General features: G+C 42.3%; 15 protein-coding genes and 3 non-coding genes across 32 annotated transcripts in view; 5 read left to right on the top strand and 13 right to left on the bottom strand.

The window, feature by feature from the left end:
• The window catches only part of aldh8a1 (aldehyde dehydrogenase 8 family, member A1), a 4,576-nt gene extending 724 nt beyond the window's left edge, over positions 1-3,852 (top strand). Inside the window, exons 2-7 of the mRNA XM_030404387.1 lie at positions 386-533; positions 1,333-1,488; positions 1,575-1,724; positions 1,812-2,068; positions 2,357-2,518; positions 2,602-3,852. Coding sequence (XP_030260247.1) covers positions 386-533; positions 1,333-1,488; positions 1,575-1,724; positions 1,812-2,068; positions 2,357-2,518; positions 2,602-3,054 — 1,326 coding nt within the window. The 3' untranslated portion in view covers positions 3,055-3,852. The remainder of the gene's footprint in view (positions 1-385; positions 534-1,332; positions 1,489-1,574; positions 1,725-1,811; positions 2,069-2,356; positions 2,519-2,601) is intronic.
• Positions 3,853-48,831: 44,979 nt separating this feature from the next.
• On the top strand, positions 48,832-87,557 carry sgk1 (serum/glucocorticoid regulated kinase 1). 6 transcript variants are annotated; one of them, XM_030404860.1, is made up of 14 exons: positions 48,832-49,358; positions 49,875-50,070; positions 54,634-54,873; positions 69,888-70,103; positions 74,246-74,309; positions 83,213-83,288; positions 83,488-83,563; positions 83,711-83,899; positions 83,992-84,123; positions 84,916-85,152; positions 85,248-85,343; positions 85,508-85,663; positions 85,751-85,840; positions 86,041-87,557. In XM_030404860.1, the coding sequence occupies exons 2-14, from the start codon at positions 49,927-49,929 to the stop codon at positions 86,206-86,208; spliced, it is 1,884 nt and encodes a 627-aa protein (XP_030260720.1). In that variant the 5' UTR covers positions 48,832-49,358; positions 49,875-49,926; the 3' UTR covers positions 86,209-87,557. The 6 variants fall into 6 exon arrangements, with proteins under 6 accessions (XP_030260720.1, XP_030260722.1, XP_030260724.1 ...); XM_030404862.1 differs by lacking the exons at positions 48,832-49,358; positions 49,875-50,070; positions 54,634-54,873; positions 69,888-70,103; positions 74,246-74,309 and adding an exon at positions 78,192-78,357; XM_030404864.1 differs by lacking the exons at positions 48,832-49,358; positions 49,875-50,070; positions 54,634-54,873; positions 69,888-70,103; positions 74,246-74,309 and adding an exon at positions 78,696-78,894.
• Positions 87,558-93,809: 6,252 nt separating this feature from the next.
• On the top strand, positions 93,810-101,758 carry slc2a12 (solute carrier family 2 member 12). The gene is made up of 6 exons (XM_030405865.1): positions 93,810-93,946; positions 95,722-95,839; positions 98,264-99,559; positions 99,927-100,049; positions 100,462-100,594; positions 100,685-101,758. Coding segments are annotated over exons 2-6 (1,647 nt in total). The 5' UTR covers positions 93,810-93,946; positions 95,722-95,745; the 3' UTR covers positions 100,686-101,758.
• Positions 101,759-102,057: 299 nt separating this feature from the next.
• On the bottom strand, positions 102,058-107,629 carry tbpl1 (TBP-like 1). The gene is made up of 8 exons (XM_030405866.1): positions 107,498-107,629; positions 106,728-106,824; positions 106,189-106,432; positions 106,005-106,087; positions 105,489-105,552; positions 104,624-104,727; positions 103,998-104,092; positions 102,058-103,560 (listed from the first exon to the last, which is right to left on the bottom strand). Exons 3-8 carry the CDS (start codon positions 106,321-106,323, stop codon positions 103,481-103,483), a joined length of 561 nt encoding a protein of 186 aa, XP_030261726.1. The 5' UTR covers positions 106,324-106,432; positions 106,728-106,824; positions 107,498-107,629; the 3' UTR covers positions 102,058-103,480.
• A 22,871-nt stretch (positions 107,630-130,500) lies between these two features.
• On the top strand, positions 130,501-132,300 carry tcf21 (transcription factor 21). The gene is made up of 2 exons (XM_030404592.1): positions 130,501-131,040; positions 131,752-132,300. Exons 1-2 carry the CDS (start codon positions 130,624-130,626, stop codon positions 131,839-131,841), a joined length of 507 nt encoding a protein of 168 aa, XP_030260452.1. The 5' UTR covers positions 130,501-130,623; the 3' UTR covers positions 131,842-132,300.
• Positions 132,301-136,284: 3,984 nt separating this feature from the next.
• LOC115574405 (complement C1q-like protein 2) lies at positions 136,285-137,547 on the bottom strand. The gene has a single exon (XM_030405905.1). It carries the CDS (start codon positions 137,377-137,379, stop codon positions 136,558-136,560), a length of 822 nt encoding a protein of 273 aa, XP_030261765.1. The 5' UTR covers positions 137,380-137,547; the 3' UTR covers positions 136,285-136,557.
• A 16,283-nt stretch (positions 137,548-153,830) lies between these two features.
• Positions 153,831-158,090, bottom strand: LOC115573727 (zinc-binding protein A33-like). Its single transcript, XM_030404638.1, has 6 exons — positions 157,458-158,090; positions 157,218-157,313; positions 156,901-157,131; positions 155,797-155,819; positions 155,199-155,317; positions 153,831-155,018 (listed from the first exon to the last, which is right to left on the bottom strand). Exons 1-6 carry the CDS (start codon positions 157,854-157,856, stop codon positions 154,504-154,506), a joined length of 1,383 nt encoding a protein of 460 aa, XP_030260498.1. The 5' UTR covers positions 157,857-158,090; the 3' UTR covers positions 153,831-154,503.
• Positions 158,091-160,332: 2,242 nt separating this feature from the next.
• On the bottom strand, positions 160,333-164,863 carry LOC115573646 (zinc-binding protein A33-like). Its single transcript, XM_030404526.1, has 6 exons — positions 164,187-164,863; positions 163,951-164,046; positions 163,634-163,864; positions 163,520-163,542; positions 162,206-162,324; positions 160,333-162,001 (listed from the first exon to the last, which is right to left on the bottom strand). The coding sequence occupies exons 1-6, from the start codon at positions 164,583-164,585 to the stop codon at positions 161,502-161,504; spliced, it is 1,368 nt and encodes a 455-aa protein (XP_030260386.1). The 5' UTR covers positions 164,586-164,863; the 3' UTR covers positions 160,333-161,501.
• On the bottom strand, positions 164,384-169,825 carry LOC115573648 (tripartite motif-containing protein 35-like). 2 transcript variants are annotated; one of them, XM_030404528.1, is made up of 7 exons: positions 169,198-169,825; positions 168,962-169,057; positions 168,645-168,875; positions 168,531-168,553; positions 167,364-167,482; positions 167,046-167,159; positions 164,384-164,519 (listed from the first exon to the last, which is right to left on the bottom strand). In XM_030404528.1, the coding sequence occupies exons 1-7, from the start codon at positions 169,594-169,596 to the stop codon at positions 164,482-164,484; spliced, it is 1,020 nt and encodes a 339-aa protein (XP_030260388.1). In that variant the 5' UTR covers positions 169,597-169,825; the 3' UTR covers positions 164,384-164,481. The 2 variants fall into 2 exon arrangements, with proteins under 2 accessions (XP_030260388.1, XP_030260387.1); XM_030404527.1 differs by lacking the exon at positions 164,384-164,519 and having other exon boundaries at positions 165,357-167,159.
• A 572-nt stretch (positions 169,826-170,397) lies between these two features.
• LOC115574349 (tripartite motif-containing protein 35-like) lies at positions 170,398-174,470 on the bottom strand. 2 transcript variants are annotated; one of them, XM_030405835.1, is made up of 6 exons: positions 173,847-174,470; positions 173,139-173,234; positions 172,822-173,052; positions 172,711-172,733; positions 171,875-171,993; positions 170,398-171,726 (listed from the first exon to the last, which is right to left on the bottom strand). In XM_030405835.1, the coding sequence occupies exons 1-6, from the start codon at positions 174,249-174,251 to the stop codon at positions 171,209-171,211; spliced, it is 1,392 nt and encodes a 463-aa protein (XP_030261695.1). In that variant the 5' UTR covers positions 174,252-174,470; the 3' UTR covers positions 170,398-171,208. The 2 variants fall into 2 exon arrangements, with proteins under 2 accessions (XP_030261695.1, XP_030261696.1); XM_030405836.1 differs by having other exon boundaries at positions 171,664-171,726; positions 171,903-171,993.
• A 9,336-nt stretch (positions 174,471-183,806) lies between these two features.
• Positions 183,807-233,151, top strand: eya4 (EYA transcriptional coactivator and phosphatase 4). Of its 5 annotated transcripts, none has more exons than XM_030406204.1 (20): positions 183,807-183,988; positions 187,884-187,944; positions 208,857-208,906; positions 212,123-212,244; positions 216,088-216,171; positions 216,714-216,791; positions 217,448-217,514; positions 217,619-217,761; positions 218,707-218,850; positions 218,980-219,062; positions 220,085-220,259; positions 221,826-221,962; positions 222,179-222,262; positions 225,986-226,075; positions 227,091-227,149; positions 227,623-227,783; positions 228,784-228,898; positions 229,051-229,172; positions 230,856-230,956; positions 232,291-233,151. In XM_030406204.1, exons 2-20 carry the CDS (start codon positions 187,912-187,914, stop codon positions 232,369-232,371), a joined length of 1,929 nt encoding a protein of 642 aa, XP_030262064.1. In that variant the 5' UTR covers positions 183,807-183,988; positions 187,884-187,911; the 3' UTR covers positions 232,372-233,151. The 5 variants fall into 5 exon arrangements, with proteins under 5 accessions (XP_030262064.1, XP_030262065.1, XP_030262066.1 ...); XM_030406205.1 differs by lacking the exon at positions 230,856-230,956 and adding an exon at positions 230,679-230,779; XM_030406206.1 differs by lacking the exon at positions 216,088-216,171.
• Positions 233,152-233,523: 372 nt separating this feature from the next.
• On the bottom strand, positions 233,524-271,066 carry rps12 (ribosomal protein S12). 3 transcript variants are annotated; one of them, XM_030404366.1, is made up of 28 exons: positions 271,003-271,066; positions 270,657-270,683; positions 270,206-270,517; positions 266,493-266,786; positions 266,078-266,392; positions 265,370-265,660; positions 263,954-264,268; positions 263,164-263,463; positions 261,350-261,658; positions 260,853-261,167; positions 259,574-259,882; positions 258,780-259,076; positions 257,637-257,945; positions 257,141-257,455; positions 254,441-254,749; positions 253,661-253,957; positions 248,180-248,488; positions 247,688-248,002; positions 244,704-245,012; positions 243,911-244,207; positions 242,735-243,043; positions 242,336-242,629; positions 241,952-242,215; positions 236,867-236,914; positions 235,342-235,458; positions 235,036-235,138; positions 234,157-234,258; positions 233,524-233,611 (listed from the first exon to the last, which is right to left on the bottom strand). In XM_030404366.1, exons 1-25 carry the CDS (start codon positions 271,049-271,051, stop codon positions 235,379-235,381), a joined length of 6,588 nt encoding a protein of 2,195 aa, XP_030260226.1. In that variant the 5' UTR covers positions 271,052-271,066; the 3' UTR covers positions 233,524-233,611; positions 234,157-234,258; positions 235,036-235,138; positions 235,342-235,378. The 3 variants fall into 3 exon arrangements, with proteins under 3 accessions (XP_030260226.1, XP_030260227.1, XP_030260228.1); XM_030404367.1 differs by lacking the exons at positions 270,206-270,517; positions 270,657-270,683; XM_030404368.1 differs by lacking the exons at positions 241,952-242,215; positions 242,336-242,629; positions 242,735-243,043; ... (18 more) ...; positions 270,657-270,683; positions 271,003-271,066 and adding an exon at positions 237,039-237,147.
• On the bottom strand, positions 234,378-234,460 carry LOC115574706 (small nucleolar RNA SNORD100). Its single transcript, XR_003982561.1, has one exon. It is a non-coding gene; the product is annotated as a small nucleolar RNA SNORD100 (small nucleolar RNA).
• LOC115574707 (small nucleolar RNA SNORD100) lies at positions 235,206-235,290 on the bottom strand. The gene has a single exon (XR_003982562.1). It is a non-coding gene; the product is annotated as a small nucleolar RNA SNORD100 (small nucleolar RNA).
• On the bottom strand, positions 235,545-235,621 carry LOC115574702 (small nucleolar RNA SNORD101). Its single transcript, XR_003982558.1, has one exon. It is a non-coding gene; the product is annotated as a small nucleolar RNA SNORD101 (small nucleolar RNA).
• Positions 238,122-239,946, bottom strand: LOC115573559 (SH3 domain-binding glutamic acid-rich-like protein 3). The gene is made up of 3 exons (XM_030404375.1): positions 239,746-239,946; positions 238,859-239,026; positions 238,122-238,373 (listed from the first exon to the last, which is right to left on the bottom strand). Exons 1-3 carry the CDS (start codon positions 239,788-239,790, stop codon positions 238,311-238,313), a joined length of 276 nt encoding a protein of 91 aa, XP_030260235.1. The 5' UTR covers positions 239,791-239,946; the 3' UTR covers positions 238,122-238,310.
• A 4,664-nt stretch (positions 271,067-275,730) lies between the features above and the next one.
• Positions 275,731-280,366, bottom strand: LOC115573556 (uncharacterized). 2 transcript variants are annotated; one of them, XM_030404373.1, is made up of 8 exons: positions 280,258-280,366; positions 279,245-279,553; positions 278,785-279,070; positions 277,802-278,110; positions 277,403-277,696; positions 276,966-277,292; positions 276,755-276,863; positions 275,731-276,362 (listed from the first exon to the last, which is right to left on the bottom strand). In XM_030404373.1, the coding sequence occupies exons 4-8, from the start codon at positions 278,010-278,012 to the stop codon at positions 276,341-276,343; spliced, it is 963 nt and encodes a 320-aa protein (XP_030260233.1). In that variant the 5' UTR covers positions 278,013-278,110; positions 278,785-279,070; positions 279,245-279,553; positions 280,258-280,366; the 3' UTR covers positions 275,731-276,340. The 2 variants fall into 2 exon arrangements, with proteins under 2 accessions (XP_030260233.1, XP_030260232.1); XM_030404372.1 differs by having other exon boundaries at positions 277,802-278,105.
• A 2,030-nt stretch (positions 280,367-282,396) lies between these two features.
• LOC115573558 (scavenger receptor cysteine-rich type 1 protein M130-like) lies at positions 282,397-284,693 on the bottom strand. The gene is made up of 4 exons (XM_030404374.1): positions 284,443-284,693; positions 284,055-284,366; positions 283,385-283,675; positions 282,397-282,795 (listed from the first exon to the last, which is right to left on the bottom strand). The coding sequence occupies exons 2-4, from the start codon at positions 284,347-284,349 to the stop codon at positions 282,758-282,760; spliced, it is 624 nt and encodes a 207-aa protein (XP_030260234.1). The 5' UTR covers positions 284,350-284,366; positions 284,443-284,693; the 3' UTR covers positions 282,397-282,757.
• Positions 284,694-287,112: the final 2,419 nt, after the last annotated feature.

Raw genomic sequence — 287,112 nt, 5'->3', positions numbered from 1 at the left:
AGTCAAGTAATCATTAAACACGGGCAATCACGTGTCAATAAACCTTCATATTTTGTGCTCAACAGTGGTGGGATTTATTATTTAGGGCCTAAACGCAGTCATTACTCATGTTGTGTTTTGTAAGTTATGAGCCATTATCAAAATGGCATTGTGCTTTTGCACTTTTTTCCCTTCTCTGAAGTTTTAAATTGAAGGATTTTTAGTGGCTGAAGAGATGAAGGGATCCAATATTTCACAAAAAAATTAGACTCAACCGGAGAAAATGAGCAAAAGAAACCTTTACCTCCCCCTCAGATTGATTTTAGAACCGCTTGGTGGGCCCTGACCCCGATGTAGTGTCACACAGAGGAGTGTGTTAATATGTTAATATGTATGTAATATGCAGGTGGAGGCAGCGGTGGCAGCAGCTAAAGAGGCCTTCCCCGGCTGGTCTGAGCGCAGCCCGGAGCAGCGAGCTCAGGTCCTCAACAAGCTGGCCGACCTGATGGAAGCCAACCTGGAGGAGTTTGTCCAGGCTGAGTCCAGAGACCAAGGTGTCTTATAATGTTCTAGCACATGCTGTGTCAGCACAAGAGTCGGTCGTCTTATCAGTCTGATAGCTTGTAGGACTGGACCAGTGGGTCAGAATTATGATGTAAGACAATGAAAAGCAGCACATTTTTACGTTTAAAAAGCTGGAATCTCTCTAATTGCTGCGTTGTAAGCATGTTACTACACTGAACACAGTTCAGTGACTTGAACTGACTGAACTGTGGTGTACAGATTTACTTCTGAATGCTCCTGGGTTTTTTTTTCTTATAGTTTTTGTCGATTCCCAATTTATGCCACAATATTGACTTCTAAAGTACTGTACATAATTTTTTGGGTTTGTAGCGATAGTGGGAATGAAAAACCGTGCCAGAGGAAATAGGGTAACAAAAAGGAGGTCATTGAACTCATGCATGTTGTGCACTAAGCCCACATTCAGCCCGAGGGTGGTGCTAGAGAGCAGCTCATTAACTGACCAAAATAAACAGATTCTGCTGTGAGAGGCACAAATGCTCGAGTCAATTTTGATATTTCTTAAACACAGTACAATTTTAAGAGATGAAAGGTCCTGAGGTCAACAAAAATGTAATGACTTACACTGAATTGTAATTCTTGGGAGCGCAAACATTCACTATTACATTCAGGGAAACCCTGCCTTTTGATTTTTGGGCTGTTTTGTCACAGATGCAGAGTATGAGTGAAAGAGACACTTTTGACCTGAAGATGGTGCTAAAGTAAAGTTCTTCTGCTTTGTATCTTTCTCTGCTCGTCATTCACATCTGTATCTTTGTTGTAACATTACAGGTAAAACAATCACATTTGCACGGAATGTGGACATCCCCCGATCCGCGCACAACTTCCGCTTCTTCGCGTCCTCCGTGCTCCACCACACCACCGACTGCAGCCAGATGAACCACATGGACTGCCTGAACTACACCATCCGCTGCCCTGTGGGCGTGGGTGAGCGCTTAATGTGTTTGCATTAGAAACTGTAAATGTTATTTGTGCTTTGTGAGTTTTTAAACATGGTGTTGTTGTGTTTGCAGCTGGTCTGATCAGCCCGTGGAATCTCCCCTTGTACCTGCTGACCTGGAAGATCGCGCCTGCGATTGCTACGGGCAACACAGTGGTGGCAAAACCCAGCGAGATGACCTCTGTGACCGCCTGGATGATGTGCAAGTTGATGCAGCAGGCTGGTAGGACTACAGCACCCACAATGCAACAGCAGTTCATTAAGCACACAGAAGTTAAAAGCATTTTCATAAACCTGTCTGTTTCTGCAGGTGTTCCACCTGGAGTAGTCAACATTGTGTTTGGCACCGGCCCGAGAGCAGGCAACGCCCTCGTTGGCCATCCTGACGTCCCGCTGATCTCCTTCACTGGCTCCACTGCGACCGCCCAGCGCATCACAGAGCGGAGCGCCCCCTACTGTAAGAAGCTCTCACTGGAGCTGGGAGGGAAAAACCCTGCTCTGGTTTTTGCTGATGCGGACCTGGACCAGTGCATCGAGACCACGGTTCGCTCCAGCTTCTCAAATCAGGTAAGAAAGAGTGTCGGTCAGTATTTATGTTTAATTATTAAGAGTCATAAGTGATCATTGAGAGGGATGACTTTAGTATCAGTCATTATTTCTTAAAGGTTCTGCATAATGTACCTTTAATGTCAAAGAAATTAGGTTATTTTTGAATGTCTGTGTCATGAGGATGCAGAGACATGATTTGTCCACATGAGGGAGCTCATGTTTCGTGTTGTGTAAGAGGTATATGCATGAAAACAATGTCCCAAACAATAAATCCTCTGTCTTCCCCCTTCTCTTGACATCCCTCAGGGTGAGATCTGTTTGTGCACCAGTCGGATCTATGTAGAGAGGAGCATCTACTCTGAGTTCCTGGAGAGGTTTGTAGCTGCAGCTAAGAAGTGGAAGACAGGTGTGCCCTCTGATCCCGCCAACAACAACGGAGCGCTCATCAGCAAAGAGCACCTGGAAAAGGTGATCATATCAACGCTGTGAAAGAGGAATTTTCATTTGAAAAGAATGAAAAAGTTGAATTCCCTCTTTTTCTTGATCCCCAGGTCAGAAGCTTCGTTGCTCTCGCCAAGTCCGAAGGCGGCACCATCCACTGCGGTGAGGGAGTCGACCAGCTGGACCTCCCTAAGCGCAACGCCAACGGCTACTTCATGCCAGCCACCGTTATTTCGGGCATATCTGACAGCTCCCGCGTCATACAGGAGGAGATCTTCGGGCCCGTCACCTGCGTCAGCCCCTTTGACACCGAGGATGAGGCCGTTTCCAAGGGCAACAACGTGCGCTATGGTCTCTCTGCCACCGTGTGGACCCGGGACGTGGCGAGAGTTCACCGGGTGGCCAAGCGGATACAGGCTGGTCTGGTGTGGACCAACTGCTGGCTGGTGAGAGATTTGAACCTGCCATTTGGAGGGATGAAGAACTCTGGCGTGGGGAGGGAGGGAGGGAAGGATTCCTACCACTTCTTCACTGAGGTGAAGACTGTCACGATCAAACACTGAGGCAAGATGGCAGCAGTGGCTGAAGTCTCCATTGGTTACAACCATTTTCGCTTTGGAGCAGGTTCAGAAACGTTGAGTTAATCTTGACATTTATCAACCTCTGTCTGCAGTTTATACGAATTTCAACGGCATATTTCTGCCGTTCCTGGATCACTGCAGCCTGTAATGAAGTCACATTTGTAGATTATAAAAGTCAGAGAAGCTCAAAATGGAACAAAACAAATTAATAAATTCAATATCATAAAGCAAAACACTGTAATCACTGACTGTATAGAATATGGACAGGAAGGCGATGCCATTGCAAAATGCCTCAAACTTACATTCTTTCTGATGGCCAGCAGGGGGAGCGAAGCCACTGGTTTCAAAATTTAGTCCAATTGTATGTAAGCTTATGAGAAAATGACCCCGCTTCTCACATGATTTAATGGAACAGTTCACCCAAAACCATCATACCAATGGAAAATCATGAAGTCTACCAAAGATTTTTGGAGCCTCACATCTAAACAGTGTTGCAGCGTTCTCCTAAACAACAGAAGTGGATAGCTGTTTTAAAAACAACTAGCTAACTAGCTAATCAACTTGGGTTCCCTGGCCTTCCAGAGACTTAGATTACGCCAGACGTGCTGCATTGAACCATTTAATGTCTTTTTCTTTTCATCTACTTTAGTTTTTGGGGAGGGCTGCAACGCAAAGCTCTAGTAATGTATTTTCACCTGACTTTCTATCGTAATTTTTGGGGTGAACTTCTACTCCAATACGCGAATAAACAGTTTCCCAACGAGTTTATCACTACTTCAATACAGCATGTTGTTTACTTTGTGAATTACATCTCCATTTAGAGAAAGAAGAGACCATAAAGGCAGGTATGCTCTAGGGCTTGGCTGACTTGTGATTGACAAGTCACTACCACGGATATCCTCCACCATCTCATCTGATTATGATCACTTCTGGCTCTAAAAACCCCAAATAATATAATGCCATACGCAAGGCTTCAACTCTTCAACACATTTTTCATTCCCTTTTGGCTGAATGTTTTGTACCACCGTCCTCCTGGCTGAGCAATTAATATGCGGTGACTAGTGCTGTTAGGGCTTCAAATGTGAAAGACCAGACGAGGTTGACCCAGATAAGGCAAATCTTACTTACTGCCCATTTCAAGGAAAGATGTAAGGAGAACGATTTGTGGAGTTAGGATCAGAAACTAAATCCGACATCCTTTAAAAAGTTTACAGTGCAGGTGCGCATCCTGCACGACAGTTCAGGAAGTAACAGCGTGTGCCTCAGGCCAACCAAAACCAAAAGCCCAGTCCGAGAACTTTATGAACGTGCTGGTAATTCTTCAGCTGTTTTGTAACGCACACATAAGTTATCTCAAATTCAAACACCTTGACACATGTGGTTCAATGTGTTTACCTCAAAGTCTGCATTATGTCACTGCTGTCTGTGGAATGCTGTCACTCTCGATAGCATCTCTGACACGAGGATTGACGGAGCAGACATCGGTTTCTGGGTCTGTTACAAGAATACAGGTCTATCAGCACACTTTGTACTTTTTATGTGTTGCGGCGTTCTTCCTTCACGGCTGCTCACTTGGTCAAAGTCTGTCCTGTCTTTACATCATTAGTGAACGTATGTAGAAGTAACTGAACTCGACTCACATTGAGTTGTGTTTACTTCCAACCTGCTGATGTAAGAAAAAGGTGAATAAATGTCAGACTGTCCCGTGTGATGGTCGGACAACATGTTTGAAGAGAGAATAATAGGAATGTCAGCGGGCTGAGTGAACTTGGTGACTGTCTGACTGGAGGCACATTTTGTCTTCAACAACTGTCAGGGAAAGTCCTTGGTGCTTCCCAGGAAGGGCATTCAAATGATAGAATGAAGTTTCTCAAACTTTTTTTTACGTCACAGACCCATCATCTGACACAAATTAGACCAAGTTTGTGTCCCAGGTTCCCTCATTTGATAGGAAAATTGAAAAGGAAGAAGAATGTTTGGAATTAAAAGGTGATCTCGCAGTCTGACGTATCAATTTGATTAGTTTTGTTTTACATAATGAATCAAACAGTGTAATAGGAGTGCAGCGCTAGACCAGTGGGCTACTTTTCAAAACATGGCGTCTACATTACCCACAATGCAACTGGTTGCAATTTATCAGATTACACGCAGCTTCCTCTGGAGCCACAAAAGGCTTTATGCTACTTTATTTTTTTTCTACATATACAGTAGCATAGAGACCTGTAAACACACTTTAATGTGTAAAATCAGCGGAGTTACCCTTTAATTGATTTGGCAAGCAATACATGTCAAACTTAGAATCTTAGCAGTAATGCTGAAAATCTGTCCATTACAACCATCCTCAGCAGTTTGTTTCATCTTCCCACCACCCCCCCTCCGCTCCCTGCCCCTTATTAAACATGCCTCCTCTCCTCGCTTAACATCCGATCGGGCCTTAATGCGCTGCGAGACGAGACTGACGTCCTGCAACGCATCCTGCATGCAGATGAGTGCCGTGCACTCTGCTCCGCCTGAGCTCCTGTGCCAGTTCAGGAAAAGAAGGCACACCGGGGGGGACGGGGACGCACCCTATCCTGAATGCGAGTGTGTAAAATCACGTCCCCTGGTGAGTTGTATGTGACATTTACCACAGAGCCGGAGTGTGTCCCGCCCTCTGTGTTTTGACTGGGGAGTGGGCTTTGTGCTGTGTCACGCTTGCATGCCTTCCGAGAACATCGCGTGTGTTTAAATGGTTACCACCCAAAAAGCCAGGTTAGGAGGTCTGAAGCGACGTGTTTTATTGCACCCAGCACACACACACACACACACCCTCCAAGTCATAACGTAACATACAACGCTGGAACAAAGCAAGTCAGCGATTATTTCGCTTTCCTCCGTTTCCGCCCTTTTTCTTGATTTATCTTACATCTTCCCCTTCTTGTGGCGGTTTCATTGAGAAGGAAAAGGCTCATTGAGGCCGGTCTCGCCCCGCTCTACGTGACTTTGAGGACACTGCCGGTGCCTCGGGCCAAACCAAGCATTTAACTTTCACCTCACTTATCGGGTGGGGGGGGGGGAGAAAATGAAAATGGAGCATCCTTCCATTTTATATCCACGAGGAAACTGGAAAAAGTCTAGCCAGTTGGAATACATAAAGGGTCTGTTTTCATGCCTGCTGCAGGGATGTGATGGGCCTCCTGCAGAGAGCCTTTCTCATTGATATGTATGTGAGGAGAGAACAGTTGCAGCCAACAGATGTTTTCTCTCCGCTTTTGGCCGGAACCCAGTCTTTTTATTTTTATTTTTAATGCGTCTTTAATTATAAATGGACATACGGGAACATTTGGTTCTCTGTTTGGAAACTGGTAAGTGAATGTGTGCTGTCGTGTAAGAGAGATAAAGGTTAAGGGAAATCCAATCCTGACCTGGAATTACCCTGTTATCCTTTGTTTACACATGTTGCTTTAAACCAACACAACCTTGTCCAATATGACCCCCGACATCAGAAAAGACAGATCTTATAAGAGACGAAGTAAAATATGGAAGAGCAAAGACAAAACCAGTGATCTGAGTTTTTCTCGTCTTCCTTTATCCTGGCTGAGGCATTTGCTTTTTTTGGCTTTGATTTTTCCTTTTTTTCTTTTTTTTTCTTGCTCACTCTCTTTGAATGTCATGTGTCACGCGCAGTAGGCTTGCTCTTTCTCACAGCCAGCCTCACCTTTTCTCACCAGGCCTCCCGTCTCTCAAGGCTCTCCTGTCACATTTGGGTTTGGGGAATTTTCCACAGCGGGCGAGCCTGGGTTTTGTGGTAGATAAGCCTCCGAGATGAAGCTGAGTCCTGAGAAAATGCTGCGGTTCAAGCAGGTTAAGCAAACCCAGCCAAGTTTACCCCCCCGTGTTTGTGTGTCGAGGGAGGGAAGAGGGAGAGTTACTTGGCTACAGAGAGGCAAATGTGTGCAGCTGCATGTCAATCCCTGTTAGGTGCAGTGTATTTACTTATCTAAAAAAAGGTGAAATGACAGTCAAAGCCACATGTAATCCTCAAAAAGACCATGACAGGGACACAACAATCCGTTTCTGTATTTCACAAATACTCCCACTTCTTAAAAAAATGCTTTTGATAAGGAAAAAAAATGTGTTTTTCCTTTGATTTATTCAAGCAAGTGCATTGGTCCCTTTGCTTTTAAAGGTCCTGTGTGCGGAATTTCACTGCCGCCATGACTAAGCTAGAATTGGAAACCTGCACTAGTGAATCATTCTTTGCAAATCTTTTTATTGCCTTGCATTCTTGTTTTGGCTGCGCGCCATCCCTAACTGAAACCCAACTACCCGTGTCCTCATTTTTTTTAACCTGTTACACAGCAATGGGTTGCGTCTTCAGGGGTGGAAATGTTCCTAGACATATGTGGGCTCAAGAAGATACTTTAGAAGATGCAACCTGCCGCAGGATAACAGGTAAAAGGTAGTCTCTTGCCCTAAGGTTTGCATATGAGAAGGCATGTGATTATATTTAGAAGTGGATGTCAAATTGCTGAAGTCAGTAAAAGTAAAAATGTATTGTTTTGTTTTTTCATTTTATTGTTGTATTTTTGAAGATACAATAAAAGCTTTTGCACCAGATTAGCAGGCAGCTAATAAGCATATGTTGTCCCTGGGCAGGTAGACAAAAAAACCAACAACAACCAAACCACTGAATAAAACAGCACAATTACGCTGCAAACATAACACGGGGCATACTACCATTTACCAGACAGATGCTTTAGCAACATTAACATCACGACACCACCTGGTGGAATCCAGGTCGAGTGATGACTCTCCCTTTAGCTCCGTTCCTGGTCTCTACCAACTCCTGGGGGAAATGTCTGACTCTACATAAATGCTCCAGCTGGTAGCTAATCTAGCAAATGTTTTTGGGTCTGGGGCACAAAGTGTGACGGTGTTTCTTGCACTTGTGCACTGAAAACAGCTGCTGCGACTCGAAAAACAATGCACGTTAAGACTGAGTGAGATAAACCAAAACAATGAGCTGAAAGACGGTAACACGGTCTGTGGTAGCTGTGGGAAACGGGGTGCTTTCATCACTACATATGACCTACATATGGTACACCTCCTCAAATTACACATTCATCCTTTTATCCTGTAAGCCGTCACTAACTGAACCTCACCTGCACCTGCTGACACACTATGGTGTGGATTACAAGCCACTTTTGCTTTCCGTCTTCAACTTACCAAACAAATGACTGTAAACCCTCAAATTGTCTATTTTGCTTTTCTTTGGAGTTGTGACTTCATTTCCTTTTGTGATGCTAATGTGACATTCTGACTCAGGCTAATATGATACTAAACATCACTGTATTAGCCAACATTTGGTGACCTAGATCTACGAATCTTGACAAATTGAGTGAGTGATTTGTTTGTCCTGATTATACATCAGTTACAGCATTATGCCAAAGTCTCATTTTACCTCTGAGTAGACATCCACTATGTGTTGTGTGACACATATTGTGTGAATCCATTATGGGACACAAAAGATTATCTCCATTGAAACACCAAAAACAATAATATTGGGTTATATCTACTGTGTACCTAACAATGATGAAACTAGGTCACTTTTTTCTCAAGTTTGTTGTTCAGCATTCAGCATGTTTGATCGTCATGAATACCAAAGATTCATGGGAAGCTTGTAAAAAGTGGAGCAGGACTTTGGCTCTTCTTTACTTCCACGCCACAAACATTTAAAGTGAGCCTCTGTCTGTTGTGGCTGATGCTCCACGGTCCTTCATGCTCCGAGCCAAATCCTACCTCTGTGGACAAACAGAGTGAAGCGCAAAGGGATGAGGATAAGGTTTGGAGGAAAGTGGAGCTCAGACGTGTGAGGCGGTCGCGGGTAATGACATTATGACAGCATTGTGCAAGGGTCTGGTATTGCATTTTGAAATATGTCAAATCCATCCTCGCGCTCATCAAAATGGGGCAACGTCATATTACAGAAAAGACGAGGAAGAAGGAGGAAATAGAAGCTTTGTGACAGTACCTGAAACACCAAAGGACAATTTAACACTGTCGCATTTTTTGGCACGTAGGCGGACGATGAAAAGAATCGATGCAAGGTGTGGTGAAGATTAGAAAGTGTTCCCAATTGTCTTAATATGGCCGAGCACACGAATGCAAGCACACTTTAGGCAGAACAGCTCAACTCCTCGGGCAGTCATGATTCATGCCTGAATAAATAGTTCCTCGATCTTGAAGTGCTTCCCCGCTCATTATCTTTCTAGTATTTGGCCGTTGGGAATTCTCCACACCCATTTAGGAAGAGCTAGTTAGCATCTCATTCTCTCAACGGCATAATACAGGAACAGGTACAGGAAGCTCTGAAGAGATTAAACAGGAGCTGTGGTGTGGCTGCGGTTGGGTCGTCCTGGTCAATATGTCTGGGCTCTTGACCTTTTCACTGTGTCCCCCCCACCCCTCGAGCAGAGGCTGTCCATTTGCAGCACTGTTTGCTAATTTTCTAGGGCAGAGGACATCACCATACTGAAGCTGTTTTCCACAAGACCAGTTTGCATAGAATCGTCTAACTAATGCAGACGCAAGAGAGGACACAAAAGACTGGGTCAACCGCAGCAGAGCAAACAACATAGAGAAACCAGGTCAGCATGGAAATCTTAGGAGTTTACATGAGGGCGTTCATTGGCATACAGCTCAGTCTGAAACACTAGGAGAGACACAAAAGAGTTACGAAACTGGGACATTTTGAAAATCTGTCACTGACAAATGATAAAAAAGGCTGTTATATCATAACAGGCAGGTTACTGAAGACAGAATACCTGTTCTGTCATCCTGTTGGACTGGGTTTTGCAAGAGGAGAGCAATGTTTTCTTGCAAGTGAAATGTAAAATAGCACAAACATGAAACACAGTAAGCAGATATGAATGTAGAGTTATATATTCTATTAGGTGTCGTGTTTGCTTGCACGTGTGGCCGTGGAAATGTGTGGGTAAATGCGATAAGTGAGAAAGGTTTGTTGAATGTTTGCATGTTGAGGCTGGCTCCTAAAGTGAGTAAATCCGACAAGACTCCAAGATAAAATACCCAACTTCGCAGCACAAGGAGTAAAGATGGTTTGGGGTTTTATGGCTAATTACTTAACTTAACAACTAATAACTATGCAAAATTAAAGGTATGACCTTTGACCTTTTGGCTGTGTTGGTGCCTTTTGGAGGATTTCAATTTGGGCAGAGCCTGGACCTTCTGGAGGAATAAACACCCAAAGTCGAGGTGAGCACAGATTTTTTTTTCTCAACTTTTGAGATTAAAAAGCTTTTTTTCACTCATGTTTCTTAAACTCTGCAGCAGTGAGTGTGGAGTTGCCAACATCTATTTTAACGTACAGTAATTCAAAGTTATTCAAATCTATTATCTGAATGATGGGGAAATGCAGACTAGAGTCTCTTGGGTGTTGACTTTAGTCAGAGGCTCAGTTGAACACAAACACTTGGCGCCTTGGTTGCTAGCTTTCTGCAAACGTCATCTTGTGGTATCCTCGGTAACACGGTTAGTATATGGACACAACAATTATGTAAACAGCTACATCTACCATGCAGCCGGTTGTCTACTCGAATGTGTGGTTCGGCGAGTCAGACAATGCCAAGATGGGGCCTGCGGAAGCTACCCACTGTTCAGGCTGCTACATCAACATCAACATGTTTGCTCAATATTTGTTCGTGTAACATGCTCTCCAGCTGGAGGGCAGTGGCGCACGGTAGGCCAGCAAGTCGGAGGTCACTAGCGTTGTAGGCCAACAGGTCTCTCGGTTACCTAACAGTTCTCGTCACACACCGGTGGAAAAAAAACAGTGGACATACTGTCACTTATGTGTAGGCTTTCATGCAGGTAATCACTCATCTGTAATGGAACCATGTGATTCTGTGTGTGCTCAGTGTGGGATGATCCGCTCCACGGCTACTCATGTTCAACATTTGACATGATGATAAATGTATTTTACGTAATCCCTCATCTAGAGCATTTTGTACAATTATACGTTGACACATAGTTTTAAGTAACCTGTTTTACGTGGTAGGATATTTTCAGAGGGTGTTTGTATAACTGTGCATGAATGGCTCACCTGAATGGTGGAGGAGGACAGAACACCTCCATAATGCCTCCATGCACCTTTCATGGTTACTGTCTTTGTTAGTTTAAATGACTGTCGGCCAAATATAAAAGAATATTATTTAGACCGTCTTTCATTCTCTTTCTATTGAGTATCTCTTACGTTTAATTCTTGTTGAAACAGGTCCACAGCCCCTCGGTAGCTGCTTGACCTAGATTTATTGAGCCTTAATTAAAAGGTTTGAATGGAAGCAGACGATTGACCTTTCAGGGGAGTATATTTGGTTCAGGGGTCTATTCACTGGAAGTCATTTAATCTTCAAAGGTGAACAGATGCAACATAGGAGAGTTGCAAGTTAATACAGATAACAAGATGTTTTTAATGGATGTTTTGAAATTCTGATTTTCTTTTTATTTTTTTTTTTAGATCTGTTGAAAAAGTACTCTGTAGCCCTGTAATGACAACTTTAAGCAGTATCTTCTGTTCTATTGTAGTACACCCAGTGGCCAATAAAAATTTAGGCTGCATGATTAAATCATATCTCATTTAATAGATTGAAAAAATAGGTTTGTGTACACAGATCTGGTCAAACCTTCCCTTTATAAAGTAATTTACTTACCCATATATTACTTCAACTGTTGCATAGGCCGACTAACTGCTACAGTATGTGAACCGACTCAGAGCTAATGTTAGCTTGCTCATATATCACCTGAAAAAATATGTTCAGCAATTTTTGACCCCAAAAACCCTTTTTGATCTTATAAACAAAGGAGACTGAGTAACATTTAAAACACATAATACAACAGGACATGTACCTCAAATTCTGAAATGTTTTTGCGTTGGCTATGTTAGCATGTTTCCCACTCCTTCTCACCTGTGCTAAACTCTACTTACTCTGAAACACACACATCTCTTTATAAATACGTACTTTTACATTTAACCTTTAAAATAATGGCTACCAAGACTGTAATTTGGGAAGGTCATGCTATAGCTTAGCGTGTGGAGCTACAGTAACTTATTGTTCAAATAGGCTTTGACAGAAAAGATAATCCAAAGACCGTTACCAGAACTGTTCATGCTGTTGTGTAAACATCAACATGATTGCACAGTGTTTGTTCATGTAAGATGCTCTCCAGCTGGGCGCAAGGGAGGCAGCCAAGTGAAAGGTCGCCGCGGTTGCAGCCTGGCACCGTCTCTCTTTCGATCTCATCTGACACCGGAATGAACTTACTGTCAATCACGTAGGCTAGCCACTCCAAGCGCCAGAGCGTGCACTCTGGCACAAACTTGACTGCTTGTAAATGCAGAGCTCCGTCGGAACATACTGTCCAGTTATTATGAGCATCACTCTCGGAGCGCCAGAGCACATTCTGGTCAGTCTGTCGGTGAAGCGCCAAGAGCAGTCAGTGTGCCTCGAACAGCTGAAATGGCAGTCCTAGTTAAATGTAGCGACTGTGTACTGTGACTTAACAGTAAGAATTCAACACACGCGAGCAGAGATGAGTGTTTGTGTGTGTAACGTTTGCTAACTGCTAGCTAGTGGCATACCAAAAGCGCATGCTGAACAACTTGAAACAGCCACGCTAATTTTAGTGTAGAATGTCAAAATGGATTCATGAAGAAACCCGAAAGGGATCGTGGACAGATGCTCAATTGATTTATATATATCACAAAAGACTTTACTAGCTAAGACATCCTGAATGCCCTACCTATAGGATAAGGATTGACATACTGACTTCTTTATGGATTAATCGGTTCAGTTGAATCTTGCCATTCTGATCCAGACCAACATTTATCATGTCACACATGACAGCAGGCACCACACATAGAAATGTACTGCTCAAGACATTTAGTCCTACGCGGCCTCGAGCTGGGATTCTCTGCCGCATACTGATGAATACGAAATTCAAAGTCTCGACAATAGAATCCCACAATAGAAAAAGGCTCACAAAGCTTGATTTAATTTTCCACGCAGAAGGGGGAAAGGATGACACCAAATCCTCCCCTGAATGGAGAAATAACGAAGCCAACATGTCACGGTGGAACAGTGTGTCAGGCCTGTCGCCTCCAGCATGGCTGCCTCACAAAGGCCGTCAGAGCTCCGCTGAGACCGCGCCGAGCCGAGGCCTGTCTGTCAGCGTGTGGATGGATATGCGTGTGCATGAGAGGGAGAGAGAGGAAAGAAACAGAACCACACAGAGACTGGGAGAGAGACAGTTGCCTACTTAATGCTGACTGGTCAGTTAAACACCGTAGGACCAGATGGCCCAGTTTGGCCTCTGATTCCTCAGGCCAATGTCCAGGTAAGCATTCATCTGTGCGCTCATGCCCACACACACACACACACACACACACACTCACACATACGCCGAAATATGCATAAATACAGGAATAAACAAAATCTTCCCTCCCGGCTATGTTTAAGTTTTCAATTCCTGTTTGAAAAACTTTTCTCTCACTCACGTTTTTAGTTTTCTGAGCTTCTTCACAGACGTCCTCCCACCTAAACAGGGTCTGGAGAATGGAAAAATAACAGAAAAAGACACGGTGAAGGAAAAAGGTATGAGGTATGTGTGAACAGGGGACAGAGCCAAAAAAACACATAGGAAGATATATTTAGATGCGCCTATATGAGGGTTGTAGGTGATAGAACGCGGAAAAGATGTAGAGATCTACATTAAGCCCATTATTTAACATTTAAAAGCAGCATTATAAACAAAACATTGCTTATTACAAACTATAATATAGTTTAAGGCATATTTATTGAAGTTTCTTATGGATCATATAAACATTTCTCCAATTTGTGTCATATCACTTTCAGATTACATGTACGTGAGGTAACTTTCATGTGAGGAGGAGGGGATGGCGGCTGTCAAGCGAGAATCCTTCACCATTTGTAAGTGTGAAACCACTTGATAATTCTAATGACAAGTCAGTACATTTCCAATCAACAGCCAAGAGCCATGCTAATCTTGGTCCAGGTTGCGGGGAAATGTGATGGATGGAACGCGACTCAGGCTTGTCAAGCAACGGGAAATCTGGAGACTGTTCAGCATGTTGGGGTGGAGACAGGTCTCTGTAAAGATGTGGACCCCAGTCTTTACAGAGACCCATCGCCACCTCAACATGCTGGATCAAGCTGCTGCTGCGGACTCTGTGTTTACGTCCTTGATGCTTGGTGCTCACACGCAGTCCGAGTGGATATACCAGTTTACCTGAGTTTACCTCAAAACTTTACTGTGAGTATGAAAACCACATTATCACCATCTTGTTGCTGCTGTCTAAATTCACCCAGGCAAAACAATGTAAAGAGTTTATGTATATATGTATATATACATGTATATGTTCTCTGTTTGTGAAGCATAAAGGAACTACAAACTAATTTCTTTATGCAACCCTGTGTTTTATCTTGACAAATGAATTACCTTTGCCTTCAGTAGTGGATGGAGTGTGCACAGTTGTCATGGAGCATGAAGAAGTATGTGTAAATAAATAAATAAATAAACAAATAAGAATGTAATTCATACATACAATGAACACTATAATAGTTCTCCCTCAAACAGTAGGTGTTAAATATTATCCTACCTTTGGTCGTGCATCCGTCTTGTGACCCTGCTCGTCTTTTGTTTTCTAAGGCCCGTACCCTTTCCTGCCATTTCATTGGTTAGCTGGTGACACACCACCTCTGGGAGCACAGCCACAAAAGATCAAACACACCTAACTACACAAAGAGTGGCTGACCCTTCCTGGCACATGACAAAAAAGGCGCCATGTGACCTCCACCGTCTGTTTACATTTGCTTCCTGTCCATGACCGACAGTGCAACCCGGGTGCCGTCTGACAACATCGATCCCCTGTCATATAGGTAACAAACACACAGGAACTCCCCACATACTACAACACAAGTTGTTGGTTATACAAGCTTTTTATATCATTGACCATTTATCAATTTTTATCCATTCATTCAGCCCTCTATACATCGAATTGTTTATATATTCCATTACGTAAAATCTAAGCCTTAACATTTCACAACACAACTAATGTTTATTGTTTACCCATCAAATTAGTGCAAGGCCAATTCAACGTCGAGGCCCCCAGATTCAGTTCAATACTTACACTATTATTCAAAGGTGGCCCTAAACACACACAAACACAAACACACACTGGCACACACACTCCACGCCACCTCGTTATAGCTTTTCGGGACAATAGGACCTTTTGTTTCGGTGCATTTCCCGACTCAGTGCTGAGAGAAAGGGACACTTTCCGGGGATTCTTCTGCTCAGCTGGCCTTGCCCCTGAAACACGTTATTACAAATACACACTAAGTCGTGCACAATCTGCAACTAAACACTCCCAGGGGAGGAAATGCAATGATTTGATTTAATTTCACTAATTAGCTGCATGCCGTCATAAATGGGACTGCTTAGTAGGTGGACAATGGGCTGGAGTTCTGATATGATCAAAGCTGGTTTTTCCTATTACGTAGAGCTTCCCACCAGTTTCCCTACTCATTTGGTAAACCCCGGGAAACAGTTGCTTATTATGTTGTGAATACAAACCTCTGTAAATACTCTTTAATTAAGGGAAAATTCTTCTTTTTTGTTCTTTCTTTTCCAGACTCAGACGTACGTATTCATGCATTTTGTTCGCTTCTGTGTGGTTCAGTCTCAAACTGACTTTATGCTGTCTCTAGGATCAAGGACCAGTTCCTCACAAGTGGTCGAACTTATCTACAAATTAGAATTTGCTTATTTACAGTAGCTACTAATTTTAAGGAACCACTTCGGGTGTGCATGAACACAAAGTGAGCTAAAGCAGATGAACAGGAACGTCAGCACAGGGTTGAACAATAAGATGCAGGTGTAAGTCCCTTTATGCTACACAAGAAAAAAATATATATTTTTAATGGTGAGCTTGCAACACTCTGTGTGTTTTAAGTTTAGCAGCCTGAGGAAATAAGCTGCTCAATAGTCAGGTGGTACGGCAGCGGATACTTCTCTATCTTTTGTCAGATGGCAGCAGGGTGAACAGGCTGAGTCGCAGTAAATGGATGAATGAATTAAGAAGAAGGAGGGTGTCATCCCACTATCCCGTACTAGTCCATCTCACACACTTACTGACTTACCCACCCTAGCCACAGCTCCACCGCCAGCACCAAGCCAATTGTTCCTACCAAAAAGGTTCATACATGTGTAGTTTTACCTTTTTAAAGATGCTAAATAATTTCCTAAAACAACTGGGCACCTTTAGTTAACAGCAAACACTAGTCAAATAGTAGTACATAAAGAAATTCTTGGGAACTATTCTCAGCTGCGGATTAATATATACCTTTTATGCTATGGTGAGGAATTATGGCAGCAGGATGGCGTTTGTGGGAATGAGCAGAAAACAAACAAACACACAAAAAAAAATCCATCATAATAAGAAGCTTGTCTCCTGAGTGCATAATTGTGGGTCACTGATGAGTTTTTAATAGTTTCTGGATGGAAAACTAGACATCTATAGCAGCGATCCCTGAAAAAATGATTTTAAGGAGTTTAGAGGTGATTAGTGGGGCTGTTGAATAAGGAAATTCATCTCTGCTACGCAACATCAAGTATCTCTTTTGGACGTTTCTTGAGAAGCAGTACGTAGTTCATTTTTCATGTTAAAAAAAAAAAAGGGAAAATGGCTCTTTGATTGAACAGGCTTTTTAAATTCATAAACATGCACAAGAATTCACAACGCGACGTCACTTAATGAGGTGTCTCGTCTTGGTCTTTGTCACAGAGTCTTAAATTTGGCTCCAGGCTTTATTTTTTTGTATTTTTATCATTCATATGTTTCATAATACAGACTTTATTTCCTCTCTTCTCTTCTCATCTCTCACTTCTCAGCTAATTGGATCATTTGGCATCAAGTATTAAAGTGTGTGTCTGTACTGCTTGTCTGTGTCTCATGTGTGTGTATGTGTGTGCGTGCATTGCATAACTCCTCTGTTTGAGGAGTGCTCGAAAAGAAAAAGGAAGCAGAGCACTTGTCCTAGGGTGCTGTCAGTCGTGCCACTGAAACCAACTGTGGGATTAAATAAAGAGAAGGCGGAGAGAGAGAGATGATCTAGCAGAGAGACAAAAAAGAAAGAGGGCTGTGTAGATGCACAGTAAGGCGCATCAGAACACCCGTAGGCCCAGCCATCTATCGGCCCACTGGGAAGCTGCACTCAGGATACGACGAGGCCAGCTGGGGTAGATGACGAGATGAAGAGAGAAAGGCAGGCAGGGAGGGAGGAAGTGGCGGAGACAGAGAAAAGGGTGAGCTGAAGACTTGTGAGAAAAGAGTTGGGATAAGAAGATGAGTAAGGGATGTGAGTCAACAACAGCTTTTTTCAAGTAGTCCTCCATTGAAATCAGTCTGGTCAACAGTGACATTCAAAATGGTTGCTACAAGACTTACAGGCCAGCTACAAGCCAGCAAATATTTAATTACGTTGCTAATAGGAATTTGATTGGGTTAGCATCTTTATGTTAGCTATTCTGCAGTTTGGAGGAGCTTTGATATGATATTTGGCAGTATTAGTGAAATCCTTCTTCATAGTGAGGCTTCGCACACGATGGGTTCAAAGCTGGAGAAAATGAAACCCGTACGTCATTCTGCTCTCAGTGGTGGGGTAAGGGATGATGACCAAAATAATGGTCCACACCAAGATCTCCACACTTACAGTGTAATGGCCAGATTGTGATGAGATTGTGCTGTGAACATTCATGGTCTGATTCACGGTATAATTACATTTATACACACAGTTTGTCATTTCTTCCCCAAGTGGTCCCTCAATCTTTTGGTACATAGAAAGCAAGTAGTAACACTGGATGACATGAATGCATTGATCCCTGTCACTCTGGCACGAGAATGGCAGACTCTGCCACTAACAATAAAAAAAATATATACAAAATGGTACCTACAGATTGTAAATACATTTAATAGCTAATTCTGCATAAATAAATTAATTGTTACAATTTTAGGGATGAAAATTTTATTAGTTTGTAATTCATCTTGAAACATTAGCAAATTATTTATTAACCATTAAACACACAATATGTGATTTCCTCCAGCAGGATTCTCTCCACCAAAAAAAAGAGAAAGTTTAGTGAGGGATCATGGGAGTTATTGTCTTCATTGTTAAACAAACCATCATTGCTGATGAAATGTTGACGTAAAGGTAGTGCTTGAAAGTTGTATTCATGTCACATTTTGTATGTGACCTATTGAAATGTGCCGTTACCTTTAATGAAGTATGAAATAACAGATTTCCCTGGTTTGAACGTTATTTTTTGGGATTATGTTAATACATAATTTAACAATGAATGAACACACACATACATGTCAACAGTGCCAACAGAGCACCTCATTTCTCCACAATCTAAGCGGGGACCACTGTTTCCAGTCATTTTGAAGATACAAAAAATATAATAGAAATGCTTCTTTTAAGGTCTTTTACCATTCTATTACTTCAAATGTGTTCTTTTAAACTTTTTAAAGAAATTGTAAAAATCAGACTTTGATCCTTCAGCCATGTCTACCTATCAATGAGGGGTCTTCCATGTGCTGTATTGGAGCGGTCTGTTCCCATTCCCTCATTTAATGTTTATTTACTAAAGAGATTTTCTTTGTTGCCTTCTGAAGTTGGTAATTAACTTTGAGGTCATCAATATTCAAGCATTTCTCTGTAATACTGGTATTGCGAAAACATATATCAAAACAATAAAACCTGATCGAACCTCAGCCACACAATCCAGATGAAGCACTTGCATTTATATTTGAGTGTTAAACTCTTAATGAATAAAAATTAAAGACTATTTTTGGATTTGTTGCTTATTCTGTAATGCATATTTATTGTTGAGAAGAAGTACAGCTTTCTTGTTGCATTGGTTTATGTGCTGAATACATTGCTCATATACAGTGTGTTGGGTATCAGGGGCTCGCAAGACACACAGAACCTGTCAGTACAGCCAGTTAAGTCACATTAGCTACAGAAAATCAGCGGTGGCGATGTACTGTGCATGTCCCCCTTCCTTCCCACATTTCCATATTGCACAGTGTAATCAGTTTAAACATGGTCTCCTGCCTCTGAGGTTTGGTGCAGTGTAGTCATTTTGTACACATCCTTCCTGTGGGAGGTCAAGATGAACAAAGCTGTGTGTGTCTGATTGTTTTTGTTCTCATTTTCGCTGTTGGCGTTGGTATGCATAATGGTGAGATGTGTGCGCATGAGTGAGTGCAGGAAAGGAAAAAAGTCAGAAAGGGAAAGAAAAGGTCAAATTACTCACTTGATTCTGTTTACAAGATTTGGGAATGACTCGAAAAGTTGGTGATCTTTAGAGAATAGATGTATTATTTCACATCAGATTGCAGGACATGTTGTGTTAAACTCCAGACAGATTTTTGCAGTAACTACCACCAATAGAAAGTAAACAATGCACTTTCAAGCAAGAGTGGTAGCTCAGATCACATGTCACATGATATTTTCTTCCAAATATCACATAGCCTGTTTGTTTAGTGCAGCATTTTCTATTGATCACCACTGACACAGCATTAAACATGTTTTTCAAGCAAGGATTTTCAATAATTACCTTAATCCCTCTGACCAACCTGAGACTCCCCCTTATTTCTCAATCCTGATTGGCTGGGTTGCACAATAACACAAAAAACCCCCACATGCATTGACCCCTTTGCTTGTGCAATTAATGTAACATGTTTTAAAGTATGTTATCCTATTTTTTCAGGGAAGGTCTTTATTGATGACTTCGATCTATGTGTTGGACTGTGAGTTTGTTTATATTTTTTTGTGCAGTTTAGATGGATGTGAGGGTACACATGCATCCACATCAATGCCTACCATCCTGGACATCCCATGGATTATTAACTTGGCTTTACCGCTACCTGTTATAACCAACCTCAACTGCTCAAATAACAGCACTGACGTCATCGTTGACGGCGATCGACGGCTGTTTATGTACAAGTACTGCATCAAGGTGGAAGGGGAGGATCCAGTGACAAAGAGGGAGGGAGGTGAGGAGGAGAACAAGGTAAATGTTTTGATTTGGAAGGAGTGTGTGTAAGGTTCAGGAGTATAAACACACTGGAGGAAACTATGCGTGTACGCCCAATGAGGTGGATGAATGAAAGCCGGACCGAGGTTACTACAGTACAGATGCTCACACGACCACATACACACACTGAACATGGAGTTGTTTGTGTGGATGCATAGACGCCTTGGTATCCTGTGTACGGGTGCATAGATGTAATACATTAGCAGAGAGCCTTAACCTCACAGAGGGGCATGTTGTGTTTACATTCAGTGAATGAAGATGTGAAACAGGTTTATAGATTTTTGAAAACCAAAACACACTAACTGAACAATAATGTTTGTTATTCATGCATTAATTTATACAAATTTACTGTATCATCCATACTTAGGTTTTATATAATCGTCTGAAATCTAGAAGTACAGAAAGTCTACAGTAGTACACTATGATAGGTGTATTATGCAAGATTAAATGTAATTGTGTACTATGGTATATTATGGTATGGTGTAGCGACTATACTATAATATGATATGGTGTATTTTTGTATTCTATGGTATGGTTACAAAAGTACATGACAGATGTACTTCAGTATTATATGCAATTGTATAGTATTGTATGTGTTGGTATGGTAAGGTATACTGTTGTATTGTATGATCTACAAAAGTATATGATATGGTTTATTTTAGTATGATATGTGATTGTGTCGATAGTACATTATGGTGTATCATGTTGTATGTTACAGTGCACTATAGTGTACTATAAGTTGCACTATTGTTTTGTGTTTTATAGCACACTACAGGTTGGTGATACACCAGAGTATCTATTATGGTGTACACTTGTATTGTATGTTATAACTATAGAAGTTTATGATATGGTGTATTATAGTATTATATGTGGTTTTGTTCTTTAGTTTTTTATGGTAAGGTGTACTATCGTCATTCATGTGACTGTGTCTTGGTATGGTGTACTATAATATGGTGTTGTATGATTGTGAAGTTAAGTATGGTATAGTTGGTTATGATTATAGTTCATATGATGCACTACAATGAAGTATGTCATGGTTTTCTGGTGGTTGACCTTGATTACTGACAAATAAAATCACACCCCTCATTAATGATAACATTATTTTGAAAGGGCACACTTCCGTTTTTGAATTCAGCACATTCACGGATTTACGGTCTAGCTGCCACCTTTAATGATACAGATGCAGATGGATATACGGTGTCTTTTAAACGTCCTGTTTGGCACGCTGCTGTGGCCCGGAGTCTGTCTGTAATGAAAATAAATGTAGATTAACAGGAAAGATCGAAAGACAATAAGACAGGAGAGGACAGAGATTGGTTCATATCCTCCTCTCATGGACTTGCAGAGCCTTTGTTCTTTGTATCTATTTAAAGGGCTGTGTTGACTGCATGGTCTAGTGAAAGTGTGTGTGTGTGCGTGTGTGCTCTCCAGTGGTTAAAGGTTATGGTCTGTATAAACAGGGAAGTGCTTTGTGCATCAGTTCTCTTCTGATTCTTTCTCGCCCCACAGATTTCTAAGTCGCTGCCGTTTCCATAGATGGCATCAGATTGCGTGTGTATGTGTGCGCCTGTGTTTGACCTGCAGGACATCAGCTCAGACTGCTGTCTCCATGGCGAGGGCTGCTTCCTGTCATCGGAAGGCTGGGGCTTCCTGTGCTGAGGGCGCTGTTACTGTACAGTTGGCGTGCGTTGGATACTTTTCAGCACCGAGCAGAAGGGTGCATCCATACGTTCATGTACAGTAAAAAAATAAATATTATCATATATCCACATGCTGGGTTTGGCAGTACATACCACTTCGGGTCTAATTCATTATCTACACACAAATATGAATTTACTCCTGACCCAACGAAACCTCACTGGCCATTCTTCATCCTATTGTTCAGCTGGCAGCAGGTCGGGGAGACAGAACGAGCATCCGGGAAGCGGTTTCAATCCACAAGAAGTCCTGCACACAGTGTGACTCACCCCTCTCGTCTAGATTAGGCTCCAGTTAGTACGAGACCGAGAAGATAGAGCGTAACTGAGTCGGGACGGGTGGGTGAAGTTTTGGGGCGAGACCAGAGATGGAGGAAGCCTCTCAAAATAGCAAAGGCAGGCCAAAGCCATTGTCTGAACCGTTCCAGTGTCTGTTCTGTTCCTCCTGTAGGCTACTCTATGCCTGTTCGCCACACCCCTGTACTACGCCGACTGGACAGGAGACACACAGGCACCAGGGGGGAAACTATCCTGCTGCACGCTATCCTTTGAGGATAGCTATTGTAAAACACTGGTAAAGGACAATAGGAGGGTGTAAGTGAGTGTGCCAAATGTGAACCTCAAAGTATGTTCTTGAATATCAGCATTTACATCCCATAAGACATTTTAAACAAGAGCAATTTCAAATAATTTTTTTGTTAAACAATGTTTTTTATCAACTTGCAGTCTGTGTGTCAGTGTTGTTAGATGCATCTACAGTATGGCAGTACAGTAAAGATACAAATTAACTTTTTTTTTGTTAAAAAAAGTGTGACTTCTTTTTCCCGCTGACGATGATGCCTGTGCAGTGCTTGGAGCACTTCAGTGTCCCAAGCACTGCACTGGCATCATCGTCAGATGCATGATGGGAATTCTAAAGACCTTTTTCCTACTTAAGTTGTAACCTTCTACTCCAGAGGAGCAGCTCTTACATAACCATGCTCGTGCCCACAAACACAAAGGCGTTTTGCAGTCTTAAGGCAGTTTCGTAACTTTTTAAAAATTTAGGTAATTTCAGGTTGGAGGTTTCTGCTCAAGGTTGGATTTCACTCTCAAATGTGAACGTTTCAAATTCTTCCAAAAAATCAGTTCTGCAAATGTTTCTATGAGGAGGGACATGCGTCCTTACATACTTTTGAGACCTGAGGGATGCAGGGAATGTGTTTATAGTGAGAAACTATTAACTATTCATTTACATGAAAACTCCACCGGGTACCTTTAATATTAACCCAATTAAAGGCACTCTGCAGCCCAGATCTTGTTCCTGTGACGAGCATAAGTTCAAATACAAAATGATACCTCCAAGGACATCAGGCTATTGGTTTGTCTATAATCAACTCCTCAAGGCATGACACTTTGCTTCCATTTCATATAAAGGTAACGCACACCAAAGGATTTTAATGATGTGCTGATTAGTGACAGTAGATTAGAAAGGGAACAAAGTCTCTCACACTCTGGCTCCGTATGCAGTTTTCTTTAATTAAATAACGTTTTAGCCCCAAGGCCTTCTTGTAGATCAAGACCTATAATGACTTCTTTCAGACTCTTATTTGCATTATTAAGCTTAAAATATCTGGAAACGTGTTATACAGATCCCCACTAACTGGGGAAATTTCAATGGGGAGCTTATTATTGACCCTTTTTGTCTATAAATATATAAATATTTCAGCAGTTTAAACTCAATTTTCGTACACTGTGCCATAAATCTCCACCTCAGCAGTACTTACATAAACCAAACTTTCCCACTTTTTTTCCTATCTTTATTCTGAAGGCTGTTGGGAAAGAGCTCATTTATGGCAACATGGCACATTTTATGGCTTTTGACAGTGTTTTCTGATTTATGGAAGATACATCCTGAGTTAGAAAGCATTAAATCTAATATGTAAATAAACTGAAACAAGAATTTTAACCACTGAACATCTGCCACATACAGCATTTTATCAGCTAATGTTTTTGTGGCATAAAACTGAAGTAAACAATTGTCTGAAAGGTCTGAAAGGAAAAGTTGATTTTTGAGTCTCATTCCCGCCTCGTCAAATACTGACGCTTACAATCACTAAGCATCGGTTTAATGACGAGTTGGAGATGAGACTCAAAAGTAAACTTTTCTTACAAATAGGACTTTTAAAGTAAATAATGAACTGGGGAAGTTTCATGGTGATAGCTTTTTTTTCTTTTACCTGTACTCACTGCCTTGCAGAGGCATTATGTTAAGTGTCTTGGATATTTTGGCTGTTTGACATTTGTGACTGACAGCGCGACGGACTAAACGTGCCTCTGTCTTTGGTTCTTTATAAGCTGTTGGCCTTTAACCCTTAACTCTGTTGTCTTGCATAGCTTTGCACCTGTCAAATAGTTTTCAAAGGTGACTGTCAGCAGCAGAAGTTAATTCAACTCAAAGGCCAACTGAGCGGAATTTCCTACAACTTACACTGTTCTGTCCGAATGCCACCGTCTACCGTAGTGCTCCATGCAGGATGAAGCGAGTACTGACACTTGTTTGACCCGTTTCTGATACGTATCAAAAGCCATCTGGGCGAGTAAGACTGTGACTGCAGCTCTGCGGTATCTGATGAAACTGTTCTTGTGACAGCACTTGACATTTCAGTCAGCCAGTCAGCATGGCGCTGCTCCCCGCACGGTGAGGCAGTCAGCATCTTTATGTAATAGGTGATATGTATCAAGCAGAACTAAAGAGAGAGAGAGAGAAAGAGTGAGTGGCAATATTGCAAAAGAACACCCACACTATCAGAAAGGCAGTGTGTGTGTGCGTGTGTGTGCATGTGTGTGCACGCTACCGAATCTAATCTTTTCCATAAGAAGCAGGAGATAAAACAGCAAAAAATATATATACGGGATGCCGGGGTTACAAAAGTGAGCTTGCAACCAGAAAAGTTGCTGCCTACTCAGAGATTAGATAAAAGAGAATAGACTGTGAGCGCAGAGGTGTCGTCCCGAATTGGATACCAACCACTCAAACCTGGACTGAACTGTACTTAAAATACTTTTTTTTTTTTTAATCTCTTCCGAGCGCCAGAACAAAGAACGGGGTAATAAATTGACTCTCAAATACTTTCCTGTGATTGTGATAGCCTCAACTTTATGACTCACTGTATTGTCCTGCGAGGCGAACCTTGCCCATCTGGCACATGAGGAGGATAAATGAAACCCCGTGGAAGAATTTGCAAATAGCATCTGTCCCGTTTTGGCGCTTGGCTTACGAGCTGGCTTCCCCTCTGGCAGCCAGAGACACACGGGTGGTTGTGTGGTTTTTAAAATAGATATTACAATGAAAAACGCAAATAAAGAAAAAACAAGGGGTTGCATGTCATACTGTAAAACAGGGTTTACAAGATTGCACTAATAGCTTTTTTAAAGGTGCACTCTGTAGTTGTGGGATCAGAGGGAAGATACTTTTTTACAGAATGACAAGATGTCCTACATAAGAATAATTATGAGAAATTGAAATATGTTTTGTTGACTACATAAAGGATCCGGAAATGTAAACAATCCTCTCAATGAATAACTACATAGTGCACCTTTAAATACAAAGTCAGTCATTTAACTTCTCTAAAAGGGCTGCAGAGGATCTGGACCAATATCCACTCCACTAAGAAACTTACTTAGCATTTTTATTCATAGTCAGCTAACAATTATGAGTGCTTTATTATAAAGCAGGAAGGATGAACATCAGCCAAAGGTATTTTTCACGATGTGGCCACCTGGAATTTGCTCCCATATGGTCATCATCCTTAAGATTTAGCATCACCCTTGTTCACTGGTGGTAACAACAAGTACCGACTGTAACACTCAGCTATGCATGCAACTGAAGAGCAACTGGCGAATCTGCACACAGCGCAGGCAAAAAAGCTTGTTTTGTTTCGATATCGACGTCAATCAAAAGATGACAGCAGTCAGATTTCATGCTACATGTGACGAGAGTTGTTCTCCACGCCACATCTGCCGAGGAGGAGTTGGTGTGCAGCCTCTTGTCACTCCTCGCGCTGCTTCTTACAACTCACTCTTGTTGCTCCTTCTTGTCCCCTGACTTTTTTTCAAAAGTCCCAAATTATCTGCTTACCAAAAATGCTGAAAGTCACAGATGTCTTTTTTTTTCATATGCATTATCGACGGAGGATGTCAGTGAGCGGACACAAGTAGATAACTGTGACTTTTTCATAATAAAAGCCACCATGTGTTTCCCAAGATAACAGCTCTGATACAGCTGCGGAGGTTTAAACATTTACACAAAGGGTAATGATTAGTCACAATTTTAGGTATTTAAATGCAGAAATGTTTCATATCATATCCTAAATACGACCATTAGTTACAACTTAGAAACATCTCTTAAAAGTGGCTGCAAAGAATAAAGAGAGAATAAAATACATTTGCCAAATCATTGTGATCTAACGCGTGGATATCCCCCACACCCATACACGTGCACATACCGCAGCCCTCTCCGACATGAGTGACCTGCAATCCCGTCGCTCCGAAGACTGATCTAACCCTCTTCCCCCTGATGCAACCACGAAGGGAGTGATGTAACGGCAGCGTAACTGCGGTGCTAGCCTTTGGCACGGGTGTCTCCTTTACCGAGTGTCAAACTGTGATGTTAATATTCACCAGCGGGGGAAAGGCAGAGCATTCGCTGCCCCCCCCCCCCCCCCTTAACCGTTCCTATCACTCACATCTTCTGTACTGCATGTGGTGTCTTGGATGTCAGTTTTCTGAAAACGCAAAGACAGGTGAGGAATTAAAAAAGCATGGCGAGGACAATAAAAGATTCACGCAACTCTGCCTTTCGGCTTCTTTTTCCCCTTTATCATTCTCTTTCATCAAGCTATATTTTGCCCCGTCTCTTTTTCTAAACCTCAATCTTTTTCATCATTTTCTCTGTCCATCTTTTCTACGTCTGCTCATGTTCCTCAGCGAGCACGTGGCTGATTTATAGATGTGCATATATCCTTGCTGGGAATACAGCCCGATCGCCAGCCCAGAGAAACTAATTACTTATAAAAGGAGCTAATGACTGTGACGAACCGAGGGAGGGGAATGATGTAGTGAAGATTTGGGGCTCGATAATAAACAATTTTGGAGGAAAAACTGAGAACAGGGGAGGGATATGTAGAGACCAAAGCAGCTGAAGCAGGGAAATGCTTGCTGGCATAGAGGAGTCAATTAGTAAAGGGTGACAAGAGCAGGTGGAGGCGACGGAGCACATACACACACACACACACACACACACAGAGTCAAACAATCAGTGGTAATAATAGTGATGTCACATTTTCTTCACCCCTTTTTTCTCCAAATCTCTTTTTCTCTTTGGGACAGAACTGCTTGTTCTGTGTGCAAGACATGTTCTGCTTGCCCTCATCTGCCCCCTGTGTGTGAGTGAGTGTGTGTGTAAGTGAGGGTGTGTGTGTGCGTGTGTGTGTGTGTGCTGTGTACATGCACGTCAACTGGCATACCAAGATGATTCAGTCACCGAGTAGTCCGGCAGTCCACAGACCTGTCCCGTGGCCCCATTGGTTCCGGGGAAGTGCTGCCTGGACCAATGAAATTGCAGCAAGATTTTGTGGCCATGCTTCTGTGTGTGTGTGTGTGTGTGCGTGTGAGGAAATACAGAGCGAGAGAGAGAGAGACAGCAGGATAGATGGTCAGAAAGGAGCATTAATAAGCAAGCCTGTGTGAATATATAATGCAATGTTTGTGTCACTGATGTCCTCAGGCTGTGAAAAGAGGATGCAATGCTGGATGATGACACATTAGTAGCAACCTAATCCTTCTCATGAGGCACCAGGAGCGATCAGCACACAGCGCTTAGTTATTATTCTGCCTGACTCTCCACCTCCTTGTCTTTCCCCTTACTCATGCTACTTAATGGTTAAAGAAGCAGAAAGAAAACACCCCCCCCACCTCCAGGAGTCCGGTTGCAGAGGGTCAGAGAACCAGTCTGCAGTCAGTGCAGTCGATGGGGCTTTGTACAGCCTGTGGGTTTAAAGTTGGAGCAAATCCTTGGCCAGCGCAGATCTTAAATCTGATGTAATTAAGTCGGGGTCAGCAGGTTTTAGAGAAGTGAACCAGTGAATGCCTCAGGTGTACGTTCCCTGTTGGCTTAGGGTTTAAAGTAGTCATAGATATTGTGTTGAAGCTATAATACATATTTTGTTAAGTATCCTAAATTTTCCCAACAATGTTCACAAACCCAGAGAGATCATCTGGTTTACTCTAGGTAACGGTGTGTCTCATCTGGTCATCAGTGGCTTCTTCCGGGATAGGAAAGTTTTCAAATAAGACTAAAGTAAAGGGGTATTATGTTAAAGAAAAAAGTAGTTGACTTAACAAAAAAACCCCTGAAATAATCAATGAGAATTATTAGCACTCTTGACATATATCCATGTATTGTGTTGTGGAGATATCTACTTAAGTGAGTATACTAACCAGCTGGCCCAGTCCCATCCCGGTCCAAAGCTCTTGTGCTAGAACACCCTCATAGCGGGCCAGGTCTGAATTGCTAGTGGCTATTGCGGCTTACTGAGCTAGCTGGCTAAAGTGATATGCCGCCAAAGTATGAAGTTGACAGGTGAATTATTGTTACATGTTGCACCTTTGGCATGAATAAACCTCTAAAACACTACCATGTCTGTGAACATCTGTGCCAGAGAGATTCTTAACAGCAATGGTGGTTACTTAAAGGTCCCATATTATGCAGTTTTTCGTCAATTTCACACAGCTGTCAGTGGTCCAACAACACTGTATTCGAAATGTATTGTCCCAAACCCATCCGCTTCAGTGAGCTCTACTGAGAGCAGGCTGTTTCTGTGCCTTCACCTTTAAATGCTAATGAGCTTCGTCTGTCAACGCCTGCCTTGCCTGCTACACGCCCCTCTCAGGAAGAGGATGCTGCTTACGCTAGTGGTAGCATGCGCTAATGTTTACGGTGGATGTATCGCTATGGCTCACCGAGATGCTGCTGTTCAACCATACCTGTTTGACCCAGAATCGGACCCAGATGGAGAGACTCCTGAAGAAATACAGACTCTGTGGCTGCAGCAGGACGTTTTAGAATGGTTAGTGTGTCTCAATGTTAGTTTGTTCGTATGTGTTGTTACAGTTGTATGTAGCTAATGCTAGCTCCTGCTAACGATAAAGGTAACTTATAGTTCTTCGGCAACTGTAAATACTATCAAACCGCAGCGACACTTACCCGTGGCTCCGGTGCAGTTGCTGGGTCCAGTATGGTTGGGACTGACCTTTTTACGAGGGTCAGTGTCGAGGCAAAGCCAGCTTTGTACTGACCTTCGTTACTGAAGCAGTCCGATGTGAAGTGGTTAGCACTCACAAACAAACTTACACAAACCGTAGCCCTCACGTTGTCATTAAAAATTAAACGCAACCACTGTCTCCTCTGTTGATCTGTAGCTGGGACAGAATATAGGCACTGATGTTGATTTATACAACCAACAACAGAGCAATTTGCGTGTCTAGCTCTGAGCGACGACATTGCGAAACACTGCTAGCTTACCGCTGGACACACCGAACTTCACCTCGGGGATGGACAACCCCCTCTCTGATATCTCCTATCATTGCGCAGAGGAGGCCGGCCTATGAAAATCTCTCCTTTCGTTACGTATCGACAGGAGCTGAATCTGAACAGCCTGTAGGAGCGCCTTGTTACCAGTGGGTGGGCTGCAGAGACCATGCAGGACTCATTTCCTTTCCTCATTTTGGGAGTTGGTAGGCTCAGGGAGGACCAGTTTATATATGTAGACACCAGAGAAAATGTGTTTTTCATAATATGGGACCTTTAAAGGTGCGTTTTACGATCACGATAATTTCTTTGTTCAGTCGTGTTACTTGCTCAAGTGTTTAATTCCCCCCAAGCAACTGGATTACTTTACTCTACATAAACTGTGTGTGTCTGTACGTTTAACTCCAGGTCATCCCTCACCTTGTTTTCCCCCTTCTCTCTGTGATGTTGCACTAAAGTACATTCCCCTACAGCTTTAGGCGGCAGTTAACATTACATTATATGAACACGTGACAGTGGACCTCCGCGGATCCCTGCTGCACCTGACTAGCATCCAGAGCTAGCCGGCTCTGAGCAGCTGGAGTGGCAAAACCTGATATCAACCTTGTGCAACCTTATCATTACAGTGAAATGGATTTACCAATAGCAACCACAGGTGTCCCAAAGCCAACCATGACTTCTAAATTTAAGTTCAGCGATATTGTTTTGTGCCAGTGCTATACGGATATAATGATCCAGATTGTCATTATATCAGACATATATAATGTCTATATGAGGTAATGACGTGCCTTCAACAAATGGTTGGATTTGGAGACATTAATGTCGCAGGATTTTGCCAAAAAAAGGCCGTTTCACTTTAGATTAACTTGAGGGAGACGGAGGAGAACATCTCAACCTTTCTGCAAAAGGTTGTCAGAGAGGACAGCTGCATTACACAACCGCGCTGTCAGACTCTATTTTGCCTCCCGTGTCCTCGCTGGGTGGAATCTAAAAAAACTAAACGAACGCCACTAGAGGAGAAGTGCACTGCCCACTCGTTTAAGGCTGGTAAAGCTGCAGGTAGAGAAAATGTCAGGTCTGCTGCCTCTGGAGTTTGTATTAACACCTCCTCCGGGGGCTGCGGTCGCCTACTTTGGGATGTTTTTTCTTTGCGGTCACGATAAACAGATGTCGCAAAAAACACCTGAATGATTAATCGCAAATCTTGACAAATCTGACAAAGTCACATTGTGTCTTTTTGGAGGCTGATTTGTTTGCAGGTGCCAGACTTCACTTTGTTATTTTCCATCTTTTTTTGTTATTTTTGATTTCAGAATCTGTCAGGAGAGCTATTTTTCCTCCTCTTGCTCAGTGTTCCCTGGAACATGGCCGAAACATTTCCATTTCAAAGCGACGAGCTGTGTGTGTGTGTGTGCATGTATACGCGAACGTGCACGTGTGCAAATATATTCGTGTGTGTGTGTGTGCGTCGGCGCTTGAGTTTGAACGTGTGACAGGCTGCTGAACTCCGTGATGAGGACAGCTCTCTGAAATCTTCTGCAAATATCCGGTGACATCTCTGTTTGCCTCTTACCCAAAAGCAAAACTCTTATCTGTTATCCACCCTTCAAAGGCACACAAATGAAACGGGGAGGAGGAAATGCACTTTTTGGTTTTGTCCTAGGGAGAAAGTCAGCGAGGTGAATCAGGCACAGAGAGAGAAACAAAAACAGAAGAGTCCTCAGTCGATGTCAGTCCCTTATAAACCATGCTTCCTGCCTGCAAGGTGCGCACAGCAGATGTTTTTAAGTGCGATGATAAAACCAAGCGCATCCATCAGGCCGCTCAAACTAATTGAGCACAAGTCTTTAAAGTCATTAGAACGAACCACTATGTTTGTGAATTTGTCCCCCTGCATGTGTGTGCCGCACAAAAGTAAGTAGTTAAAATGCATATTACGAGGCATGGGCACGACTAATGTGAAGATTATGTTCTTAACCATGAAGGGATTATGGGCCAATAACACAAATTGGACACGCCATTTTCATCACTCAGCTGAGGGAATGAAGTGCGACCTGGGAAAAATAACTTCAGCAGTGAGAAAATACATAAAATACCTTTGCCTCTCCACAACTAATCATTTTTATTTTTTTCTTGCATCATTGTGAACCAGTGGGACATTTTAAAATACTCTTGCTACCTTGTACTGAATAATAGCTTTTCTTGATACAGTTTTTTCCATCACAGAGTTCAGGACACTGGATTTAACTCTTCCCCATTTTACATTGACCGTGCGTAAGTAAGCGTGAAGTAGTCCTGTACCTGTTTTTATTTGAGGCACTTCCTTTTTAAAAGTAGGTCAGTATTGCATGTAAAGCAGATGGACAGAATAAACCGTCAATGCATATTCATACAATCTTTTGGAGTTCGAGACTTGTTGTCTGTGCCTTCTTGTTTGCCGATGACTTTATTTGAGACGTGTACAGTTGGTTAACTTTCTGTAAACCAGACTGACCAGTGATGTGAGGATGTGACAGTGGAGTTGGAGGTGGGTGTGGCCGCCAGCACATTACAGCTAATGAACTGTAAACGTTATACTATTTATTATCTGACAGGTGAACCGTTCTTACATATTGCACCTTTTACGTCTCTGATGAAGAGACATTGCATTAAAGCAAGAGTCATTTATCAGAGTTTGTCACCTTGATCCATGCGCTCCAGTTTACCTCGGACTGTATTCCTCAAACTTTTCCTGATTCCTACTGTTGACAGTGGAAAGCTGGTATAATAGTGTCCATCAGTGGATAACACCACTTAACATATATTTTTCACACTGATCTGCATCACATGTTAATAACTACTTTAAGGAAAAACTTGCTTCTCTTTCCAGTTTGGTGCATTCAAAACTGAACATTTGCACAAAAAAATAAATAAATAAAAGTGTCAATTGCAAAAGATTCAATACACAGAAACGTCTTTGCTGTGAATATTCTGAGGCTGCGTTTCTTTGAGCTCGGGTTCTCCTTCCCTGTCATCTCTCTCCCCGCTGAAATCTAAAAAAATACACATGAATGAATGATGAAGGTGTTTACAAAATAAACGCCTGCATGTGCATGTGTGTGTGTGTGTGTGTGATCTGAAGTGCAATAAGCAATGTGTAGTGGAGGAGGGGAGTGGGTGTAGAAAAAAACCCGGCGCATAGATAACAAATAAATGTAAAAGAGAGAGAGTAAAACAGCGAGGTCTAAAAGATGAAAGAGAATAAGGAAGCGGTAGAAGATGAAGTGTTTCTCACTGGGGACCACAGCTCAGCTCGCTCTGTCTTTTTCTGTACTTTCCCAGTACAATAAGATATGTTTATCTATTTTAGCTTATTTTACATATTTTTCCTCAACACTAGTAAGTTTGTGCAGCATCGGATGTTGTTCCCCATCTGCGCCGTAGGCCTATATTTATTCTATTTATACCTTTTGTTTTTACGCCAAACTATTACAATGAAGAAAGGAAAAGAAACAACAGAAAGTCTTACCAGGATGTTCCTCACTGGCAATCGTGAATCAGTCTGGTCGACCCCCCCACGGCACCACCGGCAATGAATGTCGTCCTTCTCAGCAATAACTTTCAGCCTGAAAGGAATTTAAAGGACAGGAAATACCAAGAGAACCCTACCCAGACCTTTTAGAGTCATCTATTCAGACAACAGAGAGCTCAACTGATAAGGTATCTCAGTCAGCATCCGGGGAAAGTGGGCCACGAAATTCAGCACAATGCAATCTGGCATGTTAATGCTGAATTCTTGATAAGCCTCTGGTGGTGCGCCAGAGGAAATTCTACCCGTGTAACTGCCAACGCTACTATATATCATCCTTCTGTCATGTTTAGTGCACTGAAGGTATTTCCTTGCAATCTACCTTTTCTGTAGCCGTATCCACCCGAGTCTGTTAAAGGGATATTCCGGCGTAAGTTTAATCCATGGTCCAACACAGAGTAAGACCCCCCCTCAAGAGATCAAGTTTTCCGACCGCTAGCTTATGTAGTTTTAGCACCCGCAGAAAAGACCGCACGATAACAATACACTGCAGTATATGCCTCCAACAAGAAACCGCCATCAAAAAGCCTCTCATAGCCACAAATAATGTTCAGAACAGCACTAAACTTCAGCAACAGTACAAATAGGGTCGCAGCACATAGGTCGAGGCATCAAACATCTGCTGGCTTTGCTGGATTTCTATTGAAAACACGACACAACTCACCACTCTCCTGCAGCAGCTTGCTCGTTGCGGGGAAGCCCTGACGATTCGATTACCAATGCCTATGTTTAGTTCTGAGGTAATCCAGAAGTAATGCAAAGTAATCAAATGACATTACTTTACCAATTCTGGTAATATCATTTATACAATCATCTGTTGTGAATCAATCCTACTGTCACCTATTGCCAATGAACCTGTTTACCTGTCGAATGTTCTAAACAGGTGAGTTCTTTTTTACGTTTCACAACTTTCGCAGGAGTTTTGTTGTTCCTGTCCCAACCTGTCTGAAATATGTGCTTTCATCAAATTCAGAATAAGCTCCTTTTTTTATAAAATCAGTAAAACTGGTTTTCAGTTGAGTATTTTTTTTTTTTTAAATGAAAGGCAAATTATCAAATTCAGATTTATTCGTGTTCAACAGAGCATCCCAACTTGGAGTTATTTAGTAGCCTGGCGTAAATCATGAGGATGAGACTAGCTTGTTACTTTTAAACACAAGTTCAGGAATGGGTTTGTGCCGAGCTGGTGCAAACCCAAACCTGGACCTCGTCTGCTTAATGCAACACGTCACTGTGTTACTTTGAAGTCCATGCGAGTGGTGCAGCTTCTTGTTGCTGAGGAACCGGCACACAGCACATTTTACTGTTGATGCCGTGAGTGTTTTTCTCTCTTTGCATCATGTTGATCCATACATAAAGAAAAACTGCGAAGAGAAAATTAATTTGGCTCCGGGCATTCATGTTTAAATTAACCTTTTACCTGCTCCGACTTTCATGTCTAATAGCAGATAGTTTGTTTGTGCGCTCTTCGTTAACATAGCGTTGGCTTCTGCTGACGGCTCACTGTATATGTGAGTAAGTATGTATGTGAGTGTGTGCTGGGAGAAGAGAAACCAGGTCACATCCCCCGGGGAGACAGACTGAGGCTCATATCCAATGCTCTTTATGAAAGAGAGCTGTCCCCCCCTGTCAGATCTCTCTATCTCCCTCCTCTCTTCATCTCTCTCTCCTCCTTTATATTCATCTTTTTCTTTTCTCTCACATCGAGTCACCCCTCCAGCACACTCCCCTGTATTTCATTCATCTGGCTCTGCGTATCTTTTCTCAGAATCTATCAGGATTTCACTTTGAACTGGTCCTCCTCCCACCACCACCACCACCCCACTCTCTCTCCTCCTCTCTCTCTCTCTCTCTCCCTCTCTCTCTCTGTACATGTCCACGGCATTCAAGATGAAATTGAAATTCTTGCCTTACGGCTAAAACAGGCGTCTCGTCTCATGATTTATCTTTCGCACCGAAAAAAGATCACTCCCAGAAAAGTCCTGGGATTGGTTCTTGCAGATTTTTGGATGATTAGAGGATGAGTTGATAAGATGAGTTGGTGACGTGTGTGCTCTCAAAAAAGAAATGCTATGCTGTGAACAAAGGAAAGTTCTTGCAACAATCAGTCAGATTTTCCGAAATCCAGCATCGCCCGTCAGTCTCTGACATGATCTCACACCTATTAAGGGCTGAAACGTCGGCTCACCCTGCAATTTCCGCAACGTACTCAACTTTGAACACGGGAATGTCCCTTTTTTCTCCCTATCAACGTTTCTCATCTTTACTCCCTCTGCTCTTGACCTCCTCATAGTGTTACCGTGGCGATGGGGGGGCTCATTGGTGTGGCGCCAGATAGGAAGCAGCTGACCGCTGTGCAGGAAGTGGACAATAAAGGACACACTGAACCTCAGGCCAGAAAGAAGAGAGTGAGTTAGTGTTTGTTTGTATATATATATAACTCATGTGTGTCAGTAAGTGTGTATGTTATATTGTGTAAATAGCTCGACCATTGTTTTCAGTGGTACCATGTGGAAGGGAGTGAAGGGTAAAACCCAAGTGAACACAATACCTCTCTTTAGTTAACTGACTTAATTTTAGCAAAACATAACTGCACATGTATTAATGAAACTTAATAAATAAATGGTTTGGTAACACACTGTAGAGTTGTAAACATACAAAAAGAAATTTGAAGTATTCGTCAACGTATTTGACACCATAAAGTTGCTTACGATGCATCAATAAATGGTGTATCAACAGCTAATAAATGCCTTAACACCATATAACATCACATATCCTGGAGCCGTGTGAATAATGAACATATTTTACGTATTTTATTTATTGCTTTGTATACATTAAGCCGATTAAGACGTTCGTCATGTTCAATCCTACATCTGAACTGAATATTCAAGCATTTGCTACAACCACCAGGATAAGTTCACCCAAACAGGAACATACTGTCATCATCTGCTCACCCCCGAAGTCAGGTGAAGTGTTCGTAAGACACAAAACCCTTCTTGAGCTTCACATAAAAAAAACTGTTTGCAAAACAAAAATGGTTCCATACAGCTGATCTATCAAATTCCAAGTTTCGGGAAGTCAAGAGATCCCAGATTGATTTGACAAGTGGTATTCACACTCTCTACTTGTGGTCATGCACGTGTACCCACTTGATCCAGTGACTACAGCGACTATAATGGCTTAAAAAAGGGTATGAATGACATATTTTTTTTCTTTGGGCTTCCAGTGACTTGGATTATATCAAAAACAAGTCCCCATCTGCTTCGAGTTGTTCAGAAGACTTCTGCAACACTGTTTTGCTGTGAAGCTCCAGAAATGTTTTGTGGACTGTGAAACTTCACCCGACTTTACATCAGCGTGGGGCTGAGCAGATAATGACTACGCTCGCATTTTTGGGTGAATTTATCCTTTAAGTGTTAAAATAAATGTTTTTTAAAAAATCAACGTTATGTCAAAAAAACACAAATTACATTTGATACAGATGAATTAGCTGAATCAGCCCAACTGACTGAAGTTGCTGGTGGTTATTCTGATGCTCATCTGACAGTTGAGATCAGACTTTCTTTTTTTATAGATGCCTGTAATCACACAATACTACCTTACGGGGCACAGATTAAATATAAGCTGTGATTTCACAGCACAGATGAGGCAAAAGGAAATGATTGGCATGCCATGAGCCGCCTGAGAGACAAAAGACAGAAACAAAGCGTGTCTGTAAATAGTGCTGCTGTACGTCTGTGTGCTCTCCGTGGCTCCTGCAGACTTCCTTATCTGAGAGGCATCGCTCGGATCGCTTCTCTGAAGTCAAAGCTTCCCATTGTTCCTGGAGAGAGAGGAATTTCACAGCTGGTCAACGGGCCTGACGGAGAGGGGTACACAGGGCAGAGCAATGCTTTGGTATTGTCCATACATGGAAGGAGAACAGACAATGGAGAAAGTATTGAGCATTTAGTAATGTTGTTTTTATCGCTAGGTTGAGTCACCTTTGAGCCAGCTGTGTGTCCAAACGTTAACACAATATGATGAATTCAAAGTACAGCATCTGATTTATGTAAGAATGATATAATTAGTGCATGTCTTTTTGGCAACACTTGAAGGATTTGAGGGGAAGAACTTGCTTCAACATATGAATTTAAAACGCTCGTGATGACGTTGACAATTGAAGACATCAAGATGATTACAGAAACATGGCTGGGACCAGCAGCCTGCAGCGGGAGGAGTAGATTTATGATTCAGTGTATTTTCAAAGCAGTCACACCACAGGCTGAACATCTACTCCCCTGCCAATCCGCTGACTTTCCCTGAATTTAGCAGCCTTTAGGAGAATCAAAACCTAAAAAAAAAAATAAAAAAAAAATCAGCTCTGGAAAAAAAAAACATCCCACATGAATAAAAGACACTTTTCATGTCTGGTGCGAAACTTTACAGCGCATTCGACTTTTCCAGCTCTCATAACTTTTTCAGTGGTTTAGTTCTAGTTGACATGTTAGAAGTCAGGCTTCGACACAGAAATTGGGCATTATGCTTTTATGAAAAGTGAAATGGTTTTTCACTATTTTGAGCCAGCTAACAGGCGCCAATATCATCGTCGTGACTCGGGGCCGCGGCTCCAAACCAACTAAGTGGTGGATAGTTGCAGCTCACATTGCGGTTATGGTGATTCTGGTACCTATTGTACAGAATTAAGCTTTAAAAATGAAGTGCATTTTGGACAGAAAGCACTGTGTTAATGTTTACACCCTCTACTTACAACCAAATTACACATTAATGCATTTAGAGGGATCTGCGTTTGGAAAGATGATTAGTCTGCCAGTTGCCATGATAAAATGTAGGTGACTAAAATGTCTTCAAACCACTGATATGTTCACTTTTATACACTAGTTGGTGAGATAAGATGACCACCAAGCCAGTGACTGCACATCAAGGCTGAATTTCAACATCTGTAAGCATGACACCACTGGATACTGCACTCTGGGGACCAAAACAGGCATTTTAAGACAAACCATGATCTTTTTCAAAGCATCAGCAGCATTGTTACAACATGAAATTGTAAAGTTGCAACATAAAGAAATGCAAAGTGTCAACATTTTGCAGAAAAGCATGTTGGCTGACTCAGGCTGTCGGAGGGTCAGGGGTAAAATAAATGAAAATGGCACCCTGCAGGGTGCTTCATCACCGCCAAACCTTCCCATCTGGCTTACATGAAATTAGTGGGAAGAGGCCCAGCGCTTCTAGAAAAGTGATCCTTGATGGACAACCACTTGACAACGAGCCAAAAAGTCCGTAATTCATAATTCATCCGTGTTCCACAGAATCAGATTACACTTTATCTCAATCCACTGACAGCGTCGCACCGGCCTGAGAATCACTGAGCTTGTCTATTAGATGTAAGAGGTGTCACTTGGGTTTACTTTCATTTGCAGCTGTTTTACTGAGTCTCAAACTGAGAATGTTTGCTTCCTGGAACCCAGAAGTAGACAGAGGCCAACAAGCCCCTTTTGTACTCAGTCATAGTACCTTATTTCAATCAAGATCCTTCCCTGATATATCAATGAAAATGTCAAAAACGCCCTGTCCCACTATGTTAAAGGAAGTGAGAAAAAAGTCCTGGATGTTAAGGGGGTCTACTGTGGGCTGAAACCCATCCTCCATCCAAGTTTTATGGAAATCTGTTCAGTAATTCTTTTCTGTAATCTGGTTGACAAACACCAAAACAACATCAAACAGCCACAGGTGAAGACATAACCTCCGCGGCAGAGGTAACAATCTGCTGCTCTTGAGGGGGGGAAGACCGGAGCGGATGTGTTTAACTATTAAAGAAGACGACGATCTGTTGACAGCAGTTCATTTTCCTGCTCTTGCCCTCTTTCTAAACTGGCTTTTGTTCACTAAAACTTCAAAAAATGTATTGGCAACCTGCAATTGCACCCGCAGCTTTCAGGCCTCGTCTTCAAGCTTGAAGTTAATTCATACAAATCACCAGAAATAGAAATGCAAGTGTGTGTGTGTGTGTGTGTGTGTGTGGGTGTGTGTGTGTGTGTTTAACCCCTTTCTTCCTGCTTCTGTGTGTTCTGGCCTGAATAAGATGGGTATCAAGTCAAAGATGAAAACATATGATAAAATGCCCTTCACTCTGTGTCCTTAGAGACACTTGACTCAGGTCTTGGTGTGTGTGTGTGTGTGTGTGTGTGTGTGTGTGTGTGTGTGTGTAAGCAGGTAATACGTCCCCTGGCTCATTCCTGTCAATCATCTTTTGAAGACTGTATTACTGAAAAGGTCACAAGGCTTCTGCCAAACAGTCAGACAGACAGACGGAGAGAGAAAGAGATGAATATTTGAATAATTATCGGATCAAAAAAGACAGATAAAGAAGGGAGTGAGAGGTTTTTTCACAAAATTCCAAAACAAGAAGTTAAAAAAAATTCAAATCATCCGAATGTTTCTGACTAATAAAAAAAGAGTTTGCTTGATCGGGGAAGACGCTTGACAAGATTCTGATCTACATTCTTGGCTTGTCCAAGTTTGAAGAGAACAGAATGTTTTCTTCTGGTCTCTTACCTAACCTGCCCTGCTCACACTGCAGAGCAGGTGAATCACATTAAACAGGTGGGGCAGCCAGAGTGATATAACACCGGGTCAAATATGTTGCGCTGGAACTGCCCTGTGTTGAAACCAAGCTATAATCTTTCTTCATGGCTGCTGTATCTGTTTTCATCATGCTGTTATTGTTTAGGCTTGTGCTTTTTTCTTAGCGTAAACGTCCACAGTCTGCAGAATTCAGTCGGCTAGACGTGCTGTAAGATACAAGGTGACGGGCTCACATCAGCATGCACTGCACACACACACAGTACATACCTCACTCATATATATGTCAGGTCATGCGAACAACTTCCAGCCGAACATTTTCTCCAAATGTTCCTTATCGATGCAAATAAATGTTCTTCTCAGACATCCTCGTTTAAATATATTTGTTTCCCACTTTTCAGGACAAAAAAAGTGAAATATTCAACATAATCTTGAAAACCTTGTCCCCCTTAAAACTGAACGACCTCACATGGTTGACCCTTCCCTTCTGACCACCTGATTTTTTGACTTAATTTTTTTATAGGTAGCAAATCTTGCTTAATTTGCCTTGTTGCATATGTGCACCAAAATGAACACTGTACACTCTGGCCTGGCCTAATCAGAAAAGAAAAAGGTTGAAAACACCTGCCTTAGCTGATCGAACCACGAAACTGGGAGCAACTGCTACATATCAAGTATATAATTCTGTTGCATATCAAACTGGGCCAACAATAACTTGTAGGATAGCCTATACTGCCATGTATAAACAAGAATTGTAGCAAGGCTAATTTCTGCAGTGGTCTCTGAGGTCCTTGTCATACGTTAGAAAACAATCCAATCATCACCCACAAGAATGTTATTTGTGGATAATAACACACATATAACAGGCTGATATGTTTTTAATGACACAGTTAGCTGACCAGTTAGCTACACAGTGATTTAGCGAACGGTTTGGTTAGCTGGTCAACAAGAATGCACAAGGAATCATGGGTAGACAACCATCAGCGCTGTGCAAATCATTTCAGTATTGTATTTTCAGTCATTCAGATGTTTAAAAATTAACTTGTTACTAATTTAAAAGCTGCAGTTTTATTCTATTCTATTCTATTCTATTAGCCCTATTCTATATTAGCTGGTAGTTCGACTTCGCAGCTAGATACTCCACATTCCTCGGCCGCCTTTGCCTTGTGATCAAAACCACATGATGCTCATACCTTAATATTTCTCGCTACTCCAGTCACAGGTATGTTCCACAGGACATTTTTCTGGAATGAACCCCGGCTGCACTCTAACAAACAAACAATCACACCACCGCTCACACCACATATCACATTCTGTCATCAGATGGTGAGTGTCAGGTGAGTGAGTATCAGGTGACTCAGCCTTGGCTCTTCCTCCAAAGAGAAATTTCCCCACGCCTCACCGCCACTGTTTTTTGGTAAGACTGATATGGAGCAACGCCCTTATGTAGAAATGCAAATCAGTCAAGCAGGAGACTGTCACATGTGCACCTAAACTCTACATTGTCAACAGCATGACTGAAATGCATCTTTATCCTGTTACAAACTGTACCACGGTGTATGATGGCAGTTCACTGGACTGTACATTAGATCGACTGTTCGAGCCTCCTCACTGTCATCGTTAACTCTTTCATGAACAAACTGCTCGCCTCATATCAAGTGTTTCAAAAGAAATGCATGAATTCCACCTGTAGCTATGTAACAAACATTAAAATATAAGCTTTTCAAAACTCCCACTGGATGAACTTAAGAAAGTTAGAACTTAAGACACAAAACATCCTTACTTGCTGATCTGTGCTCAGTGATATAATATCACACAGTCAGCGTTCAGCCAAACACAAAAACCTCCTGAGGTGTAAGAAAGTGGCTGACATTTTCTCTCACCTTGCTATCAAAGTGAAATGAGTGTCTGAGTGTTTGTGTCTCAGTCGCACTTGCTGTCTGTTGTAGATGCCTTGAACCCGGTGACATTCTGCAGAGTGTTTTCACAGTAAGCCGTCTGAGCCCCGGTGTACTGAAATTGCATATATGAAATGCCTTCATATGCAATTATCTGCGCCGTGCACGAAAAAGGAGAATCTTTGTGTCCCACTCTGAGGTGACGAGGGGAGGTCGGACTTGGGGACAATTTCCAGTCTTGTTTGTGGCCACCAAAACAGGCTTCTTTTAATCCAGAAGTTGCTCTTTTCCTAACCCTGTGTCTAGACCTAAAGAAACATAAACCCAGGTTGCAACATAATGAAATGTTAAAATTCAACAAATCTGTGGATTGCAGAAAAACGTACAATGGCAACATTTATTCTGCTCATCCGGTTGCTGAAAAACAATGGCGCCACAATATGCAACCAAAAAAAACCTGCAGCTAGCTAAACATTTTCAGCATGTCAAAGGATAATTTTAGATGCCTAGAAAAGATATATTGACAAACTCAATATTTTCAGTCAAACTAAGTTTCTCTTTCTAACTTTGCATAGTTAGCTTGTTAGCTAGTAAGTTGACAAAATGAGAAAGTGGAACTTTCATGCAGTAAAAAGTCAATGGAGAGCGATGAATCGTTTTCCCCCTTTGGTGTGCACGGGACATCATTACATTCTGTCTCCATATGAACCACATGTTAAGACGAGGGCAGTGTTCCTTTATGTAACATATTACGTAAAACAGTTCGGATTGCTCTCGCGTTTGAAATGTGCTGTACTAACAAAACTCGCCCTGTCTGAGTACACAGGGTGGACAGAAAAAACAGAATCTCTTGACATCAAGCCAACCCATGTTGTGAGCTATTGAGTTTTTATGGCATCTGTAAGGTGCACGCTGGATTGACTCGCGAAAAACTGCAGTGCAAGTTCATCTAGATAATGGAGAAAATCACCCAGTGCACAAGTGTGACTCCTCGATGTGTTTCTGAACAATAGAGCTCTGTCACAGGAATAAGTTAATACTTTTTAGTAGGATCAACACATTGTTGGTGTCAGTCTTTTTATTGGATTTTGGACAATAAGAACAATACAGATGTATCCTTTAAAGTCAAGTCTGAAGCTATAAAGTTTCGAGTCTTGAGTCTGGAGGCACGTGACTTTACTCCGCACTCCGACAGAAGTCCAGAAAGGAAGACATTTACTTTGAAGCGTCACGGGGAATGAAACATTAGCTGAAATAAATCCTGAGTGAAGGAGTCTCACTCGCTGCGTGTTGCAGTTGCTGCTCCTGTTTTAGCTGACTGAGCACAGTGATGAGAGTCAGCCAGTGAGCCATTGTAATTGGTTCTCTCCTCTCCCGTCCTCTCCCTCTGTCTCCTTAGCTCAGCACTGCAGTCTTGTCAGTCCCACCGGGAGTTGTTTCATGGCTGCACTCCCTCCCTCCCACGCACACCAACACACACCAACACACACACACACACACACACACACACACACACAGTACTGTAACCGGGCAAACAGGAATCCACACAACCTCACAAAAAACACGCCACGATGGCTGGCATGTGAGTGTGTATGCGTCCGCCCAGCACCATCTCTACAAACTCCCACGCAAAGCGTACACACACACACACACGCACACACACACACACACACAGAGCCTGGCACCAACAGTTGGCACGTGACTGTATGTATGCTGCTAATTAGGTGATGATAGATTCAGTAAGCTTGACTTTAGGCCCTCAGAGAGCCTTGAGGTAAAGCACACCTAATAAGAAGGAAAGGCTGAAATGCACACACAAACACACACATGCACGCGCGCACACACACACACACGCACACTCTCTCTCGAAATGGTGTTCATGACTCTATTCATTAGTCAAATGTAGGTGTCAAGGGGAATTAATATTGTTTACCGCATCTGCCAAAAGTCTGACTTGCAGGTGGCAGTCCTTCACTCATTCTCACTCACCCTGATACCATCACACACACACACACACACACACACGCTGTTGTCACCAACTTACCTTGATCCTCAGTCACAGTCAAACGCATGCGGTCCCTGAGATTATTCACACCAAACAAATCCTGTCAGTCTGCATAAACGCTAACAATCTCACATGCAGACACGTGCCGACACGATGCACACACACACACACAGACACAGATATGTAAACTTTATATGCACCCAGTGAATCACATTCGAAGGAATCGGGAGCTTTGCGGCAACACGTGTGCGAAGAGGGGTTACTATTTTTGAGCATGGGGGAGAACTTGTGGTGCATGAGAGGAGCACTTTTCCCTATAGATGCTCTCTGCTGCAGCCTGTGGAGGCAGAGCAGGAATATGGTTAATTTATGAAAGTGACTCGGAAGTCAAGTGCGGCTCCTCTTAAGTGGAAGACGGTGTCAGAAGACAGACACTGTGTCACAGAATAACACTTTTTGCTTGCAGTCAGGTGGTGGAGGGAATTCAGGGTATCCGTCCCGGTGATGAGTTCACCTCCGGGTGTCAGTGGCCAGAATAAAAAACGTCACCCTTGGTGAGAGGGGGGAAACCATGACCTAGGCTTTCAGAGCTAAGGAGGACAGCGGAAATCAATGTTTGATGCAGCGGAGACAGGTCAGAGGGTAAAGGCAAAAATAGAGACTGAGAGGAAGACAGGCTGGCAAAGACACATCTCTTTTGCTATCAACCTCCATCGACATCTACAATGTTAATTCGCCCTTTTCTTGCAAATAGAGCTTGCTGCAAATGTAAATACTGCTAAACTGACTGGAGGTTGGAGACCTCTGCACTGAAGCGCGAGGATAAACAGAAGCCTCATCGATTCTCCATTGATGATCTCTGCTGCCCTGTGACTGATCCTATGGCTGCGTTGGAAATCCATGTTTTTATATTCACCCAGTGTTGTATTTTGAGGAGCTTTAAAGATTTAAAGCCAAATATAATGTCAAGTATTTTCTCGCCGGGTTTTGTTTTGCTCGCTCTGTCTGTGCATTTCACAGACGCTCTGGTTTCATCAGGGAGTCAAGTCCAGTTGAGCTGAAGCGGAGTGTTTTTTTTCTCTATAAAAGGATTAGCAGAGGGTTTTTCTTTTTTTTTTTTTTTTTTCAGGTCTTCTTCGGTATACGATCAAAACATGCCCAGCGGACCTAATTAGCAGTCTGAGATAGCAAGCGTATATCACCGCTGACCATCACGTGGGCTTCAAAAAGCCTCACTTGGCTTTCCATTAAAAGTTCTCAGTCTCAAACGTGCTGTCTGATTATTTGGAAATGCATGTAAACACACCAACCAACCCCCCCGTGTATCATGCTGTGGTCACAGTTGGAGGCTCTTTTTTGAGGTGGGGGGTGGTTATATATGATACTTTACAGCATCAGCTCGCTCTGAGGGGAAATCCATAATTTATTGACTTTGCGATCATTTTGGCAATTCTCTGAAACCATTTAAGAAACCTTGTTATTAATTATTTATCGGCTGCATTTCAAGAGCTGCGGAGAATCTTTGGGTCTTTGGGGAGATCACAGAATAATTTATGCGCCATGGAGCTATATATTTGAGCGAGGAACTGTTGCATGTTATGTAAGGGTGTTGCTGCTGTCAGACCATAATAGCACCCTGGAGCCCTCGTGGCTCTGAAGAGATATTTTGGAAAAACTAAGTTTTTGTCTTTTCTCTAGTCTCATGACTGGATTCAACGAAGCAAACCACTGGAGCTTAAATGCTAAAAGCCAAAATAGGCTTTCGCTCCCTTTATTCTGTTGACTAGATGCAGTGAGGCAAGTATTAAAAATGCACTTAATAGCTCAGACAATCTTTTATAACCTTTGTGCTATTTGTGTACAGCCCAAGTGCAATTAAAAAAACATTTCAGGGCTCAAATTAAAAAACAGCTTTGAGGGACTGAGGATGTTGTCTGGTCAACATCCTTGATAAAGTGCAGTATATAAAGTTTGAAGGAATGTTTTATAAGCGTATAAAAATTTAAGAGATGCTGTTAAAACCCCAAACAAGGAGAGGTTGCGTTGTTCGCCTTCCCTTGGTAAATTGCAGGCTGCCCTCAGTTTTTTTTTGCAGCTGGATGCAAAGCTGATTTCCTCAATCATTGTTCCTTGTCATTACCGCTGAGTCGCTGTTGATTGGGCCTCTGACTGATCCTGATTACAGTGAATACTGCACAGTCATTGTTTCCTCTCCAAGGAGAACTACATCCCTCTCAATGCAAAGCCGAGGCAAACCGGCTCGCTTGCTGCGTAAGGGATTAATTTCCGCCGGATGCTTCCCACATGTGCCGCCGAGTGTTACACCCTTTCATTTACACTGCGAGTGACGGTGGCGTTTGTTCCCATTGAATTATCAGGTTCCTAACCTTCCTTTATAATTGGTTTTGTCCTGATCAATACTGTAACAGCCGGTGTAATTGTGTCATAAAGAAAACCGTCTCGCGAACTGATTTGTTTCAGTATGTTTTATGCGTTTCAGACGAATGTAGCCCACAGCATCTTCCACAAAGTCACGCGTACAAATTACATGTTCAGTAAGTTAAATGGCTTGAGAGTACATCGTCACACACAAACACACATCTCCTTCTACAGATTTATTCTACACAGAGTTTGGTAAAACGTGACTGTACAAGGGGTCGATCATTCTGTGATGTCACCATATTCATAAGTTCTTGGATGGATTCTTAGAGGATTAGTTCAACACTTTGGGAAATTAGCTTGTGTGCATGTTAGATTGTCTGCTAAATATGAAGTTCAAGCCAGTATAAAGCAAGCTTAAAGGGACAAACCATTTTACCTGGTGCTGTAGCCACCCAGATTGTTTTGATGTGAGCTCTCAAGTCTTGGAGATGTCGGCTGTAGGGATGTCTGCCTCCTCTGTGGTATAATGGAAATAGGCGGCACTCAACTTGTGCTGCTCAGATGCATTTTGAAAAACTATGTTTCCAGATATCATGACCCAGATAGTCAGAATAATCCACAGACCTTGTTGTGAGCAGTTTCATGGAAGAACAATTTTTCTTTCTACTGAACTACACCTGCCAACCATACCATCGTGCAGTGGATAAAAACAATAAAGGTAAGGAGAAAAATAATCTTCATCTTGACTAATAGCATGGGGAACGGCTATAAAGTTACTCCACCCTGTCAAGTAACTCCCCACGAAGTTGTTTTCACACTTAAAGCTAAAGAAGGACTAGCTTACTTTTGCTAAACTGGGGCAACAAGTGAAAATTGTGAGATAATACTCAACACTACACTACATTTTAGTATTTATCTAGAGTACTGAGCTGTTGTAACAGTAGGACAAGAGGGAAAAAGTCATTAATGGGATATTCCGGTGTAAGTTTAATCCATGTTCTGACACACCGTGACACCGAGTAGGACCCCCCTCTCAAGAGATAAAGTTTGCAGACCGCTAGCTTGCGTAGTTTTAGCAACCTCAGAAATCACCGCACGACAACAATACATTGCAGTAGAGTTCCGCAGCTCAATGATGATCATTACTGCGGGACTCTACTGCACTGGGTAATCGACTCACAGGGCTTCCCCACAACAAGGAAGGCTTCTCAGGTGGTGAGTTTTGTTTATCTTTTCTGACAAATACGGCAACGATATCAAATGTTTGATGCCTCGAAATATGTGCTGGGACCCTGTTTCTAATGTTGCTGAAGTTTGGTGCTGTTCTGAGCATTATTTTTGGCTTTTTGATGGCGGTTTATACTTGGACCCATTTACTGCAATGTATTGTTGTCGTGCGGTCGTTTCTGAGGTTGCTAAAACTACGCAAGCTAGCGGTCTGCAAACTTTATCTCTTGAGGAGGGGTCCTACTCGGTGTCAAGGTCTGTTGGAACATGGATTAAACTTACACCGGAATATCCCTTTAAGTCAGTGAAATGACTCTTGTCTTCTCTGAAACATTTACCAAAAGCTAGCTAACATTAGCCATTAAAGTCAAACCAGAACAAACATTTCATTTCTAAAGGAAGCCGCCTACTTTATTGTTCTCTAAAATGGAACATAATCTTGTTTTAAACAAACCAAATGTAGGTAAGTGTTTTATAGGCAGATTTTTTTTTTATGTTTGGTTGGAGTCAAGCTAGCTTTTTCTCCCTTCCTCCGATGTTTATGCTAATTTAGCTGGTCACCAGCTGGCCTGCTTCATATTTAGCATTCAGACGTGGTATTTCTATGGATTTTCTTATCAAATTTTTGTCAAGAAACAAATAAACACATCCAAATATTCCATTAAGAATTGTGATGCTTTTGAATGCTTACTTTCAAAGTGGTAACTTCAGCGAAAGCAACGTTAAACAACATACAACTTCAAAGACTCCAATCATGGTAAAAAAACAAAAACAAACTGCTTTTACTGTCAAACATCTAGTCTATTGTGGTGAAATAAAAGAAAGTCACACTAACATTGTTTTTGGATCTGGCCTTGATTATAATTCAAGTCACTCATTGACATTAGCAGCTTATGTGCCTCAGGCCATTTGAGTTTGTTAGCGACAGCAGCCAAAGGTCAGGTTTAAAAGAATTTCCTCATCCTGGACAAAATCAAGTCAGTAAACAGCAGTTTTTATTGATGCATGAAGGAGACAGATGATAAAAACCTGCCACGCATGCAGCACAAGTAGGCCTAATAAAAAATATCAAAGTGAATATGAAGACGATGTAAAACATTAAGCTGTTCTTTCTCTCTGCTTAATATTTCATTCGTTATCATTCATTGTTCAAGGTAATATAGCCAAGTTCACAACCAGAAACATTTGTATTTTTGTTGCCACACATAAAGTGCAAGAATTCATAACGGGAGCACAATTCAGCTTTATCGTCCATGGTCACGTCAGGAAATTAAACTAACCCCGTGTTATAGGTACAGAGGCAAGGGCATACACAGAGTTATGATGAGGTGTGTGGATGTGTGTTTGTGCGAGTGTGTATCAAATCCAGCCGGACCAAAGCTGTCAGGCAAGATTGTACACTATACATCAAACCCTCATAGGTTTACTGTGATGAGGACATATTGTGGGTGTCCTCTCTTGTCCTCACTGGGACAATTTTTAGAGACCTGAAAAGGAGAAGATATAACAGGAGGGATGAAGAGTGAGGTGAGATAGATCAGAGGAGAGAGAGAGAGAGAGAGAGAGAGAGAGAGAAAGGAGGCACCACCATCGACTGCAGCAGGAGAATGAGCGAGCGAAGAAAAAGGGGGAGGGCAGAGTGGTGATGAGGGACAGTGGAGAGAGAGACGGGAGGAGAGAGAAGGGGACGGGAGGGGAGGCGGCATCTGCTCACTGCAGAGCCTTTCATTGATAAAGTAGCGCGGGGGTGAGCCAGAAGACCGCAGCTGGACACATCAACAACACCTCATCATCATCATCATGCTCGCATACACACATTTCCTGGCTGCTTGTTTACAGGCGGTATCAGTGCATTCACTCACTGTGCACTCCACATAACTGCACCACTGAGGACATACACACACACACACACATACACACACACAAATCACACAGTGACATGCTCTTATTGAAACGGACAGCAACATCATCGCAGACTCCCCCTCCTCGTGTTCTCGACCACTCTCCTTTGGGGATTTGGGCATAGGTTTTTGGAGACGACAGCGAAGGGACACCTGTAACTGAGGAGTGGGAGTTGGTGCATCTGATCTGGGACCAGTTTTGCGGAGGAGTCCTCGGGTAAAGACATAAGCTGTTAGAGCTGCAGCGGAAACAGCCAGCGCCAGCACAAAAGGTATGTTAGGATGGAGGCGTGTGTGTGCATACAGTGCGTGCTTTTAATATGTAAACACTCAGCATGCGTGTGCCGCTCACACATGCATGGATAAACTTCACACATCAGACAGTTCAGTGAGATTGTAAACAGAGCTGTTTCCTCCTCACAGCAACAGGAGCTGTTCCTCCTCCTCTTCCTCCCCTCTCCATCTGTTTGTGTGCATCTCCCTCTCCTACTTCCGCAATGTCTTTGTCTCCATCCTGACACCTAGTTGTTCCTGTAATCTCACGCTCATCGCAGCGTCCTGCCTCTCTCCCTCTCTCCCTCTCTCCCTCGCATTTTGGTCCATCTGCCTCCTCCACCTCCACCTCCACCTCCTCTCCAGCTCTCCTCCTCGCATCCTCTCTGCCTCAGCGCAGAGGCATCTCCCTCATTCGCCGTCCCGCACTTGTCTCTGCACAAAAAAAAGAAAAAGCCTCTCTCCTCATGCCTTAGATAAACTCTTCCTCACTTCTCTTTGTCACTCCCTGTCAGTCTGTCCGTCATCCTGGGATCTACGGAGGCAAGCGGAGTGCCGGTGTCGGCCATGAAGCTGGTGAACGGGGGCGGAGGAGGAGGAGGTGGTGGAGGTGGCGGGGGAGGCGGAGGAGGTGCAGGAGTGGGAGGAGGGGGAGAGAAGACCGCCTTTTCCTTTAAGAAGTGCTCAGCTTTCCAGTTTGTCAAGAGGAAGGTGAGTTTGGACACACACATGCACACACACACACACACCAACACACACACGCGGCCAGAGTGAGAGGTGTATTGGCTGAGAGAGGAGGTGTCACAGCCGGAGTGTTCCCTCTCTCTCTTTCTGTGTGTGTGTGTGTGTGTGTGTGCGCGTGCCAGAGATGATGTCATTGTGAGAGCTAAGCCGCACTAATCGGGCACAAGATTCGGCTCCCTGTGTTTACTGTGTGTGTCTGTTGCGGTACTTGTGCTCCAAAACAGTGTTGCATCTCAGAACCCACAAGTGTCTGCTGTGTAGAGAACATGACATCATTGAGCCGGCGGGGTCCTATAGTTTAGGATCTACTCAGCAAATCCTGCATTACACAGCAGCGCTGTCACAAGGCTCATTTCCTGTGTAACGTTAATGGTTTGAGTTAAATGGCTTGTTCGGTCGGTGTGTTTGTGTAATGAGTGTGTGTGCTGACTTTTCCAAAAACAAAAGTACAATCCAGTGATTTTGATGGACTACAAAATGGCACTTGGACGACTGTTGCAGCAGTTTTCTAATTAGGCATATAAAAATTTGTTAGTTGTAACTAATGGCTTCAGAAATGGTCGACAAATATTTTGCTGTGTTTTTAACAAGTAGGGCTTGACGCCAAAGAAAATTTGGGTCGACTGATATTTGACCTTCTCGTCAACCAACTGTTAGCCACGTTAGCTGGACAATGCCTAATTCAACAGACTAACCTACAAACAAACAACAACACAACATAAAACAATGCAAAACTCACATCTTTAGAAGTTTGAAGTTGATTCACAGACAGTTGGAATCGATTTTTGATTGAGCATGAACTGTTTCAACTCCAAAATAAGAAACTAAGCTTAATAGACTGTCTCCACTCATCTCTTCTCTCCTCTCAAGCTGTGGGCGGATGTAGTGATTTGTCCTGCTTTGACATGGTGTCCATTAGTTTGAAGCCGGGTAAATGTTCAGTGAATTAGCCCTTGTGTTCAAAGTTATGAAAATTTGAGGGTTTCTTTTTTCTGTCTTCTAAGTCTTACAGTCTGTTAAAGATTACGTTTAATAAAACAGAAATGCATTTGCAAATCAGTCAAAAATAAAACCCTAGGAATAATTAGATGCACTTTTCTCCCGATGAAAATAACACCAGCAACTTTCTGACCAATTGAATTTGGTTGGAAAAGAGCACGAGAAAAGATTAGCTGTTTTTTCTTATTAATTCATGATTCAATATCTTTGGGTTTTATTCACAGGGCAGTTTATGATGTCAACTTGATTTTAGGACAGAAATTCTTTACTTTTTTGTGACATTGTATCAACCAAATGATAAAAAATAAAATCATTAGTGCCAGCTATAAACAGTAAAGTAAAGAATGTGTTTAAATCTATTTGAATATTTATGTATGTGCTGGAAATCCTTGTGCTCAATATTTCATTACAAAAATAAAAAATATTAAAGCTTTTGAGTTAGAGTAGATGGGAAAATAAGAAGTGATGCACAAGTATGCCCATTTGCACTCAGCAAATCATTAAGTAAAGCCATAGTGTTGATTAAAGAGAATGTGAATTACTGTACACTCATTTCTTGAACTTGTGGGCATCAGTATATCCTGTAATCTGTCTAAACCTCCATTAGCGTATTATAACACTCACTCAAAATATGGCAGGTTTTGACAAACAGTTCAACTTCTGCTTCCCCCGAGTTTGAATAATTTGCAGCCGATTTACATGAGATCAAAAGAAAAACATTGAGCAATATGACTGCGGGGCACATCAGGAAGGAAATGACTAACATTACTTGCATCCTGTGAAGGAGAGGAGGGTTGGTGCATTTACTCAATAATAACTGTATCGCTTTGGGAATATGGCACAACACTATGCCTTCCATTACAGAAGTGGTGTAATACAATAAATCAGATGATAAAGTAAGTGTTTGTTGCACAGGTTAGTTCAAGTTATCACATTTTGAGCCTTAGGGATTGGATTTGTTCCAGGATAACAGCAAACTGGCTACAATCAATCATCATTTTTGCAGGTTGCCGGGTAGATTTGGATACTTTTCTAGCCTGGTTGTGTCATCGACGTGTGTTCTTGCTCCTTGTAGGGTTTTCCAAAGTGTTTGTTATTGTGTGTGTTGGTTTCAGATGGCGTACAGTATGGTGTGGATCACTGATGACTCGGCTGGTTAGTTTGGGCAGATTGTGTCGTGTTAACACCCACGCACAAACACACACACACACACGCACTCCCACAGGCACATTCTGTTGCGACAAGTCTCTCATGGGGTTTTTTAGAAAGAAATATTATTAATCAGCAATTAAGAGCCTGAGGATCGATCTATCTATAAGTTCAATCTTTAGGCTTTTTCTTTTGCATGTTTCTGGGTAAAACTGGCTTTCCTTCCTGCACGGCAAAGAAAAACAGAGGCTTTCAGATATGCATCAGCACACAGCCTTAAATCAGTATTAATGCCTGCCGCTGCTGTTTCAGGGTTTATTTGTCTCTCTATTTGTGTCTAAATAAGCCTAATCACATAATGGGGGAGAGTCCAGACAGGCCGCTGTGGAGCATAAATGAGTAAGGGAAATGATGGAAGGAAATAAAAAATCAATGGCTGTGTGTGCTTGTGTTTGTATGTGTGTGTGTGTTTGTGTTTGTGAGTTCAGACTGCACAAGTTGCTCCAAACATGCTACATCATTGGCGCATAAATTCTGAAAATACACTTCTGAGGTACGTCGTGTTACACGATGGGCAAACAAACCCATCCAAAAACATGATGCAATGTGAGGCTCTTCACTGACTTTTTCAAGTGTGCTACCGAAAAAGAAAGAAAAAAAAAAACACCCCTGCAGCTGAGAGCACCTTGTTTTCGTGCCTGAGGTGAGTAAGTGTTGAGCTTTCAGATGGCACCTCTCATCAGTCTCATCGTCAGCGTGACGCGTTAAACAGGAGGTATGACAGCACGCTGTTTGATCCGCTAGGTAATGCCAAAACATCTCTCACTCTGCTTTGAATGCAATGGCAAATAACAAAGGAGAATAAAGTCTAATTGGATGTTACGTCAATCAGATGTACACTCAGTTCATGTTCTATGTGAGGAAACTTGCACAGCCTTTTTTAGGTGTGTGTCATCAGACTTCTGCGCTCACTCTGCAGTGGCTGGTTTGTTTTTGCTCAGACCTGCTGGAGTGTTTTTCCTTTAGACGCGACATGCCTTGACACGCTGTCTGGCTACCCTTCGACTTTCAATCTCACTGTGTGAGTGTGTGTGTGTGTGTGTGGCAGCTGTCTGGACTCTGTGCTGCTCAGTCACACAGGCTAAACTACCCTGTGGCGTGTGTTTGCTAAATGTTCGACCCACGCAGCAGGACAGGATTTCATAAGGCTTCACATGAAAACGTTGCCTTTCTCTCTCCCTGATTTTCCTATGTGTCTTCTTGTCTGTTTTCTGTTTCTCTCCCCTTTCACTACCTCTCCTCCGCACACCAACACATCAGGACCTAAAAAATCATGTGTTGCATTAGAAGCGCTCATTGGTCCCCATAAGAACAATTGGTCCTGACATAATCAGTGTTCATGCCAGGAACAGTCCCCAATTGGTGTCAAAAACATGTATACTTACACACTCCCTGGGTATTATGATTAGTGCTGGTGCTTTCCATGGTAGTCTTAGTCACTGCAGCAGTGTATTGTGAATGTAATGTGCTTGCGTGCACCAACTTGCGCATGTGTCAGTTACGATATATCTCACCATCGAACTCAATGCCTCATGCATTGTCGGTACAGTTTGGTTGCATAATGTGAGCATATTTCATTGACAAGGAAGTAGAAATGTTTTAATTTGTGATGATAAATCATCAATAACAGTCAGAGCTAGCTGAAGTTTACTTGCGTGGAGAGAACTTCCTCCTGCTTTTTTTCTGAGGTTTTGTGGAAATTAAAGGCACGGTGTGTAATTTCCTCTGCCACTAGGTGTCTCTCAATCAGAACCATGAAAATAAAAGGCGTAGTTTGATGATGTTGGGAAGAGTGTTACAAACATTTAGGATAATGTAAGTACACAACTAGTTAATTATATAACCAAGACGTAGTCGTTTTTAGACATTTTGTGCAAATATGTTACGTATGTCATCTTTAAAGCAAGTCAAGCAAGTTGAGATTTCAAGGAAACTTGGACAGGAGACGGACTTCAATCTTCATCATATTTGAGAGAGCCGTCAGCTTTGTGTCATTAACATGTGACAGGTGTGTGTGCATGTACAAGATGTGTTCGCTCTCTGATTCGTGTGTGTTGCAGAGCAGAGAGGCAATCTGGGCCTCTTTGAAGTGTGTGTGTCTGTCGCACTTGATCTGACATGTAATCAGGGATAACATGAGAAACTCCTCTCTCTCTGATCAAAGGAGCAGCTGGCCCGGGCTGACAGTGTGTGTGTGTGTGTGTGTGTGTGTGTTTGTGGAGCACGTGTGTGAGTGCTTAAAAAAACATGTGAATAATAAGAAGAGAAGGTAAAAGTGAGATCAAACCAACTTTTGTCTTCAAACCTTTCTGCTCTGCGCAGGTACGAAGATGGATGAGGAACCCCAAGGTGAGCGTGGAGAAGTCCCAAGGAAAGGGCCTCCTTTACCCATGTCCGAAGTGTCCGCTAGCTGAAGACCTGTGGTACACACACTTCCCATCGCCTTATGGCTGCTGTCATTACGGCGGCCTGCAGGGCGGCCAGTACTACCATCAGGAGCCCTGCTCTCCGTGCCCAGCCCACGGGCAAACTAGCGCCCATGAGAAGAGCAAGGGCTGCAAGGTAAAATCTCAAGAGAGGGCGTGTGTGTCCATGAATACATTTGTGTCACTACTAGTTCATTAAGCCATACTCGACCCTGCAACCTCTGCCCAATCGACTGCCTGCATCCCTTAGTATCATTTATCACCTCCATCCTACACACAGCTGTAGGCAGTGAGTAATACGCTCAGTCGTTCTGTCAGCTATAACAACACTGTGTTCACCAAAGACCTCACTATGAACAAACAATTAGACCCGTGGTTCCAAACATTTTTTTTGGCTTGTGTCCCTGAACCAAAGCAGTGCATAATTAAAAATGCATAAGTATTCAGTAGTCCACTATGCACAAAAAGTATATCTCAGAGGGATGTCTGGAGAAGTAAATATAACCCCCAGGCTTGGACCCACTTAGTCAGATATTCAACAGGTTTAACAAACTGTGCTTTATCTAAACCGGGGATGCAATCCAAAAGATTATGGTGGGCCATGAGCCAAAGTGTCTCTCTGCCTGAACATGCCACATTGCCATGTTCAAGCGATTAACTTTATGAGTATACCACACTACATTATACCTGCAGGGAATGGCCAAAGCTATGAAAATAAAACTACGTTTTTGATAATTTGGAAAATGCTGCCCCACCAAACTTTTACAGTGGATTTCTCAAACTAATAAAACAATAATAACAATTATAAAAAAACACCTGTAGAATAATGCACAAGATCACATATTCTCCTAATACAATCAAACCAATTAAATGTGCAGCACTCAGAGTTATTAAAAGTTATTAAAGTGGTTTTGAATAGGGTTTTTCTTCCCCCTGGCACTTCTCAAGTTCTGCTTGCCCTTCAACTTGGAGCAAGCAGATGTCCAAAATACTGCTGATGTGATATCGTTCTACTGTGTGAAATTCATTTTGTGTAATGAAAAGTAGTGGAAAACCTCAGCGGTATATAAAGTTAGAAAAGGACACTGTGATCTGTTCAGGATGTGTTCTGTGCATCAACGCACACACTCCACAACAACACTCGACTCGTATAACAGACCTCCTTCAGTTTGCCCATTAGTGCTCAAAGCCGCAAATTAGGTACTAACAGGACTCCAGACATTGTTCTGTCGGTCTTTAATCTTCGTTTAAGCTTGACCACGAGTGTTGTTATGTAACACAAACACCAAAGCGACTGAGGACTGGGCCATTTGTTTCAAAGACCACCTTGTTGTCCTTTGCTCACCACACGCTGCCATTTCTGGAATTAAAGGTACGAGGCATGCACTCAGGAACGAGCGTGAACATTGTATGAGCTAATAAACCAAGAAATTACAGAAAAAAAACTAACACCAGTTGAAACAAACAACAGCTTGTTGTCAACAAGAGCCTTGCCCGAACACACCAGTCCAATCACGCTAACGCTGCACCGGGTTGTCCTTGGTTATGCAACTGCAATCATAATAGCTATCCCACTCCCATCAATCATTACACCCATCAATTGGTTCCCCGCTCTTGTGTGTGTGTGTGTGTGTGTGTGTGTGTATGTGTGTGTCTCCAGTCCCATGGGCGACAGGAGAGAGTGAGTCATCACTGTCCCAGTGAGACAAAGCCACACTGTACACAGTGTGTGTGTGTGTTTGCATGGGAGTGTATGCACAGAGACATAACATTAGAAGTGTGTGAGCATATAAAACTGGACCGTGTTGTTATCCATCACTTCATTCTCTTTCCTGCAACCCTTCAAGGTTTCTTTTTTTTTTGTTTCAGTTGCCGTTCTGTTTCACTCTATCTCTCCATCAATTCCACCTCTTGCCCTCACAACCAATAGATCTGTCACTAATGTCTCACTGGAGATAACCGGTGTGTGCGTGTGTAGAATTAATGGGTGTTGTAGCGAGGTGGGAGCCACACAGCCCCATGCAGAAGAGAGGGCTTGGCGGTGAGTCATAGCTACTGCGTGTGTGAAGCCAATGTGGAGTTAAACGGGGCTGACCTACAGTGGCTGCTCGTATCTCTTTTGTGGGTTTGTGATCCAAGACTCAATAAATGATTGACTGCCTTTAAACTGGAAATTTACAGTGTACAGTAGCAGTCAGGTGTGGGCTCTAAATATGGACAGAAACCTTCCTGTATTTTACTTTATGGGGCATTGCGAAATTCTCCATGACCAAAATTTCAGTCAGACGTCATGTTCTGTCAAAGTTCCCTACATGCTGTACCATATCCCAGCACGCTCTGTCCAAACACTCAACAACCACTTGAAATTGCTTTGCCAAACGCTGGCAGAGCGTGACACTTGTTGAACAGATCAGAAACATTTCCCTCACATGCCAGACGCGCTGCTCTGTTTTTTGAAGGGGGCCACATGCAGCCAGGCTCAAATGCAAATGAGCACAGAGTCGCTTTGAAATTTGTCAGCTCATCAAAGTGAAACGAAGTGTCTCGGACTGTGACTGAAGATGTGATGACGCTGAGAGGCTGCTGTCACCTTTCAGAGGAGGAGGAGACGAACGAGACACCAGATGTTGACAGGCGGTGTCAGACTACTATTAAGTGTACAGAAGGAGAAGCTCTGGGGACATTTGTCATGGTCTGATACCACCCTTTTATATACTTTAGACTGTTGAAATCTGTATCTGTAGATACAGTATATAGTTTTTTCTCTCAAGGGTCCAATATTGTTTAAAACTAACTGTTCAGTGTGAGCAGACTATTTTTAAATTGTTAAAGTCACAATATGTAGGATACGGCCAAATTTATATTAACACCAGAGTGTAAAGCAACAACAGTGTTGACGTAACGTTTCAGAGATTTCTATGTACTTGAGCCAGCATGCTAACCAGCTAGCTGTCCCATCTCATAATACCACTTTGTACCTCAAGGAATGAAGTCCGATAGTCCCTGTAGTGTCATTATTTTTGTCTAAGTAAACCTGAGTGCAATCCTCCTCCAAGGCCCAACAGTCCCCTTTAATTCAGTAGAGCCTAATATCCAATAAAACATATTCAAATCGCATCACTTCAAATTGTACTCACTCGTAGATGTGAGCCATCTAAATATGGTAGATTTCTTTCATCAAGATCTATGCAAAAATTTCCAAATTTAAAAGAAAGAAAATCTGTTCAGTAGTTTTTGCGTAATCCGACTGACAGTCCACCCAACAACCAAACGGACACGGGCAAAAATATAACCACCTTGTAGGAGATAACAAAATAAACTGACAAAATGTCAAGAAAGGAAATATTTGTCCACCTACTTTTCTTTACTAAACAGAAAATACAAGGTCTGAATTCAAGTTTCTTTCTTCTACACATCCAAGACAAGCTTAAACTAATTCACCTTGGATCACCTCTGGTTGCTGCCCGGTTTGTTTAGAGTGACCTTAGATAAGTTGCCAGGTCTTACACATTGCACCTTTAATCTGTACTTGGCCACAAAATGCAGTTGCTTGTTTTTTCAGAGGAGCTGCATCCATCACCGCAATCTGAATTAAGAAATAAGTTACAGCCTCTTACAGGCAATAAATAAATACACTAAAGTTTGAATTAATATAAGGACATTTACTCGGGGCTCTCTGACAGATTGCCCACCTCCTCCTCCTCATTAAAAATCCATCACTGCACCTTTTTTTCTGAATCGATAACATCAGTACCATTTAAAATGCAGGTGGCCTTGACCCAGTGCTTTGCATGGACCTCAACCCGAATCTATCAGAGCCACCGCTAAATATAGAACAACTTTATGGCGCTGATCTTATTATACTATAAAATCAGGATAATAAAGTCATGACATTGGGTGTCATAATTTTTTTTTCTTTGGATGATAATTGAAAAATAAGGGAGGAGTAAGGTGTGTGTGTGTGGGGGGGGGGGTGGTTTCTGTAAGCAGGAGGAAAGACGGGAGATATTTGAATAAAAATTGGACAAAGGGTAAACAATGATGGCTGAGGAGAGAAAATAGAGCAGCTGAGGGATTGAAGGAGCCGAAGAGACACAAACAGGGTAAACAGCTGTGTGTGTGTGTGTGTGTGTGTGAGAGAGAGAGAGAGAAGAGCTGAGAGGACAGTTTTATTAGAAGATAGAGGATGAGGTCAGAGCATCTGCCCCACTGCCTGAGCATGACCAGAAATCAAAAGCATATAAATCCTCCTGATGAGGACGTCCTGTACTGTCCTGTCCGAACACTAACAGTTACCACACACACACACACACACACACACTAAATGCTGACTCAAACACAGCCTTTCCACTAATCTCTCACATCGAGCCTGCGCTGTTCTTGATGAAGCCTTAATCAGAGATGAAAAGAACATGAACTTCTGCTGACTGCTCATTGTTCTGCCCCGTTATCACTCACACAGTTTTAACTCTTTCTTGAATCTTACAGGAAATTGAGTCAGGCTTTAGATTACAGCCCATAAATTACAGTGTAAACATATTTTGTACATACAGGGTACCAGTTAATTAGCGACTGGAAACTAAAACATTGTAAAAGTGATAGCTGAATTTTATTTTTAATGCCGTCAGAGTTTCTCCTTCATTGTCAGCGTTTTGTCCTGATGGTAGTGTCTTATTTCCAAAAAGTGACATGCATCACCTTAGCATTCACTTAAAATTATCTAACACAGAAATACCTCCAGTCATGTCACTCTGGCTAAATTGCATTGTGGGTAATGTAGGCGCCAGGTTTTGTAAAGGAGTCCACTGGCTAAGAATTATACTCCTATGGCACTGTGACTCATTATGGACACTTTCAAACAAATGATCAGAATCGATACAGCAGTTCAAAATCTGGTGCCTACATTACCCACAATGCAATTCAGCCAACTGAGTGACATCACCGGAGGGAACTTCGACAAAAAAAAGTTCAAATCAGTGAATTCTGTAACTATGTTTATTGTTTGCTTAATTAAGCTCTGATTTTTTGAATACATTTCCCATAAATGTAGGGGGTTGTGAACAGGAAGTGTAACGTTGCCATGGTGTCACTTAGTTAGCTAGCTGTGGGCTACAATTTTAATCCCAGTTTTGAGCCTATATTTATTTACATGTGTGCAGATCATCTTTAAAAAGTATGCCGAAGTATCTGTTAGGTGTTCCTGTCTTCAGTGTACCCGTTGGTGTGTGGACAACTATCACCATATTAGTTTGATACTGATGAAATCTTAAAAATGTGATAATTCTCAGTGGGGTTTTGTAAATTTAAGGAGCGTCTTTTTAAAAAAATGTTTTTTGAATGGATTTATTTTTTATGGCTTTGTATTTGCAATGCAAACAAAGATAATGATAGTGTGAGTCAGTTGTTAGGTCACAGTGTAATTTGCATGCTGTAATCTAATGCATTACTGGAACTTCTTATCAAGTCAGATACAAGATAACAACAACTGGAAAATCTATAAACGTGCTCTATTATATTCTATTTTTTTTTAGAATATCTCAGATCATAGCCATTACATAAGTTGCTTACTAGTGATTAATCCCAGTGTCAGAATGGCCTGCTCCTATGTGGATCAGCTGATAGTGTTGTTAATCAGTCAGTGTATTCAGCATGGTTTAAACTCTAACCAGCCCCAGAATGGCTTGACCCGGTCTGGTCCCGCTTGAGTTTATCGTCCAAAACTCATTCATGCAGCAGAAAAAAGAGAGAGAGAGGGCAGGAAGGAAGGAAGACAGGAAGTGAAGCAGAGAGGACTGGAGGGTGAAGAAAATTCAAGGAGATGAGAGAAACCAAGCGTGTCCAAGAAGAACAGTGATTTTTATCTACTCCCATGCAGCCTGTGTGACGTCGTCGACTATTGATTAGATCTCAGCTGAAAGTGGCGGCACAAAGTAGAGAGTGAAAAACTGCTTGTGAATTTCACAAAATTTGCTTGGATGATGAAAAAAGGTGTTACCTCATTTGTCACTATACTGAATATTTTCTTACAGTCAGCTATAAACACATGGTACCTTCATACAGCTCCCACGATCAGTCGGTCAAACACATGTCGCTTGTGTGTAAGGTGCGTGTTTGACCGTAACGAAACAGAGTGAGACGACCTTTGAAATCCACCTCTCTTGTTCACCCTCGGCAGCAACAAGGCCCTGCGAGGCTGAGCTCCATTCCATGAATGCTAATGCAATCGCGTCTGAGTCACTGAATAAGGCAATGATGACGGGCTGATTTCATTCAGTCAAGTGAGACTGTGAGTTGATGACAAGCGCAAACAAAATTCAGGTGTTTCATCAAACAAGTCTGGGGGGATTATTGAAGAAGAGCTCACACCTTTGGCCTGCGCTTCTTGGAAAAAAAAGTTCCCACTTTTATGGACTCCTGACTTTGGATCCTTACATAATCTTATCCACTTCACTTCTTAATGGAGCTAATGGTTAAAGACTTGTGTGTCATAGTCAAAGGTCGCATATCTTAGCTGGTGACCTTTTCACTGGCGCTGACGTCTTCGAGGGGAGGACATGAACTCTGGACTCCAGCAATCCTCCCAGGCAGCTGTTTAAATTTAAACTGTGACTCCTGGATGGAACATTTTGATGTATCAGTGATTCGTCCAGATTCAAGAGTCGACACATTTTACACAAGTAAATAAATAAAAGTATTTAGGTCAGTGTTAGAAACATATACACACATTCTTTGCTCAAGTGGAAGTGCAGATACTGTGGCGTGAAAGTACTGATTAACTCAAGTAAGAAAGTACAGGCTCTGAAATGTAATCAAAGTATAAAAGTAAAACTTCTTGGAGCCAACAACTTCACACAGTTCACTTAAATGTGTCACTACACGCCATTCACCCCATTTGAGACGTCAGTTTCCATCTTATTGCGACTTTTACGTTGTTTCTGCTTGTGTCTATTCGATTCTGTTTGTCAGTTGTGAGGTGGCCCCTTTAATGTATCAAAACTAAGTTTACAAGTCTGTTTTTGAAAAGTTACGACAGATATTTGTGTTCAAATGTGGGGAGTAAAAGTAAAAAGCTGTCAGAAAATACCTGAAAATCTACTTCAGTCCAGAAACAAAGTATTGGTACTTCGTCATTTCCCACCTCTGCGGGTGACAAACCAGCTCCAGACTCTCTGACACTGTCTCAGTTGAATTAGATATGATTTATTGCGGGGTCATTGCATTGCGTAACCCGGTTGCACCTAATGAACTGTTGAACTCTGTCACCCGTGTCTCTCCTGACCAACATTCACTTGCCAAACAGGTTACAAAGCCTTTCAAAAACACGCTTGAAATTCCAGCTTTAGTTGCGTTTTCCATGCATTGCATTACAGTTAAAGCATTTTTATCGGGAATAACAAGGAATTAAAGAAGAGCAGCCCACAAGGTCCAATTATATTAAATACAAAGAGAGCAGTGGGAGCCAAAAATCCCTTCGCAACTTGTTGGCTTGTCATGCATACTGTACCAAAACCAGGGGAGAAATGCCTCTCGTGCCAAACGTCTGTTCTGAATACTTCGGCTAATTGCCTCAAAACTTTCTCTTCCGCTCGTTAAAGGCCTCAGCGCATATTCATTCGCTCCGTATGAACACCACAAGTCAGAAACCCCCGAGTCTTTCAGATTCCACGCTTAGTGATGCAACTGGTGAGCTGCCAGCTTAGCGTTGGTATAAAGCCAATTTGTATCAGTTTGGCAAACTTCCAGCTCCTGCTTATCCTCCTGACTGATTAAGAGTCAGCTGGCTGCTTGTTGAAAACCCTTGACTTTCACTTCACTCTTACATCTATGTTCCGCTGCTGCGATCACACCCTGAATGTCCTGAACCACCTTGATACATCCCATCATCCCACTGTCCTCTCACGTGTTCCCTCCTCCTCTGGTTTAAACATATTTGAGCAGCATTTAACACGGGGAACTCTCCCAGGGTCTGGAAAGCAGCAGCTTTTAGCTACCAGTGTTTAGCATACACTTAGCATTGGAAAACTGCTAATCCCCTGTTATTCTTTTGTTCCAAAGCCAAAGTCCTCTGGCAGCAGAAGAATGCGGTTGGAGTAATAAACTCGGAACTGCTTCCCTTGCATGATCTCTCCGCTTTGCTCACAGTAGATGTATATATGCATCCTAAAATGGCACACTGTATCCGCTCCCATTTCTGCTGCAGCATTATGGAGGCTTTCTCTGCCAGAGCACAAAGGAGAAGATAAATACGCCCAGAGAAGGCACTTTCATACCTTGGCTGCGGTTGCCTAGATTTGTCGTGATGCAGCAGGATGTGTGAATTAGCTTTGTAGTGTTTTCACCCAACCAAGGCTTTAACAAGCCAGACGGGAGCTGAAGGAGGAAAAGTAAGACAGGCTGTTTCTCATCTGACTAAACTGTGTCTGGGTTTGATCCAGATAACAAAGGTATTTGACACACATAGGGAGAGAGATACACATCCGCGTGACAGCAATGTCATGTGGCGAAGTATTACAAAAGCGGTTGAGGGGAAGTGACACAGCTTCATTTTTGATCATACTTGTCGGTTTCACTGCAAGAGTGGCTGGGGAAACTTGTGTTTTTGTCTTCCCAGTTAAAATGCAACCACAATGTCAGATGTATTCAGTGCGTAATAAGTGATATAAAGGCTCACAAGACTTAAAAGGATGGGAAAAAGAATTGGGTATCACTTTCGGATTGACTCCCTATGTGTCAGAGAGATCCACCAGCATCTGCACCCTCGTCATGCTCCCCCTATCCTCCCTCCCTCCTCCACCACTGACCTTGGCCTGCTAGAAAAAAGGGAGCTCCCTCCCTTCCGAGTGGCATTGTGAGGGAATTTGGGAATAATTGTTGTTCTAATCTACCCTGAGAACCCGGCTAATCCCTTCTTCCATCTTGATGTTCCAGAGCCAAAACTGCTGCGCCACAGAGACTCAGCAGCACCTCGACTATGCAGAGTAACTTTTTTTCCCCCCCTTCCATTCACTACTCAGCGCTGTTGAAACAGCTTTGAGCTCTTGGGGTTTTTGGGTTTACGGCTCACACTTGACAGCTAAGCTTAGAGTTGACCTGAGCTGCTTCCACACGGACAATACGCTTAGTCATGGCATTACTAGGCCACAATGAGCTGTTGTAGATGTGCTTTAATGCTACATACTGCATTTTATTGCACTGTAAAGGGTTTAGCACACAATTAGTACAATAGTTTGCGAGTCTCATCCCCAACTCGTCGACTGCTGCTGCTTTGGGATGATGGCCAACCTGACTGAAAATCCCAAAGCATTAATACTTGACGAGTTGGGAAATCCAAAGTGTCAGTATTACAATCTAACAGGAGTTTTGACCAATTTATATTTTAATCTATAAAAAGTTTGAAATCTAGCCTCCAGCTATCTGCAAGATTAGCTCTCTGCCAACTAGGTTTATGCAATTTTCCAAATGTTATGGGACTGAATGGATTAAAATTCTGATTGTAAAATGGCTCATTTTGTGACCCTTAAAATAATGTGTCCGCAATTTTACAGCTACTTGTTTCAAAATGTTAGCTTGTAGGAAAAAGTATTTGCAGTTGATGTTGTTATTACGCTGTTTGGCCACTATTTCAATTGTCTTCAAAGCCGGTTGCTACTCATGACTGCTGAGATATATCTGCTACAAGCATGTTAGCATTGTCATTATATGCATATTAGCTTGCATTAGCCTTTAGCAAGAATATAGCCTCAGAGAGCTGCTAGCATGCCTGTAGTTGTTAATGTGAATGGTCAAATTAATATATTTTATAATTCAAGAGAAACTTGGCATCCAGTAACTCTCCTCACATCAGGTAGTCAAATCATTTTTAACCTCAAACATCTAAAATAAGATGAGCTGTGCCTGTGAGAATGTCCCGCAGTGTTTTTCAAAGTCACACAATGTTTTCACCTTTGGGAAATGTAGAAATGTATCGCAGTGGTTAAAACTGGCCCAGTGCCACATAGATATATTCCTCTTTTTCTGTTTATAGAAATGAGAAAAAGAGAGATGCATATATGGGAGAAGATGCTAAGAAAGTCCAGGGGAGAGGGCAGCTATTTAATTTCCGAGAGAAGTGACAAGGGTTGAGACACAGTAGTGGATGACCATGAATATTAATGTTTATCCGGGAAGTCAGGGTTCAGAGACTTGAGCGCTCCTCAGGATTTGAAGATGAAACAAGTCACAGTAATGATCCCAGAGGAGGAAAATTGCTGCAACCCTGAAAGCAGCTTAGGGTCAATATCCCAATCTTAAAATCCCCAGACATACCCCTTTGTCTGCTTCCTTGTTCAATAATAACACAACAGTTTCTTTCCGTCCTGCTGTCGTGTTTTCTCCGATACTGTTCTTCATGTTGACACTCTCTCCCTCTGTGGCTCTGAGCAGTATTTCTGAGGTTTAATCTCCTATGAGACACACACTGTAGTTGGCGTTTGAATTCCATTTGGACCGCCTGAATCATAATGCTTTGTCTCTCTACCGACTGGATCCGACTAAACCCCCCCCCCCCCCCCCCCCGAAAAAAAACCCTCATTCATTTTAAGACCCTGTGTTTGCGATCTAGGAACAGAGGCGAGTGGGAAAAGAATGGGAGAAGAAAGAGCAGTGACCTTGGTGTTAATGAACAAGCCTTATCTCTGGCAGAGAATGGGTCGGCTTGTGTAAGCCTATCTCACACTCTCATTCTCTCTGTTTATCTTTTGGTCTTTCAAACATAGTCCCCTTTTGTCTCCAGATCTCCGCTTTAGCCTCCGTTCCCTTCTTCTACTTTACGGTTCCTCCCCTCGATGCGCTGAGACATATGTGGGCATCACACAGCTGGCGTGATGGTGGAGGACAAGACAAGGCCAACGTGGGGATACCAGGACATAGTGCTGCAGGCTGGCTAATAACACCACTGTAAACACTCTGTTTATCTGCTGTGTGTTGTACAAACGCCTCAGGTGGAGTTGTTGCTTCTACCGCATGGACAGAATAACAGAAACACTGTACAATGCATCATAAGAGCTGTAAATACCATGGCACGCCTCAATCTCCACAACCATCTATCAAAACCACCTTCCCAAGTTGTCGTTCTATGTGAATTGCAAGAAATTCCCAACTGTCCCTCTGCCTGTCAACACCACAGCTGCAAATCCGCCCAGCAAAGCTCCGGCTGAACTTATAAGCCATTAAATGCACCAAAATTAATCGGTATAGATAAATACATATTTTTGTATTTATTTCTGTATGTGCACTCTGATAATGACCACCAATAGGTAAAAAGTTGACCCCAACACACAACCCCCTTATTTGCTTAAGGAAGCAAATACAGAAATAAGAAAGCACATTTAAAAATCAATCCATTACATTTAATGGGAAATAACGCAGAGATATACATTTCTGTCAAGTTGTTTAAGTCAATTAATGGCTACATCTATTTTAAGTATAATTTTTGGTGCATTTAATGGCGTGTTAATGTATCTATTGAGCCATTTATATATTTATTTATTCATTTCTGATTTTGGCAGCTTCGGTCTTCCATAGAGTTCTTATTTACACTGATGAACAATTATGGTTTTTGAAAATAAACCACTTTTCAACATATTTCATTCCGTCTCTTTAAATACCTCAGTCAACAGGTCTGTTTCTGCTTGATGCCCAATGATTGTCACTGCACAGCACATGCTAGCCACTTAACAACCGTCATGACAGTATTACCACCCATAACTGGCATTAGCTAGCGCCTGTAAACGGTAAATCATCAGACAGGCAATCAGGCTTAAAACTCCCTGAACTCAGCATAACGGCTGTAAAACTCAACCCATAAAAATGGACAGGTTAATACAATAATTTGTGAAGGGGCCACTCCACTGATTTGTGGATGACAAAAGGATAATCAAAGTCAGCTGAGGCCTGTCCGGACTTCTTATCCCTATCAGAGCTTAAGCTTGGACAAACATTATCCTACAACTCAAATACAACCTGCTTTTGAGTTGTGTTTTTTCATTAGACCCGTTATCATAGAGATAAATCAACGCCCATGACTGGCTCGACAAAAGCTGAATATTATCAGCTTTGTCAAATCAGCACTTACTGCGAGGCTACTGTGTTTCTATTATTTTGTCCAGCCCTGCAGAAACCTTCCTGCTGTATTATGCATTGTGTTTATCGTTAGATGTTTGCAGTGAACTGTGCGAGAGTTGTGCGAGTTCTGTCTTGTTTTCCCACGAACAAGAAGTTCATGATTAGTGTTTTCATGTTATCTCACTGTAACGTGTTTATGAATACGTTTACTGTATGATAGTAAAGGGCAAATCTTTAGATAAAGGCTTTTTACATAACTTTGTTCGCGACTGAACCAGGGTTGTTTTTCAGAGATAACGTATAAAACCCAGGCGAAGGGCGGCTAAAGAGGTGAGCGTGGAGGAGGAAGAGGAAAGGGGTCTGATTAAGTCTGGATATTGTGTGTGTGTGTGTGATGTTTTTATTTCTTGATTTATGACACCGTGTAGCTGATGTGTACATCCTGGCCATAGCATGAGACTTTCCCCTGGACTATATTACATCCTGAGTTTATGAGGTGAAAGGACAGATCTTATTGGACAGGCCTTACGTAACTTAAGTAATACCAGGCCCGCTGTTGTCTTAAGGGGTCGTGGCACAGAAACCAGGTCAAGGGGCAAGGGAAAGGGGTTAAGAGGAAGAAGGGGTCTGGAAATACCATGCATATGTGTGTTTGTGTTACACTTCTTGTGCACATATTTTCTAACCCACTGAAGGAATGTCACTGGAACGAGGTTCAGTAAGAGGCCAGACAATAACGGCTTATTTGTAAAAATATGACCCACTCACAGATACCCCCATTCTGTCCTCAGCTTCCTCTTTAGTTATAATTTGTAACTAACAATAAATATGACATATGCTTATATCGTGCTTTTTACTTTCATTACCATCTTGATCACTGGTTCTGACTGTAAACGTATTGGTTTTACTTCTTGAATAAGGTTACAAAAATAGATTATGTCCACCCATGTCACTGGCTTGCGATGTTCCACATGTGGACATTTGAATCTGCATGTGAAAAAAGCCAACCACATATGAAAATGTAGAAACACAAAATTGAACTAACAGTCCTCTATAGCTTGCTAATAACATGTTATATGTTGTGTGTTTAATTTGGCTGACTGCTGCTAACTGACTGTTAGCTGTAGCCTCACAGAGTAACTCTTCAAAAGGAGATTTTCTCAACTTCTCAACAGCTAAATGATACCATAACAATAGGTGATAATTTAATTTTCACAGTAGACACAGGTAGTGGTAGTCCTCTCTCTCTCTCTCTCTCACACACACACACGCACACACACACACTGTGTTATGACAGAATGGTATCACATTGTGTTTGACACCCTCAGTAATTGTTTGGATCCGTCCTGTCCTTCCAGTACCGAGCTATAATTATTGTCAAGGGAGCAGCCGTTCACACATGGGGAAAGTTTTTTTGCCGAGTTGCAAGTGTGGACTCTTATATACACACACACACACATACACACACACACACACACACACACACACACAGAATCACTCAGGCTCATTTCCTCCTGCCAAGCTGTGGCAGTGTAGAGGCCAGCAGAGCAGCAGCCACTGATAGAGGCCTTGATAAGACTCATTTGAAAAGGGCTGCAGTCACTGAACCTGTCCGCTCCGTGTGCCAAGGACACCATTTACCTTACATAACAGCCATTCTGGGTCACTGACACATCCATCCATGCAATTTGGCTTTCTCAAGAACTATGTGCACCTTGACCTCGGCTTCCTTTGTCACATGTATCTCATATTTCTCTTGTACACCTTCTCCCTTCGTATATGTGCGTGTGTGTGTGTGTGTTCTTGAAGGGTATCCGTGTTTTTATGCCCGTGATATGTATTCAGCCGGCGTCTCCAGCAGCATACTAAATGATGATCGAGTAGAGGTGCGTGTGTGTGTGTGTGTGTGTGTGTGTGTATGTGTGTGTGTGGCAAAACGTCCTCAGGAGAGTGTGTGTCACTGAGCAGCTGTCACATAAGAGGAGATTAGTGCCAAAGCGGAGACGAAGTCACTCAGTGCCTCCTGTGAAGTGCAAATGTGACCCTCAAATATTTTACTTATGACATGAAGATGTTGACTCTAGCTGTGGTGGGTTATTCATACATCTCAATTGCTTTGACATTTTTTTTTCTCATATGTGACTTTTCCATTCATGACAAACAATACAGACATCAGTGGCACTAAACTCCAGGTAGATCAGATAGTATCTGAAGATATCTGTGGTTCCTGTTTATTAGCCATTGAAGGAATAACTTGATATGGTTCACATTAGGAAACAAACCAGGCACGGTGGGGGCGGGGTTAAGGTTTGGACTTGTTGTAGCTTTCTTGTTAAAATCTCCAAAAACATCAACCTTTCATTAGCTAATAAAACACAGACCTGTTATCAGCCATGTTGTGACACAGGAGAAAGTTCATCTGAAAAATTCAACATCACCAAATTTGGAGATACATTTTTTTTTTCAAGTGAACTACATGCCACCACTCTCTGCTGTAGCTTGGTGGTTGCTCAACACCATTTTGCAAAGTGACTCACTTTTTTTCCATGTTCTTTGTGTCAAGAAATGATTTTGTGTTCTTATTTCACCATTTACCCTGTGAAGGCATGCCCAGGTCTGTACTCATCAATGAATATAATAGGTGTCAATTAGTCATTAGTATGCAAATTCATTGCACCTTCCAATGAAAGGATGAATGAGACCTGGGATACATAGTGTATTTATGACATTGGTGTTGCACTCAGAAACATCTGTGGGATGCCAAATCACACACAATGACAATTTCTACATCATGTTGCTTTAACTTACAAATAAGATTGAATTAATTTTGATGACCATAACCCTAATTATCTATCTTAACTATCTACCTCATACAATCCTCACATCACATTGCCTAAAATTGCATGTTGACCATCTAAACTGGTATCAGTCTCGTATGGTTGTGGACATCAACGACAGTGAGGCTTTTTTATTCCATGTCAGGTATCTGGTTTTAACCTTTACTGGCCGAATAATAAAGCAAAACGCTATCGCTATCCTCTCTCACAGGTCAGGAAGTGGAAGATGCTGGCTCGCCATCACGGCGAAGGCACGGGCAAGCAGAAGGAAGCGGACTCGGACATCCACCTGGGCGGTTGTCAGTCCTGGGGGATCCACGCCTCGCCCCTGATGGCCAGCCCCGTCATGCTGGAGTGCTCCATCTGCAGTGGGCCCTACATCAGCTACACCCTGGAGGACACCTGGCAGCCGCGTCAGCGCACACAGGCAAGTTCATCCTGCCTACAGCTAAATAGATTACAGCTAGCAAACATGGACTTATTACAGTATGCAGCAGGGGACTTCCAGGGCTTTTACTACATGATAACACCTACTGGTGTTTGACAAAATAATGGAAATATCAAGATAACAAGAAAAACTTGTCAGAGGACTTGAAATATCTGAAATGATCAGAATTATTGGAAACACTCGACAGCCCTGTTTGTTTCCGTTCTTTACAATTAATTCCAGCTCTTTTTCTCGGGTGTTATGTGTGTGTGGCATTAGTTGTCATGATTTAGGGGAAGCTGCTCTATTCTTAGCTTTTATACAGTTTGGCCACGGATCATTTGGCTCAGTTCACTGCAGTACAAAGTGCTGACTGCCACACCACTTTTGTTGCTGACCAATACTGCTAATTGGTATTCGCTATAACATGACCCACCTTTGCAGCAATGCTTGTAATTGTCATGCAGCTACTTCAGAGTTCAGGACCCCCTTTTTTGTTTACAGTATTCTTTAAAATATCGTAAATCCAGAGCGTTATTGCAGCATCCACATTTTTGAGTACCACTGAGGCAAATGTGTAACAAGCTAATGGTTCCACGGGATAATATTTAACGTCTGTGTTCTCTTTGTTCAACCAAGGATATGTTCTGTCCCTTGTCTGCATTCCTACCACACAAAACTGCCAAAAACCAGTCTGAGGACGTACCATCTTACTTGAGAATATAGGAAATCATTGACAATTCGTTAGTGCAACACAAATGGACATCTAAGTAAGTGACATAAGAAAGCACAAGGATTCTTTGTCTGTTGTCAAAATTCAGTAAAGCAAGGGTTTTAACAGGAGACCTGTTACGCTTTCCCGTTTCCCCCCCTTTCCATCAGTGTTTTATATATGTTTTTGTGCATGTTAAAGATCTTGAAAGAGAGAAAGCTGTTAGTGGTGCTGGCTCAGGCATGTGAGAGCCGACCAATTAGAGCAGACTGGACTTAAAACTCAAAACAGAGGGAGAATACGGAGCATAAAAGCATGTAGAGCTATTCTAGTAGTTAGATTAATAAAATATGGTGCCCAGTTTCTCTTTCCAATCGCATCTTGTTTATTTTACGTTATACTTTGGTGCATAGAAACCAAGGAAAAACACCCAGAGCAAACTTTCTTTTAATGGTGATAAAGCCAACTATTTCAAGCCCTTTCACTGTCAAATCTGCTTCATCTTATGACTCACAGTCAAGTCATAAAGCCTCTATCTCTACTTGACCCTTACACAGACTAAAAGTATGCCTCCCTCGCTCTGTCTGACTCCCTCTCCCCTCGCCTCTGCTCGAGCAACTCAAACTTTCTGACTCCTTTTGGAAACATAAATCTGTGATGAAATATTGATATGAATAAAAAAAAGAAAGCCTAGATTCACCGTCACTATGGATACAGCTCCAACAGATCTCTATACTGAATCAATAAACAACCTGAAGGAAGAGAGAGATACAGCACAGGGGAAAAAGACAAGGACCGAGGGATGTTGACAGTATGAGAGGATATGAAACGCCATCTGTATGTACTGTATGTGTGTGAGAGAGCAAACAACAGAGGGAAAAGATGGATAGGCTGCTGTCAGCTATATTAAGACTTATATGCAGATGAAATGACCGGCATGATAGGCAAATTGTTGCGAGCGCTGCCTCTGAATGGATAAACAAACCGATGAGATTGAAACGACTGGCGAACACACACGAACACACACACACACACACACACACACACACACACACAAACATGCCTCAGCTTGTCTCGTTCTCAGAAAACACCCATGGGAGCACACTGAGAAGCGCGATAAGTTTTTCAGAGCTGCGGCGTGGAATACAAACTAGACTGAGACTGTATTTAACAGAGACGCTTTGAAAAGCTGATGACTGACAGCGACAATTGCGGAGAAAAAAAAACAAAAAACGTCACGACGGCAAAGTTTCAGGGGGACAACCGGAGACGCAAACGCTGCTGGTCCTATGTATTATTGAGACATTTGTGCACATGTACATTTATTGTGTCGCGCATGAGGCAATGCATCGACTTTTATAACCGAATGTGGCAGGTCGAAGGTCAACACTCGCACGCTAACACATAAATCCCATTTCACATGTAGTCGTAGAAAGGTAACCACATACATCTACTCAAGAGCTCCACTTTGATCAAACTTTATATTATTTTTCCAGATCTATGTAACTTTCTACCCATCAACGTGTATTTGACAGCTTCAGTTTTATTTTCAGATTCAGTTTTGACATAAAAAGAAACATGAAAGGCTTGTAGAATTAAAGGCCTTGTTAAAGTTTAAGCCAGTGGTTCCCAACCTTTAAGGTTCATCTTACGAAAATGCAGAGTCTAGTCGGGGCCCCTTGTGTTATTTGACTTCATGTTGTTCTCAGCTCGACCAAAGAGACTAAATTATCTAATATTTCGTTTCGAAAAACAGGAAACTTTTGTAATATTTTCCCAAATACTGAGATTCTGTTGAACACTGAAGTTACAGCCAAGCTATGCTGCACATCAAGAAGCTAGACAGGAAGAGTTAATGAGCACATTGCAATGTCAACAGAGCCAAGCTGAGTAAGATCTGTTTCACACTGGCATTCGGTCTCACCAGAACACAACACTGCTCCGTCGCCAGGATGTTGTTGAGAGGAGATTTCTCACCACTTACAGTGAAGGACTTGAGTGATTCAGTGCAGTCTCACCCTGGAAACTGAGCCTCATTAAAGTACGTAATGTGAGGAACCTACTGCAACCGGGACGTGGACAAATCTGGGTCACAACCAGGGGTTTTAAGAGGAGCTGATTTAGAGTGCCGCTGTTGGAAAATGTCACGTCTCCTATAGTGAATGTACTCTTTTCAAGGGCTAAGAAAGGCAGCTTGGATCAGTTGTTCACAATTATTTGTCCTGTCGCCCTTCAAAACAAATTAATGTTTGTTTTTTTTAACCCCTTGTCTGTCGTGACCAGTTCAACTAAAGAGTATTTAGCAAAAAAGTTACTTTTTCTTTAAAAAAAGAGGAATATTTAAAGAAAAGTTTTACATAGTTTGGTGTTGCAGAAATATGGGTAACGTTTTGTATTAAGGCTCCTTAAGGCCCCAATAAGCTTATTAACATTATGTGTTAATAGGAGAATATAAGTGTGAATAATAGCATCATAAAACATGTTTATTGTTAGATTAATGGTGCACTATGTAACTTTTGTCCCTGACCCTAACTCAAAATACAAGCCTTCTAGGCAAATAGCTAATATGTTAACCATTGTTAGCATTTGCTGAATGCTGAATCCTTAAATCAGGAGTTCTGTATCTGTCTGTGGCATGTAGGAAAGTTGCATAGTGCACCTTTAAGTGTCAAAAATGTATCCATCCTAACAATAAAGACCGCTATTTGAAAACAAAATCAAATTAACAGCTAATAAATGCATGATAACGTACGTATAAGTCTTAATGAAGTGAAAAAAAACGACTTAATGACAGTTAATAATGACATGAAAGGTAAGTTGGTTAAACTCAATTTATGTGTATGTAAATCTGTTGTTAGCAGTTGTAAGAAAATAATGTTCTTAAGCAGTCTACAAATTGGTAACAAATGCCTCATACATGTCTAACAATACCACTTAAATAGTCTTAGTAATAATGTTAATAAACTTCTTATAAGGGCCTTATCACCTTTAACTAACACTTTCCGCAAGGCTCTTAATATAAAATGTTACAGAAGTGTGTTTTTCTTTGATTTATGAGGGACCTGGTCCCCAGGCTGGGAACCACTGACCTAGATTGTAGCCTGTATTATCTAATGGAGATGTCAAACAACAGTGTGAGGCCTGAGGGCTGCAAAGTTTCTACCAGATGTCAATCAACTTTTATGGTTCAACTGAATTTTAACAAGAACAAAAGAGAAAGAACTAAAACTGGATTTGCAGGATTGTTCTCATCAGTGTTGCCTAATATGTCGGCTCTGGATGTCAATCCGGTTCACTTCACTGGATTTAAATTATACACGGAAATGCAAAACACTTTTTATATACAGTATATGCTTGTTATTTGCCTGTTTTTGTTATACAAGCATTACCACTGTTTTGCCTCAGTGATGCCATGTTTTTCCCCGTGCAGGCGATGGACCTGTACTACCACAATGAGTCAGACCCAGACAACTACTGCTGCCCCGGCGACAACAGTAAGTCACCAGCTACTAAGCGTGTTGTTTTGTATTCCTCCACTTCCTTTCGTCTCCCTTTCTCTCCCATCCATCTTCTCACGACCACGACTCCAGAGCACAAACTATCATCCCTCGTTTTATCTTTCTCCATCATCCCTTGCCGTCAGTCGCGGGTCATTTCTCTTTACTATCGGCACTTCTGTTTATTTTCTGTTACTCTCCCACCATTCATCCTCTGTCTATTTTTCTCAAGCTTGTTGTTTCCTTATCCGTCCAAACCTGTTGGCCGTGTTGCAAGTGATTCAGCCTGCACACATTCACATACACCTTACTTTACCACTTGGCTGTCTAATCTGACCTCTAAGCTCCGAGGATAATAACTGTTGTCCGTAAACCAAGATTACTGTTTGTTGTTTTGTGGAAACGGGCTTGGGGAGGAAAACAGTAGTTACCGACACAACACCGAGCGCGGATCATCGTACACATGACACGGTGACCTTTTCCGACGTCCATTTGCAACTTTTGCCGCTCGCTGCAGCAGGAGACTGTCTTTCTGTGCTCGTTAGCTGGATCCACATGTGTGCTACTGGGTAAGAGTTACAATCACTTTATAGCTGATAAGCGACCGTACTTTAATTTTCCATCATGCGCCTTTTTTGTGCCACATGTCACGGTCCAATCCAAAGTACACAGTGTGTTGGTGCTTGTCACGTTTTGGCATACAGCCTATCAATTCCCCTATTTGTTTTATTGATACCTTTGTGGGAAATCATCTTGCGTTTGCCAACACATGAACTCCTCATGAGACACAAGTGTTTGATTGCTCAGCTTACCATCCGAGGCATTCGTTGACATTTTTTAGAGAAACTGAGACGCTAATATTTAGAAAAGGAATTGAAAACTTGAGGCAGAGCAGACCAGGCCTCAGATGATTACAGCAGGTTTATTAGATCAGGATGTTAGCTTTTTTTTTTCTTCCTTCTGGGACATCACTATAATAAGCAGCCTCCTACTGTAATGTGTTTCACCATGGTAATTCATAGTTCAAGCAATATACTGAGTCCCATCTACTCTACAATACAACACTTTAAGAAGCAGTAGAGGGATTATAATAACAAATACATATATTTTTTTAAACACTGTGGGTTGGTTGGGCCAGCCACCAACACAAAGACTCAATAATAAACAATCTTACAAATTGGACCACTAAACTTTCTTTAATTTAAAGAAGACCTATTATGCTTTTTCATTTTATTCCTTTCCTTCAGTGTTTTATAAAGGTTCTTGTGCATGTAAAAGATCTTGAAATTAAAAGAGGTCAAGTCTGCAACAACAGAAGCTCCTCTCTCCCATGGAAAACACTGCTCTTTAAACGCCTCGTCAGCAGTCCCCACTTTAATGCCGTGACTTTGTGACATCACACTAAGTCATCATGTCAAACATTTGCATTATGAATGCATTGCTAGTTTGGCACACAAGAATTATTTAGCGCAGCTGCCCTGTTAGCGTTGTTGGGTCAGGCGTGTGTGAGCTGACCAATCAGAGCAGACTGAGTATTCAGGAAGAGGTTTTTGAGCACCAAAGCATATTAATTAGCAACAACACTCCTGTATAGTTATTGAAGTTATTCTTGTTGCCCTTCACCGGGTCAGATTCCAGTCCATCAGATTTGGATAAGTCATAAAGTAAAAAAAAAACTATTTTTTAGTGTGCTGTAGGTGAATTGAGGAGCCTCAGGGAAGAATCTGCTCTGTAGTCGGGTGGTACAACACTACAGTTAGGTTTACATAGTTTTAACATCATCACCTTTTGGCCACCAGAATCAACAAAAGCTCTCTGTTGTAGCTTTAAGTCAAAGTTCCCAAGCATTATTAGCAAAATTTACTTAGAGTACCATAAATTACACTTAACCCTGAAAAACAGCATGTCATTATAAGAATAATGTGATATTCAAACATATTTTTTTGTATTTATCTGTAAAACATAAATAAAAAACAAATTAGTCTCAAATTAGTACTTAGTCACCATCCACACTGCTTCTCATGCTATGCTACTGATTAACACTTTATGGCAGATCTACAGAACACCTCCAACAAAAAAAAAGTGACGCGAGCGATATTCTGATGAAAATGTTTTTTTACCGGGAGTTGTCTGCCTGTTAATTATGAGAGTTTTTCGGCGTATGGAGGGGAAAAAAAAATCCGAGCAATTAGCTGAGCTGGTGACACGCTGTTCCTGTGGTGTCGGCCGTGGTGCCGCTCCACCCTGTTGTTCCAAGTTCAGCAATTAGCGGCTTCAGGAGCAGTTAAAAAGTTGAGATTTGTCATATATGAGTAACTTACAGCGATGCCGCGCTTGTGTGTATGTGTGTGTGTGTGTGTGTGTGGGAGAGAGCAAGTAATGATAATTAACGGGAGTTCTTTTGCAGAGGAGCAGACAGCCAAACTGATTTCTGTGTTATTTCACTCCTCTGAGAAAAAGAAGTGGTCTTATGTAACAAAGAGCATCTGCCGAGGACACCCTTATTAACACACATTAACACACTTGCAGCAGCACAGTTAATCAGCATTTACACACTCGCTTACGGTGCTCCTCTTCCTGAGATGCCAACCGGTTTATTTAACGTGTGATTAAAAAGCCTGAGTGTGTGTATGTGTGTGTGTGTGTGTGTGTGTGTTCTCAAATGTACGTCTTTTGTTCTCGGTGACGCACACTGTTATCCACATCCAAGCTCCCTTTTCCGAAGCTGTTATTTACTCTTTTCTCCCACCATTCACAGCACATTGTTCACCTGTGTCAACCTGTCCTTCAAAAAGCCTAAACGGGCAAACACACACACACACCTACTCACAGACACGCAACCCGCTCACTTATACAAAACAAATGCACGCATATACTTTCTAATCCATATGGACACTCCCAAATCAGAGATGTTGACAGCTCTAAGAAAAGTGTGTCCGAACATGTTTGTTGCAATTATATTGCGAAGTACTTTAACTTATAAACTGGGTGTGTGTGCTGCATCCAGAGCCAGGGCTGTCCCTTAGACCTGCATTTGATTATCTCTCCTCGACCTCTTTCTAGTGTTAAAGGGTCAATCCAGCCCCAAAAACGAAACTCCATAGTTGCCGTGGCCATCCAAAATATCAGATAGAAGCATATTATAATGCTATTTATCCATCTTTGGTGCATAAATAGCACTTCGAGCATCTTGTTCGCATCTACAAGACACTAGCTAACTAAGCTAGCGAACATTACAGCTCGTCCAAGGAGGACACCATTAATGTTTATGTCCTGTGCTGTTCTGGGTTTGCGTAGATGTACGCTTTTCTACCGTACTACACTGTGAACTACATGAAACTGCTCACCAACGAGCTCCGTGGATGATCTCGGAGAACCAAGTCAAGATTTTCTTTATACATGGATATTCTGCATAGGCCAACATCAGCCCAATCACTGTTTCATTACACCCACAGGTTGTTGTTTTTTTTTTAGGAAACTTCATTCTCCATATAATACTGTGCATTTTTAGCTAACTCCCTGTCCTCTGGCTACAGCTCGTCCTAGCAGTTAATTGAAACTTGATCCATTCTATGAGCTTTCGAATGCTCTAACGGCTGTGTGTCAGTTCATTTGTAGGAAGTTATTGTGAAACTCTGGGACTGATCGAGTGTTACCAAACACGCTCATGAACACACACAGACCATTGGGACAGGACACTAATGTCACATGACCGTCCAGTTGAGGGGTATAAGTGGGCCATTTTCGGTCGCCTGGCTAGCCAAGCACTCCACACACACACACACACACACACACACACACGCTGACAGTCCACCGCGGCATAATAAAAGCCCGGCTGTCCTCTCTGAATAGCCGCAGCCTTTATGTAACAGTGTCATTTGGTTCCTCACCACCGAGGCTCATTCACATTCATCGGCGGATCAACTGTCGCCACAAACACCCTCATCATCCCCGGCGCAGCGCGCGGACTTAAGATGGAGGAGAATTAATGGATGGATGTCATCTGCCGGAGACAGCGTGAACATGGGCATATGCAGGTCTTTGTGTATGTGTGGGTACACTCGTGGGTGGGTGGGTGGCCTGAGGGCGTGTGCGCGTGTGTGTGTGTGTGTTTGTATGTGTTTATACTACAACACTAATATCCTGCACCTCGAAACCCCTCCGGCACTGCAGTGAACCCCTTCTTGTCCTATCACGAAATGGCCCTCGGGGGTGTGTTTGTGTGTGTGCGTGTGTGCATATGAGTCAATGCTGGCTTTGGCACCAACGACAGTGCCACTAGTGGGTTACATAACGTACTAGTGCCTCTCACGCGCGCACACACACACGCATATAGAAAAGGCAATAAACACTCTGCTTGATTATTGCGGAGCCTCCTCTTGTTCGGGGCCCAAACGCAGCCAGCCTGTTAATCCAGAGAGGAGAGCGGGCCAGAGAGGAAAATCACTGGCTGGGCCTATTGTTAGTGTCGCTCCCTCGCTTTCGTTCGTCCCCCTCTCCTGATCTTCCCTCAACACCTCTCCCTCATCTCATTTCCACTCTGGGCTATGACCGCGGATGCAGTGCCTACACCCCAGCGGAGGTAACGTCTACTTCTTCTTCTTCTTCTTCATCACTTTTAAGAGTTTAAAAATCAGTCTGTGCAAAGTTTTTCAAGGGCAACCCCTTTTTTTTGTACTTTTCTGTGCTCGCACGTGCCCTCCCTCTCTCGTTCTTAATAGTTAAGAAAGCAATATATGAGGTTTCACTTGTCTGCCGCATGATGCTTTCAAGTGCCGATAAGATGTGCGGGTTCTCGTCCCACGTGGACAGCGGCGACATGTCGGAGATTAAAGCGCCTCTTGAAGGATGGCGGCGTTACACCTCGCTCCGTCTCAAGGAGAAATATCTTTTTTTTTTCTTTCCACCACACTAAGTTCTTGTGGTGCAGGGAGGGAGAGGAGTGTTGGACACCTTGAGGGAGTTTAGGAAGTGCCCTCTCTCTCTCTCGCTCTCTCTCTCTGTTTTAGAAAGTGTGTGTGTGTGGATGTGTGTGTGTGCATCTCCTGTCATCTTCTCTGCAGGTTGCTTTTGCCCTCCAGCTTATGTGTATGTGTGTGTGTGTGTGCTGTCAGACTCCCTGCAGGTTTGTTTTGCCCTCCAGCTCTGCATGTGTGTGAATTTGAATGTGTGTGTGTGTGTGTGTGCGCATCAGGTGGCCATGGGGGACGGATTAATAATAGATTTGACCTGAGTTAAGGGAGAGAAAGAGACGGCCATAGAAAAAAAAAGAAAAAGTTGAGGCTATATTTAAAAACTGCAGAGTCACACATGCACGAGCGCAGTGACTTTCTCTGAAGGAGGCCGGAGGGGGGTCGGGAGCAACAGATTATACACAATTTCTCTCCCTGAAACACACACACAAACACACACACACACACACACACACACTCACTCACGCACTGTATACAGCCACTATATACCAACACTCTATGCCTTGTTAACAAATACCTCTGTGTTTGTATGTGAGTCAACAGGAAGTCTGTTAGCTAGCTGGCAGTTAGCATAAAAACAAATGAGCTGTCTGGACTAAAGAATGTAATTCAGTGCTATTTATACACATTTTTCCAGGTGAAAAGTTAGATGGGAGATTCGGATAACGTCGTTAGCATGCTAGCTGAGTAACATATCCACAAGTTACCAATCGTGGGCGACTCTGCGTCGACCCATAGAACAAAAGCTTAATTCCTTTCCATTGAATTCTATTTTTTTTTTTTTTCAAGATTTTTACGGAGGCGTTTCTATCCATCCGTAAAAGAACAAACACCGGGAAGTAAGAGAGTTTTGCTCTGAGGGAAACTTTCCCGAATAGATGAAGGTTAAAAATGTGCTTTCGCACGTGGAATGCAATCATCAGTCGTCCCGTCGCCTTCTCATCTCTGTTTCACTGTTTCACTCTATTTCCATGTTTATTCCCTCGCTGCGTTAATCACGGGGGCGCATTTCATCCGCCTGTGTCGGGTTGGCGCTTTATCTCCTCTCTCAAAGACAGAAACTAGTCAGGGGAGCGGACGGTTAATTAACGCAGCCCCGACTCCTTGGCAGCCGCTTTGAATTAATGTGCACGTGGATTTTCTCGAATCTGGGTTACTTTTAAAATGCCAAGCTCAGCGGGTGAGTGACCTCGGCTGCAGAAAGCGCTGGACTGCCTACCGGGTGAAGATGATTCAACCGTTGAGACAGGTTTGTCAAGAAAGACAAAAATCCAACCCAACACCAAAGAACAATGGATGGCATGGATTGGGTGCCAATTGTTGCCAATGTCTTGCCACACGCAGGGCAAAACGACTGCAGGAACAGACACATAAATGAAATCTACTTCCTTCATTTTGCAATTGCACAAAAAAAGTTATGCCAGGTGTTTTTTTTTTCAATGAGCTCAAAGGTAGCATGAGGCTTATGAGGAGGCTGTGAAGACAGCAGAAACCCCGCCCAGAGGAAAGACTCCATGCAACCAGGCGTGAAACAAGAAAAAACAAAAAAAGAAAAAACGGTGGTGTGGAAGGGGAAATAGAGGCGGGACGTCTCCGCCCTGAAGAGGAAGGAGAAAAAAAAAAAAAAAGAAAAAAAAAATCTTGTGGATGAAAGTCTCCGAGGAGAGGAATGCGGTCTAGTTCGATTACCTGCCTGCCGAGGAACCTTTCCTTACGCACTCCTCTCCGGTTGTGATTTTGGGGGGAACATTTAAAGCATCCTTATGAAAGACAAAACGACCGCCTTGACATGTAAGTACTGCTCGTGGATTAAGCGTTCGTGTCGCTTTTTTTCTCCAAATCGAGAGAAATATTTTCTAATTCCTCTGGCGCTCCTGTAGATCGATTACGGTGGGGATCGATCTTAAATCTGACGGTGATGTGATGTTTGCAGTGGAAGTGTTTTGTGTTTGTCAGGGCGAAGCTAAGGCAACCACCCCCATCTACCCTCAGACCACTTTGTGTCTGAGTCTGGGTTGGGGAAAAAAAGAGAGCGGCAGACATACTTTGGTGGAGGAGAGGAGGAGGAGGAGGAGGAGGGTGGGCACTCCATTCACCCCATAATCCAGTGACCTGGATTTTTATGATGCTGTTATCTGCGTAAAGTCCTCCCTGTCGCTGATAGCAGGTCTATTAAAAGTGTTAGGGGAACAGTTGGCCAGTCTCTTTGGTTTTTTGCAAACTTGTTGAGCTGTGGAGACGCCGGCAGCGACATGAGGACTCATTCGGATCTGAAAGGTTTGTTTGTTTTTCTCTCTGGCTGAATTAAAACACCGAGCGTTCGTGGGAAATAGACCGCTTCTGTGCGCTTTTACGAAATGGTTTTTAATTCAGGGGCTGTGGTTGTGTGTTTTGTGCACCAAAGTTGCAGGTGATCTCTCTAAGTGACTTTGGAAAAAATTGCTCAGAATTGTGGGGTTTTTCTTTTTCTTCTTTTTCTCTTTTACGCACGCCGGTAATCAAAATCCCTTTGGCCTTCAGAGGTGATTTTTTTTTTTTTTTTTTTTTTTTTATCCTCGCAGACTCTTCATTCAGCTCGGGGGGTTTAGATAAGAGTCGAACCAGGTGCCTTACATAACCTCGCCTGGTTGAGCCCGGCCGCTCCACTTGTGTGCCAGCGCGCATAAACGCGGCGCAAAGTGTTATTCTTCCACATAATTTCGCCCTAATCGTCACTCCGAAGTGTTTTGGCTGCTTTCGAAAGGCTTCAAACACACTGCGGGGTTTGATCTCGCTCATTTTTATTCTTTTTTTTTCAGTCCGAGCTGGATGTATCCACGAGTTTCTCAGTCTGTACTTTTCCACTACCAGCGGCTTTTTTTCTTGGCACCGGGCCTCCCTCGGCTCAGGCTCTCCCCTCTCTCCCAGTCTTTTGTATACCGACGGAGCCTGCGTCACTCTCGGTCGTTTTAATTGAGAGGCGGCCAAACAGTGAAGCTGGTAGGGTCAGCGAGGAGGCTATCAGATTATTTGTACAGGGGCAAGTTGCAAACCCAGGAAGAGAGAGGGGGTGGGGGGGGGGGGGGGAGGTTGGATGAGGAGCATGGATTACAGTGTTACAGAAATAATCAGCAACTTGGAGAATAATCCCGAACTCTTTTGAAAAGTTTCTCTTAAGAATCTGCAGTTTTATTCTCTCCTGGAACCCATGTGCTCCTTCAGTGGACACATCTGGATGTCATTTGCTTATGGGATGGATCTCTGCACTCTTATGTAGGCTGAAATGTGGCTGTGTGTGTGTGTGTGTGTGTGTGTGTTGCCGTGTGACGCATGGGACGTTAAACAAAGTTGCACAAACATATGGGCAGAAAAGTACAAAGTGGCCTCACACCACATTGACTGGTGCTAGACAACTTTTTTTCCTCCTTTTTCCTATGTGTGTTTTTTTTTTCTTCACTTTTTTGACGTAACCGCAACTCGAGGTGCGGCGATGACGCGCTGCGGGCGCAACGGCCTCCGATTGGCCGAGCACGGGATCGATCATCTTGCCGGGGAACTGTTTGCAGGGGATCACGCCCACCAGGGGGTGTGGGTGTTTGCATGGGGTGGGCGGCTCCACCCTCCTCCCTCTCTCCCTCCCTCCCTCCCTCAGCCTGTTATAAAGCCAGAGTCAAAACCAAGGTGGTTTATATTTTTGCTTTTGGGCTGCTGAGCTGCAGTTCGACTCATCACATCATGACGATCAAAACAGAAGCAGAGAAGCCCGTCATGACTTACTCCAAGTCTAGAGGGCTAGTGGCGTTAGTCACCGGTATGGAATCCTAGCTGCATGTTTGACTGTGACTCTTCCTGCCTTGGATGGACTTCTGTTTCTGCTTTTTTTTTTTTTTTATTTCATGAATCTAAACATTTATTTTTCTCCCTTTTTGTGTCCTTCTCTTGCTGCAGCTTTCATGAAACAGAGGAGGATGGGGCTGAACGACTTCATTCAGAGGCTCGCCACAAACTCCTACGCCTGCAAGCAGTGAGTACCATCTGACTCATGTTATTGTTCCACTGTCGCGCAGGGAAACGCGACCAGAAATGCCAGTTAGCTGTCGCCTGAGGAAACTCTGCGGCTTCCACACCAGCTGATTCACATTAAAGAACAATTCATGCTTTTGATGCAAAGTTTGAACTCTTTTTCACTTCTTCTTCTTCTTTTTTTAAAAATCTTTTTCCAGTCCTGAAGTTCAGTCCATTTTGAACTTGAGTCCACCTCAGGATGCTGAGCTCATGAACGCCAACCCGTCTCCCCCTGTGAGTATATTTGCATTCAACTTCCTGTGTTTACGTTGCTGCCATATGCAGAGATACACACACACATATCCTCTGTTTACCACTCGTTCATATTATGGCTCCAACATCCTCATCCTCTTCTCTCTCTCCCCCCCCCCCCCCCCGCAGCCCAGTCCATCCCAACAGATCAACCTCGGTCCTTCCTCCAACCCCTCCGCCAAACCCAGCGACTTCCACTTCCTCAAGGTGATCGGCAAGGGCAGCTTCGGCAAGGTGCTGCTCGCGCGCCACCGCACCGACGACCAGTTCTACGCCGTCAAAGTCTTACAGAAGAAGGCCATCCTCAAGAAGAAGGAGGTAAACGCACGAAAGACGAGCACAAGTGCACACGCCACAAGAGGCGTCTCCGTGTTGACATCGCTAACCCCCTTGCTCTTTGTCCTCCTCAGGAGAAGCACATCATGTCGGAGAGGAATGTGCTGCTAAAGAATGTCAAGCACCCGTTCTTGGTGGGCCTGCACTACTCCTTCCAGACGGCCGACAAACTCTACTTCATCTTGGACTACATCAACGGAGGAGAGGTGAGTTAGCTGCCCGAACTGCATGCCGGCAAAATAGAAGGATATGAAGAGCAGAGGTGATAAAAGAGGAGGGGGGAAGCTATTTAAAGGAAGGAGCCGAAGATGAATGAATAGGGAAGGGACCGAAGTTTTAATATAGTCCCAGAATCCGAGATAGATAGGCAGAAGCGCAGACAGACAGACAGACAGAGGGGATTTCCTGTGTGAGAAGCAGAATAGAAGCTGCCGCTCTCACTCCGTCTTTCATTCTCTAAAGGAAAACGCCTCTCAGGAAACCGTGGGGTGGGCTGGGACAGCGGGAGAGACTCAAGGGCCAAAATTAGCAAGCGCCATTCGGCCTCAGTGTGCGCCCCAATCGAGCTAATTTCCTGCGATTGTTGGACGAGTAAAGACAGTGCTGATTAAATATGGGCCTCGTCAGGAAACAGGATGCATTTACTCTCCTTCCTTCTCCCCTTTCTCTTTTCTTCCCCTCTTTTTTCCCCCTCCCTCCTCTGCTCCCTCACTCCACCTTTGGCCGCTCGTTTCATCTGTCTTGTCGAGCTTTTTTTTTTTTTTTAAAGCTCTCGCCTTCCTGCCTCTTTTATTTCCTCCCATCCGGTTTCCTTTTCTGTCTCGCTATCTGTCTTTTTTCCACCGCTTCTTTCCTGCCTCTTCTCGTGGGGGGAGTTTTTGCAATAAAAACTGGAAACAGACTTTTCAGACATTTCAGGTTTTTTTTTTTATTTCGACAAAAATCATGTTGCTATAACCTTTGTCCTCTTCCCCCCTTGTTTTTCTTTTGTCTTCCAGTTGTTCTACCACCTACAGAGAGAGCGCTGCTTCCTCGAGCCAAGAGCCCGGTTCTACTCAGCAGAGATCGCCAGCGCACTCGGCTACCTCCACTCCCTCAACATCGTCTACAGAGACCTGAAGCCAGAGAACATCCTGCTGGACTCGCAGGGACACATCATCCTTACGGATTTCGGCCTCTGCAAGGAGAACATTGAACCCAACGGGACCACGTCGACCTTCTGTGGTACGCCAGAGGTAAGGACGAGAGATCTGGTGATTCAGATTCAGAACTTGTTCTCTTTTAATATCCAGTAGCTCACCACGTCTTCCCATCCTCTCTCCCCCTGCAGTATTTAGCTCCCGAGGTTCTACACAAGCAGCCATATGACAGGACGGTGGACTGGTGGTGTTTAGGAGCAGTTCTCTACGAGATGCTCTACGGCCTGGTGAGTAGAGCTCACCTTGCATAACTCAACAGCAAAGATCCAGTTTATATCTCATTCATCTTCCACGTGCAAACTGTGACTGATTTTAAACTGATCCTATCGGTGTTCGTCATGTGGACTGTCGCTGCCGAGATGCTAATCAGCTCCCTTTTGTCCCCTCGCAGCCTCCGTTCTACAGCCGCAACACGGCGGAGATGTACGACAACATCCTGAACAAGCCGCTGCAGCTGAAACCCAACATTTCCAACGCAGCCAGACACCTGCTGGAGGGCCTGCTGCAGAAGGACCGAACCAAGAGGCTGGGCTGCACGGAGGACTTTGTAAGTACCGGGTCATGTGAGCGTGTTCAGATACGACCCGGGTTAAAAGACATCATTTAACAGTCTGTCGTTTGTGTCCCTTCACAGATTGAAATTAAGAACCACATATTCTTCTCCCCCATCAACTGGGACGACCTCAATGCCAAGAAAATCACCCCTCCTTTCAACCCCAACGTGGTACGTACCTTTTTCACGACTTTCTGCTGAGCAGCAGCCAAAGCCCACAGGCTCAGTCGGAGTATTTATGTAACTAGATCACAAGAGCACAGAACGTTCTTGCCGCGAATTAAAAACATTTCCTTTCATGGCGAGGTATTTTGACGATGACAGCCTGACTAATCCCCGCTCGTCTCCCCTCTCCTCCTTCTCCCTCCCAGACGGGACCCAACGACCTGCGGCACTTTGATCCAGAGTTCACAGATGAGCCGGTGCCCAGCTCCATCGGCTGCTCCCCAGACAGCGCGCTCGTCACGGCCAGCATCAAGGAGGCAGCCGAGGCCTTCGTGGGCTTCTCCTACGCCCCATCTATGGACTCCTACCTATAGGATTTAAACACAGGCACTTGATACGGACGCCTGTTTAGACTTACAGGACGTGAACTGCGGCACGTCCATGGACTTGCATCTTGACCCCACCTTACATTTCCCATCAGGATGATGATGATGATGGATGTTTTCCGAAAAAACCAACCCCCTTGCACCTGCGAAGAATTTATACACATGTACTTGCCATGATCTCTCCAACTCTTGAATGCGTTGCGAAGAGTTGCTACAAGCGGACGTCTGCCATGATTCAGTGACTCACCGGGGTTCGAAATCCTCCAGTCTTACCCTGATTTACCAACGCACAACTTCTTCGTCAGACACAAACGCTCTGCAGCCTTCGATCGCCCGTCTCTTACCCGATAGTGGAGGTCCTTTGCACACAGCTGAGGCAGCTTTGAAGCCCACCTCGACCCTTGAAGCCACAACCGACAAGCACACACACACACACACACCAACTTCCACCTTTTCTCAACAGAGGGAGGCTGGACCGCACTGTACCAGCCCTGACAAGGATTTCCATCTTCCATCTATGTAGCGATACACCTTCCCTCCTTTGAGATTCTGTCCAACCGCCCGCAGGGACCTACTGTACCGGTTGTGGTCGAGTAGCTCGGGGGTGACGTTCGTTTTGGTGCTTTAGTTTCTTCTCATTTTATTTCCGTGTGTTTGAAAAAAAAAGGGAGTCATTTGAAGCGGAATGTTACAGAGGGGGATGTTTTTATTTTGTTTTTGTTTGTTTTTTTTTCTCTCAAACGTGCCTTTGTTTGTTCTCTCCATCAGAACTCGCATCTTTTTGGGTTTTTTTTTTCGTCCGCAACGTCTTTTTCGAAAGTCACCGGAGAGGAACGATGTAGCTCTGAATTAATGCACCTGTTCTGTCTTTTAACGCGCGAGACGTAGAGACTCGAGCGGTGTTTCATATCTTCGTTTGCACATGAAACAACGAAGACGTTAATGCTGATCGAGAGAGAGAAAGAGAGAGCACTGCTGCTAGGTGAGAAAGAGAGGCGTTTGTGTAGTTCTGCTTGCCAACAGTGTCCCCCTCATTTAGTCTTCCATTCGCCTCACAGTAAACGTTAACGGCGGCCCATCGGCCGAGCTGACGACATCGAGAACTGAACATTCCATTTTAATATTGCTGTAATGCAGTTTGACGGTATTTAAGTTTGTTTGTATATTTGGAGTCATGTGTACTAGTTTTAATGTATATTGAACAAAAAATGACTAAAGGTATGCTTAAATATGTATATGTAACAATTCATGTTAAATGTACTGTAAATTGTAAAATTGTTTAAGATTTATGTGACCATGTTCGGTTTGCAATAAAAGTTTAACTTTATTACACCTTATAAGCTTGTTTTGCAGTTTTTAAGCTTGTCTGAAAAATGAGAAAGGCTTCATTTCATGTGTCGGAAATAAGCTGGCCATTCTTACATCATCTGGTCTTGACTTTGCCGGTAAATTTCCACCAGTGTGCGCACAGAATAAGCACGTCGGGTTAAAGAATCATAATAGATCAAATGTTAAAAATGTACTAGCCCTCTTTGGAAAGTGCTTGAGCTGCTGACCCGAGCGTCCCACATAAGTCGGGAGCGGACTTGAACCCCCTACATGCGTCAGCAACCCTTATACAATGATGATGCTGATGTCCAAGTGTGTGTGTGTGTGTGCGTGTGTGGGTGGACCGATCTGTTTGCGAGCAAATTATTGACTGATAAGGCTACTCCAGGTCAAGCGATATTAATGAGCCCATTTCATCAGGGCAGAGTTACATTGCACCAGGGGAGGAGCATTGATTTTTGATGCGTAAGCTACAGTTGCATAAATGATAATTAAAGCACTCAACCATTTACTGTGTCTTCAATAAGATGACAGCAGGGTGGCTGATGATGTGAGAAGACGTCCTTTGACTGGAGTTCAAGGTTGTGTATATAGTTTAGGGAGTCTGCCGGCGTGTCTTTCAGCGGGACACTGGATGTTAAGCAGCTCCGGGGGGTTATTGTGTGGGTGACCTCTGACCTCCAACTTCCAGGGAAGAGGGTAAAGTGGAAAAAGGAATTTCCCTGCAAAGATTTACATTACAAAGAGACAGTGGGGAAGATTGTCCTGGAGAAGACCCATAAACTCTTACCTCTCTGGAGCTGACAGTTTGGCTTTGTTCGTCTGTAAAGCTGCTTGAAAATGCAATTATTCCAGTAAAAAAAAAAAAAAAAAAAAACGCCCTCAAAAGGTTTATTTACAGAATAACAACTGAGGGAAGTCGCTACAGAGCATCAGTGTTTTTCAGAATTAGAAATCCCTGATAACGCCTTTTGGAGCTGCTATTTATCTATAATAATGATCTGCACACTGCCTGCACATGTTACGTCTGAGATTACAGACTCCACAAATCACTACGTTCCACTGCACCCTTTGTATCTGCACTGCCATTACTTAAACACCACTGTCGGGGTAGATTTTACCATCATCTTCTTCTTTGTTTTTGTCCGCTCGTTGGAGCTTTAGGAGAAGGCAAACAAACCCTTGAACGGCCCCGTATCAAAGGCGCCAAAATCAACATTCAGTGATGAAATGAAAGCTGCTACACGAAGAGAGGATGCGAAGATGTGTTGGATATTGTACTGTATGATGATTGTTATCATCTCATCTGTACTTCACGGTCTCTCTGTCGTTCTAAAACTGTAGAGGGCTGAGGGAAGATGTGTTTCCAGATCTGCTCAGCAGCCACGGTCGCACACTGCCACCTGCTGGTCAAGCCTTGAACTGATAAAGTAAAACTGAAAAAAAACAAGAAATTGAATGTTGACACTGTGTTACAGTTTGTTAATGGCCTCAATCGTCAGTTCATTAAGAGACATCAAGGCTACCGTTTTGACTGATAGTTAAAGTATTTCATAAGGATGTTTTTTATGGAGGTGGTAAGAGAAGCAGTTACTCACACTAGTTTATTAAAGGAGCACTATGTAGTTTTTGGAAAATAAATTCAAACTCAGAACTGTAATATTTACAATATTCATGAGATAACAATTCAAAGTCTTTTTAATCATATCTGAATAAATAAGCTGCTCTCAGGGTAAAATAATGTCCCCAGAACACTGTTTGAAGCTAGACAGGTGGCAGGGTCCGCCACATATAAACATATGTTGTCCTTTAAGGTCAGTTTGTTGATTCAGTTTAATCAGTCGTAAAGATAAAGTTTGTCAGTGAAGATCTTTCTCTTCCGATCAAAATTTCTTCCTCAAAACTACATACTGCTCCTTTAACGCTGAGCTTCAGGGGCCTGTGCATGTGTTCGCCGCTGTCTATAAATATTGATTTAATTTAGATGCAACTTTTGACATTAAGTTAAGTATGGAAAAATCAGGACAAACTTTAAAGTTTTAGTAAACTTTAGTGTCTTCTTATTTGGACATACTGTATTTGAATCTCTCTACATCTTGGACTACAGATCATTGTGTTCTTTCAGAGGCAAGTTTAGGATAAAGAGAAGTCCCCTGGTGACGTTAATGATGACGACAATGACGACATTGTGATTGTCCAACATGACAATTTGGTAAACATGATCATTACAATGAAAACGACAATGATTAAAAAGATGATCGGGTTGAGGATGCTGATGCAAGGTGCCGACGTTGACCTGGAGGTGACTATAAAATACCTAGCTGAGGATCAATCTGCCTGGAGGATCCAGGAGAAAGCTCCAGAGAGGAGGACAAAGTCACGGCGGCAATCGTGTCCAGAAGTGGGATGAGTTTTCCTGCTGCGACCCTGAAGATTACTCCCTGCCTGGGAGCTCCAGCGAGAGGGGAAACACTGAGGGTAGGTGGATTTGAACAGTCGAGTTGATGATTGCTGACACTTATGGACTCTTTTAAAAGGACTTCCACACTTCCTCTGCAACGATGAAATATTCAGATGCACCATCCTGAAATGTTTTGTGCGTGATCACAGCTGAGAGATGCAGTTAAACCTCCAAGACACAAGAAATTAAAGCTTAGAAACACCAGCTTTTAAATGAATTTGGAAGTTAATAGGGCATTGTCACTAATTCTAGGGTCGTACTTGTGTTTATTGATGCATTATGTGATTCTAACACTGCTTTAGGCAATTATGCCATTTCCCCCCAATGCATTTAGAGTCATTGCTCCCTTTTAAAACATGTTTTGCGTTTAGTATCAGCTACTTTTTTAGATTTGCCTGTCATCCATTTAAGGACCGGCCCTTTTTCATAACTCAGTCCTCTGCAGAATTGAGTCCAGCCAGCAGTTTGAGTATATATATGGAGCTTCTGTCGCCTCCAGCAGCCCAGCCCTAATGATGGCAGTGCTGGTTGCTATCATTATACCGTGACATTTGCCTTTATGGCGGCTGGAGTCTGGCACTCTAACACTCTGACATTTTCTGGAACAACCATTAGGCCGGCTGTAGAGCAGGCAGCGAAATATCTCTGCTCCAGGTTCAGTGCTGCAGTGCTGCTTTTAGAGAAGGCAATCATCCTCAGTCCATCCTCAGTGGTAAAAATACTGAAGTTACTCAAAATAATCTGCAGTTTGTCCCCATTTTCCACGTTTTCCAATCCATATTTTAACACGTTTGCTTTTGTTGGAGGGAATAAAAGCTTTATTCAGTCTGGGACACTGGGAGTTACACAACGTAAGGATCCATATAAAAGACAAAAAATACATTTGGATGAAATATTTAATGAATGAAGCGTCTCTAGTGTGACCACAGTTGTGACCACTGCAACACACCAGGTGCTAATAAGTGAATGCTGATTTAATAAAAACAATTTTGGTGGACAATTATGTTTCTGGGTTGATACAGAACTCGTTGTAAGGTAACAAATGTTCCACATGGTGGCACTGTTTTATTTCCCTTCGTCATAAAGACCTGTGTGGAAATGAAAGCATGGCTTGATCATCATTTATACACAGCAATACGATTTAAAACCTTCAACTATTAGATCTCGTTTCTGCTCAAGACAGTTTTGTTCAGATGTTGAACAAAAAAAAGAAGGGCTTTTTCAATGTATTTAAGACTGAAGGTGAAATAGTGTAGCTGGAAGTAGGGGGAAAAAAGCCACTTCAAAAAGTAAATTGAGTTTATTTTGTATTTGCTTTTTAGTTTTTTTCGCTGGTAATGTTTAAAAACCTGTGAATGGAAGCGAGCAGATGTCATGGGGTTTACCAACAAGTTTTACTCGATATTCTGCGTCAGTCATCTATATAAAGGGTGTGTGTGCTTATATTTGCCAATGTTCCGACCAAGTGGCACGTGTATATGAGTGTGTCTGTTTGCGTTTGCATCAGCCGAAGATGGATGTCCAGTAATACAGATAGGTTACTGTTGGGTGTTTTGTTGTGATATCCAATCCAGGTACAACTATATTCACACTCCATAAGTCATTTAGAGTAATGAACCCTTTCCACTTATAACTCCTAACTCTAAAAACTCCTGTTCCCAGCAGCAGAGTTTAGCCACATACATTCACTCAATAACTTTACACACTTGTATTTCACTTCAGTATTTACATTTTCTGCTCCACTTTATTTCAGATGGAAACATTCAGTGTTGTAAGAAGTACCCAAAAGTCACACTTATCTAAAATATTACTTTGGTAATAGTAATAGTTACTTAGTCAGTTGGCGTCTTAACTTGTCATTTTATTTGATATATATTTCAATTGTATAGCAACAGCAGCTATTATGTGTTTTCCAACAACATTATGCGTGAGATGAAAGAGGGTGTGTGTGTGTGTGGCGTGTGTGGGTGTGTGTATGTCTATCAATTGGTATAAGCACGTGTGTATACATGCGCAGTTTTTCCAAGACTTTTACTTCAGTCAAAGTTAAGATCATCATGTTAAAATACAACTTTGGTATGGGTGAAAGCCACCAATACAAATAGTACTGTATTAAAAGTCTTAAAGTTTTCTTTATATCAAATGTACTGAAGTATCAAAAGTAAATCATACGTAGTTACAGATGTTTATCTTCGACTTTGGGTCGGCTGCATTTCAGTTTGGTCGATTATCAGATCCGACATTTGGCTTTTGGATCCTTGTTACTATTGTCTGAAACGGAAAAAAAAAAATCAAAAATGTGTAACTTTGGCTCTGATGAGACATTAAATCTGTAAAGATTTAAAACTAACTAGTAACTAAAGTTATCAAATAAATGCAGTGGAGTAAAGGTAAAATATTTGCCTCCAAAATGTGGAGGAGTGCAGGTGTAGAGTAGCAGAGAATGGAAATCCTCAAGTAGTACAAGTAGCTCAAAATTACACAGATCAAAAAAAGTACACCATTTAAGTGCATGTACTTAGTTACATTCCATCAGTGGTAATATTGTGCTTTTTCCTCCGCTGTATTTATCTCGAAGCCAAAGTTACTCATAAGTTCAGGTAAACAAACATTGGATTACTCTCTGAACTCTGATTTATCTCCTAAATCATTCGATTACTACTGGCAGATTAATCAGTAGTCCAGTTATGCAATATGTTGTTGGTTAATAATTCTGTCAGTGTCCCTCTGTTGCATAATGGCTGCTAAACATTTGATACTTTGAATATGACTTAGTCGAGTAAGCTTTTGAATGCAGGACTACAACTTGCAGTACTTTTCCACCATCCCTACCGCCAACAACAACAAACCTTTTCTTTTATTATCTGTAGCTTGTTTTGATGGGTGTGTCCGCTGAATTGCGTTGCTGACATTAACCTGCTGGTTGCAGCAGACGACTGTCTTGAATCAAATAAAAAGAAGCTCTGAAAAGCAAACTGTGAAGCTGCATTGAAATATGGTGTGTAGGCCACAGGACAAATCCTAGATAAGAAATCTTGGACTTTCAAAGAGCAGCCTATCTCTCCAAATGATAATGTAGTACAATAATCAAGTGATTATTTGCTGACATTAGTAAAAGTGAGCCTCCAACAACTGGTCCACCCATAGTTATCTTGGTTACCGAGTCATTACATAACACACACACATGCACACCCACACACACACACACTGAGGATCAAATGTCAGTAGTTAAAAACAGGTCAATCTTTGCATTCTCAGGGCTGCGTGTAGACGTCTAAATACATCTCAGGAGAAAGTGGGACAGGCTCAAACAGAGGGTTTCAGGCACACAGGGCTACATTCTGTCATCTGTGAGGCAGCAGGGCAGGTGTGTGACAGCCCAGTCATGCTGCATTCCTTGAAAAGAGACATCTGACCCCCGCAAAAACAGCATGCGGCCTCCATATTTGTTGTCACATGCAGTGTGAGAGAAAGACAATTATTGATACAGGTGCGTTTTTATTGCTGATTACTTTATAGCGTTGACACGACCTCATAATAACCTATTTGCAGCAAAACTGTAGAAAGAAAAGACAAGATCGTTGATAAAGCTTTCTGCTGCACCAAAATAGAGACGATCGGCCCACAGGAGCGCTTTGTTTCACTATTAATTCATTGCTTTACAGACGCTACCTGACACAAACACGTCTGGACCAATGGGGTGTCACGCTGGGCGTTCTTAAAAACAGAGCTGGCGTTTCCCATTGGCGGCCTGGGGGCGGACGTGGGCGGGGCTTACGCGGCGCTCCACCAAAACAAGTTGAGTGCGTGCGCCGACACGAGCTGCAAGCGGTTCAGGAGAAAGTGGAGAAGAAAAAGAAGAAGAAAAAGAAGAAGGTGAATGGGCCGACAGACAGCAAACTAAAGCTGACGACAGAGACGTGGCAGGGGCGTCAGGTAGGGACAGGTCACCGGCTGTTCGTACAAATTAAATACTTTTGACAGGAGACGTTGTAACTTTTTTTTCCCTTTTACTTTTGCCAGTTTTCCCCGTGGTGGTCTCTGCTTTTCTAGCCTCAACATTATAGCTCAAGTCGCTGAATGTCAGGGGATAGAAAAACTGAAAACACACCATAAAAAGAAAAGGAAGTTGTCTTGGGTTGTTACATTCAACCGATATTAATTATGTCAACCATAGGCGGAGGAAAAAGTGCACATCCCAAACCATTCCATTCCGTATGCCACAGACGGATTTGAAAAGTAAGCTTCCTAGCTGCAGATGTCCACTGTGAGCTTCACACAGCTGGCATTTATGACACAGCTCTCAATTGCAAGCCTGTTTGTATCCAAGGACAACAAAAGGCATCAGTTGGTGCGAGTTTCACCCAGGACTGCTGACAGAAGGAAAAAAAAGGTCTGATTTCACCTTTTTATTCTGCACCAGGATGTGTTTTGACTGTTTTGAAGAAAGTAAAAGCATCCCTTGCCTTTTGGATCTGGTGATGTGTCTTGAGTTTTGTGTATAAGGTTTGAAAGGCAAAGTTTATAAAGCCATTATATGGAATATTTAGGCCTGATTTTCAGAATTTTAAGGTGAGCAGCACGCTGTCTCCTCCTGATGTTCCTCTATTCTCAGTCTAAAGACAGAGATGAAACACAACCTCTTCCACGGGTAGGGCCGAGAGTCAAACCTTTGTGAGTTTTTTGCATAGATAAATAAAAGTGTTCACAGTGCCAAGTTTCGAAGGGTTGGCATGTACTGAGAGGGCTGGCACCAAATGTTTTGTTGGACTTGTTATCTTGTTGACTTGCTGCGATCGTATCATGATCTAAAAAAGCAGCATAGCATAGCAGTGGAAGTAGAATTCGGGCATCGAGACCAAAACTTCCAAAAACTCATGCAGAACTTCAAATAACACTCAGACCTGTCAATCAGTTAAGATGGAAGACATTCTTAGTAATACAAAAAACTTGTAAACCCAGCCTTTCTGGTGTTTGTTATTGTAATGGGGCATTTGTTCCTGGTGTCAAACATGCTGCTTGGCTAAGAAGCTGTGGCACTTGTTCAGGGTATGTCAAGTTACGTGGCACTCCTTTTAAAAAACCAAGCAATGCTGTCATCTTTCTTTGAAATTAAGCCACGCTTTGCATCATTTCTTCATCTCTGCCACGACTCCTCGTTGCAAGACTACAGCAGCGTGGAAGCACGAGTTTGACGTCTTTGTTTTAGAATGCGCAACTGTCCAAAAAAACACGCCGGCATTGATAAAAGGACTTGATAACCTTGGAGGCATATGATTACAATGGTTAGGACAACTTGAAACTGGTTCTCAGTGGTTCCAATTCTCAATTTCCTTCTACTGAGGTATTCCCTGCATCGTTGTTATGTCTCAGTGAAGAATTTCAGTATCAGATTTGTCTTTAGATGTGATCTTGCAAATCCATCATATGACCAACTGGCTCCATTGGGGGCAGACCTCCTCTGCTCAATATCTGATTGGTTGAAGTGAGCGCATGATACACGATGATAGACAGATGGTTCGTCCAATCACCTGGCAATTATTTTGTGAGTGTGCCTGCTCGGTTTCAAACAATTTTCTCGCAGCGTATCTCCAGATAGTTCTGTGTAACAAACCATCAGGTTTATGCAAAACGAGAAGGATTGATTTTGCAGAATGAAGGGCGTTTCTTTGATTGAACGTGTTGGTTTATCTCTGTTTTAAATTCAATAGGTCTACTGTTAGAGGTGGTTGAAGATGGACCCCGACAGTGAGACCAGGACGATGACCTCTTACCTCACAGGCAACTCCTCCTCTGAGACCCAGAGACTGTCCCCTCCCAGAGGCCCAGGTACACAGAAACCAGCAGTATTGTTTAATGTGAATACAAGTCTAATCCATAGATTGTGTACATGTTTTGTTTAAAGCCTACTTATGACTTAATTTAGATGTTTGGTGAGGGTGTATTTGATTAATTTCTGTTCAAACAGGCTTTTGCTGCTTAAAGTCCCTGGCCTCCACCACTGAGCCTCCATAAACACTCAAATCCTACACAAAACTTGATTATACTTGAAATCAATATTTCTTAAATGCTAAACTGTTTCAAGAAGCAGTCTAATTGAGTTATCTGGATAACTGTCTGAGTAAATCGTCTGGAACCTGGACTGAAGTTAAAAGTCCTACTCTGCAGAAAAGTTTCTCAGATTACTCAGTAAACCTGCTTCTTCCAACACGTGTACTTAATTCTCAGAATGTGTGATGATTCAGCGAAAATATAAAATGCAGTTTGTTGCATGTTCAACTTTTCCCACATCGAGAGCTTCTTCGACATTGATTAACACTGATGATGAAGCCAAAAGTTGTTTATGACTCTTTGTCCCAGGTCACTTCGACCATGATGGCGTGACACACAAAAAAACATTCAGTTCATCACCAGTTACCTTTCCAGCATAATTGTGGTTTGACCTTAGACTTTATTCCTAATGTAAACTTGTAAAGTTATAACCTGATGATGATGTCATGGAAAACCAAACAGTATTTCCCAGTAGCAAAATCCGCACCCATTGCGGTGTTGTGTATTTAAGGTAAGCCATCACACAAACTGACATGGTGCAGAGATCAGCTGTAAAATGTGTTAGGAATGTTGGTAGTGATCCACACAGCTTAACACTGGTGTCAGACTTATTCTCTCTGTCAGGTGTCAGTGTACCAATTGCAAGCGTTATCACTTTAGGTATCAGCAGTGAAAAAGGAGGATTGGTTCAGGTGTAACATAAGTTAAAAATGTTGTATTATAACAGTCATTTAAAATGTTTCAGGAGGAAACCTGCAGGAGATACCCTGTAGCTATAAAACATACCCAAAAGAGATTACAGTCTAACATATTAGATGTTGGATAATGTCAACAATGGTAAAGGACTGTGAGGGGGTGTGATCATATAGGACCCTGCAGTTTGCAGCTGCGTCTCTGTTTTTCTTGCGTGTTGAGCCATGATAATTAAATTAGAACAAAAAGAAAAAGCATGCATGATTATATGGACAATTGTATGTGGGCGTCTGACTTTACAACCCATAAAAAAAAGGCCCCAGTAGATATAAATAATAAAAATAATTCACTTATTCAAAGCTGCACAAGTCAACTGCAGTACTTACAGTATAACCAAAAGATATCAAGAATCATCAATGATCAGGTTCATGACTCCTCATACAAATATATATTTTTAAAAATTTGTATGTTTGAAAAATAATTTCAGTAGGCAAATAGTGTCGATGTCTACATGCTCAACTCATCAGTTTTCTATTTGTTCCTTTCCTATCTGAGTGCTTGTAATGATTGCATGTACGTTTAAGCTCCTCTTACATGCAGAGACACACAGACAGACAGACACACACACAGACACACACACACACAACAGCTTACAAGATTGCCTCAGCATTCTTCTTTTGAACCTCCGACCTCTAATTCCACACAGTCAGCAGTGTAAAGGCAACTTCATGATTGGGGGAAATGTACAGGGAGAAAGGCTGTGGTCCTGCAAGAAGTATTACTACACAGTTCTATAAGATATAATTTATTTGTGTATTATTGTGATTTATTGATGCTATCTGGCCGTTTAGCAGGTTCTCACCTTGTCAGTGACAACCTTTTCGCTCCCAATAATGAATGTGTAACGGTATGTCCGCATGTGTGACTTGACTAGCTGTGTAAACAAGGCCACAGTCTTGCTTGATGAGCAGAGGGAACAAGCGGTCGTCTTGTTGGCCCCCCTCCAGGGAGATCACAGTGTAGGGTCAGCTACCTAACATGATAACCCAACTTGATATAAAAGAGGTTTGGTGTCTTGCGCTTTAACACCTTTTAGTCGCCTGCCAACATCGCTGCTTCAACCTGATCATCTTCTTCACGACTTTCTTGCTGTTCCAGTAAAAGCCACAAAACAATTTGTACCTTTTAATCAGATCACCTGAGGCCAATATGAGACTTAAGGTGTGTCAGGCAAGGAGACATTCATAATATTTAACTGACATCGCCTATGTGAGTGTTGGCAGGTGCAAGTGTTCCAAACGCTGTGTGAGGGAAGCTACAGCACTTTATGAAATCACGTGTGGGGCCAACTTAGAGTAATTTTTAACTCTTTGGTTTAATATGTAGCCTAAGTTTAGCATATTCTGAATATAATAATATTAAACTCTCATGTCTTCCACAGAGTTACCTTGAACCTGTTCTTAGCTGATCTTTTGGTATATTTAATGTCTTTCTTTTTACTCTTTCCAGTTTGCAGCTGGCTGGTGGTAGTGGCAGCTGTAGCAGCCTCTGTGAGTGGCCTGATGCTGGGCTATGAAATGGGCCTAACCTCTGGCGTCCTGCTGCAGCTGCGGGGCCTCCTCTCCCTCTCCTGCCAGGAACAGGAACTGCTGGTCAGCTCCCAACTATTCGGCGCTCTGCTCATCTGCCTGGCCGGAGGTCACATTCTGGATCGCTACGGCCGCCGCTGCTCTTTGCTCCTGAGCGCCGCCCTGGTGGTCGGAGGGACCATCTTGCACATCGCCATCACCTCATTTATTGCACTCACACTGGGCCGGGTGATAGTTGGCATGGGGACGGCGTTGTCGGGGACAGCAGCATGTCTGTACATTGCAGAGATCTCCCCGAGGGAGAGGAGGGGTCTGCTGGTGACGCTGTATGAGCTGATGTTGGTTGTGGGTGTAATGTTGGGATTCAGCTGTAGTTACGCCTTTGCTACTCTGCCTCATGGCTGGGCGTATACTTTTGGACTTGTAATCCCTCCGGCGTTGCTGCAGTTCAGTGTAGTCGTGTTCCTCCCACCCAGTCCACGCTTCCTGGTTGCACGGGGCGAAGTGGAGCAGGCCAGAACAGTCCTGGCCAGAATGAGAGGTGGCGTTCAGGAACATGTGGAGGTGGAACTCAGAGATATCCAAGGGGGACTGAAAGAGGAATCGGAGCATAGTTTCTTGGAGTTATTCAGCACCAAGGCCAACTTACGTTCTAGGTTGCTAACAGGTGTGGCCTTAGTGTTCCTCCAGCAGGCGACTGGTCAGCCCAACATCCTCTCCTACGCCTCACCTCTTCTCCGCAGTGTCGGCTTCAACAGCGACGCCGCAGCAACCTTGGCCTCAACGGGGTTCGGAGTAGTCAAAGTAGTCGCCACCATCCCAGCCGTGTTGCTGGTCGACCGCGTGGGACCCAAGAGCTTTTTGTGCGCAGGTGCTGTTGCCATGGGAATGTCGCTAGTTGTGCTCGGTGCACTGACGCTGCAAAGCCACACACACCTCAGCAGCCTGTGTAAAAGTCAGACTACACCAAACCACACAATTACACTGTGGGGTTTAAACAGAACTACTATGGAAGTTGACGAGAGTGAAATTCTTTCAACTCGCCTCCCTAGCGAGTGGAACAGTGAGGAGGCACTAGGGACCAACAGAGAGGATGATGGGACGGGGGAATCGGGAGGAGGAACGACTAACTTAGAAGTGTCTTCCACATTGAAGCTTGCATCATTGATCAGCTTGCTGGTGTTTGTGGCCGCCTTCTCCATTAGCCTTGGGCCAAGTAAGCACACATCCATCCATCCACTCCCTTTGCAAACACATGCCAACACGCTAAATATGTGAATGACTATTTGTTGCAGCCTCACACAAAGCAGCAGATAAAATCCATAGCCACTCAGACACTTGTATGTTAGTGAAATTTGTTGGTTTATTTTTGGTGCCAATGGTTGCAGTTTTCTACACATTGTTCTGTGACGTGCAAAGTACAACCCTGGTTATCATACAATTACTTGGCTCAGGAAAAGTATAGATTGAGATGCTCCTGTTTCTGCAGATAAGGCAGTGTAAACCCTGACTATAAAGCTTCAGACCTGAAGCATGGCCACTGATGTCATTGTATGTATTTCTTTGTTTTCTTCCCTTTCCAGTGGTGTATGTGGTCCTCAGCGAGATCTTTCCAATGGGGATCAGAGGCAGGGCCGTGTCTGTGGTGTCGGCAGTAAACTGGGCCACTAATCTGCTCATCTCCATGACCTTCCTCACAATTACAGGTGTGTCATTGGTTGTAACTTAGTAGTTGTAGGCTTAAGCAAATTGCGGTTGAGCTACAATATTGCAAGCAATAATTATAGGAAAAGAGAAAATTTTTAACTACAACAACGCTCTTTGCTTTACCAGTTTACTTTTTGCCCAAAGACAGATGAATGTACGTAATGTTTGTGACAACAACTAGCAAACTCTGACTCGGTCAACAGGTTTCATACTAAACACGTTTAACTTGTTGACTTCCTGAAAAAAGAGGTCATCATCTTTTTCTTTCTACTGGTCACTCGTTGTATTACAAGAATGTAGTACATTGAGTACATCTAAACTTCATCACAACAACTACAGCAGAGCAAGAAGACATGGGTGTGCAGACTGAAGTTGTGCTTAAGACGCATGTCTTTGCTGTTGTTTCTCTAGAAAAGATTGGTGTTCCCAATGTGATGTTCCTCTATGCTGCCATGAGCTTTGTTCTACTGGTGTTTGTCATCCTACGTATCCCTGAGACCAAAGGTCGCACACTGGAGGAGATATCAAAAGAACTGGCCAAGTAGTGAGTGGCAGCTTACACTTAACTAAATGTCATCAATTGATTGTGAAATGGTTTACTTAATCTTCTGTCTCTTCTTTCCCTGCTTTACAGGGTAACAGTTTGAGGTGAGGCTCTGTGGACAGGTTCGGCCTCAGGAGAGTCTGATCAGCAGCAGCACGTCTACAGGGATTCCAGGAAACTTTCTTATCAGACTCTTTTAACAGACCTGTTTAACAACAGTTCACCTCACCTGACGGAGAAGCATCCAGAAGGACAATATGTTTGAACTGTTGAAAGTTTGGGGCACACCTGGTACAGCCCACCCACATCGGTACATCCCTGCAGTTCCAGCTGGTCGCTATGATTATGTCTCAGTCATATAGTTCCTTTAGACTAAACAATACAGGAAAGGTGGAACTTACACATGCAGTAAGGAGTTATATCACGGATTCATGATTTTGCTCGAATGAGGACGGCACAGGGTTCACTCATGCTTGCGAAAGTGCACTAAAAAAATGGTCAACTCTTGGAATTAAATAAGCTGTTATACAAAATAATATTAATGATATTTATTTAATTCCTTACTTTCTTTACCTCTTCTTTGTTTAAGAATACAGCTCTAATAACTTACCCTTAAAGGTCCCATAATGTAGAAAGCAAGATTTCCATGTCTTTTTGATTCTAAAGCAGGTCAATGTGCCTTTATAAATACTGTGAAAGTGTCAAATAGCAAGATCCACGGGAAGAGGCATAAGGACTTTCATAAAATTGTGATGTCACAACTATTAAATGGGCGGTGCCTGCTCAGGCCAGTGTGAGCTGACCAATCAGAGAAGATTGGGCTTTTCAGCGGGGAAGCCTTAAAGAGACAGACACTAAAATGGAGCGTCCAAACAGAGAGAGAATAGAAGTGGCGCAGCGATGGACAGTATGAAAAATAATAGGTTTTATTTGAACATGAAAACATATTAACGTGTTGTATGTATGAATGTGAAGATGAGAACCTTTGACTCCCAGAAATAATGGGACTAAAAGTTTCACCAACCATAGACTTGATAAAGAGTGCTGAAACTGTACAACAGATTTTTATTCTGACCTGATGTTATGAACACTTACAAGAGATTGTCTCTATTATATCAAAGTGGGGAAATCGAAAGAGGTATTAAAACAATCCGACACTCATCACCTCATGTGTCTGTACATGCAATTTTGGGGGGATTTGCTGGACATTATTTCTATGCTGCTCACTGTCATATGTCACGTAATAACACTAAGATGGCTCAAACCAGTTTTCCCAGTGATGCCAAAATTGTACCTAGTTCGTTAACATGTTGAATTTTTGACTGCAAGACAGAATGACATGTGTGGACCTGTCCACTGTTCAAATTCACACATATGCAAGTCTCTTTAATGGAGAAATGTATTCGCAAGCTCACACAGAAAATCTGAACGATGAAAAAGTGTGAAACACAGAAGTCCTGTAGTGGCCTTTTTTATCATTAACCTTTATTTTTATACAAAATACAAAAAGTTTCACAAATTTTCATTGACACCGAGTCCATCCCACATACTTGAGACAAAGTTTAACATCTTTTCCATCAGATGCCTTGATTATATACATACATATACATTACCTCTCAGTGGGGTTTTCCGTTCCTGTTTAAAAACACTTAACATCTCACTGCTCACTTTGCTCAGTTAAGAGAATGTTATTCTACAAAGATTTTTTTTTTCTAGACAATTCAGGTACTGGCTGATGCTGTAAGGTAAGCCTCTTTGAACACTGTTGCCTCAAAAACTCCCACAAATGTGATGTGTGGCAAGGCCAAGCTTACTACAATACAACTGTGAGTGGTTCTTGAACATTACGGCCAATTCTTTCAATTTCTATTTCTTTGTCCTTTGCAGAAATCTCCAAGTCCAGTCGTGGACGGTTTCGTTAAGTTTTTATTCCCTTACCTGCTTAAAATCTTATTTTGTCATGCCCTTTCTCAGTACTACTATAGCCTGTGACCAAAAAATTGTTGCGTTGTGGGTTGAAAGCAAATGAGGGGTGTATGACCCAACCACATGTTAAAAATATAATATAACTCAACCCTTGAAGTTTTCACAACATCACAATTATTAGCAAATTAAAATAAAATCACAATTTTGTGTGTGTTCTGATCCAGGGACACAGTGGGGAAACAACAACAAGTTCTTATTGAAATGAAAACCAAAGTAAGAAAATGTGAGATAACTACAGTTAAATCAGATTAATGCATATTGTGAGCGGATATGTGTTTCTGCTTATGGACCTGCTCTTTGTGCACATGTGTAGCATGTAACATACTGACAGTCCAGACTCAGCCTGTTGTTTGACTGCTGTTTTTCTCTTGAGGCAAAACTACTGATAAAACAATGGATGCCTTGTGTTAACACGTGAACAGAAGAGCTGTGGACGGAGATTCTTTGAGAGAAAGCAGCAAACGGACGTCTTGTGAATAGGGTTAAAAGGTGAGGATTCTCAGTGGTACCTCCTGACTCTTCGCGATGGTCGCCATTGTTAGGTGTCAAAGTAGTTAGGATTGCTGACAACTGGTCTTCGTGTGTCCATGCAATAATACCCAAAGCAAATAAAAAGCAAATAGCTTCCACCCCTTTGGCGGCCAGGTTATAAAGGGCAGTTTCTCCTGAAGTTTGGAAGACATACTTGCAAGTTTAGGTTGTTAAAATCACAAGAGCCGCACGATCCACAACAATGACATTTTGTGAGGGGGAAGTTTGACGACTGGAGTTGTTTAGAATGTTTTAAAAATCCAGGTGACATCCGGTCCGTTGTTCTTTCTAGAAGTCTGTGGCTGACATAATAATAAAACCAAGCATAAAATCCAAGGATAAGGTGCTTCCACGCTTGTAACAAATACATCAGTTGCGGGGTTTCTGACACTCGAACAGTAGTGGGTAGACTTGCTCAACAGCTGTGGCCACGTTCTGCACATTTGGTCCTAAATGAAGGGTAAGGGGCGAGTGGGGGTTGGGGTGAGGACACAAGACCACATTTTGAGTACAATAAATAAATAACGGAAGAAGCAAATAAACCCTATATACAGACTATAAGAGAACAGAAGGCTCTACCATGTGGTAAAACAAAAAATGAGGGCAGCAAAGTTATTTATTCTGTGTTTAACTTCAGCCTGACGCATGGCTCAACATACTCAGAGGAAATAAACTATTTCACTCAGAGTAAAATTCCTTGCGGAATTGGGTTATTTTACAAACAGCTTTTCTGGTTATTACGGACTGTAAAAGTGCATTGCAATGTGACCTCAATCCCTTAAGCTGGTGTGCCCTCCAGCTGTATGTAAAGGAGGGTGGAGAGAGGTGAGTCTCTTATGCGTGTGTGTGCGTGTGTGTGTTTGTGTGTGTGTAGATGTGCACGTACCTGTGACTGTGATGCTGCCAGTAGAGAACACCTGTATAGTAGCTTTGAGATGTTTGATCCTGTACGTTACCGCAGGATGAAGCTCTGGTTCATAACTGACAAACACACAAACACACGGTTAAGTACCACACACAAGAGACTTTCGACTTTACAGGACACCGTATGCCGGCACACCATATGTTGTCATATAAACATGTGAATTAGAGGCTGACTACACCAACGCACACCAACACATGTGCTTGCTTATGACCATAGAGCTCAATGGACTCTAAAGCGCTGGCCAGTGATCCTACCACTAGAGGTCCTCCTGTCATTGCAAATATTGAACAGCTACAAATGAAGTAAGTGTAACACTGAAACAGCCATTTACATCACAGCACATGTAGTGAGGAATCAGGAAAAACTAAATCAAAATGAATGATAATATCAGGTAGTGATGACAGTCATTTGTGTTTTCTCCCCCACAAAATAAAACTAATAAACCAAAATGAGTGTAGTAAGATAACTGAATCTAGACTGACAATTGGGGGGATCGGGTCTGCTACAAAAGGAAGTATTGGTCAGACAGGTGTGGATGCTCATGACAGTGGTGTTTATTAGTGTGTTGATGCACAGTGCTGTATTACCTGGCAATGGGTCGGTTCTTCTTAGTAAAGTCTATAAGGCGGATTGCAAACGGCATGGAGCACACTGCCAGCACATTCACAACTTTGAAGGCTGAAAACCTCACCTAAACAGACAAGACACACATGAATGTATTTATACTTTCATATCATTGCATTAAACAAGAACCCTTTTCTTTCAACATTGGTCTTACGACCTCAGTGTTGACGAGTTTATCTATAGGTTATCCCTAATTTTACTCCCCAGTTATTGCAGATTTAGTGGACACAAGTGCTTTGCCATGTTAAATTCTTACCCGACCTAATACAAACACAAGACAGCAGCTTCTTGAATTGCAGATCTATTAAATATCAGGTTCAATCTGCAGGTTTGTCCTGTTTGCACTCCTCTGTTTTGTTTATGAGTCATGACACTTCATCTTCTACAAAGTGTAATAAAAAAAAAAGTTTGTTTTTTGTTCATGAAAGAACTAAGTCCTGTACCAAGTCCTGTGCCTCCTTTGCACAAACATACTCTTATTATGCAAACCTTCAGGCATTTTAATTGACTGGCACGCCACAAGCTTGCTTAGATTTCCATTAATTGAGTCAGTATGCGAAGATTAGTACGATTACGTTTTTTTAAGATAAGTTTTGAGACGTAGTGAAATGTGATTTTGTAGTATGAAACACAAAATTGTTTGTGAAAAACTTGCTGTAAATGACGGTCCAACTCTGACCGTGCATTTACAGGCACCGCCTTAAGCACTAGCATGACAATCTGTAATGCGATACCTCAACAGATATTATGAAAAACTCTATATTTGCATTACAAAAACCTGGTACTTGCTACAGTATTGTTAACCAAGAGCTGTGCGATTATTCTCACCTTGAAGCCGAGTTTCTGCAGCACGCGCGCTAACCTGCGAGCACCCAGCTTTGCCTCATCCTCACTGAACAAAAGAAGAGAGCAGGAGTGAGCAGCAGCATGGCAGCAGTTTATATACTGTGTGGTTTGGCACGCAGGGGATAAAACACACAAACAGCAACTGGCAGGTTCAGGGCATCAACAGTCAAAGCCATCACTGTGCTGACTGATTTGCTAGAAATGATAATGACTTGCTCTAATGTCAGTTGCGTATCCATGACAGGTGAGACAAATGACAGCACCTCTGAATTATTGGCAGTTAATGGGGGGGTTCGGTTAAACATTCAGCTTGGGCCAACATCACTGCACCAACAACACAGAGGCAGGACAGCCAAGGCCATCAGCAGCCAATATTTCTCTCACCAGAGAAAATGAATGGCACTTTGGCAACCAGCAGCTCCATTTGTCATGTGTAGTTGCAGTTGTGTTTTATGTCTGCCTGTCAGCCAGTGGTCGGTGTGAGTTTCATGTGTCTACCTTGTTGCTCCAGTGCAGATGATTTTCCCTGAGGACCAGATTGAGGCTGTTATCTTGGGCTTACGAAGCTTCATCAGAACTTTCTAAAGAAAAGTCACAAAAAAAAAAAAATGTAGCTGAAATTTGAAGTAATGCAGTAAAGCTGTACAAATGAATCCTCAGTAACAGTCTGCGACTTCCTTACCCCTACTTCTGGCTTATAGATGACATTGGTTCCCTCCAAGGCGATAGTGCGCAGGTTGAGGTGGCACCGGGTCCTGAAGGTCGCCACCACATTGGTGATGATGATATCGAGTGCATCGTCATTGCTGGAATCCATGAGGAAGTGTGCGGTGCAGCAAGAGGACCACAGGGGCTTTCTCCTCACACATTTATCACCGACACCATTATCGACTCCATTTCACGGACGGACAAAGATACGACAGGAGCTGGAAGGGGAACAAAGGTCTATTTATGGCTATTTTAGGTGTGATAAATGATAGATCTCAGTTTATGACATATAATTTTATTATATGCTGAACAATGTAATGTAATGCTTTGCCTACACCTTTTTTGCACGTTATTATTTGCCAAAAGTATTTGTTTTGATTGTTTTAAAGAGTCACATCGCCTAATAGCTTGCACATACAGTACAGTCAGCTAGCACTCAGTCAGGCTATCTCTATGTGTAAATGCAGCTCTCACACGTGAATAAAAAGGTAGGAAGGGGGTTTAAATTGTCACCTTAGCTGCAGCGCAGGTTCATCTGGATCTCCAGTTACGTGGATCCCTTCTACTTGAGATATGAACTGTGATCTCAAAACACGAATCAGACAGACATCTGAAAGACATTACAGGAATCATTTAAACAGTTGATCTATAGTAAGAATCAATTATTGACGTTAGCTTACGCGCTAATAACACAGTCTGGTATGTTAGCTAATCTCTGTTGATATTAGCTATACTGCCTATTAGGATTAAGTGAAATATTGCAGGCTAACGGGACATATAATGCATTCATGTAGGGTGTAAGTCGCTGCAGTTTTATCTCAAATGTACGGTTCATTGGCGCTACAGCTCATGCATCACTCGCCCCACTGTTGTGTTGCATAGTAACGCAACTGATATGCTTGTTTCAGGAAATGATGCTAGCTAATCTTGCCAGCCTAGCAAGCCGGCTGTCAACTATTCACCGAAAACTAATTCGGCATTAAATGCACGAGCTAACGTGCTGTGGTTTGAAAAATCCCACTAAAATTAGAGGCTAAAAACCCTGTTAAACGACACCTCGCCCACTACTGCACAGCTAATGTTTTGAATAAAGCTAGCCGTTAGCTAGCAACAAAGAAAAGTGCAGCGGCAGTAATGAATGAAAAGTTGTTAGCTAAGCTAGCTAGCAGGCTAGCTGTCCAAACGTTACACTGAGGACGATGTAGTCCCGCTGTTTCCGGTCGGGTATACGTGTTGATTGAAAATGTATGTGTCTGAAATATTTGCTTCAATTCTTCAGCTACCTCTTCAGCAAGCTCGGCGCTATAACCCCAGTACACAACAATCCAGTCAACGGTAGAAATCTGTGGACAGACCCCTTCCTCCGCAGAAAACTGACCAGCAAGTAACCCAATATCCGCTTTCAGCCTTCACAATAAAACAACGTGACCTAGTGAACTTCAAAATAACTAGGACTTCCGGTTGCAACTTTCAAAATACAACAAAAAGAAAATCGAGATTTTATTTTTTTGTTCATTTTAATTGCAGACAGTTTCCACACTACAAGAAGAAACTGTGGCTGCATTAACTTTTTTTTTTAATTTCAAAAACAGGTGCAGAAAAAATGTTAAAACATATTTGACACTGAGCCATTTGAAATTGCCTATCAAGTTAGATGGACACACATCTATGTTAAATTACATTAATTAATAAAAAAAGCACTTCCTTCTTTGATAAGCAGTCGAAATTACATTTAAATGTGTATGTGCTTTAATAACTGAGTTACACCCATTTGGCAATTAAAGCAAAAAAAAAAAAGCTAAAAAAAGAATAGCAAAAAAAAGATTGTATTATTAATACTAATGAAACACAACCTTTATTGCCAAATGCCTGCTTCCACAGACTGAATTGAACAGCAGCCAGTAACTTTGTCTAAAGTTTGCATCTTGCGCCGCCTTGTGGACAATAAGGGTTGTTTCTTTGTTAAGTAAAACATAATTTAGACATGATTTAAAGTAAAAAAAAAAAATCTGAAGTATTGTGCAGAGTGTCCTGCAGAATGAGCTAATAATTAATCACATGCAAAAACATGTTATTAATTAATTTTTAGTCATTCAGAGCTACAATTTGCAAATCCAAGGAAGGGTTAAAATGCTCAATTGACTTTAGCCAAATTCCGTGTCCAGATTTGTCTTTGTAATCATCCACGTCTGCCAATATTACACTTAACAGGCTTATGTTAACACCAAATCCAGATAACAATGTGTAACCTTTTTTACTGTTTATGGTGTATTGACATTAAAGCTACGTGGATTAGAACATCTCAGAGGAAAATGAGCACATCTGGTCGGTAAATGCTCCTCGGGGAAAATCTGGAGAGGCTACAGAAGATGAGAGGGAGTAAAGTTTGGAGGCGGCCGGGGAATGTTTGTGTTATCAATGAGAGAATTTGCAGCCGCTCCCGTGGCTCATGAATGAATTCGGTGAATGGATGCTGTCGTGAGGGTTCTGTGCACATCCTGCACTGATTGTGACCTTTAAGCAGATTGATCTTAACTCTATGAGGCTTCGTGTTGGCTTGTACTTTTACTTGAACTCATCTGACTCCCTCAGCTGTGTGTAACTTTGCACAAGGCTGCATGAACGCTGAACTGATAAGAATGACATACAATCCTTATGAGATAAAGTTGCTTTTAAACTAAACACAGATTCGAATTTTTGTGAGTCTGTGCACACATTCATGTGTACTTGTTTATGCGTCTTCATGTCCATGACTTATTGCTTGCTTATGCACATTTGTGCATTGTGTCCTGTAACCCAGCTAGTCTGCTCAAACTAATGCAAACACTTCTCCCGCCTGGCCCGCGCCCAAACAAAACAGAAAAATATCTTCTTTATGATTCAGCCTTGTTGTTATTGTCCTTCCTCCCTGGTTACCAAATTGTCTCTTCCCCCCCATCTCGTTTGATTCTCTCTGTGAAATATAGCCCTGTGATTCACATCCATTCTGCACAAGAGCCTTTTTCAGATGTCCCAAGATGTTTACTATAAAGGTTTAGATTTAGAGCAGGTTAGGAAAGTCAGACCGCTAGCATCCATGGCCGGCGTGCGTGTGTTTGTGTGTGCTGTGAGACGGCTGACGCAGGGCGCAGGAGTATGTTTACAGTTTGTTGGGGCTGCACATCACCGGGGCAGTCTCTTCCCAGGGGAACAATGCTCTTATTCTCATTAGGTCATAAGATGCAGCGTGTAAACACACAGATGTGAGCACTTACGGCTTAATAGATGCAGAAATGTCTAAGAATAAATAGACGGTCCATCACTGTAACTACTCTGTGTGTGTGTGTGTATGTGTGTCGAAGAAAGAGTGACCGAGGGAAAGTGAGAGATTTATCTTTTTTTTCATGTGTCTGGAAACATTTGTGTTGGTGTGCATGAGTTCATGTGTTCAAAGTTGTTCAAAAGTACCCAAAAGTCATACTTGAGTAAAAGTCTTAAAGGTGCAATATGTGAGAATTGTCAAGCCGTTAGCTTGTAGGCTCGATTAGCCGTGCATCCCCTGGTTAGTGTTTACGACTGCTAGCACGGGCTGTTGCTAGCCGGTTAGCACATGGACTTCATTAGATATGTTATTTCCTCAAATTCTACTCATTTTCATGAACTTTTGAATGTTTTGGACTAAAATTCGTACAACCAAAATAAAAAAATGAACAGAATGTGAAGAAAGTTACTGTAGTTAGCATGCTAACCACGTTGCCCCAGCCTGTCCTTTATTGTGAAATCACTCCTAGCCTTCCAGTCTGGACCGCTAGCTGCACAGTTAGCATCAGTTATCGGTCACTCTGGTGATATGCTTCCCCCTATTTGTTTGCAGCATGCATTTTGAAAGGTGACAATTCTTACATATAGAGCCTTTAATTTAAAAATGCTCCACTTTGGCTCGCATGCAGCAGCGCAATCTTCAAAGTAACTAGTAGCTTAAGTTATCATATAAATGCAGAGAGTAAAGGTACAACATTGGCCTCCAAAATGCAGTGTGGTGGAAGTATAAAGTAGCAGTAGTAAAGTAGTAATATAGAGTATAATATTAAGAGTACTCATCAAACATGACACAGAACATGTTTGCTATTGAACCATATAATAAACCCAACAAGGGTGAGTGGAGGCTGCACATCCATACAGTCACGGTCCTCAAGAGGCGGTTGTCCTCTGACTGTCTGGACGATCCGGACGGTTTGGTGTTCTTACGATAAACAGCTGAAAAGGTCACACAGATTTTTTTCTCCAAGCTCCCAAAGAAAGTAAGAAGAACCTTTGGAAACATGCTTCATCAAAGTCGCTTGAGAATGTGAAGACGACACAGCTTTATAAAAAACTTGAGTTTGTCCGTGTCCACAGGGGTGACCTCACTGTTGCCTGTAAAGTGGACGTGTTTGTCAGGACCCCAGTGTTTTGTTTATGTTGGGCGTACATCACAGGCCCATTTCAAAAGGACGGAGAGAGCCGGAGTTAAAGCTTCTGAGAGTCTTTGCGGTGGTGTTGTAAAACCGAGTTCAGCACCGGTTTGATGGATTTGTGGGAACTCTGTGTCCGATTGCTAGAGATTTACCAGTTTGAGTTTTCTCTGCAGAGGTCGATGAGGATGGTGCGTCTCAAAATAAAAGCAGAAAGGAAAAGGATCTAAAGGATAAAAGTAAAGGGAAAACGCCAAAGAAAAGCCAAAACCTCTTCAGTCTGTGTGCCGGTCCCATTTTGTATCCCTACGTGCCTTAAACGTGCACGGCTGCGTTCCTGCACAGATGCACGTGCACTGCATCCGCATGCCCACGTACCTCATGCGTGTACTTATGAGTAAGTGTCCCTGTACGAGACGGAGATGGATAGTGTGTTAGTTTGCCGTGCAGAGGGAATCCAGCGCTCTGGTAGTGCTGCTCCGGGGTCTCCCAGTGTAAACAGAGACGTGGGAACGACCAAGCCTGTTTACATCAGCTCCGTTCTTACTGGGACCAGTCGGCCAGGCATCAGGGGGCACGGCCAACACACCGGGCTCATGTGCGTACACAGGAATATGTGTAAGCAGGTTTGTTTAGACACGCATCAACCCTCGATTCAGGAAGCGATGTGGGTGCGGATTGCAATGAAGGAGTTCGTCTTCAGTAACCGAAACAGGGATGTAATGAATTGGCCCAAATTCAGTTGACCCATTTTTTAGGCTGATACACTGTTTAATCTATTCTAAACAATATTAATAGTATTGTGACTGGAATTGGTAACTCGGCAAAGTGACTCTTATGTCTGGTTTCTAGTCAAAATATCAAATTTCTTCCCAGTATCCTCCGAACTACACTAGAAAAACTTCAAAAATAGGTAAATAAGTAATAAATGAATAAACTATGACTACCGTGTAGAAACAAATCTGCCATTGGGATGTATGAAAATCAAATCTGTCTCGCTGACATGCTACATTCTAGATAATTGTGTCTTATTTCAAGTATAATGAGGTTGTTTTGAAGAGAAACCAGACAAATGCACTGAGTAAGGTTTGCAAGTTTTTCTGGTGAATAAGCTGTTTAACATAAACTCAGCACCTTTCTGTAAATATGACAGAATTGTGTTTATACATGTGGTTTCAGTCTTGGGAGAAAAAATACCAATCACACGACTTATCTAAACCCATCCTCAGCCACAAATATAATTTTTTATGCTGCTGGAGTCGGATCGTAAAGGATGCCGCAGCGTGCCAGGAGACCAAACCCCCCCCCATCCCCAAAGAACAGTTTTGACATTCAACCCACAGAAAAAGAGGAGTTCCCACAAAGAGGTGAAATCATCTCGCCCTCCCATCGCAGCCGAGCTCAGACGGAGACAATCACTCCCAACACTCATCGCGCCAGATTTACTGGCCTAACATTAACACACCTGCACAAATGTTATGGAGTTCCCTGCTCGGCCGTGTTTAGACTGGTTCGGGAAATGATGACACCGCCATGAGCGTTATCTGCTGCAAATCCAGTCCACGGAGAAAAGCACCTGCCCGATGAAATAATGCTGAGGAGGCCGGGTCATGATGAACTCATGGTCTTATATAGATATATTTATTTCCAAACTCAGCTGTTGTTGTTGTTGTTGGCGCAAACACGGCCTTTATTTGAGACACCTTTTTAATACTTTTCAAATCTCGCTTGATCTGAGGCTACAAAATGATCATTTACAGGTAAAGTAACAATAACCATCAGCTGATCCAATCTGTATATTATCTCTAATATTTTGCCTCACAGGGTTGACATTAATTATACCTTTAATTTGCTTATTTCCAGTCTTATTTCCCTTTGAGATTCACAATCTTGTTCTTTTTAAGACTCACAAAAAGAAAAACCTGGCACAGGACAAACAACATACAGTAGCAGGACCTGAAAGGACACACACATTATGCTCACCCAGCAAACCCGAACCACACCTACTCTATGGTTACAACTGTCATCTGCTAAAATATATAAATACACAAGTAATTAGTAATTTAATAAAAAGGGGATACAGCTCAGAAAGCACGAGAAAGGGGATTTCTCATCCAGGGCGGACGACACATGATGAGAAAATCCTTTTATGTCATCTAATCACAGTAATCTCATCTTTTTATTTAGAACAATTCCATTAGCTCAACTATGAAGCTGCACACAACCAATGCTTCGGGGGATCACATGAAAGACCCTGATGGCAAAACCTCCTCCCTTACAGACAGACGAGAACAAACAACACATTTCTGCCTCGGAAGCGTCCGGGGGGCCCCGCGGGCCATTTTGTCAGCACCTCAGACGGCCAGTGTTTGGCAAGAGAAGGAGTTGCTGTAAGCTTTGTGGAGTGGATTCTTCCTCTCTGACTAGAAAACAGAGCGCTCCGAAAACAAACTGCTGTAAGAGCCCGGAGGAGTTCGTCTGAACGGCCACGGAGGGAAAAACCACAAGTGTTGGCTGGTTTGCGAGGTTTGGGGTTATCGGAGATCCCCTTCAATTACACGTCTGGTTGCCCTTTGAGATAAAAGTGTGTGTTTTCTTGCGATCAGGAGTGAAATGCGTTTTTGTCGCTGTGTGTTGAGAAGTCAAAATTGTGGCCCTCCTCTTTACCTGTACCTCCACGTGAGCGTGTGTCAAGTGTCTCCTAAACTTAGACCGGTCTGAATTGGGTGGAGGTGAGGGGGGGTGTTGGAGGTGTTGACGTAGAAGGATGTTTTGGGGTGGCGTTTGGGGAGCGAAGCTGGGACGAAGGTGCAGAATGATGATGGGAAGGAGGGACTCGTGATAAGGGCGGCGTGTTTTAGTCGGCTGAGATCCGGGGAGTTGCGTCGCTGCACGTTTGCACGCTTTCTAATTGATCTGCTTTTGCTCACGCTTGCGTCCGCGTGTGATAAAACAAAGCAACAACAAAAAAAAATATCTCCCACTCATATTCGAGCAGCGCACACACACACACATGCCCACACAGACATGTGCGCACACACATACTGATATCTAAATTAATGGCCTCCTCGGGGAGTCATCCAAAGGCCACGGGCGTTTGGGAGAAGAGATTCTTGGAAAAAGGCTTCATCATCAGAACATTTGCTCATTAGTAACCCCATCTTAGCCATCCAGAGGGAGAGAGAGGTACACTGAGGAATACATGGACAAGGTCATATACTTATCATGTTGAAGAGGCATTTACTTTACAGTCGGCTCCAAATGACCATTTAAGTGGCAGATAGAGGGAGAGGAGCGGAGGAATCAGCCTTTGGTGTGAGGAGCGGGGCTAACGGGTAATGAGGTAAACGGTTCAAAGAAAGTCCAAAAACAGCGAGAAAGAGTAGAAAGGAAAAGAAAACAACAAAGAGAAAGATCTCAATTCTCAGCGAGTTAGACTCCCTCCGTCTCCTTTCGGCCTCACTCTGCGCAGGAAGTCATTAAAGAGTAAGCCAATAAAGCTGTGTCAGATATATTGTATCCCCGTCCGCCACAGAGATATAAAATATTAGCCTCCCATTCTCATCAGACGTGGGGATCAGCATTTTACAGGCACACAGTGTCCTCCTTTGGAGTTCAGGGAGTTTACTAAAGTTATCAACTGTCTCGTTGTTGGTTTTCAACATAATTGTTTCCGGTTTTTATTGAGCATGACTCACAACAGAGGGGCATTCTGGGTTTTAAATGTGGGAATGTGTCCTAACATGTCAACAACTCCAGCACTGGGTCTTGGTGGTCGCTTTTCTGGACACTAACAGAACAATTATTTTGGGTCGGGAGAGGTCCTGATCGCAGCGTTTCCCCTGAAAGCTACATAAATCAAATGATGGCCACTAGGGGGCACACAAACACCAAAATATGCTAACAGGTACATATTTCACATCCCGGCTGATGAAGTTCATTTGGATATTGTGTGACTTGTTTTTGGTCACTATTGAGAATAATGTATTGCTTGATGTTCAACGAGCCTCTTCAGCTACATCCGTCTGCTGTTTGGTGCCAGCAACCGGCGGACATCAGGTTCATCAGAGCTTCTTTGCTGGTAATAGCACATTAGAGTGGTGAGAATGAAATAATTAGTCAGTTTCTTAGAGTTAGAAACCAGTACATTGGGCTAAAAGACACCAAATAATTCAATATGGAGCTAAAGACAGACCTGAGACAGCTAGCTTAAAGCTAGTTTGGCTGCACGCTGGTGGAAACAAGGCTCACAGGAGCTGGGAGACTGAACCCAAACAGTAAGGTTTTGTGTTTTGGTTTGTGAACTACCTAGAAACATCTGCGGATTGTATGGACGCCATATTGTTTCTCTTCAACAGTGGATCACTTATGAAAGTTGCTTATAGAGCGTAGAGCTAAAATGACTCGGAAGTGTTTTCAGGCCTTCATCTTTTACCATTAGATTCACAACTTTAGTTCCATCTGTGTCAAAGACTGACTTGATGACTGCTTGATACTCTTTTGTCTCCACTGGTGCCCTCATCTTTGTGAAAATGATGCGAAAATGCCCTCTTGGATGCCACAATGGTAGATTAAACCTGATATCACCTTGCATCCACCAAACATCCTGAGTCCGCCTCTGGTGGACGCCAAAAACTGAGCTAAAAAGCAACTGATTATTGCACTTACAAAAACCAGGTGACACACGAAGGCAAGTATGCATGAATATTTTCCCACCGGTGTCAAGGATCGATGCAGTGACTCATGTTTTCGCAGGAACCCCTTTGGAAGTTACCTTATTTGTACTCAATCTCAGATTACTTGATTTGTTGCTCAGCGTTTTGTGTGTCAGAGTTCAAACACCCACACGAGGGAAGCGCTTGCGATGTTTCTGTCTTCTCCTTCTTCTGGCTCTTTTTTTTCTTGCCCCTCTCAGATTCAGTTTTTAACATATTCGGACAAGTCTTTTAATATCTTGCGCAAAGAGAGAGGCTCCTTCGCGGGGAAAATACGCAAGCCCCCGTTTCCTTTTTCTGTCGATAAGACAGTCCGTGCCCTTCCAAAATAAATATGAGAGATATTAGCAATCATGCTGGAATTTTTCTTTTTTTTTTTTGCTATTCATGGAAATTTTTGGGGGTAATTCAAGCATGTCTTTCCTCAGTGTTACATGCTTCTTCGTGATAGATAGATAGATAGATAGATAGATAGATAGATGGCCTATTAATGGTTGGGAAAGAAGAGAGCAATAAAACATGATGGAGGGGTGAAGAAGGAGGGGGCGGGGAGGGATGGGGTGAGGAGACGAGGTTAATCCAAACAGACATGTGCCAGGTTATTTTTACGACGGTCCCATCAGCCATTATCTGCCTGCTCTGTTATGGTTAGGGATAAATACAGACCTGGGCAATACCAAGGAGCGGTAGATGTGTGTGTGTGTGTGTGTGTGTGTGTGAATGGTTTTCTTGGTGTAATGTGCAGTTTCATGTGCATGTAGTCTCCCTCTCTCTCTCTCTCTTTTCTCCTCTGGCTCTCCTCCACCGCGGCAGCCAGGGACGATAACCACAACAGTTTATTCCATTTCATCAGACGCCCTCCTGGCCCATTTTAGTCCTAATGGACACAGAGCAGAACTCGCCTTTTTATCTTCTTGCTCAATAAAAAAGTCCTCGGGCCCCGTCTGCTCATGAGACTCTCTGTCTCTGAGCTAAATAAATATCTGCGCACCGAATGAGCTGGTGAGTCGGAGGGGGGGGGGGAGAGGAAGCGCTGGAGAGAGCCTGTGTTTGTGATAAGTGAAGTAGCGGGGGGATTTTCTAATTTTTTTTTTTTTTTTCTGTGGGAAACAAAACATTTGGAGGACTCGAACTCGGTTACATGATATCATATCTGGCATCGGGCTTGCATCTGTGAGTTCTCCAAGCACCTGTGTTTAAGGCGTGGAGTGAAAATTAACGAGGGGGTTTAAACTTAGACATACAGAGAAATTAATCTGTGTGTGTGTGTGTGTGTGTGTGTGTGTGTTTACGCAGGCATGTGTTTGAAAGATGTAAGCGTCGTGTGTATTTAAAAGCCCCTCGACACTATTTTTATCATTTGGTGCTTATTTAAAACGTGCTTTTCAGTGTTGCCTGAGTTACTATCTCCAGCGTTGCAGATTTACGCTCACCTGCTGCCTCGGGGAAACCCAACAACAGCGTTTTTTAGGCGACTGTGTGTGTGTGTGTGTGTGTGTGGTTTCACCCCATCTGGTAATGTGCGAGAGGAGCAGAGGTGACGGCGAGTTTAAAGCCGGAGAGAAATGATCTGCAAGGTTTATTATCTTTAATTAGCATCCAGGCGAAAAAGATAGATAAGGACCACCTTCTCGCTGACGGATCTATGTGCGTTTGGTTTTTTTCTTTCTCCAAAACCAAGAAGTATCATCAGTCCTGGAAAAAGGCCCAGATGCTTCCAGTAACACCTTTATTTTTACCTCGACGTGGATGAGTACACTGTATATCAAACGCAATCTGTTCTGACCCGACTACCGAAAGCACATCTGCTGTAATTAGTAAAACACACCTGAACACCTGCATGAGAAGCAAACGTTCAAAGGCAGCTTTTAGTGCCTGTTAGCAGAAGAAGCCGATTTATTTATTGAGGCATCATCCCAAAACTCATGTGTGGTGCAAACATGGCGACGTTTTAACCACCTGGACAGAAAGTTCAGACACTTTATCCAAGGAAATGTATGTGCACCATCCACTGATGGACCATCTGCTGCAGCACAGTAAGATTAAGTCAAATTAAATGGTGCTCCAGTTCTGGAGTCAGGAGGTCAGCCCTGTCGAGACAGTTTGTAATTCGTCACCGGTGCGCATTTGCCTGTCACCAAAATTGAGCTGGGCACCAAAAGTGTACGTACCAGTGGCAGACTCGTGGTGTTTGAGGGGCAGGGGAGAAAATAAAAAGAGCACCAGCTCTATGTGGTGGGGCACCAGCGCACAGGAAGTTGTGATGTAGTTATAGTGGAGTGAGGGCACCCTAGAGGGCACTTCGTCATGCTTTATCTACCATAGGGGCATCCAAGAGGACATTTTCATGGGGTCACATGGTCGAGCTGGCGCCCTTTAACAGCTTGCAGCATATATCTTACACCCATGCGTGGCCCGCCCGGCCGCCGAAACAAAGAAGAAACCAGCGTGGATCACAACACAACCAAAAGAAGTGAGACTTTATTCTCCAGCCTGGATGAAATGACTCCACTACATCTTTTACAGCAAATAGCGTTTCGCCGCTGTATTAGTGTTTAAAATCTCGGTTTTGGAAGCTTTAAAGCAAACAGAACTGACGTACATGTGTTTACAAATAAGAAATCATAGAAGTTGAAGGGGATTATGATTCTTACTCAAGTGCACACAAACACACACTTCTCACCTCCTCAGATGCAGATCGCTGCTGTCAAATAAATAAGCCAGAAAATAAATACACATCAGACAGCTGCACAACAGCTGATACACCGCAGTGACAGAGATCATTTGCGCAACCGTGCCAGAGCTTTTGAGAGGAAGAAAGACAGATTCATATACACACTCGTGTGTATAAAATGTGTATGTGTGTGTGTGTGGTCATCATGACTACGCAACTGTAAGCGGTTATACTTGAAATTAACTGATGAATTCCATCAAACTTCTTTGGAATCACAAACAATGCAGCCCTGGAAACAATTGGAAACAAAACTTTCCCAGAAAACAAGCAGGGAGGCAGCAGGAGAGAAAGACTGAGAGATACACACAAAAACAGAGAATAAATGAACATGGATAAATGGGGAAAGGGGTCAAATTCAATGTCTGCAAACATGGCTGCGTTCTGCTTGAGTAAGGTACCACTGCCTCTTTAACACAAAGACTGTAGATGTATATCTCTCTGGATGGTGGTAACGATGACTCTTTGGGGGAATGCCCTTGCATCTTTTTTCTGTCAAAACCGATCGTTTCCTAATCATTTCATTTTCTTCATTGCAGTCCCAACTGTTAACGCAAGGAATACAGAGTCCTGTCATCTGTTGACACTCTCTACGTTGACTCAGGATAAAAAATGGTACCACAAATAGAACTGACACATGGATCTGTGTCTTTGTCCTGACGTTTATTTCCTGAATGGATGTAGAGCAATTCAAACTTCTAATCAACCGCTAATACGAGGCGTCCTCAGCGAAAAGTTTAAAAATGTCATCCGGAATCTGGAACCGATCAGCAAGCCTGCAGCCATTTTTGTGTTTTCTCATAACTGCCTGCACTTTGGTGTCATCGGAGAAATATGCAAGAACATGCACTGGGTATTTAGCATGATAACACAATGGTCAAATGCTAACTATCAGCGGAGGGGTCAGCAGACATCTGTTTGTGATTACCCGCTTAAAGGTGCGGTGCTGTTGTGTCTGTCCTCTGCTAATAAGTGGACCTGTCTGTTAGCTGCACTGGAGCTAGGGTTACGCTCACAAACAAATACATGCGCACACTAATGAGCTAATACACACTCACACAAACACACACTTGTCTGCTTCCTGCCTTGGGACTTTGGGGTTCGGAGGATCTTTAAGGTCTCTGGAGATTAGATGCTAGGTGTGTGTGTGTGTGTGTGTGTGTGTGTAAGGCACACTTTTTTTTTTATCACAACTCACATCTCACCTCTTCGTCATCTCCTGTTAGCCTCCGGTAGCTTTAGGTCCGTGTCTCATGGGAGAACTGATACACACACTCGCGCAAACACAGATTAGGCCTGAAATGAGATGAGAGAAGGTGCTGCCAGGGTCAGCTACCTTAATCCTCCGCGCGCACGCACACACACACACGCACACACACACGCACGCACACACACACACACACACCATCAGTTGCCAAATCATTAGTAACTAAGAGCCAAGCAAATCCACTACATTTCATAATTTCACATTCCTTTCTTTGTCTTCCCTTTATTAGTTTCTCTTCTCTCCGGCCTCACATATCTGTCATAAATACACCCCATGCCTTTTCATATTTATATTAAACAGCGGAGGAGATTTGTTGTTGTATATTCTCTGCCTGTGCTGCTCTCTGTGGGTGTACCTTATGTTAGTGTGCGAGGGTGTGCGTAAGAGATTGTACACATAACTCAAATGTGCAATGTTTGTACAAGTTCCCTCCCAGTACTTCTGGGGGGGGGAGTATCAGCGGAGTAGCCCAGGAGGAGCCTCCATCTTAGGCCCTGGCGGGGGTGACGGTTCCCCAAGGGACCTGCGAGGCAGATTGTAGTGCTGGAGGGGAGCAGCCACGGAGAGGAGGAGGGGGATATGCGTAATGTCTTCGCCCAGGAAGGCGGAGGTTTTTCCTGCATTCAGGGTAGTCAACACGTCCCTGTGCTATCAGCGGCTCTGGATGGTTTATCCAGAGATATCGGAGGGCTATGTGGGTGTATCTTACACAAGCCTGGAGTTTGTTCACGTAGACAAGCGTAGGCTCACCCCCGCCACTACATGGAGACATGCGAAGAAATACATAAATGTGAAAACACACACTACTCACAGTGGAGCTTGGGGGTGTATCACCAGCCTTTAGGGATTGCTCCTATCGCTCTTCCTGGGCTCTGATAATACTATCCCTGTGCACTGTGAGCTACAGTATTACCACTGAGTGCCATAGAAAGTTATAGATAATCAGTGTGTGTGTGTGTGTCTGTATCAGTGGTCTGTTTGTGAGTGTGTAGCTATGAGCTAAGACAGAGGAGATATGATGTGGTGAGATCACTTCATCTGCAAGGGGAAACCAATTTCCTTTTTCAAAATAATAAGAATACATTTGTGGCAATTCCAGCATTAAAATGTTGATAGTAAATAAAATACAGACTTCTCCACTAACAGTTTGTTCCCCCTTGGTTGCTACTCGTGATTTTGTCCACCTTATTTTGAGTGTTACAAAAATGTCCATATATAAACGGACACACACACACACACACACACACACACACACACACACACACACACACACACACACACCTGTCGTTCCCTCCTGAGTGATGAGGAGGAAGATGATCAAAGCCCAGAACCTGATCCGACCAATAAGAGCACCGCGCTGTTTATCATCCCCCTCCATCGTCGCCCTCCATGTTAACAGCAGCCTGACTAATCAGGTGTGAATAATATCAGCGACGGTCCGGCATTACACCGCTAATTAGGTGTGCACAAGGATAATCCTGACATTATATCTCCCTTCATTTACAGAGATCTGCCAGGGATTAGACTGGTACAGCTGCATGAAATGAATATACTATACTGCTCCAACACTTTGACTTTGGTTGTATCTTAAATCGAATAAACGTAATCTCTAAAAGTTGAATCTCTGTAAGGCACGTCGAAAAGCTCTTCATTTGAAATCCTCATTCAAATATCACTTTCAAACTTTTGATTCTAGTTTCAACTGTTGGGGCCAAAGTTTAAACGTTTTAACTTAATGGGTTAACCCTTCAAACTTTGAAATAAATGTAAATGTCATTCATGTCTTGAAAAACTACCATGCGTTGTTGTATATGGATCAGCTCCATCCCCCTGCAAGCCTCCAGTGTGGTTATGTGGTAATTGTTGATGGATGGACAACTAATGAACGTGAACTTAAGCACTGCTAAGTCCCGCGATAATTAACGATGTTCATGCATTGTATCATACATAGCTGCGTTTTTATGGATCCCTCCATTTTATCTTTAAAAGGCCCACCCTATGCTGCCTCTGATTGGTCGACAAGGTATGAACACACCCTCTGATTGGTCAACGGACTCAACACAAGGCATAGTGGTAATGCCAGTGGATGGCTAACCATCATGCTAACAACATCAATATCTGTTTTCAGCATGGAAAATGGACCATTGCACGTTGCCCTCTTGACAACACGTAGTCTCCTTCTGGCTAAAAAGAAAAGTAAGTCACCAACATGCAGTTTTCCAGAGAAATCTAGTGTGTCGACTTATTTTTATATGCAAGGTACAAACATATTTATTGGCGTTACACAGCACATGGTTGCAGAAGAAAATTCCTTTGTGCTGCACAAAACACAGAACATATATACAGACATTTATATACAAATATACACAAACACATTGTGCAGCTGAATTTGCATTAGGGTGAAAGTAAACAGCAGCAACAAGAAGGTGATGATAACGTTGGCATCAAAAGTTTGACATCTTGTAAACACTGTCCATCCACTTTGACTGAGTGTGAGCACCACGCATCAGTGATGTAAACAGAGTATCACTCACCAGATCTCATTGGCACCTTAGAGCCACACATGTCACTTTAACCAGACTGAAATGCCACAGTTTTTAAGTTATCGAGATAGAGCTAACTGTGTGTTAATAGGATTAAGTGTGTGGCTGCGTCTTGGCTGAAAAGCTTGTTTTCATTGGACTGTTTTGACTCTATTTGTTTTGGCTAGACAGAATTGACCAGACATCCAACAACATGGAGAGGAGTTGGGAGTGGGAACAGAGGAGGAGGAAGCGGGGGGGGGACTAAGGATTTAGTAGGGTGCACACATACACACACACACACACACTGGTACCACTGTGTGAGATAGAAAACTGAGCACTGTCCCTCTCTCTGTTTATAAACTGTACCCTCAATCACAGTGACAGAGAACAGACTCTGAAACCCAGCACTGTCCTCCACTGCCCTACTGCCCAGTGTTACACAGAGCTACACACACACACACACACACACACACACGCACTCGACCTGTTTTTTTTATCTGTGCATCCGATCAGCAGGCCACGAGTTACACCAGAGGTTGCCGCAGAGGTTAAAAAAGTGTCACACTTCAGGAGAACACATGCTCACACACAAACACACTCCAACTGCAGCTGCATCACGTCTCACTTACTTCCGACAGGCCACTTTGGGCACTCAGCCAACTCAAGTTCAAGCCAATACAACTCCAGTAACGGTGCGTGTATGCGTATTCTGAGCAGAGCCGTCAATACAGCAAGCGTCTTCGGACATTCGGCCACAAGTTCAGTAAAAAATGTTGTTAACATCTTTGTTAGTTTGCCCTACTGTCTTTACCTTGTTTTTCTCTCCTCTCCTTTCCCAGGGTTAATGTGTTATTGACCTCCGTCTGTCGTTTTCCATTCTCTATACAGTAACAACTGGAAACTCTTCTTTAAGTAGTGGAACATACCACAAATGATTTCCCTTCAGCCTGTCTCCTTTTCCCGCTTGCCTCTTAAATGTAATGACGCAGATTCATACATCCCGAAGATACGCATAAGCATTTTGCTGCATCCCAGTTGGAACACATTGTGAAACCTAAAATGAACTGACCAAATATAAAAAAAGTGCATGTGCCTATTCCTGCTTTTGGGTCTTCCACCCCTAAAAGCAAACGTTTCGAAAGCAGCTGTGAGAGTGATGAATCTGAAAAGGCTCCCCTTGCGGTGATTGGAGAACTGGTCATAGACGATGACCACGTCAGTAGCTGTGCAGCAGTTAATCAAGAGCCAACTTAATGACCCGTCTCAGTATGCTTTAAATAAAGTGCTTGTCTGATTGTCAAACACTGTCTAAAACAGCTCCCAAAAACAGGAGCAAGCCCATGAAACAATTGGCCGTTCATTCAGCACACTCACTCTTTTTGGCGTTCTTCAGCAATTCAAGTATGTACACACAAGTTATACGCCATGAATGCATAAATGAAAAGCTGTCTGAATGTAGAAACCGAGTAGTGTTCTTGCCTAAACCTAATCAAGTGGTGTTCTTGCCTAAACCTTACCAAGAAGTAGTCTTGCCTAAACCTAACCAAGTGGTGTTCTTGCCTAAACCTAACCAAGAAGTAGTCTTGCCTAAACCTAACCAAGTGGTGTTCTTGCCTAAACCTAACCAAGAAGTAGTCTTGCCGAAACCTAACCAAGTGGTGTTCTTGCCTAAACCTAACCAAGAAGTAGTCTTGCCTAAACCTAGCCAAGAAGTGTCCCTTACCGAAACCTAACCAAGTAGTGTTCTTACCTAAACCTAACAAAGTAGTTTTTTGTTGTTGCCTAAACTCAACCAAATTACCAGCATGCTATAAAGGTGGTATGTATTGTTTTGGAAACGGTGTTATATATTGTTTTTAGAGTCGCTAGCAATATACCTGTCCAGTTGTTTAGTTGTGAGGATGCACAAAAACAACCCAAAAAAGGAAAAAGAAGAAAAATATGTGTAAAATATTCAACACTATCTGTCTTCAGACGCAGGTCACATCCCAGGTTTGTCCTTGTCAAACGGGCCTGTTGTTCCAGTTGGACAGATTGGTGAGTTGAGGAGAGGAACATTTAAGCAGTGCAGGGGCTCTTTACAGATCCCCACATTCATCAAGATATCGCAAGATTTCCTCACATGCGTTCCACAACATCCATAACCATTCGTCACAGGCATTGCTAAACCCCCGATACATGTACCGCGGATGCACACACTTACGCTCATAAGTGTGCATGTGTGCGCACATTCCAGAGACCAATACTCTCCAACTCCCTCACACAGTAAGGACAAGACTTCCAGGTCATTAACCTACACTGTGACAGAATATCAGTCTCATTCTGGCGAATCACTGTTTGCCTCCCTCCGGATGCTCCTGTCACTGCATATCAAAGGATTGTTGTCTTTTTGAAATATAATATGATATTTCCACTCCCATGAACATCTTCATAATTCTCTCTTATTGCCCAGTTTGTCCGCCAGATCCTTCTTGCCCCGACTTTCTCCACTCCCTCCTGCATCTTTGCACTCTCTGCAACCTTTCTTTCAGTTGTTTTACTTTGATTTTTCTTCTTTTTTTGGAGGCACTTGAACTGAGGCAAAAAAAAAGGCAATTTGTGCATACGTGTGTGCGTGTGTGTGTCTGTGTGTGTAGGGGGAGTATGGCGGTGATAAGGGGACAGGGAACTGGAGTGCCAAGACATAGATGGATGATGTTTTTCTCACCCCAAGCCTCACTCCGAGATTACAGTTTCTCATTCCGTTCTTGACAGCCACCAAGCAACTAGTCTCCTTCTCTTTTTCATTTTCTGTTGTTTTATTTCATTTTTTCTTTGTAAGTGGAATGTTTTGCTAATAAATAAAACAATATTATGCCTCAGATCACGGTCCCTTTCGCTCACATAATGTATTGTTCCCATGCTTCTTCGTCTTTTTCAGCTAACACTCCTGTGTTTAGAAAAAATGGCAGAGGAAGGAAGATGAGGAGAGCCGTTTCGGTGAAAAATGAGAATGTGTGGCGAGTCTAGTTAAAAAATTGTTTTGATTTAGGTCAAAGTGAATTTTCACAGCCAAATTCACAAGCAGTGGTACACTCAGCCTGTCGATGTGGCTTGTCGGTGGTCTTTTTGTGCTTGTGTGTGCTCCCAGAGGTGCTGTGGAGATGCTGGGTGTGGTTTCCTGTTTTGCCAGAGCTGATACCTGTTGCACACCTGCAGCGCGTTGAGGCAATCAGCTCCATGTTAAATACCCGGTCTCTACTCCACTCGCTGCTCATGTGGTCTCCTTGTGAAACGCTCGTCCTCTTGTGTCTACTCCTGGATAAACCCCCTGGCCTCACCCCAACCCAGCTTCCCCAAACCTCCACCACCAGCCTGCTCCACCTGTGAGCCACCTCTCCTCTACCACCAGTCTATTCATCGTGCTCAATAAATAGGTTTAACCATTTCCCTGTTTATGGTGTCCACTTTTGGGTCCAGATATACTACTTCAGATCTGAAGAGTTAGGGAGCACTGTTTTTGACCTAATGCCACAGTGAGAATACAGTAGCTCACAAATCCCATCTTTATAATCTAATGCAGTGGTTCCCAACCTTTTTTCCTTGAAGCCCCCCTTGCCTGTGTCCACAAAAAGCCAGGCCCCCCCAACCCGCATACACTAAAAGAATAAAGTGGTTAATTACAAACTTTTATTTGCAAAAATAAACAGCTATATTCTCCTAGTTTTACAATGTATATAGATACGTGTCATCAGGTGTATCACACACAAACACAAACACACACACAACCAGAATAGGCCTACCAGAGAGCAGAATAGGCCTACCTCATAGGGGTGTTGGTAATAAATAGCTTAATGAATTTAAATGTGGACCAAGAAATATGTTTCAATTTGGATTATAGAGAGTTTTGATTGGGTGTGTTACTGGGATTTTATGCAGTCCAGGGTATAACTGGCCATTTTGACTATTTTTGATTTTACCATTATATTTCACCTCAAAAACTATTTATATTGCCTTGTTTGGTGTCATTATTTTCAGCACAACTTCACATGTGTGACTGTACAGTTATTTTTTAATTTTGACACACATCTCTCAACTCTCTCACCATCACTGTCGGTCCCTCCACAACTTCCTCCTGTCCCCCAGCAACCAAATCACGTGTCTTGCCATGTAATTTTGTGATTGGCTGGTGTGGTGCCTTTTTCCACCAATAGGAAAGTGTTTTTTTCGCTCGCAAACTTTTACTGCTTGCCGACACTTGTCGTGAGAGAAGTCCGTTTTGACCGTCTCTTCCTGCACCAAACGTGCAGCAAACGTGACGGTAATGATAACGGAAAAGCGTACCGTACATTATTTATCCGGTCCGGTTTTACTTGGCCTATTAACACAATTTAAAAACTGGTACACAGCTTGAAGGCTGCTCCAACACATAAGTCGGACTGAGACTCACTGAGGCTCCATCTTGCTGCTACATCACCTTAAATAGGTCACATGATTTTGACGTGCAGGCGCGTCAATCGACCTCAGAGGGTTGCACAAATATAACTTTAACCTCACAACCTCAGAACAGACAAAGTCGTGCGACCTCCTGGTGATCTCTGGCGCCCCCCTAGGGGGGGTGCGGACCCCAGTTTGGGAACCACTGATGTAATGTATGGATTGTTTTTCACATTTTAATGTTGAGTTGAGTTTTTAAATCTCACTTTTGTGTGCAAGGAAATCAAATCTATAATGACACGGCAGCTATTTTACAAGATATGGCCTAGGATGGTGAAAATGGTTTACTTCTTTAAAAACGAAGTCACATAGCCTTAGTTATGTAACGTTACTCATTAAACTTTCAGGAGGACTCACTGTGCTGACAAATTTGCATAGGTTCCTTGCAGTCGTGATCCCAATCACGCGTGAAGGGCAGAAACGAAAAAGCAGAATGGACAAGATGGAGGGAAGTTAATAAGTTATCGTTGCTAGGAATTGTTGTTGAGAAACAGGGATCCACACTCCAGCAAATGAGAGAAACAAAAACAATGACTTTTCTTCTTCTTCTTCTTCTACACTCGTGAAAACGCAGCTATCGGTGAACAGTGTTGGCAACCCATTGATTAACTGCCCGTGTTGTCTGGAATTGAAGCGATGCAAACTATTACACAGATATCACTCCATTCAGAAAATGGCAGCAGTGGCAGCGTCTGCAGGTTTCACTTCACACACCCTCGGACGTATACGAATGTCAGAGGGGGATATAAACAGGACTTTCCCGTAAAAGAATGTGAAATGGCACCATTTCTCAACATTTGAAGTTGCTTTAAACACTTAACAAAGGTGTTTGTGCGTGTGACAGAGAGAGAAATGATTATGACCCGAGGCATCAGGTGTCCCCCCCCCCCGCCCTCGGTGGCCTTGCGTGGCAACATCTGGAACCTGTCCCCTCATTGCGACATCACACAACCGGCCTAACCTTTGACTCCGGACCGGCTAATTAGCAGCATGTCCCTCCATAACTGCCCGGGTCCTCTCTTTTTTTCTCTCTCCATCTTTCTCACTTAACCCCCCTCTCCACCTGTTGCCTCATGTCACTGTGTTTGTGTGACCGAGACTCTGGGAGGGAAAGAATCGGTCACGGGGAAGGTAATTTGTTTTAACATTCACATGAAGGACCTCGTGGTGACTAAACAGGCCCGGTGTCGGGAACATTCAGATATTTTGTTATTAATTGACGGACATAAACTTTAATCTACTAAATGCCATGAGAATAAAAGCCTTTTTTTCAAGTACAAATAAAGTTATGACAGAATTACATCAGGATCTGTGTTTTATTGATGCACAGGGGAGAGAATTAGGGCCGTGCTCTGTTTCATGAGCTATTTTAGTTCATCTCCCTCTCCCCGACTCTCTCTGGTGGATCCATGTATCTCAGAGGTGATCATCAATCTAACGGACTCTATTATTACTTTTCCACAAAGTGCTTTGATTTCCAGCCCACCCAGGAGATTAAGCCCCCCTCCTTCCTCCCTTTCCCTCTCCACTCTGTCCGTTCACCTATCTATTCTTTTTCTTTCTCTCTGTCCGCACTGCGTTTCGGTCCCATATCTCCTTTTTCCTGCAAACTTCCCTTAAGCTTATTTTCAACTTTATTTTAAAACCCAGCTCCTCGATCCACGTGGATGAAACGGAGCGGCGGTGCCTGTTCAGTGCACTGTGACACCGGAAGCAAGGGGGGTTAAAGGTCAGCTCTCGAGAGACACACCTCTTATCCCTGCACACGCCTCAGCTGTGCAGGCAAAGACGTTGAGTTCACACACGCACGCACGCACGCACGCACGCACGCACGCACGCACGCACACACACAGTCTAGCATCCCAGCAAAAAAGATCTGCAGCTTCACACATCTGTACAGTTTTCAGTATGAATGTGCACAACCAGTTTCCCTCATAATAAACAATATATATTTAAAAAAAAAAAAAAAAGAAGTCAGCAAGATGCACATGACTATTGTCAGTGTTGTACCGGTGCAGCCAATCCACAGAGCTCCAGAGACTTGGTTGTTTGGACTTGGCCCTGAGTGGTCCGGTGCATGGAGCATCGGTGTGGAATGATGTGGAAGGCCAAACAGCGGATTGTGGGATTGTGGGTGCCGGGTATCCATTACATCAGAGGGGACCAAGGCGCCAGTTTGCCATTCGAGACGTGACACCCCCCCCCCGTCCTTGCACTTTATCCTGTTAACTGGCAAGATGTGCTGAAAGTTGCGTGGGCCCTGGGAGCGGAAGAGGCTAATAGCAAAAACATATACATTGTAATTGCGAGGTAAAACCTACAAGGATTGAAATGAATAGTTTTGATGTTGCATAAAAGATTTTCCATTTCCCCGCAATGTTAAAGATTTAAAACAATGGATTTAAAAAACAACAGAATACTCAAATCATTGTTATGGCAGTTACATCTACATCATTTTCAGCTAGACCCTTCTCAGTCAAAAAGATATGACTATTAATGCCCTCGTCCTTCTCGTTAGTACCTGTCTCATTAATATAAATCTCTGAAGTGTTGACTTTATATTGCACCTGCAGTGATTTTGCATGTTACACATGTGTCTTCAAGGTAGCAGTTGTTTTTTTAAATAAAGGGACAACAAAAATTTGCCTTGGCACCAATTCAGAACTAATCATTAGAAACTGCTATCACTCTAAAATGAATCACCTTCAATAACATATTGCAGCCAAATTAGCTATTTTATTAGAATTGACAAAGATTAAATCCTTAGTTAATCACACTAATTTGCAGAGGTAGATACCTCCGATCTAGGGCTACAAGATACACTGATTTTCTACTGAGCCGTCTTGTGATTTTTGTTTCGCCATTACTGTTTAAGTGGGCGTACTTGACCTCGTTTACATGTGTGCTCAGGTTATGTTTTTTGCAGGTACTGAAGGGGTGTGTTCAGATGTTTTATACACTTTATGAGAACCTGGTATATCTTAACACACTGCAACATTAGTAATGTAATCACATGAGTTAGCAGTCAGACTAGACAGTACTTGAATGCTTAAAAACTTTGTGATTGAATAAATGTGTATTTATGCTAATTACTTCGACTGTATATGTGTATATATATATATATATATATATATATATATATATATATATATATATATATGTATATATATATATATATATATATATATATATGTATGTATATATATATATATATGTATGTATATATATATATATATATATATGTATGTATATATATATATATATATATATATATGTATGTATATATATATATATATATATATGTATGTATATATATATATATATATATATATATATGTATGTATATATATATATATATATATATATATATGTATGTATATATATATATATATATATATATATGTATGTATATATATGTATGTATATGTATGTATATATATATATATATATGTATGTATATATATGTATGTATATATATATATATATGTATATATATATATACATATATATATATATATGTATGTATATATATATATACATATATATATATATATATATATATATATTTGAACAAGGAATATTGATTTGGGATTACAATTAATGTGGTTTTATTTTAGACTTTACTGAAAAGAAAAAATTTGTTAACCGGACCTCCGTCCCATGTTTGCTCTAGCCAATGTGCCAGCCACAAATTTTAAACATTATTACAACCTGCTAAAAGTGCCACAATAATAAATTGTATTTATTCGTAATATGTTGTAACTGATATATTGTAACCACATGAGTTTGGATTGGAATGGGCAAAAGTTAAAAGCTCTAAACCTTACATATGAATATTGCAGATCGTCACAGTTAGTTAGGTAAATACCTTGGTTCTCGGTATAAGAATAAATGTCTCTGTGAGAGTTACATGTACATGATTATACATGAAAAATTGCCTAAATGAATCAAAGATTGGTGAGTGAAACTGCAGCTAAATTAAACTACATATTCCACATCTAACTGGGGAACCATCCAAGGTCCCTTGGGGTCCCGGAACCCTTTGGGAACCAGCGTGTTAGCTCAGCACCAGTGTCTCCTCCCAGCATGAAGCAACGCCCTCTCTCCCCACGGAGATAAAAACTGTTCCACTCTGCTCCCTTCACGCACAGATAGACAGTTCATGAACTCATCTCCGGTCCGTGTGTGTGTGTGTGTGTGTTCGTCCACCCTGATCGTTCCCGTCCATGTTGTGATCCCGCTCCGGTCGGAGACAGTCTACCATGTCCACCGGGTCTCTCAGCGATGTCGACGACGAGCTCCTGGACGGCATCCTCAAGTTCGGCTCCTCGGGCAAAGACTCCAACGAGAGCACGGAGGAGAGCTCCAACTGCGAGGGCGCAAGCGACGCGCCGGGCAAGAAGCGCAAGACGGCGTCCCGGAAAACGGCACCCAAGGGTGTGGCGCAGCAGGAGGGCAAGCACGTGCAGAGGAACGCGGCCAACGCGCGGGAGAGAGCCAGGATGCGCGTCCTGTCCAAAGCCTTCTCCCGGCTGAAGACCACGCTGCCCTGGGTACCGGCGGACACCAAGCTCTCCAAACTGGACACGCTGCGCCTGGCGTCCAGCTACATCGCGCACCTCCGGCAGATACTGGCCAACGACAAATATGAAAACGGATTTATCCACCCTGTGAACCTGGTGAGACTTACAGAGAGGAGGGGGAGGCTCCACATTTATGGGTTGCATAGACAGAACGCTTAGGCTACATATGGAGAGGACGTTAAAAACAGAGGCCCAGTTAGACTTTTATTAATCCTCGAGAGCTTCGTTTTTATCAAAGGCCACAGCACTGAAATGTCTAGATTTGATCATAATCTGGTTTTAGACTCCTGCAACTGCAAGGCCTCTCGGTAAGAGCACCCAAGTGTCGGATGAGGGTGATGGCGTTGTGAAGCAGGTGCATGAGAGGGCCGCAAGCGACAAATCCTGTTTCTGCAGACTGTGTTGAGGCCTTTTGTAGAGAGAAAAAAAAGGGGCATATATCTCACTGAATAATTTCCAAATAATGCAGCACAGGCAGCACAGCACTGGGCCTCAAATTATGACCTGGAACGAGCTATAATAAATGCGCAATAAGGCATTTATTGTTATGTTTTATCGTGTATAATTTCTGGAAAAATCACTGTAAACCCGTCAGACGCATTCGTTGGTGCAACTTCTTCCATTTAATTCAGTGCATGAACATCTTGGTTGTGTTTTCGCCCGATCGATGCGGGTGATTAATCGACTCCTCACTGGTCTGATATGCCCTTTTTTTGTTTGTTTGTTTGTTTGTTTGTTTGTTTGACTTTCGCTGCCTCGTGTTGATGACTGCGCACTGTGCCTTGTGTTTGTTCCCTCTCTCCGCAGACGTGGCCTTTCATGGTTGCAGGTAAGCCGGAGAACGACTTGAAGGAGATGCTGAACACGACGAGGCTATGCGGGACTACGGCGTCCTGACGGGACCAAGACGGAGACCCCCCCTCCCCCCCCCTCTGCGCGTTTTTTTTTTTTTTTTTTTTTTTTTAAAAAAAGGAACAGGGATTTATTTTTTATTTTTTTCAAGAAAGAAAGAACACACGGATTGGGACTGAAACGAAACGCACGTCTCATCTCCGCTGACTTTGAGTGGGAATAAATGGAGAGAGAGAAAGATGATCCTCTCTCCTTCGTTCCCGTAAAGACAAATTGAATATTATTTAAATGCATCCTGTCACATATTGTTGTCTTTGCTGGATCAAAGATAAACTGCGCGCTTTAAATCGCTTAAAAAAAAAAATAATGAAATAAAAAAAAAACTCTGCAGATGCATTTTTTTTTTTTTACCCCTGCAGGCCTGTTGGCGGCCGCACTGTGATGGATGTGAAGGAAATGTTTGTACAGATTACATGTATATAAAATATATTTGCATCACTTTTACGCTCCGTGTGCTGAATGTTTTTTTTTTTTTTTTTTCATTCCCGTGTGTGGGGCCCCGTGCTCGCTGTGACCCGCTGACCCCCCCACACTCTTATCTCCGCGCTGAGCCTGAGCGCCACCGGAGATAAGTCTCCCTCTGTTGTTTCTAAAAGATAACAGTGGACGCAGTGGTCGTTGCATAAACAAAACGTTTGCCTTCAAAAGATGCAGTTTAAAACAAAGTCAGATTAAGTGTATGTCCCCTGCAAGTTTCATTGATGGATCCGCGAAAATGTAAAGAAACGGTGAGATTTAAACTTTTAATACAGAATAAAACAAACCATGTAAGCATTTAACTTTTTATATCACAATTCAGACACTGTCACTTATTTCTGGGGCTATATCGCCGCAAAATAGGCGTCAAATGTGGTCTTTACGCACAGACTAATTAACCGTCGTGCGCTCGCTAATTGGATCGCCAATCAGAGGTGAGGAGCGGAGCTGCCAGAGGTCATGTTATGTACAAAAAACAAAACATGCGCGCTGAGCTTTAATCCCGCCCAGACCAGTTGTTTTAATTCGCTCGGGTTGTGACCGCTGTGTTTACATCAGGCCGACAGTTATTTATGCGCTCAGCTCTGACACGCGGCCTCTCCTCTCTCCCTCTCCCCCCCTCTCTCCCTCTCTCTCTCTCATTGTGGTCTGTTGGGTAGAAGGTAAAGATGGAGATGGATGCTGCTGCTGCTGCCGCTGCTTCTGCAAAAGTGTCCACATGGCAGATCACTATTTTATTAACACATTTTTCCTTCACTAGTCTCCTCTTCCTCTCCAGAAATGCTAGGCACCCCGCCTGTAACTCCACATTTGGAGGTGTGCTCTGATAAAATCCAGCGATTGAATGTAACTTAGTACAATTCTGATGTACTTTTACTTGAGCGTTTGCATTTTCTGCTACTTCATATTTCTGAAGGCAAACATTGAACTTTTTTACTCCTCTGCATTTATTTGAAGGTGCACTATGTAGTTTTTAGAAAAGAATAATAATAATAATAATAATAATAATAATAATAATCAGAGGACAAAGATCTTTATTGACTGATTTTTTTTATGCCTAAACAAACAAAATAAATAAACTCTCTTCAATTTTCATTCCTGACAAACAAACTGACCTTAAAGAATTTCATACTGTTTTACTTTATGTGGCGGACCCTGCCACCTTTCAAGCTTCAGTGTTCTGGGGACCTTATTTTCCTCTGAGAACCGCTTGTTTACTAATTTATGTAAAAAAAAGGAAATATCTCTGAGTTTGTATTATGACCTCATTAATATTGTAAATATTAAACTTCTGAGTTTGAATTTCTTCGACAAAACTACATAGTGCTCCTTTCATTGCTGCAGTTACAAGTTGCTTTTTTAAGAATACTTACTGCATTTAAAGTTGTTGTTTTTTTTATCAGCAGTCTGATTAAATCATAAACAAACAAACAAACAAAATACATTTGGGTAATTGGTTGACCTAACGTACATGTAAATATATGTATTATTTACTTTTACTTGTCATTTTTGATACTCACTACCAGAAAATTACTTTGATAGCCAAACTTAATACATTTGATACCACATACTGCACTAGACATTTACTCAACCCATTTGTATGGGTGATTTTTCCCTTTTTTTTTTTAAGTATGACCTTTATTTAGTAGTGACGTTGCATTTGCTTGCACATTTAAAAAGTGTGTTTTTTTTATGTCGCCTGCTTGTACTTAATATTTTCTTATTCCCTTTGCTCCATTGTTATTTCAGAGGCAGAATTTTTAATCCTATACTTCACATTATTAGTTACATTTTACATGCAAACGTTTTGTTGAGTTGATAGAATATGATGCATCAACTCACTTTGGACTGAAAAGTGGTGCAGATAACAATTAAATAAAAGGCAATGTAATGTGGAGATTGTATGTGGTCAGGGTAGATAATTACAGTACGGATATGTAATATTACAAATGTGGATATTACAGAATAAACTATGCTGATCACACCTATTATCCAATAAACATTCATTGATTTCCTATCACATGTTGTAGGCTGTTGCCTGGCCTTGACACCAAGATCAGCAGAGGCCAGTTTCAACTGATGGAGAACAAAATATCCTCATTTGTTTTTGTTGCAAACTATTTTTCATGACATTTTGAAGAAATAATGCTTTTAAAAAGTGACAGAGACAAAACCATTTCATATTGTGGTGTTGACACATCCCCAGCGTCCCCAGTGTGAATGACACCTATGCAGTCGAGCAATTATGAGGTCAGGGCAGAAGTCAAGAATAAAGAAATTACAAAAGCCTAAAAGTGGTCTGATATTTGGCCTCCAGATATTTTTCATTGTGGGGGCCAGAAGGGGCCACTGAAAATCTTTATGTACTCAAATAGTTAATATTTATTTAAACTGAGCGTGAAAATTTCATTCTTGATTCACGAAAAGTTGTGGTTTTACAAACTCTAATAAAGGTCCTCTCACTACCTTTCTCCTGATCTGTGAGCAGCCCCTCATGGTCCTCACCACCAGAACCATTCTCTCCGTCGCCATTGAGATGTTTACGTTATCATCGAGGCTGAAGTGCTTGTTTTCTTGCTTTTCTTCTCAATTATTCTCTTCAGTGACCGGCAGGAGAGACGTGTCTGAGTTCAATCACTCTAACTCGTTCACCACACTTCACCCTGTGCGAGAAAAAAAAAAAAAAAAGAGGACAGCACCAACCGTCCGTTCACAGGAACAGTAAGACTGAGTGCCGTGGTAATAAAAGAGTCCCACCGACGTCTCTTCAAGGACCCTCACCTAATACATCAGGGGGCGGCGTGGCAGGGGCCTCGCCGCCACCTCAAAGGGACCACCGTGGAGAAAATAAACTTGGCCGCCTCTCTCCTGGGGCCAGCTGCAGAGAGCAGAGAGAGGAAAGAGAGATAGAGGAGGGAAGGAGGGAGGGAGGGGTCTGCATGAGAGCAGGGCCGGGATTCCCATACTTGCTAATTGTTTTGTTGGACGGCTGCCCAAAAACTGTGATGTGAAAAAGGATCGACGGGCTGAGGGGGAGGGAAGGAACCACATTGTGCTCCAGCTGATCCCGTCATGCTACCCATCGGCCTCCCTGGTTCCTTCAGATCACTTTTTATTGGCATGACTGTTCGGCTTTAGTCATCAGTTTATGCTGTTCATGACAGCGTCTCTCTCTGTCGGCGTGCACATGAATATTGAGCAGAAATATCAGCCAATGGAGAGACACTTTTTCGCTCTTGGGAAGATTAGTTTCTCATCAGACTCTTGGTAGAAACATCACTGCCTTTTTCTCCTGTGACATCACTATGCACATCACATATCATCACTCCCTAACGCATCTGTCTGCGCATCGGTGTCCTGAGACTGCCATCTTCTGGACAAAACATAATGTGTTTCCACAGACACGGTTAACTCCAGGCGTCCCTAGAAACCCATTGGAGTGTTATGGGCACATGTGATTTCATACTGCGAGACACATTACTGTCACTGGTTTGCCCTTCTGTAAGACGTGAAATATGCCATCGTGAATGTGAATGCAATTGTGGACATGTGGCGATAGTCTTCATTCATATATGTATGAAAATGCACAGGTAATAATTTAACATTTTCCACATTTGAATAAGAAACAAACACAGGACTTTCAGACATACAGGTTCATGACTGTATCCAGAGAACTGTCGGTCATGACGTCCTCTTTCGCGTTCGTTTATCCGTGCTGGGGTCCTGTCCACCCTGAGAGACACAAGTCCCTGTGCTAGCAGTGAATTGGTTACATAACGCTAACGTGTACTGCTCATCCAACACCGGAAGTTCGTTTACGCACATCAGTCACACACTAGCATGAGCTATAGAAAGGTATTATTTGAAATGGGAAAGATTTCTTCATTACATTCATTTCCCCTAAAGATGTACAAATGCATGCACACACACACACATCAATAGTTTTGCTCATTTTAATTTTTCATATTTTACAACTTAATGTCTTAAAATGACTTTCCATTTTCACGTATTTACTGTATGCCCACCTTGCCCTTTTATCTTCATTTTATGTCTGTTTATATCCTTATGCTTTTCCAAAATTCAGTAAGAAGTTCATGAAAAAAGGAAACAAACACATGCATAATTAATTAAAAGAAAAAAAATCACAATATCCACAATGCATAAAAGATGATTTGTGATTCCTTTTGTGATAGATTGTTACAGATTTTTAGTGAGCTGACATCATCATTTAAAAAGCAGGAAGCCGCTGAATGTGCTGTGATTGTTTACGTTATCAAAGACTGAAGTGTCTTCTGGGAGGACCAGGTGTAGCTCATCACCGACATTCAGTTCTAGAATAACAGCATTCGACAGGTACTCAAAAAACTCATTATACCTGGTCTGCAAATTATATATAATGGATTTCCCATTATGAAATAGTTGAACTCCCATTGAGCCCTGATTTGTTTGACCACATATTGTGAATCTGAAATAGTACACTCCTTTCACAGGTGCAGTGAAGAAGCCGGTGGTTGGACTGTAAGCGTCACCAACATTGGTGAAGACGTTGCTGAACTTTAGGACTGTCGGAGTGTTGTAAGGCCCTACACCTCCAGATTCTGTCAAAGCAGCATAAAATGCCATCTTTGCACTCTGTTCAATCAGACTGTCCACTTGGTGCTCAGTCGTGGTCATCCTGCTTGCTAAAGTTGTAAGTTCACCTTCCTGAGCCTCATCCTGAGCCTGCAGGTTTTCCATCCTGCGCCTCAGGAGCTGCAGCTCGCCCTCACTGGCGGTCAGCCTGCCTCCAACGGCCAACAGTTCAGCTGCCTGACTTTCAAGATCAGCCCTCAGCTCCACGTTGACTTTCTTCAGCTCTTCCACTCGCTGCTCGCTGGTTCTTAGTCTCTTCTGCAAGGCAGCGCGATCCCTCCTCAGCTCCTCCAGCCTGGTTCCAGTGAGGAGAAGAACCAGTCTCTGCTCGTCTGCTTGCGTCTCTGTCTCCATCAGCCTGCCTTCCACGTTCCTCAGCTCCACCCTCTGCTCCACCACCATGTCTCTCAGCATCCTCAGCTCAGCCCAAATGTCTGAGTTGATGGTGGTCTTGTATTTTGACCCATCAGCTGTGCTATCGGGTTCTGGTTGCTGTTCTTTGTCAGGCGGGAAGTCCAGGGGTTTGATCTCCCATTCGACGCTTGCAACTCAAGAGGCCATGAAACAAACAGGCTGAGCAGCAAAAACCGCGAAGGTGAACGCGCCCTCATTGTGCTGTCTATCAGCGCCTCCTCAGGGAAAAATGGAACTGATTGCGGCTCAGTTACCTTCTTTTTAATCGGAAAAGCAGCTGACGTCGTGAACGCTGTACTGTGTGCTTTTGATAATGAGTTTGGCAAACTCTCAGAATAAAAAAGTGAAAAGTGGGACACGGGTAAATCGAGACACGTACACAAGGTCATGTGAGAAATACCAGATGGCGCCTCACTGAGGAGGGTGGTGTTGTGCTGCCGTCGTTTGTGGCCAGCTTGTTCCTCTGTCTTAATACTCGTGTTTTGCTGTATCTAAGTTGTTAACACTTTGAACAACTTAAACATATACATATACATTTATTGAAAACCAAAATGGCACTCGGTAGAGAACATACCTCTGCTAAGGCCCAACAGTTAGTGGGTAAAAAGTTCCTGGTTCTGTTCCTTTATCCGGATCTGCACCAAAAGTTAATTGGGTCGACTCTGGGTCGAGACACATACTCCATTTAAGTTTTCTGGAAATCTGTTTGATAACATCAACAGGAAAAAAGTCCACTGAGCTTCTGTGTAGCTCATGAAAACATTAACCAGAGATCAACAGAGTAAAGGTGTACTCTTAAATACAAGAATAGTTTTGGCTCTGTCAGTTTAAGTGGGAGAGGAGAGAAAGGTTCCTGTATACCTATACACATTCTTATGGGTCACCTTGGTCTCTGTATTGGGCTGGGAAGTGTTTATGCAAATGTATGAGAAACACATAATTTGAATGGTCCTTTATTTAGACAGGCGTTTCAACATTTGTCAGCGTTACAATGCTGGATATTTTTAAGGAGACCTCGGGACATCTCCAGCTGTGTTTGTGCTGACAAACCCTAACCAGGTGATTTTTGTGCCTAAATCTAACCAGAGCAATAGCCCAGCGTTGTCTTAAGATTTGAAAACTGAACCCAAAGAAACATAATGTTCCAAAATAAAGAAATGAACATTTTTACTGTCGTTTTGCTCAAATGTAACATCACTTATTCTGTCGATTGGATTGAAGTTCTGCCAGCACCATTGGGAATTTATCCCACTGCCTTTTTTTTTTTTTTTTTGCTTTATCTCATGTCTCTTTTTATAAACCTGTGTGCTACTCTGTGATGTTTAATGAGAGACCCTGCCAAATTATTTATCAAGAACACATGCTGCTGCTCTCATGACAAAGGTCATCTTAACACCTTGAAGGCAGGCCACCAAGCAGTTTAAACCAGTAGATGGCAGCAGAGGATCCCCTGTAATAAAGTTGTGACTGTCAAGAAAAGCAACACATGCGACAGTGTAGGTGAAAGTGGGAAATTAAGTTGAATTTCATTTCTCTTGGAGGATTTAGACTTTGAACTAAATGGAGCTGAAGTGAGGATCGCTGTTGTGGAGGATCACGGTGGAAGAGTGAGATGAAACAAATTAGCTTAAATGCTTTGGTAAAAGAGTGCTGACTGGGTTTCCTCGTTTGGGGTATCAGATATAGGTTAGTGAGTGCCGGACATCGGTGTGTCATGCTCATCATGCTCATCATGCATTCAAAAAGTTGCCAGATATACGAACATGACTGAGGTTAGAGAACAGCTGGTGATGCTGTCGATCCGTATCAGATGGCATGGCAGCCTGGCACAGCCGCCACCAGAGCAGAGGAGATGCCAGAGATAGCTGAGGTCTGCCCAGACCACCTACCCATGTTTACTGGCATGGTCCACTCCTGTGTGTGTGTGTGTGTGTGTGTGTGTGCTGGCACCAGTACGTGATTATTAAAAGGAGCGCAGCAGGTGTCTGCCATGAGACTTCTGGCCTTTACGTCATCGTTGGAGCTATCTATGCAGTCAATTATCGGTATTTATCTCCCACGTTCTTCTTGCCTCAGAGAGACAGTGCCTTTTGCCACAAAATTGGACTTTGGACGCATCACTGAGTCTGTCCCAATATGTCCTCTTACATCAACAACTAAATAGGCTGATTGCCAGTGACTCCCCTAACAACATATATGACTCATTGGATCATTTCAGCATCAGACATACAGGACCTTTTTTGTCATGTTGTTAAAGGTGCACTTTGCAGTTTTGATGAGGAAATTTCAATCCGAAGAGCCTCATGCCTCAGCAAACTAAATAAACAAACTATCTCTGTTTTCATGAATACACTGAATAAACAAAATGATCTTAAAGGACAACATAGTTTCATACTGTTTTACTTTGTTTATATGTGGCAGACCCTGACACCTTTCTAGCTTCAAACAGTTTCTAGTTTTGGGGACCTTATTTTCCTCTGAGAACAGCTTGTTTACTCAGTTATGGAAAAAAAAAGGCTGCAGTTTGGTTAAGTTTAGGCACTAAATATAGTTTGTTAGGTTTAGGAAAATATCATGATTTGGGTTAAAATAAGTTAATATTTAGTAAGAGTTACATTACATGATATACATTAGATGCATCAAAATAACTCACTAAGGACTTTTGTTTCCATACAACACACGGACAGCCTTCTACTCAGTTTCCTTCATCTTATACCACAGAACCTGACTTCCTCCTTTGAGCCCATCATAATCACTACAGCAACTAGAGGTAACTTTGAATATGTAATCTTCCAGTGTTCTTAACACTAATCTATGAAAATATACAGATTAGGATTCCGTTGTGCTGATATTTGTTGATATTTACATAAAACAGTTTTTTGTTCTTTTAAACACTGAAGGTTTAAAATGGATGCTGCAGCCTGCTCCTCGTCATCGTCAGATCAAAGCTCAGACAGCCTCCCTCGCACACACACCACCCTCACACAAACACATAGCTGTGAGGAAGACAACTAGAACAGATGAACATCCATCCCTGCCTGGGTGCTTCCAACCGTCCCATTCCTCCCGAGCTGTTAAACAGCGTAGTAGGGGAAAAACAAATACATTTCACTGCGTAACCCACAAATGAGCTCAAAGTGCTTGCTTGTGTGCACAGATTTATGTAGCCTGAAGTACTTCACATTCAGCAGACTGTGAAGGAATTTGACCCGCACATGGTGGCTGTCAGCTCGTGTTTTGGTGACTGTGTCATGTACTAATATATATGGACTAACCTGCACCTAGAAGCCAGTGTTTATTTAATTTTTTTAAGGTAGGCTACAGGAAACAACTGAAAACAATAGATGACTATTTCATTTCAGCCCGGTCACCAGAATGAAATGTTAGCATTTTACATCTCTGTTACCGCAAACGATGGAAATGTTAAAATGTGTACGTTTCATATCATGTATCAACATTTCTACGCTATATGTCATATCAAGTTCAGATTACGTGTGTACAAGCTGACTTTTATTTCGAGAGGAGGAGGATACGGTGATGGAATGACAGCTGGACCAGACGGCCGCCGAGCACTTTTTTCGATACCGCATTTCAAAACTTGCAAGTGGAACCACTGTACATTTTGACGAGACGATGGGATATGTCCAGCCCCGTATGTGACAGCAGAAGCCAAGATCTTTTCCTTACCCTAACCAAACCATAAGCTCAGCGTCGTCTCAGCACAAAAAATGAAAATATAACCTAAAGAAATGTACATTTCGACATATTCGTGGATTGCAGGAGCGTACATCGCCAACATTTTTTCTGGCTACCAGGTTTTTCTTTTGCGCTTCTCAGACTTAATCAATTATTTATTTGATATGTGGAAATTTGAGGAAGAACAGTCGACTTTACCGCAGCATTGCGGGTTGTTAGGCCCATACAGAGAAGCACAGTCATTTTCCTGAAAATCTTGAATGGCTAAACTTAAATACAGTTTTGTAATTGGATGGTTTAGGGCTTAGGGAGTGTTGATAGTCCAATGCAATTTGGAAAGCAAAGGGTAAAGGAGGTCGCTGTTACACACACACACATGCACAAACACACACACACACATGCACACACACTATGCTGTAAGAGCAGTGTTAGTAGAAGGAAGGGGCGCCTGACTAAATGATGTTTTCCCAGGTGGCCACAATTACCTACGTGCCGAGTGTGTGTGTCCTTCTGTGGGTGCAAGCACACAGGCCTCAGTGTGTGTGTGTGCGTCTGCGTGTGCATAAGAATTATCCACATGTTGTTTTTTAAGAGGATTCAGGTCTATTACAATTAGGAAGACATGAATCAATGTCAGACTCCCACAGTTCCCTCCGCAGACCGCTCGCAGGTAGAGAAAGCCAGTCAGCTGAGCAGCGGAGAGTCAGACAGCGTCCTGATGCTTTTCTTATTATTACCACTTAGAATAATAACGTGCAGACAACTATGATACCTCAGGAGCGTCCTGGGTTTATTTAACAAATGCCTATTCATTCAGAGCGCTCACAAAGCCAAAGGGAGCAGGATGATGGGTCACTGCATAGGGGAGCAGAACACAAGCTCTCACTGTTGAGTCATGGAGTTTATGAGAAGCCGAGGCTAATCCTCGCTGAGTGTGTTTGCGTGCGTGTGTGTGTGTGTGAGAGAGAGAGTGTGTGTGTTTGGACAAAAAGCCAGTGCCAGTCTGTTTGTGTGGAGGCATGTGCAGGATTTCACTGAGGCAGCGGAACAAACACCTGCTTTAGTGCTCATAAAATCGAAGTAATGTGTGTGTGTGTGTGTGTGTGTGTGTGTGTGCGTGAGCATGTGTGAATTAGCAAACATGTGTCTCATTATAAGTTGAAATCACTCACAGGTGACTTTGTTTATTTGATCTTAATTAAGCCTCCGCCTCTTCCCACATGGAAACCTGACCGAGACTTTGAAAAAAAAAAAGAAAATCCCCTCCTTCAATTATATCCAAACATCGCTCCAAGGATTGTGGTCTAGAGGCCAGAAGACTAAGAAGAAGAAAAGGAAAGAGAAAAAAAAACAGATTTGTCAAAACTGTGCCCGCCCTGATGGCTCAAACAACGCGCCATTTTTATCCACACTCAAAAATCCACTCAAAAATGGGAATACCAAGCACACATGGGCTCAATTATTATCCCGTGGAATTCCGCACAAAGTAAAGTCGTCAATAAGGAAAATATTCCTCTAATCTGGGGTCTTCCTCAAGTTGGGTGTGAAGGAAATTTAGGGGGGTCCCCGTTTTAATTGGGTCCAGATTCGACCACCCTATTGAAAACAGGGCCGGGACGTTTTTTTTAAGCGGGGGTATTTTGTTGAGGAAAAAGAAAAAAAGGGAGTATTTTGGTTGTACGTGAATAAATGTCAGACTTTTCAGAGGGGGTTTCTGCAAACCAGATCAGACTGCTCCAGTGTTATAGGAAGCAGATGGACAGGACCAAGGAAAGAAAAACACTGAGTCCCACAAGAGAGGAAGAGAGAGGTTCAGAGTAAAATATGTGGAGTTATGTGTTACAGGAATATGGGAAAAAGACAAAATGTTCAAACTTATCGATCAAAAATGTGTTAATCAAAGAATTAAACTACAGCACACTGAACCTGAACAGTAAATCCGAGTATTGTCACCTGCATTTTTAATGAGTTTAGCATGCAAGGGCCACAAGTTTGACAACTTGAAAAACCACAACTCTCTGTACACTCATATCCTAACACACACACACCTGTATTTTGACAGATTTATCTGGTGAGTCGAGTGATGCAACGGCACTCGACTCACCTCTGTTTAGCCGCAGGGAAAGAAAAAAGGTGTGATACCACTGCAGGAAAAGCAAAGGCAGGGAGAAAAGTGAGAGAGTGGCAGATATGGAGAGAGAAGACATTAAATTCACCCACATCAAGCGACACAAGGTGCCCCCATGTTGAAAAAAATGTGCCCTCTAGAGTGTCCTTTCAGTGGGGAAAACGTAACAAAGTGTCCCCCCCAAATACATGTGGTGCCCCTTTTATTTGTTTCGCCCCTGCCCCTCAAACATCCTCAGTCCGCCACTGTAATAAGTGCAGATAGTGCATCTAGAGTGCAACAAAAGTTTACACATGCTGCCTTATTTCACATGCTAATTAAATGAATAATTGATCCTTTGGTTCTCCAACTGTGGAATAAAGGCATCAAGAGGGCATCAGCTCAAAACACTGACGTGAACTCCAGGAATGGCCTTGTTTTTCTTTGCTATTACCAAGGTTTTTATTGTGCATTGGTTTTCCAGTTCTGCGGCATGTTTTTGTTTCCCACCAGATGCAGATCCAAAACTTAAAACAGATTCAATAAAAGCTGAGCTGAAAGGTCAAACACTAAAAAGGGTTTGTTATGGTGTAGGAAAAACACTCTGCGGTGCCTTCGTGCAGATTTAATCAGTATTTCAGTCAAAATTTCCGGTCAGCAACATTTCCATGTTTATAGCTGTCCAACAAATCCCCGGCCTTCTATTTACAGCCAGGCGTAGAGCGGGTTACAAGCTTATATTAGCCACAATCTTTAGCTTTCACGCCGGCATTCAAAACAGCTAATGACGGACAATCTAGAAAAGAAGAAAAAAAGGCCAGTGTAAGTAAATGAAGTAGGCTATACAGAGCACTTATGAAGCTAATGTGACTGATTAGCACTAGCACATCCTTAGCTTGGTTGTAATTTTAACAGTTAAGCGGTATCATTTGGAGACAAGACAAAAATTCGATGTCTGTATTTGTAGTTTAGTTTAGTTTTAATGACCTAGCTAAGCTAGCTTCGTTGTTTGTAGGTAGCAGGGTAGCTATGTAGTGGGTGGTACAGTTGCGGACTAGATACAATTGTACGTGACACCTTAACATTTTTTAGTTTAGGTATTTGAATATTAGTTTTTCATTAGTTTTTAGTTTATGTATTTATGTATTTAAATAATCGCATTCAAACATTTCACTGTTTTAGAGCGACTATGAGGAACTTTTAAGTGTTTATGAAACAGTCTGGTGATTCCTCTGATGATTATAAATGACCTGCAACGACATCATCAGAGACTGCAATTTCGTTATGGTTATTATTAATCCTCATAGTCATTTTAATTAAACTGGGGTTAATCGTGATATTTCATTGTTTTATCCAGATTTATGCTCTTGAGAGACTTTTGTGTTGCTTGGTATTCATATGACAGTATTACTTGTTTTGCTACGATGGTCCCTGTACATACGGGGGACATACTTAATGTCTGACATCTTGTGTTTAAATCAACATTGTGACTGTAACACTGCTGGTAAAATCATCTTATGACACTTAACAAGTAGAACACAGATACAAGTTACCTCCCAAAAATTGATTAAGGTGAGACTGTAGAAAAAGTAATTGTTTTGAGTGGTATTACCTCATGTATAATATGTATTTCAAATGTAGAAAAGATTTGTTGCTAGTTTTGCAAGATAAAAAATAAAACCGTGAGGGTTTCTTGTCCGCATGATTATGTTCTAAATAAAGATATATATCCCTGTATTAAATTCACAGGGATATGTATATATTATAATATTATTATTATTATATATATTGAATATATTCATGTTTGTATATGAGGCTCAGAGAGAGAGAGAAAGACTTTACACGACCCTTACAACTTGAGAGTTTCATCATCCAAAAAAAAAAAAAAAAAGAACAACATCCTTACCCATTCACTTTACCCTCACCCTCACTCTCCATCCCCTTCTTTCTCTCTAGATGCCATTTGTCCACCTTGGTACTCTGATGCCCTTCCGGAGAGCCGAGTATCAGCTTTCTTCCCCAGCGGCCCCCAGCTCCCTCCACCATGCATTTTTAATGGACACACTCGTGCAGCGGACAAATGATTTTTATTTTTGACAGGGGAGGGCTGGCTCCAGTTACATAGGGATGGGGAGTGGGGGAGCGCGCACGCACCCGAGTTTGCACCTTGAAGAACACACACACACACACACACACACACACACACACACACACACACACACACACACACACACACACAGCATGGACACAACTGAGAAAGAAAGTCAAACATGACCCAGCTATTCTCTAAGCGATTAGAGACCAGAACTTTCCGAAAAATTAATAGCAACAACCTTATTAAAGCAGGTATTTGTTTCCTATGTGCCTTACAAAACACACACACACACACCCAGTGCACACACACGCTACATTTACCATAAAGTGGTTGATTAATTCACCACTTGGATTATGATGGGCTGAAGTCCAGGATGATGAAAGAGGCAAGAAGCCCACCAAGGCCTTCATTAAACCAGGATTAGAGCCAGACTAAACCCATTAACTCTGGCTTAAAACCACTTTAATTCCAATCAAATCAGAATTAAAATTCACACTGTGAGACACTGTGCACCCCGCACATTATGACAGCAGCATGCTGTGTGCTAAACTGTCTGACCGTGTGTGTGTGTGTGTGTGTGTGTGTGTGTGTGTGTGTTAACATTATAATCTCTCCTGTTTGCCCCTAGATGGTGTAATCCGTTCACTGAGGTAGGAGAGAGATTACCGAGTACCCTTAATAGAAACGATCGTATTACCAATAAAATTCAGACTTAAAGATACAATATGTAACATTTCTGACATACACAAAAAATAAAAAATCGAGACCTCTGCTATATATTTTTGTTATGTTTTGATTTGAGAGACCCCAGGCAGCTTTTTGGCTTTTCTGCTGACAGACTTGAAGATTGATGCCACTCTTTACATATTATTCTTGCCAACATGAGGCTGGAGCCAGCAGCAGACTAGCTTAGCTTAGCATAGAGACCAAAAAAAAAGGACGGTTGTCAAATGAAAGATCTAACTTGTTTACTAGGGAGTTTTCGAGGTGCTGGAAAGCAGATTTTGTTACCCTTGGAGAGCTCCAGGCTAGCTGTTTCCCATTGTTTCCAGTCTTTGTGCTAAGCTAAGCTAACCAGCTGCTGCATAGCTGCATATTTACCGTATGGATATGGAAGTGGTATTGATCTTTTTGAACTCTTGGCAAGAAAGCCAGTAAATCAAAATTATGAATTATATAGAGTTTCTGATAAGAACCAAGTTAGGTCTATGTGGTGTTATTTTAGCAAGATTCACTGTTTGTAAGGAAAAGTTTTCAAAAAGCGAATACATTTCAGAGAAATTTTTGAAAATGTATCCTAACACAGCTTTTATGAAGACCGGAATACTACTCAAGCGGCAATATATGGTTATTCATACAACTAAAGCCTCCCTAAATGGAGAAGTAAATATCAGGTCAGTAAATGTAATTGGTTACTTTCCACCTCTCTGGAGAGGAAATGATGGAGGGAGAGCAAATGTTGGGCAGGTTAGCTGAAAGAGCATTCCCAGGTGTGACCACAGCATTCCCTCCATACACTTTAACAAACCACTGTGTGTGTGTGTGTGTGTGTGTGTGTGTGTGTGTGTGTGTGTGAGAGAGAGAGAGAGAGTGAATGTGTGCAGATCTGAGGTTTGCAGCTCGTAGCCAAACTGGAGCTGAAGCTCAGTCCTGCAGCCAATAACAACAACTTCTAACTGAAGCGCACACACACGGACACACACACACACATGCACTGACTTGGTTAAACACATTTGCACTCTGAGAGGTGACAAGTGAGGATAAAATGATTTTCACTTGAACACACAATTTTTTAGATATTTGATGAAAAAGTCAGCTAATCCGGGGTGACAAAATGACCGTGTCCTTGAAATAACGTTGAGAGTGCGTTGTTGGAGAGCGAAAGTGTTTTTTTGGGTTGTGTGAGTGAGTGTGTAGCAATGAACACGCATGTGTGTGTCTGTGTGTGTGTGTGTGTGTGAGGCCTTAAAGCTTTCCTGTTGGTATGTAAGGACATTAGCTCAGTTTCACTTTTTCCCCCCTTCTCTTAATCCTCTTTCTCCTTCGATATAAGCTCCCATTTGAAGCTGGCAATGAAAGAGACTAGGCCTGATATCTGCTGAAAGTGTGTGTGCGTGTGTGTGTTTGTGTGTGTGTGCGTGGGTGCGCGTGTGTGTGTGTGTGTGTATGAATCATATGATCAACGGTATTTGCATGCCTAAATATTGAGTATGTGCTTGTGCATCTGAATGAGCCTGTGTTTAATTAAATGAACGATCGTGTGTGTTTGTGTGTGTGTGTGTGTGTGTGTGTGTGTGTGTGTGTGTGTGTGTGTAATGCGAGCCCCTTTGTGACACAGCAGTTGGCAGATAGAGGGGACTAAGTTACCCAAGCTCCCTTGGGGCATCCACATTGTGGAGGGCTGTCTAGGGCACCACAGTGGTATGCATAGGTGAGTGTGTGTGTGTGTGTGTGTGTGCGTGTCTCTGTGTGTGTGTCTGTGTGTGTGTGTGTTTGTGAGTTTGCATCCCCTGACAAAGAAACAATGTGGTTCAGGGATGACAGGAAAGGAGGATGACAGCCTGAGGCAGAAAAAGAGGTGAAATTAAATTGGGGGCATGAAAGAGAAAGGAGATGATGAGAGGGACAGCAGAACATAGAAACACCATGTGTCAGACATAAAGAGGGATAGGACAAGAAAAAGTGTGTCCCACTGCTACTGCACCAACACTTACTTCTATATCTATAGTAGATATCAGAATAAATTCAATGTTGCAAAATAAATCTGGTAGAGGTATTTACTGAATTAATTTTCAAGCCTTAGAAGAAGAGTCACAGCACTGGTTCCCGATTGGTCGACACACCACTTCCTCTAAAATCCTTCAAAATATGAGTCAATTAAAACTATTTGTAAAGTTGATGAAGTGATGAAGTCCTGGTCTCTGTGGCTGCTTTTGAGCCAAAGAAACTTGACATTGTGCAAATAACCATGACAAGATCTTAAACGTGTCATTAAAATCATATGGTCTTGAAAAAAATGTTAAAATAACTTTAAAGATCGCATTTAATCCTCATTTTCAGATTTATACTTTTAGTGAGGTTGTCTAAAATGTGCTTTTAATGTCCATAAAACAAGATTTACTCACACTGTTTATTGCTGCCACCTCTATTTACCTGTTGTCTGAACACTTTCTTTTGGTGCCTGTCTCTTTAAGGCTCCCCGGGTGCACAGAAAGTTAATTAATGCTGCTTTGAGCCTTTTAATACCTCTCTGGATACATTAAATAGCTGATAACTTCTGATGATTAATGTTTTTGAATAAAAGTAAAGTAGATTTAAGTGGAAATGTTGCTCTGGGGTAATATTGGGTTAGCCTTGATATTGTAGGCTGAACAGCTGCAGGATTTGACCAAACAGATGGCACACAGGTACAATACTCAGACACACACACACACACACACACACACACACACACACAGACACACACACACACACACATGATCCACTCACCTGATGTGATGCATTAGCTATGAGCACGTTACCTGTCGGTGTGAGATATAATTGAACCCCGGATGAGATTTAATTGCTGTCTGACATGCCCATTACTTTTTTACTTTCTCTCCATCCTCTCCCCTCCTTCTTGTTCTTTCCTCCATCTCCCCTCTCATCGCCAGCTCCATTCAGCCCAAGCTTGTTGTTTGAATGAGAGGAACGGACCACCCTGGGGAGAAATGGGTAGGGGGGAGATCACGTTACTCCCAAAAATGTAGAGGGCCTACAAAAGGGCCATGAGACATCAGGGTGAGGGAGAGAGGGCGGCAGAGAGAGAGAGGGAGAAATAGGAGAGGACATGAAAGAGTGCATTAGTGAGGGGGGGAGGGAGAGATTGATTGGAATGGAGAGATGAGGGAATGGATAAAGAGAGGTGGAGGTGAGAGAAAGGAGGGGTGGGACGGGGTGAAACGCTTTTCTTTTTTTGTTATAATGATCAATGTTTTCAGCATTGTATGTAGCTGCCTAATGAATTTCAAGCTTTTGTTCAGTCTTTCTGTTTTTATTTGACTTGTATTTCTTACTGTTTCTGTATTTGTGACACTCTAAATACTTTAGAAATTAATGAGAGATTACAGGTTTATACAACCTGGATTTTTGTATTGTAGCTCTGTACATGATTGCTATCAAAATAAATTGAATTGAAGCTTTGCAATAGCTGATTTTGGAGAGCCAGAGAACAGTGTATTACAGAACTCAAGCCTAGACTAGACAAATGCATGAACAAGTCTTTCGGCATCAGCCACTGAAAGACGGGACAACTCGTAAAGGAGAAGTTCACACAAAAATGACGTCATTATATCATTTTGATCAAATTTAGGTGAAGTTTCGTTGTTCATAGAAACATTTCCGTAATCCGCAAAACATATCTGTAGCCCACAAACATGCTGTAATGCTGTTTTGCTGTGAAGCTCCAGAAATGTTTTGCGGACTACGAAACTTCCCTCGACTTTCCATCAGCATGGGGCTGAGCGGATAATACCTGAATTTTCATTTTTTGGTGAAATGTTCCTTTAATTCTTTTTAATGCTTTTCCCTACAACATCTACTCTAGGATGTAAAATTCAATAAAATTGTTTATGGCTGTGATTCAACACAACATTTTTAGTTAGTTAGTTACTCAAGGCTGACCAGGAAGTGTGACTGTTTTTGTTATCCCACTAGTGGAATATTTTGAATAATCTGATCCCCGCCATCACTTATGTGAGCACAATGTCATCATAATGGACAGAAACATCAGCCAAAACTGTAGAAATAAGAGCCAAGTTTAAAAAAAAATAAAAATAGGATGCTCCTTTAAGTCAGCGCTGGCATGAGTGTGACTCATACACACATTTTTAAATCCTGCAAAACCACTAACCACACTGATCGCTATCTAGAGTATCCATTCAAGTTAATGTATACCTGTTGATTCAGCAGGAACAGACATATATTATTTATGTGTTAACCATCCTGTATGACTCAGCAACATTATTGTAGATGTGCAATAGTAGCTGACACTGGATGTTGGGCTGTACGAGGGGAAGGGCCTTTCCTTCTCATTAATGATACACATTGCATGTGAAAAAAGTAGTGAGTCACACACATCACAGCTTCTCTTCACGCCACTGGATCCATCTTCTTATCTGTCACAGAAGTTCATGCATCCTTGATACTGGAGCTGCAGTTCCTGGTAAATGCCCTCAGGAGGCGCTGTGAGTCAGGGCTGTGAGATTTATCCATCGAGTCCAACTCTTCCCATCGCCTTCATTGACATTTAATGATAATTATAACTTGGGTCACACCAGGGGCAGATGCACACACACACACACACACACACACACACTCACTAGCTCACTAACAACCCACACACCGACTGGTTAAAAACATGAAGACATTAGCGGTAACTTGATGCTGAGTGAGTATTGATCTACTCTCAGGGGGCTTAGAGAGTGAGAGAACACCAGACAGCACTTTATCACGGCACTTGACCATCTAGGCTAGCCAGTGATGGTGTGTGTGTGTGTTAGTGTGTATGCGCTGTGTGTTAGAGAGAGGATGAGGGAGCTTTAAAGGAACAGTTTGCCCAAAAATTAAAATTCAGTCGTTATATGCTGAAAGTCAGGGGATGTTATATGGAGCTTCACGGTATGATAGTGTTGCAGCATTCTCTTGATTAACCGCATCAGATGGCTGACATAATCCAAGTCTTGATTTAAATAGACATTATTTACACTGGCTAAGCGCGTGAAGCCCTAGAAATGTTTTGTGGAGTACTAAACCTCACCTGACTGTCCATCAGCATGGTGGTGAGTTATAGGAAAATGACTGAATTTTCTTTTTTTTGGGTGGAACATGCCTTTAAAAAAAATAAATAAATAAATAAATAAATAAACAGTGTAGATTTTTTTTGAGGAAAGCTTCAGCTTCATTTTACTCATGCACATTTTAAGCTTGTATGCTTTAAGGCTTTTCTCCCCTTCCTTCATTCCTTCCTATTTTCCTTCCTTCCTTCCTTGCCTCCTTCACCATCTCTCCAAACGTCCTCCTGTGAGGTCCTGACTGACACATTCAATCTGCATGTATAACCTTATACCGACCAGACAGAGTTGCAATCAGGCCAGCAAGTGTGTGTGTGTGTGTGTGCATACATGCGTGCGTGTGCATGTGTGGTGTGTGTGTGTGTGTGTGTGTGCGTGTGTGCGTGCGTGCGTGCGTGCGTGGGTGTGTGTGCATGTGTGGTGTGTGAGACCAGTTGGGATTTCATGATTATGATTGCTGAGGACACGTGCTGCTCAAATTCTTCAATGATTGCCTCCAAAACGCAACATAAACGCCAAACACAACAATAAACCCTTCGAGAGAGAGAGAGAGAGAGAAAGAGAGAGAGAGAAATTACAACATCATATACTTGGAGTCCGTTCCTTGAAGATATCCAGACCGCAATAACATGAGCAAAAAGTGACCAAAAGGGACCCGAAAACAAGGAGCAGATGGAGACACAGCCACATAAAAGTGCACGTGTGTGTTTCCAATGCGTGTGTTCGCACTAATTTGGGGAACGATCGTGCAGCATGTCGTGCTCATTTCTGATTACATGCTCATCACATGTTGTGCTTGTTTCCACCGTTATGTAACATACATCTCCTCGGCACCACGTCTGCGTTTGCAAATCCTTTTTTCTCAAACGAGGCCAAGACACACAAACATTTTACGCACACACACAGTTCCCGTCAGAAGTCGAAATACACGCACACTCAGAGAACAACCGGTACTGTGGAGAACTTTTAAGGGTTCTGTAGCTCTCTACGTATTTGGCGCCCTGAAAAGAAATTATTATCGAAAAATATCTCAAACTATTCATTGCCTTGGTGGTCCACATTGCTTTTCTGCAGTTGCTATGCCATTAAGCTAATCCCACTACGGCTAAATTGAATAGAATAACTAATAATCTATAACTTTGATAACATACAGTAAGTCATTTGCCTGTATCAACCTTCATCTACAAACAAAGGGTTGATATTTTAGAGATCCTTTCATAGACGGATGTTTTATCTGGAAGAGAACATACCTTAGGGTTCTATAGAGAACCTTCAACAATCTCTTTTTTTGTCTTTCTGTGTTATGTATTCGTTCCATCTCAAACCTTTGGCCCGCTGACACATCTCTCCTGTCCCGTTTGTCTCTCGTCTTCTTTCTCACCGTGTCCGAACTTGATATCTGCTCACTGTTCTGGCTTCAGGTTCACAGCCGTGTTGGCGCTCTTATCACAGAGAGATGTTCTGCCCCTTTGATCTGTCGTTCATCGACAGCGTCCTCCTCACTCACTCTCTCGTTGGATTTACGCGCAGCACACTCGCACGAATACACGAGCACGTGCGCTCAAATAGCTGTTAGGCATTTTCTTTTTCGCCCGCGGATTAAAAATCATTGATGTCGAACGTGATTGATTCTCTTTGTAAGGTTCTGGGACTAAACTGATTTCCTCGCGGTAACAAAAACAACGTCCCGCGCTTTGAAAGTTCCTCTGATGAATGTGTTTATTTCATCTGATTAGTAGAAAAATGGGACTTTCGGCGAAATAACATCTGACGTATTGTACTCAGCGGCTCCTCGGTGCTCTCTGGTCAACATCCAGTGATTGATCATTCGAAGGGGATTTTGAGGGAAAAAAAAGGAAAGTTGGATATGCTGGTTGGCCGTAATTCCTTTGTGTTTAAGTAATGGTTTATACAAGACAAATGACTTTTTATGTAGGCAGAAAAGCAGAAAAGACAACGGCAAGAAGAGGGGTGTTAATCCAGAATGGTTAATCTGCCAGATTGTTGCTCTGTAGCATTAAAATTAGCAGGCTCAGGGATAACACCATATAAAATGACACGTTTACACAATCATCAATTTAAGATGACATGAATTCAATCTTGGATAGAGGTAGGAAAACATGATGTACACTCAAGTATCACTTTTTCTCTTCTAGTTCTCTCTCAAGATCGAATTTTATCTGAAGGAGGGGAACAGTGCCCTCACGACCACGTTTGAGCGAATGCCGTCAGTCAGTCTCTCTCTGATTCATTAGCCCTGAGAAAAGCTGCCCCTCAGAAACACTCGTCATGTGAAGCATGCAGGGGAATACAAAGTGGATGAGAGATGCCTGTGCGCCACTTTCTCCCTCTGTTTCCTCTCCTCCCTCTGTGTGTTTTCTTCTCTCTGTCCTTTTTACTCTTTTAATTTGGCCCCTCTGTTTGTTTTCCTTCATTCTTTCATTAGTTGAAAAAACATAGCAGGCATTCCAGCTGTAATACCAGTGAGATTCAGTATCAGTGTGGGGATTCGGACGTGTGTGTGTGTGAGTGTGCGTGTGTGTCAGCGGCTAACAGAGAGAGAGGGGGAGAGAGAGAGAGAGAGAGATGGCAGTACACTGGAGACATTAAGCATTGCCTCATAATGATTCATCCCTGTGCTATGCGTGTGCATGTAGGCAGCCACACAGGGGCATCATGGGAAAACCGGTGATTCCTAATGAAGACATTCAGACTGACTGTGTGCTGCAATATCAATGTATTTATTTACTTGTTTTACATCCACATTACATACATCAGAAGAGCCATATTACTGCGTGCACAATGGACTTGGTGCATGATTGGTAATTGCAAAATAGCACAATAAATTTGACTATTTCCTCCACTGCACAAGAGTTAAGCTGACAACTGAAGCTCAAAAACATTTGGCTTCATACACATTTTTTGGCTGATATTGAAGGAAGTACAATTATTTTCATTCACACAACCCAAAATCACAACAGTTCAGGTTGGAAAAAAATCCCTGAAATCAGGAAAACATGAAAAAACCCAAGAAATATTTAATTAAATATGATAGCTTAATATGAAGCTAATAAAAAATATTTACATGATTAATCTCTAAATGTCTCTTTTACAAGCTTTATAAACATCCAGCCACCCAACGCCTGGTTATTCTTAAAAAAAAAAAAAAGATATATAATATAAAATCATAACAGTTTATACATTTACATTGCAGCATGAAATTTAAACTAAAAATGATTAAAAAACAAATAAAAGTTTCAAAAGATTTGATATCAATTTGGCCATACATCTACCATCTAATGTGGCAACAAGTCCAGGATTTGCTGTGGTATTGTAAACTGCTGAGGTTTCAGGGCTTCATCTCGTTGTTTAACCTCCGCAGTAATACACACTGTTTATCTGGGTTGTTTTATCACCACTGACAATTCAGCTGGAAGGATTTTTGAATTCTCCCGAAAGTACGGAAAGACCGGCTCTGTGAAAGTGTGTCTCATTGTGTGTACAAGTGTTTTCTTATCAAGGTCAAAAAAGGTCACTATTCCTTTGTCATAATCTAGATGCACTCTGACCTTTTGGGGAAATGAATCTTCAAGTACAATATTCACATAATCAAATGAACTAAGTTCACGCAGAATGTCAGTGCAAACACACATGTAGATGCCCCAGATCTTTAGAGAGGCATACTGGTCGTTGGGTCTAGCAGCCACACCAACGCCCCAATAACCCCCAACTTCCACATCCCACCAGTGTTTACCAGAGGTAAATCCATAAGAGCCAAAAGTTTGGGTGCAGTTCAGCCTTTCTGGATTCGCAGGAAGTGGCTGAACTTTTTCACTTTTTGTTGAACGGGTCATTTGTTCTGATATAGTCAAGTCTGAGCTGCCAGTGTTGGGGTCCAGAATTACAGGCGCTTCAGACAAGGAATGGAAGCAAAAGGGAGAACATATATTGTTATTTTTATCAGTAAAGTTATATGTTTTTACTAAAAGCATCGCAGTGTGCTCATAGAACTGCCTGGTTAATCAGTTACCTGAACTTGTTACTGCAGATTAAAATGTCATTTAGCCAGAAACAAGATAACTTTTCTTACTGTATTGGATTTTGTTCTTCATCTTCATCCAGACTGTGAACAGCAGCTTCCCGAGGTGTTTTGCCTCGTCGATCAGGGCTCCTGATGGAGTCTCTGGTTCTGGCAGGTTGCACTGTGATCTGAAAGAATATCAGGCAGCTACACATTACTAGAGAAGTTTGTTAAAATACCCCACATTGTTAAAATTCTTTAAGTACCTTAAAATTACAATCCACTGTGTTTTCATCATATCAAACTCATTTCATATATACGTAGGTAACACTAGTTTATGAAACTTTAATTTGATGGTCATGACCTGTTTTTTTTTTTTTGCCACACAGGAGTGACATTTATGCTTTAGAAACTCATACTGGTAAAGGGCTTGACTACAATTATAACAATTGAAACAGAGAACAGTAGATATGCCTACGTAGTTTTTTTGTGTTGTTTTTTATTTTTCAAATTTGGTGTTGGCCGTTAACTTCCAAGACTTCTTCCAACACACATGATGAGACATTGCCAGACTCTTATCAACCTGCTTCTGCAATGTTGCAGTAGACACTTTAAAATGCTGACTATCATTCAGTTGGGCTTTGAAAGTGAACAGGAATCAACTTACCGTTCCATAGTGGATTTAATATTCTGTCAAACAAAAAGAAAAAAGAGAAAACAAATCAACACCTCTAATTTTGTTAAATATTCAATATTAAACTGTTAAGAGCTTGTTTTTGTGTCTGTTGGCGTTTTCACACCTATAGTTCGTTTGCTCTGGTCCGAATCAGGGACCAACTTGTTACAATGTTGCATACTGCCTCGAGTTTGGTTTGTGTTCACACAGCAGCATTTACAGGTGGACCAAAATGTGTGATGCGTGAGGGAACTGCTCTCTAATTGGTCTAAATTTCGAAAACGAGGCAGCAATTCAGCTGAATTTAGCACCGGACAGACAGGAAGTCAAGTACTGAAACAACAACAATTTGACATCCGGTTACTTTTCAAAATAAAACACTCCGTGTTTACACCAGCACACAAATCTCAAAAAAGAGACAAACACAAGCTCTTCTTCTGATCCTTCGGTCGGGAACACTTCGTGTTGTTGTTTTTATGACACAGACCTATAACTGCGGTCGCGAGTGATCATGTGATTATCGCGGGAACTCCTTGGCCTGGCGACGCCAGCTGCCTACCGTACTGCGCTGTGTCCGACTCAAAACGCAACCAGGGGTTACCGGACGGCGGAGCAAAACACCTGATCGGGCCGTAACGCAGCGGACACGTATCCAGTGGAAATTCGGGGTTAAGCACTGATGCTTCCTGCAGTTGGGTCGGATCAAGTTTGGATCATGTTCTCACCACAAACGAACTGTACCAGAGTTTGTTTGGAACCGGACCGAGACCACCTCTTCAACAAGGTCTCGGTCCGGTTGTTTTGGTCCGCACCCGAATGCGATTGATGTGTTCACACCTTTCCCAAACGAAGTGCACCAAGGGGGTAAACGCTCCAGGGTTCGATTCAACCGAACTAAACAAGGCAGGTGTGAAAACGCCCTGTATCTCTGCAACTACAAGTTGCATTTGAGTATCAAACTATCATAATAAAGGGAACACTTGAAATATTTGTTCAGATGTGTAAGTATACGTTATTTGTTACTATAAGTGCTCAAAAAATCGCCACATCCGGCACTGCTCGGGCCAAACAATTTAAGAGAAGAACAGTAAATACCAGCATAAATGAGGTGTCCTCAGCCCTCATCTCCTTCTTTATGGTTTCAATTGAGTTTGTGAGGGTGGAGATCTCTGCAGTCAGATTTATAATCCTGATCTTCATTGCCTCAGTCTTGAGCATCGCCTCTTTCCTCAGTGCATCAATCCGAGCAGCCTCGTCCGCTCGCAGGAACTGGTACAGCTTCTGAAACTCTTCTTTGATCGTCTTCTCCGTCTGCTGAGCCTGGAGCTGAGGGGAAACAGTTTGACTGTTGGATCCAAGTATACAACAACATGCTGCTTTCTGCCTCCACAACCATTATGTCTGTGACTTACCTTGATGTGGCTCTTCATTTTATCACACTTGTCTTTTTCACTGGTAAATGACAACCGTTTGCTTTTCAAGGTCATAAGTTGGACCTTGAGTTGGCTCTTCAGGGACATTCAATAACACATAGTACACAGTTAATAAACAACACATTTGTCTGCTACAATGCATGCACAATATAAAGAATTCTTTCTCTCACAGTTGATTTTACTAAAATACATAATTTTAAAATACATATATTTTCTCACCCTTTGGGCTTCTGCTGCTTCGTTGACGGGGATAAAGTTGTGTTTCTTATGTTTTTGTGAATCCCGACAGATCACACAGATGAGCTGTTTATCGTCCTGACAGAAGAGCTTAAGTTCCTCTCTGTGCAGACTGCAGATGTCTTTAGAGTTTGCTCTCTGACTCCTCTCTTGTCTCAATGCATCAGACAGGTTCCTCAGTGCCAGATTACGTGGAGGCTCACCCATTGGAAAGATTTCCTTGCAGACCGGGCATGAGTGAAGTCTACTCTGTCTCCACCACTCCTGAAGACAAGACTTACAGAAGCTGTGACCGCAGAACAACACAACAGGTTCCTTAAAGATATCACAGCACACAGGGCAGGTGCACTCCACTTCAGACGCTGACGTGTTTGCAGCCATTCTGTTTATTTCTCCTGAGGCTGTCGGGTCTTTCTTGTCTCGGACAGACAACTTTACTTTCACTTTCACAGCACGTCTGTTATTTGCTCAGCCAGAGCTCAGGTTCAGTACTTTTCGTTTCAACAAACACTCGTAAATTCCCAGTGACAGAAATAAAAGTCCTACTTACTGAACTGTCCTCCTTATTTTTTATTTACAAATACCTCATCACGAGCAGCCTTCGGTGCTGTGACTTTTCCCGGATTTTCTGAGAAAAGAGGGAGGGGCTTGTTTTCCTCTCCACTCCTGTCCTGCGCAGTGAACGCAGCATCTTTCCAGTCACGTGCTGAGTTACAAGTTTATGAAATCACTCATAACTGATCTTATTTTGACTTGGATACTGTGCAAATCAACCCACCTATGTCCATGACAACACTCTTTTCTTTTTTTTTACCTGTTTGTTACAAAATAAAACGTTTATCCACCCTGTAGTTACTATGTAACTATGTAGTTTGCCTGGCGTCTTTCTGTTAACACCAGTTATCACCCCTCCAGTTTTTAGATATGTGAACCAGAGAGTTAGTCTGTGACTGTGAGGGAGTGTCCAGTGTTGGTACACTGTAACCTCCAAGGTGAGGATTATGCAGCTGACGAGGGTAACTGAGCTGACACTTCTGCTACATAGTCAACAGTGTTGGAAAGATTACTTTGGAAATGTAGTTGGTTACAATTACAAGTTACTCTGTTGAAAATGTAATAGTAGTGTAACTATTTCAATTACTTTCTCAAAGTAATGTAACTAATTACATTTGATTACATTATGATTACTTTTCTTTATTTTGAATGAAATCTCTCAACTGCTAACCATTTTCACATTTTAAGACCTATAGTGTGATTAACCTTTCAGTTCAAAGGTTTAACCATATATTATGAGTCTGACCTTAGGCCTGTACTGCAAAGGAGGCTCACTTCCTCACTAAATAGAGCGACAACGGGCTGATTTCAGCCAAGAGGAGCAGGTTGTTTTAATTGAGAGAGTACGAGCGATACAAAAAAGCCTGATCACAGCCTGAAGCAACAGTGTTGCTGCAAATATGACAAGAGGAGGCTGATTTTAATTTCTGACAGCTCTGCATTGAACTGCTTTTAAATATGAAGCTTTAGAGCAACAACAACTGTTGTGTTAAACTGTGTTTTATATTGTTTTCATATATTTCACTGATCGCAATTATAAAATGCCAGTGTGTGTTTTATTGAAAGCGAGGCTGGTGTGCGTATGAAAATAGGTTACAGTGGGTTTTTTAGGTGCTGTAGCTACAAGCAAATCTCATGTTGTCTCTGTACAAAGACCTTTTTAAATGTGAGAAAACAGAGTAGACTACTCAAGATTTGCGTTTGGGCAACACATAACAGGCGAAACAATTAATTTATTCATGGCCACATTAAGTTAAATTATCTGTCCTGCTGCGAGCGCACAACTTCTTTCAGTGGTGACTGACTGTATATAAAAGTAATCTAATAAATGACCTCCTGACGCGAGTCGGATCAACAGCTGAGCAGCGTATCCCCTCAGCTGAACATCTGTAGGCGGAGACGCTCAGAGAGAAAGTAAACAGCAGCGGATCAGCGCAATCTCTCCCTCCGTACAAATGCTCCGTTCTGATCCAGCTCGACTGGACTTTCAAAGTAAAGGTGACGCCAGTTGTAAATGAGTTAAATAGTGAAACAGCGGCGCTTTTATAGCCGATTTTATGATTAAACTCTGAACAGAACCTTGTCGGGGCCAGGTTATGAGCTAAGCATAAGTTACCATGGTGATCTAGCCGGGTTAAAAGAGAGCTACCTTTGTAATAGGGAAGCCTGGCTTCTGTCTGTATGAAGTGTTTTTTGTATTTCCAGCCCAGGAACATCTTGTGCGCCGCCGACACTGTTGCTGCTGAGTCTGACTGCCGCCGTGCGGTTTGTAGGTTGAGTCGAATGGCACATGACCAGACAGAGCCAATCACAAGCGTCAGTTTTGTCAGGAGGATGTTGATATGAAAATAACTAAAAACAAACATGAATCCAGGGGGGCAAAAAACTATTTGATAAATCCGAGCTTTTGCGGCGATTTTTCAAATGTAACTTAAGTTGTAATCATTGAAATTTCCAAAAGCAACTGTAATTTAATTACATATTTTCTCCCAGTAATGTAACGGATTACAATTACGTACATTTTGTAATTAAATTACGTAACGTCGTTACATGTAATTCGTTACTCCCCAACACTGATAGTCAATCTGCTGAAATACTTACTGATGGCTGTGTGACCATGGTCAACTTTCATATATGCTTTGCCTCATAATAGAGAGAGAGAGAGATGGCAGCACACTGGAGACATTAAGCATGGCCTCATAATGATTCTTCCCTGTGCTATGTGTGTGCATGTAGGCAGCCACACAGGGGCATCATGGGAAAATTTTGATTCCTAATGAAGAAATTCAGACTGACCATGTGCCGCAATATTTATTCATTTATTTGTTTTACATTCACATTACAAACATTAGAGGAGCCATATGACGGCATGCACTATGGACTCAGTGCATGATTGATAATTGCACAATGGCATAATAACTTTGACTATTTCCTCCATTGCACAAGAGTTAAGCTGACATGACATTAACCTGAAAAAACATCCCAGATCACATACATGTGACTTGATACACATTTTGGCTGATACTGAAGGACGTACAAGTTGAATCTTTTTCATTAACATAACCCGAAATTACACATTTGCCCCAGATTTTCGATCTGAACACCCTCTATCATCAGAAAAACTTTTAGAATTAGGCTGGTCAAGAATATGTACATGGTTTAACTCCATAAGGCCATTTCTTTAACCTTTAAAACAGCTGAATAAAATGACAGTTTATACATTTACAGGATGGCATAAAATTAAACTAGAAGCTGACAATTTGGCTTCATACACATTTAGGCCAATATTGAAAGATGTGCAATCATTTTCATTCACACGACCCAAAATCCCACAGTTCAGGTCGGGGAAAAAGATCCCCGAAATCAGGAAAACATAAAAAACAAGAAATATTTAATTAAATATGAAAACTTAACATGAGGCTCAAAAATATGTACTTGATTTGACTCTAAATCAACCCATCCACACACCCATTAGCTACACCTGCTAATTCTTAAAAACAATGTAAAATCATAACTGTTTATACATTTACAGTGCAGCATGAAATTTAAAATGATTAAAAAACAAATAAAACTTTCAACAGATATATACATTTGGTCATACATCTACCAGCTTGTAAGTCATTTAAAAAGACTCACTAAATTATGTTCAGTGATAACAGATGTCATTTTATATTGTACTGCCAAAAAGCTGGGGTACTCACAAGAGCAAAACATCAAAATAAAGATGATTTTTAGACAGAAATTTTTTCAAACTTTAGAAACCCTTTATTGAGATATGCGGGATGGGAGATGACATGCGGCGAGGGGCCACGAGGCGACCTGGAGCCCTGGGCCACTGCAGAGGGGACAAAGCTTTTGTACATAGGTATCATTAAGCAAAAGTCCAGGAGTTGCTATGGTAGGTCATATTGTAAACTGCTGAGGTTTCAAGGCTTCATCTTGTTGTTTTACCTCTGCCGTAATGTAGAACGTTTATCTGGGTTTTTTTATCACCACTGACAATTCAGCAGGAAGGATTTTTGCATTCTCACTAAAAAATGGAAAGACCGTCTCTGTGAAAGTGTGTTTGATGGTGTGTATGAGTGTGCTGTCACGAAGGTCGTAAAAAGACAGTATGCCTTTGTCATAATCTAGCTGCACTCTGATCTTGTTGAGCAAAATGGCGGTTTTAATTAGCACATCACCCTCTGGAGTACGTTCATGCATATCGGCAGCGGATCCACACGTGTAGATGCTCCAGATCTTATTATTCATCAGATCCTTAGCAGCCACACCAACACCGTAGTAACACTTCACCTCTACATCCCAGTAGTGTTTTCCAGAGCTAAAGCCGTGAGACCCAAGAACTGTTGACGTACTCAGCCTTTCTGTGTTGTAAGGATGTGGCTGATCCTTGTCGCTTTTGGAACGAGTCATGTTTTCGGATATAGTCAACAGCGAGCCGCCAGTGTTGGGGTCCAGAGTCACAGGAGCTTTATAGAAAAAAAAGAATAGAATCAAAAGGCTTGAAAGTTTACTAAGATTTGTATTAAGGTATATGTTTTACTGAAGGCCTTACAGGGTGCTCATCAAACTGCCTGGTTTGGTGTGGTGTTAAAGTTTTCTTAAAGTTACCTGTATGTGTTATTGTAGATTAAAATGTTAAAATACAGCAGGCCAGAAATGACATTGCTTACAGTATTGGATTATATTCTTCATCTTTATCCAGACTGTGAACAGCAGGTTCCCGAGATGTTTGGCCTCGTCGATCAGGGCTCCTGATGGGGTCTCTGGTTCTGGCAGGTTGCACTGTGATCTGAAAGAATATCAGGTGGCGACAAGTTACCAGTCAAATGTTTTAAATACCCCTCCTCGGTGGAAGTTTTGCTTGGTCCTGAGGTGCAATTACCTTAAAGTTATGATCATTACAATATTCTTGTTATCAGACTGATAATATTATTCATGGCTAGAATTTCTTCCTCTATGGTTATCAAATGTATTTATTTGGCTATTTGCATGTTATATTTTTAAAATCATTTTATTACATCATATATAATTATAATTATATTATATTATATATTTAATTATTTATAGGTAAGCAGATAGTAGTTAAAATATTATAAACACATTGACATGTGAGTGACTGAGTGAGTGAGTTACACTAGTGATCTAGGCAGTCGAGTCTTTGTGCATTATTGGCCGTTGCCTTTTCAAAATTAAGCAGCGAAATTGGTTATTAAATCACTAACGGCATACCTGCTTCCCCCGGTCTCCCGTTTGGTAATTTCTACTGTTAATCTTCCAATTTGATAGTGATAAAAAGAGTGCTTCTCAGTTTCTGTGTGGTTTATGTGTCAAGGTACCTGGCAACCCAACCCTGAGATGGAGGTGAGCATGTACAAACTGCTTGCTGTTTGTCATTCATGCTGCATTCGCTCAAGCCTTCTTCTCCACTAAGTTTGCCCTTGAAAACGGATGAAACACGTGCTATATACAAGATTATTTAGTAACATAGTAGTTTTATAGTTACTTTTTGGAATATAGTTTTACTCTTTTGAAGTGAAAATAGGAAATATGAAGTTTTCTTACTTTTACGCCGACATGTCCACAATATAACCTACAATGATATAACCTGACTAAAACGGCATAATAACGTGGAGTGATCTGCTTCTACAATGCATGTTAAGAACAATTATTACTGGGACCGCCACAAAAAAATGCATGGGGAATATCCAGAAAGTAAAAGCATGAACCACTGACTACCTCACCATTATTCCACATTGACCTGCCACACTAGCTTTTGACTTAGTCTTGCTCAGGACAACTTTTCCACCTTCAATCGCGCAGAACACAAAGCAGTTGCCCTCTCCATTAAACATGGTATTTCCTAACACGGTAGACGAGACAGTCCTAAACTACTATCCGCCTATTACTGCAATGTTAAGGTTGACTTTAAATGGCGACTTTCATCCAGCTGTTCATTGAGAGTGTGTGCACAGAGAGCAACTTACCGCTCCATGGTGGATTTGACATTCTGTCAAATAAAGAGAGAGAAGATACAAGTCAATGCCTCTAATTATAGTAAATATTCAACATTAAGATTAGAATACTAATTAGTTTAATACCAGCATAAATGAGATGTCCTCAGCCCTCATCTCCTTCTCTATGGTTTCAATTAAGTGTGTAAGGAGGAAGATCCCTACAGTCAGATATGTAATCATAAGCTTCGTTGTCAGAGTGTTGAGCGTCGCCTCTATCCTCACTACGTCAGTCCGAGCAGCATCTTCTGCTCGCAGGAACTGGTACAGCTTCTGAAACTCCTCTTTGATCGTCTTCTCCGTCTGCTGAGCCTGGAGCTGAGGAGAAACTGTTTGACTTTTAGATCCAAGTATACAACAACATGCTGCTTTTGGCCTCCACAACCATTATGTCTGTGACTTACCTTTATGTGGCTCTCCATTTTATCGCAGTTGAGTTTTTGTTTATTAAATTTGCCCAGTTTGATTTTTAAGGTCATCAGTGGTACCTTGAGTTGGTTCTTCAGGGACATCCAGTAACACATAGTACACAGTTAATTGGATACAAAACACATATGCCTGCTACAATACATGTGCGATATGAAGAATTCTTCCTCTCTCAGTTGTTTTTTTTAAAATATACATATATTTTCTCACTCACCCTTTGGGCTTCTGCTGCTTCGTTGACGGGGATAAAGTTGTGTGTCTTATGTTTTTGTGAATCCCGACAGATCACACAGATGAGCTCTTGATCATCCTGACAGAAAAGCTTAAATTCCTCTCTGTGCAGACTGCAGATCTCTTTAGACTCAGCTCTCTGACTCCTCTCTTGTCTCAATGCATCGGACAGGTTCCTCAGTGCCAGATTATGTGGGGGCTCACCCATTGGAGAGATTTCCTTGCAGACCGGGCATGAGTAGAGTCTACTCTGTCTCCACCACTCCTGAAGACAAGACTTACAGAAGCTGTGACCACACAGCAAGAGAACGGGATCCTGAAAGATATCACAGCACACAGGGCAGGTGCACTCCACATCAGATGCTGACGTGTTTGCAGCCATTCTGTTGATTTCTCCTGAGACTGTCGGGTCTTGCTTGTCTCAGACAGACAACTTTACTTTCACCAACACTCATAAATTCCTAGTGACATAAATACCAGTCCTACTTACTGGACTGTCCTCCTTATTTTTGCTGACAAATTATTCACCATGAGCAGCCTTTGGTGCTGACTCTCTGTGTCTTCTTCCTGTTTCTCTGAGAAAAGAGGGAGGAGCTGTTTTTCCTCTGCAGTCCTGTCCTGCACAGTGAATGCAGCATAATTCCTGTCACAGGCTGAGATTCAAAGTAATGAAATCACTCATAACTGATCTTATTTTGACTTGGATACTGTGCAAATCAACCCACATATGTCCACGACAAAACTCTTTTTTTTTCACCTGTTCGTTCCAAAGTAAAATGCTAATCCGCCCGGTTGTTATTGATGTAGTTTGCCTGGCGTTCTTTGTTAACACTGGTTATCACCCCTACAGTTTCTAGATATGTGAACCAGAGAGTAAGTCTGTAACTGATGAGGGTAGCTGAGCTGACACTTCATTCTGCAGTTAATCTTCTGAAATATTTACTGACGGCTGTGTGACCATGGTCAGCTATCATAGATGCTTTGCCTCATAATAGAGAGAGAGAGAGTGAGAGAGAGAGAGATGGCAGTACACTGGAGCCATTAGGGTTGCCTCATAATGATTAATCCCTATGCAATGCGTGTGTGTATGTAGGCAGCCACACAGGGGCATCATGGGAAACTGTCGATTCCTAATGAAGACATTCAGACTGACTGTGTGCTGCAATATTCATTTATTTGTTTGTTTTGCATTCACATTACATACATCAGAAGAGCCATGTTACTGCACGCACCATGGACTTGGCGCATGATTGATAATTGCACAATGGCATAATAACTTTGACTATTTCCTCCATTGCACAAGAGTTAAGCTGACATGACATTAACCTGAAAAACGTCCCAGATCACATACATGTGACTTGATACACATTTTGGCTGATTCTGAAGGATGTACAAGTTAAATCTTTTTCATTAACATAACCCGAAATCACACATTTGCCCCAGATTTTCGATCTGAACACCCTCTATCATCAGAAAAACTTCTAGAATTAGGCTGGTCAAGAATATGTACATGGTTTAACTCCATAAGAATATTTCTTTAACCTTTAAAACAGCTGAATAAAATCACAGTTTAAACATTTACAGTATGTCATAAAATTAAACTAGAAGCTGACAGTTTGGCTTCATACACATTTAGGCTGATATTGAAAGATGCACAATCATTTTCATTCACACAACCAAAAATCACAACAGTTCAGGTCGGGAAAAAATCCCCCAAATCAGAAAAACATGAAAAAACAAGAAGTATTTAATTGAATATGAAAGCTTCATATGAGGCTCAAAAATATGTACATGATTTGACTCTAAATCAACCCATCCACACACCCATTAGCTACACCTGCTAATTCTTAAAAACAAATTAGATATATAATATAAAATCATAACCGTTTATACATTTACAGTGCAACATGACATTTAAACTAAAAATGATTAAAAAACTAATAAAACTTTCAACAGATACATACATTTGGCCTTACATCTACCAGCTTGTAAGTCATTTAAAAACACTCACTAAATTATGTTCAGTGATAACAGATGTCATTTTATATTGTACTGCCCAAAAGCTGGGGTACTCACAAGAGCAAAACATCAAAATAAAAATGATTTTTAGTCAGTAATCTTTTCCCACCTTAGAAACCCTTTATTGAGATATGCGGGATGGGAGATGACATGCAGCGAGGGGCCACAGGGCGACCTGGAGCCCTGGGCCACTGCAGAGGGGACAAAGCTTCTGTACATAAGTATCATTGATATGATAACAGTACAAAGATACTGTACAAAATACTGAAATCTGACAAAAAATAAACTAAGTACTAGTATGGAAAAGTAAAAGAAAAAACAAGAAAACATCTGAATGTGGCAACAAGTCCAGGAGTTTCTATGGTAGGTTACATTGTAAACTGCTGAGGTTTCAAGGCTTCATCTTGTTGTTTTAAATCTGCCGTAATATGGAACGTTTATCTGGGTTGTTTTATCACCACTGACAATTCAGCCGGAAGGATTTTTGCGTTCTCACTAAAAAATGGAAAGACCGTCTCTGTGAAAGTGTGTCTGATGGTGTGTATGAGTGTGTTGTTACAAAGGTCGTAAAAAGACAGTATGCCTTTGTCATAATCTAGCTGCACTCTGATCTTGTTGAGCAAAATGGAGGTTTTAATTAGCACATCACCCTCTGGAGTACGTTCATGCATATCTGAAGCGCATACACACATGTAGATGCTCCAGATCTTATTATTCATCAGATCCTTAGCAGCCACACCAACACCGTAGTATAACTTCACCTCTACATCCCAGTAGTGTTTTCCAGAGCTAAAGCCTTGAGAGCCAAGAACTGTTGACGTACTCAGCCTTTCTGTGTCGTAAGGACGTGGCTGATCCTTGTCGCTTTTGGAACGAGTCATGTTTTCGGATATAGTCAACAGCGAGCCGCCAGTGTTGGGGTCCAGAGTTACAGGAGCTTTATAGAAAAAAAAGAATAGAATCAAAAGGCTTGAAAGTTTACTGAGATTTATATTTAGGGATATGTTTTACTGAATGCCGTAAAGTGTGCTCATAAAACTGCCTAGTTTGGTGTGGTGTTAAAGTTTTCTTAAAGTGACCTGTATGCGTTACTGCAGATTAAAGTGTTAGAATACAGCAGGCCAGAAATGACATTGCTTACAGTATTGGATTATATTCTTCATCTTTATCCAGACTGTGAACAGCAGGTTCCCGAGATGTTTGGCCTCGTCGATCAGGGCTCCTGATGGGGTCTCTGGTTCTGGCAGGTTGCACTGTGATCTGAAAGAATATCAGGCGGCGACACGTTGCCAGTTAAATGTTTTAAATACCCCTCCTCGGTTGAAGTTTTGCTTGGTCCTGAGGTGCAATTACCTTAAAGTTATAATCACAGTACATAACAATATTCTTGTTATCAGGCCAATTTTATTATTCATGGCTAGAATTTCTTCCTCTATGGCTATTAAATTTATTTATTTGGCTATTTGCATGTTATATTTTTAAAATAATTTTATTACCTTATATATAATTACAATTATATTATATTATATATTTAATTATTTATTGGTAAGCAGATAGTAGTTAAAATACTATAAAACACGTTGACATGTGAGTGAGTTACACCAGTTTTCTAGGCAGTCGAGTCTTTGCGCATTATTGGCCGTTGCCTTTTCAAAATTAAGCAGCGAAAGTTGGTTATTAAATCACTAACGGCATACCTGCTTCTCCGGGCTCCCGTTTTGTAATTTCTACTGTTAATCTTCCAATTTGATAGTGATAAAAAGAGTGCTTCTCAGTTTTTGTGTGGTTTATGTGTCAAGGTATCTGGCAACCCAACCCTGAAATGGAGGTGAGCATGTACAAACTGCTTGACGTTTGTCATTTATGCTGCACTCGCTCAAGCCTTCTTCTCCACTAAGTTTGCTCTTGAAAACGGATGAAACACGTGCTATATACAAGTTTATTTAGTAACATAGTAGTTTTATAGTTACTTTTTGGAATATAGTTTTACTCTTTTGAACTGAAGATAGGAGATATGAAGTTTTCTTACTTTTACGCCGGCATGCCCACAATATAACCTACAATGATATAACCTGACTAAAACGGCATAAAAATGTCGAGTGATCTGCTTCTACAATGCATGTTAAGAATAATTATTACTGGGACCACTACAAAAAAATGCATGGGGAATATCCAGAAATTAAAAGCATGAACCACTGACTACCTCACCATTTTCCCACATTGACTTGCCATACTAGCTTCTGACTTAGTCTTGTTCAGGACAACTTTTCCACCTTCAATCACACAGTGTGCACAGAGAGCAACTTACCGCTCCATGGTGGATTTGGCATTCTGTCAAATAAAGAGAGAGAAAATACAAGTCAATGCTTTGAATTTGACAAAATATTCAATATTAAGATTAGAATACTAATTAGTTGAATACCAGCATAAATGAGATGTCCTCAGCCCTCATCTCCTTCTCTATGGTTTCAATTGAGTTTGTGAGGGAGGAGATCTCTGCAGTCAGATTTGTAATCCTGATCTTCATTGCCTCAGTCTTGAGTGTCGCCTCTTTCCTCACTGCATCAATCCGAGCAGCCTCGTCCGCTCGCAGGAACTGGTAAAGCTTCCGAAACTCTTCTTTGATCGTCTTCTCTGTCTGCTGAGCCTGGAGCTGAGGAGAAACCGTTTGACTTTTGGACCCAAGTATACTAAATCACACTGCTTTCTGCCTCCACAACCATTAAGTCTGTGACTTACCTGGATGTGGCTCTTCATTTTATCACACGTGAGTTTTTGTTTTTTAAATTTGCCCAGTTTGGTTTTTAAGGTCATCAGTGGAACCTTGAGTTGGTTCTTCAGGGACGTCCAATAACACATAGTACACAGTTAATTTGATACACAACACATTTACCTCCAGCAATATATGTGCATTATGAAGAATTCTTCCTCTCTCAGTTGTTTTTATTAAAATATACATATATTTGCTCACTCACCCTTTGGGCTTCTGCTGCTTCGTTGACGGGGATAAAGTTGTGTTTCTTATGTTTTTGAGAAACCCGACAGATCAGACAGACGAGCTGTTGATCGTCCTGACAGAAGAGCTTAAGTTTCTCACTGTGCAGACTGCAGATGTCTTTAGAGTTTGCTCTCTGACTCCTCTCTTGTCTCAATGCATCAGACAGGTTCCTCAGTGCCAGATTACGTGGAGGCTCACCCACTGGAAAGATTTTCTTACAGACTGGGCATGAGTGGAGTCTACTCTGTCTCCACCACTCCTGAAGACAAGACTTACAGAAGCTGTGACCGCAGAACAACACAACAGGTTCCTGAAAGATATCACAGCACACAGGGCAGGTGCACTCCACTTCAGACGCTGACGTGTTTGCAGCCATTCTGTTTATTTCTCCTGAGGCTGTTCAGTCTTTCTTGTCTCAGACAAACAACTTTACTTTGACTTTCACAGAGCTTCTGTTATTTGCTCAGCCAGAGCTCAGGTTCGGTACTTTTTGAAGTAAATACTTTAAACAAACACTCTTAAATTCCCAGTTACAAAAATAAAAGTCCCACTTACTGAACTGTCCTCCTTGTTTTTGCTTACAAATTATTCACCACGAGCAGCCTTTGGTGCTGTGACTTCTTCTTGTTTGTCCAAGAGAAGAGGGAGGAGTCTCTTTTTTTTAATTTTATACATCTCCAGTCCTGTCCTGCGCAGTGAACGCAGCATGATTCCTGCCACACACTCTCAACTTGTCTCATTTTGACTTGGATACTGTGCAAATCAACCCAGATATGTTCATGATATGTTCACTCCACACTTTTGACCAGTTTATTCCAAAGTTAAATGCTTATCCACCCTGTAGTTACTATGTAATTATGTAGTTTGACTGGTGTCTTTGTTAACACCGGTTATCACCCCTCAAGTTTCTAGGTATGTGAACCAGCGAGTTAGTCTGTGACTGTGAAGGAGTGTCCAGGGTACACTGTAAACTCCAGGGTGAGGATTATGTAGCTGACACTTCTGCTGACTATGGTCAACTATCATAGATTCTTTACCTCATAATAACTGCTGATTCATTATTCTGCTATGCATATACATATCAGCCACATGAGGCATTATATGAAAAATAATAATTATGGACTCCATGCATGTTTGGTAAAAGTGTTTATAGCACATAGGATGCAAACACAAACACATCTTTGACTCTTTTCTTCATTCTTCACAACAGTTAAACTGACATGAACTTGAAAAAACAATGGACGTGAGATGCATTTGACTTGACATAAATTTTGATATTGAAGTACAAACAACCATTTTCATAAACAAAACTCAAAATCACACATTTGCCTCGAAACAGGTTTTCGATCAGTAGACTCTCTGTTGAAATTCAGTTAAGATATAGAAAAACTTCCCAAAAATCAGGTAAAAGCTATGGAAACAGGAACATTATTCTAACCCTTATTAAAAGTATTCACGTAATTAATGACTAAAAGTCTATTTCCATAAAAACAGATAATGTATAGAATCAAATCATAACATTTCAACAGATCTATGTATTTGGCCATGTTTTTACAAGCCTGTAAATAATATAAAAAATTTAATGAAATAGGTTCAATTTCGTTAAAACAGAGACTTCAGTGGTTTAACGCCAACAGAGTTGGGGTACACATAAGAGCAACATTAAAATAAGAAGTTCCAAGCTCCAAAAGCACTGGAGCCTACATTTCCCATGATGCAAATCAAGAGCAGTTTTCATCAGCCTGTCAGTGTCTTTTAAACTCCACACATTCAGTTTGTAATGCAGGCTGTTAGAAACTGAAGCCCAACAGCAGAGGTGACACTCAACAGTCCAAGATTTATTTATCTATAGTGAAATCTGACAAACATAAACTAAATATGAAAAGAAATATTAAACATCCATATAAACTGTCACATCTGATATGGTGACAAGTTAAAGATTTGCAAAGGCAGCTGAGTTGTTTGACCTCTGCAGTAAATCAGAATGGTTATCTGGGTTGGTTTATTTCCACTGACATTTTAGCCGGAAGGATTTTTGCATTCTCACGAAAATACGGAAAGATCTTTTCTGTGAAAGTGTGTCTCATGGTGTGTAAATTTTTTTTCCTATCAAGGTCGAAAAATGTCAGTTTTCCTTTGTCATAATCCAGCTGCACTCTGACCTTTTGGGGAAACAAGTCTTTAGATATAACATCTCCACCACATTTGCCGTCTGTTGGCCTAAGCTCATGCATCCAGACATGGCAGTTACATATGTAGATGCCCCAGGGCCCAGAGGTTTGATTGTTGGTTCTAGCAGCCACACCGAGAGCCCAATAACCCCCCACCTCCACGTCCCAGCTGTGTTTTCCAGAGCGAAAGCCTTCAGAGCCCAGAACGCCCAAGCTGTCCAGCCTTTCTGGATTCGCAGGAAGCGGCTGACTCTTGTCACATCTTGTTGAACAGGTCGCCTGTTCTGATATAGTCAACAGCGAGTCGACAGTGTTTGGGTCCAGAGTCACGGGAGCTTCACATAGAAACAAAACAAAAGTTTATCGAGATGTTTATTAAAGTGACAGTGAAGAAGTCATTACAGCTCATCAGTTGCTTCTACATGCTACCATACACTCAAAAGTCCAAATATGGCGATGCATAGCCAACATAACATTGCTTACTGTATTGGACATTACTCGCCATCTTTACCCAGACTGTGAACAGCAGGTTCCCGAGATGTTTGGCTTCATCGATCAGGGCTCCTGATGGAGGCTCCGGTTCTGGCAGGTTGCACTGTGATCTGAAAGAATAAGAGTATAATTATTTTATACACCTCAATGTGAGCATTTTTTCCTTTGTTGCAAAGCTGTAAATGCCTCAAAGTTATCATCTTTACAATATGGCTCACATCAAAGCCATTTCATATATTATTCATAGCTGTTATTTATTGTTACAGCCATGCATTTACAGGTGATGGCTTATATTTGTTGACAGGCCACACAGAGGGGAGATTTAAAGCTGCTACAAACGTTGTCATCATTTTGGCTAACTTCCCGTCCATTCTGGAGTTTGCGATCCCCTACCCCCTCCCCACGTTGCTACATGAATGGGCGGCTGCAAAAGGGATACCAGAAAATGTATGTTCTCTCTTACTACATGATTTGGTGAGGAGAGACATCGTGTTACTGACCAAACACTCCATAACAGTTATTACTGTCAGAATATGGAGCTGAACAACACTTATTTCAGATTTGTTAAAAGATATCACTCACAGCTGCTTTAAGATTTATTGGAAGAGATTTCAAACCGGATGTTTTACTTTGTGTCAGGTTAGCTTTCTCTCATTCAGTCGAGCATTGAGCTTTTTTGGGGGGATGCATCCAGGACTTTCTGCCCTCACAGCCGATGAGACAGTCCCGGACTGCCATTAACCCGCTTCGGCAATTTAGAAGTCGACACTATGAAATGCTGACTATCAATCAGCTGGGCTTTGATGAGTGAACAGGAAGCAACTTACCGCTCCATAATGGACTTGATATTCTGTCAAACAAAGAGAAAACAACTCAACACCTTTAATTTAGTTGACAATTCATTATAAAGGTCAGAATATTAATTGATTACTGAGTACCAGCATGAATGAGTCGTCCTCGGCCCTCATCTCGTTTTCTATGGTCTTGATTTTGTGTGTGACCAAAGATATCTGCGCGGTCAGATTTACAATCCTGATCTTCATTGCCTCAGTCTTGAGCGTCGCCTCTTTCCTCACCGCGTCGATCCGAAAAACCTCCTGTGCTCGCAGGAACCAGAACAGCCTCTGAAACTCCTCTTTGATCGTCTTCTCCGTCTGCTCAGCCTGGAGCTGAAGAGAAGCAGTTTAACTTTTAGATCGAAGCGTACAACAACATGCTGCTTTCGGCCTCCACAACCATTACGTCCGTGACTTACCTCGATGTGGCTCTCCATTTTCTCGCAGTTGAGTTTTACTCTGTTAAAGGACTCCAGTTTGCTTTTTAAGGTCATCAGTTGAACCTTGAGTTGGGTCTTCAGATAGAAGGGGCGTGCAATTAACCATATCGTTAGTAACAGTGGTAAACGGTTTTTCGACATTTCTATGCACAAAAGAATTATTTTCTCAGACTTTGAGCACAGTGTGAGCACAGGTGTGACATATTCAGATGCTAATTAAACTGCATGACAGGTGCAACAGTGTGCACTGAAGAACAGTGGGTTGTGTGGGAGAGGGGCATGGATCCGTGTATGGTGTGACCACAATTTTCTTTTTGTGCAGATTAAAAACATCTCCTTCACATAAAGTTGAGCTGGATGATGATCGTGGACTGTGAAACGTTGGTCCAATACTCCTCAGTGGCTGGGCGTAGTTCCTGGATATTGACAGGAAGTGGAGCTCAATCCAAGCATACCAGTGGACGACATGTCTGGTGAGTCAGCCTTTTGATATGCAACATCGATTGGGTGGATGACTCATCTTGACAGGCAAGTGCTCACCAACATGGATTTAACAAATGTGTGCTCAGAATCTGAGAGCAATAATTTTCCACGCTCATACGAAAGTCTTAAAACCTTTACTTCAACGAGCACGCAAGTGTTGCATTTGGATTTTTGTTGAGTTTACGCATATATTTGCTCACTCACCCTTTGGGCTTCTGCTGCCTCGTTGACGGGGACGCAGTTGTGTTTCTTATGTTTTTGTGAATCCCGACAGATCAGACAGACGAGCTGTTGATCGTCCTGACAGAAGAGCTTAAGTTTCTCGCTGTGCAGACTGCAGAGCTCTTCGGATGCCGAGTCAGCTTTCTGACTCCTCTCTTGTCTTAAGGCGTCAGACAGGTTCCTCAGCGCCAGATTACGTGGAGGCTCACCCATCGGAAAGATCTCCTTGCAGACCGGGCATGTCTGCTGCGTGCTCTTCCTCCACCAGTCCCCAAGACAGGACTTACAGAAGCTGTGACCGCACAGCAAGAGAACGGGATCCTTAAAGATATCACAGCACACGGGGCAGGTGCACTCCACTTCAGATGATGACGCGTTGGCAGCCATTCTGTTGATTTCTCCTGTGGCTGTCTGAACTTTTACTTAAAACATTACCAAAAGCAGGTAGCTTCGGACTTCCCTACACTTCTCCCAGTTTTCTGCGTGAACAGGGAGGAGTTTTTGCTTTCTGATCTCTACCCTGTGCGATGACTGATTACACACTCACCCGAGAGAGAGATAAAACTGCTTATCTAATTGCCTGTGTGTCCCAAAACGGCAGACCTACTATAGATCATATATAACCTTTGAACACCTGAACGAGTTTAAGGTAGAAGCAACACTGAGCTGAAAAAGTGCGGACACAAACAGTGTGAAAGTTCACTTTTTCTGTAGGTGTTCTATGATTCCCAAAACTCAGAAGTTGGTATTAACATATATATATTTTTTTTTAGAAGGGAGATGTATTCTCAGTTGTTATAGTATAGTTTAGTTTGGAGGAATAAACACATCAACTTACATGTGTATGATTGAGCAGGTTTTTTATTCACAAACGGAAATGTTCTGAATCACTATATATCTGACATTTTCTCCTGGAACTTATCCTCTACTTAAAGCAACATTGTGTAGAATTTAACATTCTTTTACCGTTTTTGCCACCCCCCGCAGTTTATGAGTGTGACACTGCTGTTGTGAATACAAGTCCCAGGTCTGTAACAATTTGTCAGATGTAATGTAGGTGCTGGTATTCAACTCTTGTGAGATCTCTCATCAACGCGAAGCTGTGGGAGAGAGGCGAGTAAGGTCAAATAACCCGCAGGAGCAGGCGGGTACAGGATTTCAAATCAGTCCTCTGCACACCTGTAACGTAGCACATGAATCATTCACAGGTTCATTTTACAATCTCGGTGACACAGCATTACGTGTAAGGACATTCCTCATGGCAGGAGATCATATCGGATGTTTTCTTTAACCTTACTTGTGCATCTTTTTATTCACAGCACCCTCACAGATAAGGTGCATATACATCAAATCCCCAGCGGTGAAAATCACAAGTGGTTCGACCCTTGACCGCTGCAGCGACAGCGATCAGCGGCTAACTGGTTTAACATGACAGCACACACACCACCGTGTGGCCTGCTGATGTGGCTGCTCTTTCTTTCTCTCCTCTCCTCTTCTCACCGTCTCTTTTTCACACACTTTCTAAACGCTTACATGTAACGTATCTGGTCTCTTTTAGTCTGCTGAACCCACACCACAAAGAATGCATGCCAAATGTATAATAAATATATATAAAAGCTTAATTGTAAGAGATTATTTTTATCGTTTCTGAACAAAAAAGAGGGAATTAGACGCACTTCTGTTTCGGCTTTTGACATGAAATTTGCCTCAAGCGAAGAAACAGAATTTTTGCAGTTTTCTAGACCCATCAAACACACTCCTATTTACATTTTTTGTGGTATGAGGTAGAGTTTAAAAGCTGATAGAAAAGAAAAGACAGAGAGAAAAAGAAAGAAAAGTGGTTCTGTGTGGTTCAATTTGGTTCTATATGGTTTCCTGACAGTACGTAAAAACCTCCACCATCAGTATCGGGGTTATCTATCAAACCTACAGTCGATCCATATCTCTCGCATTAGACAGCTCAGTTACATAACGTCGCTCACGCAGCATATAGACTTTTCCCACTTACATTCCCCGCGCTGGTGTAATTATTAGGGCTGCGGATAGTGGTGCGGGGGTGGATTCTTGTGAGACTGTTCCTATACTTAAATATTATGTCCATAACCATAAAACATTCAATCCACATAAAGCCAAGTGTTCTGGATCTGGCCACAGTAGCCTCCCCAGGGTGGCGCAGTAAAACCGCCCTGAGCCGCCATTAGGTGGAGGGAGCTGGAAGAAATACTGGACAGAGGCTGGGACCGAACGAGCGCCAGAGCACAGCTGATGGTAAACTAATTTTGTTGGTACGTGTTGTGTTCACACACACATACACACACACACACACACTGACACACACACACACACACACACAGCGTGGAACACACAGTACTATATCGTACGTGAGGAGTCTCACAGGACGGTAAATGTGGGACAAATCTCTCACTCTCTCGCTCTTTCCCTCTTTCCGTCTCTTCCCTCAACTGCTCTCACACTCACTTGATCACCATCTCACAGAGTAAGGCATATGCTCCATCATTTGCCATGAGGGACAAAAGACTGGGAAGAAATTCAGCGAGACTCTGTAGCACTTCTCTGCAGACTCTTGGAGAGAAGTGCCGTGTATTAGTGTTCAGCTGCACAGCTTTCCTGTCCGTGAAACAGACGAAACACTATACGAGTCAGAATCTGGACTCGATAGTCAACGCATCTCGAATGAAGGGAAGAAAACATCAGTTGTGTTCTTCATGTGATAAATTGCTCCAATTATGTGCGAGCAGGGTTTGTAGAAGCATTTGTCAGAGTTTTAAAAAGTTCAGTGTCCTAATTTGAAATTTAAACAGCTTTTTCCCGAAGGTTAGAAGCACCTGAGACTCAAACCACTGTCTGTTGATCTGATGGGAGAGTAAAGACATCATTTGACTGCAGTGATCACAGGAAGCCCACATATAAACTTTTAAAATGAAGGAAAAAACATAGTTAATATTTGTGCTATAATTGTCTTTTACTGTATTATGTGTCTGTGTCCTTCTGTCACTGGACACTAATAGAGAGTCAGCGAAAAACAGTTGTAAGTGTAACCGGAGCGGCAGCTCCTCGGCAGGACATTACAGGAATTTACGATGTGTTAAATGTTTCCTTTGTTCCTCCCTGTGGCAGCTCACTCTGGCAATTAGGGAAGGCAGCGGCCTGCAATGAGCTCATTATCCCCCCCCCTCCCCTCTCTCTGTGTCTTCATCCGTGATTGTTGTGCAGAATTATTTGACGGATTTGTGTTTCCTGCGGTAAATCATACGATACGCGACGTGACCAACACCATTTTAGCGTGTTCATGAATTCATTCTGATTCATGGATCTTTGTCTCGCTTACGGAAACACAAAGAGGCATGCATTTCACTCGTGCGCCACCGTCTTTAAAACCAGAGATTGATTTAATATCACTTTTGTTTTCCTTTCAATATTGTGGTAAAAAAAAAAAATATGAAACCCAACCGTGGCACTTTGCCAAAGTCCAAAATGCCAACAGACTTTTTTTTCCTGCATACTCGGCCCCTGAAATAAACCCCTTGCGCCATTCCATTTGGCAAACCCATTTGGGATGGAGGGTGGGGGCAGGAAAGGGAGAGGTATAGGTTAGCTGTAGTAATAATCATAAATCACCTCTGAAATGCTGCCATGTCACATGCCAGACTGTGCCACTAATGACCAGCCCCATCTTTCACTGGGTATTTTTATCTGTGTGCCCTGACACTCGACTTCTGGAAGCGTCCTCTCGTTTTACGTAGTCAGCACCTCGGCCCGGCCTGAGCACAAGTTCCTCACATATCTATAAATACCAGCCAGCTAAATGGCATTTTCTATCACCCACCCCCTGCTTGGCAAGAACCAGGAGCTCTGTGACTTGGCAAAGGGACCCACAGTCCTACGCCACTAAACATCTTGGGGCTTAGCCCCCCACCCCGGCGTCACCCTCCAGAGAACAGCTGGCTAAAAAAATAGATCCATCTGCCACTGCCTTCAAATTCCAAAGTGGTTGCAGTTTAATTAAACGAGTTGAAATCGGTTTTCAGAAGTTTTACTAAGAAAGTAGCAAACATTCAAACGCTGGCTCTGTTTACGCCAACCTGTAGGATTCATGTCTGACACTGCAGCTGTAGTTAAAGCATCAACATAGATTAGTGCTTGTTGACTCATGTAAACGCTCACACACACACTCTGTCTCTCTCACACACACACACCAGAAATGCACAAACACCTGTACATGCTTCCTTTGTGCAGAATGTTCTGCCAAGTTTTTTAAGCTTGCTGACATGTGGCACTAGAGACTGCAGGTCAGCGACAGCTTCCTGCTATTTCGGGCTCTGTCACAGCTTGAGGTTTTAATTTATTCTGCCAGAATGTGTCAATCACTGAGCAGCAAGGTCCAGGCCTGAGGTCTGTGCTGCAGGAGGGAGAGGGAGGGAGGAAGACCTTATTGATAGAATCAAACAGGACTAGAAACACACCGATGTTATGACAGAAAGTAAACTCATCTTCTTATTGGAATTTCCCAAAACGCTTCCCGGCCGGACTGACAAAATGTGTTCATACTGATACTGAGGAGCAGGCAAAACTTATTTTCAAGGGTGGTAAGCCAGTATAGCCTCCTATAGTGACTCCTATAATATGGCTGTGACATTTGCATGAAAGGTGGATGGGACTCGGGAGTGACTGCACGTTATGCCCCCTCCGTGACGCTCACTGATGGCGGGTTTAATGGCCCTGGAGCAAGAAACATTCTCATTAAACGGGTTATTTTTAGGTGGCACGTACGAGTAATTCAACACAATGTCTACACAGGCTGTATACTGAAAACAGCGTGTTACCAGAGCAGCAGCTTCAGCCTCCCATCAGAGTTCACACACGATGCGTTCAGGGACTGCAATCTGTGCAGGTCACTTGCCTTTTGATGCTGCTCAGAGGCCAATACACAGTCACTTAAGTTATGAGCATAAAATGGAAGGGAATAGACCTGATGTCTATAGGACATACACCCCACGTGGACAGGTGAAATGATTAAAAAGGAAACTGTTCCATGAGATGAGTGTGCGATAGATGAGAGATTATAAACGCAGCTGTAACCAGGGCCGTCTCTGAGCAATTTGGGGCCCCGAGCAACTTTATAAACCGGGGCACCACCGCTCTGGCTACCATCTTGTTCAATCAACCAATCTGTCCCTCCACCCTCCTTATCAAGGCTTTTCCCTCTTCATACTTCTTCTCCTCCCTTCCTCCTTTGCAGCCGTAATGATTACCCTAGCTGCTAGAGGTCACCGCCTCACAATATATGAGTTGTAAGAAGCTGCTTTCATTTTCACCCGATATGGTCCGGGTGAGAACAGGCTCGTTCAAGCGGCGCGCAGTGAATCCACCGATCATTATTCTCCCTCTCTGTCTTGACTGTTTGCCATACCAGCGTCTGTCCACAGGCCATGCCACCGGTGTGAATTCGACTCTCCGGACGCCGTGCCAAAACACACACGCGTCAGTCACCATGTGATGTCATGCCTACTACGCGCGGCATCACATGACTTTCACAGGGCTCATCCTCCGCGCTTCCGCGCGCTGAAGCTCAGTTGTAAGGGCAGTGTCACCTCGCAAGGACGACAGACCGGAGCTCAGTTCTCTCTGCTGATTCTGTGTGGAATGTGCATCCCTCCCTAATTTCACTTGGGTGTCCTCTCTGGGTCCAAAGGCAGCTGCGCAATGCAAAGTGATTCTTCTCAGCCTGTGTCTGCTGATGAGCTGATAGCCCGTCTTTTGTCACCTTCCGCCCAGTGCAGATCTCACTGGTAATGTTTGTCATGACAGCTGATAGACTGGCTGATAGGCTTCACACTCACTTTAAGAAATGCTTTATTTGGAATCATGACCTAAATATTTATTTCCATTCGAAGATATAAATGGTTGCAAATGTGACAATAATTCCGTATGAGATATAGAAGGATACATATACTCCAAAGTTAAGTTGCATTGTACTGTTGATCTTTGATTTTATGTCTCATCCCACCTAGTGGCAAGAAAAGCCTATTTCCATTGTGGTGGGAAGCCAGAGAGGGATCATTTCCATACACTACCACGTCCTCAGTGAGAGTAATATCAGACTTTAACACCGGAGACCGCTGTTTGTTTCCACCTGGCAGTTAAAAAAGGTGTTTTGAAAGCACGAACAGAAGCTGATCCTGAAACTTGGCCTCTTGTTTATTATTGACCAATCCCCCCCACTGGTTACCGTTGCTAGGTCGGACAAACGTGACAATAACGATAACGTTGGATACTTTCAGGGTGTCAGACATTGTAGCTTCGAGAAGCCCGTAGCAAGGACTCCGGTATGCAATGAAAGGATATCTTCACAATATTAAGTTTTATGAACAAGGCTAAATGACGCAAATTGAGGCCAAGTCATTCCAGTCTGAGGCCACACATACTTTGCGTAGAGGCCAAAGATGACAAGATTATCAGTCAACATCGCTCCGGCACTGCCAGGTCCCCTTCTGCCCTTCTTGAGAAACTCTATGTAGTTATTACTAACCACAGACCACGGTGCTGACTGTTACGTTGCGTTGGCTAACCAGTTAGGTAGCGAGGTAGTTAGCGTTTAGCTAATTTGAGCTAAACTGAGATGTGACTATATACAATGGGATGTGTCTGTGAAGATTGTGGCATCAATATAATGTAACTTTGACTCATAATGTTATCTTTTAACCACCACACAGCCTAATCCACTTTTTATATCGGATAACTTTTTTCTCCGGATATGGAAACGGAAGAAAAACAAAGCCTTCCACATGGTCGGGGTGTCGAGTGGAGTCGCTTAACATCTTTTAACCATCTCATTAGTCTGATTTCCTGTTAAACTAACATAGACAAACTTAGCCCGTAAAACGTAAGTTTAACAGGAAACAAAAAGGTTGACCGGACATCATCCGATTACCAAGCTTACTCAACTGCCATTGGGCAACAGAAATAAGTCGAACTTGGGAAGGGTCATTGTTACCATGACGACGGAGTTCCATTAACCTTAACAGATTTGTCATTTTAGCCGAAACCGCAACCTTCCCTTCACACACATCCACATGGTTCTTTCGCCTAAACACAACCAAACCATAACCATCGTGTTGTCACATCATAAAACTGATTTATTTTTCAACAGCAAGAGTTTCGAGGCACAGACAAATGATCAGAGGATTCCTCCTTATATTAGTCTAAACTTTGTGGTCAAACATTGTATTTTTGTCATTTCATTTGAAGGACTTGCTGCCTAATGCCATGTGGTTTGCAAGATACTCACCAAGCCTCCACTCTCCAACTTGCTCTCCCCCCAATATTTGACAAGATACTGGCAACCCATAGTTGAGTCTTCAACGAAAAACCCAGCCACTAATGTGTGGGTGACATCACTAATACTGAATCCATGTTCCCCGGCACCCAATTAAACAGACACATGGAAAAAGAAAATGAATAGACAGAGAAATGAAAGCGAGAGCGAGGGCAAAAAGCTGCGCTGAGGTAAGAAAATTAATATGACAGCCTCCTTTTCACTCCGCTCTCACTTTTTCATTCCGCTTTGCCAGTATGTCAGTGGCTTTCTCTTCCTCTGTGGCTCGGCCAGCTGATGTGCCAGCCAATGCCGCAAAGAACAAACATTTTTTTTTTTAGTGTTTGCGTGTGCGATGCCAGGGAAACTTTGGCTCTTTTCTTTTCCACATAATAATACCAAGAAGCCCTTTGAATCGCGTAAACAAAATGCATTTGTGCGCACGAGAGGGCCAGAGAAGCAGGGGCGAGGGGACGGGAGATGTCTGGTGTGTATGTGTGAGTGACTGTCAGCGGGATCTATAAACCAACAATCAGGGAATCAGTCGCGGAGGCTGCTGACATCATCATCCCAAATAAATTACAGCATGGTAAAAGAGCGCTGGTCCCAGGCCAGCGGGATCCGACGGTCCCAGAATCCATAATCCATAACAAACATTCAATTTACAAATAAACTACACTCCGGGGCCAAATCTGTCATCTTTTTCGGGGGGCCACTGTGGAACAGCGACGTCTGACTTTGCTCTCACAAGATTTATTTGAGTCATGCTGATTTTGTGTTTGTTATTGTGTTTTGTACACCCAGCATGTTTTCTGGCTTTTATTAGCGCAAGTTGTTCTCCATGTCTCTGTCTCCAACTGTATACAGATTGAAACGGCACCGAGCGTTCCTTCTGTCTGCCATGTCCGCTCTGATATTTGTATTACTGTGTATTTCATTACAATAACTGTTTTCAAGGGACTCTCAGTGAGGGGCATGTTTTAAGGTTGGATAACTCATCATTTGAAGTCTGTCGAAGTCTGCGTCCTCCACAGTGCACTGCTTATTTGAAGTATTGTGTTGTTTGTTGAGAAAGCCTTTTTTTTTCTCTCTCTTTTCTGGTAAATTGAATTATTTCTGGTACAACTTACATTAAATACTCCAGTGACAGTCTTGAGCATTGTCAGCAATGTCTTCGCAGACTTAAACAAATCATTTTCGAAAGAATGTTTGTGCAAGAAGCTTTAAAGCGTTTACCAACTTACATCAAATACATTTTAAATTCACAAAGATTTAAACGGTGAGTGAAACACGCTCTCTTGTTAATATGGTGGAAAGAAAACAAGTCACTTTGTTGTCTTCCCTTTTTTTGGTTATGAGCCAGTCAGAGCCAGTCTCCTGTCTAAAACTGCGCTATAATAAATCATTTTCTTTTTGTTTTATTCTATATTTCTTGTTATACTGTCAGTCATGAATGTGGATAAATAAAAACTTGTCCCGTGTGTATTTGTGTGTCACCTTACCTGAGAATGACTTGCAACTGCATCCAAAGAAGCTAATGGAGATCCTATAAAAATACAAATGAAATACTTTTGGATTGTTAAATATTTTATATAACATTACAATAGTACAGGATATAATGCTGGCGTACAGTAGGGTCGACTAGTCTTGTGGAGTCCATGCCAGCATCCCCGCATGCTCTCAATACAGGAAACAAATACATATCAATTACTAATATATTCAGGAATTTATGGACACTTTTCTACAATTTTTTCAAATGTAAAAAATAAATAAATACAATTTAATTAAATTGAAGGACTATCAGGGATGTCGGGGGGACACTCGACCTCAGTATTCTCAACATCCTGGCTGCGGCACTGACAGTCGCCTGTCTGTAAACCAAACTGTTTCCGGCTTTTATTGAAACAATTGATGTAGCTTTTTTGTTTGTTTGGTTGTGTTTTTGAGGTTTTAAGCTCAAAAGCCAACAGTGAATTCATGAGGCATTTTTCCACATGCAGAAATATCAAGAAAGACGGGGAACACATTAGAATAACCTGTTGTGCGCTACAGAGGCTATTTATCATCAGCATTAGAAAACAAATAACAGTCACAAATAATTTAATGCTTACATGTGTTGCGTCTGTTTTTCTGATAGAGAGAGAGAGAGAGAGAGAGAGAGAGAGAGAGGTGCATGCTGGTCAGTGGGTGCATGTTGTTTTTGCTCTGATGGAATAAATAAAACTGTGAGCTCGTCATTTGGGCCAAACTATTAATAAGAATGTCATTTCGGTGCCCCCCTTACCCTCCCCCCTCCCTCCAGAACCCCATTAGTCCTTTGGACACTTGCCCAATAGTGTCCGCATGGCAGCTGGACGCATGCGCAGCAGCCACGGGTTTCAATAATGAAGTTGAGCCTAATGCCTGTGAACAGCCCGGTGCTCAAACTTGGACGCGGACTGAAAATAATGGTGTTTTCCGCAGAAGTGAGCGGTCCCGCCACCGAGACCGCGAGCCGGGACCTGGCTTTGAGTTTGTAAATGACTTTAAATCGAGCGTGGACAAACTCTCCGGGCTTGTTTTTAAATTTCGGGAGGGTGGGTTGGCGGGTGGTGGTGGGGGGGACTCCTGTTGGTAATGGCCAGCAGCGGCTGAGGTGTTTTGAAGCCAGTCAGTGACAGCCTGCTAACAGCAGGGAGAGCTGTGCGGCGACCACACTGCATTTGATCATGAGCGTCTGTGAGGAGTGAAGGAGAGCTGGGAGCTGATTTCTTGCCGGGGGACGACACAAAAATAAATTTTGACACAGGTAATGTTCACTTCGATTCTTCATTTACAGACAGTTAGAGATCTCTGACTGTGCCAGACATCAGCTCAGGGAGCGTCCGTGTGGCCGCGACTCCACAACAGTCACTGACTTTAATTCAGTCTGATGTTATTGGATGAATCTTCCAATAACAAGCGAGGCATTTAATTTATTTTAAGATGATTTATCATCCAGTGACGAAATCTCCCATTTTTAAAATTTTCAAATTAAGAAAATAACATGATTTTCGTGTGCGTAAATTGCTGTAGTCCGGCTGTTCCACGCGCATTCACGCGTTTTTTTTTTTTTTTTGTTTTTTTTTTGGGATGATAATAATATTTACGTTTGTGTCACTCTCTCACTCACTTTGGGATGGAGTCCAGACTTCATCCTCAGCAAAATGAAGCTCTCTTAAATGTATTTTATCCTCCTGTTGACTTCGCTTTTTAACGATGGACGCACACTTAATTTAACATCAATTTAAGAAGCAAACTTACTTTAAAACTGATGTTATAAGAGGCTTTGTATTGGGAGAAAAAAAAAATTATAAAATGATTTGATAAAATTAAACACAATATCTCGAGGATCTGACCGCGGGTCAGTGTGGTCTTCACGTCTTTTTTCATCCAGATTTCATCACACCCGGCGGAATTTGTGCGCCAGCGAGCGTCACCTCCTCCGCGCGTCCGCCACTTTTTCTCCCCATCTCTCCTCTCATCCCACGTGGAGTTTGTGTTTATATTTGATATGTAGGAAATGGGAATCTTAAACCACGGCCGGGCTCCGCAGGGCTTGAATGGCCCCTGGCTATTGGCCTGCCCCTAACAACATGACAGGTTACGCGCCGGCTCAAAATCTGATAGGCCATACTGCGCCGTAATCCATACAGATTAGATTTCACATTAAAGGTCTCATAGTTAACCAACGCGCATTAATGCGCAGGAAAGATGGATGGACTGGGTTCAGCTCGTAAAGTCCTACACACACAGAGGATAAAAATAAACCACTATTCTGGCCTCTTTTAATTTGAATTTATTTTATTTATACGAATTACGTAGCAGCTTTTCCATGTTTTACAAAACAAACGCGTAATATTCAAGTAATTTACAATAGTTGATTATATGAAGAGGAAATCATGACGTAGTCTTCCCGACTATCCGTATTCCGGGCTTTTAGAATATTTTAAAAATGCTTCCAGCGTAGTATTTTTTTTTTATGATTTCTTTGTTTTTCTGTCGTATTTTTATTGTAAATTATGACGTTTTGTATTATTGTTTTATTTCATTGTTCTCTCGCACCACTCGGTTATCTGAAACACTGTCTTTTAACCGGTGTCACTTGGCTGCGTTTTAAAAACGATTAAGGCCAAGTGTAATTTAATCGGGAAAGATTCAAAATTAATACCACCGCGTTCAAATTTTATTTGACCATTGTGTGCCAATAATAAATAAATGCATTTACACCCTTCTTACTGTAATTCCTCTAAAATGTCCTCGCAGTTGTGCTGAAAAATATAGGAGGCTCTGTAAAGGACGTTTTTATTTTATTTTGACAGTCACTTCTTTGAATAAATGTCTCCTCAGTATCTGCTGCTGTATATAGAAAACGTGGCACCTTTTTAAAATTCGGATGTAAAAGATGAGACATGTGGCTGCATGTTTCCTGTGAGGACAAATAAAATCGTTTGCTCTTTAACAAAATAAAGATGAATTAAGTAAGATTGATCCGTACATAAAAATACAAAATAAAAGCTGAGTCTGACTGACTTCTCTCTGCAGCAGCAGCCGTCTTGCGGTTTGCTCCACACATTCTCTTCTCTGTGGCTTTAGTAGCAGCAGATTACACGCAGTGTGGCTGTGCAGTCCACTTTCCAACCCCTCCGCCGTCCCATATGTGTTTCTTATGTCGCTGTCAAATGCCGTGGAGGGAAATATAATTCTCTCTTCTGGGACGCTGAAGGAAATGGTAGGCATTATTGATTCACCCAGCAGTGTCAGGTAACTACTGGGTGAGTTCAGGGCCGTGCCGGGCACTCATGTGTAGTGGGATGTAACGCAGGAGAGGTGAGCGGGCCAGAGCAGGAAAAGCAATTAATAAAGGTTTATTTTGAATAAAACATCACTGTGTAGATACAGGAATATTTTAAAAGACTTATTCTAAACTTCAACTCTGTGTCAATATATGTTCGTGTCACTTTTAAAGGCCCAAAAGTCACACAAACCTTTTCACTAAGAGTCATAAAATCATTGGTAATCTTTCAGCTACTTTAAGAACCGGCAGCCGGTCCAGGGCGCGCCTCATTTCATGTCAGATGTCAGCTGGGAGGCCACCCACAACCCCTCAAAGAGGATAATGAATCAATGGATGGGTTAATCGTCCACTGTTCCATCGTTCCAGTGAAGACAGGAAAAAAAAAAAACATGAAGGGGAGAGTGAAATGCAAAACAGAAGGCTGAATCTGTCCTCCACAAAGGTGAGAGAGGGAGGGAGGGAGAGAAGAGAGAGAGAGGGAGGGAGGGAGGGAGGAAGGGAGGGAGGGAGGGAGGGAGGAGAGGGCACAAATCAATTCACCTGAGAGACGCATTATTGTCTTCGGTTTCAGGCGAGGAGGAGCTGAACGCTATGAAAAATTAAAAGGCTGCCAGTTAGTTTAAAGGATCGAGCCAGACGAGTCCGCACGAGCACGCGCCACTCGCACGCACACACAAGCACACAAGCACACACACAGCTGAACGCGGAGCAAACTGAAAATGGTCTGTTGTTGCTCTTATTGAACGTTAATGTTACTGTTTTAAATGAAAACACTATTCAGCCCGTGTCGAGGAGTAAACAGGGAGTTCTCTTATCCCTCACGTTGGAAACATGACCTCTGATATGAACCCTCATCTGATCATGACGACAAAGCCCGTGGAGAAAAAGGACAGCACCTTTCTCCGGATACTGGCTCCAAGCGTGGGTGCAGTAAAATACGAGTTCACCTAATCCGAGGTGAATTAGATCAGATATGTGAAAATTAACGATTTCTGTCATGAGGATTGGCTGGAAATGTAAATTCAGTGGCCCTCCTCTGCCGGGAACCACAGATCGGATGACAGGGAAGGACTATTGTGTTTGTGCGTGTCCTTGCCGCCCACTCTTTTGTCCAACTGTCAAACTTCTCTGACAGCCTTTGTAAAGTATAGCGGAGGGGAGCCATTTTGTGCCTTTTTTCTCTGTTGGGATGCTGGCATTGTTTTCTCTTCTTTCAGTTGGCCTTTTTTTTTTCTTTCCCCCAGCAGCGTCGCCCTCTGCGTGACAGTGGCAAATGAACACCCAAACAACAACAACAACAACAACAAAATAACCAGAATGCAATTTATGTCTTCAACGTTGAATCTCACCTAGGTTGCAGACAATCACCTCGGCCTCCCCGCCGCTCCAGACTCCTGCGCCAACCTGTCTCCTGTCTAGTATTAATAGGGTCACTCACTGTCTTCTGTGTGCTAGCCAGCCACTGTGTCTGTGGTCCAGAGCCAGCCAAGCAGCCGTATCGCTTACACTTCTCCATTTTCATTGTTGATATTTACTTCTGCAATTATCTCTCCACTTCACCCACGGCTGAAGATGATATGGCGAAGTTAACGCTGCTGCTTCCCTCCCCTCAGTCTCCTGTTGCTCACACATAAACACACTGACAGAAGGTCCAACCGACAGATGCACAAAGACGTGGAAAAAAAAAGAGAGATTAATACAGTGGGCTGGGTGGTTTCGTCCGGTAAAGGGCGTGCAAACAATCGCTCTCATTATCGCAGGTGCTTCAGCATGAAACCTGTGCACAGGTGAACAGAAAACAGTGAATTTTCCAGGTTTCTTCTACCCACTGACCCACATTTTATTTTCTGTTTTTTTGCCCCTTTAGTGTGTGGCGGATCACGAGCCAAGAAGCCATGGAGGCCTCACAGGACCTCAACGAACAGATGGTGAGTTAAAGGCTACTGTATGCATTCAATTGTGTGTGTGGGTGGGTGGGTGTACCTTGTGTCGGCCACACAAGTCTGAGGTATGGGTGCAATGGAGAGACACGTGTGTGTGTGTGTGTGTGTGTGTGTGTGTTGTAACACACAGCAGATGTGGTTCAGTGAGTGTACAGTAACCATATGGCAGCAGTCAGAGTGAATGAGACTTCATTAGAAACAATGCTGGAAGTAGACCCCCATTGTGGAACCTGGACTTTTTGAACATAGATGTGCATGTGAACCCAAAGTCAACTTAAAGGAGCTGTTCACCCCAAAATGAAATATGTGTCGTAGTAATAGTAGTAGTGGTATTTCGTAGTACACAAAACATTACTGGAGGTTCACAGCAGAACAGCGTCGCAGCATTCTCCTAAACAACTGAAGGAGATGGAGACTTGTTTTAAATCATAAAAAACGACTGGAACATTTTTTTTTACAATAAGATAAAATGGCTCCATTCAACTCGTTCAGCATAATCACAGTCTCCAGAAGTCCTGAAATCCCAGATTGATTTGAAAAGACGTTATTTACACCCTTTTTTAAAGATTGAGTGTTTACTGTAGCTACTTAGCTCAAAGTGTTAGCGCGCATCCTGTCTTAAGTGGGTAGACAAGCTTGACCACGCGTCAGGGGTGTAAATAACATCTTTTCAAATCAATTTCGGACAAGTTGCATGGAGACACTTTGTTTTTTCGGGTTAATTTTGAAATTAGGTCCCCATCGACGTCAGCTGTCGAAGAAGAAGGCTGCAGCACTGTTCAGCTGTGAAACTCCATAAATGTTTGTGTATCGCAAAACCTTACTTGACTTTCCTTTTCATAGGTATGTGGGTGAGTAGATAATGACTGAATTTGGGTGGCCTGTTCCTTCTAAAGGGGCACTATGTGTTTTTGCAGAAGAAATCCAAAGACTGATTTTTAATATTTACGACATTAACGAGGTAATAATACAAACTCCATACTATATACTATATACTAAAATAAACTATATTTATTTTTCTCTTTAACTGAATAAACAAGCTGTTCCCAGAAGAAAAATTATGTCCGTTTGAAGCTAGAAATGTGGCGGGGTCCGCCAAGGTAAAAAAGTATGAAATTGTGTTGTCGTTTAAGGTCAGTTTGTTTATTCAGTCATGAAAAAAAAAGTTTATATATTTAGTTTGTTTAAGGACATGAAAGTCAGTCAATGAAGAACTCTCTCTTCTTATTAAAAATGTCTTCCCCAAACCTACATAGTGCTCCTTTAATTGATAGTCTTATCTCTACCAAATCTTTTAGACCTCAGTCACACACACACACACGCACGCACACACACACACACACACACACACACACACACACACACACACACACACACAGCGTGCCTCAGGGTTTGTCAGTGTATCAGCACGGCGGGCCGTCTCTGCGTCACGTCAGCACAGCGTCCCAGTTCTGCTTGTTTAAAGATCAGGCTGTATTGTTGGGAAAATGATTTTGGCGGAGAGCGAGGTCCACTCACATTTCAAAGTCGTTAGTCAGCCACCAGAACAGGTGTAATTTCATCTCCTCCTCCACCTCCACCACCTCCTCCTCCTCCATCAGGCTTGGTTCTCTCTCCCTCTGACCTGCCATCCTCCACAGTAATAATAGCGCAAAGTGGGACAGAGCGCATGAACTATGTTGTTTTTCCTCCACTTTTTTGTGTTGCCCTGTCAGACTCGCCCCGGGTTTGGATTACAGGCTGACCCCAGCGGAGTACCGCCACTCGCACGCACAGCACACGCACACACAACAACAAAAACACGCAGAGGAAGAGGAAGAGGCAAAGAAAGAGGATGAGAGGAGCATCCATCTTGTCTCGCTGCCATCCAAATATCAAATATTGATGTCCGTATTCCACAATTACTTCACCTGCTTTAAATAGGGGAGTGATATCATTTATAATGTGAATTTGATCTGCGGCCCAAAGGCATTGATTAATTGTTCAGGTTGGAAACGAGAGCTCAGAGGAAGGACAGAGATTTTAATCATATCACGTGGAGATAACAGACTGATAGAGCTGAGGCTTACTCTGTGGTGCGTATTTGTTTTCGATTCAGTGTCTGGTACCACTGATTTGAACATTCAGCTTCATATTAGGTACAGTTACATAAAAGAACGGTCTAAAACAACAGAGTAAGAGACTTATTCCCAACTTGTCAGATATGGATGCTTTGGGGTTATGTCGTGTCGGTCGCCATCCCAAAGAGTTTTTGACGAGTTGGGAATGAGACTCAAAAAACAACTCCTCTTACGAAGTGGACCTATAAGCTTTTGGGGTATTGTTGTCAGGCTAAAGAAGAAACATCCACATTTATTTACATTCATTCTGCTTCGGTGGAGCCTAAAATGGCTTGGGTGCTGCACAGAAGGTAGGGTGCTGTAGGTGAGGGTTGATGGGGTATACAAGAGTAAATGATGGTCGAGCAGAAATGGTCACGTAACTGTCATGTAGGGTTTGAAACTCACTGTTACTATTATTGATTTATTTGTTGATTATTTTCTTGTTTAATCATCCAGGCCTTTAAAGGTCTCTGCTTATCACAGGTCCAAAGTTGAAAGTTGTTTTGTTTCATCGAACGGCCAAAAACTGAAAACAATGTAGTTTAATTTTATAAAAGATGATGAAAACCAGAAAATAAGCAAAACTGAAGATGTGAAACCTTTGAGCATTTTGTATTTCTGTCTTAAAATGATTCGCTTTTGTTAAAAATAACTTGAGGCGGCTTATTTTCAGTCCATCAACTAATCATTTCATCTTATATCATGACAACCAAATGAAAGAGTGAACAAATATGATGTGCCTGTATCAGTAACACAGTAGCTTCATCTTCCTGCTCTGTTTCAAACTGACATTTTTTTTTACTTACTGTTTCACTTACTCACCTCATATTGTAAGTAACGAAGTGGAGCTTTCAGAAATTCAGTAGAACTTTAATTGAAAATGAAGTTTTTCATTTGTTAAATTGATCCCATAATTGTAATTCATTTCCCCCGGAACGTTTTTTTTTTTTTTTTTTTTTTACTCTTCAGTATTTAAACTGAAAACTGAAAGTGGCTAATTCTTTCCCCCCTGTGCTGCTTCGTTGAAATAGGCGTGTCTCGGGTGACTAAGAAAACAGCGCCCGGCTCACACACAAAGTTTCGGGGAGTTGTCTGTTGTCACCTGATACCACCACTCCTCCCCTCTACCCTTTAAAGTCCCCCCCACCCCCCATTCCCTCCATTTTCCCACCACATCCATTGCGCGTCATCTGGGTTATGGTCAGGCATCCTCTCTGGCCGCCTGCCTGCCGAGGGCCAGCCTGCCGTCTGGGGTCCTCATGGAGCCCTGGAAGAAGGAGCCTGAGGCAGGGCCAACAGTGGTTAGCCCCGTAATGCTACTTTTAGCCTGTTTAAGTGTCTCGATCCACCTGTTGTCACATACTTGTGACGGAGAAAAAGGTGATAACTGTTTTGTTGTTGTTGTTGTTGTTGTTGTTGTCGTCTATGAGATGATGATGAAGGGACAACCATGATTGGATTAATAGTTTTATTTTACAATTCCATAAAATCCTAAAAAAATGTTTTGCATTAACTTTAAGCAGATAAACCAGCGCGACTTCACACACACAAACTCTCTCACACACTCTCTTCCCCCCTCGATGGCTCTCGATCCGACAGAGCCCTGATTGAAGTCTCTGGTCTGCTGCTGGCTAGTGGAGGAGGCAGTGAGAGACGGGGGGGGGGGGGGGGAAGTGGGGAGTGGGGCGGGTTAGCGGCGGTGTTTGTTGACCCCGGGGAGCCTTGCAGGATTTAAATGTATGGCCACCAGAAGAAAAAAGTGAGCGAGATGAAGGAGGAGGAAAAAGCGGATGAAAAAAGAGGGGAAAAAAGGTTCTTTTAGCCGTGGCCTTTTCCTCTGGTGCGCTGGGAGAGGCCCCGAGTATGGCAGCTGTCCCGGTCTGTGTGTGTGTGTGTGTGTGTGTGTGAGACAGAAAGACCGAGAGAGAGTGAGAGAGAGAGAGAGAGAGAGAGAGACCGAGACCAACTTAGAGGAGGAAAGGGGTCAGGTTGCACCCCTCTTTCACCCCTACAACCCCATACAGACACATTCACACAAACTTACATGCAGCAGCAGTAGCTAAATACGAGCACGGCCCAACCCCGATTGCCAAGATTGCATTGGCGTCATAGACGGCCGTTTTCCAAATCTGCCCGGCGACAAGGCATGTGGACAGATCACAGGAGTGTGGAGTGTAACAGCTACCCCCCTGGCATCCCTCTAGTAGGCTGGCATCCTGGTTGTGGCACCGAGGTGCACTTCAATTTCAGCTTAGTGTACAGTGATTCTTGTAAGATTTATGTGTAGCTGACAGCTGAGTGTTGCTGAGCGAGCCTGCCGCTCACTCTACTGGTGTGCAAGGGGGAGTAAAATATGACGGAGACATCGAATTATAAATTGAATTATGGCGTATAATTATTGCAAGAGTCAACGAGAGACGGACGAGGTAAAAAAAGAAAGAAACTAAGTAGAAATGTTGTCGATCATCATCGGAAAGATGTTTATGTGTTTCACAAATAGTCCAGCGTGTTGGGTGTGAGTGACGTCTTCTCCATAGACGGCGTTTATGACATCCATCTCTCGCCAGTCTCACGAAAGAGATGAGCTTCCATTTTTATCACATTTCTCGATCCACACTGACTCGCACACGACATGCGTGTAACCTCCAACTCTTTTTAAAACTCTTATAGGGCCATCCAGAATACCAATTTAAGGGCCTCAAATCTTGAGTGAGGATCAACCGCAAATATTCAAAGTGTAGCATTTTAGAAGCGGAGCATCATGCCTGCCTAATGTCGTCGAAATGCTCAGATTGCCTTTTTTTGGTAATTTCTCCTTGATTTGGAGTAGGCGCGTTTATTGTCAATACTTCTGACTATGTTCTGCTTTAGATCCTGCGTCGGCAAAGGGCGTTTTATTTTGAAAACTGACCGGATGCACTTTGAAGTTCCGCTGTCCGACTTCCTGTGCCGCTTGCTCTGCTCTGTGCAGATTAACGGCCTCCTTCCGTCAAAAATAGACCCGGCGCGTATTCTCCATGAGCAGAGGGGAGAGCCGCGAGTCGCTGGAAACACGAGCATTGTGTCGAACGGCGGCGATCCGCTCCGGGGACCGTTGTGGAATCTGGGGGTAATGAGAGACAAGGACAGGAAGCGAGACATCAGCCACTGTTAACTTGACGAGCGAGCAAGTGTTGAGGAGTTGCGAGTGTGGAGGCTTGCGGGATCACATTTGTGCATGCAGGGCAGAAATGCCCCCTCGCTGATTTTTATGTGCCAGCTTTAGAGCCGATACAGCGTCTACTTAGTTAGAATGCTGCCTCGGACGTCAATTACCAGGACAGAATAAAAACAGCTTTGAACATTTTGGTCAGCACAAGTCTACTTTTTTTTCTCCTTCTGGTATGCTTTGTGAAGCATAATCTCCGCAGACAGCTGTTTGTATCATCATTTTGTTCTGTAAATGTATGCTGCCGTCAGCCTGGTGAGGACAGTTTAAGCTGCAGCTAACAGGACAGAGGTTTCTGGCGATGGAGACAGCCAGAGGTCCGAGTCTGTGCGGTTCGAATGGAAAGAACACTCGTATAGACGAGACAACGATACTAATCTCTTATCTTATCCACCTAGGTTAGCCTGGCTAACTTCAAATGTAGCAGAATTAGCCAACCACCACCTCCACTGCTCGCTGATTAAGTCCCAACCCCCAGACACAAATTGGTCCAGCATATAAAACAGGAAACTTTATGTTTTAATATGATAAAATGTTAATAATTTGACAGAGCAAGGCTAGCTGCTACCCATAGCTTCCAGCTAAGCTAAGCTAAGAGACTGCTGGCTGCGTTTAGCATGCACACATGAGAATGGTGTTGATTTTCCCACCTAACTCTCCTAAAAGAGAGCAAATAGCTGTATTATCCAACATGTTGAACTGATTTGTCCTCATTTATGTTCAATATTCAGATTCATCCTCACGGTGAATTTACTATGCTGAATTTTGGGAACCGGGTGGAATCAGCTCGACTGAAGGCCGTGGATAAAGGATTTCACGTCTAACTGAAAAAACGGGGAAAAGGAACTTCAACACAAAGTCTCTTTGTTTTGACACGGGCTTTTATTTAAGACGCTTGCAACAACAAAAACGTCTGTTCACTTCTTGCCTCGCTTCGGATAATTTATCACTCATATATACGAGTCTGGCCGGCCGGGGGAAAGCCAGCTAGGTGTGAGGTGAGCAGGTCACAGACAGCCTGCGAGCCAATCGCAGTCCGACAGAGTCAAAACCCACCAAACAGACTGGAGAATCCATCTAGAAACCTAGAGCGGCCGGCGTGGGCTTTCTAGAGGAACGCACCAGACAGGAAACCACATGATATGTGTGCTTGAGTGTCTGCCGTGCGTGTCTGTGTGAGACTCTGTGTGTGTGTGTGTGTGTGTGTGTAGGTGTTTCTTTCTCTGTTATACACATATACTTTCTGTGGTGTGGGACGGCTGAGGTCATCTGAGTGGAGACGGGCTCATATTGTGACCATGCTTGTTTAATGATAGTCAATCACGGCACAATGTGTCACGTCTCAAAGAGGTTTTCAAGGGAGCTGACGTTCCATTTCTCCCCTACTGACCGTTTTAACAAAATAATCTGAAAAGCTGTAACTACTCCTGTATAAACACCAAATCCAAACCCCACAAAAACGACATTCTGTGCACGGAAGAGCTCGGCAAAGGAGTCAAACGTTTTATTCTTTGTTCCCACCGGCTTCCATAAATAGAGCTCCTGATAGCACAGCCCACCGTTTGTTTGACCTGGTCCTCTGGCCAAACGCTCATCTGCCATTGGTTACACACAAAAAAAGGAGCATATTTCCTCATTTTGCTGGGAAGGAAATGAAATTGCAACAATTGTGCTTTGGTTACGGAGGAACCTGCCGGCCCTGCCTGCCGCGAGAACTTCCTCTGCTGCTCTGCTGGGAGATTGTGTTTCTCTCTCTCTCTCTCTCTCTGCAGCAGAGAAGTAGCGGAGGGGTCGCTGAGGCCAGATGGGCTGTGACCTGCGTCTCTGTACTGACCCAGTGCTGCAGACTGAGGCTGCCAGCTAATGATTATTTTTTCATTATTAATGAGTCCATTCGGTAATTTGTTTTTCTGTCTTTGCCGATTGATCATTGCTGATCATTGTAGCATTGCGCTGTTGTGGCATTTGTGTTTAATGCTTGGCTGAATTTTTGTTTGAGTTCATACAATAATACATTTGAGATTAAAGTCAGGTTATAAAATGCCAAAAAAGAAACAGTGACTTTAGTCGGTACAGTGCGTCCCACACTATTAGACCTGGACAGCCCTTGGTGGGGGATTTCTGTCCAATCGTGCGTGCTTGTCAACGAGAGAAGTCTCTCTGATTGGCTGTTCAGGGCATGAAAAGAGTAATTGAAAGCCCTCTGAGCCTGTCGCTGTAGTATCCATGATTTGACCCATTTAGTGTGCAAACATTCTCGATTTAGAAGCGGAATTAGCGAGATTGGTCTCAGGAATTGCTGCTTAAAAGGCAAACAGTACGCACAAGCTTGTCGGCTGTAGTCTTCGTGGTGTGTTCACGTGCAGCTTTTTGGTTGAGACACAGGAGACTAAATGCTTTGCAACAAAAATAACATGTGTAAAAGTGACGCTGGAGTTGTAGGTAGAGGGTCTTTTTTAAAGTCTCCGACCAAATCTGCCGCATTTGACGAGTTGAGTTTGAGGACATGATGTTCGGACTGGATGTATCCGCCCGTCGATGCCCACAGAGACGCATTTTACCTTCCCCTGTCCTTGAATCTTTCCGTCTGTCTGTCGGTGCATCTGTCTGTCTGTCCCACCTTGTCTCTCTCCGCAGGCCTCTCCCGCCTCTTCGTCTCTCCCTGTGTCTCTCCGGCTAGAGTGATGATTCAGGGCCTATTGTGAAGTCAGCAATCCGATACAGAGCCAGCCTGAGAGCAGGAGGGGGGGAGAAAGGAGGGAGGGGAGAGAGTAGGGGGGGGTTGAGGAACAGAAGGGATTATGGGTGTTCTCATAGCCAGGTCCGTGCTGTCTGGAGCCCCGGGGCGCTTTGGCACCCTCACCTGTCCTCTGCTTTACCTGCTGCTCTCATTCTCTAATGTGGCCCACGGTCCTCCTGCGTCTCTTTGTCTTCCCCTTTATCTTTATCTTTCTCACACACACACCCCCCGAGCTCTTCACTGACCCCTTTTTTTTTTCTGGACTCCCGGCCCTTCCCTCTTTTCTTTTTCACACTTACGTACGTCCTCTCCTCCCTCGATGTGCCTTCCTTCTTTTTTCTGCGGACATATGGTATTGTGAGTGATTTTATTAGGAAGATGATATGAAGTGTTTCGAAGGCCCGGTGTGACGGAACAGCTTGTGACTTTTGAGACATCCAACTCCTGTTTCACTCTCCTCGGCGGCAGCGACTTCAAATAGTCGGCCTCGCGTTGAATCTGAGAGCAGATGGTGTGTGTGTGTGTGTGAGTGTGTGTGAGGGAGCGTACCTATCTGTCTGCTGAATGTCCTTCTGTGTTTTTTTTTTTTTTTTTTTTTTTTTAGAGGATATCTACCTTATGTTGCACCTCTCACATACACACATTGTGATGTCATGAGCAGCATTATTTAACAGGCAGCTGGGAGGCCATTCATCATTTAATTAAAAGCGTCTGAAAGGGATCTGAGGCCTAATGAGATTAGCTTTAATTATTGATGCTGCTGCCGCTGCTATTGCCACAGACACGCACCCACACACAGGCTCACAAACGCGCGCACACACACACACACACACACACACACACACTCTAGTTATGACCACCGCGGACACTCAGCCTCTCTTTGAATCCTCCGTCTTAGCACACAAACACTCACATCTGCACTTTTTGCTTTCCAATACTTTTTCGCTCTCCTACCTGATCTCTTTCCCGACACACACACACTTACACACACACATCTCATTGATTTTGCTTCACGGTGGGATGTGGAGGTGCTCAGAGGGTGGAGGGTGGGTTACTGGATTCAGAGGGGAGGGGGGGCGGCTTGCGGTATTGGGTCCGTGCGGGGGGTGCGGTAGCTGCGGTCGGGTTAGGGATGAGGAAGGGTGACGGCGGGGCTGGTGTGTGGGGGGGGAGCAGGAGGACGGTGTTGTGTTTCTTCAGGTCTCACACAGCAGCAGCAGCAGCAGAGAGGAGCTCTCTCTGTTCTCGGCCACTCGCTCTGTTCTCCATTTCATCAAGTTGAGCTGAAAACATGGAGTCCATGTGAATACCAGTGGATGTGTCTGGAAAACCTACAGCCTCTGTCTTAGTTAGTCCTTCCCCCTTAAAGAGGCAGTTTACCCCAAAATAAAAAAAAACAAACATAATTTTCCCCTTACCTGTGGTGATATTTATCAATCTAGTTTGTTTTGACGTGAGCTGGCGAGTTTTGGAGATATCAGCCCTTCTCTCGAAAATATCACGGGACTAGATGGCGCTCGGCTCAAGACTCAGCAATGTCTCTCTCTAGAAATGACCCACAGACGTTGTTGTGAGCAGTTTCATGACAAACCTGTTTTCTCTCCTTATCAACGCGCAGAAGGCAGTGTGCATCTACTCATGGTCGAGAGGCTGGCTAGCTGCAGTAAAGCTGCGTTTCCCTCGGGGTACTTTCGGTAAAGTACCTTTTGAACCCTACGTAACACATGGTAATGGTACATAAACCTAAAGTCAGATCTGTTCTGCGTTTTCACTGGAGACGGTACAAATTTTCCGCCGCTTACTCTTTTGCTCTGATGTAGGATTTGTGGTGGTTTTTCACAAATCCTACATCAGAGCGCAGATGATTGTTTGGGAAGACCTGTTGGCTTTTCATATGCACTGTTTAAACTCCACTTTTTAGTATTTGTTCAGCGAGCCAGGTACTAATTGGGTATCCAAAAGACAGGACGGCACAGAGCGGTGCCTTTGGTACCATCCGAGACTTTTGACAATAGAAGCGCAAACGTAATGGTTTTAATGTGTAATGAACTGAAGTGAAGTGGACTGCTTGGTGGAAACGGAGCTTAAGCTAACTCAGCTAGCTCACGTTACTCACGAGTGCAATCTTGTTGTCCATGAGTAGATGTGATGCTTGTGTCTGCGCCGTGATACGGTAGACAGAAAATGGTTCTTCTTCTTCTTCTTAGTATAACATAGATGAAGTAGATGTCTCATATATTACATGGAGCTGGGAGTCATTGTGTGCATAGGCTTGACTCATTATTCAGATTAGCTGCTGATTTTCAGTTAGTTGATTATCGTTTAATATATGAATTATACAATAAAAATATATATGAATTATTTTCTGTCCGGCTCACTCTGCAGTTCTCTGTCCCAGCGCCTGACATGTTGTACCTTTAGACATTGAGTGTTGAGTAGAGTGATGGCCAGAGTGTGTGTGTGTGTGTGTGTGTGTGTGTGTGTGTGTGTGTGTGTGTGTGTAGGTGTGTGTGTGTGTGTGTGTGTGTCTGGTCAGCCATGGACTGGTTTAGGTTTCTCCAAGTTGTTTTTTTAATCACTCTCATCAGATTAGCTGAGCAGGGGCAGTCGAGGCCAAACGCTTCACAATTAACAGCGCAGAACCAGCCCTCACACAGACACACAGACACACACACACACACCCACACACACACACATCCATCAGTGACTTTTCATTTGTCTCCGTTGGGTAAAGCTGCATTAAATCATGTCTGTGATCCCCTCACTCTCTGAGACAATGAGGAGCCAATTTAAATGGCAGATATTAAGACCACCAGGACGGCGAGGAGGATGGAGAGCAGACTCAGAGTCACAGTTCTCCTCCGCTGCTCTCCCTCCCCAAAATGTGTGTCCGCGACCCGCTGATTAAATAAAATAATCACTGGGAGTCTAAAATTAGCAAAGGTGTGCTGACCGCCCTTCCTTTCGTCCGAAGTTAAGCAGAAATAAAAACACGAGAGTTTATTATTTTTATAGATGACCCTCTAAAACCCAGCAGGACTCACTCCTCGCCTTGTATCCAGAAGAAATTCATCATTTGATTAAAATCAGAAACACATTTTTCATCCAGGAAATGTAGAACCAAGCAAGCAAAAGACATGTGGGTTAGTGGCTCGCCATTGACCCTCTGTCGACCGCTCAGCCTATTACTTCATGTTTTACTTTTTCCTTTTAAATTGTACGAGCAGAACAACCCAGATCAGACATCTAGCCGTCAAAGCAAATCTGCATAATTTCCATAAATGTTGAACCATCCCTCTAAACCTTCTATTAGAGCAATAGCCAAGATCATTTTCATTATAGATTATTAAAAACAATTCTTTTATTCAGGCTTTTAACTGTGCAGGATGTTCTTGAGTGTCCTAATCAGAATTAAAACAAAAGATGTAGTTTGATTTGAAGTGAGGAACGAGGCATCATGGGGGTTGTTGTCCAGCACTGCAGATATAAATCCATCCAACGTGACTCAGGGAGAAAAATGTTGACAGGCTACATCATGTATCAAAGGTTTTTGTTCCACCTCCCTCTTCACTCGCTGGCGGATCATCCGATGATTTTACCCTAGTTGTAGCGACAGGTGACCAAATGAAACGCACTGTTGCTTTGAACGATGTTGGAAACCTTCATTATATTGCTTATTTTCTACTATTATTCATATATTGTGTAATTTGGCTGCTGTGATGCAAAAATGTCCCCATTTGCGGGACTGATAACAGAATTTCTGATTCTGAAATACACAACTCAACAAAATATATAACAAAGGTCTTCTTGTTTTCAGACATTTTTATGCTGAAATGTTACATCTATCATCTCTTTAATGTCAGAGAATAGTAAAAACAATGCCCATAAAGGAAACCTCTGGTTGTCCAGATGTTAAAGCGGATACTATATAACTGTCATGTTCCCGTCTCGGTTGTGGCCGAGGACCTTTGTCATCATTTCACGTTGTCCTGTTCTCCCCTTCTCACTCTTACCTCATTTCCCATCTGTCCTCTGTCACGGTTCAGTAAAGGCGAAATGCCAAAAAAGAGAAAACGATCTCAGGAACCCAGAGTTGTTCAGTTTGATGTCACAGAAGACAAGAAAACAGAAAATATTCGCATTTGACAAGCTGGGATCAGCGATTTGTTGTTTTCTTTTTTCCTTACTATTTATAGTTTCCCTGGTTACATAATTATGTCATGATGTTACCAATCTGATTAGTGAACTGTGGTTAAAAACACCATAAACACATTCAGTGTGGATGGATATGCTTCCCAGCTTCAGCACAGTATTAAAAAAAACACTTAATCTGGTTAGTTGAAGATGCTTGAATGGACAAGAATTTAAATTTCAGCTCTGAATTTGTTTTCTGAAAGCTGTGTTTTATGCTTGAAAGTCAGAGTTGTGTCTTTGTCTTCCATGCAGTCATATTTCACGTACGAGATGGTGTGAGCAGGCGCTATGTTTTTGTTGTTCAAGATGTTGAACTCATGCACGCAAAAAGCCTCTTTTCAATTCGCCGTACGTCTTCTTTATCTTATCCTGGTGTGACGTGTTTCTGCTGCGTAGCTCGAAGCGACCGTCCTGCGTGTTGTTCTCTCATTTCTCGTGTTGTTCGTTTTGTCTGCGGGGGGGTTCAACCGTAGAGGCCGGTGTCTAGATTTAGCTCAATTTTTTTCCTCCCCGGGTGATTCAAAGACAAAGGCTCGGAGACATTTGATACTTCAGGTGCAGCAACTGTGTGTGATTACGCTTCCATTTTTGTGTCACTTCGCATTGTGAGCAACGGCGGGCAGCTCGCAGGCAAAAATCATGCAAGCATAGGTGGATAGAGAGAGGTACACCTAGCCAGAAAGAGAGAGAGGGATGTTTTTGGAGAGCACCTTTTCATCCACACTCCTCCTCCTCCTCCTCCTCCTCCTCCCTGCTCCACAGACTCACCCTGTTCTTCCCTTTCACTCCCTCACTTCTCTTTTTTTTCCCCTCCCCTTTATAGCTTCCTACTACACCTGAAAAAGGGGCATTTTTGGAGGCATAAAGAGAGGGATAGTTTTACACCTCCCCAGGCTGGGGGAACTGGGGGTTGTAGGAGGAGTGGTGGAGGGAGAGAGGGAGGGAGGGAGGAGGCTCAGCACAATGTATTTTACATGAAAGGAAGAGGATAGAGTTACCACACCGATAACCACTCATACAAATGGGGAGAGCAGAGAGCTTTGAGCAGGGGACAGGTAAATGTGTGAGTGTGTGTGTGTGTGTGTGTGTGAGAGAGAGAGAAAGAGAGAGAGAATGTGGAGGATAGAGATGGAGGTGGTGTTTGTGTGGTGAGTAACATCCTTCATGAATGTGTTTTGTGGTCGACGCTCATCAGCCGATGTCAGAGACCTGGACGGCTGAATGATCATATTGCACAGGTGTGTGTGTGTGTGTGTGTGTGTGTGTGTGTTCGCGTCTGTGCGTATGTGTAACACTTTTTTTTCTGTACAAATCCTGTTAGCTAAGTGTCTGTGATTTCCTTTACTTGTATTTCTTCATAGTTGATATCAAAGGAAGTTCAACATTTCAGGAAAAGCGCTTTTTCAAGTTCTTGCCAAGAGTTGAACTGTAAAGTTTAAAAAGTTGTCTTTACTTTTAAAAATTCAGGAAACCGATTACCTCAGAATTGCCAAGTAAAGTAGATGATTCCATTTAAGCTGTACAAGCAAAAAAGTTGAGTAACCACTAAAATCATTAGTCTACTTTATTTGAGCATTTAGAGGTTATCGGCTTCCTGGATTTTTTTTAGTGTCACTAGATGAGGAGACCGACACCACTCTCGTGTCGATATGAAGCTATTCAGCCAGCAGCTAGTTAGCTTAGCCTGGCAAAATGACTGGGAACGGGACGAAAAGACAAGCCTGGCTTCTGTAAAACCACTACTTGTTTTTGTTTGTGCGGACTAAACAGAATACAAAATGCGCCAGTGAGCTGAAGAGTTGATGGGAGTTGGTTTTCATTAAGTTTGAACACAGCAAGACTAGCTGTTTCCTCCTGTTTCCAGTATTTGTGCTAAGCAAAGCTAACTATGCTGAGCTTTAGCTTACTATTCATGGTACAGATCCTGAGAGAGGCGTCAGTAAGAAAGCAAAGTAGCATATTTCCCAAAATGTTGAACCACTCCTTACGCTCTTTAATTAAAGGTGAAATATGTAAGGATTGGCCAACTGTGGAATTCAAATTCAAAACAAATAGGGGGCAGCATATCACCAGGGTAGCTAAGTTAGCTGGGAAGCTAACGGTCCGGACTGGAAGCTCAGGGAACAGGGAAGACGTGGTGTTTACACCGTTAACACAGGAGGGCTGGATCAGGGCTAGCTGGTTAGCATGGACATTTGTGTTATTAAAATTGTTACTTCTTCTCATTCTGTTGATACTTTGTTTTGTTTGTTTTCAATGTTTTCAATAACAATTTTATTTTCAAAATAATTTTTAAATTATAATTATAGAAAATAGACGCTAAGTAATTAAAATGCTAACTAAATGCAGTTGTTTAATCAGAGACAGAAGGATGCATTTCCAAGTCTGTAAAGAATAGTAGAAAATAGCAGCTTATGAAAAGAATCTCACTACAAAATAAACAAAGAGAACAGGACACAAGAGACGAAGAGGAGCAGAGTGTGTCTCCGTCTGTCGTACTGTCTGCTGAGTGGAAGATAAACGGCTGTTGTTCCACTTCAAGAACAAAGTTACTCTCGAGGGCCTCTTGAAAGGGAGCGAGGCACCTTCAGCAGACACTTTTAAAACTCTCCTAAAGTCAACAAAAACCAGAGAAGATTGCTGTCATTTAGTCGTTTAATATACTGCCCGCTTCCTTCGCTCTGATGAGCCCGTGCCACGACGCTGTTTTGTTTTCTCTCTGTCTCTCTTTTTTTTTTTTTTTTTTCTGGGGGGGTGATTTCATCAGGCGTGTTTTGGGACAGCTCCCCTGCTCCCCTTCTCCACTTGCTGTAAAAATATTTCATCGGGGATGTTTTTGGACGACCCCCTCCTGATGGGGTCCTGCCTGGCTAATAATAAAGTGCTTGAGTTGTCAAGCGCTTCGGCAACACCCTAATCTGTTCTGACAGCTACGCCTCCGCACACACACACTCTCAAAACGTCAAGCCCGCGCGCACGAGCACATGTCGGCATGCACATGTTACACACTCTCCACAGACGCATGCACCGGTGTATGCACACAGGTCCACAGACAGTCTATCAATCAAGGTGTTTATTGGGGTTGGGGGATAAATGCTGTGGGACGGGGGCCGCATGTTGTCACCATGGTGACCGAGCTAAAGGTGGCTGGTGCACAGTTGGAGACAGTGGCCCCGTTCCAAATTGGTCCCCAGGCCTGTGTACACTCGGCACCCCGCTCAGCTGTTTTCAGTTGCCTCGTAGACGTACAGTAACATGTCATTAAAGGGCCAGTTCACCCAAATGAGAACAACACACTTGGTTATAGTGATACCTAGCCATGCAGATAATTTATTTTCTTCTTTTTTTTTTTTCAACATTAAATCTCAGCTGATATCACAGTGTTGGTGTTGTTTCTAGAAGATTATAATTAATGTTGCTCCAGGACCATCATACAATTTACAAGTCACCAGCAAACTCTTCACTTATTATATTCAGTTTATATTCAGATCTGTGTCACTGGTTTGGTTGAGGGAACTAAACTACTTGACGAGGTTTATATGACAAACATATGTGTTTTATAACTTCTCCAAATTATATTTTTCCAATCTTTTTGCCATCAAGTCACTAAGACATTACAAAACATGTGACTGGTCAGCAATTATGGTCCTGGATCAACATTAAGTGGGATGTTCCAGGAACAACACCAACACAGCAATATCAGATTGTGGGTTAAGTAAACGCCTGTAGCTTTTAAAGACTCATAATCATACAAATAAATAACCCTGTTTGGTGTTTTTTTTTTTTTTTGTATGCAGCTCTTGATGTGAAAAGGAACTAACTATATACGCAGGGTTTCTCTTTGAAATTATTTCTACCTCAACTGAGAAAGATGCTAACGTGCATACGTGTGAACGTCCGAATGATTTGAACTTGAACTTTGAGATTACGCTTTGAAGCTGTGAGCACCGTAACTGAAAAAACTGGCTGTTCCAATACCCAAAGCAGTATCTGAGATGCCTCCAGTACTGCCTGAAGTGCTGGAACTGGTATTGGCGGGTACATGAGTCTATGCACCGATACGATGCCACATCATTTATTTATTACAAACCCTGACGCGTCCCGGCAGCGTCCTGTACACCTGTATGCAACTTTATAGATTTTTGTACAGATTTTTTTTGGTACTCGGTATGAGCACATACACAAAGTTCAGGTTATGGATTTGGAATCAGGAAGGAAAAGATATTATCAGTACATCTCTAATTTTTGGGCACGACAGGGCCTGTCTGACGCCTGTCTGTGTCCGACTCTTGTGTGTGTGTTTGGGCGTGTGCCTCTCCTGGCAACACCTTGGCGACCACAGCGAAAGAGTGCCATCTTCAGACCAAGGCAGCCGGGGGTTGGGGGTGGGGTGTATACCTTGTTGATACCACACCCAGGCAGCCCTGACCCCTCCGACTCGGCTATGCTTCACATGTGAGACACGCGTGCAGCCGGTGTGGTTCCAATTAACACAGACTGAGTGTGTATGTGTGTGTGCTCAGGTGGACGTGTGAGTCTCTGTGTGGCGTGGGTGAGATGGGGGAGGGTGTGTGTGTGTGTGTGTGTGTGTGTGTGTGTGAGTGGAGGTCAATTGGATGGTGTGAAGTTTATGGTCTGGTCTGAACCTTCTACTGCACAGCAAGACGCTGACGTTACAACCACGCCGCGTCTCCTTTTACCGTCTTCGGTACTCCACAAAGAATTAAAGTCAGGGATGTTTGTTTGTTTTTTTCATTTTAGGGGCTCAGACTCTCAGAACTCCTTTATTTTTGCCTGGTTATAACGTGGAATTCACTTTATTGGTGATTATGAAATGGACCTACACAGAAAGAAGTCACGTCCGTTACTTTTAACAAAAGTTCTCTGGCTTTAAATGAAGGCTTGAGTGAGTCTGTAGTGAGTGACAGCCGAGAGAGAGAGGGAGAGGGAGGGAGAGAGAGAGAAGGAGAGGAGGGGGAAGAGGAGGAGGGGGAGGTGGAGGAGGAGGAGGAGAAGAGAAAAAAGAGGGGGAGGAGGCAGAGGAGGAGGGAAACAGGACGAGTGAAATGCTCCTCATTGCCAGAGTCGGGGAAGACGGGAGCCGTGCGTGGATTGACCTCAGAGACAGAAAGAGAGAAAAGGGCAGTTTGGTGTGTGTGTGTGTGTGTGTGTGTGCGTCTCGCGTCCTTTCCATCTAGCAGCTACATGTTTTCACTGAGCGAAAGCGAGACTCTCAAAGGGAAAGAGAAAAAGAATGCATGCTCTCCCGTAGAGCAGAGACGAGAAAAGCGTTGACACCTGGAGTACGAAGTGAGAGGCAGGTAGATAGAGACGGGCTGAAGCTGTGCTGGAGGAGTGTGTGTGTGTGCGTGGATTTCTCTGTTTGTGTGCGAGGTAACTAAGGCTGTGTGTGTGTGTGACGGGAAGCGAGTGGATCGTACAGCTCTGTAATGCTTTGTGGAAGTACAGGACTGCTAACTGACCTGATTACACCCTGAGGTAAGAGAGCATCTCCAACTCTGTGTGAGTGTGTGTTAAAATACTGTTGTACCTTCCATTTACTGTATATTTCATTCAATCAATCGTAGCATTTTTATTTTCACCTTTGATAGACACACTTATGAATGAATAAATGCTGTGTATTTAAATCACTATTTTATATTGATTTATAACATTACTTAAAGACTGAATGAATATTTAGCTCACCCCTCATAAAGTAAATACATAAATAAACAAATACAATAAAATAAAGGTGGTAGTTTGTGATGATGGCACAGTAACTGTCAGGGTGCCACGGCAAGTGATGTAAATTGAATTAATTCCCACCTTGAATATACTAATGGTATTTAAAAAACACTTAATATACAATAATATAATGGGTCTCATGCTTTAATTATATGTAAATAGACTGTTTTTTTTTTACTTTTTAATTGTTATTATTAAATCTTATTTCTAATTTTTGTAACAGTTTGTTTTAGGATTTTATCTCTGTTCTTTAATTTATCTGATAAGAAAAACTTGTATAGCAGCAAAACCGTCCGTTATCACGCCAGCTCTTTTAAAGTGGAATTGCTGCATTTAAAGCAAAGTAATTATTTTGATTCCATTTTTTTTTTATTTGATATTAATCCAAATATTCCTTGTACACAAGCAGGAAAAAATACATTTTCTTAAAGCCTTTATATACCGTGTGTGTGTGTGTGTGTGTGTGTGTGTGTGTGTGCACGCAACTCTATGCATGGTATCAGATGTCCCGTTGCAGATGGGTTGGGTTATTACCAGAAACACATAGCGCTATTCTTCTTCGTCTCTTCCTCGCTGCCCCCTCTTCTCTCCCTTTGCGCAGCGTTTCCACAATAACACAAACTTCCTCGCCGATGCACCTTTCATGTCGCAGTTTTAGATCCTCGAGCAGGCTCGTAAAAAGTCTAAAAGCACAGCGGGGCTGGAAACAAAAAAGGAACGAAAAAACACGTAAACACGTCCACGACCAGGCGTAGGACTGCTTCTGCTTATTTCTGACTCACACCTACTGTTTCTGATTACCGCCTTCAGGGTCAGACCGGGCCTCGCGTTATCATCACACCCATTAGATGATGAATATAAATAAGTGACAACACAAACACAGCAGCGTGTAATTCCCTTAAATAAATCATTGTTATTAGTGCTAATTACACGGGGTACCTGTATTTATCCCTCAGGGAGTCCCCGGGCCGGGCAGGTTGTGTTCCAGGCCGGTCACCAGGCCAGCCAGGTCAGAGGTCACCCATTTAACTGGCTCAGATGACACAAATGGGTCCTTCAGGCATCGTGACCACCTAAAGAGTACGATTAAAGGGCCATTTATTTACATTTTTTTAATAGAGATGACACTTTTACTACAAGATACGGAGCACGTTAGTGTGACATGTTTTCAAGTTTTACTGGACGGTAAAGATTTTGTGTACCGGAGATGACAAGTGTCTATTAATGACTATTGTTGGCACCCAGCGGAAACAGCAAAGTAAATGTATGTAACTGTTTTGAAGATAAAAGCCGAGAGAGATGTGAGACTCTTGCGAGGTCGACACTCAGAGAAAGTGTGCGATGGATGAAGCGCAGCGATAAAAGCTTCACGGGATCAAAGCCTGCGTGTGCTGGTGTTTTCACAGATCGTGTTGAGACAGAAACAGCCAGGGTTGTGTGTTTCCGTGTGTGTGTGCGTGCGTGCGCACATGCGGGCCGTGCGCGCAGCCACGTTTGCGTGAAGCCCTGCGTGTGCGTCACATGCAGATGGCAGTTTCTCACGGCCGTGCTGTTGATGCCGTGACTGACAGCCTTGTTAAATTTCAGCAAAGCATGAAACAGGACATGAAAGTGGCTTGTGTGTGTGTGTGTGTGTGTGTGTGTGTGTGTGCGCGCGTGTGTGTGTGTGTGTGTGTGTGTGTGTGTGTGTGTGTGTAAAGTGATCCGTACGAGGGTTCTGGCTGACCTTTGAACCCTGTCTTAAACGGCTAAGTGCTGCTTCTTATTCACTCTCGGCAGGATTCTCTAATCAGAACCATAACACACACACAAACACACAGAAATACACACACACACTCTCTCACACTCACACACACACACACATACCTGGAGTTTAGTATCTGCTTGGCCAAGCACTTTCTCTGTATACTTACCTGTGATTGCGATAATGTGCAAATGACTCCCAATATATGCTGCCTGGCTGAATTTGACCACGTGTGTTTGGTTTTTTTTTTGGTATGTGCATTTCCATGTGCGGTGTGTGTGTGTGTGTGTGTGTGTTTGGCACCTCGCGCGTGCCCTACACCTCGCCAGTGTGTTGACACAGTGATTATAGGGCAGCTGGTACACATTGGCCCTCGCTCCGCCCTGCATTTACTGTTCTAATTAGTTCCTGTTCCAAATAAGAGGGAGGAATTTTAATAGAGAACCGCTGGCCCGCCGTCGTCCAGCTCCGCATACCCTCACACACAGCAACAGACAAGAAAAACCAGCCTGTGTGTGTGAGCGTACGCTGCGGTGGAAAGGCGCAGAGGCTGAAGTGTGTTTTCTTAGTTTTTTTTTCCCCCTCAATGATGAAGAAAAAAGGGCCCCGGCGCACCAGTGATTGACACGACCAAATGTCCACATAAGTCGAGGCTCGATTTAGTGACCATGGCGACCCGCTTGAAGGGTTAAGAGTGAGCCCCGTGACCTAACATGACCCCGCCGTGACCTTTCAACTCTGTAAGGGTTGAGAAAGGGGCTCGAGCTCCGGACGGAGCCGTGTCACGGGTGAACAAGGGAAAGTTAATATCTGTCACTTAGACACCAGTTAGCACTTCTGTCACGGCGGTGGCTGCGACTACAGACGCCGGCTCCTGATCGGCGGGATTTTGACCTCATTTTTTTCGGCATTTGCAGTCACATTTAATGAACCAGAAAATCTGTTTACTCAGATTTGTGTTGGATTTTCTCCTCCTTTCTTCAAACTGAGGGTGCTGAATTTATTTTGTTGTCAGTCACAACACTTCATGATACTAATATAATTTGTCTGATTCATAAACACGGTTTTATGAGGCTGGTTTATGACACACTAAACACTGGCTCTTATGTGTGTGTACGTAATGTGTGTTTGGTTAACATTTCCTCTGCTCTGGTCTCTCTGCAGGTGAAGAAATCACACAGTGAATCTCATGTTCCAGACCCTTCAGACGCCAGGTACGCTCATATGTGTCTCTTTATGTGATATGACAAACAGCGTTAGGTTTTTTGCAGAACTGTGTGTGTGTGTGTGTGTGTGTGTGTGTGTGTTTGTGTTGGTGTACAGTTATGAGTGTGTGTCCTAGTTCTCTGGTCATGGTGCAGAGAGGTGAGGTTTCACTGCAGTTGCGTGCTGTGATGAGGTCATCAACACTTTCCCAAGACCTCAGTGCCTCACACGCATGCGCACACATACATGCGCGCGCGCACACACACACACACTGATCCAAATGAAGGACGAGCAAAGGGAGCATGCTGTACTTTATATAGAGACCCGAAACTGTTAGCGATTTTAATAAACTATTAATGCATCCTCTAATGCAATGATCTGCTGCTTCTCTCTGCCATAAATCCAATGATGGAATGTAACTAAGTATATATTTGCTCAAGTAACTGTATTTAAATACAATTTTAGGATGCCTGTTCTTTACTTGAACACCAATTTCTGCAACTTTACATTTCCACTATATCAGGCAAATATTGTACTTTTTACTCAGCTACATTTATTTATTCATTTAAGCTACAAGTTACTTTGCGGACTACATCAGAACCAAAGTAGTGCATTTTAAAATCAATTACTTTTCTTGGCAATCAGATTAAAAAACAGAGACTAATAATCAGATAATATGCCAAACTGATGAATCTGTTGACCCACAGTATTCAGTATATAGTGCACATATGATTTACTAATACTTGTAATTTTGATACTTGCGTACATTGAATAGAAGATATATTAAAGGAGACCTTTTACATTTTTTATTTTTTTCCCTTTCCTTCAGTGTTTTATATAGGTTCCTGTGCATGTAAAAGATCTTGAAAGTTAAAAAGGGCTGCACCAACAGAAGCTCCTCTCTCCCACACAAAACACTGCTCCTGAAACTCCTCGTCGGCAGTCCCGCCTTTTAATTGTGTGACTTTGTGACATCACACTACATCATCATGACAATCATTTGCATAATTTATGCCTCGTTTGAAACAGAATTTATTTAGCACAGCTGCTCTGTTGTCTTCGGTGGTGCTGGCTCAGGCGTGTGTAAGCTGGCCAATCACAGCAGACTGGGTATCTGGAAGGGGGGGACCTTAAAGAGACAGGAGGTAAAATAGAGCGTTTTAGAAAGATGGGTAATACAGTTCTGCAGTACTGGACAGTTTGAGAAAACTGCATGTAAACTTATAATAGTAGTAACCCCAAATAAAACTAGGTTATGTCTCCTTTAACTTTAACTTTGAACTTTTCTTCAAGTAATTCTCATTTTCACTTTAACTGAAGTTTTATTTTTATGCAGCATCTTTACTTTTTCTCTAATATGACTTTTAACAGCACTGTGTTTATCACTGTAGACTGAATAGGTTTGGTTTTTGAACTTATGGTCTGAGAAAACAAGACATTAAAAGACGTCACCTTTGGCTCTGTGAAGTTGCTCCGGGCATTTTTTTTCCACAATTTTTTGATTAATCGCTTAATTTAAAAAATAACAGCAGATTAATCACTAATGGAAATAACCCTCAGTTGTTGGCTCTTAAGCTACTTAGTTTACATTATGTGCTGTATACTGTAAATTGCACAGATGCTGCATTTTTTTTTTTTTTTCAAAGACCAGACATAATGTGAAAACCAGAAAAGAGTTTATGAAACACCAGCTCCTGCCATCGCCTCCCAAGAGGAGCGAAACAGAGAGGAAAGAGAAGAAAGAAAAAAGAAAAAAGGGACAAAGAGGGGAGAAAGAATCATTTCCTGCTGTTGAGAGACAAAAGAAAAGGATGGATGAAGAGTGTCGAAGCGCACGGGAGGGAGAGAAAGAAGAGAGAGCGAAAAGTGGAAAAGCACTGTGATCTGCGAAAGCTCTTAGCTGTTATTGCCGGGCACAGCGGAGACGTTTAAGGCTTTTGGGCAAATATCTGGTCCACCATTAGGGGTTGTTGATATTAAAACAGCGATCAGTGTTTTCACTTCAATATGTACAGGAGTGCAGAATGAGTGTTTAGCGGTAAATAAAACAAAAAAAAGAGCAGTCGACGGAGAGAGTTGATTTAGTGTGTTTATCTTTCGCACGCTCTCTCTTTTGTGCCCTTAAGCCTGCGTCTCTCTCATCCGCTGAAAGTTATATGTTTATACCTGTCAGTCCGACTGTGGGTTGCAGTCATGTGTGGCGATGCTATCTGCCCATAGCATTGAGATGGCCGGCTTCCAGACCGCGGCACAGATGTATCACGTGCGCACGCACACACACACGCGTACACACAGAGTGGTAGAGCGGCTGCCCGCATTTGTTTAATTCTCCCTCCATCTCTGTCATTTCTCGCTTTGATGTCGCGCACAAAAGCACGAGTGTGACTGACCTGTGGGCGGCATGAGTCAGGGCACACACACACACGCACACACATACACGCACATGTTCAGATGAGGTAGTGGCCATACACACACTGACTACACAAAACAATAAACTATGCCTCTTCCACCTAAGGACATGTCAGATTGTGGGTTTGTGGCCACAGTGATGAAGAGGCATGCGCCGGTGTTTTATGTTGCTTTTGTAAGCGCGTGTGCATGTAAAAGATTAAAAACACTTGACTTTGACTCCACAGAAAACATGCATCTGCATTCTCTTCATGTCTCTATTTACTTCCACTTCCAACTTCCAAACACTCCACAAAACCACACACACACACACGCACACACTCTCTCACTTCACCATTACCACCTTGTGTGCTGGTTCGTCCCAGTCATGCATGTGGAACACATTGTAAAACTAAAGCATGCTGGCAGGCTGTGGGTTTGTATTGGAGCCCAGAAGTGCACACACACATACGTACGTACACACACACACACACACACACACACACACACACACACACACACACACACACACACTCTATAAAAGAGCCAGCAGGCCCGCAGACAATGTCTAACGCCTCTGAACACATGCTCATGTAAGCTAACTGGTATGGAGACGCATGAAGTTTATGGCAGCGTACGTATATGTGCAAGTTCGTGCGTGTGTGTGGTTCCTGTCATTGAACGTGTTCAGTGAGATCTTAGCATAATATATAGAGGTGGGAGATTCCCAGCTGTGAGAGCATATTGCCGTTGATCCGTTACTCATTCAGAAATCGCAGTTCATCACATTTTCTTCCCCCCTCCTCCTCCTCCCTCCTCCCTCCTCCCTCCTGTAGGTCTATGGAAATGCAGGACCTAGCCAGTCCTCATAACCGTGTGGGAGGTGGAGATTCGACGGGCTCCAAGCTGGACAAGAACAACCTTGGCAGCCCCTCCATCACCACCAATGGAACAGGAGGTGAGAAGGCAGAAACGTGTTTGGTGCCCCAGTAATGAATGGGCACTTGTGTCTGTGGCAGGAAGGCTAGTTTCAAAATACAGTGTTTTACCTTCATGTTGTTGTTCTGCTTTGTTTTGGCCAATTCTATTCATATTTAAAGGTGCAATATGAAAGAATTGGCCATCTCTTGATTTCATACTCAAAAAAAGAGCGACTTATCACCAACTGCAGCTGCCGTGAGCAAGTTAGCCTCGTTAGCCGTGCAGTAAGCGGTCTGGACTGAGAGCCTCGGAGTGGTAATACGAGAAATATATATGGCACATTTTACTTCCTTTTATAATCAGTAGTCAGCAAGAATCCCAAACAGTGGGAAGACAAGATATGCTGCTCATCTACTTAAAGTGGAAACAGACAACTTCCGCCCCCGCTAGCCTTTCTGAGTGGTATTATTTTGAGAGCCGCTGTTGGAAAGACGACCGGATTGCTCCCATTTGCCTCAGTGTCAGAACTACCAACAACACAGGACAAAACGTGTGTTCATTTATTCATTTAGAGACCAAAAAGCAGACATAAATGGTGAATGGGCTGACTGAATCGCCAGCAGCCTAAATATTTAAGGGCGATTTTGTGCCTGGAGACAAAACTGCATTGTGAAATTGAAGTTTAAAGAGAACCAATCTCAACACAGATGGTGCAATTGCTCTATAGTCAGAACATTGTGCAATAAACATTTACTTCATTGCGATAAGTTAAAGGAAAAAAACTTCAACAAAACAAGACGAACAAGATGTAAAATGTGAATTAGTGACCTTCAATTGCTGTTGCTAGGTAAACTAAACAGAGCCAAGCGAACTGTTTCTCCGTGTTTACAGTTTTTAGGCTAAGCTAAGCTAACTGACTACTGTTGGCTTCACATGTACCCCAACAGACATACATAAGAGTGGTATCAATCTTCTCATCTAGCTGCAGGCAAGAAAGCAAAAAAGCATATTTTCAGGAAATAAATTCCTTCAAGCGCTGCATACTGTAAATCAATCACCAGTAAAAGAAAAAATGATCTGTTTGAATTCAGGACATCAGAGTTACTATGAAAGCAGCTGTTTTAGGTGACACCTAAACGCATCATGCGACCACGTACTGATGTCTCATTTCATTAAAGGTCCAGTGTGTGAGACGAAGTATTTTTGTATTTTTGTTTTTGTTTGTCTTTAGAGCGAGCCTTTCATGTCTTTAGAGGGAGCGTATTTCCACAATGGCAGAGGATGGGCGACCGAAACACCGGCTCTAGAGCGGGCATTTTTAGTGGCTACTGTACGGGGGTATGAGACGAGGGGTTTTCAGTTAATTGCAACCTCAGTCCTCGATAGCACCGAATCCTACACTCTGGTCCTTCAGACTAAATTAGACAAAAATTCATAAATTCCAAACACCAAGTGCTTTTTCAGTGTTTGTTTGGCCGAGATGCAGTTGTTCGTGACGTCTAGCGCTCGCTACGCAAAGCTTGAATGCGCTTATTGTGAACCGCTCGATGAGTGTAATGAATCTATTGCCAGAGCATCAGTCGGAAAAGGTTTCCAACATGCAGAGATAAGTACTTTCTGAGGAATTTTTAGGACGGAAGGGAGACGCGCGCGCACACACACACACACCTCGCGCTGGCACAGTGACTTGAGTAAACCGCCGGAGAATGTGTGTAAACACACGGTGAAGCACTTCTACTCTCCTGCGCTAACCGCTTGGCAAAGTGTGTGTGTGTGCGTGTGTGTATGTGTGTGTGTTTGAGTGCATATGTGTGAGTGCGAGCCCAAAATCCCACTGGAAACTATTTCCTCTACGAGAGCATTAAAGCATCACCACTCTCTAAGATGTCAACACCAGCGAGCTCTCTCCTTTCTTTCTTTTTTCTCCCCCCTTTTGTTTTCCTCTGTCCGTCTGTGTTTCTCCTCCTCCTCTTTTCCTTCCTTCACCCCTTGCACTCCCCCTCTCTCCCTCTCCCTCACTGTCTGTCCTCCCCAATAAGTTTTGACGGAGCAGTTTGATGTAATGGCCCTGGATGTGAGTGCTTTTGTTTTGAGGCCATCCGTTTGATCTGTAGCTGATTTAACAGGGCAGTGGAACCGACTTTTTAACAGCAATGTAATGGAAAAAGTGAGATGATGCATTTTGGTCAACTTGATGTGTCAACACGCGCGCCCGGTCACAGAAATAGCGGCGCGCGGAGCGGACTCAACTGCGACTTCAGGCCATATTAGAGCACGTTAAATCATTCTTTGATGAGCTCACGGCTAATGGTTTAAGCAGACGGAGCTTTGGACTACACGCTCACAGCCAAAACAAACTACATACCCAACATTCCCCTCACCTGACATCAGCCGGAGCTCGGGCCCGTGGGCCATCTCCGTAGCAACTCATTTGTCTTCATTAGGGGCTTGTCTGATGGGTTGTTTTGCTCCCTGAAGGGATTAATGAAGTTGTACTGAATTAAATTGAGTTCTCAGATGCTCGCGGATGATGAGTTTTAATCATGTTGAGAGGGAATCAAGGAAAAGGGGGCTGAAAAACCTCATGGAGGACGTCAACAGGATGTTCCTCTCTTTTAGAAATCACCGGGGAATCACACTTTTTTTTACTGAATGAAAGTTAGATGAGAAGACAGCCACTCTCATGTCCTGGCTGAACAGATCCGATCAGTATCTTATACGCGGATCACGTGGCTACTTGCATGTGAAAGGCTCACAGTTAACCCGCAGATAATTATCATCCAAGGCTGCAGTTCCCCTCAGCTGTACGGAGCTTCTCTCAGATTATTGTTTTTTGGTTTTATGGCCCACAAATTTTCCTATTTTTCAACTCTCATCAGCATAGTTTCCAGCCTCAGCATGCAGCTGTGTTCAGGGAGAAAGCTCTGAAAGCCCACAGTACGCTACCTGGCCACCACTGACTGGCAGGCATGCAGTTAGTGATTGGCTCGTGAACATAGTGGAGCCTTTAGCTGCTAAAGCGCCAAATATTTCTCTTAGACGTTGGTGGAGAGCAAAACAGAGCGAGACTGAATATTGGACTATCGTTTATCAGGTGAACAGAAAAAACGTTGCTCGTATCCACTGAGAGTGTGAATAGGCAACTGTCTGCTAACGAAATCTGCCATTTCTACTTTACGTTGTAATAATGTGTCGATGTTGTGTTTACAGCCGATTCCCCCCAAGTGGCCATACAGTCAGTTATAGCTGGTTTGAATATTATGTTACAGTCGGCAGCCTGTTAGCTTAGCTTTGGGTAAAACTGGAAACAGCGATCCTGTCTGAAGGTAACTAAATCTTCCAACCAGCATCTCTGAAGCTCACAGATTGTTGATTGACATTGGTTTAATCTTAAAATTTGGTCACTATTCCTTGGCCAGAGGGAGTTCCTGTAGTATCTGCTGGTTGGCTGGCCTGATGAACTCTAACGGGGCTGGTAGGCGGATGTAGAGCCATGCAGGCTAGCTTTTTTTTTTTTCCCTCTCTCCAGTTTTGATTCCAGGCTAACCTAGTTATCCCTTTGCTTTAGCCTTATATTTACAATATAGACATAAAAGTGGTATTGATCTACGCATATAACAGCCTGTTCTCACTGCCAACACATCAAACAGCGGAGCATCATGTCCTGAAGCACCCCTCGAGTCGAGAGCGAGAGAGTCCGAGTCATTGGTTGGTAATTCACAGGACTTTCACTCCGGAGACCCTGATTTGCGTCATGCGAATAAGAGTGTTTCCCAAAATGTTGGACTCAAAACAAAAGTATATAATGTGTCTGCTTTTTCAAACAATCACTCGGAGTGTGTCGGTATCCTCATCACCTTCCCACCTTGCACCCATTTAGGTGAAAGCATGACAGTTCTAAACACGGCTGATTGGCTGTTGGGCTGCAGCAGCCCGCCCCCTGCGCCGAGCTCCAAGGACTATGGTACAGAGGTGCATGTGTGTGAATCCAAAGCTTAGAATTCATACAGCGTTAACCTTGAATGCAAAAAGGAATTTGTTTCCTACAGTTCGGGCTGGTCCTAGAACTGCTGTTTTCTTGTGCCAGAATTGCAGTGATGTTCATTGAGCAGTGCGGTGTCATGTGCTCTTTGGATCCAAGTGTGAATTTCATTGCGGTGTGTGTGTGTGTGTGTGTGTGTGGAGGTGTTTGCATATTTGCAGGGTTCCCACCAGGCAATGTTTGGCAAGCTGGGGAATTATTGAAGATTTTTTTCTTTGAAAGTTAGCAAATATCCAGCTTGATTGTACCACAGAAAATACAAAAAACAGGAACTTTCGGTCACGGTGGTGTTTTCCAAAGTCATTTAAAGCTTATTGTGGGAACCCTGCACGCAGAATTTACTTCTATACTAGAACTGCATGGTGGTGTCCTCTTTTCTCAGTAAGGTTTTCTTTGTGTGTGCGTGTGTGATGTGTCTTCCTTAGTGGCCTCCCCTAACACCCATCTTTCCTGTCTTCCTTAAGTGAAAACAGAGCCTATGAACAACAGCGATACAGTCACTACGACAGGCGACACAGTGCTGGACACATACGCGGGCTCAGGTAACACACACATCTGCCCACAGACAAACACACACACACACACACACACAACCTCTCGAAAAACATATCGCACACAAACGCCATCATCCGTTTCGGCTCGGCGGTACGCCCGCTGAAAGCTCTAATCCCGTGAAGTATTGCCTGTCCTTGGATTACGTCATCAAAGGCTGGCAGAGTGAGGGTGAGAGAGAGCGAGAGACATTTTTACACTTGGCCTTTTTTTTTTTTTTTTTGACTCACACACGACCCTTGTGCTCCTTCACACTGCAGCACAGGCACACACACACACACAGTAATACACAAAAACCATTAAGCAAACACACAGTGAGGGTTTAGACGCAGCGGGGTGTTTGTCAGTATTGAGCTCTGACATCTCAATGACCACAAACAGACATTGTGTTTGACTGTGAGGCCCGCTGTAAGGGGTTTTTCACGGACTACAGTGCTCTCCGAAGGGGGGAGAGAAAGTTGGCCCCTCTCCACTCGAAATGCTTCAAATTATGTTTACTGGAACGACTCAAACGAGCCCGAGGCCTCGAGTTGTGCTGTCCAGGAGTGGCTTTTTTGTTGAATGTGAAGGGAAACAGAGGATTTGTGTCGACACCATTCATAACCCAGCGTTGTCTTGTTGTTTTTGATTACCCTGCTGTTTTTAGTGATCACCAGCAGCGGGTACAGCCCTCGCTCAGCCCACCAGTACTCCCCTCCCCTCTACCCGTCGAAGTAAGTTGGACTTTTTTTCCACAGTTAAAAAGCTGCTTTCTGAGAATCCTCATCAGCAGTTGTCATCCGGCTAATCCGCCTTGTGTCTTCCTCTTCTACCTCAGGCCGTACCCTCACATTCTCTCCACGCCGGCGGCCCCTCCCATGCCGACGTACGCCGGCCAACCCCAGTTCAGCAGCATGCAGCAGTCGACCGTCTACACCGCTTACTCCCAGACGGGACAGCCATACGGACTGTCCACCTACGGTAACCATAAACACACGCTCGCCCACAAAGACACACATCAGAGCGGCTGATTATTTTGTAATCGACACCGAAAGAAGTGTCCAGCTCTAGTAGAACAGCTGTTTAGTTTGTAGAGATTAACTGAAGTAGAGAAAGTCTTGTGTCAAAGATTATTCAAATTATTGAAAAAAAGTAAAGAAGCACAGAAATCTAAATGAGATCATTTTTCTCTTGTTTTTTTGATTGGCTGTCGAGTTTGGGGCCAGAATTAGAAAGCTAACAAAATGCTTACTCTGAAGTCCTGAAAGACTTAAACGAAAGTGATGGCAACAAAAGAAACGTAGAAAAATAAGAAAGGAAAATGAATGTCAACTAGGATGGCACCAAGTAGAGAGCATACCTCCGCCAAGGCCCGACAGTCCCCTTCAATGTGAACAAGTCAAACTCGACAGCCCTGTATCACTCCAAATTTTTAACATTAATTTAAGGTCACCAGATCTAAGATCCGCATTAAATTAAACGCCTAATTCTCTTCATCGAGACTTGTGCATTATTATGTGCAGAAAATGAGAGGAAAAAATTAATGGGGTCCATTCTGGGCCGAGACCCATCGCCCGTCCAAGTGTCCCGGAAATCCATCCAGTAGTTTTTGTGTAATCCTGCCCACAAACAGACAAACCACCAACAGAAACAGGGGAAAACATAACCTCCTTGGAGGTTAGGACCTTGGAGGAGGTAAAAAAAACTAGTGCTAGAAATTAAATACTTCACACTGACGAGCACGACATAGTGAGATCTTTTGACACCAAACCAAAGAGTGACGTACATCTAATGCAATGCAAGTAAAGTGAGTACGGCAATGTCATTTAAACACTGATAATCTGTAGTTTTAAGGAGACAGATTATGATGTACCCTATATAAGCATCATCTAATATCTTGGGGTTTGTTTTTTTTCCTCGTCACAGACCTCGGCGTGATGCTGCCGGGCATTAAAACAGAGAGCGGCCTGGCTCAGAGTCAGTCTCCTCTGCAGACGGGCCTCAGCTACAGCCCCGGCTTCACCACGCCTCAGCCCGGACAGACTGCATACTCACCCTATCAGATGCCAGGTCAGTTTCGGACCACGGCAAATATGCTCTATATCTTTCTATCCTAGCTGAATCTTACCTTTCCATGTTTCTGTACCCATATTTCTTCTCTGTGGTCTGATTGCTCTTTTTTCTTCTTTGTGTCCTCAGGTTCCAGTTTCACTCCTTCCTCAGGCCTCTACGCCACCAACAACTCAGTGTCCAACCCCGCCAACTACACTGCCACACAGCAGGTACCTCAGCGGCTATAAACTGTGTGTGTGTGTGTTTGGTATAATCCAGCTGAAAAGTTTCCTAGGGGAGTTTTTTTGCCAGGGCAGATCAGCCATTGCTACATGATTGCTCGGAGTGGTCAAGTACAAGTCATTTGCCTCATTAATGCCAGCCCGGACCGAAGCCGAGGATTTCGAACTCAGCGTAGTAGTTTCGATAATATTTCCAGTTCCGAAGCGGTTTTACAGGCACGCTCGGACAAAAACTTTCCCCATTCATAGATGCTTAAAGAAAATAAAATCTGATTGCAGCGCGACAGGGACAAACTGGAGAGCGAAACAGACAATCAGTCTTTGTGAAAGAGTGTTTTGTTCTAGATAGTTCTCCACGTCCATATGATGAATTGTGCTGCGGTAGTAAAATGCTTAAAGGGGGATTTTAATGTCCCGCTATGATAGATGTGGCTGTTTACAGGAAGAAAGTGAAGGTTTGGCTTGTGTGGGTGGATTAAGGGGGAATGGTGTGTGTGTGTGTGTGTGTGTGTGTGTGTGTGTGCGCATGTGTTTTTGACAGAAAAAGAAAATGCAAGCGATAGAAAAAGGGAGAGCGAGGCTGATGGAAAGCCAGTCTGTGTGTGTGCAGTGTGTGTGAATATGCACGCTCGCATACACACATTGCTGACTTCACGACAACTGTGCGTGTGTGTGTCTTTGTGTGTGTGTGCAGACATGTGGCGGTGCTCCAATCTGTAATGACTTGTAGAGATGGACGTAGTGACAGGTTTAGAGAGCTGACTCACAAAAGCGTCCATCTCCGCTGGGTCAGTAAAACGCCTGCGACACAAGGCTTTAATTGTTCTGGAGATCCAAAATACAGAAATGAGGGAATAAAAGATTAGAGACATGAGCGGCACGGCTTGTAAAATCTCTCTTCAAAAGTCACTTTGAACCTCTCCTGTTTTTTTTATTCCTCATGTTTTTTGCTCTTTGCCTCCCTTTGTGCTTCACTGTGTGATGTGTATCTCGTGTTCGTTTCTCCGCAGGATTATCCCTCATATACAACGTTTGGCCAAAACCAGTATGCCCAGTATTATCCCGCCTCCACTTACGGGACTTACATGACCTCCAACAGCGTGGATGGCACAGGCTCCACGGCAGCCTACCAGCTGCAAGATCCCGCCCCTGCCATGACCGGACAGGCTGCTGAACTTCACCCAGGTTTGTATTAGAGGAGACGGAGGTTAACATGCTTTAATGCTCAATAAACACAGCAGTTTTCTCATACTCTGTTTTAGCTCCTGTCTCTTTAAGGCCCAGTCCGCTCTGATTGGTCAGCTCAAACACGGCTGAGCCAGCGACGCTTAGCGTGTCTCAAGTTGGCTCTGTGGTGTTTTAGGCTTCCAGTTAGCTTCACTTCTACTGTAAATAAAGGCATTAATTATGTGTCATGGTGACATAGTGACTGCTGACGAGGCGTTTCTGGTACTTCAGGAGCAGTGGGAGAGAAGAGCTCTTTTGGGCTTTTTATCTTTCAAGATCTTTTTCAAGCACAAGAACCTACATAACACACCGAAGGAAAGGAAAAACAAAACGAAAAGGCATAATAGGTCTCCTTTAAGGAATACACCACTCAGAATTAAACAATTCTAACATAAATATGCAAACAGATGTCAGATTCTTTCACGCTTTTTGATACTGGCTGGGTAATCTTGTTTCCAGTAGAAATATAGCAACAGTTTGGGAGTCCAAAAACTCGCTTTCAACCACGATGAAGCCCAGGAATTAACTTCAGACCGAAGCCATAGTTGGCTGGCACCGTGCTCGCCGAGTGGTGAATCGGCATTTGTTCACATCAACTCAAAGACTTTGATCGGAGTGAGGCTGTGTTGAATGTTGCACTTTTGTAGCCGAGTGAGAGAACGGGTGGAAGAAAATGCAAAATAAGAGAGAGCTCAAGTGCAGCCGTATGTGCAGAAATATGGCTCGCTATTCAGTTTTTTTTTTTTTCTCTGGTTTATCTTGGCTGTAATTCAAGAAGCCTGATTAAAGGAGCTTATCATTCTTCCTGTCACTGGCACTTTCCCTCTCGCTGCTTTTTCTCACTATTTCTCTCTTTCTCTCCTCTCGGAGTTACAGTTGGTATCTGTTTTTTTGTGTGTCGCTCTCGTTGCTCTTTTTGTCTTTGTCCACCCCCTCTCTCCCCTCTCTCCCTGATTGAGACATAACAAAACGAGAGCCGAAGCTTAGAGTCTGGTTCTAGTTACCACACAGCAGTGGGAGCATATGGCATTAGTGGAGTGTGTGTGTGTGTGTCTGTGTGTATTTGTGTGTGTGTGTGTGTGTGTTCGCACACACACAAGAATGTGTGTGCGCTCGTGCAGAATTTTGCATCTTTGCAAGAAAGCATCAGATTACCCAACTTCTCTGATTTATTGCACAGATCCATCTTTGCTCGACTCTGTTAAATCTTTACATTTCATGTTATCGTGAATCAGTCAAGACCATCAATGGCACTGTTGTTTAGGATTGCTCGGTAGTTTTGATCTGTCACGCCAATTACCTTGAATTATTAAACCTGACACGATGGCTTATTGCTGTACAAACTCTTGAGTTATTGCTTTTCCTGACGTGGATACAACTCACAGAGCACCTGTGGGATCGGCTCAGACCGCGGCGTTTGCTGTTGCTTTAATTTAAATATAGTCTGTGATCGCCCGGTGCAGTTTGAGACGGACATTTGATCAGTTGGACATTAAAATGTTTAATGTTTGCACACCATCTCAGGGGACTTCGATACAGTGCAGAGCCCCTCCACGCCCATCAAAGAGCTGGATGACCGAGCCTGCCGGAGTGGGGGGTCCAAGTCCCGGGGCAGGGGCCGCAAGAACAACCCCTCCCCTCCCCCTGATAGTGACCTGGAGGTAAGGGACCAGAAAACACCCACTGACTTAATATTGCATTCAAATCTCTGTGGATATGTGGAATTCTCTTTGATCTTCATCCTGTTGAATACAAGAGAGGAGAGGCTGACGGAGTGCGGGACCACCCATATCACCGTCCAGTTGAGCATGAATGAACATTAAAGGCTAAAAACATGGAAGCAACATTACCTTTTTTTTGTTGTTGTTGTTCTCCAGAGGGTGTTCGTGTGGGATCTAGACGAGACGATCATCGTCTTCCATTCCTTGCTCACGGGCTCCTACGCGCAGAAATATGGCAAGGTAAGATGGTCGCCCTGCCTCCGCTGGACGTCTGTTATTATTGTGTTGTGATGACTCAAGCCTGCGTTGTGTCTTTCCATCCATTTTCTTTCAAATCTGCCAAAATGGAATCCCAGATTACAGCTTGGACAACGCAGGTCTGATTATGATTAAATGACGGCTGATGAATATTAGCTCAAAAATGACCACAGCTGGCCAAATGGTGGATTTATAACTGGAGATCAATCCTTTAATAAGCCTAATGAGTATTCCCGGAGTGCCTGGTGGAGTTTTTTTTTTTTCGCCCTGGGCTGTGCTTGGCAGGCTGCATGCAAGCGACCCTGCCCTGTGATCGGTGGAAGTTGTTGGGGCTGTAAGAAAAAGGAAAAGATCCGGACCTGAAAGAAGCACTTCCACCTCCTCTTTACGTTCTTCTGAGTAAATAAGAATTACGTCTCCTAAAAGATCATTTCCCCGAAATATCATGTAAAGATTTTCTACATATAAAACTACAAGTGACTAAACTGCAAGGTCCGCTGGTAATAAAGCATGTTGAATAGAGTTTGTATTTGTATGTTTTGGACTGTTATTGATATTATTGTTATAATAAAGGGGCACTTCGTAGATTTGAAGAAGAAATTCAAAGTCAGAATTTTGAGAATTGTAAAATATATTAATGCGGTAAAAATAAAAACTCAGATATATTTAATTTTTTCCGTAACTGAATAAACAAGCTGTTGGAAAATAAGGTCCCCGGAACACTGTTTGAAGCTAGAAAGGTGGCAGGGTCCGCCACATATAATCACAGTAAAACACTGTGAATTTGGTTTGTTTATTTAGTTTGCTTATGTAAGAAAATCTGTCAATGAAATACTTTCTCTTCTGATTAAAATTTCTTCCCCACAATGCACCTTTAAAAGCACAATAATCATTTGTCTCTCGCTGGCCAAACTGGCTGACTTTGAGGAGGACTTGTTTTGTTTCAATTCTCAATTTTCACGCAGTGTTTTATAAAGTCAGATATTAAATATGAAAACTCACAATGAGCACACCAGTCGAATGAGCTCCACTTCCTCCAGTATAAACATCACACTGAGTACTTCAGGAATGTTACGGTCAATTTATGATGATGACCACATACACGAAAACATGAGTGAGTCTTTAAATGTCCAACATGTTAAGAATACATTTAAAAACCGTGAGTGATTACAGTTCGATAATAATTTGTCATGCTAATTTTTTAACTTGGACTGATGTTTATTCCAGTCTTCTTTGGGATCTTATTCGGTGGTCTCGGCCTTCTCACATAACAGCTACACTGTTTATAGTTCCCTTTATTTTAATAAGTCTTGGCTCTGATCTGGGATCATCATATGTGGCCAAGGCCACAGATTTTTATTGGGTGATGTCGTTTCCTGTGGGCACTGGCCTGCCTGTACGGGGCTTTGCGTCCCACTCTTCAGCCTGCAGAGCATGTACTGATATTCTTGTTTGGCAGTCAAACAAAAGCTGGCATGGCACAATCATGCTATTTGGAGCCAGCCATAGGAGCCCAGGCATTTTACAGATAGGATTTGTGGGCACTGATGTACTTCCTAGTTGCTCCGCAGTCGTGGAATTTAATGTTTGGCAATTGGGATTTAATGGGTACAAGAAAGGCCCTGGTGAGCTGTAAATTACTGTATGTGTGGGTGTCCATGTATGTGTGTGTGTGTGTGTGTGTGTAAAAGAGAACACATGCAGCCTTGTGGTTAATTCAGCTTGTATTGTATTGTTTTTATACGAGAGAAATATGAATACTGACAGATAACAACTCAATTTAAATCTTGGATCTTGGAGAGAGAGAAAGCTGTATGTTTCTCCTAACTTGTAGTGAAATAATGAATGAGATCTTGTGTGAGATCTCAGTGGTTTAAAGGGTAACTCCACCATTTTTTTTTCATTTTCTTATTTTTTCACATCAAAGGTTTAAGGGAAGTACTGCATATAGTGCATATGTAAAAAAAAGTAATATGAAGCATTTTCTGGCTCCAGAGGAAGCTGCGTGTAATCTGGTAAACTGCTTCCAGTGATGTCGCTCAGTGGCTGAATTGCATTATGGGTAATGTAGGCATGTTTGCAAATGAATTTTGGTTTTGCTTTCTTCATTTTGACTTGTTTTCAAACTGTCCATCTGTGTGTTCAGAATCCCTGTCGCTACAGGAAACAACAACATCAGGTTGCTCTAACACTAACCTGGTTACTAACGGTATGAACATTAACAAGCTAGAAGCTCTTACCCTGTCTTTTGTGGGTTTGTCTCTCTACCTATCTGCAGATAGGTCTGTTGTGTGAGCCTAGGTCTCACGATAGAATTTCTTAATGTGTAATGAAGCACAATCACAAGTATCCCAAAACAGATAAGATACATGTCAGAATATGACTGTCAGAGCATTTTCTTCACCTCATTTGCTGCTGCTGCCCCTCAAGAAATATAGTGGCAGCTGTGTCTGTTCGCACCTCGCCCAAAATAGTGTTTACACTGTTGACATAGGAACCACAAGAGCCAAGCACCCTTCTCACGCGGGCTCTGATGATATATCTGCTTTAAATGAAGTTTCACTTTTTTTAATGAACATCTTTTTTTCACACAGATGCGCACTCGCCTCATTTCTCGGTGCAGGAGTTATTGTAAGCCGGGATAGTTTTCGTTGAAGTGTTGAGTTTCCAGCGCTCGAATGATAACAGCGGAGGTGGAGAGCTGAGTTGTTTCAGGCTACTCTGGCCGGAGCCAAAGTAATATTTGCAGTCCTCTGTGATTGATTGAACTTGTCTGGCAAGATATTACAAAAAAAAAAGAAAAAAAGCCACCTCAGCGTTTCTGGAGCCCAAATTCGGCTGCTCAAAGGGAATTCGCACATTTTCAGCTGCGAGTGTTTCGACACAAACCGATGTTCATTCCTTCGCTCTGGACGTTGGCCCACGTAATCATTACCTGAGAGACAAAACTCGAGTGCCTCGTGTTTCCGTGATTGACAGTAAAGCAGGAAAAGAAATGGTCAGAATTTCTGCTATCACTATTAGCAGCTGTTAACTTTACTTTATGGAGCACACACTCTCTGTTTTTCTTTTTTTTTTCTTGCACTCAAGAATGCTGTCCATCTCTCTCTCTCTCTCTCTCTCTCTCTCTCTGTTTCTGTGTCTGTGTGCCTCGCTCGCTCACTTTCACTCTCCTTCCTGTTAGCTTCTTTCTATTCTGGTCGTCTGACGGCGTCAGCGAATCGCGCGGCAAGCTGTCGTCCCTTGCTGACCTATCACAGATGATGGTTTTTGCAGCTGAGCCCCGAGCTGGCAGGGCAGGCTCCCAAACACTCTCTCGTGCACGCGCGCGTGCACACACACACACCATTCACATACCGCATACACACCACCACAGCATCTCCCTTTGAGGGGAGTTACTCTCTGCAATACACTCTCACCCCCTGCACACAACCCCCCCACCAACACCACCAAGCCATAAGGAATGTTGATGGGACAGAACAAGTGCAACCTGTCTGTCAGCATCTGCTGTGATGCGTGGAGTGTACCAGCTCTACAAGTGGTGGGAGGGGAGGGTGATTTGGGATGAAGAAGGTGTTTAAAGCTTGGAAATTAGATTTTGGGGGGGGACAGGAGGAAGTCACGTCCCTCAGAGAGAGTAAAAGAAGTAAGTTGTCATTATGTTGATGTCATGATGACAGTGATGTTATCTTCCTTATCCATTAGGACCCTCCTATGGCAGTAACACTGGGTCTGAGGATGGAGGAGATGATCTTCAACTTGGCCGACTCACACTTATTCTTTAATGACCTGGAGGTGAGATATCAGACTGACACACAAGCACACATTCAAAGTTTTACAAAGACATGTTGAAATGTTTGCAGTTTTTCTTGCACAAAGCGCAACGTGAAACACTTAAAAGTTTCTGTCACTCAGTCAAACACTGCTACTGCCCTCTAGTGGTGTGAAGTGATGTAACACACCAGATTACTGTAAATCAGAGGGGCCCAACAATGAAACTTCATGGTTGATCGCAGCACCTGTTGTAATGTTCAGATGCAAAGTGATCATATGCAGACACCTTGTGATAGATCCTGGTGATCCAGTTTCTGAGTCTGATCCAAATTGCTTTCTTACCTGTTTATGAATACGGAAGTTAAAAAGACATTTTCTTCACATATATGTTGATTTTTTTTTTTTTTATTGACTCTCAGGGCTTCCAGAGTACTACGATCCCAAGTTTCCGTAGTTCTGCCCGCCATACTCAGATCTCAGCGATTAAAAAATTCTATGTTTATTTATGCTTTGCTAAAAACATCTGGCGGGCTAAATACAATAAATGCTGCACCAACCGTGATATATACAAGATATATTAATCATTGATCATATATAAGATCATATTAATATTGTGATAAACATATGACGATCTTAAGTCGTTTTAATGATTCATTTTCATTTTCTTGCTTTGTCATATCAGGTGGCAGTAATAACACTAGTTGCCACCCACCATTCAATAGAAAAAGAAGATGGGGCAGTATCTGTAGCTAACCAACAAGTGTTATTTTGGTTTTTGTACAGTTACACAAACTTTTCTTGCAGTTATTAAAGACTCATCTCCCAAAACAATTCTGTATATTGCAATAATATCATTACTGTGATTTATTTGGCCCATCATAGTCTTCCAGTGAAAACTGGATATTGGGACAGCCCTGCCTTACATTCCAGTTTTTTCATGCTTAATTTGTATCGAGCATAATCATAATTCACTTAGAATTTCATTTTCTACGTTTCCAATCCAAGTCCTTAACTTATTATTCGTGTTTGTGTACAGGAGTGTGATCAGGTACATATTGATGACGTGTCATCAGATGACAATGGCCAGGACTTAAGGTGAGGATTTAACTATTTATATGTTTTAAAACAACAACTGTAACTTCCTGGAGAAAGATAGCACATTGTTCAGTACCCAGATCGTCAAGTATTGGCGCTTTGGACTGGCGACTCAGGTCAGATCCGAACCAAAGCGTCAGTATTTGACCATTTAGGGATGACACTTAATCAATCAAATGTCTTTCCAGGTAGGTACATGTTGTTTAAACATTAGTGTAAACATTGTTGATGTTTTTGAGTTATTGTTATTGGCTGATAATTCACCAATTACAGTATTACTCTTTTTAAACTTAATTTTGTCTATATGATATAAAATACATATATTTTCTTTGCATTTTAAAGGCAGTAATAAATTGCATTCTTAAAGTTATGGGGAGCTGTGTTAACAGTACTGAATTATAATAATAACCAGTTGATCTTTTTGTTCTACCAGAGCAGATTTTTCAAATAAAACATATCATTATTATTGACAGTACTTACAGTTTTGCAACTGATGGCTTCCATGCAGCTGCAACCAGCGCCAACCTGTGCCTGGCTACGGGTGTCCGCGGCGGGGTCGACTGGATGAGGAAACTGGCCTTCCGCTACCGACGAGTCAAAGAGTTATATAGCACGTACAAAAACAATGTGGGGGGTAAGCCAATCTGAGGGGAGTTTGCTGTACACCGGTACACAGTTAGGAGGGGGATGGAGAGGGAGGGTCAATGTTCAGTTTAACCACAAACTGCATGAGTGATGAAACTAGATTTAAGTTCTGTCTGAAAAGAGTCGTGCACCAAAGGAATTTTGTCTTTTCAATACATTATTTCCTTTAATTCAAGTTATTTTTCATGGTCATTTTTACAGTTTAATACAACTAAAGATATTGAAGGTCCCCTATTGTTAGAAAGCCTTTTTTAAATTATAATAATAAAGCAGGTATTGATGCTAAAAGGACAGTCCTGCTAAAACTGACCAATCGGAGCAGACTGGGTTTTTTGTGGGAGGGGCACCTTAAAGAGACAGGATCTAAAAACGGAGCTTTGAGACAGTAGGTGAATAGAGATCCTGCTGTATTAGCCTGAAAGTGAGAATAATATGTGACCTTTTTAATAAAATTATTATCTAAAGACAGAGGAACTAATAGTGAATGAATAAATACTCATGAACGTAACACACAGAACATGCACTCATACGTTTAATAAAGAATACAGGTGATCAGTCATCTGTTTTTACAAAAATGGGTTCATGAAAACAGATATCAGGGGCAAAGCCACTGTTTGCCAATATTTCTTTATTTTTGCCACTTTCCGATTGAATCATATGGACAATTTCATGCCAAAGGGAAAAACATATATTAACAATGATTTGTTCAAGACTGGAAACAATTCTAAAACCGTATTTAGACGATAGGACATCCAAAAACTCTCCATTGGAGCCTCTTTAAATGAGATTTAGCAGCGTTGTACCAACGACAAGCACCATTAAACTATCAAGTACAAATTGATTCTGTGAGGAAACTAAACACTAAACACCGTTTGTAACAATTAACACCAATAACATATGTGAAACACTATCTTGAAGGCCCAGATAAGAACGGCCTTGTGTTGAGCCTGATGCTGTGAGGTTTTACTGAAGTCACGCCGTGTGTTCAGGTCTGCTGGGTCCTGCTAAAAGAGATGCCTGGCTGCAGCTCAGAGCCGAGGTGGAGGCTCTGACAGACTCCTGGCTCACCCACGCACTCAAGTCCCTGTCCATCATCAGCTCCAGGTGCCACTCTCCATTACATTTATTCTCAACCTTGTCCCCTCCCTCCTGCTAATTAATAAGGTCTAGATACAAGATCCACATTCAGGGTCAAAGGACATAAGATCATGATCCGTTCATCAATCCTCTCTCTGCTCTCCGTCTTTGTCCCGCAGGAGTAACTGTGTAAATGTGCTGGTGACCACGACGCAGCTCATACCAGCGCTGGCTAAGGTTCTCTTATATAGTCTGGGATCTGTTTTCCCCATCGAGAACATTTACAGTGCGACAAAAATAGGTAAGGTACAAACACTGGTGCTCACACAACATACATTTCATAAAATCTGAATAAAAATGAAATATGGTGTATCACTTAATGTAGAATAGAAATAATGAAATAGTAATTGACTCTATATTTTTTATTTATGGCATCCTAACAGTTCAAAGGCTGCATGTATTCTGATGATTATCTAACTTCACATGTTACTGATATCTCTTTTACAATGTTAAATGTGTTCCTCTAGCACGCAGAAAGTTGTGATATATTAATAGTGAGCTGGAAGGGAACTTTATCATGTTTTATCTACTATGGAGGCATCCAAGAAGGCATCTTCAGCAGAATTTCTTTTATTAATTTATTTTTGGGGGTCTGGATCAAAATTGGATCAAACAAACATTTTTTTGGTGACGAGGACTTTCGGACCAATTAGGCAAAGTTCTTGCAGGCTTTCTTCAGAACCTGAAAAAGGAGAGACACTGCAACGAAACAAACGAATTCAACCGACCGACTTTACAGCTCTTTTACTTTTGACGCTTTTCATTTATTCCCGGGGAGGATGAGAAAGAGATGATACAGGGGACGTGGAGCCACAAACCAATCAGCTCTGCGAATAGTGGGGCGCAGCGGGGCGTGGGTATGTCATGCATAGTTCTTTAGTGCGCTTGCATAACCCAAACTAACTGGATCAAATGTATACAATGCAACGAGAAACGTGAACCGTTTCGGTTCGGACTTTACATCCATCCTCAACTTAAGATGATCCTGATCTTTCCTGGAACAACATATAACCCACGATTTGCCAGACCCTCAGTCGGTTGCGTCAGTGTACCGCAAACTGTGGCCAACAATAAATCCAACAATACATCAATCTATTCAAAGTAAACAAAACAACTCGGATTAGGTCACCCCCCGTAAGTCTCCTGGAAACATAACTGTGCATGAGGAGCCTGCATTCATTTAGCATTCAGCAGCTCGCGTATAATGTATAGGAAAATGTTTGACTTTTGACATCACTCGTGAGCACGTCTCAAAGTTAAGTAAGTTTGCCTGAATTGAAATACCTGTAGTGGGTTTCAGAGTCAATCAAGGTGAGCGACCTGTTGTGGGATAATGCTGTTTTCTTTGTGATGCGCGCGTCTGTGAAATCCTCTTCTCACGAGAGGCCGATCGGGGTGAAATTCGTGCACGTACGCACTGACAACGTGCACGTCTGCATCGAGTGCACTTAAAAAGCGGCAAAACCACATCCACATGTCCTAATTTTCCAAATAAAATCAGAGCAAACGCAAGTGAAGATTACAATGTTTAATGCGACATCCACACTGGACATCTTTCATGTGCATATTTTCAGTGCTTGTGCACATATTTCAGTGTTTTAGCCCTCATCAGCCTCCCGCATCTTCCTCCTTGTCTATTCTCCTTCACCTCACCCTCAATGCGCACCAGCTCTGTCTCTTCATCTGTTCTTATTTCACCACAAACGACAAGTGAAAAACCTGTGAAAGCCCGTTTGTTTGTCTCCAGGCAAAGAGAGCTGTTTTGAGCGTATAGTCTCCCGCTTTGGCACTAACATTACATATGTTGTGGTTGGCGATGGGAAGGATGAAGAGCATGCGGCCAGCCAGGTAAACAAACGACTTTCTGAACTCTGACCCCTCTGACCTTCCTTCCTCCCCCTTTGTTTATTTGTTTTTTTTGCAGGAAAAGAGAGTTGCTTTGAACGCATAATGCAAAGGTTTGGCAGGAAAGTAGTGTATGTTGTAATTGGGGACGGTGTGGAAGAGGAGCAGGCGGCCAAAAAGGTAATGGACCCGCAACCTCACCGTGACCCCGCCTACTCCTCACAGTGTGAGCTCTGATTGGACGAAGCCTGCCTTTCTTTGCTGTAGAGGTTTTGTGTTGGTCGTTCACTTTTTCTGTTCTACCTGCTGTTGCTTTTTTTTTTTTTCCTTTTTTTACCGAGGGTGTGGAGAACTTTGATTGCAACTGTCAGAGTGAAACTTTGAGATTGAGGCTTAGCTAATGTCATTTTGCAACCAAATATACCAAACTTGTGAGCCACCTGAAGCCAAATTTCTCAAATGACTTGTTGCTCTGAATCGTACACTTCTGAAGTCAACATGATCTGTGTCAAATTTTACCCTGTAAATGAACGGCTGCACACATGTACAGTGGCTAAGCTTCGATCAATCTCATTAGATCTGAGCAATAATGTTGGATTTCATCCATCGGTGTGTGGAGTCTTGTTGTACTGTTATACTGCAGTTCATGTGAGAGAAAAAAATGTTATATCACAACAAACTAGGACATGTTTCTCTAAGCGTGAATATAAATCCCATCTCTTCTCCAGCTTTTGGGTGTCATTCTTAACGCTGGGTGCTGGGATTGTTGAAGGAACACTTAGACGTTATGAGAAATGTGCTTGTTTGCCGCTTGGTCAGAATTAGATTGGAGGATTGATACTAGTGTCATGTCTGTCCGCTAAACAACATTTTTTTTTCTTGTTTAATTCAAACCTAACCTTTGTTTTATGGGCCAGTGAAGTATATTACTTTATCAGCCAGGCAAACCTCATGTTGAGAGCACGAGCTGGTTGGCTTAGCTTAGCGTAAAGTGTTGTCATCCATCATAATATCACACATAATTATTTCTACACATTACATAACATTTGTTTGGGAGCTTCAGAGGTGTACTTGTATACCTTTGGATGGAGCCATACAGGTTTTTTACTCCTCCATTGCCATTCTTTATGTAAAGCCAACAGCTATTGACAGTAGCTACGGCCTTAAAATAATATAGCAATATTTTTAGACTATATTTATCCAGATGTTCTGAAATTTACATGATTTCCATTATGATATAATAGGCCATTGATATACTGCCCATCCGTAGCCCTATTGAACAGGCACATCAGAGTGTAACATCAGTCAGAAGAAGATAAGCACATTTACCATAATGTTGAGGCTCTTCCTTTAAGCCTTTACTTAGGATTGCATGGATTTTGTTTGCAGTGCTTTTGCAAAGCAAGCAGCTACAAGCTACTGTAGGGTAGCTTGCATGACTTAAAGGTGGTGGTATGCAAGCTAAGACTCAGTACTGCTGGTTTTAATGACGTGTGTGTGTGTTCACTCCACAGCACAACATGCCTTTCTGGAGGATATCCAGTCACTCTGACCTGCTGGCACTACACCAAGCACTGGAGTTTGAGTACCTGTAACTAATATAGCAATATGGACTCATGCAAATGTTACTATGGACATGGTCAGCCAGGCAGCCCCCTTCTTTTGTATAACTATTTAAGAACAAACAATACACTGCAACCGTTTTTGTGATTTTATTTTTTTTGTCTTGTTTTTTTGAACGTCTGGATTTACAAACTCTGAACGGTCTTAAGAAGCAAAAGGAGAGGTGAAAGGGGGTTAATGAAAAAGAACAGTGGGCTGAAGAGGCGACTCCACTACCCAGCCCCCTCGATGCTGGTAGCGGACCTCTGTGAAAACCCTGTCTACTATCCTTGCAGCAGACTGAAGGCCTGTAAAGGCTGAAGACCTCGCGTGGCCTGGGAGGCGGCCTCGTCGGTTAGTTCTGGAGCACAAAGGCCAGTGTCCGGCCTTCTGTGGGTCACCTGGAACGACCCATCTTCAATAAATGAAGGCTACTCTGTACAGGCAGCATTATGTGTGTGGAGATAACGGCTGTTTTTTTTTCTAAAAAAGCATTTTCTTCCTGGTGGTATAATCACAACAATGCAGTCTTGTGGCAGAAACTTGTGTAAATTATTTACAATAAACTTAAAAGGGCAGTGGTGGATGTTTTTGTCAAGGAAAGGAAATTTAAAGCTTTGGGATGTTTTTTCCTCTGGATTTTTGTAATTTTGGGGGGAGGGTGAGGGGGACTGAGGATGTGCGTTATGATGTGTTGTGCCTTAATGTGTTTGAATGTCTTTTCTTTATTCAGAAATGTCTATGTATGTAGATATAAAAATGGAGAAAACTTATCCAAATGACCCATGCATCTTGTCTTCCCTCATGAAGTTTATAACTGACCAAATATCAGATAGCTAAAGTAAATTGAAACAGTGCTGCATATTGATAGTCCACATTTCCTGGTAGCAAATAAGCCAGATAGGAATGTGAGAAGTCAGAAGTCAGACACCCAACAACTTTGTCCTCTAAACTTGTTCTTGCTGACATGCAGAACTTCATTTCCATGAACTGAACCATCCAATTTTCGCGTTTGCAATCTAGTCGAAACCCAATTTCATATCTAAGCAGACCATGATTTTATAGTTGGTGATAATAACTTCAATGGGCTCACTGGTGTTCAGTTAAATATTCAGGAGTAAAAGAAAAACGCTTGAGACAAAAGCTTATTTTCCACGATTTATTGACCTCTCATTTCTTGCCTTTGAAGTATTCTTCAATCACATCCTTGGCTTGAGACTCCTTGCCATAATCCTGTAGACATTAAAAAAGTTGAGATTAACAAACACTAAATTTTAAATTACAGCCCAGCAGACAATTTGACATTTTTTATATTCTAGCTCTGTTCCATGCCTTTGCTGGAAGCAAAGCAGTTACCACAGTAAATGTATGCTGCCATCAAGAGAAATATCCCATCCAAAAGCAGCATGCTTGTACTAAATTATAATCAAGTGGAACAATTTTTAGACGTCTCGTACATCAACATACACATTTTGGAAACTAGAAGTTTACATTGAGCAATCTGTGTAAACCAATATAGCTCTGAGTTTGACATTACAGAGTTGATCTTTCAATGACAGACTGTATGTAGCCATTCTTAGGGACCCCAGACATCACTGATCGATGAAGGGGCTCGTACCCTGGCTGTCATATAGCCAAGAGTTATCAACATCAGCTGCATGGCACAAAGCACAAGCATCTGCACTTGATTGGCATTCTACAGCTTCTTGCTGTAGTCGACTCAAGAAAAAATTTTTGGTTCATTTCTTTTAATTGAATGCACAAATGGTGTAACTTACCTTGACCACGACACAGCTGCAGCCCACCACCTTGCGGGGTTTGCCCTCACGGTCAATCTTGCACAGACCAACCCACTCGCCGAGCTTCTTGTTATCATCAACCTGAAATCAAGTTAAAAAGCATCTTTCAAAATTGAGTCACACTACGAGAGTGAAGTAACAAATGCAGGTTTAAATGCTTGTGCAGCAAGATAAAAAACACAGCAATGTTTGTACTTGGCTGTATCTCAGACAGAAATTGGGTAACAGTGGCGATCTCCTCATAGTATTCAGTAGAGGGAGCCAAATTATCATCAGCGATACAGCAGTACATGATAACATGCCATCTTAATTCATCTGTTGCACAAAACATCTTTGCATGAAAATCAGATGAAGAATTTCCCTTCCTAATGTTGGATGGGTAAGGGAATCCAAGCAGCTCATGATTCAATAGATGTTTATTCTAGACTTTTTTTTTTTTTAAACAAATCACACAAAACCTAGGATGCATCAACAAGCGCTGGTATTAAATGGCCTAAATGACCCGGTTATAGGTCAGGTTAACTCGCCATTTTCAGTGTGTAGCTAGCTAGCTCTAAGGCTGAGGGATATTGTAAACATGCAAACAAAAAGGGATGAAAGTACTGTGTGAGGCAAGCCCCCCAATGATGGGCTCTAACCCAGTGGGTCAGACTATCCCAACCAAAACACAAGAAGTTGCCCAACATGACAAACATTTACATCTGCTGCTTCACTTTCCAAATTGTTCGTCATCAGAAACATGTTGCCAAATTGTAACAGGCCGTTAATTTGACATTTCTACATCTAGACTTTCAAGAGAAGCTTGATTTAGAATCCTTTCCGTTTACCCTCACTCCTGATGATTTCAGTCTGGCTCACCTTAATCAGGTTGATCTGATGCTCAGCGCAGAGGGCCTCCACCAGCTTGACGTACATGGGCTCGTCGCAGTTGGCTGCAAGGGCGCAAAGATGGGCCTGACGCCTGCAACAGAACACTGAATTAGCTTGCAGCAAGCGTTTAAACATGTTCACACTTCCAAATTTGATGGCATATCTCAGACAGAAATTGGGTAACAATGGCAGTCTTCCGCACGAAAGCTCAGTAGAGGGAGCCAAGATATCATCAGCGATACACCCACTCAAGACCAAACAAAGTATTGAAGTAATTATTTTTCCCCCACATACTTGTCCAGGGCCTTGGCAGCCTCGCGGATACCACGGGCTAGGCCATCGTGGATGAGTGCGGTCTTGAGCACTTCAGGGAGAGCGGTGTTGACATCCATGACACCTCCAGCAGCAACGCTATTAGAAATGGGAGGAAAAGAGAAGGTTACAAAAAGTTACCAAAATGGGGGATGACAAATGAGTGGATTTTAGTAGAGCTTCCAGCATGTCAGAATAGGGATCTCACTCATTGTAGAGTGAAGGGGTATCCGACAAAAGAATAAAGAGTCATCATTCAAGCACCAGAGAGCTCACTAAAGAGGAATGTCATACGACAGCTGACCATTAAGCATCAGTGGGGTGACAAATCTAGCAAAGTGGGTGCAACTGAAGAAACAATCTCCTGTGCAGATGATTAGTTTGATTTAGACATTTTAGGTCAAGTTAAAAACTAACTCTAGGTGGTTAGGTTATCTTATGCAACTTATCCTGTTGATGAAGGCATGTTGACAATGTCAACACGCATCCAAGCTGTTTTTTGTTTTTATCATAAAGCCATTTTTGAGCTAGATTGCCTGTTAACAAATCTAAGATGCACATCTATCCTCGTTAATTCTCAATTGCTTGTTTGGGTATTTTCTTCTACATTGCCATTTATTGATTTACATATTTTCTTCATTTCCCTGTCAGATGTCAAGTCTGCAATAAGCTCACGTCATAAGCAAGGAACAGAACACCCTGCAAAAATAAAATATTTTTAAAAAGGTGGTTTTCAATAACAAGTCTATTTTGCATTCATTTCTAAAATGGCTGATATAGCTCTCACATGGCAATTTCATAAAAAAAATGTATACACACCCAACATCCACTTAAATTTAAATGCAGCTTCTCATTAAATATCTTTTAAAGTGCATCAAACATCTGTATGGCTGTCAAACTGACATACAACCGATATGCTAACATATTGAGGTTGTGAGTTCAATTGCAATAACTCTGTTACTGACAATGGTTGCATCCTTCATGCACAATGCCTTGTCAGATTATTAAAACAGGTTCATTTGCTTGTTTTTTGTGTCAATTATTCCAACTCTGACGTTGGATTAAATAAAATCCGCGGGCTGTACTCGATTACAAATTTGGGCTCCAAGGGGAGACGTTACTACACTTCCAGATTTCATACATCGTTGCAATGACGTTTCCCCAGTATAACGACACCTTCACTGGGTTCTAAGCAAGCTCATTAATGGCCAAACTTCTTACAGGTTTTAAGCATCCCTACTCTCCATAGCTGTTTGACATACGCAGATATGAAGTGTCCATAAACCTGCTACTCGGCTAAGCTAGCCAGTTAGCTCGTGTAAACTTGCAAGTCTATTTTATCACCACACCAGTCATTGTAGGCAGCCTGTGGTCGAAATGACTTAAAATTACAGCACCACCAACAACATTTTCCACCAAAAGTTGCTTCAAGTCAGCGGTGTCTGCTCGTTAGACATCCCGGCTAACACTATGTGGGGCTAGCGGCATATAAAGGAGTCATGCTCACCCTTCCTCGGCCATTGTTGATATTTGATGGATGTTCGACTTAAAAGTTCTGCAATAAAGAACAGATATGAAAGGAGAGTTATTTTCCAACTAACACAGGTCAACGTGATGCTTTTATAAAGCAAGATGTTTGATTAATCCTGTGGATTGTGCCGGCGACCGAGGAAACGTACCAAAGCCACTCAGGCAGCGGGGAAAGAGGACGTCATAAGCCCGCGACAAGGATTTAATACCACCAGGCCCAACTAGGCCCCATCCGCTCCGTGCAGTGCTGTCCAATGTGCTGCCTGTTGCCAAAGTTGACATTCTTTTTAGTTTGTGTTGTTTTTAATAACGCTGACTCTCTCCAAAGGTTGTTTTCTCCTGGAACCAGTCTTTTATTTTAGACCCTCCTAAAATGTTGACACAAAAAAGGGATAAATTAATAGGCTACATGTAGACCTGCAATATCAATTCATGGGAACCAAGAGTGTTTAATGTCACATGAATTAGCCCAATATATTTAGAAATAATAATATGAATAAATACAAGCAAGTATGTTATTCAACCAAGAAGGGGTCAAATAATTAAATCGTTTTAATTTTCTATGTGTTTTATTGCTATAACAGAAGGAAATGTGGATTTAGAGTGTTAAAAAAACTCTATTTTCTGATATTCCCTAAAAAGGCCTACTCAGTATTAACTATTTCATCAACAAAATATTTTAGGTACTGATCAGAATCTGTACATGCTGTGTAAAATTCTCTTTGCAACAACTTAAGTATGTTAAGTATTGTCTTAATGTTGTGGTGCCCTAGAGGTCGGTGCAGTAAAAGCCTCCCAACAAGCGCCTGGGTAACAGGTTTATGCTTGTTATAGCCTCATCTTAGTTGTGCAATGTTACTGGTATTAACATGGTTGACATTTTGTTCTATATGCTCACAGTTCCTACAATTATTTTGTGGTTATTTCAATCAGTATAATGGACAAATAGTGTCTGACTGTTTGACTGTAGGTGTGGTCTTGTGTACGTTTGCTGATGCTTTCAGATGTAAGTGCAAATATGATCTGTTGCTATGCTGATGCTCTGATCTGGTAAGTTAAATACAGCTTTCTGTTGAACTGGACGCTTTGAGTCTCGGAGGTCTTCTCAGACAAAAAAACCCTTGCTGATCACAACAGCCAACATTTCTAAGACAGTATGTTTACATCCATAAGGTGAGATAACAGTTTAACCAAATTAACAAAATTCATGTCAATGAGTGAAACAGGCAGAGTTCAGATGGTTTAAACATTTTTATTTATTTAATAACACAAACTGTCAGAACACCAACAACTCCTTTCCACCTAACTGTAAACCAAATTTACATTTCTTTAAATTCTAATATAATCTTTTATGGATTTATTTTTGTTCATTTGCTTAACTAGATGCGGCTGAGATGTCCCACAGCTGATCTTCACTCCTTTTAGAGTTTGAGAAACTTCTCTAATTCTTCTGCCTCAACTGCATTTTCAAACGCAGCGAAGTCCTGAAAGACAGAAGAGGTGTCGGGGGTGGGGGACAAGAGAGAAAGTGACAGAGGAACCGTTACAGAGATGGTTTTAACACTTCCTCATAAATGTATTTGTTGGTAGTATGGATTGTGTGCTGTACATGTTAGGCCAAAACTCATAATCAGTGCACAAAGGTTCATAATGACTTGTTACCACCATTCTGAATTAGAGCGACACCTTTCCAACAGCATATCTGTATGTGTCAAGAATTATGACTGTGCCCTTCTGCATGCATTGGTGAGGTTTGCACACGTCCTGTGGGTGTTTTAGTTATCTGTAAATATTTATTTAATTCCTGTGTCTACGCCCTTTGACTACCAAAGGTGTTTTTTTTCTGTGAGATCTGCAGCAAGCATGTAAATGATTAACATTCAGTCATAACTCCCCTAGTTTTGAGAAGGCGTGTTGCACAATCAGTACACATCACTAATTCTTTTGCAGGTTATTGTGCTAGACTTACCCCACAGTAGACGGCCCCATTGGCTATTTGTGGCGGGAGTGCTTTTTGGTCCCCTGCAATCTCCCTCATTAAAGCCTTGCCCTCCTCATCGCTGCTTACATCCACAAGTTTGTATGGAACCTTCTTGGAGTCCAGGACCATCAAAATTCTTTGCTGCTGCTTCTTTATCTGGTCAGGACAGTACATCATCAGTGGAGTTTTCAAGAATGCTACATTCATGTTTAGCCCTGTGATCTATACACACCAAGGTTTATTTTGCCATGAACTTAATTTCACCGTCCACTGTAGTTTGTCTCTAGAAATAATTATAATTATGATAATAATAATAATAATAATAATAATAACAATGCTTTATTTTTGGATAGGGACAGTGCACATTAATGAACATTGAAAACATCTCTGTAAACATGCCACATTATGGCAAAGCTGCTAATTTGCATCCGTAGCCCCTAACAAAATAATAAAAAATACAAATAGAAGAGACAGCAAATACATAGATAAAATACAAATAGAGGAGACAACACACACACAACACAATACATTACACAAACAGGAGGATACCAGACCCAGAAGGATATGACAATGCAATAAAAGTAAATCTTCAAGTAGTCAGGAGTAGTGGTCACACTTTTGGTGTGATTTGAGCCATTGTTTTAGTTTTCCTTTTAGAGGAGTATGTGGGGCACTCCCTTATTGTGGAGGGAAGACTATTCCAAATGCCCCCCTCCCATACATAGTCCTCCTGTGGGGAATCTCACAGTCACCACAGTCAAATAAAAATATAATTCCTATATCTGTTAGATGTTTCTGATATGTCAGCGTATTAACAGTATGCCTAATCAAGCAAAAAGAATGAAGCAAAGTTGAAATTAGACCGCATACTTTACCTCCGTGGAACTGCTCACGCTGGAAAAAAACACTGTGGTGGACATGTCTGCAATTCTAACAACAACACCTCAATCTAGACACACTTAAACAGGCTTAATGGAGATACAGGCTGACAGAAGTGCAGAGGGAACTGGAGAGACAGACAATGTTCCGGTATCCTGAATGCAGGTATGTGGTGCTGGTTTGCTGCAGCAGCAGACAAGGTGAGCAGGTTTGGACATGGCTTGCCTACCTGCATAGACACACCCACTTCTGCAGGCTGCAGTTCCAGCTGTGACATGCCTGCGTCGATGGTGAAAGCGCTGATACGCACAGGGTCTGTTCACACTGCACTCAGACCAGGGCAAACAGCAGTCTCAGGGCCTCCTTAGCGCCAGGCTGAGGCAGCAGCTCTGGATTGCTGGTTGGTCCTGCTGGTCTGGGGGATTTGAGCCGGTGACACTAACAAGCTCACTTCTCAAACATTTAGGCAACCACTTGTACTTACTTACTTATTTAAAATTGACTATTTTAGTTGAATGCGAAAACATTTTGGTGGACAAAGAACGTTTATAGTGAAACAAAGCAAGCTTTCAGTGTTATTTTTTGTTTTTATAATTATATGACTATGTCCCCCTGAGAGAGAGATGATGTCCATTCCCATGGAGGAGCAAAGTTGCATCTCAATTCTCTACTTTGGCATCGAGACACAACACTACAGGTGTATTGATGGAAGACCTGCTAAAACTTACATTCTGCTGGGACAAGTGAAGATCCAGCAAACAAGGATTTTTGGGAGAAACCATTCGCTGGCATTGTAGATCAATTTGAACACCGCACCATTACTGCTGCTTATGTACAAAGTACCTTGACACTTCACAATCACAAGAGGAAACACTTTCATGTGTGTCATGTTCCTCATCCATAACAGTAAAAGCCAGTTTACAGGAAGGACATTTCTATATCAGTATTCCATTAAAGGATCAACTGAAAGATATTCGTGAGAATCAAGTTATGCATGATCTGACTTCTGTTTTCGTGCTGATGATAGTAGTAGGCATGTAATAATAAATTACATATGATGGCACCTTATATCTGACCTTGAAATCAAACAGGTAAGGGGATTTGCTGTCCCTTACATTTAATTGTGATGGTCTAGCAGTCTTTAAGTTTTCCCCATAAACACTGCTCTGATAGTTAGATCATATATGTATATTCAATGTTCGCAGTCCAGCTCGGTTGTATGTCAGCTACTGAAGACATTTTACTGTAAATGAATGGATGTGAACTAAATGTGGAGATGGTCATTTATTCATTTAGGTCTGCTGAGCTGGAAGTATCTACTTGCTATTACTGTTACTGTATTTGAATGTAATTGTGCTGTAACTGAAATGTAACTTAAGGTGAGAAACATTTCTGTCAAATCTATTTCCAATGTTACTGTGATGAAACGTCACATATCAGAGTGCAGAGCACACAATATACATCTATTCTAACCCCCTTGATAAATCTATGTAAATATGTAAATATACAACTTGTGTATATTCATAAGCTAATTCTGTGCAAAATCCTTGTACAGCAAGAAAGGAGTGAGTCGATCTTTTTTAATATTTTTATTTTGCATCATTGAATACATGCAGATTTTGAATATTTGCTGCATGCACATAAAAAAGGAAGAGGCAAAATAGGATATAATTCCATGGATATAATTACAACAAATATTCTCCATGTAATCATTTTAGGAAAATTCACTAGTTGAGAGAGAAGACAGTGTGAGGTATAAACTTGGCTTTGAGAAAATGCTCACCATTAACATTCTGGTGTTATCACAATAAATGAATCTCATCTCATTATTTTTTTTTCCATGTAATTTTATTTGAAATTTGTGGGATTTTTAAAAAAAATTGTATTTATGTCTCACATAATATACATCTTACATATATTTCATATATGGATTTTAAACAATACTTGCAAGATTCCGGTTTTACTAATGGTTGCTCAACTCAAATCAGTTTGATGTGAGAGAACAAGTAGATGACATCTACGAAGGACATTGTATGTATGCTTACTATCATATATATTACTTAGTGATGGTTTCAGATAAGACGTACATATGTATTTCTTTTTTAATCATCTATTTCTTTTCCATATTGGTCTCACCGATTACATTGACTTGTAGTGACTTTGAGGGAAGGGAACAGAGGGACATGCTGGAGATGTTAACACCAAAGACACAGCTATATTCTCCTTGGTGCTCATACTCTACTGAAGGGAATTCAAAGGTCGCCAGGTGGAAGATAGAGTGGCCAAATGCAGGCTTTGCCTCTGTGACGGTCACATTGGACTTTCTCAGAAAGAAGTAACCTCTGGAATATGTGGAAAGAGTAGAACAGGTGACGGAGAAGTTGCTGCCTTCGTTGACTGATATTTTGTCCGGACTGTAGACTACATGAGGAGATGTCAGGGAGATTCTGGGTATGTCCATTTTCACTGCAGAACAGACAAAGAATTTTACAAATTCACAGAGATCATATTAATGTTTGCAATCTTGTGCAGTCAAATTTCCATAAATTTCACACAAGTGGGCATACAAAGCACAAAATTATTGACCTGTGATGGAGAGTTCAGCTACATTTCCTTGAGGATAATAGATGACTTGATTGGGCAACTTCTTCTGATATTCACAGTAGTATGACCCCTTTTGGCTGAAATCCACTGAAGGGAAGACAAAGGTTGCAGCTTTGTGTTGGGAGTATTTTTCCATTCGAAAATTTCCTTCCATCTTTCTCAGGACGAATGTCCCACCCAGGTGTTCTGATACAACGGTGCAGGTGATTTCAACTTTGTCACCCCATTTTACATCTGTAGCTGGACTGAAAGTGATTTGGGGCTTCTCTGGTATACCTGAAACAGAGAGTAAGTTTTAGTTGGTTTGGTCATAAAAGCTGCTGCAGTTTTATGTGAGGTAAAGGCTTCATTCACAGAGTTAGAATGAGCCAGGCCTCTTACCTGAACAGATAACACCAGCATCTTCACTGTGCCCGCAGTTGTTTTCTCCGAATCTGTTGTGATCACAGTGTGACAGAGCAGACTCTTGGCCTGTACACTCCACATCATCCAGCCATATTGGACCAGTACCACTACCAAAGTGGGCATTTGTAGGAGCAGAAACTGCGTGACCGCAGCCAAGCTGTCTACATACAACATCAGCATCTGCCATTTCCCATTCATCATCACACACAGTTCCCCACTGGCCTTTATAGAAGATCTCCACTCTACCAGAGCACTGACTTGAGCCGCTGGCCAACCGGAGCCGTGCTGCATATGAGGATAGAAATGAAGTGAGTCCAAATGCAAAGGACAATCCTTGAAACATGCTTTTATATATAATTATAAAATTAGCCAAGCACACATCTGATGCAGAGAGCCCTCATCCACCTCACAAAAAGCAGATCATGCTAGAAAATTTGCAACAGGGAAACCTTGACAACTTGGCATGAGACAAGCTTTCAACAGTGATAGTTGAATGTGTGGCTACAGCTTGGAGGACAATAAACATCGCTAGTCAACCTTTGCAAGTGTAATGTTGGAAACTACATTGTGTAAGTATTATGAAGAATGTTAATTTTAGGTCAATGACCATCTGTTGTTGCTTGTTGGGCGAGAGTTTTTGATGTTATGCTTTCAGAATAATTTTTGAGCATGCAGTACATTTGAGGTTATTCTGGAGAATATTCTGGACAGTATTTGTCAATGTTTTGAATTGTAGCAATAATAATAATAAGCAGACATTTGCATAAGGCAAGCATATTTGTCCACTCCCATGTTGATAATATCAAAAAAACACTAGATTTACCTATGGAGAATCATTTGATTAATGGTGATTAAACTGACAGCTCTCGTTTAAAGACATACAAACAAGCCATTTTTTCACTATACCACAATGATAATGGCCTTATTGAATCTGACCGAGGACCTGAGGACACACCGCAGTAGTGACTTGTCAATCATAAGGAAGCCAATCCCTGATGTATACCCAGCTTTATTTTCCATTTTACTCTAATGATTTGACCAAAATTCCCAAAATGAAAAGAAATGAGATGTGCAGAAGAGCTGCTTTACCATTTAGTTCTATCTCTTTTCATAATAACTGATAACAAATTTCAATTCAACACCAAGTCTTACCTGAACATTCGACAGCTGCCTCTTCCATACGATCATTGCTGGTCCGGACATATTCTGTCAGTGTGCACTGTGACAGAGAGCTCTCTCTGCCACTACAACTGACCGTATACCCTCTCCGAGCGATTCCTTGACCATATGATCCATTGAACTTGACAGGATCTCCACAGTTCATCTCTCTGCACACCACTGTAGCTTCATTCATTCCCCAGTTAACATTAAATGCTGGTGACAGGTGGCCACCCTGGGAGATCTCCACCCTGCCTGAGCACTGGCCAGCCCCATTAATGAGTTTTACAGCTTCAAAGAAAACAAGAGAGAAAGAGCAATTAGTCTGTGTTTTGACACGTTTGAAAGAAACATCTGATTATAGGGTAACTCCACCAATTTTAGACATTAAACTATATTTGCAGGTCTTTGGGAGTGCTACTACAAATGTGAAAAGTATTATAAAGCCTTTTGTGGCTGCAGATCAGCTGTGTGTAATCTGATAGATTGCTGTCACTGATGTTAGTCAGTGGCAAAGTTGCACTGTGGGTAAAGTGGGTGTCAGGTTTTTAAAAAGAAAAAGAATGTGTGGATTGAAAAAGACCTGCTGGCTGCTTTTCAAAACCTTGTGCCTACATTACCCAGAAAGCATCTCAGCTAATGACACTTACACAGTATTACTTCAAGACCTAAAAATACATATTAATGTTTAAAATTAGCGAAATGACCCTTGAATTAAAATTAATTATAACTAAGATTTAAAAAAAAAAGAATAATTTTCAACATCATAAATCATCACATTTCTTACCTGAGCATACAACACCAGCATCTTCACCGTGCCCACAGTTGTTTTCTCCGAATCTGTTGTGATCACAGTGTGAGAGAGCAGACTCTTGGCCTGTACACTCCACATTATCCAGCCATATTGGACCACTACCACTACCAAAGTGGGCACTTGCAGGAGCAGAAACTGCGTGACCGCAGCCAAGCTGTCTACATACAACATTAGCATCGGCCATTTCCCATTCATCGTCACACACAGTTCCCCACTGGCCTTTATAGAAGATCTCCACTCTACCAGAGCACTGACTTGAGCCGCTGGCCAACCGGAGCCGTGCTGCATATGAGGATAGAAATGAAGTGAGTCCAAATGCAAAGGACAATCCTTGAAACATGCTTTTATTGGAAGTTTTTCTGGATTATTGAATTTTATTCATGTGCATTGATGCATAAAGATCGTCATTTTAAAACAATATAAAGACATTTTCAGGGAGGTCTTCAACTCCCATCTCCGGGAGAGCTTTGACCAGATCCCGAGGGAGGCTGGGGACATTGAGTCCGAATGGACCATGTTCGCCACTTCCATTGTTGACGCGGCTGTTCGGAGCTGTGGCTGTAAGGTCTCCGGTGCTTGTCGTAGCGGCAATCCCCGAACCCAGTGGTGGACATCAGAAGTAAGGGATGCTGTCAAGCTGAAGAAGGAGCATGGTTGGCTCGGGGGACTCCTGAGGCAGCTGACGGGTACTGGCAGGCCAAGCATGCAGCAGCACGGGCGGTCTCGGAAGCAAAAACTCGGGTCTGGGAAAAGTTCGGGGAGGCCATGGAAGTGGACTACTGGTCAGCCTTGAGGAAATTCTGGCAAACCATCCGGCGTCTCAGGAGGGGGAAGCAGCCCTCCACCAATAATGTTTACGGTGGAGGTGGGGAGCTGCTGACCTCGACTGGGGATATCATCGTCGGTGGAAGGAATACTTCGAGGATCTCCTCAATCCCACTGACACGCCTTCCATAGAGGAAGCCGAGGCTGCGGACTCAGAGGTGGATTCATTCATCACCCAAGCTGAAGTCACTGAGGTAGTTGGGAAGCTCCTCGGTGGCAAAGCACCGGGGGTGGATGAGATCCGCCCTGAGTACCTCAAGTCTCTGGATGTTGTGGGGCTGTCTTGGCTGACACGTCTCTGCAGCATCGCGTGGCAGTCGGGTACAGTGCCTCTGGACTGGCAGACTGGGGTGATGGTCCCTCTATTCAAAAAGGGGGGCCGGAGGGTGTGTTCCAACTATCGGGGGATCACCGGGAGTACGGGGTCGGAGGCTCTCTGCTAAAGGCTGTACGGTCCCTGTACGACCGGAGCAGGAGCTTGGTTCGCTTTGCTGGCAGTAAGCCAGACCTGTGCCCTTTGTCACCGGTTCTGTTCATTATTTTTATGGACAGAATTTCTAGGCGCAGTCAGGGGCCGGAGGGGGTCTGGTTCGGGAGCCACTGGATTCCATCTCTGCTTTTTGCGGACGATGTTGTCTTGTTGGCTCGTCGAGCCAGGACCTCCAGCATGTCCTGGGGCGGTTTGCAGCCGAGTGTAAAGCAGCTGGGATGAAAATCAGCACCTCCAAGTCTGAGGCCATGGTTCTCGACCGGAAAAAGGTGGCTTGCTCCCTCCGGGTTGGGGGAGAGTTCTTGCCTCAAGTGGAGGAGTTCAAGTATCTTGGGGTCTTGTTCACGAGTGAGGGAAGGATGGAGCGTAAGATTAACAGGCGGATCGGTGTATCGGTCTGTCGTGGTGAAGAGAGAGCTGTGCCGAAAAGGCAAAGCTCTCGATTTACCAGTCAATCTCAATCCTACCCTCACCTATGGTCATGAACTTTGGGTCGTGACCGAAAGAATAAGATCCCGGATACAAGAGCTCTGTCACCCGGGAGGAGCTCGGAGTAGAGCCACTGCTCCTCCACATCGAGAGGAGCCAGCTGAGGTGGCTCGGGCATCTATATCAGATGCCCCCAGGACGCCTTCCTCGGGAGGTGTTCCTGGCATGCCCCACTGGGAGGAGACCCTGAGGAAGGCCCAGGACACGCTGGAGTGACTATGTCACTTGGCTGGCCTGGGAACGCCTTGGGGTCCTCCCGGAGGAGCTGGGGGAGGTGTCCAGGGTGAGGGAAGTCTGGGCGTCCCTGCTCAGACAGCTGCCCCTGCGACCCGGCCCCGGATAAGTGGAAGAAAATGGATGGATGGATGGATAAAAACATTTCATATTATATTTAGAAAACACTGCTTGTCTCATCCTCATCGTCAGGAGTTCATTTTAAAGGAGACATATTATGCTCTTTTTTCAATCTCATAACTTTATTCTGGGTTACTAATAGAACAGGATTACATGCTTTACTACTCAAAAAACAGTATTATCGTACTGTCCAGTGCTGCAGCACTGTATCCCCCTCTCACAGAGACACTCTGTTTTACCTACTATCTCTCTGAGCACCCCCCTCCTGAATACCGCGTCTGCTCTGATTGGTCAGCTCAACTATGCCTGACCCAGCACTGCTAACAACAGGGCAGCTGTGCTAAATCAATTCTTGTGTGCCAAACTAGCCATAAGGCATAAAATATGCAAATGTGTGACATGGTGATATAGTGTGATGTCACAGAAATAAAAGCGAGTCTACTGACGAGGCGTTTTAGGAGCAGAGTTTCCTGTGGGAGAGAGGAACTTCTGTTTGTGCAGATTTTGACCTTTTTAACTTTCCACATCTTTTACACGGACAAGGTGAACAATACAACAATGGAATGAGACTCAATGTGTCACTTATGTAAACCACATCAAAAATGATTGCATAGAAATATCGTGATAAATATTATTGTTGGCTTACTTGATATTCATTAGATTTAAATGCTGATACCATACTCTGTAAGATATCATTGCACCTGGATGAAAATAAATACATTGTTTTCCCTCTCAACTATTTTTAATTGCTATGTATAAAGAGAAGAAAATTGTGTAACAGATGATTAAAAGGCTGTACCTGCACATTGGACACCAGCATCATGGTCATGCCCACACCTTGAGCTTTGGAAACCGTTGGCTGAGCATTGCTGAAGAAATGTTGTGTTGCCAAAGCATGAATCGCTGGCCTCCACCACTGATCCGCTGCCTTGGCCGAAATGGGTGGCGCCTGAAGCATTCACTGCAGTTCCACATTCCAGGTGGTCACACACCACCTGAGCTTTACTCAGAGTCCAGTCTGTGTCACACACTGTTTGCCACATGTCGCCATGACGGACCTCTACCCTGCCAGAGCACTCATCCTTACTGTCGACCAGCCGGACTTCAAAGCTACCTGGGAAATCAAGTTAACTGAAGTAATTATCTGTTATTAGATGATTGAAAGTGGTTAAAAATGTTTGGTAAAACTAAGTGACAAAAGCTGAATAATAACAAAAAAAAATAGGGATACTGCTCAACATCAATAAACAAGACTGTTTAATCCTTTGTAATTTTTGGTAGATTTTCTTACCTGTGCAGACAACACCAGCAACGGAGGTGGAGTTGCAATTTTCGTCTATGAACGGACTTCGTGGGCACTGAGCCAGTGTGGACTCCAATCCACTGCATTCAATTTGATCAGTCCAGGTCTGTCCTGTGCCGCTGCCGTACTCAGCCATGGTGGTAATCTTATGACTCATCCCACAGCCGAGCTGTCTGCACACCACCGTTGCATCCTTCATATCCCAGGATTCACTACACACAGTCCCCCACTGGCCTTTGTCGTAGTACTCCACTCTTCCAACACAACTACTGTGCCCACCGGACAACCTGACATTACCTGAGAATGACAGTTCTTCTGTGAATGAATACGGTACATGCAGTCTAACTTTGACATTTCTTTTTATCTGTGTGCTTTTTGGGCCAAAACTGCCCCTCACATAGTGTACTCTGGAGTTTTTTTGTCCATTGTACTGACTGTCAATGTATGTAGTGTAATTTGATTGGTGTAATGAGTGTGTAGTTAAAATCACAATTAATCACATGATTGTCCATAGTTAACTTGCGATGAATCACACATTATTTTATATTGTCTAAATATACCTTTAAGACATATTTTTCAAGTTTTGATAACACAAACTGCGACCAAATCGGTGCATTTTGCGACCAAAATTTGAGACAGTGCGACCAAATTTTACATTTAGTCGCACATGTGCGACCAGTGAATTTGCCTGTGTTTTTTTTTTTTTTTTTTTTTTTTTGAACACCGGTAGTGGAAGGGAACCAAAGGGAATCAAAGAATCTGGAATCTGGACTGACAGGTGGCAGGCCAATGTGTGTTAGATGGGCAGAGACTGGCACTGTAATTGACTTATGTGTGGAGGGGGAGGGTCCGAAAGTTGTTCCGAGCGCAGAGGGAGAAGGTTTCACTTTCAGCGAACAATAGCGAGACGAACTCCGCGAGTCTACCAGATACGTGTCCGCTGCGTGACGGAGCTGAGCTGGTTTTTCACTTTAGATAATGTCTTAACTTCCATCAGCTCCGCTGTGCTGCGTATCTGCAATGGCAGTCCGGAGCAGATACGCAGGACTTCTATTTCGGCGGATGCCGGAGCAGGACGCAGCATATCAGCTGAATTTAGCCCTGAGCACAAATAACAATATAACATCCGTTTACTTTTCAAAATAAAACACTCTGTGTTGACACCAACACACAAATCTCAAAAAAGAGACAAACACAAGCTCTTCTACTAATCCTTCGGTCAGGAACACTTCGTGTTGTTGTTTTAAAGGTCCCATATTATACTGTTTTTCATCAATTTCACACAGCTGTCAGAGGTCCAACAAATCTGTATTCGATATGTATTGCCCCAAACACATCCATGGTCCTGAACTCCAGCTGTCTAAAAGTCGCTCTGCTGAGCTCTGTTCACAGCACTCTGTTTCTGTCCCTGCACCTTTAAATGCTAATGAGCTGCGTCTGTCAACGCCTACTTGGGGAGCCTTGCCTGCTACGTCACTCTCAGGGAGGGGAAGCGAGGGGAGGGGAGGTTAGCGCATGCTAACGGTAGCATGCGCTAATGTTTATGGTAGATGTAACACTATGGCTCGCAGAGATTTTTTCGTTCAACCGAACAAGTGTGACCCAGAATCGGACCCAGAAGTAGAGGCTCCGGAAGAAGTACAGACTCTGCGGCTGCAGAAGGACGTTTCAGAATGGTTAGTTTGGCTGAATAATATTAGTTTGTTTGTATGTGTTGTTACAGCTACTGCCATGTAGCTAATGGCTAACAGCTAGCGAAAGCTGTGTTTGTCTCCAGCACAGTCTCCAAACTGTTATACACTGTTCGCATTGTCTCTGTCTCCAGTCTGCACATGTTTCCAGACTTTCTACTGTGACAACAAAGCTCCCTCGTAATATTATTAACATTAAACTCGCTTCAAACGCCATTGCATAGCGGACCGAAGTGGAGCTAACTAGTTAGCCAGTTTCAAGCTGACTTCACCATACTCGTCAGCAACTGTAAATACTATCAAACCGCGGCGACACTTATCGCTGGCTCAGGTGCAGTTGCTGGGTCCAGTATGGTTGAGACTGATCCTTTTAGGAGGGTCAGTGTCGAGGCAAAGCCAGCTTTGTATTGACTCTCGTTAATGAAGCAGTCCGACGTGAGGTGGTTAGCACACACATACAAGCTAACACAAACCGCAGCCGGCACGTTGTCATTAAAAATGAAACACGACCACTGTCTCTTCTGTTGTTCTGTAGCTGGGACAGAATATAGGCACTTCTGTTGATCTATACACCAACAACAGAGCAATTGCGTGTCTAGCTCTGAGCGACAACTTTGTGAAACACTGCTGTCTGGTGAGCACACACATACAGCACTTTGGGAACTGATGTGGGTACATTCCCATTAAAAATAAAATCCATCCATTGAGTCCTCAAGACCCCCGATGAGGGAGGTTTAAAAAGACTCTGGTGCTCGTTAGTGCAGCCAATGACAGAGCAACCGCTTCTTCCCGGTCCTACATTCGCCATTTTGTAACCGAGCGGAAAAAATGGCGCCGTTTAGATAATTCCTTCGGGTGTGGCAAACCTTCACCTGGGGCGGTGCCACCAACCTAGGGGGACGCGTCTAATCTGTCGGTGACGTCACCGACAGACTATCTTCAACTGGCCTGTATAAGCACACATTTTCTAAAGGCGGAGAAAGCAAAAAAGGGAGAGGATGAACTTTTTTCATACCAGGGGGGATTGTAGACAGGCCGGGGATGCATATTATTGATAGAAAACCGCTCTAAGGTGTATTTTGCATAATATGGGACCTTTGAAAACACAGACCTATAACTGCGGCACTGTAAAACCGAATCGGAGCAGTAAGGCACCGTACACCTGTAGAGATCTGAATCTCTGGGTTATTTTCTCCACGATGAGCCTAGAAGTGTGCCAGAGTCAAATCCTAACTCAAAGGATGAGTCCAAGTCTGAAGACAGGACTTTAGTGAAAAAGGGCAGAAGACTGGTGAAGGTTTCATGAATTGCAGATATATATATATATATATATATATATATATATATATATATATATATATATATATATATATATATATATATATATATATATATGCGTTACGTAATTAGGATACAAAAAAGCAGTAACTGTATTCCGTTACAGTTACAGAAAAAAAAGACGTAATCAGATTCCAGGTATCTGGAAAAAAATTGTGATTATTAGTTGGATTACAATTAAAATATATGATGATGAATGATGAATAAATGTGAATGAATTAATCTAACACTTGCCAATGCGGCAATGCCGTATGCACGCGCGCGCACATTACTACAGTTCACTACAAGTCAGTCACAACGACGCTCTGCTCTCAAGTGAAGCCAGCCAGGCTCATTATGGACTCGAGCGCTAGAGAAAAAAATGCTTTCACTGCGTGGAAATTTCGCCATTACTTTGTTTCTAAAGAAGTAAGAGGGAACAACATCACTGTACAGTGCAAGCTATGCCTCCCAGCTGTGCACACACTGTCATCGTCCAAGGACTCCACATCTAATTTAAAGAAACATTTAATGGTAAGCGAAACTGCGAACATTAGCTAGCTATACAGAAAGTATGTGAGCTAAAGTTAACATTAGTTAGCCTGTTAACCAGACTCGGGCTGTGATTGTTTCTACTACTGCTGCTGCTGCTGCTGCTGCTGCTACTTGGTACTACTACTGGGTCTGTGAGTGGTGCTGCTGGTGACCGGGATGGTGCGTGTTTAGGTTTTTTGGTAATTTTGAAGTCTCGTTTTGGTTCGCTCCCGTTTGCCCTGTTAAAATAAAGACATTACATTGTTAATATAAACTCAACACTTCCTGTGTCCGTCTCAAATTAAAAGTCCTCTAGCATAAATAGCTCAGTAGGCTTTTATTGTGAAACATTTGCACGGACTTCATCGTGGAAAACTCGTTGACTTTCGAGGGCCCCATAGACACTTGAGATGTAGCTACTGCCACCTTGTGAGGCTTGTACGTTATAAAATTGCCTGAAACACCTGCAGTGACTGAAATGGGTCACAAACACTTTAGATCACAACAAGGTATTTAAATAGCATGATTATATTAGGAAATTGTATGGGTAATTTTGGGGGACAAATAAGTGACACACATCCTATATGTGGGGGTGTTTTACTACTGCTATTACTAGAAATAGGCCTAGTAGTTACAATAACACTAATAATAACTACTACCATTATTATTGTTATTATCATTATTATTATTATTATTGTAATATGTGATGTAATTCTTGAATACAGCTGAATAGTAAGTAGGCAAGGAATAAAACTGAATAAATCTAACATACCTTACAATTAATTAAATTTTTAATTTGCTTAATGTGTTCCTCAGAGGAAGTCTTTATTTGCATGTGTATTGAGGTAATCCAAAAGTAACTTAAAGTAATCAAGTTACATTACTTTAATATTGTGGTACTTGGATTACGTTACTGACTACATTTTTTAACAGGTAATTAGTAACTGTATCGGACTACATTTTTAAAGTAACCCTCCCAACCCTGTATGTATATATATATATATATATATATATATATACATATAAATATATACATATATATATATATATATATATATATATATATTTATATATATATATACACATATATAGGTATAGATATAGATATAGATATATATTGATTGTATATATACAATCAATATAATTGCTTTACGGTGTGCGCCCCTAAATTTTGTGATTGCGCTCCTAACATTTTCAGTTGGGGGCCACTGTGCTCCTAGTAAAAAAAGTTAGTCTGGAGCCCTGCATTAACACAAATTCTTCTTAAAATATATATATTTTTTGACACACAATTAATGCACCCGCGTTATGACCCTTGGTCCACCCCTTAGTTTCGGATATAGGGAAGCGATACAGCAGAAGCATTGTGGATGGCAAGCATAAACAAACCTCCTTGAGCATAAATGTATAAGGAAAAGGATCTTTTGAATGGCAAGTTCAGCTTCAAAGCCCTGCCAGATCGTTCTCTCAACTAGAACAAAGTTATTTGCCTTGAGCTGCCGTGAACTGAGTTACCACTGAAGTACATGGAGTCTCAAATACCACTTGCTGGCCAAGCACACAGCTGATGCAGAGAGCCCTCCTCCACCTCACAAAAAGCAGACCATGCTAGAAAATTTGCAACAGAGAAACCTGGACAACTTGGCATGAGACAAGCTTTCAACAGTGATAGTTCAATGTGTGGCTACAGACTGCAGGACGATAAACATCGCTAGTTAACCTTTGCAAGTGTAATGTTGTAAACTACATTATGTAAGTATTACTAAGGAATGCTTTAGCTTTATCGACCATTTTTCTCTAATCATTTGACCAAAATTTCCAAAATGAAAAGAAATGAGATGTGCAGAAGAGCTGCTTTACCATTTGGTTCTATCTCTTTTCATAATAACTGAAGGAATCCAAATTTCAATAAAACATCAATTCTTACCTGAACATTCCACAGCTGCCTCTTCCATACGATCGTTGCTGGTCCGGATATATTCTGTCAGTGTGCACTGTGTCAGAGAGCTCTCTCTGCCGCTACAACTGACCTTATACCCTCTCTGAGCTCCGCCTTGACCATATGATCCGTTAAACTTGACAGGATCTCCACAGTTCATCTCTCTGCACACCACTGTAGCTTCATTCATTCCCCAGTTAACATTAAATGCTGGTGACAGGTGGCCACCCTGGGAGATCTCCACCTTGCCTGAGCACTGGCCAGTCCCATTAATGAGTTTTACAGCTTCAAAGAAAACAAGAGAGAAAGAGCAATTAGTTAGTCTGTGTTTTGACATTTTTGAAAGAAACATCTGATTAAAGTGTAACTACACCAATTTTACACATTAAACTGTATGCAGGTCTTGGGGAGTACTACTACGCATGTGAAAAAGTATTTGAAGCCTTTTGTGGCTGCAGAGGAAGCTGTGTATAATCTGATTAATTGCCGTCACTGATGAGTCAGTGGCTAAATTGCATTGTGGGTAAGGCAGGTGTCAGTTTTTGACAAAAAAGAAGAATGCGTGGAATGAAAAAGACCTGCTGACTGCTTTTCAAAACCTTTTGCCTACATTGCCCAGAAAGCATCTCAGCTACTGACACTTCCGCAGTGTTTCTTCACAAGACTTAAAAACACATATTAATGTTTAAAATTAGCAAAATTACAATTATAAATAAGATTTAAAAATAAAAGTAAATTTTTAACATGATAAATTATTGCATGTGTTACCTGAGCATACAACACCAGCATCTTCACCGTGCCCACAGTTGTTTTCTCCGAATCTGTTGTGATCACAGTGTGAGAGAGCAGACTCTTGGCCGGTACACTCCACATCATCCAGCCATATCGGACCAGTACCACTACCAAAGTGGGCATTTGTAAGAGCAGAAACTGCATGACCGCAGCCAACCTGTCTACATACAACATCGGCATCGGCCATTTCCCATTCATCATCACACACGGTTCCCCACTGGCCTTTATAGAAGATCTCCACTCTACCAGAGCACTGACTTGAGCCGCTGGCCAACCGGAGCCGTGCTGCATATGAGGATAGAAATGAAGTGAATCCAAATGCAAAGGACAATCCTTGAAACATTCTTTTATATACAATTATAAAAGTGTATTTGGATTATTAAATGTCATTCATGTGTACTGATGCACAAAGATTTTCATTTTAAAACAATGTAAAGACATTTCATATCATGCTGTTCTCATCATCGTCCAAAGTAAATTTACAGGAGACATATTATGCTAATTTTCAATCTCATAATTTTTCTGGGGGTTACTACTAAAACAGGTCGACATGTTTTGATGCTAAATAAAAACCCACATCAGTTTTCTGTTTTACTGTCCAGTGCTGCAGCACTGTTTCCCCTCTTGCAGTGTTTTCTGTAGGAGAGAGGAGCTACTGTTCTTACAGACTTCGACCTTTCTAACTTTCAAGATCTTTTAAAGTGCATAAGAACCTATATAAAACACTGAAGGGAGGAAAAATAAGAGAAAAGCATAATAGGCCTCAATGAATAGCAAACCAATAATGGTGTTGAATATGACTCACTTATGTAAGCCAAATGAAATATTAAAGCAATGGATTCACATGTGAGAAACATTTGAATTCGCTTCCTTGCTGAGCATTACATTAAAAGAATTGATACCATACTCTGAAAGATAACACTAGAGCTAGGGTCCAGGTAGCTTAGCTTAGCATGTAAGACTGCAAACAGTTAGCTTGGCTCTGTCCAAAAGGAACTAAACCCACCCACCGACCAGAACCTCCTCAGCTCACCAAGTAGCTCATTATATTTGATATCTCCCTATAAAAGCAAGGAATCTCTGTATGTGTGTGTGTGTGTGTTTGATCCTGATCCGCAGAGATATTTGAGGCAGACAGACCTAAGACTTTCAACATGGCTGCTGCGTGGTTCAAGGGTGTGCAATGTCGGATTTTTTTGGATTACAATGATACCGTTAATAAATTATTTCAGAAATGCTTTACGAATTCCGCTAGCATTGCTAACCATAGCCACCACAGTCACATGCGCACCAGAGCCAATCACTGCACACCGTAGCCACGTGCGCAACAGAGCCAATCACTGCAGAGCCCCGACTCCACGACACACCTTAATAAACAAGCGGATTTATACCTGCAGCGGTGGAGCTGGGGCGGGATTTAGTTGGCGGTTCGGTCCTGTTCTGTGCATCTAAACTGACTGTTGTGGATTAATGAGATTAATCGAGTTCGGACTGAGTCTGTTCCGGTCTGAGGAGATCCGGAGACGCACGGACAACAAAGTGGAATTGGAATCTGTGGATGTTCATGTGTAGCTAGCCGCTAGCCCACCCACACGGCCCACCTCCCGAGTCGGGAGGAACGGGGGAGGTTGTGGGTGGGACGGAGGCGGATGAATGACAGGCAATGACGGTCGGCGTAGAGACAGCAATAGAGACAGCGATATTGAGAACTGAGAGATTTGTGACATTTAGCGTGTTTGGAGCGTATAGTTAGTGTGTTATGTAGTGTTTGGTGTAGTGTGTTTAGTGTGTAGTGGAGTCGTTTTTTTGTTTAATGAGTCAAAACAATGAGGAGACGGCTGAATGTGGAGCAGGCAGTGCAGCTCTTAATTCAGCTGGAAGGAGCTCAGGCAGACCTGAGCATTGCCTGCATTTAAATGTAAATAGTTACATATAACTTTGTAAATTTTCAAAATGTATGCACATATTTAGCAAACAACACTTTATATCTGCATTATAAGTAATAAAAACTGGTTCATTAAACTGTTTGTGGTTTTCACAGTAAAACATCTAACTTTTTCCTACTCTGATTTTATGTTATTTTGTGGTTTTAGGTCCATAGTGTTAATATAATGTCAAAATAAAACAAAATAACTGTACAGTCACACATGTGAGGTTGTGCTGAAAATAATGACACCAAACAAGGCAAGGTAAATAGTTTTTAAGGTGAAATATAATGGTATAATCAAAAGTAGTCCAAAACAGCCAATTATATCCCTGACGTCCCACCTTCAAACACAACCTCATTTGGCCATCCATGAAAAAGCTACTTAACCTCCCACTTTTCTATAGGAATACATGCTTCCTACAGGCAATGCACTAGTATGATTGATTAAGGATAGCTGTTTCATCATTTTTCCTGGCTTTACTCTAAGCTAACTAGCTGCTCGCTTCATCTAACAACTGGTATAGGAAAAGCGAACTGGTGTGTTTTCTAAAATATCGAACTATTGAAGTGAAGCTAGAACATTCAACTATAGGAACATGAATAAAACACATAATTTTACTGGAGGGGGATTTTAAGCCTGATGTTGCACCAGGATGAACACATAAATACATTGATTTCCCACTCTACTGTTTTTACTTGCTGTGTATAAACAGAATGCAATTGTGAAACAGACTTTTAAAAGGCTTTACCTGCACACTGGACACCAGTATCATGGTCATGCCCACACCTTGAGCTTTGGAAACCGTTGGCTGAGCATTGCTGAAGAAATGTTGTGTTGCCAAAGCATGACTCGCTGGCCTCCACAACTGATCCACTGCCCTGGCCGAAATGGGCGGCGCCCGGAGCGGTCAATGCAGTTCCACATTCCAGCTGGTCACACACCACCTGAGCTTTACTCAGAGTCCAGTCTGTGTCACACACTGTTTGCCACACGTCGTCATGACGGACCTCTACCCTGCCAGAGCAGTCATCCATACCGTTGACCAACCGGACATCCAAACTTTCTGTGAAGTCATGTAAACTTAAATGATCATCTGGTCTCAGAAGACTGAAAGTGGCTAAAAATGTTTGGTAAAACTAAGTGACAAAAAGCTTAATCATACAAAAAATAGGGATACTGTTCAACATCAATAAACAAGACAATTAAAAAAAAATGTTTTTCCAATATTTTGTAGATTTTCTTACCTGTGCAGACAACACCAGCAACCGAGGTGGTGTTGCAAGTTCCGTCTCTGAACAGACTTCGTGGGCACTGAGCCAGTGTGGACTCCAATCCATTGCATTCAATTTGATCAGTCCAGGTCTGTCCTGTGCCGTTGCCGTACTCAGCCATGGTGGTAATCTTATGACTCATTCCACAGTCCAGCTGTCTGCACACCACCGTTGCATCATTCATATCCCAGGATTCACTGCACACAGTCCCCCACTGGCCTTTGTCATAGTACTCCACTCTTCCAACACAACGACTGTGCCCACCGGACAACCTGATGTTACCTGAGAATGACAGTTTTTCTGCAAATGAATACGGTACATGCAGTCTAACTTTGATATTTCTTTTTATCTGTGTGCTTTTTGGCCTGAATTGCCCCCCAGCTGATGCAGAGAGCCCTCCTCCACCTCACAAAAGGCAGACCATGCTGGAAAATTTGCAACAGAGAAACCTGGACAACTTGGCATGAGACAAGCTTTCAACAGTGATAGTTCAATGTGTGGCTACAGCTTGCAGGACGATAAACATCGCTAGGTAACCTTTGCAAGTGTAATGTTGGAAACTACATTGTGTAAGTATTAATAAGGAATGTTAATTCGGGTGAATCACCATCTGTTGTTGCTTGTTGGGCGAGAGTTTTTGATGTTAAGCTTTCAGAATAATTTTTGAGCATGCAGTACATTTGAGGTTATTCTGGAGAATATTCTGAATGGTATTTGTCAATGTCTTGAAGTGTAGCAATAATAATAAACATACGTTTGCATAAGGCAAGCATATTTGTCCACTCACACGTTGATAAGAATATTAAAAAAACTAACTATGGACAATCATTTGATTAATGGTGATTAAACAGACAGCTCTAGTTTAAAGACATACAAACAAGCCAGAGCATTTTCCCATCATGCCACAATGATAATGGTTTTAGGCCTGATTGAATCTGACTGAGAACCTGAGTACACGCCGCAGTAGAGACTTGTCAATCTCAAGGAAGCCAATCCCTGAAGCTTACCCAGCTTTATCGTCCATTTTATGTGCAGAAGAACTGCTTTACCATGTAGTTCTGTCTCTTTTCATAATAACTGAAGGAATTCAAATTTTAATTCAACACCAAGTCTTACCTGAACATTCCACAGCTGCCTCTTCCATACGATCGTTGCTGGTCCGGACATATTCTGTCAGTGTGCACTGTGACAGAGAGCTCTCTCTACCGCTACAACTGACATTATACCCTCTCTGAGCTCCGCCTTGACCATATGATCCATTGAACCTGACAGGATCTCCACAGTTCATCTCTCTGCACACCACTGTAGCTTCATTCATTCCCCAGTTAACATTAAATGCTGGTGACAGGTGGCCACCCTGGGAGATCTCCACCCTACCTGAGCACTGGCCAGTCCCATTAATGAGTCTAATAGCTGCAAAGAAAAGAGAGAAAGAGCAATTAGTTAGTCTGTGTTTTGACACGTTTGAAAGAAACATCTGATTAAAGGGTAACTCCACCAATTTTACAAATTAAACTGTATGCAGGTCTTGGGGAGTACTACTACATATGTGAAAAAGTATTATAAAGCCTTTTGTGGATGCAGAGGAAGCTGTGTGTAATCTGATAAATTGCCACAAGTGATGTTAGTGAGTGGCTAAGGTGCATTGTGGGTAAATTGGGTGTCAGGTTTGTGAAAAGAAGAAGAATGTGTGGAATGAAAAAGACCTGCTGACTGCTTTTCAAAACCTTGTGCCTACATTACCCAGAAAGCATCTTAGCTACTGACACTTGCGCAGTATTACTTCACAAGACCTAAAACACATATTAATGTTTAAAATTAGTGAAATTACCCTTTAATTCCAAAAAATTATAAATAAGATTTAAAAACAAAAGTTAATTTTCAACATCATGCATTATTGCATGTGTTACCTGAGCATACAACACCAGCATCTTCACCATGCCCGCAGTTGTTTTCTCCGAATCTGTTGTGATCACAGTGTGAGAGAGCAGACTCTTGGCCTGTGCACTCCACATTATCCAGCCATATTGGACCAGTACCACTACCAAAGTGGGCACTTGTAGGAGCAGAAATTGCGTGACCGCAGCCAAGCTGTCTGCATACAACATCGGCATCAGCCATTTCCCATTCATCGTCACACACAGTTCCCCACTGGCCTTTATAGAAGATCTCCACTCTACCAGAGCACTGACTTGAGCCGCTGGCCAACCGGAGCCGTGCTGCATATGAGGATAGAAATGAAGTGAGTCCAAATGCAAAGGACAATCCTTGAAACATTTTTTTATATACAATTATAAAAGTGTATTTGGATTAAATTGGGATTATTAAAACACTAAAGGAAGGAAAAATAAGAGAAAAGCATAATAGGCCTCCATTAATAGTAAAACAATAATGGCAGTGTTTCCTCTACATTCATTTAGGAGTGGCGGCCCGCCACTCCTCCAAAATTATTAATTATTATCATTTTTTTTTAATTGTCGCAAATACACCACTGCCGCATCATATCTCCACCATCACAGCAGAGTCCTGCACTGGGTCGGGTGTCGCGAGTGCTGAGGTAAACTAGATAACTATCTTGCTCAGTATCTACTCTTTGGAGTAGATTCCCCCCGCCCTCCCCGAATAACTTACCGGTGCCATAGACGTTAATTACTCGCGAGAGCGCGGCCTTGAAAGTGACATCACGTCAAGCACCCAGGCACCAGGTCAGAGAGTCAGAGGAGTGTCATCTTGAAAATAGGGCAACGACTCATCGGAGAAAAGGTAGACTTATTAGCTTAAGAAAACTTATAATAGATCGTATGAGTTCAATAGACATTCTCAAAATATTGATGGCCAGCTAAGGTTAGGTAACATATCGGTAGCTTAATTAATTAGGCCCGGTGCCAACTCAACTCAGTGTCGCTAACGTGAGTAAACTAATTGATAGCATTAGGCGAATATATACACGCCATGATGTAACTGCTGACTGCATTTTCAGATGAGCTTGTTCAAATAAAAAAGGGGGGATAAAACATCTCCGCGACCCTCACGGAAAAAGCGGAAAAGAAGACGGAACGGAGCGGATTTTAAGCCTGTTGTTGCACCTGGATGAACCCATAAATACATCGATTTCCCACTCTACTGTTTTAACTTGCTGTGTATAAACAGAATGCGATTGTGAAACTGAAAATGTTTAAAAGGCTTTACCTGCACATTGAACACCAGTATCATGGTCATGCCCACACCTTGAGCTTTGGAAACCGTTGGCTGAGCATTGCTGAAGAAATGTTGTGTTGCCAAAGCATGACTCGCTGGCCTCCACCACTGATCCACTGCCTTGGCCGAAATGGACGGCGCCTGAAGCATTCACTGCAGTTCCACATTCCAGCTGGTCACACACCACCTGAGCTTTACTCAGAGTCCAGTCTGTGTCACACACTGTTTGCCACACGTCATCATGACGGACCTCTACCCTGCCAGAGCACTCATCCATACCGTTGACCAACCGGACATCCAAACTTCCTGTCATATCAAGTAAACTAAAATGATCATCTGGTATCAGAAGATTGAAAGTGGCTAAAAATGTTTGTTAAACTAAGTGACAAAAAGCTGAATAATACAAAAAATAGGGACACTGCTCAATATCAATAAACAAGACTGTAATTTCATCTAAATCCTTTGTCATTTTTGGTAGATTTTTTTACCCGTGCAGACAACACCAGCAACTGAGGTGGTGTTGCAACTTCTGTCTATGAATGGACTTCGTGGGCACTGAGCCAGTGTGGACTCCAGTCCATTGCATTCAATTTGATCAATCCAGGTCTGTCCTGTGCCGCTGCCGTACTCAATCATGGTGGTAATCTTATGACTCATCCCACAGTCCAGCTGTCTGCACACCACTGTTGCATCATTCATATCCCAGGATTCACCGCACACAGTCCCCCACTGGCCTTTGTCGTAGTACTCCACTCTTCCAACACAACGACTGTGCCCACCGGACAACCTCACAATACCTGAGAATGACAGTTCTTCTGTGAATGAATATGGTACATGCAGTCTAACTTTGATGTTTGTTTATATATGAGTGATTTTCCTTACAGACAGACAATTTACATAATGTAAGTAATTATTGCAATAACTGTGTGGGCTGGCATGGAATATAGGAATTGCTTCAATTTCAACTGGAACATGCAACATCACTGTTGGTCCTTGCTTAGTCCCATTTGTGATTTGAGCAATCCTTCAGTTATTGCTTAACTATGTCAATTATCTGTTTCATTATTGGAATCATGAGGTAATAATCACAGGAACTAGTTATTAAGTTATTGGACTATTTACCGATTAGTCTGACTTACAGGAAGCAGTCTGTTTGTATAAGCATGCAATTATCTATTTATTTCAGTCTGCATTTCCCCAACCGCAGTCTGCGTGTGACTATTTAGCAACAGCACTATAACTGCATCCCCGGCAGGGCCGTTTGTAGCTTTGTTGGGGCCCTATACAGGGTGTTGTTTTTCAGGGGGCCCTATTTTCTGAAATGATGGCAGGGAGGGGAGTTTCCAGACCCTTCTTATTTATTCAAATTCCTTCCACAGTGACAGTTGCACTCTCCAATACCTGTTTTAAAACAAGTGTTAATATGTTGATTCAATACTTTTTAATATTATTTTGGAGTAATTGATGATTTAATGGAAGGATTCTCTCATTTGAATTTGGAATCGTCTTCACTCTGGAGACATCATTTCTTATATGATTCTTATTTTGGTGACCTCATTGGGCAGTGTTCCGCAATAAACAAAATGGTCAGAGCAGTGTTTTTCTTTATAACTGTGGCACCAAGTCAGGTTTCCTCAGCATCACTGCCTTCAAGTCTCAAGTCAAGTCTTGTCTCAAAGCCATCGTTTAGTCCTCAGGCCATGACAATCGTCATTAGTTTAAAGAAATACAAACAAGCCAGCCCATTTCTCCACTATACCACGACGATAAGGGTTTGAGGCCTGACCGGACCTGAACAAGAACCTGAGGACACAACACGGTAGAGACTTGTCAATTACAAGGTAGCCACTCCCTGAAGCATACCCAGCTGAAAATGATTGAGATGTGCACAAGAGCTGCTTTACCATCTAGTTCTATGTCTTTTCATAATTATCGAGGGAACTCAAATTTCAATTCATCAAATCAAATCAAATCAACTTTATTTATATAGCACCTTTCAAACATGTAAAAATGCAGCCCAAAGTGCTTTACATTAAAAGAAAAGAAAATGAAACAAACCACCTTAACATCCCCACTCCCCGCACCCTCATTCATGTAACACACACACGCACACACACGCATACTACACCGATACGTATACACCCCCCCCCCCCCCCCCCCCCACACACACACACACACAAGATAAAATGGGGGGGGGGGGGGGGGGTTATCCCCCCACATGATAAAATGCTTTACCATGTAGTTCTATCTCTTTTCACAATTACTGAAGGACCTCAAATTTCAATACATCACCAAGTCTTACCCGAACATTCAACAGCTGCCTCTTCCATACGATCACTGCTGGTCCGGACATATTCTGTCAGTCTGCACTGTGACAGAGAGCTCTCTCTGCTGCTACAACTGACCTTATACCCTCTCTGAGCTCCGCCTTGACCATATGATCCGGTGAACTTGACAGGATCTCCACAGTTCATCTCTCTGCACACCACTGTAGCTTCATTCATTCCCCAGTTAAAGTTAAATGTTGGTGACCAGTGGTCACCCTGGGAAAACTCCACTCTGCCTGAGCACTGGCCAGTCCCATTAATGAGTCTAATGTTGGCTGCAAAGCAAATGAGAGCGAAAGCATTTAGTTAGTTGATGTTTTGACACAAAATATCTGATTAAAGGGAAACTCTACCAACTTTACACATTTAACTATATTCTCAGGTCTTGGTGGAGTACCATTACATATGTGAAACAAGAAGCATAAAGCCTTTTGTGGCTCCAGAAGAAGCGTGTGTAATCTGAAAGGTCACCGCCAGTGATGTTACTCATTGGCTAAGTTGCACTATGGGAAATGTAGGAACCGTGTTTTTTAAAAAGAAGAAGATTTTGTGCAATAAAAAAAGTGACATCTCTGGGTTTGCTATGTCTATTTTGATCATTTGTTTTAAATCTGTCCATAATGTGTCCAATAGTGATAATATAATCTGCAAAATATTAATTGGAGGCATTATGGGCAACGGGTAAATGTATGCATGGAAACGCTTTGTGAAATAAGTAAATAATGAGCTTATAAAGAAGAATGAACAACCCAACAGAGATGATACCTGAGCACACCACGCCAGCATCTTCGCCATGGCCACAGTTATTTTCCCCGAGGGTCCGATGTCTGCAGTGCATGAGGGATGTCTCGTTCCCGAGGCAGCCGACATCATCCAGCCAGATGTTTCCCTGGCCTGGACCAAAGAAGGCATTCGTTTTGGCCATCTGAGCTGTTCCGCAGTCAATGACCCTGCACACCACCTCTGCATCTCTGAGGTCCCACTCATCATCACACACTGTTCCCCACTGGCCATCATGCATAACCTCCACTCTGCCAGAGCATCGGTCAGTGCCATCGACAAGCCTTATCAGAAGAATATCTGAGGAAAGGTCCAATAATGTTTAAAGTAACCCAGTACTTTAGCTCTTATCTGTAGTGCTATTTATTTGAGATGTCGGCTTTCTACCAAATATAATGGAACTAGATGGCACTCAGTTTGTGGTGTTCAAAGCACCAAAGAAATACATCTGGAAAAAATCAACAACAAAGACAACAGTCTTATTACCAGCTTAATCAAAGTAATGCACAGACATTGTTGTGAGCAGTTTCATGTATGTCTTTCAGTTTGACCTCACAGAGGGAAGCAATGTGCGGCCCTGTCTTTCTAAAACGGAGGCGTAATATTCCTCCTTTTCCAAAAGCCGCCACCGTGGTAGGCGTAAACATGTGACGTGACGTGAAGCACGAAGTTGGGCTGTGAACAGTGACAACAAATTTGTCTTCAAAATAAGAGCTTTACATTGCACCCCATTGGAATTTAGAACTGGGTTCTTAGCAGGGTGCTTTGAATTTGAAAGTAGTGACCATTCCTAGCTTACCGCTACAACAACAAGCGGACAATGAAGACAGCTACAGAGACCGAGGAGACGCTAGCATCTCCTGGATCTCAACGGCTGTCCAGTTGCTCATCTTAATGTCCCCGGATGAAGTGATGGACTTACTGCTGTGATCAGCTGTTCCTTGGTTTTAAAACTCCCCGGCTGTGGGTCGCACAACAGTACAGGTCATCGACACCTCCGCCCATCTAATGCAGGGGCCGGCACATTGACGCCTCAAATTTAGATAGCAGGCGAGGCGGAAATAAATCGGCGGACCAAAACGGACCCCCAATTTGCCGGCCTCTGTCTAAAACCGCGGACCTAGCCGCCAAAAGGACAGGCAAATTGGCGTCTTGCTGCTCTGTCTAAAAACAGCTACTGATACTATTTGCAGATATAGTTCAGTAGAAAGAAATTAGCTCCTTGATGAAACTGCTCACAACAAGGTCTGGGGATTATCTTGAGGAGCTGGGTCATGACTTCTGGAAAGACACATTGCTGTTGAGTTTTGAGTTTTTTGAAATGAATTTATTTCTTAGAGTGCCATCTAGTTCCAGCATATTTGAGAGAAAACAAACATCACTTACCTTACATCGTCTTACCTGTACATGAAAGAGAAACACCTTCACATGTCCCTGTGATTTCTTGAAATGTGCAGTCGGAGATAGAGCTCACATTTCCCGCACATGTGGTCCTATACCCTTTTAGTCTGGTGTCACCAAAATGGAAGCTTTCGTTAGAATTTTTTGGAGGCCCGCAGCCGAGTTCCTTGCACAGCCTCGTAGACTCTTGTTGGCCCCAGTTATTGTTACAAATTTTCCCCCACTGGCCACCCTGGGAGACCTCCACCCTGCCAGAGCAGCGGTTAGTCCCGTTGAACAATCTGACTGAGGCTGGAAAGGAAGCAGTTAGGGTCAGGGTAAACTATTGTATTTAAAATGTTGGAGAAGAATGTTATTAGTTCAGCATTGAGATGTAGCGTTTCCCTCTGCTTTTGAGGATGAAAGGGTTTGTGGAAAGGAGAAGAGATAGTACAACCACAAAATGGGGAGCAGCTATGGATAAGTGTGAGGCTGCAGGCGGATTTTCACAGTATAGGATTTGAAATTATACTCTAGCTAAAAAATACATTTGTAAGTAATGTTTGATAATATATCTTAGCAAATAGCAGGGGCTCAACATGCCCATACAGTAGATATATGTATGCGTGCATCACCAAGGTACATAAATGCAATTATCAGGATTCTGAGCAACCTCATTTCATTTCAAATACCTGACATTTTAACAACAGACAGTTCAGCACGTGTTACCTGAGCATACAACACCAGCATCTTCATTGTGGTCACAGTTGTGTTCTCCCAAACCTCTGTGCGGGCAGTCAACAAGGGATTTCTCATGACCAGAACACTCAACATCATCCAACCAAACCTGATCCCGACCTCTGCCGAAGAAGGCATTGTGCTTGACTGAGAGAGCATTCCCACAGTTCATCTCGTGGCACACGACAGCTGCCTCCTGCATGCCCCATTTGTCATCACAAACTGTTCCCCACTGTCCATCGTGGAAGAGTTCCACTCGGCCATTGCATCGATTAGTCCCGTTCATCAGCCGAATTGGTTTACTGTCTGTCAGGTGGACAAGAAAAAGCAGAGTGTCATCGACAACAGCAGACAGTTTAACCATGTACAGTTCACCACAAATTTACAGATTTAGTTTTTGACTCACTTGCACAGAAAACCATGGCATCAACACAGCTTTCCTGGAATTCTTGAAGCTTGCACTGTGAGATCGAGCTCTCATTTCCAAAACAGGAGGTCTTGATTCCAACCATGTCACGCGCCTCTCCAAAATGTAGATTGTCAGTCGGAGTGACAGCGGTGCCACAGTTAATCTCTTGGCACACCACGTCAGCTTCTGCCTTGCCCAAGTCACTGCTGCATATTCGTTTCCAATGGCCCTCATGGTAGACTTCCAATCTGCCATTACACCGATTGCTTCCGTTGATCACCCTCACGTGTTCTGCAAATCATTAAGGAAGAGATATAATTAAATCACGATAGACCTCAATTTAACCTTAACCCATTAAAGTGGAGGTGAATGAGTACCATCTAGGAAACCAACATTTCTGACTAAGGCAGAACGTTTTCTGTTCACGCAGGACCACATCACATTCATCAGGTTCGCAGAAACAAGTTATATCATATCAGCGCCTTTAAAGGAGTCATCACCCGGAAATCGCAATTTCTCTCGTTAAATCATGCATATTGGTGTTGGACCTCTGTTGAAACTTGCCTGAAAAGCTGGAGTTTGAAAGTGGCTTATTTTTTTTGCTTTGGCTCTTTTTCCGAACAGGAATAGCGCACAATAGTGCGCGTTCCTAAAGCACGAGATTTTGACTCTGCTCCTGTGGTGACGTTACCACAGGAGGCTACTTGCATATTAAGCATCGGCTCACAGCCGTCCTCAGCCAGACTTTCTAAGTGAGCACGCCGGATCTGCTTATTTCTCTGTCATTTTCACGCCATACATCGTGACCGCCAGTATTAAAACTCAGGTCTTACATGTAAGACACGAGTGTGAAAAGTAAGAAGGAAAAAACAAAGAATTTACCATTCAGAGACATCCTGTAAACGTGTCTCTTCCACCGTCTCTGCCTCTTCACTCTCCTGTTCGGGTTCTGACTCCGGCTCGTACATAAATGCCTGAATTCCGTAAGGTTCGTCATTTAGTGTGTGCGCCATGTCAGCAGGATTTTTATGTTGTGGAGTCTGTGTGCATGCAGGCTCGGCCCCCATTCCGGCTCTGTCCTTCCTGCGGCCAATCAACGCGTGCCTCATTACATATTAATATAATGCACATCCGGACCGGTCAAAACCTCGCGCATAATCTCGCGTGAGAAAGCCTTTTATGAAAAAGGGTCAGAACAAGCTCTATGTTTGATTTTTTTAAATTATTTTTTTTCTAATAAGTTTTAAGAATTGATCCAAAGCGATCCAAGAGGGACTGGATATGTAAAAAACCAGGTGATGACTCCTTTATTAAATCTTTGTACTGTATGGTAGCATGTACAACAAATGAATATCACATTTGACAGTTTCAACTCAAAACTGTCATGTTATGCAATCTGAAAGTCAGGCAACAAATCTTGTGAAATGTCCACACCAGTGGTAGATATATATTTTTAAACGGGCATTTGTGAACGGGCAATTTTTATTTTTACGTTCAGTTTGTTCAACAGGAGGAATAAGACTCAGCCTTTAAAAAGGGCAATCTGGTGACTATTTATCCCTTAACTCTACCTTCTGGCCTTTGCCCTCCATACATATAGCAGCCAATCACACGCTGGCCTTGCTGTTGTGTCTCTGCTGCAAAAGCATTTCAAGCAATTAGTAATCATCTCAAAGTAGAAAACAAATTGTGAACTGATAAATCATAAAAAATCTATTGTGTTTTGAATACAAGATGCAGTAATATACTCAGTTACTTAAACAACTTAAACAATTGCATCTTGAAAATGTGGGATTTTGTGATGCTTGATTTAATGAGCTAACTGTAAATTCAGGTTAATGCCTCATTAATATTTCAGGCAAAAGCAAAGTATTCTTACTCATTGGTGAAGAGATAAAAAGATTGGTACCTCTCTAATATCAACCAAATAAACACAAGGGTACAGCTTGGTTAAGCCACCTATCAGCATCTATAGACTGAATCACCTTGACGTCACGTTTACAACAACCATTCATTCCAGGTAGAACACTAGACTTTAATTTGGATTGTGGAGATATGAGAAATATAATGAAATGACAATTCAGTTGTATGTTAGCTAATGCTTGGTGAGCTACTGTAAACAAATCATGTGATTTGGCCTATAAAGCTCACTAATTAAAGGTGCTCTAAGTCATTTTTTGTTTTTTTAAATAAAAGTGTTAAATAGCTCTTCAGCGGACAGCATCTTCAGAAACGACCGCACGACAACATTACATTGCAGTAAATGGGTCCGAAAAAAAAAAACGCCATCAAAAAGCCACAAATAGTGCTCAGCACCAAACTTTATTTTCACCGAGTGCAGTAGAGTTCCGCAGCTCAATGATGATCATTACTGCGGGACTCTACTGCACTGGGTAATCGACTCACAGGGCTTCCCCACAACAAGGAAGGCTTCTCGGGTGGTGCATTTCGTTTATATTTTCCGACAAATACGGCAACTATATCAAATGTTTGATGCCTCGAAATATGTGCTGGGACCCTATTTCTAATGTTGCTGAAGTTTGGTGCTGTGCTGAGCATAATTTGTGGCTTTTTGATGGTGGATTTATATTTGGACTCATTTACTGCAATGTATTGTTGTGCTGTCGTTTCTGAGGATGCTAAAACTACGTTAGCTAGCGGTCTGCAAACTTTATCTCTCAAGAGGGGGTCTAACACAGTTTCATGGTGTGTTAGACCATAGATTAAACTTACAACGGAATATCCCTTTAAATGGCGATACATTTTTATGATAGACTTAATCATCAAATAAACTCTTGATTTGTCCTGTGTCGTTGTTATTTGCAACTCTGAGAACAGGAATGATCCAGTTGTCTTTACACGGCGGTGCCAACAACAATGTTGTTGACGGATGTTCAATCTTCTCAACACTTAGCAAGAGGGCAAACAAGCTTGTTCCCAAAAATGTCCAACTATTCCCGTAACAAATGTACCATGGTCAATATTTGATTAAGTGTTTTAAATGGGTCAAGTACAGCAAACATAAACTGAGATAAGGGATTGAACTAGTGACCGACCGATTATCGGCCCCCGATATATCGGGGCCCGATAGAACGGCCCAATTTCTATCGGGGGTTCTATAGTATCGGTAAAATGTTGCGCCGATAGAAAAAAAAGTGTGACAATGACGAAAGCACACGCTGGTGTACTGATTTATTTTGTCCAGTGGGGCGCGCTGAGCTCAGCCAGAGACTTTGGCTCAGATCACATTTCAGTGAAGTCCCTCCCCCACTCTACACCACGAAACCTCCCGATCACCTGACCAGTCAGCCGATCTGTTTATTTATTTTTATTTATTTATTGAAAGTTCTGCTACATTATTTATTTTATTTTTGTTTGTGTGCCAATCTGCACTTTTTCTCAGCTTGACTGAACAAGTTCAAATGTTAAATGTCATTTAAAAAAAAGTCTGTTAAATGTTAAAAGTCTTGAATAAAGACATTGGTTTAAGAAAGCATCTGTCTGTACTACTGTCACTGTGACTATACTATTGCATAATCATATCAGTGCAAAATCTATGCACAATCCAAGGCCTGTTTTCATTCCAGCTCAAAAACTCACTATATCGGTTGCATATCGGCTATCAATGATTGCACCCCCTTTAATATCGGCTATCGTTATCATGCCAAAAAATCCCTATCGGTCAGACACTAGATTGAACTCAGCTTTACCCGAACAGACAACTCCAGCATCTTCAGCATGGCCACAGTTATTTTGCCCAAATGGTCTGTGTTCACATTTGAGGAGAGACGACTCATGACCAGCACACTGCACATCATCGAGCCAGATTTCTTCATTTCCTTCTCCAAAAAAAGCCCCTTTCTTGGCCTCAAGAACTGTCCCACAGTCTATCTCTCTGCACACCACCTCAGCGTTGGCAGTGTTCCACTGATCATCACACACCGTTCCCCAACTGTCAGAGTGGTGGACCTCCACTCGACCCGAGCAACGTGAAGGACCAACCAGCTTGATTTTATCACATTCTGGAAATTGAAAAGGGAAGCACAATAGCTGTAGGTTGTTCAGTAAAAGAAAGTCCCTTTCATTATATCATGGTGTAGAACACAGAATATCTAAATATTATACACGTGTTTTCAGGCATGAAACATTTTACTTACTGACCTGTAAGCAACGATAGGCTCAGTAGACCTGCAGCAGAAACAATATGGTAAAATGTTCTAAGTAAGCCTGATAACGCAGAGATTTGTCATAAATATCTCAATAATCTTGTCCAATAAATCAAGAGCAGTCAGTGCTGTAATTTGTGACTTTATTATGAATCAAGATCAGCCTCTTGAATGCACCATTTCATTTTCACAGAGGTCTCAAACACAGATATAATTGTTCAACATTAACTGTGGCCATGCAACCAAACAATTTGACTATGCTGTGATCATATTATTTGATTTTAGAAGTCAAGTGAAAAATGAGAAATTGTGGAAGTGAAAGTGGAAACACTGAAACTCACCTAATGACAAATAAACAAAATGCCATTTTCCAGCAGAAGTGAAGATCATATTGTGTCTTCAAAGTAGGTCAAACGCTGTAGAGGTAAAGTAAAATAGAAGTAAGAATTGTTACTCTTCATTCAAAAAAAATAAATTGTGCAAATTGTGTCCTTTGCACAGCAACGAGAAAAGCTTTATATCTGGAAATCATGCAATACTTATCTCTACCAAAATCCGCGACGGTGTCTAAGTCCTCCTCTTACCTTTTAAATTCAACCAGTCTGATTGCTGCTACTAAAATGACATCACAATTCAAACAAAACAAATATCACATCTAAAACATCCAAAGGATAGAAATCCTATGTACAGATCCAGTGATTATCATCAATTAAAGGGGCTGCCTGGACTTGGACTGCAACCTGGACCTATGTTGACATTTGCATCAATCATTAAAGACAGGGGAGTACAGCAACAAGTAACATAATGCTGGAACTGGAATGCCAGAAACCCTGATTAGAGGACACTACAAATAATGTGCTGCGAAAATTAAAAGGGAAATGTAGTTCAAAAGGAGAGTTATGAGCAAACTTCTGGTATGGCACAGGAAGCAAGCAGCAGTATAATCATAGGGGGAAACAAAAGAAAGACAGGACGAAAATTGCAACAAATTTGAAGATAGAGGAGGAATCACCAATTGGCGAAACTAGCAACGGAACTACAGTTAAAGCCGCATCGAATTTCTCCTCCAATCTTGCTGCCAGCCAGTTCCCAGTCGATTCCCAGACACTGGGAGTCCCCCCTATCCTCCTGGGGGCCTGCCTAGATTCAACAGTAAATACAACCATTCATTCAATTGCAGGGTTTCACCATGAGACGGCGCTTCCCTCACAAAGGACATTCATAGCATAGATACCCTCTCCACTAAAATATTAGTTCTACCCCATCGCATCTCTGTGGCAAATTAAACTTTTATCCCACTACATTTATTTTAAAACTTTAGTTAGTTTAGTTAGCGTTAACCCTACTGGTTACTTTACTTAGTTTACTTATATCTAATATTAATAATCTAAAGTTGTAGTTGTACTTAACGCTGCATAAAAGTTCTGTATTCGGTAGAAAGACAAAAATGTTTTTGTAATTGCTGTTACATAACCAGATAAAACAGAGAAAAGGGAGCCGTTATTCCCCAGCTGGTATCAAACGATGGGACATAATTGTGGGCAGAGTGTCCAAAACCTGAGAATCACATCCCAGTCACTCATTGAAACTGAGTGCCACCGGTTAATGTGTGCCAGGCCTTGGAACAGCTGGCTCTTAAATGTAATGGGAGAGGACACTCGGATTGGTTTGCTTTATGTTCCACTTTGCAGCCAGTTGGACACGATCTTAACGCCTAAACACTGAATCTACAATTTCTTCTTACTCACCAGCAGTAGTTTCACAGTCACTATTCCCTGGACAAAATGTAACTGTAACATCATGAGCATGAAAAACCCCTTCGAATGAGGTCTAACCCTTTTGGTTCATATCTTTTTCCTTTTTTTTTGAATCACCTCATAACCAACAAATACACACACATTAGAAACTTTCAAATTAAGAATACCACAAAGTTTTTTGTAGTGTTTCAGTTGGTACCAGTGATGGCGGGCATGCTGGAGCTGATATAGATATTCACCTTAAAACTGCTGGTCAGGATACTCACACCCAAGGATCACAATTTCCTCCAAAACCTCTTGTGACCGGACACCCATCCCGAGGCTTGGTCCTGAACCGATGCCTGGTCTGGCAGCAGCACCTGGTAACTTCCAACTTCCAATGTCCAACCTTGTCCGCGGCTTCTCCTGATTGGCAGCTGACGATGCTAACCGCTGGCAACAGTCCCACCATTGCCTTCATCTTGCGCCAGTACGGAGCCCTCACTTCTAAAACACGATCAGTTACACTCTTAACAAAATAAGCGAACACTCGCATAAACTCCCAGCTGGTAACGGTAAATAATACTTTTTCCATGAAGTCATTTGAAAGTTTGCTTGGACTTAACGTCTTTCCGCTTCCCTCAGCAGCTCCTTCTCTCCTCATTTCCCCCGCTTTCCCTCTAGTCCCACCCCTTATACAATGGCGTTTAACGGCCTTTCAAACATAGGACATTTTGTTATCGTTTGCCACATTAACCATACAAATATTAACAGCAGCAATACATTATGAGCATTTTTCCAACTAAAATAAATGTAATAAACCCATATAAACAAATTAGCCAGGTGCTGCATTCACATGACTTAAAATGAGAAAACAAATCTAAGTCACGAAAGAAAATGTGTTTGATAAAAGTGACACTACATTTTAATTAGTAAGAGCTGGTAACAGACTTTTCTTGACATTATCAAGCCTTTCTTATACTGCCGCACAAACTTTTCTTTGTTTATTGAATGTCAAGACGCTGTGCAAAAACATTAAACAGGTTGTGATCATTTGCTGATCCTTTTCGACATGTATTCTATTAAAAACAGTAGAAAGACCCAGGGCCGTAAAGTATACCCTCGCATCCCATATGGGCCCTGCCCCCGCATGTAAAACACCTTTTTTTTCCTTTTTTTTAAAACCGCAATGTAGTCAAGAAATTGTCTGTATTTTGGGCATAAAAATAAAACAAATATTTAAAATAAAATACAAACTTTTAAAAGACATTTTGATGAGCAATGCATGGGTGAAAGGCTATCAAATGCAGAGGAGCACTTCAAAGTGTCAGTATTTTACGCAGCTCTAGACGTTGCCATTGCGCAGATAACACACAGGTTTCAGGCCATGCAAGAGGTGGCGCAGAGGTTTGGGTTTTTATGGGTTTATGGGTTTTTGTTAAAATCCGATGGTGAACTATATATATCAGCAAGTGCCTTAGCAGACCAATACAAAGATGACTTGTCTGCGGATTTTTCAGAACAAGTTCTTTCACTTAGAAGTGCATTTGTGTCCACCATAAAAGAAATCGAGCTTGGCTCAGTTCAAGATTTGGCACACACTCTATTTATAAAGCACCACTCCATATTACCAAGTGTGCCTGATGTAGCAACGGCTATGAAACTATTTCTTACTCTACCTGTAACTTTTGCAAGCGCGAAAGATCCTTCTCAAAACTAACTAAGACATATCTGAGAAGCACCATGGCACAGGAGAGATTGTCGGGGCTGGTCATACTTTGTATTGAAAATAAACGCGCACGCAGTCTGGACTTGAAGAGGGTGGTATGGGATTTTGCTCATCGATACGCCAAAATATCACAGCATGTATACTCACCTGCAAGCCTGTAAGAAAACATGTTGTCCTGTGAACATTTATTCACAATTGACAATTTATTGATCTGTTTGATTAAATGATTTGAAATAAAAATAATTTGGCTGTAAGGGAAAGCTTGTTTTGTCCTCACAGTACAGTTGTGTAACAATCTGAGTGGGCTTTTTACAGTACCTTTGATTATGAAATCCTGCACTCTGCGACAATGAGTAAAGAGAAGGAGTCAAATGCGCAGGACCATGGGCAGTGTCACAGACCGCTCTGCCTCCTTTATTTTCGTTTTACACTCACTTAACTTTTGTGGATTGGTATTGAACATCACAATTAAACTAGCTACTCGTTAACTCCTCCAAAAAGAAACTTACTTACTTAACACAGAAATATTCAAGTGCTAATTGTCTTTCAAGTCCCACTAAACTTTTTCAAAATATTCAACTTTCTTTGACACTAAGTCTTATCTTAGTTATAATGGAAGTCAATACATATTTCTAAAGAGTTATTACAGTTATTATTAATACCTGTCACCAGGTAAGATTCTATCAGATAACTCATAAAATAAAACCTTTTTTTTGTGGTGCAGTGCAGAGGATGAATAGATGGGTCTCACAGCCAGGAGAATAAGCTGCTTTATGGTCTTTCCATTACCTCATCACTATGCAACCTGCAAACAGCTTGGATTAAAAAAAAAAAAAAATAGCATTTGTCACTCACTTTCAAAAATAAAAACGCCAAATGATAAGGTAAGAAAATACACATTTATTCAAGTGCACTCACTTACACCAAAAAAGCAGATTATCATGTAACACAAAGACAATGTAATCAGTATTTTCCTGCAGATCAATAGACTTAAACTTTGGGATTATCACAATCTCGCAGGATCAAACAAAATCACTGCAGGAACAAGTAAAATAAATGTTACAAGGGTTGCCCATTTACACAAGCATCATGTATGTTATTATTCAACTGGATTATCCAAATCTCTTTTTCTACATATAATTTGATACAGCAAGTCACACAGCATTTATTTGAGTTCCTGTAAAGTTGGTAGATTTCTGAAATATTTGTTTGCATTAAAATAGGAGGGAACAACAGGGTATCCCTGCTCAGACCGCTGCACCCATGACCCAGCCCCCCAGGGTAAAATTTTACTGCTCAAAACTTGCTCCTTTATGGCTATGGAGCCGTAAAGGTGCTCAATGAGAGTTCTCATTTCAGTCTTGTTGTACTCTTTTTTGGTCTCAAACATTTCTCATTTGTTTCTCCTAAAATTCCTTAGGAGCAATAGGTGAGACTTGAGACTTTGCCGCTCAATCCTTGCTCCTTTCCAGCCCTGAGGACACATTCTGAAACTTCATTGAGAGTTTGATGAGATCTCCTTTGAAACTTACAGGGAGCCCAAGTTGAGATTTTCTGCACCTGTTTCTCAGGAGAAAGAATTGAGGAACAGGAGAAATCAGCCACAGCCTCACTTGGGTCTCACAGAGATCTCATAGTTGTCTAGGAGAAATGAATGAGACACCACTGAGATCTCTTTTACAATTTTCGTTTCCTCTGGGCCTGGATAAGCAGTAGAAGATGTATGGATGGATGGATGGGAACAACAAATTAAAAACAGGTCCCTAGTGTTCCTGTGGTTTAGCTTAAAGAAATAAAAGGCACACCAGGTAAAAAAATGTTGTTTCCTCCAAGGTTGTGTTAGTACACGGTGACATCACTTCTGGGCGTGGTTACAGGTGTGATAGACCTGAAACTTTCTCTTTGAATTTAGTGAAATTGCATCATTTCTTGAGTCATTCTGCCATCACGGGAGAACAAGTGTTTCAAGCTCGAAACACACTCTCCCAGCCAGGTCTTTAGGCACCCTCTCATCAGAGTAATTTAAATCAGTGTCAGCCTTCTTCACTACTGGGCTGCGAGTGTACACATTCTCATTCACTTGGGTTAGGGTTAGGGTTAGGGTAGGGTTAGGGTTAGGGATGCATCAGATTCATTCTCTTTTTTAATTACCTTCCATCGATTGCGCCATTGCTTCTGTCATCTTCATCATTTGTTTTTGCTCCTCCAAACCTGCTAATAAACTGAACCAAGGTACCTGAAAAGTGAGCATAAAATCACCAAGACATTATTTTTGAAAGAATATCTCAAGGTGAATCATATCCAGATGAAATCCAGATCAACTTCAGCTATGTCATTTTCAAACATGCATTTGTTGTTTGTTTTTTTTGAAACTTTGAGTCATCCCCACAAGCTTTGAGAACAACACTGATGTCCCCATCTTAAGTTGTTGCGCTATATGTTTAAATATGTCCGTCTCTGTCTGCCTCTTGTTCAGCTGAAGGACTGAACTAAAACAGTGAAGTTGAGGGTTGTAAAAACCAAAATAAACAAAAGTGCATCTCTGCAGGGAGACTGGAAAGAAAATGGTTTCTTGGTGTCAAAATTTGTAGTTTACTGTAACATAAAAAGTGTGTGTCTGCCACTTACCAGCACCCAGACGTTCTCCTCCTCCAGAACCAGTAACCGCCACCCAGCGCCAGTAGCACCAGCAGTAGCCCAATCACAACTCCTGCGACAGTTGAAGAGGACGTGGCTACTGCAGGGATTAAAGGAAAGAAGAAGTAACAGTGTTAGCGAAGGGGAAAACCAACCATAATCACTCTGGAAAGACAAACGCTGAAGGGCTTTTGAGTCTCACCGATTACATTGACTTGTAGTGACTTAGAGGGAACGGAACAGAAGGACATGCTGGAGATGTTAACACCAAAGACACAGCTATATTCTCCTTGGTGCTTGTACTGTAATGAAGGGAAGTCAAAGGTTGCCAGGTTGAAGATAGAGTGGCCAAATGCAGGCTTTGCCTCTGTGACGGTCATATTGGACTTTCTCAGATAGAAGTAACCTCCGGAATATGACGAATGAGTAGAGCAGGTGACAGAGAAGCTGCTGCCTTCGTTGACTGATATCTTGTCCGGGCTGTAGATCGTCATTGCATGAGGAGATGTCATGGAGATGTCCATTTTCACTGCAGAACAGACAAAGATTCATAGAGATCATATTTATGTTTGCAGTCTTGCACATTCAAATTTCTATCAATTATGTTCAAGTGCACAAACAAAGCACACAATTATTGACCTGTGACAGAGAGTTCAGCTACATTTCCTTGAGGATAATAGATGACTTGATTGGGCAACTTCTTCTGATATTCACAGTAGTATGACCCCTTTTGGCTGAATCCCACTGAAGGGAAGACAAAGGTTGCAGCTTCGTCTTGGGAGTATTTTTCCATTCGATAATTTCCTCCCATCTTTCTCAGGACGAATGTCCCACCCAGGCGTTCTGATACAACGGTGCAGGTGATTTCAACTTTGTCACCCCATTTTACATCTGTAGCCGGACTAACAGTGATTTGGGGCTTCTCTAGAGCACCTGAAACAGAGCGTAAGTTTTAGTTAGTTTGGTCATAAAAGCTGTTGCAGTTTTATCTAAGGTAAAGACTTAATTTACAGAGTTATAATGAGCCAGGCCTCTTACCAAAACAGATAACACCAGCATCTTCACCATGCCAGCAGTTACTTTCTCCAAATCTGTTGTGATTACAGTGTGACAGAGCAGACTCTTGGCCTGTACACTCCACATCATCCAACCATACTGGATCACTGCCTCTACCAAAATGGGCATTTGTAGGAGCAGAAATTGCGTGACCGCAGCCAAGCTGTCTACATACAACATCGCCATTGGCCATTTCCCATTCATCATCACACACAGTTCCCCACTGGCTTTTATAGAAGATCTCCACTCTGCCAGAGCACTGATTTGAGCCACTGGCTAACCAGATCTGTACTGCATATGAGGACAGAAATGAAGTGAGTCCAAATGCAAAGGACAATCATTGAAACATTCTTTTATATACAATTATAAAAGTGTATTTGGATTATTGAATTTCTCCTACAGGGGGTATTCAAATAAAATATCCATAGAGAGAAATAGTGTGAAAAATATTCTAAAAGCGTTCCTGCTGAGCGTTCTATTCAAATATTTATACCATACTGTGAGATATCACTGGAGCGAGTGGCCATCCAAAAGGAACAAATCCCACCGACCAGAACCTCATAAGCACACACCTTAGCTCTTTAGATAGGATTTATGATTCATTTAGAGTAGCTGTTTCAGCATTTTCCCAGTTCTTATGCTAAGCTAACTAGCTGCTTGCTACATCTCACCACTCTTCAGAGTCTGATCTCAGTGATTTATATTTTGAACACTGAATGTGAAAAAAGCCTTCTGGTGTAAAAAACTCGACATGAACATAGTTTTACACAGTGAAGCGCAAACAGTTAACGATAGGAACAAGAGGCAAAACGCAGTTTTGACTGGAGGAGGATTTTAAGGTGTTTTAAGGATTTTGATGTTGCACCTGGATGAACACATAGACACATAGATTTCTCACTCTACTGTTTTTACTTGCTGTGTATAAACAGAATGCAGTTGTGAAACAGATGTTCAAAAGGCTGTACCTGCACATTGGACACCAGCATCATGGTCATGCCCACACCTTGAGCTTCGGAAACCATTGGCTGAGCATTGCTGAAGAAATGTCGTGTTGCCAAAGCATGAATCGCTGGCTTCCACTACTGATCCACTGCCTTGGCCAAAATGAGCAGCACCTGGAGCATTCAATGCAGTGAGCTTTACTCAGAGTCCAGTCTGTGTCACACACTGTTTGCCACACGTCACCATGACGGACCTCTACCCTGCCAGAGCATTCATCCTTACTGTTGACCACCCGGACATCCAAACTTCCTGTGAAATCAAGTGAACTAAAATGATTATCTGGTATCAGAAGATTGAAAGTGGCTAAATATGTTTAGGTAAAATCAAGTGACACAAGCTGAATGATAAAAAAAATAGGGATACTGCTTAACATCAATAAACAAGACTGTTTAATCCTTTGTAATTTTTGATAGATTTTCTTACCTGTGCAGACAACACCAGCAACGGAGGTGGAGTTGCAATTTTCGTCTATGAACGGACTTCGTGGGCACTGAGCCAGTGTCGACTCCAATCCATTGCATTCAATTTCATCAGTCCAGGTCTGTCCTATGCCGCTGCCGTACTCAGCCATGGTGGTAATCTTATGTATCCTCCCACAGTCCAGCTGTCTGCACAACACCGTTGCATCATTCATATCCCAGGATTCACTGCACACAGTCCCCCACTGGCCTTTGTTGTAGTATTCCACTCTTCCAACGCAACGACTGTGCCCACTGGACAACCTCACGTTACCTGAGAAAGACAGTTCTGTGAATGCAGTAAATCCAGACCCTTCATATCTATTCAAATTCCTTCCACAGTGGCAGCTGCACTGTCCATTACCTGGTTTAAAACAACTGTTAATATGTTGATTTATTACTTTTCAATAATATTTTGGACTAATTGATGATTTCTTGAAAGGATTCTCTCATTTGAATTTGGAATCATCTTCACTCCGGAGACGTAATTTCTTTCATGATTCTCATTTTGGTGACCTCATTGAGCAGCGTTCTGCAATAACAAAATGGTCAGAGCAGTGTTTTTCTATATAACTGTGGCACGAAATCAGGTTTCCTCAGCATCACTTGCTTTAAGTCTCAAGTCAAGACCAGTCTCAAAGCCATCTTTTAGTCGTCAGGCAGAGACAATTGTCATTAGTTTTAAGAAATACAAACCAGTCAGCCCATTTCTCCACTATACCACAATTATAATGGTTTCAGGCCTGACTGGATCTGACCAAGATCCTGAGGACACAACACAGTAGCAACTTGTCAATTACAAGGTAGCCACTCCCTGAAGCATACCCACCTTCAGTGTCCATTTTGCTCTCAGCATTTAACCATTATTTACTAAATACAAATGAATGAGATGTGCACAAGAGCTGCTTTACCATGTAGTTCTACCTCTGTTCAGAATTACTGAAGGAATTAAAATATTAATACATCACCAAGTCTTACCTGAACATTCCACAGCTGCCTCTTCCATACAATCGCTGCTGGTCCGGACATATTCTGTCAGTGTGCACTGTGACAGAGATTATCGCAAATTAATCGCAATTTTTTTGGCACATTTCTTTCTGTTCTAAATGTACCTTAATGTATTTTTTTTCATGTTCTTAATACTTTTAAACATTTTTACAACATAAGAAAGGGCAAATATGCTTGCCTTATGAAAATGTTTATTCAACATTTAAAATCATGCACTTCAAATAAAAGGCTCAAAAAATATCCCCTCACCCTAAATGGGATGAAAACATGGTGATGTCTGCTTTTGGCGCGGTGGGCTCTCTGCATCTGCCGTGTATTTGGCTTGCAAATGATATTTGAGACTCAACGTACTTCAAAGGTAACTCATTTCATGTCGACAGTAGGTGCAGATAACTTTTGTCCTATCGACCGAACCATCTGGCAGTGTTTTGAAAGTGAATTTGCCGTTAATAAGTCCTTTCTCCATTTACTTTCACTTTCGCTTTTCAGTCCACCGTGTTTTTCCCGAACGCCAACCCTGCTTCTTCTTCTTCTGATTCCCTTTCTTATTCTTCTGCCACCCTCTGGATCAAGACTACAGGTGCCACCGACAGCAGTAAATCAAACAATGCGCATTCCTTTTTTTTTTAATACCAAGCATTAATTGCGTGTTAAAAAAATTAATGGCTTTAAGGAGATGTTGCGTTAACGCGTTATTAACGTGTCAAATTTGACAGCCCTAGTTTTGACACAAAACATCTTGTGGGAAACTCCACCAACTTTACACATTGAACTATGTTCGCAGGTCTTTGTGGAGTACTATTACACATGTAAAACAAGTAGCAAAAAGCCTTTTGTGGCTCCAGAAGAAGTTGTGTGTAATCGGAAAGGTCGCCGCCAGTGATGTTACTCATTGGCTAAGTTGCATTGAGGGAAATGTAGGAAGCAGGTTATGTTTTAAAAAGAGGTGATATCTCCGGTCTTGCTGTGTCTATTTCAATAATTTATTTTTAATCTGTCCATAATGTGTCCAACAGTGATAACATAATCTGCAAAATATTCATTGAAGGCATTATGGGCAGAGGATAAATGTTGGCATAGAAACACTATGTGAAATAAGTTAATACTGTGCTTGTTACGACCCATGGACGTATCAATATTTCTGTGCTTTTCCTATCCCTGAATAACCCTCTTTTATCTGAGTGAGTGAGAGTATGTGTGATTGGTTGCAAGTGTGTCTGAGTGATTGCAGGTTGTCCCAGGGAGCTGATTGGTTGCTGCCTGGAAGCCAAGAGTTTAAGGACCAGCTCCTCTCCAGTTCCTGGAGGCTCTCCTCTGCTGCCCCAGACTGCCAACATGTGTGATTGTGTAAATGATGTATTTTTGAATAAAACCATTCATAAACACTACGCTGCTGGTGGTGCCTGCAGTATGGTAAGAGTGTAGTCTCATTTTCATGTTGCGCCAGGGTTTCTATGGAGCCAGAACAGTCTCATAATGGATAAATGCACACAGAAAGGAATGAATGCACGAAAAAGGACTCACAAATGTAATTGGGGAGTTGTATATATATATATATATATATATATATATATATGACTCGATACACAAATGCATTTTCAATGCACACACAAATATGCTTCAATCCATATATAAGTTAAAAAAAAGATCACATATAAAAATAAGATTCGTAAACATATTTGTGATGCGCAGACAAATATTTATTGTTTTAAATATGTGCAATAAAAATTCACAAATGTACAAATCATTAATTTGCCATTTTCATCACATACATATTGATATATGAATTGTCAAACGCGCATTTGTCTCAATGCTTTTAATTTGTAAACCTCCCTGCATTTGTGTGCAGATTTTTGAGACTCATCTCAAGATTCACATATAAAAGTAAGATTTGCAAAAATATTTGTGTGCGCATCACAAATATGTTTGCAAATCTTATTTTTATATGTGAATCTTTTTTTTAACTTATATATGGATTGAAGCATATTTGTGTGTGCATTGACAATGCATTTGTGTATCGAGTCATATATATATACAACTCCCCAAATACATTTGTGAGTCCTTTTTCGTACATTTATTCCTTTCTGTGTGCATTTATCCATTATGAGACTGTTCCTGCTCCATAGGTTTCCCCTAGGCCCTGGTCATAACTGTGCTAGTAAAGAAGAATGAAGAACCCAAAAAAGATGATACTTGTGCACACCACGCCAGCATCTTCGCCATGGCCACAGTTATTTTGCCTGAGGGTCCAATGTCTGCAGTGCATGAGGGATGTCTCGTTCCCGAGGCAGCCGACATCATCCAGCCAGATGTCTCCCTGGCCTGGACCAAAGAAGGCATGCGTTTTGGCCGTCCGAGCTGTTCCGCAGACAATGACTCTGCACACCACCTCTGCATCTCTGAGGTCCCACTCATCATCACACACTGTTCCCCACTGGCCATCATGCATAACCTCCACCCTGCCAGAGCATCAGTCGGTGCCATCAACAAGCCTTATCGGTGGAATATCTGAGGAAAGGTCCAATGATGTCTGAAGTTATCCAGTACTTTAGCTCTTATCTGTATTGCTATGTATTTGAGATGTTGGCATTCTTTCAAAGATAATTGAACTAGATGGCACTCAGTTTGTGGTGTTCAAAGCGCCAAAGAAATACATCTGGAATAAATCAACAACAAAGACAACAGTCTTATTACCAGCTTAATCAAGGTAATTGACAAATGTTGTTGTGAGCAGTTTCATGTATTTCTTTCAGTGTCACCTCACAGAGGGAAGTGTGCATCCCCTCATAAATGAGAGACTTGTAAATGTTAAAGCTCGGTTGTCACCAGCTGTCACAAGCATGAGCCTTTGTCCATAAGTAGACACATTTTTTTCTTCTGTGATACTGTTTGCAGGTATAGATCAGTAGAAAGAAAATAGCTCCTTGATGACACTGCTCACAACAAGGTCTGTGGATTATCTTGAGGATCCGGGTCATGATTTCTGGAAATAGACATTGCTGTTGAGTTTTTTAAATTGTATTTATTCATTTCTTTGAGTGGCATCTAGTTCCAGCATATTTGAGAGAAGACAAACATCACCTACCTTACACTGTACCTGTACATGAAAGAGAAACACCTTCACATGTCCCTGTAATTTCTTGAAATGTGCAGTCAGAGATAGAGCTCACATTTCTGCTGCATGTGGTCCTATACCCTTTCAGTCTGGTGTCACCAAAATGGAAGCTTTCGTTAGAATTTTTTGGAGGTCCGCAGCCGAGTTCCTTGCACAGCCTTGTAGACTCTTTTTGGCCCCAGTTACTATTACAAATTTTCCACCACTGGCCACCCTGGGAGACCTCCACCCTGCCAGAGCAGTGGTTAGTCCCATTGAACAGTCTGACTGAGGCTGGAAAAGAAGCAGTTAGGGTCATGTTTAACTATTGTATTTAAAATGTTGGAGAAGAATGTTATTAGTTCAGCAGTGAGATGTAGTATTTCCCGCTGCTTTTGAGGATGAAAGGGTTTGTGGATAGGAAAAGAGATAGTACTGCTTATAAATCTGTGATTTAACACCAAGAACAACCACCAAACGAGGAACAGGCTGCAGGAGGATTTTCTAACATGGTACAGGATTTGAAATTATACTCTAACTAAAAGAAACGTGTACGTAATGTTTGATAAAAGATCTTAGGAAATAGCAAGGGCTCAACATGCCTATACAGTAGATACATGTATTTCATTCAAGAACTTGACATTTTAACAACAGACAGTTCAACATGTGTTACCTGAGCATACAACACCAGCATCTTCACTGTGGTCACAGTTGTGTTCTCCCAAACCTCTGTTGCGGCAGTCAACAAGGGATTTCTCATGACCAGAACACTCAACATCGTCTAACCAAACCTGATCCCGACCTCTGCCGAAGAAGGCTTTGTTCCTGACATAGAGAGCATTCCCACAGTTCATCTCGCGGCACACGACAGCTGCTTCCTGCATGCCCCATCTGTCATCACAAACTGTTCCCCACTGTCCATTGTGGAAGAGTTCCACTTGGCCATTGCATCGATTAGTCCCGTTCATCAGAATTGGTTTACTGTCTATCAGGTGGACAAGAAAAGACAGTCTAACCATATACAGTTCACTACAAAATTACAGATGTAGTTTTTGACTCACTTGCACAGAAAACCGTAGCATCAACACAGCTTTCCTTAAATTCTTGAAGCTTGCACTGTGAGATCGAGCTCTCATTTCCAAAACAGGAGGTCTTGATTCCAACCGCTTCACGTGCCTCTCCAAAATGTAGATCGTCAGTCGGAGTGACAGCGGTGCCACAGTTAATCTCTTGGCACACCACGTCAGCTTCTGCCTTGCCCCAGTCACCGCTGCATATTCGTTTCCAATGGCCCTCATGGTAGACTTCCAATCTGCCATTACACCGATTGCTTCCATTGATCACTCACATGTTCTGCAAATCATTAAGGAAGAGATATAATTAAATCGAGATAGTCTTTGGTGTTACCTAATCCCTTAAAGTGGAAGGGAAGAAATCCAAGCCAAGAACCAAAATGTCTGTATATTTACATATAACCACGTGTTTCAGGGCCTTTAAATCTGTGTACTGCATGGTAGCAAGTACTAGCAAATAAATATCATGTTTGACAGTCTCAACACAAAAGTGTCATGTTACGCAATTTGAAAGTCAGCCAACACATCTTCGAAAATGTGTATAGCAAAGGAAGAAATATATTTTTAAAGGGGAACTTCTTTTTCTTTCTTTCAAGTTCAGTTTGCTCAACGGGAAGTGTAAGACTCGGCATTTCAAAACCTTAATGCAGCTTTCCAAAGTATACAGAAATTCTCTTGATGTGATAAGATGATGCCTAACCAACGACACTATTGACTTGCAATGTGGGAAGTGAATAGCCAAACATTTTTGGAGCTTGATCCACACTATGTCCTAAAAATCAGGAAATGTCTGCCTCTACTGATTCCATTTTTTTAATCTGGTACACTAACATTACGTGAGTGCAATATAAACCACACCATGATGTAGAATGAAGGTGACATGAGGTGAATGAATGGGCACTGCACAATGGCCTTGTGGAGGTGAGCGTGGTCGAGGCGTGGCTGAGGGAAAGAGAGAGGTGGAGAGCGCTCAGGAGAGCAGCGCCAGGCAGGGGCGGACTGGCCATCTGGACGTTCTGGATAATACCAGAACGGCCGGTGCAGCAGGACGGCCGCCGGCCGCTACAGTTGTTTTTTTCTCTTGCTTATAATCGACTGTTGATCCATGTCCCGAACAATAGGTGGCAACAATGCATCTCAAGGTCCATAGATGTCCAAGCTCATTCGTCACTTCGAAGGCGACCGGCAAATCTCAGAGCGGTCCCAAGCTCGTTTCTCCCAATAAAGTCAAAAGTCAATAAAGTTTTTCTGCTTACGGAAAGCCAAATTTCCCCCGACCTTACACATTAAATAGCCAGCCTATCTATTCACTATTTATATGCCACATACGAGTCTCTATATCACAGTCATGGTTACCCTCTACAGTCTCAAACTTTTATATCACTCTGCATTGTTTGTAGCGAAATGTCTCATTCAGATGTTCAGAAACGTGCATGGTTTGAATTAAAACAAATCTACCGGCATTTTTTATTTGAATAGTTGTTTGCAAAAGTTAAAATGAAGCAATGCCTTCTGGGAATTTCAAGACTGAATCGAGTGGACCGTCTGAGTGTGGTTGTTGGAAGTTGGAGGTTGGAAGTTGGAAGGTGACTGAGTTTAAGATAGCAAAAAAATTAATTGAGGTATCAAGCGACACAAGGTGGGAGCGGAGAAAAAGAGAGAAATCTCAATATTTTCACTTTCAAGTCAAGGGCAAAATATGAAATGGTGGAAGTAAAACACTGAAACTCACCTAATGACAAATAAACAAAATGTCGTTTTCCAGCAGAAATGAAGAACATATTGTATCTTCAAAGTGGGTCAAATGCTGTCAAGGTAAAGTAAGATAGAAAAAAGTATTGTTACTCTTCATTTAAAAAAAAAATCGTTTGCACAGCAACGAGAAAAGCTTGATTTCTGGAAACCATGCAATATTTGTCTTTACCAAAATCAGTGACGGTTTCTAAGTCCCCCTCTTACATTTTAAATTCAACCAGTCTGGTTGCTGCTATTGAAATGACATCACAATTCAAACTAAAAAAATATCACATCTGAAAAATCCAAAGGATAGAAGTCCTATGTACACCTAATGACAAATAAACAAAATGTCGTTTTCCAGCAGAAATGAAGATCATATTGTGTCTTCAAAGTGGGTCAAATGCTGTCGAGGTAAAGTAAGATAGAAATAAGTATTGTTACTCTTCATCTAAAAAAAAAAATCGTTTGCACAGGAACGAGAAAAGCTTGATTTCTGGAAACCATGCAATATTTGTCTTTACCAAAATCAGTGATGGTGTCTAAGTCCCCCTCTTACATTTTAAATTGAACCACTCTGGTTGCCGCTATTAAAATGACATCACAATTCAAACTAAAAAAATATCACATCTAAAAATCCAAAGGATAGAAGTCCTATGTACAGATCCAGTGGTTATTATAAATTAAAGGGGCTGCCTGGACTTGGACTGCAACCTGGACATATGTTGACATTTGGATCAATGATTAAAGACTGGGGATGACAGGAGATTACATTGTTACACAATATCTACTTACTATTTGAAAAAGACATTACTTACAGCAGGAAAATCCAACCACAAGTAACATAATGCTAGAACTGGAATTCTAGAAACCCTGATTAGTAGACACTACAAATAATCTGCTGCGACAACTAAAAGGGAAATG

Source organism: Sparus aurata, chromosome 22, assembly GCF_900880675.1.
Source record: "Sparus aurata chromosome 22, fSpaAur1.1, whole genome shotgun sequence".
Classification (NCBI taxonomy): domain Eukaryota; kingdom Metazoa; phylum Chordata; class Actinopteri; order Spariformes; family Sparidae; genus Sparus; species Sparus aurata.
Note: the sequence above shows the minus strand (reverse complement) of the source record. Positions and strands in the feature narration are given on the sequence as shown.

Coding starts and splice junctions, on each gene's coding strand:
- sgk1 (XM_030404860.1), top strand. CDS start 49,927: ATGAAGCTGGTGAACGGGGGCGGAGGAGGAGGAGGTGGTGGAGGTGGC. Junction 83,564..83,710: donor ACGCCAACCCGTCTCCCCCT/GTGAGTATATTT, acceptor CCCCCCCCGCAG/CCCAGTCCATCCCAACAGAT. Junction 85,841..86,040: donor CTCCTTTCAACCCCAACGTG/GTACGTACCTTT, acceptor TCTCCCTCCCAG/ACGGGACCCAACGACCTGCG.
- slc2a12 (XM_030405865.1), top strand. CDS start 95,746: ATGGACCCCGACAGTGAGACCAGGACGATGACCTCTTACCTCACAGGC. Junction 95,840..98,263: donor GTCCCCTCCCAGAGGCCCAG/GTACACAGAAAC, acceptor TACTCTTTCCAG/TTTGCAGCTGGCTGGTGGTA. Junction 100,050..100,461: donor GACCTTCCTCACAATTACAG/GTGTGTCATTGG, acceptor TTGTTTCTCTAG/AAAAGATTGGTGTTCCCAAT.
- tbpl1 (XM_030405866.1), bottom strand. CDS start 106,323: ATGGATTCCAGCAATGACGATGCACTCGATATCATCATCACCAATGTG. Junction 105,553..106,004: donor ATCTGCACTGGAGCAACAAG/GTAGACACATGA, acceptor TCTTTTGTTCAG/TGAGGATGAGGCAAAGCTGG. Junction 103,561..103,997: donor TGGCAGCATCACAGTCACAG/GTACGTGCACAT, acceptor CCCTTCATTTAG/GACCAAATGTGCAGAACGTG.
- tcf21 (XM_030404592.1), top strand. CDS start 130,624: ATGTCCACCGGGTCTCTCAGCGATGTCGACGACGAGCTCCTGGACGGC. Junction 131,041..131,751: donor TTATCCACCCTGTGAACCTG/GTGAGACTTACA, acceptor CTCTCTCCGCAG/ACGTGGCCTTTCATGGTTGC.
- LOC115574405 (XM_030405905.1), bottom strand. CDS start 137,379: ATGCTGAGAGACATGGTGGTGGAGCAGAGGGTGGAGCTGAGGAACGTG.
- LOC115573727 (XM_030404638.1), bottom strand. CDS start 157,856: ATGGCTGCAAACACGTCAGCGTCTGAAGTGGAGTGCACCTGCCCTGTG. Junction 157,314..157,457: donor AAGCAGCAGAAGCCCAAAGG/GTGAGAAAATAT, acceptor ATGTCCCTGAAG/AGCCAACTCAAGGTCCAACT. Junction 155,820..156,900: donor AGGACACCTCATTTATGCTG/GTATTTACTGTT, acceptor TTTGTTTGACAG/AATATTAAATCCACTATGGA.
- LOC115573646 (XM_030404526.1), bottom strand. CDS start 164,585: ATGGCTGCAAACACGTCAGCATCTGATGTGGAGTGCACCTGCCCTGTG. Junction 164,047..164,186: donor AAGCAGCAGAAGCCCAAAGG/GTGAGTGAGAAA, acceptor ATGTCCCTGAAG/AACCAACTCAAGGTACCACT. Junction 162,325..163,519: donor GTCAAATCCACCATGGAGCG/GTAAGTTGCTCT, acceptor ATATTCTTTCAG/ATCACAGTGCAACCTGCCAG.
- LOC115573648 (XM_030404527.1), bottom strand. CDS start 169,596: ATGGCTGCAAACACGTCAGCGTCTGAAGTGGAGTGCACCTGCCCTGTG. Junction 167,483..168,530: donor GCCAAATCCACCATGGAGCG/GTAAGTTGCTCT, acceptor ATATTCTTTCAG/ATCACAGTGCAACCTGCCAG. Junction 167,160..167,363: donor GAAGAATATAATCCAATACT/GTAAGCAATGTC, acceptor TTTTCTATAAAG/CTCCTGTAACTCTGGACCCC.
- LOC115574349 (XM_030405835.1), bottom strand. CDS start 174,251: ATGGCTGCCAACGCGTCATCATCTGAAGTGGAGTGCACCTGCCCCGTG. Junction 173,053..173,138: donor AAATGGAGAGCCACATCGAG/GTAAGTCACGGA, acceptor GCTTCTCTTCAG/CTCCAGGCTGAGCAGACGGA. Junction 172,734..172,821: donor AGGACGACTCATTCATGCTG/GTACTCAGTAAT, acceptor TTTGTTTGACAG/AATATCAAGTCCATTATGGA.
- eya4 (XM_030406204.1), top strand. CDS start 187,912: ATGGAGGCCTCACAGGACCTCAACGAACAGATG. Junction 187,945..208,856: donor AGGACCTCAACGAACAGATG/GTGAGTTAAAGG, acceptor GTCTCTCTGCAG/GTGAAGAAATCACACAGTGA. Junction 218,851..218,979: donor CTCACCCTATCAGATGCCAG/GTCAGTTTCGGA, acceptor TTGTGTCCTCAG/GTTCCAGTTTCACTCCTTCC.
- LOC115573559 (XM_030404375.1), bottom strand. CDS start 239,790: ATGTCCACCACAGTGTTTTTTTCCAGCGTGAGCAGTTCCACGGAG. Junction 239,027..239,745: donor GCGTGAGCAGTTCCACGGAG/GTAAAGTATGCG, acceptor TGTCCTGACCAG/ATAAAGAAGCAGCAGCAAAG. Junction 238,374..238,858: donor ATGGGGCCGTCTACTGTGGG/GTAAGTCTAGCA, acceptor TCTGTCTTTCAG/GACTTCGCTGCGTTTGAAAA.
- rps12 (XM_030404366.1), bottom strand. CDS start 271,051: ATGATCTTCACTTCTGCTGGAAAATGGCATTTTGTTTATTTGTCATTA. Junction 270,684..271,002: donor TTTTGTTTATTTGTCATTAG/GTGAGTTTCAGT, acceptor TTTCTGCTGCAG/GTCTACTGAGCCTATCGTTG. Junction 261,659..263,163: donor GGCAGCTGTTGAATGTTCGG/GTAAGACTTGGT, acceptor TGTCATTCTCAG/GTATTGTGAGGTTGTCCGGT.
- LOC115573556 (XM_030404372.1), bottom strand. CDS start 278,841: ATGGTTTCCGAAGCTCAAGGTGTGGGCATGACCATGATGCTGGTGTCC. Junction 277,293..277,402: donor AGCTGAACTCTCTGTCACAG/GTCAATAATTGT, acceptor TCTGTTCTGCAG/TGAAAATGGACATCTCCATG. Junction 276,864..276,965: donor ACTACAAGTCAATGTAATCG/GTGAGACTCAAA, acceptor TAATCCCTGCAG/TAGCCACGTCCTCTTCAACT.
- LOC115573558 (XM_030404374.1), bottom strand. CDS start 284,349: ATGAACGGGACTAATCGATGCAATGGCCAAGTGGAACTCTTCCACAAT. Junction 283,676..284,054: donor TGCTGGTGTTGTATGCTCAG/GTAACACATGTT, acceptor CTTCTTTTCCAG/CCTCAGTCAGACTGTTCAAT. Junction 282,796..283,384: donor TGTTTCTCTTTCATGTACAG/GTACAGTGTAAG, acceptor ACCTTTCCTCAG/ATATTCCACCGATAAGGCTT.